We start from the raw sequence: 288,358 nt of genomic DNA, 5'->3' as shown, positions 1-288,358 counted from the left end.
TTGACATCACTGGGCTACTCTATAATTCTCCGCTATTGTTTATAATTTAAGAAAGTGAACTAATTGTTGGAGTCAAATGGGACACTCTTGTGACATGAATATACAGAGTGTAACAGAATAACTATTCCTAATTTTCTGGTGTGATAGAGGGCATGAAATTAAATATTTTTTTCTTAATACCGAGTGTAACAGAATAACATTGAAATTAAACATTTTTTTTCTTAACAAAGGAATACCTAAATGTCGGACCTAGATAGAATCCAAGTTCAGTAAATACAATTCTAGATTATCTTTCACTCTCACTCACCAACTCTAAAGAATTCGGAGAGAAGTTTACGTTATGAAGCCCGAAATTTTAAAAATATTAGCCACATCTTTAACATAGACCTTACAATATAATAAAAATATAAGTTGATATTATCTCCTACAATGTAGGCCTACTTATTCTCACATATTGAGGGCAAAGAATTCAATGAATCCAAATACATATGTTAGAACTTTCAGTGTAGGTTTCCTATCTAGCTATGATCTAGTTTTATCAGATTTTGAACAGATCTACATTTTCTTGTAAATAACTAATTCGAATAATTAAAGTCAATTTATATTCAAATTTTCGTTCTTGCAAATTACAAGCCCTTCAGTAAAGTATGAAACCTTTCGTAATTCACAATAATTCATTGAATTTTCCGAAGTACAGTACTTCAGTCATCGCGCCCAAACTTTAGTCAGTTGACAGCATCTCACCAAATGAAGAGACCACGGACCATTTCCGGGTATGTTCTATTAGATTCAATCGTTTCTAGGTATGTTCTAATACATTTTTAGCAAGCAGAATCCTTTTCTTGTATGTTCTATTATTTTTTTAGTAAGCAGAATCGTTTTCGGTTATGTTCTATTAGATTTTTAGTAAGCAGAATCGATTCCGGTCGTTCCCGGGTATGTTCTATTAGATTTTCAACAAGCAGAAACGTTTCCGGGTATGTTCTATTAGATTTTTAGTAAGCAGAATTGTTTCCGAGTACAGTATGTTCTATTAGAAATTTAGTAAGCAGAATTGTTTTAGGATATGTTCTATTACATTTTTAGTAAGCAGAATCGTTTCCTTGTACTTTTTTTATTTTAGTAGATTATTTTACGACGCTTTATCAACATCTCAGGTTATTTAGCGTCTGAATGAGATGAAGGTGATAATTCTGGTGAAATGAATCCGTGGTCCAGCACCGAAAGTTACCCAGCATTTGCTCCTATTGGGTTGAGGGAAAACCCTGGAAAAAACCTCAACCAGGTAACTTGCCCCGACCGGGAATCGAACCCGGGCCACCTGGTTTCGCGACTAGACGCGCTGTTACTCCACAGGTGTGGACGTTTCCTTGTATGTTCTATTAGATTTTTAGTAGGCAGAATCTTTTCCGGTCGTTCCCTGGTATGTTCTATTAGATTTTTAGTAATCAGAATCGTTTCCGAGTATGTTCTATTAGATTTTTAGTAAGCAGAACTGTTTTCGGATAGGCTATGTTCTATTAGAATTTTAGTATGTTCTATCAGATTGTCCACACCTGTGGAGTAACGGTCAGCGCGTCTGGCCGCGAAACCAGGTGGCCCGGGTTCGAATCCCGGTCGGGGTAAGTTACCTGGTTGAGGTTTTTTCCGGAGTTTTCCCTCAACCCAATACGAGCAAATGCTGAGTAACTTTCGGTGCTGGACCCCGAACTGATTTCACCGGCATTATCACCTTCATTTCATTCAGACGCTAAATAACCTAGATGTTGATACAGCGTCGTAAAATAACCCAATAAAATGAAAATAAATCTATCAGATTTTTAGTAAGAAAAATTGTTTTCGGGTATATTGTATTACATTTTTAGTAAGCAGAATTGTTTCCAGCAATGTTCTATTAAATTTTTAGTAAGCAGAACAGCTTTGGATAGTGTTTTCATAGAGTGCTTGACATTCCCATCCCGTAATTGTCCCGTTACCGTTATCGTCATATCGATATCTCATAGCTACGTCATTTAAAATCAACGTTAATCACACTTCCATCGTTCTTCCATTGCCGCATTATTATTGTATAATCATCCCACATGTCTGAGTGTCACTGATAGGCCTTGTTAAGCATGAAAACTTAAAAGAAAAGCTACATCATCATTCAGCTGTTCTCTCTTATCATTTTATTGTCTCTGAACAGCTTCTATAAATAATTGGCAATAAATAAATAATTATAGTTCCATTCACAATTCTGATGAATTATTGCTCCATTATCACCGAATTATCTAATAACAATGGATGTTAAAAATATTTCAATTCCTTAACAATCCTCCGTTTCCCTCTTCTTATTGCCTCTGAAGAGAGACTTTATAAACGACAAAGGGCATTAAATAAATAATTGCAATTATATTCTCATTTAGTTTCTGTTCTATGATATCGTTCGATAACCTTACCGTCTATGAAAATGAAGGACAAATAGTTACGTTATACCATTATTGCTCCATTAACATTAGTATTGCCTTCTCACTGTAGGCTATCTGAATAGCTTCTATAGTTGAAAAAAAACGTTAAGTAATTAAAATTACATCTCATTACACCATTGCTTCATTTTTGCTGCATTGTCACCTCATATTTATTAAAAAAAACCTTTGGAGTTAAAAACAGACCTTAAATAATAATTATCGCTGACATTACCTCATCCGTGTTAATTCAACCATTGTTTCAATATAATCACGTTCAATCTCACGTATCCTGAATATAGTCATTGCAGTTGAATCAGCGTCGCTAACAACGCATTTCAGCTGTTACGCATATTCTGTGTGTGCTCACCTTTCCTAGAAACGAGCAGGGCACTTATGTCGCTTTACCAGTCAGCTGTAGAAATATGGCGGAGGGCGAGGTAATGGGATTGTCTTTTCTTTCCATGACTCTGCCCTCTGCACTTGTATTTCTATCTTGTACACAATTGAGGTAATAAACAGAGTGTTACCGGACTCAAACCCTCAGTCTCACATAGTTTCACTCATGTAGCGTCGTGGACGACATCATCTTCGTTTAACACACTAAAATGAATCATGATCACAAGTAGTAGTAATATTAGACTAGTAGTAGTAGTAGTAGTAGTAGTAGTAGTAGTAGTAGTAGTAGTAGTAGTAATAGTAGTAGTAGTAGTAGTAGTAGTAGTAGTCATACATTGTAATCATTATCGATACTCTGTAAGAAGAATGCATGCTTAATTTATACACTAACAAATAATAAAGTTACAAATTGATTGCTACGTAAGAAAACTGTGATTCATGTGATTCAATAACAGTAATAATAATAGTAGTAGTAATAATAATAATAATAATAATAATAATAATAATAATAATAATAATAATATGTAGTCACAATAACAGATGAAATTATTGGGGATCATCAGTGTGGTTTTAGGCGTAATAGATCAACTATTGACCAGATATTTTGTATTCGACAGATATTGGAGAAAAAATGGGAGTATAAGGGTACAGTGCATCAGTTATTCATAGATTTCAAAAAGGCATATGACTCGGTTAAGAGAGAAGTTTTATATGATATTCTTATTGAATTTGTTAATCCCAAGAAACTAGTTCGATTAATTAAAATGTGTCTCAGTGAAACGTACAGCAGAGTTCGTATAGGTCAGTTTCTGTCAGATGCGTTTCCAATTCACTGTGGGCTAAAACAAGGAGATGCACTATCACCTTTACTTTTTAACTTTGCTCTAGAGTATGCCATTAGAAAAGTCCAGGATAACAGAGAGGGTTTGGAATTGAACGGGTTACATCAGCTGCTTGTCTATGCGGATGACGTGAATATGTTAGGAGAAAATCCACAAACGATTAGGAAAAACACGGGAATTTTATTGGAAGCAAGTAAAGAGATAGGTTTGGAAGTAAATCCCGAAAAGACAAAGTATATGATTATGTCTCCTGACGAGAATATTGTACGAAATGGAAATATAAAAATTGGAAATTTATCTTTTGAAGAGGTGGAGAAGTTCAAATATCTTGGAGCAACAGTAACAAATATAAATGATACTCGGGAGGAAATTAAACACAGAATAAATATGGGAAATGCCTGTTATTATTCGGTTGAAAAGCTTTTATCATCCAGTCTGCTGTCAAAAACTCTGAAAGTTAGAATTTATAAAACAGTTATATTACCGGTTGTTCTTTATGCTTGTGAAACTTGGACTCTCACTTTGAGAGAGGAATATAGGTTAAGGATGTTTGAGAATAAGGTTCTTAGGAAAATATTTGGAGCTAAAAGGGATGAAGTTACAGAAGAATGGAGAAAGTTACACAACACAGAACTGCACGCATTGTATTCTTCACCTAATATAATTAGGAACATTAAATCCAGACGTATGAGATGGGCAGGGAATGTAGCACGTATGGGCGAATCCAAAAATGCATATAGAGTGTTAGTTGGGAGGCCGGAGGGAAAAAGACCTTTAGGGAGACCGAGACGTAGATGGGAAGATAATATTAAAATGGATTTGAGTGAGGTAGGATATGATGATAGAGAATGGATTAATCTTGCTCAGGATAGGGACCAATGGCGGGCTTATGTGAGGGCGGCAATGAACCTCCGGGTTCCTTAAAAGCCAGTAAGTAGGCCTAAGTAAGTCACAATAACAAAAAAAGGAGAGCCTTCCTGATACCGATACATGAAATAGGCTAGCTAAAATATGTTCCGTTTCCTCCCTCCCCTGATATTGGAGTGATATGTAACTCCTAAATGTTGAATGTTTATGCAAGATGTGAAAACAAAAAAAATATCACACCAAATAAACATTGTGAAAATCTAATTTAGATTTAATGTATCAATAGTACTGAGACTGATTAAAGGTTGGTTTCCGAAAAGTCGATAGCACAATTTGTCCGATAAGCGTTTCTGAAACATCGGATAGCAGTTATCGACTACATATACCTTCTCTAATATATCTAAAGCTAAATGACCAGATAACTTCTTATGTATTCAATATGGCGACTGAAGAGCTGATACCGAGTTAGAAAATCATGTTAGGCCTACACAAACTGATGATGTCCAAGCGAATGCAGTTTGGAGGACTAGGTATAATTAATAGCACACTTTAGCTAACGGTGTAAAATCTCATTTTTCATATTTATGTTTGATTGCGACAATAATTACATAAAGTTAATTATAATTTCAGTAACATTTAAGAATATTGTCCCATAACAATAATATTCTTCCATGTTGTTTTACGGGATTATCTTAAAATCTGTTTAACCTTTAGATATGCGGATAAAGCAATATCCACTCAAAAACCCTGTCGAATCGGCGTCAATTTTCAAGATTTTAGCTTTCGAATTGTATAAGAAGTACGTAAGGGATTGTAACCCTGAAGTGTTCCATAGCCTATTAACGTGTTAGGCCCATATCACGAAGTTAGTGGATCAAGTAGGCCTACACGCACTTTCAATTTTTTTTCTTCCAGTTTTTTTTTCACTGAATTATTATTGTATTCTTTTATAGTTCATATATTTTTGTCAGCTCTCTTTATTCTTACAATTTATTTATTTTTTATCGTCAAATCTGAAGATATCCTCTAAATAAGCTTACATACAAACTTCAGCAGCATGAATAGACGATAACCTTCTCATAATAAGAAGTCTTAAATATAAATTTCCGCAACTAAATTCTTTAAAAAAATCTTACAAATTTTTTTTCACGTTTCGTTGCCATTTGTACAGCGAGTAATTACCTACAGTCAGGTCTAGCAACTCCAATTCATGGAAGGCCTTAAAGAAACTCCGCTGAAGTCTTTAAATACCTGTATCATCGATCATGAATATTATATTTTTGTCCCGCGGGAAGATAAGGAGTCTATTAATTTCTATATCAACTACAGTAAAAGTGTAGTATTTTGTCGCTAGATTGAAGTTCAAATTCACTAAGTTTGCAAGACTGTTCAAATCAAACTGTAAACACGTGTCACCATCTACCGTCTAAATTTAAAGCGTGCTATCGAATGCATAGCTATTGGATAGATATTTTCTTTCAGAAACGGGCACAAACTTATCCATTTCATAAAGTTATGGAACAGACAGCTTTGTAATACATATCTAGAGTTTTAATATACCTAGCATTAGTAGCCTATACTATCTACATAGAGGGAACGTACTACTACGAAGGTTAAGTCATAAGTAACAACAATTTTTTTTCAAAGCTAAGGGTGGTATCACGAGATATCGTATTCTACAATCCATCGCTACTCTACAATATTCTACTCTAGGCTACTAATGGCCGATTTCTGGAACATCAGATATCTATTCGATAGCGCTATTTGTTCGATAAGTGTTTCTGAAACGTCGGATAGCAGTTATGGATTACATAAAGATTCCCATAACTAATCTAAAGCTAAATGATCAGATTGCACCTTATGTATTCGATAAACATTCAATATGGCGTCTGAACAGCTGATACCCGAGCCAGAAAATCACTATGGATTTCTACTGTACTCTACGCTACTATAATGCTTTTCACCCGACTTGTTCATGGGTCTCATTTTCTTCGTAGCTACAATATTTTGCCTGTTCGCATTACTTAACTTACCTTAACTAACAGCGACTGAGTTTTAACTGCATTTTTCTGTTCTTTTTATTCCTATATTTATTTTATCGTCAAATCTGATGATATCCTGTGAGTACATAGAAACTTCAGCAGCATGAATAGACAACAATCTTCTCCTAATAACAATGCTTGAAATATAACAGAAAAATGCAAGTTGTGCAAAAAATATTTAGAAAATCGGGGAATACTATGGAATGGTGATGGAATGGAAATCGGACGGAATATTGTAGATGCATATGACGTAAGCATTTCCATGGCGACCGAAGTTGAATAACGCCAGTGTAATTTTCGTTCCTCCAAATGCTTTCATATTTTTTTTTTTTTTAATGTAGGTCGAATATCGTCGTTACACGTGAAAAAATCATGTCTCTATTTTAAATCAAAACACAATTGCAATCTATTTTAATAATCGGTGGACTATATTCTTCGTAATTTTTGTATTACATAAAATAAACGGACTAATGCAGTACTGGAGTTAATAAAATTACGATGGAAAAAAATTTCGCTATGAAAAAATTATTATATATAAAATTACTTCTACTTCCCGTTCCCGTTGCGAATTCTTCCAAAGTCTTAACCCCTGGAAGGCGTTAGTAGCAGATGCTAACGGAAGAGAAAGTTCAAGTACTATCACAGCTATAATCCCATTTGTTATGCATGAATGGACGACTGAAACAAGGTAGGTATACTACAAGGTATTTTAAAATTTATACACCTTTTAAATAGCAACATAGAAAATGGTACGTAAATACTGTATGTACAAAATTACACCTAAATGCACCGTACAACGTAGGCCTATAGGCCTAAATGAAGTCTTACGTCCGAATATAAAAATTGCATTTTACAGCTTTTGTATTCTAGAACATAAAAATTATTTTTTTTTTTTTTTTGGTGCAAATGAAATTATTTATCGTAACGAGCTGCTAACAGTAAGTCAAAAGGAAGATAGCAATAGCGAAGGAAAAAAGAGCATCTTCTGTGGACCTCTGGAAAAAGAATTAAGAAAGAGACCTGTGAAGTCCTTTGTGTGGAGTGTGGCATTGTATGGGGGCAGAAACTTGGAAATTACGACGAAGTGAAGAGAAGCAACTAGAAGCATTTGAAATATGGATATGGAGAAGAATAGAGCGTGTGAATGAACAGACAGAATAAGAAATGAAGCTGTATTGGAAAGAGTGGGTGAAGAAAGAATGATGCTGAAACTGATCAGGAAGAGAAAAAGGAATTGGTTTGGACACTGGCTGAGAAGAAACTGTCTGCTGGAGGATTCATTGGAAGGAATGGTGAACGGGAGAAGAGTTCGGAGCAGAAGAAGGTATCAGTTGGTAGACGACATTAAGATGCTACATGGATCATGCGCGGAGACTAAGAGGAAGGCAGAAAATAGAAAAGATTGGAGAATTCTGGGTTTGCAATGAAAGACTTGCCCTTGAGCCAAATTCTATGTATGAAATTATTTCATTTATAAACCAATATGCATTTCAAATTATAATTGTCCGGTGTGGCTTATTGGATAACTGAACTGAAAATTCCGGTTCGAGTCCCGGTGCCGGAGAGAATTTTTTTCCATTCTACCCATTCTTCACTATACAATAGTAGCCTATCATTTGCAATATCACGAAAATTAATTGTTATAGCCTGCAATAGTAAAACGTATGAGAAAATACGGTAGTGATGGTAGTAGTAATAGCAAGTAGCAAAACTTATAAGCAGCAGCAGCAGCAGTAGAAGTAGTAGTAGTAGTAGTAGTAGTAGTAGTAGTAGTAGTAGTAGTAGTAGTAGTAGTAGTAGTAGTAGTAGTAGTAGTAGTAGTAGTAATGGCTTCTTATTTAACGTCACTTTCAACAGCAAAGGTTTTCCAACGTTGAAATTCGACTCTGGCGAGAAATGTTGCCCTGCAGCTCCATATTAGAGTTTCTTTTACATGTTGCTGGTCTAAATTTACGACATGGTTCCTAAAGTTTTACTTGCCTCCGCAGAAAGCCATTGTGTATCGCCATCAGCAGGGTTTGAAGCCGCGAACCTCAAATCCAACTGCTAGCACTGCAACCAGCACTAGAACATCAATGACCGCTTTATCTTCGTGATACTCATTTTCACGCTGTCTTAGACTGACTTATGAGTGTACTTAGGTATCATTGCTTTTATTATTAGACGAAAAGCTATTTAATTGCTTCCGTAACAACAGAATGCCGTACTTAATATAGGCTATTCCGTTGCTATGCGTCAACAATGTTGGTTAAGTAGTCTTGGTGAGGATAGTACGATGAATAAGGCCTACTAGTTACAAAGTAACATTTATCGCATGCATCCTGCGATATTTTGTGTGAAATTTCACTTATACGGGGATGTATTCAAAGACTTAATTTAATAAGAATACAGAATTAGTCTGTACTTCCATTTCTTAATTTTTTCAAAGCTACTTTACTGAAAGTTTTCCAAACATTTTCTAAAACATCAACATGATTTGTAACATCAACCCTGCTCATTCCGTTTCTCTAAAAAGCTTCATCAAATAAAAACATCGACACATTTACGCCTCCTTAAAGTCACGAACGAAGTCTGTAACTTTTAACTACAACTATCGCAACTTAACACCAGCGCCATCTCTGAAGTACATACTGTAACTATATTCTCTTGTCTCTATTAGCAACTAGAAATTTAGTGTCACTTGTTCCGCGATTTGCTGCCGTCAGAATGCGCTGTAAAACACAAGAAGTAGAATGTACAACATCACTCTGTTGCACGTGGCCATGTTTTTTTTAGGGTTGTTGGAGTAGGGGGTGTTTGGGAGGGTGGAAAGATGGCTCTTTTTTACCATCTCTTTCCCTCTTTTAGTCGGTGTATGGCTCAGTTAATTGAGTTTCTTCTGGACGGGACTTCTGAGGTTTGCAGAACGGGGAAAGAGGAGTGGGAGAAACGCAAGAGAGATGACGTTTTAAGGGGGATGAGGGTGGAATATAGACTACGAAAAGGGATGGCGGTAGTGGTTGTAGGTTGAGAAGGGGGTACACACAGAAAATTGTACCCCATTCAATTTCATTAACTCTGCTAGACTATATCTTTTCACCTACAACTTTTTTTTACATCCCTCCTATCCTCTACTTTTTCCTCCTAACCACCCCTTGCAATTCCAATTTTATACCAAACGCAGGACGAAGAGATGAGGGGAGAAAAAACCTCGGAAAACGAATCAGATTTTAAAAAAAGAAAAAAGATATTTACTCTCTCTCTCCCGTTTTTAATATCCTGCCCCTATTCCCTATTGCGTACAATTCTATACCAGTGGTTACTAATTGGAAAATTCTACTGAAAAAAATTTAATCTTTTTCCATATTACGTCTAATACTTCTTTCCTTATAAAAAATATATGTATATACATTTGAAGCGTTCATTTTCTTTTCTGTAAAAAAAAAAAAAAAAAAAAAAAGTAGAAAACTCTCCCCTATGTAAAGGTGGCTGAGAAGCAAAAATAAATTGGAAACCGTAATCACAATTAATGATATATTCAAACGGTACAGCTTTCAACGCACTCTTCTGGGAATTCCTTCAAATGATTGCAAAGCTCCCTAAATCCAATTAAGAGAGTTCGTACGCCATACTCTTTGCCTTGGCCCCCTTGATTGCACGCTTCGTTTCCTGAACCTAGAGACAGGGGAAAGAGGAGAGAAACATCAATTAGAAAGTAGGGTTAGAGTTACGCGTTTAAATTCTACACTCTTTTGTTTTAAAATAGCGGTACAAGACCTTTCCGGCTTTAGAGTCTGTGAATATATTGCAACTAAACTGAATGTAGAATGTTTTACTATTCCTATAAAATGGTGGAAGGGAAAATTTCCAAATTACAGACTATAAAAGCCGCAATTTTTCGAACAATGACACTATTTAAATGCTAATTTAAATAACTTACAAAGGGATTTCTTTAATTATTGAAGAAAATCTTTGTTCTACAAGCGTAAAATGTTATCAGTTTCCACATAATTCAATATAACTAATCTTCAATAAAAGAAGGAAATACAGCCAACTTCAACGCGTTGTCTTTTGTGTGAGATCGTGCGTATTTGCTTGGTTTCCGCACAAAACCAATCCGCGGAAAGTATAAAATTCCACATTCAGTACTCCCAACCTAACACACATAACAATTTCCCTCTTCTTACCGCTTAAGTGACATATTGATTTTACTGCTTTAGGCTTTTAACATATTATTTTTAGAGACGTTCAATATATAGTAATATTTATAAATTGGAAACTTATCACTGCAATTTCACCTAAATTGCACTGTTAATTATTGTTTTTAAATATTTCCAAAAATTAAGCAAACTCTACAACTCCACTAAAGTTACTGCAAGTAACATTAAGGAAGCCGTGAAAAAATCAACAAATTACATAACCTTACCGTCTATTTTAAGTTCGCATTTATAGACTGGGGGGGGGGGGGGAAGACAGACGTATATCACGGCCTGCTGGAGTAGGCCTATAGTAAACACAGAAAACATTTTCAAGCAACAATGTTGAAGATAGATATTTATGTTTTGCAAATTTGCCGTCATTGAACAGAAACCAAGATGGAGATTTCATTGCAACTAATTAGAAATTCCTCTTTCAGGTATGTAATAAACGATCTTCGCACAAAATAATGTACGATACACGAGCGGTATGTTTTCTTTCAATTCTCAGAAATTAAAAAAGCTCAACTACGTTTCGCTTTTTCAAACTTTTCCTCGAACATGAAAACTTCAACATACCGCTCTTGTAACGCATATTACTATTAACACTCTAGATGTAATGTTTGTATTGCATATTCAGGGATTTACGAGGCAGTTTTAGGCCTTTTCAGTAACTAGTTCTTTATTCAAGGAAAATTGTGAAATTTAGATAATATTCCGTGTAAGCGACATGGTGGAACTATAATGGAGCAATGATTGAATGAAAATGTAAGAAAACCTGCTCAGCATCCATTTTGTCAAATACCAAATTCCAATCACATGCGTGAGAATTTGAGATATTCATCCCAAAAATGAGCTGGTATTATTTACAGATTCTGGAAAATAATTAACAGAAAGTCAATACACAGTAAAATCCCTCTAGTTGGAAACCCCAATACATCTTTATGTTGGACGGAGTCAACTGAAACAAACAAAATTCCTATAATATTGCACATCCACAATATACTACATAGTGAACACCTCTATAATTACAATTTGGATAGTACTTTTTTTTCGAACTTGAAATTTTTCTGTACATCATGCTTCCTCTACCTGTATGCTCATAATATCATAAGGATTACAACTACCCCTTCAATACGGGTCTCAGTGGCTCATAACTCCGGTAAAGTGTATAGTTATTCTTTTATTGAACATTTGACTGGAATGCAATATACATCGATCTGATTTTAATTTGCGTTAGTCACTGTGCTTATATTTTAACTGAAAGCTTGTGTTTCTGTGATGATGAAACGAAACATAATGTGATGTCTATAAGAATTAAATTCCTTTAAATCTGGCGGTCGATGTAAGAAAGATCGTGGGTTTGTTATTACACATAATTTGTTGTTTTAAACTATTTCTTATTTATATACCCTATTCATTAATGTTATTACATAAGCTGTAAGAATAATAGCTGGTGTGTATAAAAGAACATCATGTAAAAATATTTTCCAAAATTTAGAAATCTTGACCTAACCATGTGAGTACATTCTTTCCCTAATGATGTTTTATATTAAAAATCGAAATCCATTTAGTACTAATCAAGATATTCTTAATTTTAATACAAGACATAAATCAGATCTCCATCTACCCTCTGTTAGTATAAGCTGTTATAAAAAAAAAGGCGTTCACTCTTCATGTATTACAATTTTCAATGCACTGCCTAATTGTCTTGTAGCTTTGTAAGAGCATGAGAAAAGGTTTAGAACAGAATTGTTTATACTTTTAAATCGAATTAACTTATTATATTTTATAGCTCAACTGATGAATAATTGTTTAGGTTTGTAAATTTAATAATCTGACTACCGGTACTACGTACAGTATATTTTTTGTAGAGCCACCAACGTAGCTCAGTCTGCAGACTCGCTAGCCTGCTAATCCGGAGCTGAGCTCGGGCTTGGGATGGATCCCCGTTTGGTCTGATTGACTGGTTGGGTTTTTTTTCCGAGGTTTTCCCCGACAATGGGGCGAATGCCGGGTGGTCTATGGCGAATCCTCGACCTTACCTCACTTCATCTCGCCAAAAAAATTGTAATTTTGTAAGATTTTGACTTGTTCCACATCTTAAAACTTCAATGCTAATGCAAGATCTATGGAATACAATAAATGAAATGAAATTATATTCGTGAAATAGCATGAACAAATACCACTCGCGCTGTTATTCACGTTGGATAAATTCGCGAGTAATGGAGCCGAATGAACATCACTCGTGGGATAACTCGTGATAATTATTATGGACGTGGATAAATAATTTTAATTAAAAAGTAATACAATAGAAATTCATTTTAAACAAAAATGATAAAATTGCAATGAACTTTAAGTTAGCCGAACGACTTTTTTCTCTTATTTTTCACATTAAAATGAAGACGTAATTGAAATTATATGTCCAGCATATCTTCAGATCCTATATTTCAAAGAAATTTATTATTATTATTATTATTATTATTATTATTATTATTATATGCAGAATAACATAATTGTCGTTGGAAATTTTGTTAGAGTCCAATAGTCCCAGTAGGCCTACTCATTGTCCTCCGTGAAGAGTACCTCTCTGTTATAGGATTAACATCCCTTGTCACACATTTGTTACACGTGAATGAACCAAAGAGAAGTGTAACGTAATTTAACATTCGTGTTACCGGTACTTCAAAATGTTTACATAAAAATCATTTTAGAAATTCTCACAATATACATATAGCTGCTACCTTATGCAAATTTGTGAAAAATTATGTATCTACCTAAACCAGGCCTGCACAAGGTTTGCGCTCTCCGAGCCGGCTCACAGCTCATGTGCGGAATGCAGATATTATACCTTGACCAAAACTACTTCCGACTTGACAGTTTACAGAGAAGGGGGAGCAGTGTTGTCATGTTTCCCATCTTTCGTGTAAGCGAGTGCGCTGTCGATAGAGTGCAGTAATGAACGGCTGACATGAACACATACATTCCTAACCAATTTGTTGAACACTAGGCATTAAAATTTGTGTATATTATTTTTATTAGTCTATTACTATTATTATTATTATTATTATTATTACTATTATTATTATTAGGAGTAGTAGTAGTAGTAGTAGTAGTAGTAGTAGTAGTAGTAGTAGTAGTAGTAGTAGTAGTAGCAGTAGTAGTAGTAGTAGTAGTAGTAGTAGTAGTAGTAGTAGTAGTAGTAGTAGTAGTAGTAGTAGTCGTAGTACCGGTATTCTTCAATGTAATACCGTTAGAAAAGCGTCAAAAGGACTGTAAACTGTAAAAACAGTTTAAATTTAATACGAAGCCTCTACTTTTATGAGTGTCGTTATTCTTCAATGTAATATTGTTAGAAAGGCCTTGAAAAAATTGTAAACTATAAAAATATTTATGATTAAAAATCTGCACGGCCTTTTTCTTTTCCAATATCGATAACAGTGCTCTTATTAATTTTAACACCAGCAGCAGTTCTCATTACGACTTGTGCCAAAGGTAAAAGAGGTCCGCCATTATCTTTTTCCCTCTCAAAATACTCTCTTACGTTACAAACCATCTCTCGCGCTTGACTCTTTAACGGACACCTTGTACAATATTCTTTGTTCTCTGCCTGCCATTCCTTCCTTTCCACATTGCACAGATCATCTGTTTAGAAACTCTCGCAGAAACTAGAAAACAAACACTAGCCACACATTCCACCAATGACAACGAAGGTAATACGTGTAATATAATTTAAACACATTAATTATCGATACTCTAAAACAATAATACAACTAAATAATATTTTTAATTCACACAAAGCACGCCCTAACCAGCCAACTCAAAGTCATTCCGGGCACTGTATTCACCACTAGGCCGTAGTATTCACGTGCAGCTTGTAAATATAGACACGGCAACACCGTCCCGTTACCATGGTTACGCGTCCCTCGTGATTGGTTGATTTGAATGGTTGCCATGGTAACATGATAAAGGCGCCATTTGTCAGGTCGGAAGTTGTTTTGGACAGACCATAGCTGAGCTCTGTATAAGGGTGGGCTGGAAGAAGGGGTGATCTCGTTAAAATATACACAAAAGAATGTACTATTACGAGTGCTTATGAAATTAATTCCCGTTCAGTGTTTGCAAAACTAACTTGGACTATTATTAATTAATAAAGAAATATTTATTTTACAGAATAGAAATTCTATAGCTACTTAAATGTACAATATCATTTTGTTATATTTTTATTTATCAGTATATAAAAACGAGGTTTTATGCTGTTGGCAGCTGAAAGGAACAGTAGCCTACTGATCATAATGAAACATCAGTTACAGATGTTCGAGGTCTGCCTTTATTAAAGTTGATTATAGAAAACAGTTGCTCACAAATATAAATGTTGAGCCAAACATAGCAACCATTTTCACAGCCAGCCTGTATAGTCGTGGATATTATTGTTAATGTTTAGTCTTGTAAACTCAACCAGGTTAGTAGTATTATTCTAACGATCTTTAGCCTTTAGGTCACAATGAAGATCAATAAGTTCGAGCTGTAAATCGTTAAATGTTAAATGTTATGTTCCGTCTTTTAGATTCCTCCGTACTGTACTGTAGCAGTAGGTAAGCAACGTGAAACAGTTACTGAGAATAGGCCTACACACTGCACTCCACTAGATAGCTGAGTGGTCGTTTCCCTCTCCTCTACCTATAGCAAGTCTATGTCATTCTGACGTATCTTCTTCTCCGAAGGAGCGCGCGCGCTCGTTGAGCGCTGTTTGTGCAGGCCTGATCTACAATGTACAATATTAAATTAAATACCATAATTTTTGTGTAGGCTTATATGTAAATACATTTTATGTGTAGACAAAAGAACGAAACTTTATTGTTTTTAGATGTAGGCCTAAATTAAGCGACTTCATTTACATGCGTAGTCTATCTTTCGAATAATAGTACAGGAAAGTAACCCATAAGCAGTAACATCATTCGAAACATGATAAAGATACCGAAATGCTTCAGAACGCGTAAAATGTATACTGCAATGAAAGAGTATGTGCCATCTTCACGATTTTTTTTTTCAGAACAGCAAAACAACTGTTAACAACGTGTACATGGTATTCACAGTAATGACGCTGTCCGCTTTTCACCCAGTGTAGCATCCTTTCGAAATTATTTCTTTTCCTCATCAGATAGAAAAACCAAAAATCTACTACAGTACATGCATATGTGAAATTGAAAATTGAAAATTGAACGACTGTTGTGGATACAACGGAGAATGCTGGGTTTGCAGTGAATGATCTGCTACCATTTGTGTTATCCTTTATTGCAATGATTTTGAGCCGTACTGATCAAATAATAAAGAAACAGGGGTACTTGTGTACATTTAGTGTTTATTCAAATTCCCTAAAGAATGAATATGACGGTTCAAAAACTCCCTCCTTTAACAGTTAATGATTAGTTACGAAAATATATCATGGAAATTATATGTCACGTGTCACGTACGTTATACAACACGGACAAGAATTCGTCCTTGAATTTTTTTATTTATTTTATTAGGTTATTTTACGACGCTGTATCAACATCTCAGGTTATTTAGTGTCTGAATGAGATGAAGGTGATAATTACGGTGAAATGAGTCCGGGGTCCAGCACCGAAGGTTACCCAGCATTTGGTCGTATTGGGTTGAGGGAAACCCCCGGAAAAACCTCAACCAGGTAACTTGCCCCGACCGGGATTCGAACCCGGGCCACCTGGTTTCGCGGCCAGACGCGCTGACCGTTACTCCACAGGTGTGGACTCGTCCTTGAATAGATGGTTAGTTTTACTAAAATGCATAATTAGAAAATATACCCCATGTATACACCGGTAATTCGTCCTTGTACGTTATGGTGATTAATTATTAAAATTCAAATGAGCAGTTATGCGCCATGTAAGAATACAACACGGATTAAGAATCCGTTCATCGTGAGCAGTTACTAAAACACATATAATGAGAAATTATTAAAAATGTAGATACATATAAAGAAAGGGCAACATACCAATAATGTACAGTAGTGTATATTATTATAATGTACCGAAGTACATATGATATTTCCATGCAGATATTCTGCGTCATCATACGATGAAAGAGTAATGGAACGGAGAAAAATTCCCTCTGGCGCCGGGATTTGAACCCGGGTTTTCAGCTCTACGTGCTGACGCTTTATCCACTAAGCCACACCGGGGTGGAATCCGGTGTGGCTTAATGGATAAAGCGTCAGCACGTAGAGCTGAAAACCCGGGTTCAAATCCCGGCGCCAGAGAGAATTTTTCTCCGTTCCATTACTCTTTCATCGTATGTACAGTAGTGGCAAAAAAAACCGGACCGACGGAATAATCAAAGTCCCCGAAATGAGTCACTGCGCATGCCACGCCCGCATTCACGAGATAGCGAGTAATCTATTGAAATTGTTGTAATTTCGACTGCTGACGTAGCCCATTTCGAAAGCCATTAGAAAATAAGCTGGTAAAATTCATGTTCTGGGAATAATAACTTAATTAAGTAGTAAAATATCTCTGCAATCGAAAAGTATTGGGAATAAATTTGAATAAGGAACAAAAAAAAGTTTCCTTCCAAGGCAGGATTCGAACCAGGAAAGTCTTAGTTACCAGTATATCTTACTGTCACTGTGAACAAAGCTCTGAAATCAGCTACAAGGATCAGTACGGGTTTTTTTTTGCCACTACTGTACAAGACACGGATCAAAGAGTTCGTCCTTATATACATGCTCAGTTACTAAAATGTATGTTGAAAATGTTTCTATCATATATACAAGATATCAATTTCTCCGTGAAGTATTTTTATTGCTGAAAATTAACAGATACAATGTTGAACACAACTAATTTTACTTAGACCCTTCTGTATTTGAATCTTTACCTCCAACATGGAATAGGTGAAAAATTCATTTATTGAACAATAGTGTATTGAAGTAATGACCAAACAGGAAGCGGCTTCACTAAAAACTATTGAAATTACATACCAGTAATTTGTCTTATTAAATTTCTACCTTTCGAGTATAAAAACGAGAATATTTCCACAGCGAATACCCAACACAAACCAGCCGCGAGGAAACCTCCGGACATCCCTCCAAGTTAGGTCCAAGTGCGGCTGATCTGTCGCCAAAGACATATCCAAAGCGGTGGCGGGACGGGGTTGGGGTGGGTGGCGATATTTCACCCCCCGGTGCATGTGTGACTGTTACTTATGGCTGGTGGATAGTTTGTGGGTCTCTGGAGCGTCACAAAGCGCGATGATGGATAGCCAGGGGGTTGCGACGTCATGGGGGATGTTCTAGGAGGTGGGGGTTGCAATTTTTCCTACAGCAGGACACTGGACACATCTGCACAAGACGCGAGCATTTTATCTATTCCAGCGCCATTTGGTGCCACAGAGCAAAGATTTTTATGTAGCATAAATGGTGGAAGTGCATTGCGAGTAATTCCCTACTATTTGATTTGTACGTACGTGGAAGTTAATAATTAATTTGGAAATATTAAATTAAGGACGTTATTAAAACAAGTATTATTAATTTCATCGAAATACTGAACATATCAATAAATCATTTGTTCTAAAACTAGTGTTATCGGAGTGACGAGTAAGAAATCATTGTCATGAAGAGACGTTACTTTCATATTACAGTAGAACCTCGATGATACGAATGTCAACAATCCGAACGTCCGATAATTCGAATGCACTACAGAATATACGTAGGCCTACAATAGCATAAAGCACAGAAAACGAGAGAATGCTGGAAAAGGAGATCCAATGAAGCCTGACCTTCTTCTCGCAGTAGTAAATGGGGGACAAAAGGGGATGTTAAGTAGAATAAGAAAGACAACGATTTTTACACATTTTTATATTCATAATAGTGTACACCCTAAGACAAAAAAAAATGGGAAGGCTAGAGAAACTAAGTGGCGATCGGTAAACCTCGGACGCTCTCATGTAAAGCTGCATTCATACTAAAACATTTTATGTTTTCCGTTGATCCTTTGCAGTGGGTGTCATGCACCAAGAGTATGCTTAACATAGGCTAATACCAACCGTGTCTCTGTGGCTGAGCGGTTTACAGTGTTAGTGCACTAATTCTAAGATCCCAGGATCCAATCCTGCCTCCATCTTATTTTTTTAACAAGAAACGTTTAGAATGCCTGTTATCGTCTGTTTTTTGCATTTAAATCATTTGTGAATTGTGGCATTGATGTGCACATACAAAAACGAAAAATGAGCCTTTTTTTTTCTTTCTTTCGCCTAAGATTAATGAAAATAAACAATAAACAAATCCCAACGAAAATAAGTACTCTCCTGTGAAAAAATAAAGAATACAATACTTCTAATATCGGGTATGTGAGCCCTCAGTTCGAATTACTTGCCTCAAACTTCGAGGCATAGATAAAATCAAGTAGAGTAATTTCATATATTTGATAATCCGAAATACCCTCGGTCCCACTAGTTCGGATTATCGTGACTCTACTGTATAACGTTTGCGAGTTTAACATACTTAACACAGGCTGTTACAGAAAGCGCATATTAAAGTAACAGTATCCAATTGGTCTTGTAATTATGGGTTTGACACTTGTTACTATAGTCTAATACAGAAAGATTATTCTCCATCTAGATAGGCTGTTAAGTTTTAAAATTAATCACTTTTTGAGATTAGGCAGTTATGGATTAGAACTCTTAATATCATGCGACGTAAAAGAAATGGCAAGACTGTAGGGATAAAGTTTGCATAATCTAAGCGGGCTTTCTTAATTGGCTAATCGACGCACAACAAAATTATTTAATTGCACTAAGTTCATTAGGACCTTGAGAATATTTTTGTGTTAGTTATGATCTTGTGATAATGTCTACATGTACCTTCGTTTGGTCTCGGTTGTGAACACCATGAAAAATTAAATAATTTTCTACGCACATAAATGAGATAAACTCCAGCTTTTTAGGTTGAATATAAAATAATAGGTATATTATGTTCTATCATGAACAAAAACAATCTATATGATTTTATAATAGCCTATATCAATTTAACGGTTGAAGTAGATGTATAATTTTTTATTAACAAGATGCAGCTAACTGAAAAATTTGATTGCTTCTGATGGTAAGATGTTACAATTTACGAAGATTTAACTATTAAATTTATGAAAAAAAAAATAGGGTATTAGCTATATAACTACATTTGTCAAGTAACCAACAGTACTATAAAAATAGTTTGAGGGAAATAATTGTTCACTGTGTACATTTTCCCAAAAGTATACGATTAATTGTCCAAGCAGCTATTTCTATTGCAGAAGTCTGACCTTCGTGGTCCTTTCTGGTCTTTCAGTTTATTTCATGACGAGTGTGGATCCGGAATGGCAGAGTCGATTTGCGACTTAAAATATATTCTTACATAAAAACGAAGTTATTTGTTCAGTTTGTGTAACAGTGGGGCATTAATTTCACAAAATAATAGACGCAACTAAAACATAAAATTTTCGTCTGCAGAAGTTTACAATTTATTGGAGACATTTATTCAGATCATTACTTCTTCATAGAAAAATAAAACTTCTTGTGTGTTCTATGTATATCCATAACGATTAGAATTACATTAATTCTGTACAATAATAATACATGTTCTATCTTTAAGCAATACTGACCGCATCTTTCCTCAGCGCTAAGCATTGGTCTTCAGCCTGGTCGTAAGGCAATTTGTGGTAGACAAGTCAGACGTTGCATAGGGTTTTCTTGGGATCGTCCTGCCGTTTCCCTTGTTCATTTCACTAACACTCTTCACGTGTTCTTCATTTAATTCATAATCATGAAGTCTTGGGGATAGTACGGATCTCCAATGCTGTATGTATATATATATATATATATATATATATATATATATATATATATAGGGTAAGCAAGGGTGAACAGGGTCAAAATTCATATTTACTCTAATAACTCACATAACTTAACATCAAACCTAAAGTGTGATACTTCGTCAGAAAAATTGAAGTTTTAGCTACACGTTTAAATGTCTATATTAGAATTAACTCTGCAACAATTTAGCATATTTAGAAATTAAAAAAGTACTGCATGACCCTTTTCACCCTAAGCAGCCAGAGTTAATAGGGTCATCAAGAAGGGCGAATGGAAACATTCTTACTTTTCATTTTTATTCGTAAACTTGTACAATAAAATACTTATGAAGATTCAGATCCACACAAATTATACAGAGTGAGTCATAAGTATGTTTGGAAAATGCGTGAGCGTGCTCCTGGATCAAAAATAAGAACAATTCCTTACATGAAAATTTGACGGAAAATGCTTATTTATTGGAGAAATGATCATACTTTCTTTGTGTTCTTTTTTCGTTGTGTCACAAGTACATGTTGAGAAACTTGTCATTTAACGTTTACAAAAGACGCTCAGTGTGTCCCCTCCATTGTTTCACATGCCTGAGCACGACGTACACACGACTGGAGAGTTCGCTCAAACACCATGTTGTCATCACTGATCAATTGGCATGCATTTTCAACACGTTGCAATAGCTCCTCTGCATTATTCGCTGGTGTTTAATAGACGACAACCTTCAAGTGACCCCAAAGGTAAAATTCTAATGGGGTGAAGTCGGGTGATCTGGGTGGCCAAGGCATTGGACCACCGCGTCCAATCAAAACAAAAAACAATGTACTACTGTCTTGCTACTGCGTTGTTTGTAAACAAAAACTGGTACAAAATCAAAACAAAAACAACACAATAATATGATCAGATGCTTATGAAAACGAAAATCACTATTTCCGTCAAATTTTCATATAAAGAATTGTTCTTATTTTTTTATTCGGGAGCACGCTCACAAGTTTTCCAAACATACTTATGGCTCACATTATATATTTAATACTAATTCTTCATCACAAGCAACAAATGTCCTGTTTTAATTATTCAATGAACATCTTCCACAAATAAATCTCTTCTTACTCTCAGCTCCAACACAATTTTCACGGTATCTCTCATTCCCCTTTCCCGTGCATTGTATACAGTTTCCGAGCTTTAAAGAAACAGGATCACTCTATTTAACATTGCAAAAACCACATGTAGTGCCATATTCGTCTGATGATTCAACTCCTGACGATGATGATGATGATTATGGGCACCTTTTCGAAAATCTAACATTCAGTTCAAACCCACAAGCTGAAAGTTTATGCCTAATTTCTTTTATTGGTCAACTGAGATCAAGGTTTATCCTCCCCTATTCTTTACCTATTAGTTGACCTCATTTTCGAGACGTCTTTGTAGGCAGTAATATGGTACATTGAAGATAAGCTATATATACTCCTCCAATCATGAAGACCGCGTCTTCCTTCTGTATTTCCCCATTTAGGACAAATATAAACCCTATTTCAATGAAATCAGTTAAAAATATTCTGACCCTTTTCACCCTTAAAATAGTGACCCGAATCACCCAAAGAACAGTAATATTTTGCATCGTAAGGTTTGCCATACTGATTGGTCTTAGAAGCTCAACATATGGGTAACCTGTCCTTTAAGAGTCAACTTTCAATTAATTACTAAATCATTTAAGTATCATAATAATAATAATAACTGGTAAAACGCAGATTAAATAAACACTACAATTCAAAAAATAAAATAAAATATTGCTACTTATCGTTACAATAACAATTTTCTACTTCAAACATCGCACCGAAAACAATTCAGTTTTCTGCATTGAAGAAGTTCCCAATTTCAACGCTAGCTAGCGCACAATCCAGCATTCTTTCGTCTTTGGCTTACAGAGCTGTGATTTCAAAACTAACCAGATTCATCTGGTGACCCGTTTCACCCTTGTTTACTCTATATTAGTGTTGTGGGATTTAATCGATTAATCGATCAATTTCGGTTGTAAGATTAATCGAATAAAAATATTTAGGCCTAATCGAATAATCGAGTCGATTAAAAGTAATAGGTTGTAGTTGATATTAATTACTATTTTGTTAATACAAACTCATACTAAAAATTCCGACAATATTTCTCTCTCGGAAATTGCTTACTTAAAAGCACACTATTGCGAAACCCTTATTATGTTTTATGGTTTTCCAAGAAAATTCCACCTTGTTGTCAGCTCATCTCCCTAGCATATGAAATACATAATTTTCTAGGATTCGTCCCCCTTATTCCTTATAAATAGCCATGTCTACACTGTGTGCAGGTGAGAGCGTAACTACCTTCTTCTCTTTCTAAAATCTGGTAGGCTAATTTGATTACAATAGGGCCAGTCTTCTGTTTCGACCGCTGTACTTTTGCAGCTTCAGTTTCTGTACTGAGTTTGTATATGAAGGTTGTGTGTTTAGTTTGATAAAGAAAAAAAATCAGTTTTCTGTGGTTTGTCAAAAGTGTAAACACCATTATGTCATATGAGAATTTGAGAGGTAAACTCGGTGAAACGTTTGGGTTTAAATTGAACGATCGTGGAGAAGTGCTTGACAGAAAAAAAGTTTTTTTCGTGTTTAATAATACAGAAAACATTGTTACTAAACGTAGAGTATGTGAATGCACTTACATGTTTAAAATCATTGATGAAGCAGTATTAACTAGGTGAGTCTTCATACTTTTTGTTATTTATGTTTGGCTCAAAAATTCCCGGAGAAATTGACACAATAAATTATAAGCCTCATAATAAATATGTTAGTAAGTAATTAAAATAGTTATTTTGTAATATAACGATACAATATATACAGATATACAACATTTAATACTTATGCTTATCACCGAACACAAGTTAAATTTAACAATAATTGTGTATTATAGTATATTAATACATTGTTTCAAATCAATCAAAACTAGGTAAATCTATCGATTAATCGATTAAATTCAAATAGTTAATCGATTCAATATTTTGATCAACAGTACTAATATATATAATTTCAGCCATTTGAACACAATCCTCTAAAATCGGATTTGGTATCTACATCTGTGACTGTCGTAATTTGTTGCGAGTCATTTTTTTTTAATGTTCAACTTTGCTTATATTTCTAAATATAGAATAAATATATGTTAATAAGGCGTTTTTTATGTAAATCATTTCGCGACCTTCTCAGTTCTTTACACGACCCCCCAGCACTTTACACGACCCCTAGGAGTCGCGACCCACACTTTGGGAATCACTGCGCTAGATCACTGAGAACTTTCTTTGTCGGAGATTTCCGTGGAAATCTTCAAAAAAAAGCTTTTAGTAGCACTATAATACTTACTGTTTATGTTTCTTAAAGATATAACTAAGAATGAACAAATTTTGTAACATCATTACTTAAGCCTAACCGATATTGAAGCACTAAACAGGCCCTCTATAAGTACGAACAAGGAGAACAAAGTTGCAAGACTCACTTGTTAGAACGAATCGCACTATCAGATGAATCAGATGATATGTACTGAAATATGAAATGTGATTTACATACACTGAGTTATATATCATACTAGTTTGAAGTGTTATCTTAGTTTGTACTGTAAAGTTTTGCTGTGTCATTCTTCATAAACATTGTTATTTTCTCGATTGTATTTTTCTTCAGAATTAGCGATAACATAAAAAAATGTTATATGAATCGCATTACAGATATTGAAAAACTTAGAAAACTGTGATCCATATTAAACATTTCAACATTTTTACTACATCAAAGTGTACCGAGATATTATCTGAGCAATATGTAACCATGAGAAGTCAATGCCATTATTTTGGTGAAGTTATTCAACTGACTGAAGAATAATGTGTTTATATTTAACGAGTACGACAGGGGTGTACACTTTCACTCGTACTTTTTTAATTTGTACAGTGACTCGAAAGACTGGAAAAATCTCATAGGGGAGGAAGGAATTTTAATTAATAGAGATTTTAGATTAAATGCTACATTATTTGTAGATGAAATTATCACACTACCCGAAAGTGAAGATGAACTCCAGAACCTAGTATCCAAATTTCAGGTAGCTTCGGAAAAATATAACTGCAAAATAGCTATTCACAAAACCAAAGTTTATAGCATTCAGAGGGAAATTCCCAGTAAGTTAAGATCTAAAATAGTCTTAGAAAACATATCAATTGAACAAATCTCGCATTTTAAATATTTAGGATGTGTTGACGAAGACATAAATAAAAAGCTATCAAAATTCCAAGGCATATGAGTAACAATCAAGAGAACTTTAGGATGAAAGGCGAGACAAGAAATGAAGCTAAAATTGTACAACATTTATTTAGCAGTTTACTGCATTATGGGAGTGAAAGCTGGATACTAGGAACAAAAGAAATAAATAGGGATGATAATATTTAAGATATGTGAAATGATTTAGAATTAAGGATAAAATCAAGAATATGGATATACGTCGATTCTCCACCCTTTAAATTTGCTCCAAAAATTTATCAAAATTTGTCTATATAAACCTTTTGATTACACAACGAAATTAATTTTTCAGGAATTTTGTGTATCAAATCTAGAACAAATTTATAAACAGACATTGCTGATTTACTTCCATAAAAATCACTATACATTTAAATTTGATCCTCATGAATACCATACGAGACAACTACAGTTTCTTTCTAAACACCCCCAAATGCCACACAACTATGGATTAAAACACAGCAGAAATTTTGGACCCAGAATATATAATGCATTAATTAGAGCTTTCCCTGAACTAAGTACACTGAACACAGATTTAGGGAACAAATTAGATTATTTATTTAATTGTTTCTTAAGTTATATGAGTTTAAAATTGTAATCTAATACTCGTGTACTTTGGATTTTCTATATTATTATATGTCATTACATGGTGTGTATTTTACTATATATTAATATTATTGTGCTGAATTAACACTCTTCAATTTTATATAAGTAGACTGAACTGCGCCCGAGCACGAGCTTCTGCTCTTTCGGGCTGCAATGCCTAATGTAGTGTAAACCTTGTGTATTAAATAAATAAATTAGAAATTTTGAAAAAATAAATTAAATTTGACATCAAGAACTGTGAACACAAAGCATAAATGATGAGATTGGCAACACAACTGGGCAGAGCTCACACGATAGTCGAATACCAAAGAAAGCCCGACAGTATAATCCCAGAGGAAGAAGAACAGTGGGAAGACCTTCTAAAAGATGAACTGCTGTCTTAAACATCGCCGAAACAGACTGATTAACCTAAGTTAATCCATGTAGTTGATGATGATGATGATGATGATATTTAACGATACTGTATGAACTACTTATTTATTATTTAACCTCAATGAGATTGGTGGCATTGCTATGGTATTTTGGCGGGATAAGGCCATGGATTCGCCATGGAATCACCTGACATTCGTCTTAAAGTTAGAGAAAACCTCGGAAAAACCCAACCAGCAGGTAATCAGCCAAGAGGGAATCAAACCCACGCCCAAGTCGTAGATTCTCAACACGTAATTGAAGTAAGCTCATGTCCGTGATGCAGGGTTTCAGCCAAAATTCCTCGAAAATTTCTCGCCCATGTTGAATTTCGGTATTTAATAAACTCTGCAGTCGAAGAAGTCGTTACAACTACTAGCAGTTACTTGAAGTACCAAGAACTTGTAAAATCGAGTGATTCTGGAAGTACTATTCAACGGAGCTAAACTTTCTTTCAGTGATTACAAATATTATAAGTTAATTTTATTTACGTTTCATGTTCTTTTAAAGGAAAGCATAATAACATGACAAACTGAGAAAGAATATTAATGGACATAAGTTCAAAACACTCATTTCTCTGATTTGCGTAGATTTCCAAACTTTGAATATTCATTAAGCAGTTATCCTAACTAGATTTTGTTAAAATGACAGAACAAGGTCCGAAGATATTAGGAAACTAGAAACTAGTTCCTGTTAGAGATATAAAATTAATTAATATGTTTTATTCTTTCTCCCTTCTCCTTCCTCTCGACAAATTAATAAATTTAATACATTTTACAATCAATTAGCTATATAGAATCTAAAAATGTCTTATTACAACTTTAAAATCAGTCATCTATGGTAGACTGGTGATTACTGTGCATGTTGTATTCGAGTATTCGAGATACGGGAGTTCAAATCTCACCGAGGGCGATGAATTTTAAGGATGATTAAAATCTTTAGCGTAATTTCTTCCTAAGAGAAATAAAGCTTGCATTCCGATGTCGTGTATTTACGGAAAGTAAGAGATCCCTGCAATTGATACAGGGCTCCAGGAAAAATTTTCCGGCCGTTGCTTAGCCACGTTAAGATTTGGAGTAGCATAATGAGACCACACCAATAGCTTAAGTGTACATCTCACTATATCTGAAGGGAAATCCAGTCGAGAAAGAGGCAATGCTCCCACTTCCAACCTATAATAATTTATGGCATTGCCTTCAAATTTAGTATTACTTGTTAAAGCAAAATATTTCAATAAATTATGGAAAGTCAATTTGTACTACTTAAATTCGAAATTCTTTAGGCCCACTTCTAAAAAAATTCTTTACTTAATAAAATTGGCATTATGATTAATTTATTCACAATTTTGTTTGCAGCGTAACACTAGTTTATTTTTCTTTCGTATACTAAAATAGTTTTGTATGCAAAGAATGATATTCCCACTGAAACTAATGTCGTTGTAACATATTTGAAATTTAGATAATTTTATATCTTCAAGAAATTGTATAGGTCTACAAAGACAGAACTAAATTAGATAATTTTTAGAGCTATGTTCTCCTTCATACCTATCTTATGATGAGTTGCCAGACCTAACGCCCTGCAAATATTTAACGGAATGTGTTCCACTGTATTTTTTTTATTTTTATTTTCTTTTTTGTTTCTTATTTTTATTGTGTAATCACGTAAATCGTGTTTATTTATCACTTAACGTCAATATGTATCCCCACTGTGTTGTTTTTTTTATTATTAATCTTTTTTGTGTGTACATTTTATTCAATTGTCTGTTTCTGGTTTAATTATGTAAATCCTACTTAATTGTAATCTAATACTAATATGTATACTAACGTGTTTATTTTTATTCTTACTGTGTAGCCTACATTTTTTATTGAATTATCGGCTTCTGTTTTTATATGATTCGTATTTGATTCTAACAACATTAATATGTATTCCACTATGTTTATTTTTATTTTATGAGGTAAATTTGTATGTAACTACCTCTTTTGATCTCATTATGTATCTAAATTGTATCAGTATGTAATTACTTAATTCTGATCCAGTTTTATGTTGAACTATGTAAGCAAATTTTAATCCTGGTTGAGTGTAAGAGAAGGCCTTACGGCCTTTACTCTGCCAGGTTAAATAAAGCCATTATTATTATTATTATTATTATTATTATTATTATTATTATTATTATTATTATTATTATTATTATAGGTTAGTAGAACACTTCTTAAATGTGAGAGACAGTTTATTCCCACACAAAGTGAAGCAGAGTTAATTTCCTCTAAATGTTAATATAAGAGGTTATTGTTGTACAATAACCATGAAAATTATTAATTTTTAGTCGCGTCGCTGTTATTTCCGGCGTGACTCCTCCTGTTTGCTTACGCCTTAGAAAGTGAAGGCTCTATGAAGTCTAGGTAGGTATTATCGTTCGCCATTTTTGTTATTTCGTTGCTGAGCTACCAGACGAGGAATCTATTTGCAGCACCGTTGAACATTATCATGTCGTAGCTCCTGTGATAATAAATCGACTCTCATAGGAGCTACGACATGATAATGTTTAACGGTGCAGCAATTAGCATCCTCGTGTGCTTTCTTATAACGCCAACGAAAGAACCGAAATGGCGGGCGATTATATTCGTTATTTATCGATCTTTAGGTAGTTCATAACGTCATCAGCAGCGAATGACAAGACTCACACGTTTAAATGTAGCCGACCTGCAACGTGATTTGCTGCCGGAAATAAGAGCGACGCGACTATAGATTCTGAATTAGATATCTTGTTTTATTTCACTCCTCATTATTCAGATTCGTTCATTTCCAAATATTTAAACCTTACTTCAATATTACAGTGTTGAAACAAATGGAAGCTAGTATTCCCACATTAGATTTTAATTCTTCACGATAATTGTGTTCAGAAGAGAAATTTGGGGCTTCCACATTCATATTTAATATCGCAACCACTTATAGATTCCATAATCAGGATTACTTCAACTCAACCTAACTTGCGCTGTTGGATCTGTTATCTCTGAATATCCAAAAACAACTGAACCGGTTATCTTAAGTCTCAACACACGATTTAAAACCCAAAATTCCTCTTCTTTAGTCCGCTATCGTAAGTGAATCCCGGTATGTTTAGTAGCCATTACTCTACCAGTACGACTTTTCTTAACTTTACTTCGACATGGTAAATTCCTTCTTTACAAGATCCTCACAGGATTATTAGAATGCCCGAAAAGTAATGCAGTTGCATATTTTTGCCCAGGGTTTACACACCAATAAGTTATAACTTGCCCCCACATCTTTAATTCCTGGCTACACCACTACCCACCCTCCAACTATACCCGCAATTGAGCGACCGGTAATGTTACATAAGTAATGTGTAATAGGATAACATTGGGAATATAATAACTATTTAACTCACCCAAAAGATTTTGGATGTGGATATGAAGACGTCTTGAAGCTAGAAACAAACACGTTACTACACTGCGCTAGTACATAAGGAATAAATAAATACTTATAAAATTTAAGAACATATTATTTGAGTACTTGGTATTCCAAATTTAAGATTATTTACATCTCCCCGCCATCTACACAGACATCGATCAACCAGTCCTCGATAATCGAAAACAACAGCGCCTCCTACTAACCATTTTGAAACTAAACTCCGGCTCCTTTGGTACTGTCGATATAGCTAGCTGTGTTATTCTGCCATCTGTTGGAAATACTGTGTATTAAATTGATTACCAAAACCTCAATAGTATTAATTTATTTATTGCATAAAATGAAACCATTTACGGAAAAGAGTAAACGTAAACATTAGCGAAAGAAAGATCATGTGACTAGTCTTGGCACCAAATCAATGAAAGTGAATATTCCGTAAATACATGAATAGAGGAATGTGAAGGATTTTGTATATAAGGCAATATTGAAAGGTTTCAGCCTTATAGGGTGTTTCTTTGTGTCTCAAACAGTGGCGAAACTACCGAGGGGAGGAGATTAAACTTATGATTACACTATTATTATTGGTTTATATTTAGTAATTTCTTTAAGTATAATAAAAGCCTGATCTTATATATCCTGTCAATAACATAGCCATGGCTTTAATTATTAATGTAGGCCTATATGATTTAAAGGTGTCAGTGTACCATACTATTTCATTGTAATATTCAGTTACTGTTTCAATAATGTATTATTTCAGTGGCGTTCAGTATTTTTTGTGTAATATGTTCGGAAAGCATATGCATTAAAAATAATCTTCATGTAATGAGAATGTTAATTGTATTATTGCTATTTAAGCAATAACAATCTCCTCTATAAACCTTTTCAATAATAGGTATATACTTTCGGCGCTGGACACTGGATTCATTTCGCCGGCATTATCACCTTCATCTCTTTCAGACGCTAGATAAACCATAGCAATACCTAGATAAACATAGATAAACGCTAGATAAACATATAAGTTGATAAATCGTCGTAAAATAACCAATTACAAAAAAAAAGTGAAACCTAATACAGCCATGGTCAGAATTCAGCTTCATAACATAGTGAGTAGTTTAATATACTATTTTTTTATTTTTATTATTATTATTATTATTATTATTATTATTATTATTATTATTATTATTATTATACACCACCTCATTCTAGTGCCGAGATCATGGAAAGCATGGGGCTCTACCTCCATGCCCCCCCAAGTGCCTTCATGGCATGTTACGGGGATACCTTTACCTTTTTACCTTTTTATTATTATTATTATTATTATTATTATATTGATACAGAGCCTTGAATACAGGTTTGTCTAGCCTAGGGCCACGCAAATCCTAGCGCCGCCACTGATTATGGAACGCTACAAGGAACATCAACGCAAACATAAGACTATATTAGCACAGTCTAGTATATACAGTCACGAAGCATGAGTTTATGAGGGTACTAGGAACAATAGACTGTGCAGCTACTATTTCGCATTGTCTGTAATGAGGCGATAGTAGCGATCCTAGTGGTTAGCAATTATCTATGGATGCACATTTACTACGTATTGTGCTTCGTGACTGTATATGCTAGACTGTGATATTAGCCCGATAAGTCGACAGTAGCACAACACAGCCTGGAAATGGGCAAGATGGATTTCGATGCCAACATGTTCTTGAACAAGCAATCGAGTCATTGGGACCTGGTCTTCAAGGAAGCCATTGAAATCCAACTACACAGTAATAATATCGGTATTAACAGAGACGGAGGTCTACAGCTGAGTACAGCTTCGAAACCTATTATCAACACGCTTCGACCAATCAGAACAAGACAGGAGGTCGGGACTAAGTACTATACTAAAAGCCAGGTTATGAACCGACCAAACCGGAAGCAACGTTCTGTTGCTCTCTTTCTGAGCTCTGTTGCCACATAGTGGCGTGAGATTCAAAGCATGTTCAGCGTTTGTCACCGATATGTTTAAAATAACTACTGTATACAGTTCTCGATAACACTATCAACAATATTGGTAATTAAAATTACTGTTTTTAAGAAAGCACGAGCTAATGACGCTGGTACGAAATGCGACTCGTAATGCACGTGGTACTCCAAAGGAACTGGGAAGTTTGGCTACACTGTCTCCGTGATTCAGTTGCCAGATTTTCGTTAGCAGACGACATTTTCACGTGAGGTCCAATGAAAAGTTCCATTCTCCTTCCCCCCTCCGCCCCGCCATACTCAACGTGTCATCGCTGCACAGGCTACCCCTCTAACCCGCACTTTCCTTTCGCACTGCCAACTACTTCCTGTTTAGTCGGTTCATAACCTGGCTTTTAGTATAGCAGCGAAAAGGCCAACTAGCCCCTTATATATCGGTCTAGACCTGTTTCCACGCCACTTCAATCCCTGTAGAATATGGCGGACTTAATCATTAAAAGCTTGGGAAAGTCTAAGTCCTACAATTTTATTTCAGTCGATGACAAAGCAGCCATATCAGTCACATTTGTTCAATTGATTAGTAATTAGATGTTGGCAATCCTGTTGTTATGAACAGATCGGGTAACAGGGAATATGTTGTCATTGGTTTTTAGTTTGATGTTCAATCATTATATTCATATGCACATATTTAACCGCATAAACCATATTATGTAGAATAACTCTTCTCGGGTTCTCAGCCAGGTGAGTTGGAGATTTGCTTCCAACCTTTCGACAGCTAGCTCTGCCATCTTCTTCAGGGAATTCACGTCATATCAGCAATTTGCCATTCACAGTTGCCTCAAGTCATACATATTATGTAGTATGCGTATTGTGGTTAAACATTTCATTTAAACTGAAAAATCATCACGCACTCATTTGGGGAGTAATATGAAAAATACTATTACTAATAATAGGCTATGTTGCTATACCGATCAGGCAGTGTAACATGAAATGCAGTTCCGATTATTGCCACCATACACTGCAACATTCGCTTATAAATTTCAAGTATCTCGAAATTATACATTGAATTGAAGGTCTTCCTATGTAACTTGTCTATGGTAGTAACAGCACCATTGCACAGCTGACGCCAGCGTTTTTGGCGTATGTCTACGAGTACAACGTCCGTGCAGCTGAAAATAGTACCACCTCCTAAATACATGTCATGTGAGCAATCTGTCATTCACAGTTGTCTGTTTTATTGCTCACTGACTGTTGTAAAAGTAAGATACTCTCACTTAACTTTTCCAGTACTTATTTCACACGCCCAAAACGGTGGCTTGCTGACGCCAGCGTTTCTGGGGTGTGTCCTTGAGTACAGCGCGTAGTGAGTGAGCATCTGTCGTCAGTGTAGTTTAGAATGGTACCAACTCCCAAATACACGTGACGTCAGCAATCTGCCAATAATTAGTCTACAGTTGTCAGTCTTATTGCCCGCTGATTGCTGCAAAGGTAAGATACTCGCACTTAACGTTCCCAGTACGTATTTCACACGCCTGAAACGGTGGCTTGCTGATGCCAGCGTTTCTGGGATGTGTTCCTGTGCCCAGTCAGTGGCATGTCTCCAGTGCAGTTGAGAATGGTACCACATACTGAACACACGTGACGTCAGCAATTTCCCAATCACAATTGAGGAGCGTTTTTGCTAAACTCGATAGATACAAAATTTTGCGAAAATGAGTTACATATCACAATCATATGATGTTTAGCTTCTGTATCACCCTATGCAGTCAGATTTTACATAACTCGGTTCATATCGTTGCGTAGAGGATGATTAGAAATATCTCCTCCTCACAACATAAACTGTGTATACAATAAAACTCATTTTCTGAGAAAAGTAGTTTTGTGCATCTATCGAGTTTAGCAAAAACCCTCCTCAATTGTCAGTCTTATTGCCCGCTGACTGCTGAAAAGGTTAGATGCTCGCACTTAACGTTCCAAGTACTTATTTCGCACGCCTAAAACGGTGGCTTTGGTTATAATGACAATGCAATGGGGTGTTGTGCACGTTTTCTTAAATACAGTACGGTAAGTGGTCTTGCGGTACCCTCATCAACCCACAGTCGCCTGGAGCTCTGTGTCCAGATTTGGCTGCAGCAGTTGTCACGTGGATGGACGAGTGCAGGCGTGGCTGTCACCCGACCCACAGTAGCTTCTTGACCTTGGGCAAGGTCTTGTAATTGCCCACACCTCATCTAACGGCGACATAGCAGCATCCAAGCATGTTAACTGCGGTGTTCGGCTTACGAAATATGGGCGTAGGCTCAGACAGACTAAGTAGAGGACAAATCTGAAGAGGCGGCAAGATCTTAATAGGCTATATAACCCATAAATCAAATCGAGTAGCCTATTTTACACTTTTTCATTAGATTAATGTACGTTGCAAAAATTAATATTGATATTTTCGCGTAAAGACAAAATTTATCAGCATTCCTCTTGCCGAAAAAGTGATTGTGGGCTTGACGGCCTCTTTGTGCACAGAGATTTCTCCTGAACTAAAAGATAGATTTTGTTCATATTCAGTATCTGAGGGTCAATTTATCCGGAAACGTTATGTTACCTGAAATGTAATAACCTTTAGTAAAAATAGTAAGAGGACTTTATTCGAAATCAAGAACAGATATGGCGATGTATTCTAAATCGACCCAAAAGATTACTTTTTTAAATTTCGTATTCCGCATGAAACGAGCTAGGTGGTATGTCCCCCAACACATACATTTTCGAGAAACGAATTATTTATAAGCAAAATTATTTCCATTTTTCTTTTTCTCCAGGCCTCACCAGATCAATCCAGGTAGTTACCTTACCACCCTCAGTGAAGAGCGCCTTGTTATTACAACTGGGAGAACAACTGCAATTTGGCCGCACCTCCTGCAGAAGGAATGTGCACCACAAATGCATTTGTCGAGTGCAGTCACAGACATACACTTACAAGTTACAAATGGCAGGTGCCAGCCAGGGTGCGAATTAAGATTTCTCATGAGAGGTGAATAGAATCCTAGGTAGAGAATACCACACATAAAATTATTATTATTATTATCCTCATTCGATAAGGCTCAACGCTTGGTCGCACTGTCTGCAAAAGTAATGTATTAAATTTGAATTCCAATGACTTACATCAATACACAAATCCTACGTTCAAATGGCCCAACAAACAAACAACAAACATGCGGCTTAGAAAGGCACATACAAGTAATTCATGACATTAAACACACTATATTGGCTTTATTAAGTCAAAAATTTTCCGTAAGTTTTTCGTCCTACTACATTCTAAATTTAATTTCATAACAAAATTAAAAATGAATGAAACTGAACTGCGCTTTTCCCGCGCCGTAGAATCGTCGTCTAAGGCATCACGCGTTACAGAATGAGCGCTGGTTCGAGACCTCATGGGAAAATAAATTTTCTAATGAAATTTCGGCCAGTATATGGGACCGGTGTCCACCCAGCAACGTGATGCATTTGAGGAGCTACGAAAGGTAGCAAAATCCGGTTACGAAAGCCAGCTATAACAACTGGAGAGAACGTGCTAACCACACGATACCGTCTTTCTAGTTCGATGATCGTCCACCTATGCTTCGGAATATGGACTTGAGGCCAGCAGCCGGCTGGTCGGTCTGAAATCTTAAAGGACTGTGGAGCCACGGACTGTAGACATGAAATAGTGCTAATACTAAAACTGATATAAGAATATTGTTTTTAATTTTATTTTATTTGTATTTTAATGAAATATCGATGTTGTTTGAGTAAAGTAAGGCAAGTTATAAAAATGAGTTTTGAGATAAATGAAAATTAAACTTCGGACCCTTATTGCAAATAATTTTCTACTCAAATCAAATACATCAAGTTCTATACCTGTTTTTTTTTTCAAGATGGGACATGACAGTTAAAAGACCGAGCTTGGAACTACAGTGCTATGTTGCCAATATGGACTACCACGCTGCCAACTGATGGAAGCTAGCAATTGAAGTTAAGATGGCTGCCGTTAAAACATTCATTGACAATTGACGCGAAGGTAAGAAAACAATACAAAAATTGACAGAGAATCAAAGACGAAACGTGCCAATGCTAACATTGTGTGCGCAATAAATGTCGCCAAGAGAGCTATTAAGCACTCGCCACGTGGGAACTGTAAGTTTGGCAACTCAATCGTTGTTACCATACCAACAGGCCTACCACGCTATGTGATATTCAGTTGTTTTTCCGATCGCAACGCTCCTGTCATGTCCCATCTTTAAAAAATAACAAATAATAATAATAATAATAATAATAATAATAATAGTAATAATAATAATAATAATATTTATTAATACTATACACTTGAGCTACATTAGGCATTGCAGCCCGAAAGAGCAGAAGCTCGTGCTCGGGCGCAGTTCAGATCAGTTGTACAAAATATATCACAAAATTACGAGAGTTCATTGAGCACAATCACATTAATAAATGGTAAAATACATACAGCATGTAATAACAGGGTCTATATACAAATAGAAAATACAGAAGTACATGAATATTAGAATAACAATTTTAACTCAATTAGCTTAAACAATTAAATAATTAATCTGATTTGTTTCTTAAATCTATGTGTGTTAAGTGTACTTAGCTCAGGGTAAGCTCTAATTAATGTATTATATATTTTGGGTCCAAAATTTCTGCTGTGTTTTAATCCAGCAGTTGTGTGGCATTTGGGAGTATTTAGAAAGAAACTGTAGTTTTGTCTCGTCTGGTATTCATGAGGATCATATTTAAATTTATTGTTTTTATGGAAGTAAATCAGCAATTTTTGTTTATAAATTTGTTCTAGATTTGATACGCCAAATTTCTGAAAAATTAATTTTGTTGGGTAATCAAAAGGTTTATATAGACAAATTTTGATAATTCTTTTTTGGAGCAGATTTAAAGGACGGAGAGTTGATTTTGCCATTCCTCCCCAACCTAAAATACCATACTGAATTATTGATTGAAACAGAGCTAAGTACACAGTACGCAGAACATAAACAGGTAAATAAGAGCGTAGAATGGAAAATTTGTGGATTGTTTTACGCAATCTGTTACACAGAAAGGAGATATGCTTGTCCCATTTTAAATGTTGGTCAATAATAATGCCTAAATATTTAAATATAGTATTATTTCACTTCTTGCACACCCACTTGTAGAATTTAACTTGTGTAATCACCTGGGAAACAAAATTTCATTTGCACAAAAAAATGACAACCTCCCTTGCCCGAACACCATCGATGTTTAAATGAAAAAATTCTACCTTTACAACTGTGTCTTTGTGAATTATCTGTAACATGTTTCATTAGTATATTGGATGTTCATTGCCTGAGCGAGATCGTCCTGCATTACTCTCATATTCTTATAGGCTCTGATTGTATTCCTTTGAGATGCGGGGTTCCTATATGTTATTCAGAAAACAAACTATAGTCGCCATTTTCAGTAGGAGTGCTACCCGTATCTAACAGAAGGACGAAGTCCTCTTGCACGTAACTGCCCTAGTGGTCAGATCATAGACCTTATTGAAGGTCGGGGAAGTCGTAAAAACGGGGCACGCTATGTAACGAGTGCTATGCAGGGGCGCGGCGGGTACTGACCCCGTGGACCGAGTCTGTAAACTTGATAATCTCTCAGTTCATACAGTACATCTCAGGAATTCTCTTTTACTTTTCTATTGTACGAAGTATGTATGTTGGCTATAATGTCAACCTACACTAAAGTAATAGCCTATAACAAAAAATGTATTTAGAGATTTTCATAGAAATATGTCTCTGATACCGAAAAATTAGTTCTGAACATACAATCTGACTACAGAACATGCCACTTGTCTGTCTGCCTATCTGTTGTCTGTTTACAGTAATTTCTTCTAAAATACTGGAAGGATTATATTCATGTTCAGTATCTGAAATTCAATTTATCCGGGAATTATGCAAATGTTGAAAAGTTAACCGTTCATGATATATTATAATAAAACAACAAGGTGCCATCTTAGGGAAAAACTCATCAAATGTTGTAATGTTTTCAATTCCCAGACAGTCGTAGCGTCCAGAAAGGAAGCAGTGCACATGATCAGACATACAATGAAACAAAACTAATTTTATTCTCTCAATTAGTCCTTCTCTTGTGAACTAAGTTACACGTCCTCTGATCATGCGTACTGCCTCCTTTCTTCTTCAATTAGAGGCAGTGGCGGCTCCTGCGTATTTCTTAAGAGGAAAGAAGGTAACAGGACGAAATGACACCTTCTTGAATGAAACATGCTACAAATTAGCCAACATGCATACATGTAAGACCAGGTAGTGTTGGGGTTGGCCTTCCCTTCTGTATAACAATAATCTGTTCTTCTAAACTGAGTTTACTAAATTTTCCAAAATATATGTTTTCACGTCCATTCATTGTTGAATAATTGCAAAAATTAACAATTACAAGGAAATTCACCTCGCAGCATTTTTTTCGAGCACACTACAGCATCACACGTGTTGGAAGAGAATATAGCTACTAACACGTAATCGGAACCGCGGAAATAGGAATGGGAAATAATCTGAGGAAAGCGAGAACACTGCTCCCACCCACGTGGTCTGTGTTGCCACATGTACATTTCACAAGTTCAGTGTCACAATTGAATGATCATACACTTATGTGACTTTGGCATAGGAATCTACATACCATACAGACTCAGAAAGTGCACTTAGGTGAAAATGCGAAATTTTGCACATTCGTGGTTTTGGCATTGGACCGACGAAGAATACCAGTTCTTGTAAAATCATACTACCATTATTGTTCAAAGTTGCCGGTGGCCAATTTTTTATGTTAAAAATAATGTAGTTTGGAGTACCTACTTTCAATTTCAAATATATTTGTACAAAACTGACAACTTGGCTGTTGCACTGTCTAGTACACAATGAATGGAAGTGAATTTCAGGGGCCAAAAAGATCTGCGATACTAACTTAGAACTACTTCCTCTTTATTTTATATAACCCGACTTTAACTTTCAAATATCCTTGAAAGTTTCAAACCATGAATAGTAGCCTATATAAAGTGCAATGAATAATATTTTTATTTATAATTTAAAAAAAAGTTTATATGGTGTCTTTGCGCTAAAACTGTTTTATTGTGCCTCCTCCTAGATGTGTTATAGTCTGGTTGAATGTAAGATCGTTAGATGGAAGCGGTAGCGAGCTTGCTGCACGACCAGTCGGTTTCTATTTCCTGCCCATGCGCTGATTCAGAGGAGGATCTCCTCCCTCTCCGTTCATTTACTCGCTTTAAAACTCTGCTTCTTTCTCTGGCCGCTAGTGCGCTGTTGTAAAGGAGGAATGGATTGACTTTCCTCCACACAAACAATCTCGCATCTTTCTCACAGTTTTCTAGCAGCACATGAGCACGCATCGTTTAAAACTCGATCAACCGAGGTTTTCTTATAGCTGTGAACTTAAAAATTGTCGAATCTTCCTTGAATTTCAAGGCACATATTTTATTTGGTATATATTTTCAAAAGAAGAAAAAAGTGAGGAGGACGTTCCTCCCTTCCCTCCCTCGAGGAACCGCCACTGATTAGAGGTAAAGACGGCTTGAGAAGATAAATAGAAAAGAAAGAAAGACAGGTTGTTAAAATGAGACACAGACACAAAGGAAATGACAGAAATGAACGAAGGAAGATAGGAAGAAACAATGACAGTCCTCGCGAATAAACCATAAACGTGAATATAATTCCAAACATGATAAGAGAACTGAATTGTTACGAAACACGTAAAACATAACATAATGAGAACGTATGTGTCATCTTCAACACATCTATCGGTCCTCCTTTACTAGCTGTGTATAAAGGAAATTGACAGGGCTTGGAACCCGCCAGCCGTCTTCCTGCTCGGCGGAGCAATTCAAGCAAGGTAACCGAAGCTGGCGACAAGGTGTTGGAATATTCAACACTCAAGGACGTGTGAACAAAGGAAGTAATTGCTGTAAATGGACCGGCTCACGTCACAAAGTATCACATTGCACGTACTTCAAGTAGGAAGCAGATGCGAACAATAGCTGTCATTTGTGATTGTGATTCACTGTTAAATGTCACTATCAATCTACATAAAAGACGAATATGATTTTGAATATTTTGTTAAAATTTTGTAATAGGCTATGTACAGCTAGTGGTAAAATTCACTTTTCTTCCTCTTTTTTACTGTGTCATTAAGAAAAGGCAGTGACAAATCGGAATAATTCAGTAGGCCTATGTATTTATTTCAGAAACCTGAAGGTCTAATCTCCGTTAATTTTCAATATATCCTTCCCTCTACAAGTTTTGTAATTCATATAGAGAATAAATCTTTTCCTTTTGTCGAATAAATTTTGCTCTAATTTGATCACTATCATCGGACTTGATTTCTTCGAAAGCATTTTTCTTGGGGCCAAACATGTAAAAATCCGATAGTGCGATATTGGTCTATAAGGAGGATGTGGCAGACTCTCTCCATCTAGTTTCTTTATACATTACAAGGTGGCATGAGCACAACGACGACGAACATTATCTTGAAGAAGAAGAAGAAGAAGAAGAAGAAGAAGAAGAATTCCCCCTCTCTGCTTTGCATTCAAAGACGTCTTTACAATAACGCTGGTTTCACTTTGTTTCTCAGTAATTCAGGATAATCGAATACTTTAACGTCATCCATATAGCTAATGATCTTATCTGGCATGTAGCAGCTTCATGACTGAATCGAGATGAATACAGGTAATGAAAAATGTAAATGCACTGCATATATAACTACAAAAAATTACAATATTCCGATCCCGGTGTGTCCAAGTGGAATTTGTGGTGCACGAAGATGTATTTTGGTAGTAGGTTTTCGCGGGATACTCCCGTTTTCCCTTCCGACATTCCATTAATCATCATCATACAGTGTTACGTAGTTCGCCTCTTATGGTGCACCAAGGGCAACGGCATCGTGGCGGCTGAAAGAACTACAAGCTTCGTCGGGTCGCCCAGTATTGGTTCGAAAATCAGCTTAAGGGTTCTGAAAGAACAGCTTATACATCTAAATATGTACTGAAATTTTTCATACAATATGTATAATATTTACAACATGTCAGTGCACAGGTTTCTTTTCTATCAATTTATTAATACGTCTCTCCGTCTACTTACATTCATTCATGATTCCATCCATCCATGGTTCCAGCCATCCATCCATGACTCCATTCATCCATCTACAACTCCATCCACCCATCCATTCATTCAAGACCCCATTCATCCATCCACGACTCCGTCCATTCATCAATCCATCCGTCCGTCTATCCGTCCATCCATCCATCTATCCATCCATCTATACATCCGTCTATCCATCCACTCACAAACCCAACCACCCACCTATACAGCCTATGTGTTTTCAAAACACATCGTTTCCTTATACGCGTTTTACCTTTATTTTTAAGAATGAGTGAAATAATATAGCCATTAATAAAATTATATAACCAACCAACAAATTTACAATTATCGATCGAACCACCCATCCATCCTCCATCCATCCATTCATTCATCCATCCATCCATCCATCCAATTATAGATCCACACAGCCATCCATTCAATCATCGATCAGTCCAGGCGATCATCAATACATTCACCCATCCAATAATCGATCTATCCAACTATTGATCCATTTAATCGATAAAACCAACAATCCATTCATCCATCCAACAACGTTCCAGTCCACACCTGTGGAGTAACGATCAGCGCGTCTGGCCGCGAAACCAGGTGGCCCGGGTTCGAATCCCGGTCGGGGCAAGTTACCTGGTTGAGGTTTTTTCCGGGGTTTTCCCTCAACCCAACACGAGCAAATGCTGGGTAACTTTCGGTGTTGGACCCCGGACTCATTTCACCGGCATTATCACCTTCATTTCATTCAGACGCTAAATAACCTAGATGTTGATTACAGCGTCGTAAAATAACCCAGTAAAAAAAACAACGTTTCATCCATCCATCCATCCATCCATCGTTCCATTGTCTGTTTTGATATAACTGGAAACAGGTGTTGGTGATAATTTTAGATATTTCCGTGGTTAATTGCTTAGTAAAACGTTCTCCATGTTGATTCCTTGAAGTTTGGCATTTGAGGAAGACGGGCGATGAAAGATTTTTCCTTTTTTCCTCTATTGGTGATAAAATGATTATGACTTATGGATAAACGGTGAAATGAACACAGGATAATTGTAAATACCCAGAGATAACTTATTGCTTAGGCCTACTTTATCTACACAAATTTCATTTGTATTCGCATGGATTTTAACGTGGGTCTCCATCGAGTAAAACTAACGTTGTAGCCGTTGTAATTATTTCTGATGGCTGTAGAACGTTTGTTTCGTGCTAGAAGGCGTAGCCGCAGAGACGCGCTGTGTGAAGGATTTAGTTCCTTTGTGACTCACACCTTTACCAAATCTTAACCCCACATGACAAATAGTTTTCGTTTCAAGGATTCACGTGGAGGTATGAATATACAAACGAGCTCCTCAAACTGTTTCCAAAAGAGATTGACTCGAAAATTTTGCATCGGTATCTGTTTTGCAGTTCGTATGTTCATATTAACGCGTCAGTTTTCCAAACTTGAGACACGAGTTCAAACTACGAGCTAACGAATGAATTTGGTTGTTAAACTTGTTTTCATTTTTCTTAATCTATTAAACTTCCATTTCTTTTGCTTTATATATAACATATAGGCTTATATACACATATAAAGGTTAAGGGGAAAAAGTAATTTTCTTAATAAATGAGAAAAACGAAATTAGTTTTAAAACTTTGACAAGTAACATAAAAGTGAAAAAAAAAACCATATACATTGAATAAATGAAGTTTCAAATGTAGTAAATGAAATAAAGCCTCATCTGAAGTCCAGCATTTCATCAACATCAAAGAAAATCCGAAAAACTGTTGAGACTACCAATTGTCCTAGGAAAAAAAAAAACAGGTAAGTCATCTGAAAGAGACCAGATTATGTCAACTAACATAACTTCTTACGGAGATTTTATCACAGTTATATTTAGAACAAAATAATTGCAATTAATTATTGTTTAATTGTTTTTATGATAAACTCTTAGTATACAGAGTGACCAATCTAAAGTTATACATAAATAATGGTGTATAATTCGAAGAACCACAAATATCTTGTAATGAAGCTCTTTCTATGACAATAAAAGCAAAGTTAACAAGATTATAATGTAATGCTAACCAAAGACAGAAGAGATTCTCATGTCGTTTCAAAATACAGAATTAGAAAAATCGTTGCTATCTGGACAAGGAATCTATTTCCATTACTGTAATGTTTGTTATGAGGTGAAATTGCAAGCTCTTCTGGACCATACTGTTACCGGACTGACGAAGACTCAAGTAGTAATACATTTTTTGGATGAAGATCTTTCAACAATATGTCACCAATAACAATGTCAGAAATTGATAGCACAGACATCACAGAGTACACAAGCAGAAATTGGAGGAAGATGACGATACCGATGTCTACATATTTGTGACTTCTTTAGTGTCATTACAATTACGAAGTGGAAATTGCAGAGAAGCGGATTTAAAAAAAATAATTTGGCAGAATCTTCGTCCTTCATCAGCTCGGTACTGCAGGCCAGTTGTTGTTTCAACGAGAGACTATAAATAATACTAAAGGTGAAAAGAAGCGAGCTGAGGAAAATATAAAAACTCTAAAACCAACCTAGGCCAGTTAAGGAAGAAAATCTGGAAATTGGCCTTTCCATTTACATGAGTGGATTTGATTTATGGAGTGTCTGCTTCACTTTGCAAACAAGCTGCCACTGAAAAAATGAGAAGTTTAGAAGGAAGAAAAACATAGGCTTAATGTATCGAAAATTTAAAAAAATGCAAAAGAAGTCTAAAGATGAACTAGGCTTCATGATAGATAAACCAAAACAATGAATTGGAAACACCAATGATGGCACTATTCCAAGGCGCTTCTTTGAGAATTAAAATATTTCTGACCGAAAACTAAAATCGATGAGGTAACTATAATAAAATTTCCCAGAGTGCAGCAAATTATTTCGTGCGGTCTAGTGACAGCAGTAAAGTCTGGTCCACAATAAACCGGTAACGAGAACTAGAACGAGAATTGGAAACGGAGGACGTGAAAGCGAAGATTTTTAATTCACAATAAACCAAAAACGGAAACGGCTATGCATATCGATATGTATGACAATAACGATATGTAAAGTCGATATTACGCAATCTGATGTTATATGTGTATAATTGACCAATGACGTTTTCTCATGAGAACAAACCAGCCAACATAAACACAGGTTAACCAATTTCAGAATATATGACACGGAATATTTAAGAATTCAATTCACGTGGTAATCTGGTCATATATACACGTTAGCATATATTGAAAGTGATTCAACTGAATGTTCGAGTTAGTTGGAAACCATGCATGAAGAAGAAATTGTCATGGCTTCAGTGCTACAAAATAGACGACGATCAAATAGCTTTATCATGGCAAAAGAATGAATCTAGTAGGCTGCGATCGGAAACGAGAACGGGAAAGTTGAAACATGGGCAACCTCACTTTCCCGTTCCCGGGCTCTGGCAAGCTCCTCGTTAATTTATTGTGAATGTTACATTTAAATATACACATTTTAACCATTTTTCCGTTCTCGTTCTCGTTCTGGTTCTCGTTTCCGCTTTATTGTGAACCAGCCTTTAATCGGTCGGCTTACCGTTTCTTTCACCGTTTCGCTTGACTTACCAGGTTTTTTTTTTCCCAGTACATCAACATTTTGGAGGCAAACTGCTTCTTTTCCCCATTTCTTATCTCTTACAGAAGCCTCTCTTCATCATGGATCGAATGATACCAATAACTCTATTTCGAAAAAAATTGTCTTAGGCCTACCTGGTTTTTTCCTTACCCTTCATATATAGATTAAGAAAAAGAAAAGTTGTTTGTGATATACAGATATCCCTGTTATTCTAAAAGAGTTAAATCCATTTTGCGAAATAAAATAAGTATGTAGAAATCTCTATTACAGTTCAATGCCTCATTAAAATCAATATTTAAATAATATGATGTGCGTATTCTTTATTATTCTAAACAACATGTGTTTATTTTTATGGCATCACATACAGTATGATATTGTGTACGAATATCGATTATCACAATCTAAAATTATAACTTTCTCTATGCGAATAATAATATCTAGGGCTAGGATTTTGATGACTATAAATCATAAAAAAATGTCCTAAAAACAATGCATTTATGACCTAAAAATCTTTCAAAAATGCCCTTAAAATGCCCTAAAAGTTGATCTTACATTCTAAAATTGGCTTAGTAGGAAAAGAAGTTTTGTGCTACTTAATATTTAGACTAGTAATTAAATTCTGGTACCAACATTTAAGTTTATTTGATTTTACATATTTTTTTTCTAAGTGGTACACTTTAATTAATTATTTTACCTGATGTAGTTTCCATGTAGCCCATCACAAGGCCACTCTTATACGGAATTAGCAAGTATAGAGGAGTCTATATTGAAGGGATGGTTGGACTGATCCATTACATGGGGTGTACTACGTTAAAAGGGCAATATTTGTGTAGAAAAACGATTAAAATATTATACAAAATAATGGGTATTAGCCACCGGCATAACTCGGTCGGTTAAAGCGCTTGCCTGCCGATCCGGAGTTACGCTCGGGGGCGGGTTCGATTCCCGCTTGGGCTGATTATCTCGTTGGGTTTTTTCCGAGGTTTTTCCCAACCATAAGGCAAATGTCAGGTAATCTATGGCGGATCCTCGGCCTTATCTCGCCAAATATCATATCACTATCATCAACTACATCGATGCTAAATAATCTCTAGTTGGTACAGCGCCGTTAAATAATCAAGTAAAAAATAAAGGGGATTAATGGACAAAATATGTAGACAAAATATCAAAGGAAATAAACATTATTTTATATTGATAATGAGGATTTGTGGCCAAAATTAAATGAAAATGCCTTAAAAATGTCCGAATAACAAAAAAGATGCTCTTATGAGTTAACAGGCAAAAAATGCAAAAAAAAAATGCCCTAACAAATATGTCTTAAAACATTCAGTTTATCACATAACATATAAATACTAAAGCGGCTACGTTTCTGGCTTACTAGAAAAAAGATGCAATTTCATCAAAATCCTAGCCCTAATAATATCACTCCGTAAATAACATTCTCGCTTCAAAATAAAGTGTCATTGCAGAAGAAAACGTACATAGGAAAAAATAGTTGGAGTAGATTTAAAGGTCAGACTTCACGCATGAACATGGGTTCATATCCCGTACGTATTCCTGAGTAATGTGGGCAGCCGGGAACTGGAACTAAAGCCCTTGGTTAAACATTTTTATTTTTAGTGTTAAGTTTCAATTTCAAGGGGCGAGGTGAGGGGGAGGTTAGAGATGAAGCGGGACCACGCCTTCGGATGGCCTTGCTACTCCAAACACAGCCTCCTGCGAACATCAGTCCAGTGCGAGAAGGGAACAAGTCATGACACAAGTTGTTTTGATGCAAGTAGTTGTCTTGGTATTCGAAATGGGCGGGACACCATCTGGCCCTTGTTTTGATTTATATAATGTCTGGAAACAGCTGCGAAAAAAAACGAGTACTTATGCTTTTCAGGGCACCGGGAGGTTAAAAATGGCCAATATTATATACGTATAATCTCTTTAGACTTTTTGCATTTAAGATATATTAAATATTAATTTCCAGACACATTAATATGCACAATTCGAATATTTAAGCATTTGCTTTCTCATTATAAATATAACGAAGTGTTGTGATGCTGCAAATATCAATTTCGAGATTTTTGCGAAAATACACGTTTTCAGCACTACTAAGAGCGAAAAAGTGGTTTCGAGCATTATTTGCCTGCCTACCAGTGAATTTCTCTTAGCTGAATTTTGTTCATATTCACTATTTACTGTATAAGTAAATTTATCCGGGAATTATGAACATACGTTGTTGTTGTTTAGTCAACTGTCCGAAGACAGATCTGAACCTCACAAGTGATACCAACATGGCACCACTTATCAGGCAACTAGGCCAGAAGATAATGGGATAGGGTGGCCAGTTCCTTTCCCTCTCCGTTGCATATATCACCGATTAACTATATAGTTACACTAATCAGACTTTAAATGCATAAAAACAATATTTATTCTTTTTCCTCTGATACATAACATCAAGTGAGATGTACTGCCTGATAATGAACATAACAAAATCCTCATGTTTGCTATAAATTATTAGGCCTTTATACAGAATTAGTCTTATTTTTATTTGCGATTTACTCCTGAGAATATAATTACTAATTGTACTTATATTTTAATAATTTCACATGCTTTATGTTCATAATTCTTTAGCTATATTTTATATTTCTTTATTAATTCAAATAGCCTCCAAGTTAAGCGAGTCAGCTTCTAGGCTTACTGACTTCCTGAAGAGGGTCTCATTGTAGTTAAGGTACTTACTGTTCGGTAGGATCCTTTTTCATAAACTCATTTGTTAGTCGTAAACTATCCACAGCAAAGTGTAGGCCTATAAAATTTAACAGTCATGTCATTTTTAAATGCTGTTTTTGTAATTGGAAACGTGATAGAAATGATTGCAATATAAGTGGAGCTTTTTATACAAGTTTGTGACAAACTAATTATTAGACTTCGGATTTTAGGTAATAACCTATTTTAATCCTTAAAAGATAATTTCATAAAAACTTGCAAGCACACGTTTCATATAAAACTATTCCTAAAATTGGTATTTTAATAGCACCTAAAATGTCTATTTTGACGACAAAGCGTATTTTGACCTATTAAGTATGTTTTATCTTTAATAGGTCAAAACGCCCATTCTTATTCCGAAATTTTGTATTTTAAATTCGAAATATGTTGCTGGTTCTCATTATTTTTCACATTTAATTGTTTAGTTTATAAATAACTAGTTAGATACTTGTTATTCTTGTACTTTTAGTAGTAGTGGTGGTAACGGTGTAGGCTATAAGCATTTAAAATTATTAAATTCTAGAAGTAAATTCCTGATGATTTGGAACATGTTTTTAAAGAAAACATTATTTTTTGTTAGAGCCTATTTTAAATTCTTTAGAGATTATTTCCTACACTTTTCAGCCTATTTTAGGCACCTAAAATTACATTTTAACGACCAAAAAATCCGTACCCTATTAACCACTTAAAAAATACAAAAATGTAACTTTAGATTAACACTAAGGCCCAATTGTATAAAACTCCCTGACTAAAGATCAACTTTGATCGAAGATCGAAAAGTAAACCGAGTTCAGACACTTCTTCTATTGTATAAAACTTTTCTGCGATCAAATTACCTTGATTCAAATGCAGTCTAAGTTCACGTGAAAAGGATTTGGCAACATCGCATAAATAGGTGAAATACGTGATGCGCGGACCATGTTATACAGGTTTGTTCAGTGATGCCAATCTAGCGACTTTAACTCTTTTTCAACAACAATTTCTTTTAACTTTTATATTGCTTAAATAGAGATTTAGTGACCTTTTTAGTACCCCATAGTGACAAAATTTAATCTTTCTTTGTTGATAATGAGAAATCTAGCGACTTTACAACTACTTTTTAGCGACTTTCCGTATTACACTCTGTTGCAGACACTGGTTTGTTTGTGCAATGCAAATAATGGCGGACAATAAGAAGAAGGTTGACTGTTCTCCAAGTTGTTATCATGTTATGGTGTTTGATACTACTAAACATAATAAAGCTTTATAAAACGACAATTTTCGTTTAGTAATACAGTTAATTGAACATTTATGAATGTACCTACCATATCCATTAATAATTAATGGTTGTTATAAACGTAACATAATTATAGGTTATGTTATTTGATACTGCTGAACACGATAGAGCCTTATAAAATATAAGAATGTTTGTGTATTAAGGCAAGAAATTGAAAGAAATATTATATATAAATGTACCTAACATATCTATTAATATTAATAATAATGAATATTTTATTTGCACAATCTGTCACTCGTATATTTCAAACAGAAAAGAAATAACTGAACTTGGATTATCTAACTTAATCGGAGAAATTTCTTCAGTCAAAGTTTACTTTAGTTTGAGACAAATTAATCTCAGATTAGACATTATACAACACAAAATTCCAAGTTCAGCTGAAACAAGGATCAATTTAAACTCTGATCTAAGATTAAATGGTTTATACAATCGGGCCTAAGTGTACTAGAGAGGATAATATGGTGTCTGTTGGAAGGGTTTCTAGACATGGTTCACAAGACTCAGAAATCTAACAATAGATAACTGAGTCCAAGAACTGGAGAATGTATGGAGTAAACGGTGCGCGAACGTGTATGTGGTGGATAAGAGATTAGACCAGTGATCCCAAAACCGTCGATCGCGATCTACCGGTGTTATTTGCTTTTGTAGGGAAATAGGTCTTTGGGGAGGCCGAGACGTAGATGAGAGGATAATATTAAAGTGGGTTTGAGGGAAGTGGGATATGATGATAGAGACTGGATTAATCTTGCTCAGGATAGGGACCGATGGCGGGCTTATGTGAGGGCGGCAATGAACCTTCGGGTTCCTTAAAAGTCGTAAATAAGTAAGTATGTAAGTGTGTTATTTGCTTTTTGAATGATTTGATTTTACCATTTGGTTGAAGCAATGAGTAGAGTTTCAGCGATTACTGGCATGAGGAGAGCAGGGATTGTGTCTACAGGCATGGTTTCACAACTATAAAATGGCTTATAAAGCTATTGTTACTTCTCACTTCAGCTTGATGAATGTACAGATGTGACTGATACGGCGCAGCTAGCAATATTTAAGAATGATTTTCAGTGACTTTTCAGTGAAAGAGGAACTCTGGAAAATTATTCCTGTGAAGGGAGACGCAACATGACTGTTCAAGAACCTGACCTCTTCGGAAAATGTTCCCTTCAGCAAGCTTGTTGGTTATCACAAATAGATGGAGCACCAGCTTTCACTGCTATTCATAATGGTTTCCTTTCTTTATGCAGAAAGAATTATAGTTTCCCGGACTTAGTGTCCTACCACTATATAATTTCATAATTTACCAGCAAACTTCGTGTAAAAAAAAATTTTAAACTAAGCGAGGTTATGAAGCTTGTAATAAAAATTGTTAACCAAGGGAGGGTAAAATGTTCTCAAAGATGCTTGTTCAAAGTCTTGACAAATGAGCTCAGTTGAGTATGGTGACCTGCTTTTCATACAGAAGTTCGCTGGCTCAGCAGAGGATGTGTACTGCAGGTCTTCAATGACTTTTTACCAGCAATATGGTACTTTTTTCAGAGAAAATGATTTTCAGTATCCTGAACTTGAAGACTCCTGAATAGCTTCGAAAGCTCGTCTTTCTATTAGACATAACAGAGAAACTCAATGAATTTAATCTTAATCTTCAGGAAAAAAGAAAGAAAATCTTGGAGGAGATATCTGATGTGTAAGCATTCTTCAAGAAACGAACTCTGGGAAAATAAGCTCAGCAGAGAAGATTTAAAACACTTTCCTTCCTTAAAAGGATGTACTGAAAATGAAAACTCTCCTAATCCCTTCACTCATACTAGTCATCTTGAGAAGAGAGTTTCAGCATTGGCTCATTGCTTTAAAAAACTGATCTTCTTGCACAGTTTGTTTCAAATTCTTTCATAAACATTGAAGCTGAATTTTCTAATCATGTCACAGAGATGTTCTAAGAAGACATCCTGAAAATTGAACGGATAACATTTCAGAGTGACTGTAGCTGCATCAAGTACAATATCTGTCTGGTCTCTTGTGGAAAAAATAAAAATATCCCCTTTTGGTACGAATTACTTTACGGATAAATGATTTGTACTTCTCAATCTCAGTAAATTTTTTCTCTCATGAATCTCGTCAAAAACAAGCGTCGAGATCGATTAACTGGTTCTCACCTTGACAACTGCTTCAGAATGTCAATCACAAGCTATAATCCGTATTTAGAAAAAAAACAGGAGTGTCACTCTTCTTATTAACAAGGGCACGCCCGTCTCCGCAATGTTTCATTTTCCTTGACAGAATGATCATTTTCTATAATCTAAGGGAATAATATTATTATTGTTATTGTATTATTGTTCGAGTCCCGGTGTCGGATAGAATTTTCTCCGCTCCACCCATCCTTCATCATAAAGGAATATTATTTTCTAAACATAATTAATTATTGTTTGTTTCAGCACAACTGTCTGCAGTAGATCACCAGCCAGACGAAAATGTTCAAAGTAGCTCCTAGGTCAAGATAGATTAGCGACCACTGGATTACACTGTCATCGGTGACGAAAGAAAATCATTAACGTTCTTAACTGGCAAGTCAGCATGCGATTTACTCAATGTATTTTTCAATCCATGTGACTCGGTTCTCTATTGTTAGATTCAGAGACTCGCGAAGCAAGCTTCGAAACCGCAACCGATATTGCATCCAGTCTAATACCCTAGGTGACATCTTTTGCTTCTAATCAGGCCTTCCAACTTGCAGTGTTCCTAATAATAATAATAATAATAATAATAATAATAATAATAATAATAATAATAATAATAATAATAATAATAAAATAATATATCCGAATTTAAATCCAACTGAAATTAGTTTTGTAAAAAAAATTGCAGCAGCAGTAGTAGTATTACTGCTTGTTTTATGCTATGGTTCCTTCTATAGCGGAAATAGAAATGTTTATTATAAGTAATGGTGAAATGGTAACGTAACTGCAGGGGAAAACGGAGTGCTTCGAGAAAAATGTTTACAGTACCATGCTTCTACCACAAATTTACTTGATTATCAGTCTCCAGTTTGAAAAATATACTCCAGCTTTACGCTTAGTTACGCGAACAACCAGAGTTTATTGTCATCACTGGAGTTCAATTTGGTTATGTTACTGAAATTCGATTAACGAGAAATTACAGATATTCCAAGGAACATGGCGGAACAAATTAAATGGACATTAAAGAACAAAAGTAGGGGGATATAAGGAAAATATTTACAAAGTTGTAACCGCTCTCGTCTCCTGACTATGGTTGCGAAAGCTGGGTTGTAAAGCAGAAAGACATTAGTAAAATACAAACTGCCGAGATGAGATTTTAATTAATATCAAAGGGTGTACGAGACTGGATAGAATTCTGAATGAAGACTTACAAAACAACTACAAATAATATGAATACTCCCTGCACAGTGAAATGGAACCTTACACACAAGAGTGGGGACAGAAAATACACAGAATACACCATCAACCAAAGGACGAAGAAAGCAGAGACGACCGATGAAGGGATGTGGTGAACTTTGAACCCGAAATGGGCATTTGCCTATATCAAGATGATGATGATTATTAAATTTAAGTTCGATTTAGAGAAAGCATTTCACAGGATTGTTAGAAGCATAATACAATATTCGCGTTTTGTGAGCGTAGATTTGGACAACAGAACCTGGCATGTGACGGTCAGTGGCGGCACGTAGCCCCTTCTTGAGCGCATGCGTCCTAGATATCCAATAGCTTCTTGCGGTTCTTCTTGTATCTTGACAAGGTCGGGCAGCAAATAAGGAGAATACCCAACTCCTCTCTCTGCGATTTGAATAATGCGGTGCGGGGCTGCCTATATAAGCCGGAGACGCTACCCGCACCCCAAGTTGGACCGCTCCAAGCGAGGCGCAATGCAGCTCCTGGTAAGTGCATCACTATACCCTCCCAAATACGTAGACATAATTTGTGGTTAACTTATCCGTCTTCTTTCACTGGATAAAGTTGAAATAAAGTGTGTAATATAACTACCTACTACACATTAATTAATTACATGTTTATAAGTAACTATAACTATTATTGTAACTATCAAGATGATGATGATTATTAAATTTAAGTTCGATTTAGAGAAAGCATTTCACAGGATTGTTAGAAGCATATAATAAATTTAAGAAAAAAAAAGTAAAGTTTTACTGAAAAGCCAAGAATGTTATTATTATTAATACGACTATGATTATTATTATTATTATTATTATTATTATTATTATTATTATTACTAGCCGTACCCGTGCGCTCCGCTGCACCCGTTAGAAATAAATATAAAGTAATTACATAATTAAAATAGGACATTTGATCCAGGGAACATTCGTGTTTGATAGAAGGATAAATCGTTACTTAATTTAAATTATATTTAAATAATTAAAATGCGATAATTTTGGTCCAGAGAGCAATCATTTGGTGCAATGACAATTCCTTTAACATGTTTCTTAATTTTTATTACATGCAACCATAGTTTAATGAACAGTGACATCATTTAGATTTAATGTGTAGCCTATACTTTATTTTACTTGCTATATGTTTCCATTGAATTATGGTAATAACTTAATTTTAACCCTTGTTTTCTACGTATTCAGTAAATGGCGCTTGGCCTACTATGGTTCTGAACCCTTGAAATAACTTATATTATATTACATTACATTACATTACATTACATTATATTATATTATATTATATTATATTATATTATATTATATTATATTATATTATATTATATTATATTATATTATATTATATTATATTATATAAAAAGTGTGTTGATAACGGATGTACTCCGATAAGTAAGTTTTTAATTTGTTATGGGGGCTCTTGAATCTCAGGAGGAACAAATTATATTTTACAACAGCGCAACATAATCTGCTTGGCTCATTGCCCAATTTTTTTGCATTGCATTTAATGCATATGTATTTTATGTATTTTAACTCGATTCAATTGAGCATAGTTAAAATTTAGATTATAAAATAATGGAATGTTAAGCTAATATATTATTACTGCATACTAAATCAATACACTCTCGTTGTTCGTTAATTCTCTGAGATAAACATTATTTTAAGAAATGCAGGAAACGAATATACAGAATAGCCTATCAAGTTTCCTGTGCATAAGAAGCTATTTTAATCTTACCTGTCCTCAATTCACTCAGAGGTTACTGTAATAACATTTTAGCATTATGTCCATATAGAGAAACTACACTTTCCAATGGTGAAATAATAATTAATTACACAAATCGGTTAATTTAGCTTCCGATATTACTTCATACAAACACAGAAACATTCTCTGTACGCTATGATTCATAGCTTTCGATTGTTGTTGACCAAGGCCCCTTATAGACGAAGTCATTTGTTCTTTATTTCATTACACTGCCTTAGATGGCAGTTATTTTAATTTTAAAACTCATTTAACTCATTAAATATCAGTCCTATCAAAATTTTTCAAAGAATAAAACTTATCGAAAATTATTTTTAAAGAAATTTTTGTTATGTAACATTTTTCACAAAAATCAATAATAAGCGAGATATTTCGATTTAATAATTTCAGGCCCCCTTATAACCCCCCTTTTAAATAATGTATTTTGAATGCCATATAGCCTAAAATCTAAGTCACAACGAACTTAATTTATATTCTAATTTTCATCGAAATCCGTTCAGCCATTATCGCGTGAAAAGGTAACAAACATACATACAGACAGACAGACAGACAGACAGACATACAAACAAAAATTTCAAAAAAGCGATTTTCGGTTTCAGGGTGGTTAATTATATATGTTAGGACCAATTATTTTTGGAAAATCGAAAATTACCAGAAAAATTTCGTCTACAGATTTATTATTAGTATAGATTATTATTATTATTATTATTATTATTATTATTATTATTACTATATTATTATTTTCTCGTCATTATTATGGTTTGTTGAAGATAGCAACGGTAGTATTGACAAGGCGATACTTTTCTATTGTCCACTTAAGATGAGGGTATGGCCATCTACTGAAACAGAACTTTGGAGATGGATGTACGTACGTGTTTGGAGAAAGTTCAGTCTCCTACATTCTCTTTTGCTGTTTTGAAATAATTCCAGATGGGCCTATATGGCAATACAATAATTCAAATTATATAATCGTCGTCGCATATTTGGGATGCTTCCCAGCTTTTATGCCAACTTGTGGCGGAAAATGTCACAGTTACAAATTTTCATTCCGTCAACATTTCTCCATTCCGTTATTATATTCGTCAAAATTTCTTCAATCACCGGTTGGCGATGTGCGGAGGAGGCTAACCCAGAGGCATGTTGTCTGCAAGTAGCCTAGCTAAGCAGCGAGCCTTAGCAAAGTCCACCGCTGTGGGTGAAAATGAGCCTAGTTGAGGATTAGTACAACGGACCAGAGAATGGTCTAGCTGCTGGTTCCTCATGATCTCCCATATAAATCAATCAGTTTTCCTTACGCAAGTAATGATAGAGTTTCGCGTTAAGTTTGCACAGAACGGCATACACAGTAGTGGGCCAATGGGGTAGCTCAGTCGGCTGAGGCGTTTACCTGCAAATCTGGAGTTGAGCTCGGGCGTGGGTTCGACTCCTGCTTGGGCTGATTACCTGGTTGGGTTTTTCCGAGGTTTTTCCCAACAGTAAGGCGAATGCCAGGTAATCTATGGCGAATTCTCAGCCTCATCTCGCCAAATTACACCTTGCTACGCAGTAGCGTATAGATATCGTCTTTTTTTGTCACAGACAGATTATGTATACACAGGCCTACTCAGGGGCTGAATACAATAATTCTGAAAGGTTATGTTACTGTCATATACAGATAGTGTTGGCATGCGCAGTGGCGTGCGGCTCTGCCCAGTTCTTCTACACAACAGTTCCCTTCGCACCAACCATACACTACACCTACACGATATCAGCGCCGGTCTACACTCCAACCTCTACTCAGTTCCATTCCCAGGATGCTTTCGGACAGTTCGCGTTCCACCATGCTGGTGACAACCAGGTGAGTGCAATGATTGCTCTTTTGTATGCGAATTTATTCGTTAATATTTTGTTTTTGAGAGGAAGATAATGTTTCAAAGTATATGTAACATATACGAGATATTAAGATTATATTAATTCTTAAAACGTACAAACTGTGCAGTTATCTGTCATACAGTTTAAGAGTCCCGCGGTTTTAATGTAGGGTCTAAATTTCCGTGGTAAGGAAGGTCAGTCTAAGATACGGACTGTGATGCAGACATTCCAAATGACCTAAAGCGTACTATGTAAAAAAAATGAATTGGCAGACACTTGAAATGCTAGTAAATTGAGTGCAAAGAAGAGGGACGAACTTGCTTAAACCGCAACAGATAACAGTCGTTTAGAAACATGGGGTCTCACAGGTTTTGAAACTTTTAATTTGGCGGTATTTTCGTCTATTTAGAGGAATCCGTCTCTAACGGCCGGTTTTTTCGAAAAATATTTAAGTATTCATTAAAGATAATGAATCTGTAAGTATTATAAATGAGTTTCTCGAACGTTCAATACGCCTAACGATTCCTTAAATCACTCACTAACTTTCAATGTTGGGAGGATACGGAATCAGTAACTCTTCCTACATGCGCAGAACTATCGAAAGAATGCGGTGACCTTCAGTTTTTACCAGTTTTCATTGAAACAACAAAGCGTACTAGATATATTATATTGGGTAAATTTACATTATTAAGAGAAAGAGGATATTGCGATTATTGCAGTATACCATTAGTCTTCAAAATAAGTTTGTCATCAGATGAAGACTAATTTGATACCATATAGGCTACAACAGGGATGCAAAACTGTGCTACATTTGAAGCACTCGTCATAAGCCGGAACAGCAACTCGTTCCTTCCCTTCAATTCTCGCGTATTGTACGGTAGGGAGCAGAAGAGAAGAGAGAACAGTGTGTTTGCCAAACGTCACAGAAACGTCATTGAAGGCTCCGGCCTTGTGGATGGGGGAATGAACTCTTTTCCCATGCTTCCACCCCTGTCTTCCCCAGTTCTGCAACCCTGGGCTACAACATTAATAGACCAAGAGTGTATAGAAATCGGCTTGATTTCTTTACAAAATAGCGAAAAAAAGTTCCAGGTACTTTTTCGCCTGAATAAAGTTAAAGTCACGGATTTGGTAACAAAGATAAGGTAGCTTACCACTAGAGCCCGGAGTTTATATAATATGAAAATAAGAAATATGTAGCGAAAGATGACAAAATATGTGGATAAATATGTAACTTAATAAATATAAAATATGTAATTTAAAATCTGAGCTTTATTAGATGTATGTGGTTCCATCATGTTGGGGTTTATACTCACTTTTATGCAAAGGTGTAACATCTGGAGTAATATTTGCCTGGAGATGGATTGGCAGTGAAGGTCCAGTTTCCTGCCTTAAAAGTCTCCAGACTTGCCAACTCTCTGGATTTCTTTCTTTGGGGATATATGAGAGATTTGATTTACCCCGATCCAGTGGAACCTGAAGATTTTATCCCTCGCATTGTTGAGCCTTTACAAACCATCAAAGCCATCTCAAGAATTTTCGAGCAAATACGAAACTCTCCTTTTCGAAAGTATACCACTACTCTGTCTGTAGTCTCAAGGTAGAAATGTTGAGCCTTTTTTGTAATTTTTATCAAAAAATTACAAATTGTGACGTAAAATAATTACTCCTTTTTTTCCATTTTGCTACAAACTGTCACAATACCATTAAGAGTAAGTAGTGTTGAAGAAGTTGGTTATCTCTTCAGTTGTAGATATTATCCAATGTACGTCTATAGCGGAGTAATTATGAATTTTCAACCCATGGTTTCCGGTCTTAATATGTCTCTTTTGGCCCAATCTATCACCTCACAAATTGTTTAAAAGTAGTTTTTTCCGCACCCTGTAGATGTGTTACTACTTTACCGAGGGGTATGGAATATGGTTTGTGGGCAGAGTAATAACGTTGACAGTAAATATTCCACGCTTTTGAGTATCTTAAAAATGAAGCTGTTAAAGAGAATACATCAAGCCTGAGCTTCCTGAACAGGTGCGCACTGAGACGAAGAGCGTGGACGGAGCGGTGCGTGGGGCGTACAGCTACTTGGACCCCACAGGCAAGCTGGTGAATGTGCAGTACGTGGCTGATTCCAACGGTTACCGTGTGCTGGGCGCCAACAATCTACCCGAGGCACCGGCAGTGCCTGCCGACATCAAGGCGCCGGAACCCGTCCAGGATACTCCTGAGGTAGCATTATATTTTAAAATTAAATTATACAGCACTCGTTCTTGTCTACGTCTTTACATCTTCCCCTATAGATCTAACGAATTTGTGTTCCAGTCCCAGCAGAAAAGTTGAGATTTATTTCACTGTCAAAGGGACTGAGTATCTCTCATTTCTTGTATTTGCCCAGTATTGTATTACTTACTGTTTGGGAAAAGGAAATTGTACCAGAACAATGGAAGGAATCCATAATAGGACGTATTTTTAAGAAGGGAGAAAAGACTAACTGCAGGCCTAGTAACTTGCGAGAAATATCACTTTTATTGACATCATACAAAATGTTGTCCAATATTATTTTGAGATCAACTTCTTAAGTAGATGAAATTTTGGGGACCATAAATTTGGTTTTAGGCGTAATACATCGACTATTGATCCGATTTTTTTTTTTTTTTTTTGTATTCAACAGATATTGGAGAACAAATGGGAGTATAAGGGCACAGTACATAAGTTATTTATTGATATCAAAAACGCATATAATTCTGTTAAGAGAGAAGTTTTATATAATATTCTTACTGAATTTGGTATTCCCAAGAAGCAAGTAATTAAAATGCGTCTCAGTGAAACGTACAGCAGAGTCCGTATAGGCCAGTTTCTGTCTGACGCTTTTCCAATTCACTGCGAGCTAAAGCAAGGAGATGCACTATCACCTTCACTTTTTAACTTTGCTATAGAATATGCCATTTGGACAGTCCAGGAAAACAGGGGTCTGAAATTATTTATGCGGATGACGTGAATATGTTAAGAAAAAATCCACAAACTATTACGGAAAACTATTAGGTTAACCAAACAGTAAAGCAGGAAAAGTTAATTACTAGAATTGCATAAAAATACCTTTTCCAAAGTCTCCTTAGCACTGTACCATGTTACAAAATATCTGTAGATGTAGTAACTAATGTTTGTGTCATTATGAGTTATCTCTAAATAACTTTAAAGCGAATTGCATCATTGTTTTTTTTTTTTTCAGAAAATTTCACATGATTTTGAGTACCTCCATGACCCCCTTTCAATTAAAATTTCAAAGTTGCATCCAAAATGGCGGCTTTTGAGATAGCTGAAGGCTAGAATCGAATGTGTCACTGGTAAAGCATTTGGTCTTACAAATACTGATAACACCTATAGTAATCGAAATTCAAGCATATGAAAGATATTTGTATGGTTCCAGACTTTTGATTCACTCTGTATAATAAAATTATTATGGTCCAAATATTATTTAATACGTCGGCCAATTGTGTTACATGTTACACAATTCTCTGTCTACAATTCAAAAATAAAGATTGTTAAGGGTGAACAATAAGTAAATCGCCTTGATGTATGGTTCTGGAATAGGGACTTCAGACAACGTAACATTGTTCTTGAAGCAAAAATTTGTGTACGTCGTGTGCATTTTTATGGGATAAGTAGATACATTTAGATAACCAACAGAGCAAATGCATCTACTGTAGTAGTTTATGAGAAAAGGTTACGAAAGACAAACAAAGGACATGCCTAAAACTGTTTTTCCTATATCAATTGTGGTGGTAACGTCTACTACAGTGAAGTGTGTAGATTTAATTCTGAACCCGACAGAATATTATTCTATGTACCTCGTAGGTAGTTAAACCAAAAACTATTACAGTATAAATGCAAGACAAGGAACGTGTGTTGAGGCCCTTTTGGCGGAAAATGAATCTCTATTTCCTATCCGGAAACAGCAGTCAAATCCTGTAGATTATATCCAAAAAAAGAAAGAAACAGAAAGTGATTCTGCTATATCGTGATGTCATAATCTCTTAACCAGGCTTTCAATTTTCAGGTTATGGCTGCCAGAGCAGCCTTCCAAAAACAATACGAGGAAGCAGCCAAGGCAGCAGAAGCCTCCCCGGACACAGGAGTGGCTCGTAAGAAAAGAGAAACTGTTCTATACCCCACCCTTTATTCAGTGCTCACCAAGTCCAAAGTCAAGGTGCACGAGTTCGAACCCGTTGAAGGAGCAAAAACGCCGGCTGACACTAAGAAATTCGAGCTTAAAGAAAAAGAGCACGAAGTACTTACCCATCAGATCCCCCTCGCATACTCGACCCTGCTGCCATCTTCTGTTGCTGTAGTGAAGCAGGAAGTGGTTCCAACTGTCAAAGTACAGGAGTTCAAGCCTGTGGAAGGGGCTCCAACACCTGCAGACACGAAGAAAGCCGAATTGAAGGAAAAGGAAGAGAAGGTTATTGCACAAAGTGTCCCTCTAGCGTATTCTGCACTGCTGCCATCTACCGTTGCTGTGCTGAAGCAGGAAGTGGTGCCATCTGTTGTCGAAGTTCCGCAACTTGTTTATTTGTGAGAAATGGAGTACTAAAGTCTTGTTTCAATTGAGACAATCCGTGAAGGTAGAGAGTAGCAGAATAACCTCAATTCTAGAGTGTGGGAGCTGTTTTTGTTATTTTTAAGTGGTTGTCAAAACAGGTTGTATGTGTGAAGTCCAATAACTTACAAAGTCAGATGTCGAAATTCAAAGATGAAGTAGGCCCTAGTTAACATATGCAATCACAGATGTTACCAGTAGTAGATGTTATGGATGGAAAATATGTTTTTGTCTCCTCCGGAAAATTTGTTCTTTGCACTTACAACCTTTGTTGTTTACACTCTTCAATTATTTTTTTCCCACTTGGATTCAAAGAAATACGAGTTCAGGTAATTCATATAAAAAGTACAAATTTCGAGTCTTATATGAACTTTCAACTTAATAGGTCTACTTACGCAGAATTAAGTAAGGCAGATTTAATAAGCTATATTTTATCCAATGTCTCACTTTTCAATTAGAATGTTCATTCAAAGATAATAAGACGATGGTATGGTATTGATGGATCGATGGCGAAAGAAAATGAAGCAATAGAGTGAAAACTGCGCAAAATAGTATTATCCTTCGAAAAAGAATCTCAATTAGTCTGCACATAATGCTGAGCGGGATTTATTTGATAAGAAGAAAGTGTCTTTTGATTACTGCTGACCAAGATAACATATTGCGGTTTATTTCAAGGAATGTTCTAACATCTCTACCTTACACGGCACCTATGTAGAATGAGAACTGAAGTGAGAAATGTCGAATTTAATAGAAAACAAGTACCTCAAGGATATTTGTTAGCAGATCAGTGACATTGTGCGCAAATTTGTATGTCATATACATGTATATATGTGTATATATTTACATATATGCGTATATTTTTCTCTGAGTAAGTCATCACACATAGAACTTCTTATGCTGCATGTTTACATTTATGCAATTATCTTCACTTCTCATTTTAATAATAACGACCAAAATCGGTTTTCGATTCTTCTATAAGTGTTCAATGGTATCACATAGCTGATTATATAATACACATGTGATAAATTCGGAATTTGATGTAAGTTCAAATATCCATTGTCATTTATCAAAAGAAATTGGCAATAAAATAAAGCATTATTAATTTCTTTAGTGTCTCGGAACATTTACGATATTTGTCACAGGTAGTATAGACAGATCTCTTCTAGATTTAATGAACTTATTTAAAAATGTTTTGTGTTTCTGAAGTTCGAAAACAATGTAAACTTGTTAGCTGATACTTTCGAAAATAAATCTTTTGTGATGCTAACATATGTATTTGTTTTTCAGTTTTACAAAATAAAACCGCTAGAACTCTTATAAATAAAAATTTAAAGATTCCATTCCAATAGTACTTCGTACTTCTTTAGAACTTTCAAAGGTATTTTATGTAGTTTTTCCTAGTCGTTTCTTTAATGAATGTACATCAATTATTAAGTTAATTAGCGCGATGAAATTGGTGATACCCAGATGGTATTTGACAAGATCAAGCTGAGAATTCTCCATGGAATTATCTGATATTTGCCTAAAACTTGTATAAAACGTCAGGTAGATAATCAGCCTAAACGGTCATCGAACAATCAAACGCATCATCGAATCAAACGCATCATCGAATCAAACGCACCTACCGCCTGAACTATGTCAGTGATATTTTTTTGTAATCGTCACGAACATAAAAAAAACATGTACAGCTTGATTCAGGGATTTTTGTCCATGCAAAAATTAAGTAGACTAAGAGCGAGTTACTCGTCACTACTGGCGGGCTGGGTCGCACAGGTCAGGCCTCACAGTCATAACACCTAACACTTCCTTCTTATCATGTCGCGGTACACTCCGTCTTGAAACACAATATTCTTCTACACGTCCCGTTACTAACCACCACGTCTGTTGACTAAACAATGTCTGACATGAGTGTCCCTTAGCTTCGAGCATAGAAATTATTTTCAATCTTCCTCTTCCCTCTTCCCCTCCTATGCACCTTTGTGATTAAATTTCTTTCTTATGACGCAACATACAGCTCGCTCACTAGCCAAACAACCATTAACGCTCAATCGAGCTGTACGATAATTTATAACTCTCATAAAAATTCTTACACTTTAGTTTTGTTATTACTTTTATTATATATGTTTCAGTTAAATTCCGTCATCGCTTTACCCAGTTCGCTTGTGGTTTGCTGTGCTAATGTATTAGTTTTGTTCTGGTCTTTTATGAATATATTAGACATCGTGATACAATCTAAGTCTGTTAATCCAATTTCATTTCTTTCCATTAGCATTTAACCTTATTGAAGTCGTCAGGGTCTTCGAAACAATATTCCGAATCTACTTATACATTTTTCTGTAGTCTCACTGATCTGCAGAAATATCTGTCCTGACATCAAAACATATTGGCGCAGAAATAGCCGATAATTCAAGGACAGAGTACAGTACTTATCATGGGACAACAGGCTTCACTTATTCTCTCAAAGCCATATGGTGCAACATTTTTTTAGTTTCACATGTCATAGACACGAAAATGTTATCAGGAGTAAAGATGATACTTAGCTGCGAAATGTTGGATTTTTGTACATTACAACATATGCAAAGATCTACTATTTTGAGTACAGTCCAGAATCTTCAATCATAGTGCTAGAGTTCTTCACTCTTCTTAAAAACTTAAGCAATGTCATGCTAAGATTCTATATTTTCTTAAAAAAATTTCAGTCATGCCCTACCAAGATTCTTTATTTCTTTTAAAATATTATTATGCCATATTAAGGTTCTTCATTGTTTTAAAAATCTTACGTCATGCCATGTAAAATTTATTATATATATGCTCTTTAAAAGTCATACAATGCTAAGGTTCTTTATACCTTTCAAAAATCTTAAACCACACAATACTAATAAAGTTCTTTGTTCTTTTAAAAACTTCAGTCGTGCCATGCTAAGGTCCTTTGTTGCTCTTAAAAATCTTAAAAGTCATATCATGATAATGTTAGAAATGGGTTATATTACGACGCTTTATCAACTGCTTTAGTTATATAGCGTCTGAGTGAGATGAAGGAGATAATACTAGCGAGATGAGCCCAGGGTCCATCGCCGAAAGTTACACAGAATTTGCTATTAATGCGTTGAGGGAACACCCCGGAAAAAAACCTCTAACCAGGTAACTTGTCCTAACCAGAATTCGAACCCGGTGCCGCTAGTTTCACAGTCAGATGTGCCGTTACTCCACAGCGATATATTCATGGTAATGTTCGTTGCTCTTGAAAATATACACCCGTTGATGGGTTTGAATCCACTACTTTCAGATTCAATACCAACGACGGTAAACATTACATGACAGAAGATTAGGCCAATTTATAACTTAATCGAAATCATTTGTTCGATTGTTTCAACTATAAATCATCGCTACTATAGTTAACATTACTATTCCATAATCCGTTCACCATTCTTCTTGTACTTTGTATTGATTGAAAAATAATTATTAGACGGGAAGGGATTTTTAAGTAAATATTTTTCTGCTTGTGAATAAATAACTGCAACTAAAATTAAAATTTGGAACAATAAGTCATAAGTTTATATAATATGGAATTCTATTCCACATAGAAATATATAGTATTACAATTTATTAATGGTAATATATAGTTCAAATAACTTGCGTTTATTGGCCTTTGTTAAGGTCCAAGTTTCTCCTTCATATGTAAGTATAGAAAGCGCCATTGTCTTGTAGAACTTTAATTCAGTTTCTCTTCTTGATTGTTTCTTAAGTTGTTTCGAATTGTTCCACACATCTGTTGGAATCTATTCAGTTTTCTTTCTATATCATATTTAATTTTTAAATATGTTATCATGCATCTCAAATAGTTAAAATTATTAACTTGTTCGATTATGTCGGATCCTATTACTATTTTCGATCTTTTATGCTGAGTCCCAATGAAAGCCATGGTTTTAGTTCTCTGAACAGATATTTTAAAATTATATTCACTTGTTAATATGTGTAGCTTATATAGGCTACTACTTTTTGTAGCTGGTCCTCTGTGTTAGATCTCGTTTACATGAATATGTTGCCGAGTTTAAAGGAATATTTACAATTGACGGGAAAGTTCTATGTTGTCGAAAATGTGGGAAATGTATTAAGCAGATAAGCAATTTCGTCACACAGCATTTATCTGCTGGTAGGCATATCAAGGCCGCTTCACGTACAACCTCTAGACAAGTGCTTTTAGGTAAAGCAGCTCCCTTGTTACAATCCTCCCTCACCTTTAAAATGTTTTGAATATTATGCACATTTGTACAGAACATTTCTTATACCTGATATTTCTTTATGTAGGTACACTAACCAATTTAATTTCCATTGTCCACTGCAACAACGAAGTATTTTCTCCCAACAATTGATGGGTAAAAGTTTTTACTTTACATATAAAATTAGTTTGATTAGGCTACGTAATACTGAATTAAAATATTTTTAATTTTTTATAAATCATTTGCTATTTTAGTACATAAAAATAATATAGCCTATTTAAAGTTTTTTTTTTTTTTTGCCACCGGAACCTAAAACTCAGTTTTCCGATTATCAGTCTACTCAATTTCAAATTTATAAAATTATATGAAGTTCTCCTTCTTTGAGGACTAAGTATAATTTATTTGATTCGCTGTATTGAAAAATCTCCCAAATCTTTACTAATATATCCAGGAAATATTTATACTTATAGCCTATTATTACCCGAACGTCACCTGAACACCACTGCGATGAAAAATGTGACCAGATTAGATGAAGGTATTCCGGTTATATAAAATTTGATTCTATTAACATTAAACAGACAAAGGAATGTGAACTTGCTGTCGCCAAGGTTATGATAGTAAATAACAATCCGACATATAAAATAACCATAATTCCATGTTCTGAAGGGCGGGGGAGATTAACAAAAGAAGGGCGAGGTCGCATCGCATTCCTGCAGTCAGGTGGATGTTAATTACACAAATGCAATAGTGTCATTGGAGCTAAGGTCCTGGGTTGTTACTCTGCGTGAGAACAGAATATTACTGGTGAATTTTAGTAGACGGCTGCGAATTCCATGATGGTTTTAATTCATTGATATCTTAAGAAAAATAGTGAAGTGCTTAAAATGGTACGTAACATTTTCGGATAAATGTTAAGACTGCTGCATCTAAGAAATAAGTAACTCACCAGAGATGATTTGTAATTATTTAACACACTCGATAACATGTTTTATTTATGCAAAATTGTCATTCGTTAAGTTAAAAGCTTTTAATGTAATTATTATAATTAATGACAAAAACAATTTCGTTTATTTTTAAAGCATGCAAAAGTGTGCAGAGGTGCCATATCTATCTTTTCTCACGTCGCCACTAGGTGGGCTCAACATCGAAACAAGAAAAACATTGGTTTAAATAGAGGCATTCACAAAAAAAATATGCAATCGAGCTACGACCATCTCCATCAGCAAGCTTCAGCTGACAAAACATTTGAGCTACTCAAACAAAGTTGCGAATGAAGCTAATGGATCGTCCTAAAGAATGGCACTTTTGAGTCACACAGCAACACCACTCGGAAGCGCTTATACGATGTGATGTGTGAAACGGCACATGGATTACGCTTGTTGGTTTTAATATGGTCAGAAATGTCTGTCGTCAACCATGGTCAACTGAAAATACAGTTTACCTAAAGTATAACATAGCCTACGGTTTCATTGTCATAAAATATAAATATGTTAATGAAAGGGAATTCACTTAGCAATTTATAAAATGATAGATATGTTCCTAGGCAGAATTATCTAGAAGTTTGAAACCCATCGAGAGGCGAACTACTCACGCAATTTCCTTCCTATTTTCCTGAAGTTTGTGACTGAAAACTATTAGGGGTGGGGAATTAAATGTGTGTGTTTTCTGGTGGAGATTTATAAAGCTATTATCAGTGTTTCATAACACCAATACCATTTGTTAGGGGAGAGTTGGGTAGTATCGGACATCGGGTAATATCGGACAGTGCGTTTCTTTCATCTACCACAAGATGGTAGTACCTGAATAACATAGTTACGTTTCTGTATGCGACATCACAGGAACGTAACCACGTCATTCAGGTACTATCATCTGGTGGTAGATGAAAGAAACTCACTATCTGATATTACCCGATGTCCGATACTACCCAACTCTCCCCTAATTCACTTTCATTTCGGGTAAGTGTTGGGTTCTATCAGTTGACGAGCAATGAAAGGATTAATAAAGACACGCATCAAATTTTAAATTTACAATACAAAAGTTATACATTAATTCGCTGATTTAATCCCGGTAAGTACCTTTAAAATAGGAAATATTGTACATACCTCGGGGCCTTTAATTCAGCTGAATACCATTAATACTGTCTAATCACAAAACATCACTCTCCTCTCTACCCTAGATTGTATAGTCAATTTCATCAGTAGGATATTTATGTTTTCTTACTAAGGGAGAAAAATATGAAATGCTCGTATTTAAATTAATTTAGTAATGAAAAATGTTAAGGAAAAACTTACGCGAGAAAGGGACTTCTGTGACAAAATATGGTACTCTTCTTGCTGCCAATGCCGTGTATAGGCAATCATAATATAATATGCATATTTATATTCACATGAGTAGAGATTTTAAGCCAGAGAAGGAAGACTACATGCACACCACTCGCACGTCGCATGTAATTTTTCCTATACCAGCATTGAAGTCTCCACTACAGTGCGAGTTACACTTTACTCCATTTCACATCACCGTCAAATATTTCATAATGACATTTATATTACTATGTTCACACTATCGGCAACATCACTGAACGTCAAACGTCAAAGATTGTCCGCTTTTCTAGAGGAAAAGATGTGTCGTGCAGGTCCTATCATAAAAATGGTTGTAAATTGGCATGTGTTATAATAATTTCTTCCCAATTTGCAAGTAATCCATCATGTGCTAAAATTCCAGTAGTCTAACGATACGCGAAAGTTAGCTGCTTCGCTTGTTTGTTTAATGCTGCGAAGAAAATAAATGAACTACGTGAATTTAATTGAAATTTTATCTAACATAGAGAATTATATATGACAAGAAGGTAAAATGTATAGCTGTTAATTCCTGTAACTAAAGAATATGGAAAGAGATTTAAAAATATCTAAACAAGAAAGGTACGCAACAATGTACTTAACTTTTATACTAAATAACCTACTTATAGACCTATCAATTACTTCAAAGTGCAGAACAACATTTGTAACCTAAACTGAAACACTGGAAGTAGTATTTTAATTCAATTTTTGCTTTAAATGGAACGAGATTTCGCAAATTAATAACAGATCAAATCTGATGCCATGGATGAGTCTTCCAGAGAAATTTACAATAAGTATTTTTCACTTCTCTTAAATTTAGACTAGCCTCATAAAACTGTGACCTTGGAAAAATAATGATTCCTTTCTACTGTGACATATACATACTCTTTCAAATCCTGGTCGGCAGCAAATAGGAATATGAATTTTTGAATTTGGAAAATTATTTAAAAATTGAGTTTAAGACAACCACAGACCTTTCTGATTCAAAATTGCGTACTTTTGCAATGTCAACGTAAAATATGGACACCACAGCAAAAAGTGAAGTGCGTGCTTGTTGACTTTGATATCTGTTACCAGAGTTCGACGCCGATTTCGTCTAGAATTCAACGTGAATCCATCTACATCGAAATCAATTTTGCAACGGGATAGAACTCTTAAAGAGAGAGGATCCTTGATTCCATAAACAGGCACACATCCCAAGAAAAAAATAACCGAAGAAACGGTCGATCGTATACGAACTGCATTCAACCGGAGCCCAAGGAAGTCCATTAGGAAGGTTAGTCATCAGTTACAGATTCTCAAATCAACTGTTCATGACGTTCTTCATAGACGAATGAAACTAAGTATGTACGTGCAAACAAACTCCAGCTTCATCATCGCATTCAGCGGAACGATAGAAAATTAAGACAAAATGTTGCGACAAAAATTCTGCAACGCATTGACGCAAACCATTAATATCTACTGAGGTGTCCACATTTTACGTTCACTTAGAACGACTGATGTTGACTGTTGGGTAATTCGTGACTTAAATCGCAATGATAAATCGTATTTTTGTTTTCTTCAATTTTCTTGCTTTGTTGTATAGATTTCTAGCATTGTTGTTATAGAAATAAAATCTTGGAGAGTTTCTGCATCCTGTGCCAAGAATACAGTAATAAAATATCCTTCTGTTAATAAATGTTGAACAATTATTTCTTCATACCTCTAGCCCGGACACGGTGTACTTATCGAGTAAAACAATGTTGATATTTAGGAGAAAAATTTTTTTCCTGAGAAAAGTATTCATTTGTGACTAATATGGTATTAGAATTTTTTGTTGTACTCTAGCCAAGGAATATGCTGTTAAAATCTGCACATTTATATTACTTTCACTCTGCCTAGCAGTGATTCTGTAAGTTAACGGACCTTGAATACGTAAATCCTGCGAGATATATAACGAAGTCACTGTAGGGCAGGTTTTCTTAGTTCTGAATTTTCCTACTTGTTTTCATGTCACCGTACACCCATAATCAGTTAATGATCATCTATTTGTCTCTGTATAGTAACCATATTTTAAAGGGGAGTTGGATAAAAATTACAGTTACAATATAATCACCACCTTATCGTTCCTCGCAGTTATAATTTTTAACTAATAGTCTCTCAATAGATTTTCTAAATGGGACAGAAAGAAAAGGGGAAAAAGAAAAGAAATTAGTAATGTCAAAAAATATGACAGGAAATAAAAATAAAAATAAATGATAGAGGAAGGAATTAAATGAAAAAAGAAATGTTAAAGAAAATATATACAAGATGCAGAAAAAAAGATAGAAAGAAAGCGAAATGAATTAAATAAAAAATGGAATAAAATAGCGGCAAAACGAAAACAACAGGAGTAAATAAGAAAAAGAAATAATAGAAAAGGAACAATATTTAAAATGCGGAAAGGAAACAAAACAAAATGAGGAAATGAAAGAGTAGTAAAAAAAAGGAGAAGAGAAAGGAAAACTGAGAAAACAAAGGCAGAATGTAGGAAAGAAACGGAAGAAAAATTTGTAAGAAGCATAAAAGCATGAAGATGAGAGACAATTTTGTGTATGTGAAATGATTTTTATAATTCCATCAAAAGTTTTAAATTTGTTATTTTTTTACGTCACAATATTTCAACTACAGGAATATACAAAAGAAAGCAGAAAAACTTCAACATTAAAAAAAACTCCTAATATGAAGTCCAGAGCAGTGTAATATGCACTGCTCTGATGAAGTCAAGTAGCTATTGATATCTGGCGAGTATATGAGTTACTAAATGCAATTTATTTTGAAGTGTCGCCATCTCTGCGGGAAAACACTGAACTACTTTGTAAAACGTTCGTTGTCTGTATACCCTTTCTTTCTGTGTTTCGCAGGGGACTTTGAACTTGAAACGAGAAACCCGACAGGTATATTGTGAAAGAAGAAAAGAACGCGCGATTGAAAAGAGATAGATGCTGATTAAGTGCAAGCGATAAGAGAGAAAGAGAATGCGAAAATAATTGTTCTGGTGGCAAAGGAGCAACGGAAAAGAGTGGGGGAACGTTCACCTGAGCGTAAAGTGGTAACATTCAGCCAAACGTCGCCGGTAGAGAAGCAGTACACACTGCAACACAAACCGTGTGAAACAGTTTCCATGGTGACAGATTAAAAAGTGTTTCGACAGCCTATACTTAATTATTTCTCTCTTTAACGGTTACCGGATCTAACACAGTGACTTACGAGTGTTTATAATTTGTGTGATTATGTTAGCGATGATTTTTGACAATTCTAAATAGCGTGTTTGTGAATACGTGGGTGTGGAACGATGAAGTGAATCAAGTGGATGCTGTAACACCGTTACAATATCACCATCATCACCTGTAAAAGAAGTTTCCAAGGTCAACTTCAGTAACCATGGCTTCGGACAGGTTCCACAAGTGAGTTAATTACAGATTATCCTAGAAAACAATTTTTGGAGGAATGTTTTAATAGTTTTTCTCTGTGTATCTTTGTGTGTTTTTCCACAAGTATTTCACCTAGTAAATTGTACTTCACATACACAGGAAGAGTCTCCGAGATAAATTTGTTAGAAATGTTAAATGTTATGGTTTATTTAACGACGCTCGCAACTGCAGAGGTTATATCAGCGTCGCCGTATGTGCCGGAATTTTGTCCCGCAGTTCTTTTACATGCCAGTAAATCTACTGACATGAGCCTGTCGCATTTAAGAACACTTAAAATGCCATCGACATGGCCCGGAATCGAACCCGCAACCTTGGGCATAGAAGGCCAGCGCTATACCAACTCGCCAACCAGGTCGACAATTTGTTAGATTTGCAGTTAAAATCTAAACTTCAAAGTCTATGTTAATTTTATCGTTTTCCGATCCTAAAAATCTGTTTTGTTTGCCATGCATTTTATGACATCACTTACATAGGCCTAGATCATATCTGTCATAACAAAGTATTCTTGTTTATACTAGACTTTCTCAACTTTTATAAACAAGAAACATCAATCAATGAATGAGGGAGAATGGTCTTTGCAACGATTGTTGGAACTTATTTTAACATTTATGTGAGCTCCTAACTTAAGGCCATCTTTCACACTTTGATCACACCGTCGCTCTTAAGGAACGTAAGCCATTTTTGCAGGGCAAAGTCGAAATTAACAATTTCAATCATTTAAGTATTCCACGAACAATAATAAAAGATTAATTTGAGCAGTTTAATAAACTTTTATAAATTTGTCCTTATAAATTATTGCATACTTAAATATTATAATTACTGAATTACTATGTATGTATTTGAACTAAATTATTGCAAATTATTGCTCCTAGTTCATTCATTCATAGTGTTCTGCTCAAGAGGTCTTTCACTGCAAACCCAGCAATCTCCAGTCTTTCCTATTTTCTGCCTTCCTCTTTGTCTCCTCATATGATCCACTTATCTTAATGTCGTCTATCATCTGATATCTTCTTCTGCCCCGAACACTTCTCCCGTTCACCATTCCTTCAGTAGGCAGTTTCTTCTCAGCCAGTGACTCAGCCAATTCCTTTTCCTCTTTCTGATCAGTTTTAGCATCATTCTTTCTTCATCCACTCTTTCCAACACAGCTTCGTTTCTTACTCTGTCCGTTTCACATGCTCCACCCTTCTCCATATCCACATTTCAAATGCTTCTATTCGCTTCTCTTCACTTTGTCGTAATGTCCAAGTTTCTGCCCCATACAATGCTACATTCTACACAAAGCACTTCACTAATCTCTTCCTTAGTTCTTTCTCCAGAGATCCGCAGAAGATGCTCATTTTTTTATTAAAAGCTTCCTTGGCCATTGCTATACTTTTTTCGACTTCCTGGCAGCAGCTCATATTACTCCTAGTAGTACTTACACCCCAAGTATTTGAAGCTTTCCACTTGCTCTACTGTCTCATTTAGAATTCGCAAGTTTACCTTTACTTTTCTTTCTATGATCCTGGTCTTCGTCTTGTTGGCATTTATTTTCATTTGATACTGCTCACAGCTGTCATTTAGCTCCAGTAGCATACCCCTTAGTATCATCTCCTCTTCTGGTAACAACGCCATATCATCAGCAAATCTTACATGGTTCTTAAATAATACGTCTCATTGTGCCTTTAGGACCATAAAGAGGTTTGCCGACCATGGCTTGAGAAATGCTGATTTCACATAAAAGGAAAAGATAATTATTCATTATTAAGCCGTGTTTAACACAGTGAGTTATGACACGATAGAAGAATAGCGAAACAATTATGTAAATAGCAACCAAATTGAGCACCAATATGCCTGGATTGAATCCCAAATCTCTCCGCAGTGCATATGAAGAGAAGGCATACGTCACTGTTGATAGTGATTCGTCCGTCGGATGGGGATGTTAAGTCTGGCGGCCTCCTTGGTGCTATTCGACAGGAGTAGGCTACGTGCCGGCACCGGGTTTCCTCTTCTCCCTTCCTCATCATCATTATCCTCACCCATTCCCTACACTACACTTACACGAACATTTATACACCCTAGTACACGACATAAGTATTCACAGATACACATCACGCATAACGTGGCTCGTCGAAGTGGTGTGCAACTTGAAAATGCGTCACAGTCCTGCCATCTATCCGTAGTATGCGGAACCCGAATCCCGCAGGTGAAGTGGGTAAGCATTAGACACACATGCATGTAAATAGCAATGTGAAGTAAGTAAACGATATGTCGGGTAGGAATAAGTTTTATACGTTTTATTTGACATTAAAGCTAAATATAATATACTTTTTATTTCTTTGTTTTCCTTACTTTTTGTGATTGCAAAACACAAGTAACGACTTTCAAGATTCTCTGTTGTCATACTTCTTTTGTTAGGCCTATTTACAAATACATTTTTTGAACACTGAAAATAACTGTTCAAGATCACATGAAGTTACTGGACAAAATTTTAGCGTACACATTGTGAGTTTGTAAAATCCACGTTCAAGCAAGTCCCACTGTCTTGGCACAATACCATCTTTACTTTGAGCACAGTGCAGAAACTATGGTTTTCTTATAGCACCATGTCTAGTTTTACCTTACAGCCTAAATCAGACCTGCAGAACTATAGCTTCTCACAGCGACTGATTTACTCCCCTTTCTTACCCCACCCACATTTTCTACCAGTACGGTCATGTCATTCTAGTTACGCTCAGCTGCATCAACATTATTCTCGCGGCGGCAGGTATACAATACGCTATCAAGAATTACGAATGAACAGATAATAAAATCCTTAGGAACATATATGCATATGCATATAACATGTGAGCATATAATGTAAGAAGGTCTACCTATGTATATATCGTCCTATTACTAGTAAAGCCCATTAAATCCACTTTTTGTGTAAAATAAGTTAAGTACAGTCCTTGACTTGTTTTTCCGCGCTCTGTATTCTACTAAAATGAAATGTCAGAAATGTTGCATGCAGGCAACAAACCAATTACTTTATTTGAAGAATTTATTATGATTTTTCGTGCATTAATAAAGTTTTAATTCCTATTTTTACAAAACTTGCATTACTGGTCTTAACTGGTTTTACTAGTAATAGGACGATAAATAAATTGTACGTTGTTAAGTGAGTGATAGCTGTATGACCGGATGTCAATACTGTCATGCAACATTGTAACGCACTCCAGCCAAATAAATAAATATATGAATAAAAAAATAAATACATAAATAGATAGATTAGATATATAAATAAATAAATACACAATACGTGTACTGCAGTTTACAGAGAACTGGAACATGGCAAAATCTAAACCCATGAAGAAATATTACTTCCAAAGAAAATGGGAATATGATTATTTTGTTGTTGAAGACGAAAGAATTGCTTGTTTATTGTGTTCCATCCAATTTATTTCTACTCGTCTTTTCAATATTAAACCACATTTCAACAAAACCCATATTAAGAATTATGGAATGCACAAACTTTCAGGTAAGTTCATTATTACAAACTGTAATTTATTATTTATTTATATACTGTAAAATTAAGGACGTCACTCGTTGTGTTCATTTTGAATTGAAATTAATAGTGACTTTCAAGGTTCATTACTTTTAAATGTTATAAATTTATGTTTCCGTAGGTGATGATAGGAGGAAAGTTTTCGAAAATCTAAAGCAGGTTAGGTGCAAAGAAATCTCAAAGAAACTACCGACAGGAAATTTAGCATAATTGTAAACCTTGAAATGAGATATCGCATTATAAAAACAATGAATTTATTACAATCCTTTTTTGAAAATTACATGCCGCCACTGATGGACCTTTGACGGCCAGAGAATGTAAACAACTCTACGCGGAAGTCGATCATCCCCTATAGAAGTGGAGTGAGACTGACGTCATATTTCCCCTACTTAGGAGTTCTGCAGGCCTAGCCTAAACAATGGGCCGTTGTGGGTGGGAAAGGAGTTACCAAAAATTCTATTAATTGAATAATTTTGCAGGAGGCATCACGAACGAATGTATTCACACAAACCGCACACAAAATATCACAAAATCACGCACTTGACACTTGGACTGCTGGCGCGACAACTGAGAATAAGTGAATCAGGGCAGTGGTGGATAGAGAGTGTTAAAGATAAGTACGTAGGGATGTTTCGGAATGCTCGTTGTACAGTAGCTCAATAGAACAAAGACAGGGAGTGGTTCTTTTGGTTTTTCACAACTACCTTTGAAATGCAACGAATTTCCAGCTACAGGGCACAGTTAACCAAAAAAAAAAAATACTGTGCTGACAACAAAAAATCTGGAATCTCATTTTTTTTTCAGTATGCATCAAAACCCTGAAAACATGCCACAGTTGACCTATATGCATATTAGTCTATTATATGCAGGAACACCACATTCAACTGGTCAGTAAAAACAAGCATTTCCATAAGAATCCTGGCCCTGCAGCTGTACCTAAAATTAAAATTGCAAGGAGCTACTAAATTTTTCAAAGAATCTCTTAGAATGAGCCGAGAAGCCATCAGATAAAGCACGAACTAAGTCTTTTTTAAATAATGTGGACGCTCTCTGCTTCAATTCAGATGGTATATTTTCAGGTTGCAAACTGAACGCACTCAAGAGTGAATTTACGGCTCAGAAATTAAGATTTATCTCTTTGACATAGAATCTGGAAATGCGACCCTCTGTATAGAGATATACATGTTGTAGAGTTTTAAGTGATTACCTCAGGACGTCAGTACCCAATATGACGGAGAGCATTATTGCTTGAAAATTTCTAGATTGGTCCCCATAAGAGGTCATATATAATTTTACTTGGTAATTTAACGACGCTGTATCAACTACGAGGTTATTTAGCGTCGATGGGATTGATGATCGCGATATGGTATTTGGCGAGATGAGGCCGAGGATTCGCCATAGATTGCCTGACATTTGCCTTACGGTTGGGAAAAACCTCGGAAATGAGCCCAAGCGGGAATCGAACCCGCGCCCGAACGCAACTCCGGATCGGTAGGCAAGCGCCTTAGCCGACAGAGCTATGCCGGAGCGGAGGCTATATAACAGCTACCATTATCATCATCATCATCATCATCATTATTATTATTATTATTATTATTATTATTATTATTATTATTATTATTATTATTTTATATTATTAGACTATTCCTTGATTTACCTTAAATATTTCAACTTAAGACAGATCATAGCCTATTCATAAGTTATTTTCGATTTATTTGGAATTAAGTTATATGAACTCCACCAATAATAAAATACAGTCAGCGTCAATCAATGGGCTTACAGCAAGAAAAGGTAATGGAACGTGCTCGTCAGTAGAATGTATAGAAACAGGATTGTAAAAATTGCAAGACATATTAAGGTGCAAAAATTAACAAAAATTACACTGAACAAATCACTGAAAGAGATACAAAATATTATAGTCATATTTCGTCTTCACATTTTTCACAATCATAATACATATTTCTTGACTCTTTATTACATACACCACAGATTTGCACGTCACGGAGCGAATCCATTCCTTCTCTTTGTAGAAGCGAAAGTCACATTTGTAAATAGAACATAGAATTTTTTGGTTTTCTCTGTTCTTATTCTTCGCCAGACTTGAACATGACGCAGCTTTACGTTGTTTAGCGTCTACTGATTCAGACAGAATGTTGATTTCAAGTTATAATAATTACTCTAGATGTTAAGGGGCCAAGCTACTGAGTTTTCGTCAATGTTGGTCAATGTTAAAAGTTAATTTTTTTTTTTTTTACTGATGAACTGTATTGACTAGGAACAAATCCATGCACCGTTTCATTGTGGGTAGACTTAGCATCATTTTAAAAGTTTAAGAAACAAATTATCTTTATATGAGACCCAGATATTTGTTTACTAAAATTATAAACACTTTTTATATTTTATTTTTTCCGAGTACATTTTTCAACATAAAATTTTGAAAATAATTGTGCACATGTAACTCATCAACATCTATTCGATTTTAAAATTTCAAAAATTTACAATCAAAATTGTGGAGATTAGAAATCTCAGTAGCGTGTCCCCTTAATGGTTAACCGCATACTGCACTAACTATACTTTATTAGCAATAACAAACAATTTTATACTTTTGAAATCAAAGTGTCAAAGTAACAACGAAAATTGTCGAAGTAACCAGGGAAGTCAAAGTAGCCATGTTTCCTGGTATTACATGAAAGGTCAATTATATGTTCATATTTATCTTTATATATGTAATAAGACCCATAAAATATAATATTCCTTTCTACAATTCGACTTTAGCCCACTTTACAATAGTGAAATGCGAATAGCAAGAGAAATGAAGAGATCGTAGAAAACCTCCCCATAACCTCTTTCCTAAACAGTCCCTCAAGATCGACAAGGAACCTCTACTCCTCTGGTAAGAACTTACAAGATGACAGAGGTACAGTTATACTGAATCACGAACTTATTAAACAGTGAGATATCACGCAAACTGTGTACTAAGTACTCATTCTATACCCGAATCAAATTAGTAAGGAAATTTGTCGTCCTAGCAACTATTATCGGTCTTACACTTTTTCTTATAAAGGCAATTTCGATCCAGCATTAAATTTGTCTCATACGTTGTGACTGCCATAGAAACTTGTTTGCATCTTTTCACTGTTTCTGTTAAAACATAATGAAATATCGCATTAATTTTTACTTATAACGAAAATAAATTAAACCCGCTCTTTTCACTGCTATTTGTTTAAATCCCATTTCGATACATAAATTTTAATCTCAAGAAAATTTCGTTGCCCATTTAACTCTATAGAGGAAGGTGGTATTTTCTACACACGTTAATTTCGAAACAGCTGAGTACGCAAGAATTTTTCTCTCTTGGGTGTGAAGATAATTATGTAGGTCGTGGTGTGTAGTAGTTAAGCATAGAAGTAATCTCCAATACCATATTTGGCATAAATGTTTGAGTGTTACAAATATTATGTTCTGTTTTGTCTTACAAAGAGATACCAAGCGAAAACGCAATGGTTCGAGACGTTTACTCCAAAATACTAGAAGTTATGGGTATACACTGTGAGTACGGCCCTTATGCACTACCTTTTCCATTCCACTGCTTTGTTCACCCTTTGTTGATCCTTGTAGCGATGATGAATAAGAACTGTAGTACTATGATTCAATTTATTATTCGCTGCAGTTTTATTTTTGACAGTTTTATTTATTACGAATTCATCCATCCAAGAAAAGTTACATAGCAGTCACTGATCGCTTAACAAGCACACACTCGGGACGACGACCATCACAAGAAACGATGTCTGAAACTGAATTCTGATAACGGTTACTTTTTAATTTCGTAAGAAATTTAATTGTTTATGAAAAATGTTAAGCATTAATATTGATTTGTTAACTGATATTTAGCAAAAATATAATCGAATACAATGTTGATTGAACTTTTAATTCCGTATTATTAAAAAATTTAAATTATGGTTTATTTAACGACGCTCGCAACTGCCAAGGTTATATCAGCGTCGCCGGTGCGCCGGGATTTTGTCTCGCAGGAGTTCTTTTACATGCCAGTAAATCTACTGACATGAGCCTGTCACATTTAAACACACTTAAATGCCATCGACCTGGGCCGGGATCGAACCCGCAACCTCGAGCACAGAAGGCCAGCGCTATACTGACTACGCTACCCAGGCCGACATGATGATGATGATGATGATGATTATTATTATTATTATTATTATTATTATTATTATTATTATTATTATTATTATTTGTTAATGCCCAAGACATTATTGATATGTATACAGTATACATATGCATGGCAGACATCTAATGATGTATCACCACAGTCTACTATATACAGTCACGAAGCTTGAGTTGTGAGGGTGCTAGGAACAATAGACTGTGCCGGTACTATTTCGCATTGTCTGTAATGAGGCGATATTAGCGATCCTAGTGGTTAGCAACTATTTATGGATGCATATTTACTACGTATTGAGCTTCGTGACTGTATATAGTAGACTGTGGTATCATTGTAACTGTACCTCAATCAACTGTTAAGTCCTTACCAGAAAAGTAGAGGTCCTTGTCGATCTAGAGGAGCCCTGTACATAAGAGGGGAATTGAAAGAGACGGAGAAATTTCCGCCCATTTCCGCCATGTTTGCTCACACTGCCTTATAAACAAACGCACAGCAATGCTAAGTACATCAGTGGTGGATTTTAGACGACCAGCGAGAGCCGAAAGTTCGTAAAAGCTATTATGCACGCCTGATACCACCCGTCACTGATCTTCCTGCCTGCTTGTACCGCACCAAAACATTACTGTCTCAGCCGGGGAAGGTGGAGTGGGAAGATAAGGGGTGGTCTGCAGTGACTCAATCGAGTTAATAACGCCCAGGCCTGATCTAGAGAAAGACCATTTAGGAAAGAAGTTACGGGACAAGTTTTTTCCGAACACTTTTGTTTCTCTTGCTATTCGTATTCCACTATTGTAAAGTGGATTAAAATTGAATTCCAGAGGGAAAAATTATATTATGGGTCTTAATACATAATCATTACCATCATTTTGGGCGCTACAACCCTTGAAGGGTTCGAGTTTCTTGCACAACTTTTCTCCATTCACTGCGGTCCAGAGCACGCCTCCACCATCCAGCTGCCTGAGATCAACTTCCACTCCATCTTACTCTGGGCCTTTCTCTTATACGTCGTACCTCCGACTTCTGTCTCCACACTTTCTTGGCTGCTCTGTCTTCCATCATTCGTTCCAAATGCCCCAATCAGCGGAGTCTTCGTGATTATATTTCCGCGACAATCGCAAGTTCAATACTATAAACTATAAAGCATAAACTTCAGTGTTTGTTCGGGTTCTCCATACACCGTCCTCCTTTAGGGGTTCATATATTTTCTATAGGATTTTTCAATCCCATGTGTTAAGTAACAACTCATCCCTTTATGTAATAAGTAAGTCACTACTGGTCGTATTATTGTGTGATATAGTCTATTAATTGTTTTCGAATTTCTTGACACATTCTTAGAAGCCAGGTAATGTTGCAAGCCGAAGAACATCTGTTGCCCATCTGATTTGTCTTAATACACACAGTATATAAAATAAATAAGGACATATAAATGAAACTGACATTTTCATCATCTCAGAAATGTGGTGTTTTATGAATTACCGTCTACTCAACTAGAGCTACTTTGACAGTTTTCGTGGCTAATTTGACACTATGCTTTTCAAATGTATAATATTGTTTGCTATGCTAAAAAACAGGCAGCGCATTTTCGTTCCCAAACAAGTTAGGAAAGTTATCGGTTAGTATATCCTGGAGTTTTAGGGTTCAAACTCTGACCCTATAAGCTTACGTCAGGACGCTACGAAAGGTATAACCTAGTTCGGTACATAATAACAGAGTATGGCAACTAAGTAGGATTGCTACTAAATTGTAATGGTCTGTGCAGCTCCTTTTTAACTATATAAACGCACTAACACAGCTAAACTGGCTCTGTACAAAATATTAGTGCTACATATGACAGAAAATATAATTAGATCGATGATAAGAATATTGAACTAGTATATACAATATATATTATAGAACATAATAGTAAACATGATGCACATTAATTGTAAATACTCTATATATAATACATACAATTAATTCATTTAACAAAATCAACTCACTTATGGTGAACAAAAACATATATTCTGAGATTATGAAATTCATATATTTTACTATAACTGCCAGTAAAAATTTAAGCTAAGAAAATGTTCTTCCTACGTCACATGACTTAACAGGGACACAATAATAACAAAAATCAATGTACAAATTAGTAATATTTACATTTTACACAATATACACAAATAATTCATTTATCAAAACCTGTCCTGTTGCAGTGAACGAAAACATATATTCTGAGGCAAATTTTTTACGAGAATGTTCTCTCTACGTCATAGGCCTATGACGTTACAGGGGCATATTTATAATATATTACATCATTGTTATTTAATGACCCCATGCGTACTTGCTTGCAATTCTACCCTGCTTATGCATCCACGTGACGTAATAGATGTACCAGAAGAAACTACTGTACGTTTGGGAACAGAAATGCGCTGCTTGCTAATAAAGTATTGTTAGTGCAGTATGTGGTTAACTATCAACAACTGAGTAGGCTAATTATTATAGTAAAATTAACATTCTGCTGAATCAGTAGTCCCTACATAACGTAAAGGTGTGTCATGTTCAAGTCCAGCGAAGAATAAGAGTAATACAGAAAATAAAAAAGATATATATATATATATATATATATATATATATATATCTTTATTCTGTTTTCAAATGCGACTTTCGCTCCTAAAAACAGAAGGATTGAATACACTGAATATAAAAATTGTTCACAAGGAACCTACAGCTTTAGGCCTACTGGCCTTCCCGCAGAAAGCCATGTTAAGAATTTTATCTTCCTTTAAAATTAATCGCGCTCTGGGTTGACTTTGAACACGCGAATCTCTGGCCCAATGGCCAGCATTGGAATTTCAAGACCACCGAGGTTTACAAAATGATGTTAAATGAAAGGAAACATTGTAGAAAAAGGAAGTAATAGCGGTGGATATAGATATGCAATTCCCTATTCTGCTGCACTTGCCATACCTGTTTTCCAAGGCAGCATGGATTCTTTTCTGACTTACAAATTTGTTGAAAAATAACCTCTTAAGGAAAGAGGTTTTACTACATGATATAAAGAGTAGACGCAAGGAAAGTTGATCTAATATCGGCTGTCAACTGTCATATCGGTGTCATGGGAACGTCAGCAGGAGCAAGTCACGCCAGCCTGTCTGTCCGTCTACCGCTGTCAGCATTCCTCTTGCATTCTTGTTCTGGCGTTCAACTCCCAAGCTCGTGCCATAGCATTTTTTATTTGTTCGTTGTACGCAGTATAAATATAAAGTACTGTGTAGCTACAAAAAATGCATTTTCGAGATTTTCACGAAAAATAATAAGTTTTCAGCATCTCTAATACCTAAAAAATGATTTTGGTAATGCAATCTGTTTTTTGAGCGATTCTTCTTAAACCACTGGATGGATTTTGTCCATATCCAGTGTCTAAGCATCATTTGATCCTGAAACGATGCACATGAAGTGTACATTTTTTATTTAAAAGTTCGTGAATGTTAATTTGAAGCGTAAAGCGCACAATGGTAACACAGTCTAAATCATAGAATAAACTAACAAGTGAAACAGTAAAATTGTATCAACGGAAAAATATTTTCCCAAGGGAAATTAATTAACATACTACTAAACTTATTTGTACTATTCTTTGCAAATTTAAACCAACATTTTACTCTCTCCGACAGGTTTACCACAAGTATGATGAGTGAAAAATATTTTGAGAAAAGAATCCCAGTAACTAATTGTAAACCTCCTTGTTTTGTAAAGGTTTGCCAGTCGTTATTTCAAACCTCCACTACTTTGTGCAGATTCAACCGTGAGTAGTAATGTCTAAAAATTAAAATGAAAAAGGAATATGTTCACAGACTGGAATATATAAAATCTGAACTGGTAATGGAAAATATAGAAAAACTGCTGAACGGATTTTAATGAATGAACCTTCATTTTGAAGCTTAGCATCCAAGAATGTGCGGAAAAATAGTACTTTTCAGTGAAATGACAATTTTCCTGTAATTTCCCTATTTTTCAAAATCCATCTGTCGTCAGTTTTGAGAACTTAATAGCTTTTCGGAATAAAACAAGACTAAAATAAACATTATCATGGATGCCATGATTCCAGGATTTCCAACAGATTCTCTGACATCATAATGCCAATAGGTCAATCTTCATTCGTGTAATTTTCTGAGAAGGTCTCTATATTGGTTACTAAAAACTTCAAAACTTGGTTATATTATCATGAATTTACAGATTCGATTCTCTGTAGTGTAATTTTCTTAATACAGCTATGTATAAATTATTGAAAATTACAAAACTCAAGAAGGTTGTTGAAAGTGAAACCTTTTGTGGTTACGTAAGTAAACGTAGAGGATATCTTACATTAGATTTTCAGTTCTATAATTTTCCCAGTAACGGCTATACTTATGTATATGTTACTAAAATCTACAAAACTTACGTAAGATGTAAATGTTGCTATTAAAAAGGAAATATTTTATAGTTATGAATCAAGTGGTGTGAGTCTTTTTCAGATATTAATGGCAGTGCGGTGTAGATATTTTTGTGCGATTCTCTAATTATCCTTGGTAGTAGTGCAGTACTATGGAAAAAGCATTAGTAATTGAGTCATGATTCCTATTTTAGCTGCGTCTTTAAACTACATCAAAATTAATTTCATATTCCTTTGGTTAATCGATCAGATTCGTGAACGCTACCAAGTACATCATTTTATTGTACGAAAAATAGATCATTTCATTTCTTATTGACATGAGTTAGTTTATTTCCCGCAACCAGCAACGAATAAAACGCTGAAACAGTTAATGATTTTCTATTAATAATTTTACTTAGGATGTACTGTATATTGTACGATTCTATAACTCTAGTACAGCATTCGTCTCATTTTTAGCATCTCAACAACAGCCTCTACTGTTGAAAATACGTGGGAAAATACACGAAATAATTTACATCACATATTTAAATTGCAATTTCCGTAAACAAGACATTAATATTATAACTGATTACAATATAATATTTTATTTAGATTTGTAAAAATCAGTTGTATATATGCGTAAATGGTACAATAAAATTTATTTGGGGATTTTACAGAATGCCTTTTACAGGATTTTAATTAACAGTTCACAATGTAAATTGCGAACAGCAATATTATTCACAACATAAGAACGTGTAATGAGAAAATGTGTCATGGAGACGTCATCTCAATGACACATTTTTATAGATTTTTTGTAATGTTTCTCAAGCTGTGGGTTTCATAAAAAATCGCATTTCCAGGTCGCGACCTTCCCTCGTTAGATGGAGATCTGGCGTTGTGCACACTCCATGTCAGTGGAGTATCTTGTTTCTGGGTAATGGGACAGGATAAGCCCCAGTAACCATAACACAGAAATCCCTGATAAATTGATAACTTAGGTTGAGGAGCTCTTGAGCGGCGTAATACGAGGGTAATACCAAACAGAGTCGACGTTAAACCAGAACCCGGCAGCTCAACTCTTTCTCCAATCGTTTGTTATGTTTGATCAAGGCCTTCTGCAAGGTTACGTTGCTGGTTGGGTGCAGATATTAATTGTGTGTGGAAGGATGCTCGGAGTAAGCTGGTAATCACAGAAAGAAGCTCTTGAGGAAAGATGGATGACGTCACGCATCGGCGCGTATTACGACGACCTTCTGCCATTTCACCTCGGCGAACAAAAGACTCACGTCCTGGTGTGATGTTCAATTGTCCAATTTTAGCACAGAGATATGTTACTAAGTAACGTTTTGACCTTGTGGTGGCTGAGTGTCCTGGACCAGTCCGATCCGGGCACAAGTTAAGATTAAGGCTAGTTTACAATAACCCTAAAACGAGAACCAGAACGAGAACGGAAAAATTGTAAAAGGAATGTATATATTTAAATGTGATCATTTACAATTAACGAGAAGCTTGCCGGAATCCGGGAACGGAAACGTGAGTTTGCCCAAGTTTCAACTTTGCCATTCTCGTTTCCAATCACAGCCTACTAGATTCATTCTATTGCCTTGATAAAGCTATTTGATAGTAGTGTATTTTGTAGCACGGAGGCCATGACAATTTTTTCGTGTATGATTTCTAACTAACTCGAAAATTCAGTAGAATTACTTTGAGTATATGCTAACGTGTAGTCTATATGTGACCAGATTACTACGTGAACTGAATTCTTAAATATTCTGTATCATAAATTCCGAAGTTGGTTAACCTGTATTTATGTTGGCTGGCTTGTTCTCATGAGAGAACGTCATTGGTCAATTATACACATATAACATCAGATTGCGTAATATCGACTTTACATATCGTTATTGTCATATATCGATATGCATAGCCGTTTCCGTTCTTGATTTATTGTGAATCAAAAATCTTCACTTTCACGTCTTCAGTTTCCAATTCTCATTCTCGTTCTCGTTCTCGTTCCCGGTTTATTGTGAATCAGCCTTTAGACTTAGGATTTTTAATTTTTGGTGACTCTTGTGGCGGAGAAGGCCGCAGTTGAAGTTTTCTCCGAGTTCTCCTCTTTCCCCGACATCAACATAATTCCGTCCGAGTTTCATTTCGTTATCATTCCACACTATTCCCAGATCGCTGGTTATGTGAAGAGCGGTATTGTCGGCTACGAAACCTAGATAGCCTACACAAGTGGTATCAGCTGGTGTGCGTTATAATTACATTCCTGCGTCTGGTTACTTTGAGCATAAGTCGGTGTACATGGATTATAGGCCTACTAGTTTCGCTTGGAACGGAAAGCTCTGACTCGTCTCCCCGCTCCGTATCGAGTGTTTACATCTACTTATTCCTATAGCCACTGAACAATGAGAATAATACTCATGTACAAAACATAGTGTCACGTGGATTTAATATAACAAACTAAATATTTATTTAAAGCCATCTTATGGGCAACAGAAGATTATTCTCACAATACGTAAAACGCATTTAGATTCTAGATAGGCCTACCTTCTTTGTTTCACGATATATTTTTCACCCAAAAAAATAAAACCAATGCTTATTATTTTTCTCTATTTACATAGTCCTAAGTATTTAAATTGAGCTCTTTAAATATCTATTATATATACATATATACTTATCAAAGTGAAAATTAGTTTAGAAGTAAATAAAATAAGTTATTGAAAGAACTTAAATTTGAATATTCACAATTTATAAATGTTTGTAGGTTCTTTTTGTCTCAATGTATTACCGTCTCTAATGCCAGATTATAGAAATTAATTATGAAAACTTGTTTACACGTGAAAGTTACAAGTGGACATATATACAAATAAATTCATAAATAAATAAATGGTAGAAATTACAATAATTAATGCAATAAATCACAGTAAAAAAACAAACATATTTACACTGACTACTTTCTTCACGAATCTCTACACATTACGAGCGACCAAAAACATTTTAATGTTAAAAAAAAAAATTCTCCTTCTTCCAGATAAAATACACTTTCTCCTTTCCTGATGAAGTGCTGGCTACCAAAATCTTCCATTAAAGCACTGTTCTCCAAGCGCCTTACTTTGTTTTGTTTTCACATGTTCACTGAACAGCAGGCCTGAAGTTTGTACTCCATATATACCTACACTGTTGAGGATTGCTCGGACCCTATAGGTAACCAAACGCAGGACTCCAGTTATAACGCAAATGAAAGAAGAAACGATACGCCATGAGTGTCACTTGCACAGCGCAAGAGTCTGAACCCCTTCTATTGCGAAGATTGCTACGTTGCCGTCTCCCCCACCCTCCACTCGCTCTTTTCAGGCTTTTAACGTCTTCGACGATCCTGCCCTGCTACTTTTCTGTCTTGCTTTCGATATCCCCTCTTATATTGTAGCTTTTAGGCTACGTTCATTTTCGACTTTCCCTCTTCGAAATCCTTTAATGTTCCTTCAAATGGAACGGCAAGAGTGAGACAAGTGGTCAACAGGTTTTGAGCTTACATAGACACTTCTTCTCAACCCAAATTTCTCTTGCCTGATCACATGAAGCAAATATCGAAAGGTCTACAGGACAGCACAATAGTTATGAAAACATTTGAAATATAGGCGTATGAGTTGTAAGTTATGTATACATTCCGTTAATATCATAATAAACAACAGTTTAAAGAAAGTACTTAAGTTGTATTTTATTATTTAAATTCGACTATAGACGTTTCACCCAATCATTGGGGATTCCTTAAATCCCCTAACAATTGTCTTATTATTAATTTTGTATGTAGGCTATTCCACTTTATAATTTGCAAGTAATTAAGTGCTAATATCAGACAGTGAACGGACCATGCAAAGAGCATTAAAAATCTTAAGATAGCAAGAAGTTTAGTTTAATTTAATTTAAAAAACAAAGACAATGTCCTTTATCAGAAATTTTCATGTGAGATCCTAATCGGTGTTGAAAGACAAAATTTTAGAAAGAGTAAATAGTTTTAAATTCCTAGGTTGTCAAATATCCCATTTCATAGGGGTAGATATAAACCACAAAAATGAACGGTTTAATCGAATGTCTGGATCAGCAAATAAAACACTGAAGAACAAAGCAAGAAATAAACGACGCTGAAACTCTACAAAACCCTAGATGTACATCAGTGGCAAAAAAAACCGGACCAACCCTTGTAGCTGATTTCAAAGCCTTGTTCACTCCAGAGCACGATATACTGGTAACTAAGACTTTCGTGGTTCGAATCCTGCCTGTTGTTCCTTATTAAAATTTATTCCCAATACTTTTCGATTGCAGCGATATTTTACTACTTAATTAACTTATTAGCCTATTCCCAGAACATGAATTTTACCAGCAATCGAAAAGTATTGGGAATAAATTTGAATAAGGAACAAAAAAAAAAAGTTTTCTTCCCAGGAAAGATTCGAACCACGAAAGTCTTAGATACCAGTCTATCGTGCTCTGGAGTGAACAAGGCTCTGAAATCAGCTACAAGGGTCGGTCCGGTTTTTTTTTTTTTTTTTTTTTTTTGCCACTATTGTACAAGGATGCTTATATGGAAGCGAGACAGGGTTAATCAAGAGCAGCGATAAAAGTTGACTGCGAGCCACTGTAAAGGGATTTATAGAGCAACGTTGAGTGTTGACTAAACAGGGCAGTATGAGAAATGATAACATAACACAAAAACTGGGAATATTAAGTACCTATTCATGAACTAGAAAAATATAGACGGAAGTGACAAAACTATGTAGTATGACAGACTACCATACAAACTATTGAAATACACACCATACATACAAAAAAATAATTAGTAGACAAACTAGGCCAAACAAGAGATGTTCGGACCAATGACAAGACCTTATCCAAAGACGCAAGGGCAAATACTCAAAGCTTGAAAGAAGAAAAAGAAGAATAAGTAATAGTAGACTACATCATTTGTGTCTTCTGTCATTTGTGTTACATATTTTATTTTTGTAACTTGTATTGTTCCAGTAATTTTTTGCTTCTTCGTCATAGTATGAAGTTTAAAAACAAAGCGACTTGATCGAATGACGAACAGTCAAATACCCGCCATTAGTAACAAAAAACTGTACCTATACGTCTTCAGCAAGCAGTCTGCCTGCGTAAAGCGATTTTTCTTGACGTATGGGACACAATTTATCCTAGAATGATATACATGAAATATGATCATTCTAATGAAACATAACATTTTAAACCAACAAAATACAGTGGCGATTTACGGCAAACAAATATATTTTCTTCGTAATATTTTATATTCCATAGACTAGTCTACACAGACAAATGAAACTATATATTTCCCAACGAAGGAAAATGTACTCAGAGAAACGTTTATTTTCTAAGTTATTTATACCTTTCATTGCGATTTTAGTCTAAGATTTCACAGTGTCCGACACAAAATAAAGATGACAAAAGTTCACATAGATGCATACGAATCACTCATGAACGCCCTTTATTATGTATGAGCGGATGTCCACAGAAGTAAATAGGTTTACAAGTCCCTCTTCAACGGTCTGATTCTACAGTATAGCTGGTTGTCTGGTTAGAAAGGAAATCCTTAAAATCTCATTATAAACTACAAATGGTTTTAATACTTATATTGCCCTTTTTAATGTCAAAGATTGTATCAATATTGTGTGAAACCTGCTTTACAATATTTATATTTCATTTCATTATTATAAATGTATCTAAAAAAATTGAAACATTAAAGCAAATAATAAAACTGGATATTTTACTCAATTTATAACAAGGTTTATTTTCATTTGATATGATGTAAGACAAATTTTTAGTAGGAGCACTTATACCATAAATCGAGAATTTTTAGTCAAAAGAATACATACATTCATCCATACGACATTCGGATTTCTTTGTTTCCATGGAAACCACAGATTCTGATTTAAAAGACGGAATTAACGGACTTAACAACAGACACCGCACTTAAAAGTTTATCTTAATGGATCCCACACACGATGTAATGATAGTGCACGCATGATCCTCCACGCCCTCTGCCCTGTATCCGCGACCGCTTTCATTTCCTGCTAATTAGCGGAAAGAGTGGGACATGCCTGTTATCTGCTTGCTCCCGTTCTAACTGACCTTCCTGAAATTTGCACAGGTGACCTTCCGTACGGCTTCTGTTCTTACGTCTTCTTTATCTTTCATTGTCTAATTATTTCCTTTCTTCTACTTCTGCGCACCATCAACCGCTCTTTTATTTTTCTGTGTTTTTAACATTTTATATCTATCCTTCTTTCTCTTTCTTATTAACTTCTTTACTTCCTCATTCCTCATCCTTTCTTTCTCCATTTATTTATTTTTCTAAACTTACTTTCTTTTATTTTCTTTCTTGTTATCTCTTTCTTATCTATTTTCTGTTTCATTTCTACTGTTTCTTTGTTTCTATTTCCACATGTATGTTTTTCCTTCTTACTTAAGAATTTAATATAACTTAATTTAATTTACAGAGAATTTTTTTTTTATTTAATTTAATTTATTTTTGTTAATAGGCCTACCTATAACGTAAAATATAATACACACAGATACAATTTTAGCTCATCCCTGAAAGAGTAGAACTCGTGCTCAGGGGCGGATTCCTGATTTTAAATTAAGAAGTACGAGTACTTAATACAATTTGTTTTATGTCTACTACATAATAAGAATATATGAAATGATAAGCAATATTTAAATTCTATACTCAATATTGAAATTAAGTTAAATCAAAACAATAGAATGAAAAAAAACTATTAAATGCATTAAAAACTTAGTTATCACTTTTCCGTTTTCCCTTCTTCCTTTTTACATTTCCTATTCTTTCTTTACTCTTCCATTATGCAGTTTTGCCTTCTTTCTTCCATTTACTTATTTCTTTTGTGTTCCTTCTTTTTTAAAATTTATTATCCCCTTTTAATTCCTTTACCTCACATTACCTCTTCTTTTCCCTTCCATATTTCCTTTCTTATGGCGTTCTTTCCTTTTTGTTTTATACACTCTCTCAATTTTGTATGCTTTTCTTTATTTTTTCTTCTTTCATTATTTCAATTATTATTTTGCCTCATTCCCCTTCCTAGTCGCTTTCTCTTGATTCCATTCTTCCTGAAGTGCACTGTCATATACTCATCTCTCGTCCACTGCCTTCTTTTCCTATTTATAGCATCCATTTCCAACGTTTTGCTCATACATTTTAACAATTACAATTTGTCTTTTTACTACGCCAAAGTAGGCGATGTCCTGTAATCTGTCTCGTTATTTCATGTTAACTTTTCGTCCTCCACTTCTTGGTTACTCCTCTCTACAACATAACCAGTGGCATATGGCCGCTGGACTCATCTCCCCGCCCAGAGGGCCTGAATGTTGCATAGAAGTTGTGTTTAATGGCGTCCACTTATACACACATAATCCTGCAAAATGGTTTAATGACAGACAGACACGTCTGTGTGCATGTAGTTACACGATTATGTAATTACCGTGTTACAGCTCTACAAGGGCCTCACATGTAACTCAAAGCTCTGGGATCAATTCCAGTACCAACATGTAATGTAATTACACAACATACAAGCTTCATTACGCTCTTGTCCGTTCAGATTTCTGCCATAGTAGCCACAAGAGACTACTTAAATTAAAATTATTAACAGCAATTTTGTATGTCAGAAAGAGTTTCATATCCTAGAATTAGTACATAGTTAATTAAAAAGTCGTCCACATCTGTGGAGTAACGGTCAGCGCGTCTGGCTGTGAAACCAGGTGGCCCGGGTTCGAATCCCGGTCGGGGCAAGTTACCTGGTTGAGGTTTTTTTCCGGGGTTTTCCCTCAACCCAATACGAGCAAATGCTGGGTAACTTTCGGTGTTGGACCCCGGACTCATTTCACCGGCATTATCACCTTCATATCATTCAGACGCTAAATAACCTAGATGTTGATACAGCGTCGTAAAATAACCCAATAAAAAAAAATTAAAAAGTTTGATTTATTAATTATACCCATAATATGAATTTTTTTTTCCTCCAACTGAGGTTCTGGCTGATATGTACATCTATTATTAGGCAGCACATCTCACTTTACGATATGTGTCAAAGGAAGAACAATATTGTTTGTACGCATCTGAAGTCGTCTGACAATGTATGCGCTTGGGGGGGGGGGGGAAGGAACTGGCCACCCTACTCCATTATCTCCTTACCTATTTGCCTCGTAAGTGGTTCCTTCTTGGTGTCACTTGTGAAGTTCAGACGTGTCTTCGGACAGTTGACTAAACAACAATATGAATTTAACAGCGAGTTTCTTATATCAGTATTTTTTATATCGGTACAATTCAGTATGGCGACTGAATTTTTCTCGTTGCTGAAACTTCCAGAACAGCCCCGTGGTTCAGTCAGCCTCCTGTCAAATTGAATATGTGTCTTTCCTAGGGATGAAGACAGTAAAAGCGTGATGCTGACCACACCACCTCATTCTAGTGCTGAGGTCATGAATGTCTAAAATTCTACCTTCATGCCGCCAAGCGCCTTCAAGGGAATATCTTTATCTTACATGTTTTTTTTATTCTAGCAACTCATATTGTAATTAATTAATACAGATCGTGATAATATTATATAACAAAATTGGTTATATTGTTCGAATACAATCAATAAAGCATTTAAAATAATACATTTAACAGTGACTTTATTACATCATTTTTATTATTCGCATGATTTAGTGATTCTAAGTGGTTTATTTTACGACGCTTTATCAACTGCGATGATTATCTAGCGTCTGAGTAAACTACAGGTGCTAATGCCAGCGAAATGATGACTTATATTCTGGCAACATACAATACACAACACCACGTTGAAAGACGTTGTATTGGAGAAAGCTGGGTTTGCAGTGAAAGACTTGAACTTGGGCAAAACACTATGTATGTATGTATGTATGTATGTATGTATGTATGTATGTAACGCTCTTAATAGTAATTTATAGTGCAAGGGAATAAAATCTATTTACTCTCCCATCGCAAACAATATTTTATGCGTTACTGGCGAATGTATGAACATTTTAAAATTTAGTTAATTTTAATTTTAAGTTATAGTCCTATTCAAATCAACATGATACGTACTAGTACTAATACTTGTACTCTGAGAGGTGACTTAAAATTTAGTAACGAATGTTTTAATTCACTGCTAAGGTAAAAATCATCGTTTAGGTTACCGAGGACGAAGAAATGAAGAGCAGTTTAAATGCCAATAATGTACGAAAAAAATTTAATAGTGATAATTTTTTAGAAGGTGATAAAATTAGCTATTTGGGATAGTGAGCAAGAAGTGAGATAGAATATTAAGAGATGTTTTGCTGAACTATAGTCCATCAAGCTTTCCTTCCACCATTCACGCGTTTCGATTGTCACAAATTTCAGTGAAACTACTGTTAATGGGCATTTCGCTATGTATGTAAAACTTACACAGTGACACTGATTATGCAATTGAATACACAATTATGTTTGTTGGGCAGTTTTAAGAAATGGAAAGGAATGAGTCAGTTGGCAAAGGAAATTTCCTGGCTGGTTTCTCTCGTTCAAACATAAAATACACTTAAGAATAAGAAGTCTCAAATATCACGAAGCGAAAGTAAAATGTAGCAACAGCTGCAATCTGCACCTGCGCAAACAATTGAGTGGTGAAACAAGTGACTCTCGCACAATGGCGTGTTCAACATCAAGATAAACAGAATAAGTTCGAAAAGTGCGAATATAGCACAGGAAATATATCAATGTGCAGACTGTAGTCAAAGAGTAACTGGAAAAGAAGGAGTATAAAAATAGTATAAAATTTTTAGTAGTAGAAAGGATGGAGAAATAATGAAAAAGCAGATAAATGAAATGTATGAATATGAAAAAGATAAAAGCCAATTATTGAACTGGAAGCCAAAGAATTAAATAAGAAAAGGAAGACAAATTAAGGTTGGTGACAAAGTGAATATGTAACAAAAACAAGAAAACAAAAAGTAAATAACAAAACAGAAAACAACTAAACAATTAAAGCAAAGAAAAGAAGAAAAACAGAGGAAGGAAAAAAGAAAGATGAAAATAGAAAACGCAGAGAAACAAAAAATAAATAATGAAAGAAAAGAAGGAAAACATATGTAGCAGAAGGAAAGAGATGAAGAAAGGAAAGAAAAAACAATGACACAATAAAACGAAAGAATGGAGGAAGCTGGACAAATAAAAATAAGGGAAGAAGAAATAGAAATAAAGATACAAAGAAATACATCAAAGAAGAAAAAGAAGTAGAGAAAATAATAAAAAAGAGGAAGGAATAAAGAGAAATTGAGGAAATATTAAACAAAAAATAAAAAGAAGAAAGATAAAAGTCAAATTAAAAAAGAAAGAAGAAAAGTAAAACAAACGTACAAATAAAAAATGAGAAAGGAAAAGTAAAGATCTCTGATGAATATCAATAGCAAGATGAAAAAAAAAAATTGATTGTCTTTTTCAGAGCAAGGTGCTAGGAATAAGGAACAATGGGCTCAAAACAAGCAAAGAAAATACTCCAATTATCAACCCCGGCCTATTACACAATATAACGGCAATATTTATGTGAAGAAGAACAAAGGAAGACTTAAATCTACATCCGTGAAGGATGAAATATTGAGGAAAATGCTCTTAATAAACTAAGTACTCTGGTTAGTAACAAGGTTCTAACAGATTCCACGAGTTTTACCTTAACAAATTTGTATATTATATTTTTAAATGAAAGATTGTACTGAATTCTGAATCCTAAAAAAATGAACAATATAACTTAGGTTTCTGGCAGCCGAATAGTTAAGCTGGTACAGCAACTGGTTATGGACTGGAAGGTCAGTCCCAGATGGTGACGGGATTTTTCCCGTTGACAGAATTCCAGAACGACCCTGGTGTCCACTCAGTCTTCTGACAAACTGAGTATCGGGGCTTTCTTGAAGGTTAAAATGTGGTTAGAGAGTGGTGCTTACCACAGCAAATTATTCTAGTGTCGAAGTTATGGTAACATGGGGCTATACCTGCATGATCCCCATGCGCTTTGATGGAGAACACCTTCATTCAGGTTTTTTTTTTAGGACTACTGCATGACACATACTTGTGGGGGGAAAATAGTATCCGGAAACATACCTGAATTATGATAAACTAACGTAGGCCTATTGCAAAACCAAACAAAATACACTGAAAGAATGACTGATGATTGCATTTCGAAATTAGTAATCAACTACTGAGTTATCAAAAAGAGAAACTTTAGCAGGTCGAGAGAATATGATCGATAACCATATGTGATCGATAACCGTATGTGCTCGAAAAATTAATGTTTCTGAAAGATAAGCACACACAAATAAAATAATTAAGATAACAGGCAATATGCGGCACAGTCAGAATAGTATGTGATAAATTAACTACAAAAACGACATAACTGAAATTTTGTGAAATGTGTACAGTCTTAGAAAAAAGCTTTGTCGCACAGAGAGTTTATAAGTCTCAGGAAGGAGGCAGTGTGCATGATCAGAGGATGTGCGACCTGAGTCAAAAGAGAACGACTTATAGTTCAGGTGATAAGATTAGTTTTGTTTCGTTGTATATCTGATCATGCGTACAGCCTCCTTTCTGAGACTTATAAAGGATCTGTGCGACAAAACGTTTTTCTAAGACTGTACACTATATGCTGGATAACAAACCTCAGTAGACAAATTTTCAGAAATGGGATTTTTACGTCAGAAATAATATGTTCAAAGTGAGATCCATTAGAAACAAATAAATCAGAATATAACCAAAATGTAAACCTATAAATATGAAAAGAAACTGAGAGAACGTTAAAACCAGTCTGGAAGAACTTCAGTGCATCACCTGTAACAAGGACGAATTTAGAAAGACCAAGAAAATTGTACAACACTTCTAAAATAAAAGTACACACTTTTTGAATCAACCATTTTGATTATTTATTTCGGTTGGAAGCTAATGATGTAAATAGTATTATAGAAAAGTCGATTTACATAACGATCACAGGTTGCTGAGTCATTGGTAGAGAAAATCGCGGTCTGATTCCTCTTCGGTTAATACAGATTTTTTTTGCACTTATTTAAAATGGCTGCTGTAGCTTAGTATGTAGAAGAGACAGTAGTAACAGAAGTACCAAGTTCGAGGCTCCTTTACTCATCCGTTTTTCTTTCTTTTTAGATAGATTATTTCACGTTTAGAATTAGAGCAACATATTGTGAACCTCTCTCTGGTATCTTTAAACTAATAAGAAAATAGAATAGGGCGGCAATAATTCAGCAACATTTTTCTTCGTTTTACATCTATATTTTCTTCTCGCGACCTGCAAGAGATGAAAGGGACCAACCCATGAAGACGAAGAACAAGATGGTGGAGGTACTGGTAGAGGGGGTAGTAGTAGTGGTTAAGAAGACTAAATAAAGATCTGCTTGTTAGGTTAGCCATCTGGAACACTATGCAGAGTCAGTTAAAAATGAACTAAGTCTACATCATTGACACGTTGCTGCAGAACATATAATCTAATCTCAGTCGATAAGAGGATATGATAAGCCATGCCATCTATTATCACAGCTGAGATGTGCTAACAAATTCCAAGAGTACAAGCCGATTGCAGTGGTAGAATTTATTTTCTTTACATTTTCAAGGACCCTGACTGTTTAAAATAAATTGGAAAAAATTAATATCTACATGGTTTTGATAATTATAGGCTCTCAACCGTGTACTAAGATTAATTTATTATTCATCAGTAAAAAATTAAAAAGTTATTAAAATAAGTCATTCCGAAAACTGATTTTTATGTAGTTTTCTTTCATTAATTCATAACATTCTACGAAACGACAAGTCCTTCACTACAAATTCAGCATTTTCCAAACCTCTCCTTTCCGCCTTCCTCTCAGTCTCCATTCAACATTGCTGTTAATGTTCTGCCTTTAGTAATTCTGTCCTAATATCAGCTTCTTGTCTATCTTCGTCTTCAGAAAGCTAGATTTATTCAGTCAAATATGTCACGATATGGAGGCTGAACATACTGTATATCTCACTTATTTTACAGCAACACTCGTTGGGTTTCCAGAGGAAATGTAGGTTATTATCGTGAAAATAAGGCGAGAGCTCTATTCTTACCTAGAAGAAGAAAACCATTTCAGTGCTAGGTCCATCATGGATGCTGACTTTCTGTTAAAAGCCGCATAATTTTGTGGTCTTTTTGAGAAGTTAAACTAATTGAATAAGTCTCAACAAGAAAGTGGAATTCTTTTGATTCAGTTTATTAACAAAGTTTCGATCTTCAAAAAGAAGCTTCTTCTTTGGAAGAGAAAAGTCAACGATGGAGGAGAAACGGACTACTTCCCATGTTTGTAGCATTTCATAAAAGACAATAAGATATTAGTGCAGATATTGTTTCTGAAAATTAAGGACACTTATCTGAACTCTAATGGACAAGAGCCAGAAATTGCAGAACGAGAGGCCGATCTTCAAATTCGACAAGCTGTGTAACAAGAAGCAAGCTCAAGTGGCACACTGAGGTGAATAACATTTGTTTCTATTATTTTGGTTTTATTTTACTCTTGAAGATTTTTGTTATGGAGACTGAATCATGGGCGCAGTGTATAAGTGCTTTTTCAGACATAAATCAAGATTTAAAAAAAAATAAATAAAAAATGTTCAATTGAAACTACTTTACAGTATGTGCTGCTTTCTTATTGTAAGTGTCCCGAAGTAAGGGATTTTCAAAGTGCATTATGTGTTATTTTTCTTGTGCTATACATAAGTGTTACTGTAATTTTCCACAGATTGTCCAAATTTATTAAAATACCTTGAAAATTACATTTTAAACATCCTTTCCAAAACTCTTCATTAAAAACATCGTTAGTTTTACACGATATTCTACAGGGGAGCAGCGGAAACAATATTAGTTGGTCAGGGGAGCCACGGACTGAGCACTGAAAATCACTGATTATCGTCTGAATCACTAATACTGAGCGCTTTGGCAGAGAGACAAAATAATTATGAAGAAGGCGTCTATATAATTTACTTTGCAATTATTTTTTTTCAACAGTAGTGCCATTTCATGGGTTTACAGGATAAAACTGGTAAGTCTCATTGCTTTTTCCAGTAATCCCATGATTTCTTTAAATATCTACACCTATGAGCCGATATGCATCGCTTTTACTTTGCAATTATTTTTTTTTCAACAGTAGTGCCATTTCATGGGTTTACAGGATAAAACTGGCAAGTCTCATTGCTTTTTCCAGTAATCCCATGATTTCTTTAAATATCTACACCTATGAGCCGATATGCATCGCCAGTATTTAAAAATACTGCATTTCAAGTGTCTCAGAGTCGAAGTCCAACCTACTCGTACTTCATCGTGCTCATGCGTCTATTAAGTGCTCAGAATATATCTCCAGACTGTTCACAATATTAACTAACTTTTCAATTACAATATTTTAAGTGATTCTAATGCAAACAATTAGATCTTTGTATAATACAGAAAAAATTCCTTCCCAGAGATAAGATCCGAAAGCCTCCCAATGTCCTGCCATATCTTGATGTGCGAACTCCAGTCAAGATACTGCCGAGGCCGTCAGATAACAAATCTTCACTAATGTCGATGCAATCACTTCTGTAAAAGCCTGCAACACAGTATATGCATAGTGAACTACAACCTGCCTCTCTGTGATTATATTGTTTGTAATTAATGTACAGTCCGTATAGAGAATCAAAATGCTGTTTTTGATTAACAAATATGCTGCTAAGGCGGGCTTTCTCTGGCTCTTTCGTTTCCCCTACTATAATTATTATCCCATTGCTCCGAAGGTAATCATTCTCACCACAGGAACGGTAGAACTATTGCATTGTGTCCATACCAGCTTTCCCAGGACTTCAAGTCTTTGGAATTCCTAAGACTAATGTAAACAAATGGGTCTAGTTAAAATACAGATACTTTTTAATTAAACTGTACACAAAATACTACTGTATCTTCTTTTTCATATTGCTTGTATTATTTTATTTCTATTTCTCTTGTTTATTTTGTAATTATATTTCTTTATTCCGTATATTTAAATTTAAATAAATTTAAATAAATTTACTGAGTAAAGGTTTTTCAAATTAACCACGATACCCATTCTCGTACAAAATCACATTAAATTTCAACTGCTGGAGTTACCGGCATGCACCAACTTTATCCAGAGATTTACGACACACCTTCAACCATAAGGCTAAGCCCACACTGAGGCAAACAGTTTTCAGCTGTTCGAAACAAAACGTTTGTTGCTGTTTCAGACATCTCCAATAATACACACTGTGACATACAGTTCATTATCAAACACACAGTTGCTGTGAATTTTCAAGTTAAAATTCTAGATAACCGCAAATATTTCTATTCACACAAGGAGCTTCTCAGCATCACATTTCATCTAAAAAATTAATTTATTTTACTTCAGACAAAAAAGCTTAACTTGTTACGGTATCTAATAACAATTAGTTTTGTTTCTGTACATTCATATAATAATTATATTTTATTAGTCTATATATTAAAGAATCTATCACCTTTACTTTTTAACTTTGTTCTAGAACAGGAGTTCTCAACCTGGTGCTCGCGAGCACCACTGTGCTCTTTTAATGATATTTGGTGCTCTTGTCATAAAAGTAAAAATGTGCTCGTTCCTGAGGTCCTTTTTTCAATGCAAATTTTGTTGTACGAGCCGTAACAAATAGTGGGTGGATACCCATTATAGGCCTACTACTTTAGCAAACTAACATGCTTTCCCGTACTTCATACTGTATAATTCCTTTTAATTCTGAGTGGACTTAATCAGAAAAATCAAGATTATTCAAGACAATAAATAGCTGCTAGTAAGGAACTTCAATTGATAGATCTCCAGTCTTTCTTAGCTCTGAAATATTTGTTTTAAAAGGAAAAATGAAATTCATAACTTTTGGAAAGCAGGAGAGATAAAAAGGTTCCAAATACTGTGGAGTGTTTCTCTTTTAAATGTACAGCTATGTTCGGGACGACCTACCTATGCGGAAGAAAAGAAAAAAAAACTTTCTCACTTACGAAATACTTCCACAGCAAAGCGAGATCACGATTAATTTACTGATTCATATCTAAGCAGCTTATCCATGGACATCACTGAAAGTTTGAATAAAATTCAAGTTCAAAGATTCCATTACCACGGTAATTGTTTTTAAAAAGCGTATATTATTTGTTAATTTAATTATGTGTTCATATATTAAACCTGTTCACCTTCACTATGCTCGCTCATTTAGTATTACATATGGGTGGTGCTCACTATCATAGTACGAAATGTAAATATAAAAATTGAAAATTTATCTTCTGAAAAGGTGGAAAAATTCAAATATCTTGGGGGCAACAGTAACAAATATAGGCCTAAATGACACTCGGGAGGAAATTAAACGTAGAATAAATATGTGAAATGCCTGTTATTATTCGGTTGAGAAGCTTTTGTCATCCAGTCTGTTCTCCAAAAAGCTAAAATTTATAATTTATAAAACAAATTACCAGTTGTCCTGTATGGTTGTGACACTTGGACTCTCACTTTGAGAGAGGAACAGAGATTTAGGGTGTTTGAGAACAAGTCCCTTATGGAAATATTTTTGGGGCTAAGATGAAGTTACAGGAGAATGAAAAAAGTTACACAACGCAGAACTGTAGGCATTATATTCTTAACCTAACATAATTAGGAACATTAAATCCAGATGTTTGAGATGGGTAGGGCATGTAGCTTGTATGGGTGAATCTAGAAATGCATAAAGAATGTTAGTTGGAAGACCTGAGGTAAAAAAAAAAACTTTTGAAGAGGCGAGATGTAGATGGGAGGATAATATTAAAATCAGGAGTGTAGTCGTGCCAGAACGGGCAGGGCGCCGCTCCGGTACTTTTTTTTGCAACCTGGGAGTGCCCTGTTTCCTTATTTTTATACATCTTGATTATACATCTTTTAACACTATATCACTTCGGAATATGTATTATAGGCTATAGCTTTCACGTGTTAAATATTACAGTACCTGGTTGACTAGTTTCAGCCTGTTATAAACCATCCTCTGAACTGGTTGGCGCCTTTTGTGTTTCCTGTGTGGGTGTGTTTGTGTAGAGTAATGTGGAGTCAAAGAGTGTGTGTGTTCTAAAATTGAGTTGTGTGTTGAGAATTTCATTTGGATGTGTTTTTGTGCGCCTATATATTTAGTATTGTTCCAGTGTGTTCAGTTTCTGGCTTTTTGGTTGAAAATGTAGAATTTCCATGTCTGTGTTTATGTCGCTGTAGGTGTGGTTAGCATTTGTGATGTGTTCTGCATATGTGGAGGTGTTTTGTAATTTTGTTATGGCTGTGATGTGTTCTTTGTAACGTGTTTGAAATGATCTGCTTGTCTGTCCCATGTAGAAGTTGTTGCAGGTGTTACATTTGAGTTTGTACACGCCTGTGTTGTTGTATTTATTTGTTTGTGTTGTTAGTGTGTTGAGATGCTTTTGTAGAGTGTTATTTGCTCTGTATGCGATGTTGTAATTTAATTTCTTGAATGATGTTGCAATTTTGTGTGTGTTTTTGCTTTCGTATGTTAGTGTGATATATTTTTTTGTGTTCTTGTGTTTGTGTTGTATTCTTATTATTTTTGTGATTATGTTTTGTCTTATTATGTTGTCTATTATGTTAGGGTTGTATCCGTTTTCTTCTGCTATGTATTTGATTTTGTAGCTCTTCTTTGTAGTCTTGTTGGCTCATTGGTATGTTGAGTAGTCTGTGTACCATTGTTCGGAATGCAGATGGGCTAGTCAATCAGACTGAGTCAGTTGTAATCAACCTGAAACAACTTTGTTTGCCTCAATATGAGCCTAGCCTAAAGTTTGCTAGTACTAATGTATCGACTTCAGGGAGAAAATCATTTGAACATATTTTAATAGACATACATTACCCCTTTGTATAATTCTGATATAAAGGCTAGTAATAGTCCTGTATTGACAATGGATTAAAAGCTACTACGCTTTATGTGCATTCCTCCGGATGAACTGACTCATAAGACATTAAATATGAACAAATCAGTAACTTAGAAGAAAGACTATACACAGGCTGACAGAAGATGAAGATAAGATTAACCGACAAATAAAACGGGATATGACGTATATCTCGAAAAATTACTGCCTCAGAGAAATTAAATATTATCTGCTTGTGAAATACAGGGGGAAGTGTTATCTTTGTACAGATTGAAGAGGACAATACAATACATAAAAATAAATACAACTTTGAAGTAGTTTGCAATTCTGTGGTATTTGGTCAGAAAATGATAACTCCGAAATGGCCATTTCCTGCTATCTATACTTACCGGTAGGCAACTTAAAATCTATAGAAAAGCATTAGCATGTGCATATAACACTGTAAAACACGAAATTTGCCCTTTTTATAAAAATATGTGTATTCCATGTATTTTATGATCGCAAAAACGAATCTGCAGTTAGTGTTTGTCCAGCACATACTGTTTCTCCAAAATAAAAAGTTATTTGATGTTAGTAAAATGTTGCACTACTTTTACCTTATGGGATACAACATGTCACTGAAAGTACACTTTCCTGGCAGTCACCTGGACTTCTTTCCAAAAAAACCTTGTTGCTGTAAGCGATGAACACGGGGAGAGGTTTCATCAAGAAATCTCTACCTTCGAACAGCGCTTCAGTGGAAGGTGGAATGCAAGTATGCTGGCTTAATATTGCTGGTCACTCATCAGAGAGATTGCAGAAGCTGTTCCCAAACGTAAAAGATAAGAAAAAGACATTTTACTTTGTGAATTTTGACCAAACAAAGGTTGCTTTATGTGTTAGTGTAACAAATTTGTGTAAATAAGTGAAGTGCGTGTACCATAAAAATGATATATGTTAGAAAATTTTGGTTTTCAAAAATGAACTCAGCACCTCTCATTTAGTTAACATTACATAGTTTCATCTAAAGGACAGAAACAAAATTTAAATTTGTTGTCCAGTGTAATTAAACAGTGTCCTAATGTATGTTACTTTCATTCACATTTGTATGTAAACTAGAATTCTGGTTTTTAAAGGAAAAGTGAAAATAAAAATGCTTATATCTCAAAAGAGTTTTTTTTTAATTAACATGTTCCACAGAATTAAGTGCATGGTTCAGTAGAAAATTAGGCTGAAAGTCTGTGTAGCAGCAATCGAATAGCTGACAAGGAAGCACATATGAACCTGTGCACCAGATTTAGATTTTGTTAGTTAGCACCTTTTGCTAGTGACTTCTTCAGTTATTGGCTCATTAATATATTTAATAATCATATTTATTTTAGACTTCAAGGCCTGACTGGAGAAACTGAAATTTTAAAATCCATCTGCTACTTTTAATTACAACTCCGAAATTATCTAATGTTTTAATATTTCGTTTATGTACTACTACACTCAAAGATGTCGAAAGTGAAATTCTAGATTCGAAATCCAATCCTTGCATTATACCGTACACCTCAACGGTACGAAATATGACGAAGATAAAAAAAAATAGGTTGGTATGTAGGCCGTGAGTGTGCGTGAATTCGCAGCTTCGTGTGTGTTGTTTTCCTGAACTTGTCCAAAACAATGGCAGATTGTATTCACGCGTTCCCATAGCGACGCATCAAAGTCAAGGACTGCATCACAGAAACAAGAAAAAGTTGATTTCTGTTTCATCCAATTACACCCTCTTTTTCTTCTTTTTTTTTCATTAATTAGTGAAACTACAAAACGTTACGGCGACGCTTTTTTTTTGTCCCTATGCGTGGAGGACCTCGTGCCGACTTCTGGTAATTTAAGAGGACCAAGTGTGACGGAACAAGAGTTCTTCCATATGCGTACAACGTTGTTGAAAATGGCGAATACAAACAGATTTTACTTTCTCGTATAAAGAGAAAGTATTGCAAAGTTGAAATAATGTATTTACAGATTTTCACAGACATTCGGTTATTCAACATCCTTAGCACCGGAAAAATGGATTATGACATTCCATCTATCTGTTCATCCGTGTACAAGTAACAGTTGAAGCACAAGTTCGTAGTGTTTTTGTTTTTCATGACAATAGGACCTTTATATATTTATTTTGGATTTGTAATGTGTCGTTTTAATGTCATAGTATTGTGTTATTGAATACGTCTTAAATTTTTCAGTGTTTTAGAAAGTGTGTGTCAAGAAAGAAAATGGAGTGTCAGAAAAACCAACATTTCCGACATATCATTTTGAGTTTAATCGTGAATAAAGACGGAGGTCTCTAGACTCATTTGTAATATGGCACGAAAATGGTTTTCTCGTTTCAAAGATGATCCTCCACGTTCATGAAAACTGTTCGACTTAGATGAAGACAGTTTAACCGCTTTAACTCCTGATGATCCATGTCAATCAGCTTGTGAAATCGTCAATATGATGAATTGTGACCAAGCAACCAGCGTACGACGTTTTCATCCCATGTCAAACTTAAAAAAAAAACGAGTGTATGGGTAACTGCGAAAACGACAAGAAACGGGAGTTTACTTTTTGTGTTTCTTTGGTTACTCGTCGTCGTTTAACTCATCAACACCATTTCTGTCCCAGATTGTTACTCGTTACGAAAAATGGTGCCTTTATTTCAACATCAAGAACAGAAAGGAAAAGCTGAGTCCTAAAAAAGAAGGAAAAAAAATAACTCTCTGTAAAAAAGTTGGTAACCATCCACTTAAGTGTTGTGCATCTGGTGGTACAAAGGAGGAGTTATCTGCTATGAAGTAGGTACTCCCGAGAAATGTAACCATCAATGCTGAGATTAATTGCCAACAACTCAGTTGCCTTGAGGCCGAAATTCAAGAATACGGAAAAGATTGCATCAAATGATTTTACAGCATGATAATGCCAGTCAAGCATACTGCTAACATTACTAAAGCGATATCAAAGAATTCGTTTGAGAGGTTATTCCACATCTACCCTATTCGCATGATCTTGTTCCATAAAATTTTCGTCTTTTTTATATCTAGCCAACAATTTCTGGAAAATCTCTTTTAATAACGAATGCTGCTCTTCAAAATATTTGAAATTGAAAAGAATACAAAAGGGAACGGTGGGCAAGGCAATTAAAGAAATGCACAAGGTAGAAGCGCTATTTCTAAGTTTTGTGGCATCGAAATACCTATATTAAAACATAAAATATACTATGTAATAAAGAGAGAAGATCAGAAAAAAACTATATTAGCCACATAGGTGGATTTTTGGAGACGGGTTGAAAAAAAATGGAAAAGGGTTAGAAACGAACAAATCAGAGAGATTTATGGAAGTAACTTACACCATAGGCTAACCAGACGTCCCCGATTTCCAGGGACAGTCCCCGGTTTTGAGTTGCTGTCCCCGTTTTTGTCCCCGGAATTAAATTTTGTCCCAAGAAGCTTTAATTTTGTTTCAATAAAATTTTACACACAAATATTTAAGGATCGTGATGGAACTGCTGCGATTCAAGCACATTTCTGAACACTTCTCTGTATCAGACAGAAGAACCAGTGAGTACAGTATGAGATATTCTGCACTCTTTGAGAAGAACATAGCATTTTTATCTTTGGCCATCTTAGCATTCGCGTTGCGTGGAAGCGTTAGAACTGCCGCAGTGTCCATTTGTAAGTAGTTCAAAAAATGAGAAATTTTGTGACAAACCAACAGGTGAAAAGTGAATGTTGTTCAACATTTCAAGAAAAGATTCATTCAATTTGAAAATCTTCTCAAAATAGTATTAGTAATCAGGTGTATTCAGTGAGTAATTCATCAGTTGAAAGACTTTTCTCCAATCAATCAATCTGGACTGATGAAAAGTCAAAAAACAAAGTTGAAACAATTAAAGCTTTGTCAGGTCTACAAGTGAAAAAAACATTCATTTCTAATTTGAAGAACTTAGTGTGAAACTGTATAGGAATAATCAGATCCTTAAAAAGATACATTCTTCAGTCAAGTACTTGTAAAATGTGTGTGTTAGAGTTCAGTGTGTACAATAGGCCTACTATGTGAAAGACTTCCATGCATGCGTCAGTACTGAAATTGAATTCTTTGTGGCTATAATTATCTATGTATAGGAGTTACGTGTGTTTATGCATTTAATTCAAACCGTTAAGATAATATATAAATTTAGTGTGCAAAGTTCTATCATTGTATCTACAGTCACATGTATTTTCTGTAATATTTCAACGGAGAGTGACTAGGCAGATTTTGTGGTTTTTCTTCAAATTGCCGATGTCCCCTGCTGGACCATAAAAAATCTGGTCAGCCTATTACACCATGGTGGATGAAATAAAAACAAAACTAATTTTATTTGGACACTAGCCGTACCCGTGCGCTCCGCTGCACCCGTTAGAAATAAATATAAAGTAATTATATAATTAAAATAGGACATTTGATCCAGGGAACATTCGTGTTTGATAGAAGGATAAATCGTTTATTATGTTACTTAATTTAAATTGAATTAACAAATTAAAATGCGATCATTTTGATCCAGAGACCACTCATTTGGTCATAAAAATTAGTTTAGGAAATACAGGAAACGAATATACAGAATAGCCTATCAAGTTTTCTGTGCATAAGAATCTATTTTAATCTTACCTGTCCTCGATTCACTCAGAAGTTACTGTGGTAACATTATAGCATTATGTCCATCTAGAGAAACTACACTTTCCAATGGTAAATTAATAATTAATTATACAAATCGGTTAATTTAGCTTTCGATTGTTGCTGTCCAAGGCCCCTTATAGACGAAGTCATTTGTTTTTTAATTCATTACACGGCCTTAGATGGTAGTTATTTTAATTTTAAAACTCATTTATCTCATTAAATATCAGTCCTATCAAAATTTTTCAAGGAATAAAACTTATCGAAAATTATTTTTAAAGAAACTTTGTTATGTAACATTTTTCACAAAAATCAATAATAAGCGAGATATTTCGATTTATTTAATTCAGGCCCCCTTATAACCCCCCTTTTAAATAATGTATTTTGAATGCCATAGAGCCTAAAATCTAATTTACAACGAACTTAATTTATATTCCAATTTTCATCGAAATCCGTTCATCCATTATCGCGTGAAAAGGTAACAAACATACAGACAGACATGCAAACAAAAATTTCAAAAATGCGATTTTCGGTTTCAGGGTGGTTAATTATATATGTTAGGACCAATTATTTTTGGAAAATCGAAAATTACCAGAAAAATTTCGGCTACAGATTTATTATTAGTATAGATATTCAAAGGACAGATGAAAGGAGACTACCCAAACAAGCTTTAATATGGGTATCACAAGGGAGAAAAAGACTAAGACTACGCAAAGGTGACGAGAGGTGATAGACGTGATCAGGAAAAGAATACCGCATGACTTATGGATGAATAATGATCAGTGTGGATTGGGAACGGATACATTCTTGTGTTGTGCATGCATATACATTTACAGTAAACATGAACATATTATTTATACATACCTAGACACATCCATTTTTCCTAAAGCTTGGAAAATGCCTTTGTGCGCCCTATACCCAAAGTTAAAACGCCGACTACTCCCAACGACTATCGACCTATTAGTATTCTACCTACCTTATCGAAGGCGTTAGAGAGGAGAGTACACAGACAACTCATTGACTACCTAAATAGATATGAACTCTTGGACACATATCAGTCAGGTTTTAGGACTCGACACAGTACAGCGACTGCACTGTTGGAAGTAACGGAAGACATCCGAAAAGCTATGGACGAACGTAAAATTACAATACTGACACTACTTGACTTCAGCAAAGCGTTTGACACTGTAAATATCGACTTACTGACTAGAAAATTACGATTACTCCAACTATCAGAAAGCACAGTCTCTTGGTTCTCCTCTTATCTCAGCGAACGTCAGCAGTGTGTTTCCATTGGAAGTCGAACTTCCTCATGGCGTATCGTTGATTCTGGAATCCCACAGGGATCTGTTCTACCACCACTACTATTCACTATTTACGTAAATGACATCCCTTCGACTCTACTGCACTGTAAGCATCAACTTTACGCAGACGATTTACAAATCTATATCCATACAACCCCTGACTCACTCAATGACGCAATACACAATCTTAACGAGGACCTTGAATCCATATCTGCATGGACCAGAAAGTTTGGTTTGACTCTCAATGCAAGAAAATCACAAGCAATCCTAGTGGGACACCAACGTCTATTATGCAACATTACTCCTGCTCTTCCAGTCAAGTTAAACGACACAATAATCCCTTTTGCTTCCTGTGTTAAAAACCTTGGAGTTTACTTTGACACGCACTTAAACTGGAATTATCAAGTAACCCATATTACCAAAAAAGTGCTTTCCATACTACATTCCTTAAACAGCATTCGAAAATTCCTCCCGCTATCACTCTAGAAAATATTAGTGGAAACACTAGTAATGCCCCACTTCGATTATTGTGATTCTCTACTGACCGACCTCAATGTCAACCAGTCGCAAAGATTACAACGTGTTCATAATTCTTGTGTTCGCTTCGTCTGCGATGTCCGTCGCGCTGACTACATTACCCCATCCTTCCAAACTCTAAACTGGCTACGGCTTAACCAACGTAGAAATTTTCATTCTCTTGTTCTCCTTTACCAAGTCCTTCACACCTCTACACCTACCTACCTTGCCTCCCGTTTCAGTTACCTGTCATCATATCATAATCTCTTCACACGCACGCAAAATAGCCTCATACTAGCCATAGCAACACATAAGACATCATCGTATTCATCATCATACACAATATCGCTTTCGCGCTTGTGGAATACCCTACCCAGTGACAACAGAGACTGTCGGAATTTAGTAGCGTTCAAAAGCAAACTTATTAAGCATTTTCTTACTGCGTAGAGTAGGTTTAACTTTTACTTAGTTAATAAAAAAAAACTATTTTTCTCTCTTCTTAATTTTTACAATGAACTGTCTAGCTTTTATTAGTCTGTTAATCTTTTAGTACTTTGATTTTCATTGTATTTGTAATTATAATTGTAATTGTATTCTTAATATTGTAGTTGTAATCCCCTGGTAGAGGGGAAGAGAAGGCCTGATGGCCTTATCTCTACCAGTATAAATAAATAAATAAGTAAATAAATAAATAAAATGCATATAATGAGAAAAAGGAACAGAACGAGAAGAAAATTATATTAAAAAGTAATGTGAGGAGTAACGGAGAAGAAACCTTGGAAAATAGTAACTATTACTAATAATAAAAAAGAAATGTTATAAAAATAGAGAGTTAAGTGTGTGGAAGAGGAGTAAACAATGAGGAAACACGGAAATAAAGGGAGTTAGGAAGAGGAAAAGGAGAAAATTTAAATTATAAGAGAATTATAAAATGAATAAGATTGAAGAACAAAGACAAAAATAAGAGTGGGAAAATATAAGAAAGAAAGAAAGAAAGAAAGAAAGAAAGAAAGAAAGAAAGAAAGAAAGAAGGTAGTAATGAAAATTATTAGAAGTAAGACGAGGTACGTAGACAATGAAAGTATAGAGAAGGAATATAAGAAGAAATTATGCAGAAAAGGTGAAAAAAGAACTGGAAGAACGAAATTATCTGTAAGACTAGGAAATGAGGAGAAAGACAAGGTCATGTTTGTTAAATTACATACAACGTCGGATAAATATTTCAAGTGAAGTAGGCTATGAGTATTTTTATCATCACAATCTTGTTCCCAACACATTTGCGACCTTCACCAGTTAATACATCATAGTTAAGAAGCAAATCAGGTCAATAGAATCCACACGAGTCATTCACACCATAAAACACGTCTCGGATTTATATATTTACAACGGACCTCAAGGACAGCACGGGTCTGCAATGGACCATCGTCCGCACGCGATTTCTACGGCAATTGTTTAGGTGACGTCACGTGTTGTCATGGGAATGGAAACACCTGAACAGCGGAACAATGCGACCCCAATGCCTCGTCATTTCACTTACTGGAGCAACTTCCTGTGACAAGACAAGACAGAGTACGGCCTCATTGCTAGAATCTTCGACTGGCATTACTCAAAAGAATCGACTGTAGTGGTTCAAAAGAACTGCAGATCAAAATTACTCAAATGAACATTGACTGAAATTAGGCAAAACGATCACTGATTAAAATTACCCAAAAGAATCATCGATTAACGACTGAAATGAATCTATGGCGGGAAAGAATCACAGACTAGAATCATTTGAAATACTCCTCAACTGGAAAGATTCAAGATTCATCGACTGGAGTAACTCAATGAACAATGACTAATCGACTGGAATGCTTCGCTGATTCATCGCCTGTAATGAATCAATATCTCACTGACGAATTATTCAATGATTCATGAGGCACAATTGACTAACTGTCAAAAATAAATCACAGGCTACAAGTGGCTTGTGTAAGACAAACAACTCACCACCAACAAAGCGTGAAAGCAGCCGCTCTCTGCACACAGTTAAGTGCAAACAAACTAATGTGTAACGTTTCCACAGAAGCGTGTGTCTGCTTTTTCTACAACTTAACGGATTTTCGGGTGGTGCCAATATCAACATATTCAGGGCAAGCACTGCACGAACTTTCTTAAACAGACTTTTCGTATAATCATCAATGTTGATTTAACTGCTTTCTTAGCCACTAAAACACATTATACGCGCTTCCGACATTCGTTCCTATTGTAGTTAAAACTTGATATAATTGTAACAAAACAAAAATGGGTGTGGTTGTGTCGGGGACATAGCCGTGGGTTTTACGTGAATACGTCTGTCTTAAATCGACAGATATAGACGAGACATTTCGTTTGGCATCAAAATCAGGGCGCTAGTACATCGGAGTCACAAAATATAGACCTACTGCCTGGAAATTTTCGCGCACGCCCAAAATGGGTGCCAGTCGCCGCGCGGGCCCGCACCAAGTTTATACTTTTTTTTTAGTAGGTTATTTTACGATGCTTTATCAACAGCTTAGGTTATTTAGCGTCTGAATGAGATGAAGGTGATAATGCCAGTGAAATGAGTCCGGGATCCAACACCGAAAGTTACCCAGCATTTGCTCATATAGGGTTGAGGGAAAACCCCGGAAAAAACCTCAACCAGGTAACTTGAACAGGGCCACCTGGTTTCGCGGCTAGACGCGCTAACCGTTACTCCACAGGTGTGGACCCCAAGTTTATACTCGCATCGTAGTAGTATATCCGATCGACCAAGACCAGATTTAATTCAATCGTGTTATTAGTCACGAAGTTAGGGTGTCGGAATAGATCCCACTGCAAACATCGTTACATCACAATTTTCTTCTTGGTATCCCATATCTCGGTCTGATTTTAAAGACGTAATCACGTCAAAAAATACACTTAAGAATAAATATTTTTCGCGACAAGTCACCACGTAGGAACTTCGATGAACACCAGAATCATTTCGTAATTTACGACTAACAGGAACCAAATCGAAGAGATTTCGTTTCATAATCAGTACCTCTAACAACCTATATTACCTCCTTTCCTTACATCATTATAAACTTATTTCTCTTCTCTTCATATTTCTTTCTTATCGTGTTTTTCTTTCTTTGTTTTTTAATTTGTCTTGCTGTTTATTTAAATACTTACGTTGTTATTATTCTCTTTCTCTTTCTTTTCTTTTGCCCATTTTTTATTTTTCTTCAATTAAAATCTTTGTTCTCTTTGCTTTGTCTTTCTACTTTTCTTTCTTTCTACTTTATAATTCATATTTTTCTTCATTTTAGCTTCCTTTTCTTTTTATTTTGTCCATGTTGAATCTTTCGTACACTACTTTTAACACTTGAAAATAAATAATTGATTAAATGGCGATCTTACTCTTGTTAATTGTGTAAGCATCCTCAGAGCATACTAGATCTCGGCGTCATCTCGAACTTCGCTGCCTGTTGTGTCTCTGAGGATGGTGTGAAGAAGCACCGAAACAGCTGTAAGCCGCACATGCTTACACAATTAACACGAGTAAGATCGCCATTTAATCAATTATTTTGTTTTGTTATTCACGATTATATTTTCCTGACAGAAATATTCCTATTTCTTTCTTCCTTGTTTTCTTATCTTACCTTTTACTCGTTAATCTTTTCTTACTTCTCTTATATTTTTCTCTCCCTTTTCTCCCTTTTCCTTGTATCTTTTCCTTTCTTTGCTCCGAAGTAGTGATGGATAGTTTTCAGCCTACAGCATAATTTAATAACAGATTAATGTTTCTTTCTTTCATTACATTATTTTTCTTTTATCCTTGCGTTGTTTCCCTTCGCTTCCTCTCGCTTTCTTTTCTTTCTTCTTTTTCCTCCCATTCTGTTTCTTATGCACTTATTTCCTCAACAAAGACAACATCATGCAACACTATAAAAAAGACTTATTCTTACAAGAATTTTCGCTACAAGTATCGACTAATTAGCTACACGTTTCATTCAATATAAAAGTTTTCACGGGAAAACGTCAGAGATGAAGGTGGATATGCTGTCATGGTCACTGAAAACGCTTTCGAAAAAATCTGCAAATCCCACGGCTGTCAATCTCATTTTCAATTCAAATAATGGAGTAGTTTCTATATATTACAATCAAAATACGCAGCAAATCACCGAGATCATCGGACTTCCTGCGGCGTGGTGACGCTGTGATTTATGCTGAAAATTGCAGCACGCAGCGAAGCATGCATGAGTGATATCCTTTTCATACTTTTTTCCCTGAATGCACGACCCAAAATTCTACTTATTTTCTCTCCTACAACAGGCATTCCTTTCTGCGACATGGGTTTCCACGGAAACGATCACGTGCAATATTCAAGGAGACTGTGACAGCTCTGTATACACATCAACTTCATAATATACGTCAAGTTTTCTTCCTACACGACATGAGGTTTTAAAAGAGAACTCGTGGATAGAGTTTTCGTACTTTCTTTATTTCTGCACTAGGATATTACTGATTAATATCACTATTCCTTCAACTCTACCCTCTGAAATGATCCCGATTCCTGATATTAAATTACAATGGAGTCCAAATGCAAAACAGAGACGTTCGGTATATTATTGCCAAGGGAAAATCCCAGGCCTTCCGCAAGTATCAAACCACATTCTTGAAGACAGTTTACTCTACAAATGTGTACATATTTATCACTTATATCTATTGGAATAATGCCGAAATTGATCAGAAAGAGACAAAGAAATTGGCTGTCACTGGATAAGAAGCTGCCTATTGAAGGGTGCACTGGAAGAAATGGTTAACGGAAGAAACGTTCGGAGCAGAAGAAGATACCAGATGATAGACAACATTAAGATACATGGATCATATGAAGAGCCTAAGAGGAAGGCACAAAGTAGGAGAGTTGAAAATGCTAGGTTTGCAGGAAAGACCTGTTCTTGGGCGGAACACTATGAATTGAACTGAATCTCTAGTGATGCAGATGTTCAGTGTCAGTAAAATAGGAATATAAAATGAGACAGTAAAAATTTAATTACTCGAAGTTAAACAATCTCACAGTAGTTAGTAGTGGTTCAAAATGGTTCATGAAAGACATTTCCAACTACTGACATTATTCACGTTTTTTGTGGTGACTATAGGGCGAAGAAGGAAGGAAAAAAAGAAAGGAAGAAAGTAGTTACATATAGTTATATATATATATATATATATATATATATATATATAATGCGATGTGACTTAAAAGTAATTCATCGTGAAAGATAGAGAGTAAGATGATCAGATTCTAAAGAAATGTCGAAATAAATTGTTGCCTAAGGAATGAAGTATACATAGACGTACCTACGTGTACGGACCCGTCCCGGGTCCAGCCCACATAAAACTAAGCCAAAGTAAGGTACTAACATCATTAACGATGCACTACATTAAGTACGAGTAGCCTATGTGACAACACAATACAAATAGGTACAAAATAATTAGATGCACATGATATATGATGCAATGCTAGATATGATACGATATAATATGATATATGGTATGATATGTGATGTGATATATGATATATGATATGATATTATATATGATATGATATGATATGATATGATATGATATGATATGATATATGATAAGATATGTGATAGGATATATGATATGATATGATATGATATGATATGATATGATATGATATGATATGATATGATATGATATGATATGATATGATATGATATGATATATGATATGATATGATATGATATGATATGATATGATATATGATATGATATGATATGATATATGATATGATATGATATATGATACTGTTCCACTACCATAGTAGCTTCTACTGTTGAAATGAATAACTAAACCTGTCAGCCATAAACAATTTCTGACCAAAATGATCGATGTTCCATTTTGTTACCACATGTCTGAGTATTAAAGTGAATTTGGAGAAGGTCTTCCCCAAATACTTCAATTACCATTGTTACTCTTCTTTCATCATTGTTCCATATAATCTCACTGATAAATTAAATCTGTACCTAGATTAAAAACGCTGTTTCAAACATCTATGTACCGTCAATAAATGCATGTAGTTTATCTTTTGAACTTGCACTTCTGAAATTAATTAAAAAGTTGTAGCCTTTGGGAACAAGTGACAAATGGAGGAAATGAAAAGTGTATAGGCCAGACAAAAGAGTAAGTTATTAGCATAGCGGAGAGCGAGTGTTTCCTGGTTGACTACCCCGGCACAACAATGCTGCAATTATACCTATCACTAGGACTGTACAGTTACCTGAGACAACAGCCTACTCCACTCCAACTGCGTGTAAACTGTTGCTACATGAGATATGCACATTTACTTTTTTTGTGCAATTTCTGTTTCCAGGAAAACAACACGCAACACAATTAAATCAAATACGTGGTAATGCTATTATGTCTCTACAGTTATTTACAGTTGTTTTAAGGAAGTCTGAACTGAGAGATCAAACTAAAGAATCCTACAACTGAGCACTAATGTGCATGAACCGAGTACTTTGCATATGCTATTCCATGTTGCCATATATTTGCAACTTTCTCACCTCCAACGCCATGTATGTACAGGGTTGTTACAAAGTGCCTTTACTTCCTACAAGTATCTATATTATACATGTTTCTGTAGTCTTATGGTGTTTATTGGTAAGTCTAATGTGTGTTTCGGATAATTAATACCCAACATGGCCGATACAAGTGATTACACCATCGAAGAGCGCATTATGGAACTTTGTAACCACCCTGTACAGTACTATCTGTGACTAGTTTCTATGATAAATGACAAAAAAAAAAAGGACGAAGGATTTAAGGAACTCCCATGGTTGCGTGAAACATATACAAATCAATTAAAGTAATAAAATACATGTAGCCTACTTTCTATAACACAATAGTGTTTTATTTTTTATATTCATAATTATACGGTACTCAATACAGCCCTCTGTTCTAAACTAGTGGACAGAATTAGTTCATATCTAATTTCTACATGTCAAATTATTCGGGAAAGATCGACGTGGATTGTAATTAACTTCATTTGTATACATTAAACGTATTTTGTCTTAAAATAAAACAAGTAGGCCTAACTATTTAGGCCTATAGTAGGTTGGTTCAAGCATTTTTCCTTCCTCTTTAGAAATGAAGTAAACTACAAACTCAAGCACTTCAGTATGTGCTGTATATTCTCAAAATATTTCATTCGGAATATTAGTTATTTACATGATTAAGCTATGTACTTCAATCGACAAACTCTCCAGATAAAAGTTGTAAGGAATAAAAAGATCCACATGCATTACTTCTTATAGTTAATACAGAGAGAGGTTAGTGAATGTGATTGTGATAAGACGATTATTTCTACAATTAGTGTTACTTTACTTAGGCTTATGTTTAGAAAGATTTTGACGGATTATTATTAGAGACTGAAGATTTCTGCGCGCTCGGGCGTGTGTTCGATTTCCGCTTGGGCTCATTACCTGGTTGGGATTTTTTCCGAGGTTTTCCCCAACCATAAGGCGAATGTCAGATAACCTAAGGCGAATCCCCGACCTAATCTCGCCAAATACCATCTCGCTATCGCCAGTCCCATCGCGACGTTAATAAATAACCGAGTAGTTGATGTAGCGTCGTTAAATAACCAAGTAAAAAAAGACTTTCGCAAACACGATAAATGTGAAACGTGCCCAAATATTATCAAAATAAGAAATTTTACGGTTAAAGCATGTTAAGTATATTACTGTAGTTTTTTAATTCGAATAAAATGCGAAATTGAGTACAAAGTGGGAAAATGTGTACTGTGTATTTCTGCGAAATAGAAGCGAAATGACATTTTATGGGACATTTTATTGCTTTGGTAAAAAAAAAACAATCTATCTAAAGGCCCCGTCACATTTCTTTTAAAAACGTTGTTCACCCCTCCATGTTGGCTTTTATAGTTTGAATAGCACAGGAATGTGACCTAGGTAACACACTCTTTGTTGTTATCTGTACCGCCATCTCGAGTTTTCAACTGGTGCTGGTAGTAGAATATAGGCAGTATAATATGCTATCTCTTTAGCTCCAGTGTTTACTCAAGTTGTACAGTAAATGGCAGCGGGTGATTCTGAATGAACAATATGGTCGGGATAAAATAACACCTTAACACATATTTTGGCATGTTTCTTAATGTTCACAATTTCACTGTAATTTTATGTTTTCCTTAATTTATTTATTACTTTCAAGAATTTTAACTGGAAAATCTAGAAAATGCACTTGTTAACACATTGCATTACATTGAATTTCTACCACCAAACTTTCCATAAAAAATTTTCCATCTCAAAATGCTATGAAAAATTTCTATTTTTAAAGTGCTAAATTTTTTATTCTAAGTTGCTGAAATCTGCCATCTCTAATTATTATTATTACTATTATTATTATTATTATTATTATTATTATTATTATTATTATTATGACGACAATTACAATTACGTTGACATAATAATAATAATAATAATAATAATAATAATAATAATAATAATAATGTGCATACGAGTTCGAAAAGAATTTAAACGTTCCACCTCCTGTAATGTGTTATCTCTCAATTACTATCAATTTTGTGAAATGTCTCCCCTTATGGCCTTGTGTAAACTGCAAAATGGATTTTGGCCCACTGTTTGCGAGTCATCCTTTTAGCAAAGTCTGATTACTTTGTTATGATAAATGGTAATTCAGTATCAACGAATTCACAGCTTATTTACAAAGCACCTGCACTTCCAAGCATCAGATAATAATACACAATGGCGTCACAACTCTTTTCTTTGATATTGGTAACTGAACGAACAAATGGCGCAACACGTCTTCCTGTATAGCATGACAGTTCAACTGTCTCGTTTAATGGAAATGGCTCTTATCTTAATGTACTACTTTCAGTATAGATTGTAGTAATTGGAATTTATACAGGCTGGTCACTGCTGTTAAATTCCACCTACATGTCCTGACAGCGATGAAATCATTTACTATGTCACAATGTTTTCAACTAATCTTAAACGCTCGTCCCACTTCTTCTTTCGTGGTGGTTACGAAGATGATGAAAATTATTACGATAATGTTGGCAGTAGCGCTGATCACAATAATAATGGTAACGATGATAATAAAGATGACAGTACGAAGAATGGTAATGAAAATGATGTTGAAAGTGAGAATGACGATTTTGAAGAAAAGAGTGATAAGGATGATGATGGTGGTGGCGATTATATATTTAGTCATTTTGAAGTTAGTAATAATAATGACGATAAGAATAATGCATCCATCTTACCGATAATGGTTATGTCAAGAATGATTATAATGGGTAATAGTAGCCAATCTAACAATGGGGATTGCCCCAAAGTGCTCGAAATTGCTGGCAATCACAAGAGCATATTATTTATCGACGGATCAAAAGAGCAAAAGTTATAGATAAATTGGAGTGCAGACCAAAAGAACAAACACTCATCTTGACGCTGAAGCGTGGCACTGTAGGATTCAAATGGCACGAACTTAAGGAGGCGCGTTGATAGAATTCTGATCTAATGATAACAAGATTTTCATCTTGGAAACTACAGTAGATTCTGAAATTTTAGTTTTTCTCTTTTTATCGGGGGATTTGCCTGATATTCATTATCAGATAACTTATATCTCAAATTTTATTATTTGCGGATGATATTAAATTGTATAAAGAAATCAAAACTATATCAGATTGTAAGCTACTTCAAAAAGATATTACAAACTTACATATTTGGAGTATTAATAATAAATTGTTATTTAATATTATTAAGTGTATACATATGACCTTTTCTAGAGTGAAAAATACAATTAAATTTTCATATAAAATAGAGCAACAGTTTTACCATTAGAAAATGAACATAAAGATTTAGGTATATTATTTAGGAGTAATTTTACATTTCATAGTCATATTAATAATATTATAAATTTGTCCTATAAAAGTTTAGGTTTTGTTATGAGAAATTCTTGTAAATTTAAAGTCAAAACTATAATAATTTTGTATAATTCCATTCTTCGATCTAAATTAGAGTATGCTGCGGTTATTTGGAGCCCAGTTACTAACAAATATATTGTTACTAGAAAAAATTCAAAATAAATTTCTAAAATGATTATATTACAGACTTTATAATGATTATCCTACTTATGAGAGTTATGCTACATTGCTTCAACATTTCCATTTTACTAGTTTGCAAATTAGACGAAATTGTCAATCTTTAAACTTTCTTTATAAAGTTAACAATAAGTTGGACTATGTTGGTTTATTACATTATATAACATTATATGCACCTAAGCTTAATACAAAATTTCGAAATTTATTTTACATACCAAGGACAAATACTGAATCCCACAAAAATTCGCCAGCTTTTCAAATGTTACAGTTATACAATAAATTAGGGCCTACATCCTCATCCGAATGTTGATATTTTCAATATGAATTTCTCTAGATATAGAATTATTTGTTATCATATTTTACAGAATATTGTTGTTATTTGAAGCTACTTTCACACCTTATTTCAATTTCTCTTTTTTTTTTCTTTATCTTATTTCTATTTTGTTTCAGTTTTTAATAAGTGTATGTTTCCTTTTCCTTGTTTATGTTTTATAAATTAGTTTGTCAGTCTTGAACATTGTAATTGGGCTTTGCCTGTTATGTTCAATAACAAATTAATTAATTAACGAATATCTCTGCCTGAAATTCTATTAATATTTCACAAAGCATATAGATCGAGGGGCACTTGGTTGTAAAATAATCTCTTCAGATATCGGTGGTGACTTTCGGGATCATATTTTGTTGTCCGTGGTAAATCGGATGCAGAGATTGGTGCCGCCCACATAAGAAGAGGGAAATTAGAACCAACGTCTAAACTGCACATATGACACACTGCATGCATGTTTTATTTATCATTCTAAATCTTCAAATTTTATTTTTTTTATTGTTATTTCTCAATATGGGATATGATATTAGAGACTGGATTAATCTTGCTCAGGATAGGGACCAATGGCGGGCTTATGTGAGGGCGGCAATGAACCTCCGGGTTCCTTAAAAGCCAGTAAGTAAGTAAGTATTTCTCAATATGCTTTTCTTAACACGCAACCCGCTCTTTGCTCACACCACTCTCAAATTAGTTTTAATCCCTCGCCGTAGTAACGCGAGAAGGCAAGACATGTGACCAGGAAATTTGAGTGTCGGCAAGGAATGTAAATACCGGAAACGCATTAAATCACATTCGAGCGTTGAAATATTGATTACTCAGCAGAATTCAGCCATGCGTAAAAATCAGTGAACTTGATACATGACGTGAGACCTTATAGGAAGCTGTCTCCATTCAGAAGAAAGTGGAATGGTCGGACCGCGCGCTCCATGAATGAATTAAACCTCTCTGCCCGTGACACGTTCCCAGGATTTCCTTGTACAAGCTGAGCCAAAAGCTTCAAAACATCACTGTGGAATGTCGTGCACTTTAAACGGACTGTGTGCGTACGTACACTAACAATGTGCTATAGGTATACAAATGCAAATATATGTAAGGAGAGTTAAGTAGACGAAGGCTGGAATAAGATACAGAACTACAGTCTAGTATATACAATCACGAAGCTCAATACGTAGTAAATATGCATCCATAGATAGTTGCTAACCACTAGGATCGCTACTATCGCCTCATTACAGACAATGTGAAATAGTACCTGCACAGTTTATTGTTCCTAGTACCCTCATAAACTCAAGCTTCGTGACTGTATATACTAGACTGTGTACAGAACCTTTTTTTATACATAATTTCGTAAGCAATCTATGAGCGAGGACGGCTTCTATCAATGCAACGGGACGCCACCTCACTTCATCATTCTGTGCGTCATCATCTTAGTGCAGGGATGTCAGAATGTTTTAACAAAAATTTGCAATAATTTCTTCGAAAGTCGTCATTTAGAGGGAAAAAAATCGTCAAATAATTTAATTTTACATTTCACACTATTTTCTATCTTAGTGGTAGAGTCCGTATAATGCTAATCCAATACCTGAACTGCAGTAGTAGTTGTACTTATAGGGGTCACTTCTATGTGCTGTAACCAAACTACCAATATATCTTTTTCTATTGACTGGGTGAACACAGTAACTTCTTTTTGGTCTCTTGTCCAATAACTGAATAAATTGTCTCATTACACTTACTTCTTCACTTCCCATATTCTTCGTAACTCAAACTCCACAAAAAAAAAAAAAAAAAAAAAAAAAAAAAAAAAAAAAAAAACTTCACACAATAACCAATTAAACATTGTACGCAACTCTCTGAAATCTCACAACCAGTAGGAAATCTAATAACTACATTAACGTTGCGAGTAAAAATGTCTCGCGAACAAAATGCTGCATTTGGTGTGATCGGCTTAAAGTAAACCGTGCCTCGAATAGTACTCTGCGAATTTTCACTCCATTAATGTGATACATTTCATAAATTCATGTCATATATTCACAATTCGTTGTAAATACCTAGTTTATATGTTTCTGTCGTATTATTAATTCTATCTACACTTCTAGGCCATCCGGTGGCCTAGAGATTAGCGAACGGATCTCGTGCTTCGAATAATTTCTTGAGATACATAGTACTTCAATAAACTTCATTATTGAGCCAATGTTTAGAAAACTAGACATGTTTCTATCAATATTAACCTAACATTCCACTGTTACGCTCGGGCGCAGGTTCGATTCCCACTTGGGCTGATTACCTGATTGTTTTTTTTTCCAGAGGTTTTCTCCAACCGTAACCAAATACCATTTCGCTATCACCTATCCCATCGGCTATAAATAATGTACATATATTATCAGGCAGTACATCTCGCTTGATATATGTCAGAGGAGAGAAAATTGTTTGTATGCATCTGAAGTCTGATTAGTGTAATATGTAGCTAATCGGCTATGTATGCAATAGAGGGGGAAAGGAACTGGCCACCCTACCATATTATCTCCTGGTCTGGTTGCCTCATAAGTGGTGCCTTGTTAGTATCACTTGTGAGGTTCAGACCTGTCTTCGGACAGTTGACTAAATAATAATAATAATAATAATAATAATAATAATAATAGCCTACTACTACTAATAATAATAATAATAATAATAATAATACTAAAAATAATAATAATAATAATAATAATAATAATAATAGCCTAGTACTACTACTACTAATAATAATAATAATAATAATAATAATAATACTAAAAATAATAATAATTATAATAATAATGTGGTACTTCTTAGATTACATTCATCTTTCGGTATTTTGCCTTCAAAATTTTCTAGGTTCCGTCAATGGAACAGCGATTAATGGAATGAGAAAAGTGTATAGGCTTGAAGCTCGCACAGCTTTTTCTCAGAGCTCCAAATCCTATTACAAGGACTTGCGCTCGCGTACGTTGTAAATACTTTTCTCTTCCTTTATCTTCATCGATTCATTCATTCGTTCATTCTGGAATTTCCGTAAAATGAGGTCAGCCATTCGAAGCCTGAAGAGCGCGCTAGTTTTAGTGATAAAAATGTAAAAAAACAACAAATAAATTGTAGGTTCTAATGCACAAAATATGTAGACAGAGCGGTATCTAGTTGTGAAATGAAAAATTCATCCACCGGCCTGACAATAGTAAAGGAATATGATTATGAAAATGTTTAAAGATTTTATCGCGCTATCGGCCTTTTTTTTTATATTTAAATTTAAAACGCCTCTTCTCCGTTACTTTCGCGTGGTTGTCCGAACCTTGAATAGTAAACAATTGGACAGAACAAAATCAAATCTTCACCCTATTTAATAATAACAGTGCATAAACATCCAGGCCATAAGCCTATGCGGAATTGAAATTCGCGGCCGTGAAATACAACATTCGAGCAGTGTTCATGGTGTCGAGCGTAGATATCGAGATTCGAATAGGGATATCCTCATGTAGAGAGTGGGTGATCGTTCCGGAAGGTAAGAGCATAATTATGTGTCACCTGCTTACTTGGTCTCCATGGCCACTCGATTGTCGTGTGCGACAAGGAAATGCCAATCAGACTGGAAAACGTCTCCTAAGCAACTGACCGAAAAGATAGAATCGACGGGTTGTCCCATGTGCACAGGGAACGTACAGTATCTTGGCAAATTATAATATCTTGTTTATATAGTGTTAAGATGAACATTCAGACACCGACGCCATTTTCAGACATTTTCTTCATGTTTATTTGCTCCTATAATTTAGCCGTAGAAATTCTATTTTGTGCGAGATCGTGCGTATTTGCTTGGTTTCCGCACAAAACCAATCCGCGGAAAGTGTAAAATTCCACATTCAGTATTCCCAACCTAACACACACAACAATTTCCCTCTTCTTACCGCTTAAGTGACATATTGATTTTACTGCTTTAGGCTTTTAACATATTATTTTTAGAGACGTTCAATATAGTAATAATTATAAATTGGAAACTTACCACTGCAATTTCACCTAAATTGCGCAGTTAATTATTGTTTTTAAATATTTGCAAAAATTAAGTAAACTCTACAACTCCACTAAAGTTACTGCATTCGTGATGCAAGTAACATTAAGGAAGCCGTGAAAAAATCAACAAGATTCCAGACTCATCATAGACTGGGGGGGGGGGGAAAGACAGACGTATATCACGGCCTGCTGGAGTATAATAAACACAGAAAACATTTTAAAGCAACAATGTTGAAGATAGATATTTTTGTTTTGCAAATTTGCCGTCATTGAACAGAAACCAAGATGGAGATTTCATTGCAACTAATTAGAAATTCCTCTTTCAGGTATGTAATAAACGATCTTCGCACAAAATAATGTACGATACACGAGCGGTATGTTTTCTTTCAATTCTCGGAAATTAAAAAAGCTCAACTACGTTTCGCTTTTTCAAACTTTTCCTCGAACATGAACACTTCAACATACCGCTCTTGTAACGCATATTACTAATGTCATCTGCTATGTGGCTACGGTTTAATAATTTCCTGGCACTGCACTATGGCAGCTGATGCAGACTGACTTGTATCAAGAAGGAAATTTCGCGCCATTGTATCATATTGGGTAGAAAGCGATACTGTCTCTTAACTGGACCCATGCAGGACAGCATCGGAGTGTTTTAAAAAGAGACTTGAGTCAGGAAGACTGGACGCTGTTGGAAAGATCTGCAGTTCGTTTCCTTCACTACTGTCACACAGCGTACAGTTGTTTCCTGTTGGCACGCTGCCCATTTGTAGAAAAACGAGAATGGAGAAACTAATAAATTATTGACTTGGTAAGGGATCATTCAATTCTCTATGATACAGAGAATAAGAATTATAATAATGTGATAATAAGTATGAAGCTCGTCATTCCTCACCAAGCACGAGAATAGTTATTCACTATTTGCCGATTACACGGTGATGGCAACTTACAACAGCCCAGTAATTGGGAGCAAGTGTTCCAGTGCTTTTGAACATTATAATTAGAGTTTAAAACACAGGATCGTATGATTACGTTTATAATAGAGAAAAGCGAAACTGAATTCTAACAATTATTATAGACTATATGAACTTAAAAAAATCTGAACTTTACGCAATGTATGGGGCAGAAACATGAACATTGACACGTAACGTAGCCATTTTCAAACGGTGTTCCGCCTCACACTAGTGTGCCACAAATGATCCGTTGGTGTGCCGCGAGAAAATGAAGTAAAGGTTATCGTAGCAAAAATTGAAAAAATAAAAGTTCACAAGACTCAACATTCAGTGAACGCGGCACAAGTCAACATTCAGTAAACACATTCCCTTCTAAAACTGTCAAAATTCCCCTTCCCCCGGTTGAAAACTACTGATGTAACGCACGGGGTTACGCTAATTTTACGAACTGAATCGTATACGTAGTAGATGCTCATGTTTCCCCTCCCCCTAAGTTATCCTCTATTCTTTTATTTTATTGGGTTATTTTACGACGCTGTATCAACATCTCAGGTTATTTAGCGTCTGAATGAAATGAAGGTGATAATACCGGTGAAATGAGTCCGGGATCCAGCACCGAAAGTTACCCAGCATTTGCTCGTATTGGATCGAGGGAAAATCCCGGAAAAAACCTCAACCAGGTAACTTGTCCCGACCGGGATTCGAACCCGGGCCACCTGGTTTCGCGGCCAGACGCGCTGACTGTTACTCCACAGGTGTGGACAGTTATTCTCTATTGAGACATAATTCTATATATAAATATATATACATATAATTAATAGGATACGAAACAATTATTTTCAAATGTAGGCTACGTGGTCTGTAACATTTACATATTTTGTCTTCCAAATGAAAGAAAATTTTAATAGAAATAATTGATTTGTATTTCATAGGTATCATTCTTGGATGAATTAAATAATGGGTACCGAATGTGAACAGAATGCGTACTCGTATGTTAAATTGTTTACGAAAAATCGTTGTGGGTGGACAAACAGCTGTTTTGGTATCAGACACACTAAGATCCGTATGTGATCGTTTTAATTGGATTTTTTTTTCGTATGTGAATAAAAACGAACAGACATGCATTAGATGACATTAAGCAACCAAGTTAAGACAACCAAATAACACAATTTACCTATGGATGTCAGAGAAGCGTGATCGAAGTATCAGGAGAAAATCTGTCTTTTTTCGCCATGTCTTACTGCATCTATCAGAGGTCGAACTTGTTCCCTTTGATGAGAATATCCTACGAATTGGCGTAACAGTGGGGAGAAAAATGAAAAAGTCACAGAAGCTACAAAGTAAAAGATAACAAAGAAAGCGGAGAAAACAAAAGATAGAAACAAAATAAAAGAAAAAGTAATAAAAGATAAGTGGAAATTAAATGCCTATAAAAATTAAAAAAATAAAAATGTAGAAATAAAGAGGAAGAAGAAAGGGATGCGAGGAAAGAAACAAAGAGAAAATGGAAGGAATAGGAAAAACGGAGAAGAGAAGCAAACGAAAGGCAAAAAATAAAATAAGAATGAAAAATGAAAATGGACAGATACGAGGGAAAAGAATGCAATGTGAATTAAAAGAAACGAATGTGCATTGGAAAATAAAACAAAAAAGGTAACAATAACGAACTAATGAAAGAAGTAGAAAAGGAGAAAGACTGAAAAATGAAAACACAACTGACTCTACGGAAACAGTTAAAGAATGAACCTCTACCTCCGCAAGGCGTGTATCACTATCACGCAATGTGGAACCCAGTGTCGCAGAGAGAGAGAGTAAACAAACTGGCCGTGTGGGAACAAGCGAGCATCACAGCGTGAAAAGAGGCCACCGTGTCCATCGCAAATAATTGGAACCACAACAGTCGATACCCACTCATTAGATCAGTCACCTGCTTTATATAATATGTGCTGAAAATCAGGACCCGGCCTTGTCACAACTAGTATCTGATACCCCTGCATGACAAGTTCATACATACTGCTCATTTTTTAACTAGTATCTAAGGGTGCTTATTCATAGACATTTCGCAGCACGCGCTACGAGCGTACTAAGCTAGCCCCGGCTATCCAATGGTTATTAGTACAGAATTCAAATCTTATCCTATCGCTAACACTGGTTTATGAATACGAAAAACGCTGATAATCCACCGAAAGCCCGCGCTAAAAATGTCTATGAATACGGCCCGAAGTTTCTATCACACAGCAGGTGACGACAAGAGTCTGGATAAGTGGTGGTATTAGCTGTAATTAATTGTAATTTTTGTACACAAGTAGTAGTCTTACTGACAGCAATAGTAGTAAGCTTTGTAGTAGTAACAGGGTGTTCAAAAAGTTTCGCAACCTTATGGGGAAACATTTGTTTTAAAATAAGTGCTGTAAGTGGTACATATTTTGTGTAAAATGGCTCATACTGAGAGAACATTGAGGACATTATTTGTAGAATTAAATGATAAATCTTTTCAAGTTGGATGTATGAAACAAAATGTGCTTACAAAGATAGGAGATCGATACCACATTTACATATTAAAGTAGCGGACGGAGGAAGACAAAATAGAAATTTTGAATTGCCATGGTATAAGAAATATCCTTGGTTAATTAGGTGCCCTGAAACAAATAAGTTACGCTATATTGTTTTACCTATATTCTGTTTGGGGGTGAAAATGAATGGTCACCATCTTCTTGTGAGGCCTATGTCGCAAAAAATTGATAGAAAATCCGACAAACATATATTCTATAAAAAGATAAGTTATAAGGTAAGCAGATTTTTTCAGCCTATCCAGTATTACACCTTAGCTTCGCCACTGGTAGCAGTACTTAGTAGTTGTAATAGTAGTAGGTATAGGTAAGCCCTAGTAGTCATGTTAATAGTAGTAGTACCGGTAGTAGTGTCAGTAATTATAGTAGTAGTTATATAGTAGTTGTAGTTCTAATAGTAGTAGTTAGTATCGGCTGTAGTAGCGATAATAATAGTAGTTAGTACCAATAGTTGCGATGGTAATAGTACCTAGCAGTAGGGAAATAGTAACGTTGGTGGTAATAGCAGTAGTGATAGTACAGCACTTAATAATGGTCATAGTGATAATATTAATGATGCAGTGGTGATACTAATTATTGTAGTGGTAATATTAATTAATGTAGTGGTAATGTTGACAATATTGTTTTTATAACACACAGCAGTCACGATTTAGGAGTACGAATAGGCACGGCGACAGTATTATGCCTAATAGTTAACGTTCGTAAGAATGCACAACATTGTAGCGAAAGATCCACATACAGTAATGACGGCTGTGGAATAGGGCTATCTTATGCGAAGTTTTACCGTTAGATGGCAGGAGCATTCCATGCGGCGCAACATGTTGTAGGGCTATATTATTTCACATGCTACAGTTGATTACGTTTTCCCGCTTGTTGATTTTCTGTGCGTGTCAAAATTATATTTACAATTATTTTGTATAACCTAGTATAATTTAATGTAATTCAGTATTTTCTTACCTCATAATTTAATTTAATTTACAATAAATAATAGCGTAAACCTGTATAATTTACTGAGCGATTTCTCTTACGAGATGGGTGGGGAAATCTGCAGTATGCAGAATATAGATACGAGTAAATTGAATATTCATGAACCTAAACGAGAACTTTGAGAACGAGGTGCACGAATAAAAAAATAGGAACTTTGTCAAGATGAATGTTGCCTCTTTAATCATAAGTATTTAAGTACCGTACGCTAAAAACAAGATATGCAACTACCAATGTGTTTTTTATAGGGAAGGGACTATCGAGATTGAATTCTCGTATTTTTTCTATAGTTGCAGAGATATGAAGTGTTTGATAGATGATATAATATGATCGCAGTAGTATCACGATTATTCGTGCGTTTTGTAGGTTAAGGACATGCAGTTTTGAATACTATGTAGGATGATTTTGAAAATTTGTAGTTGGAACATGGTTCTAATTAGTCTAAAGTACATTAAAAGAATTATTCATGAAATGGGTTTCACTACGGATCATCCTGGATAATAAACATGACAGTTTATCGAGAGTTTATTGCAGGCGTAAACTTCGGAGACTCCTACAATTACTGCATATAATCTAAGTCATCTAAGCTAACATAACTCGCTGTCGAGGTTGCATATGTTTTTTATTAATTTTTCTTTTCTCTCTTCCAAAATGAAACTGTAGCCAATAATTCCTTACCTGAAGTAGATACTTTTGTTTAATAACGCAATTTAATTAGTTCTATATTTTAAGGTTTAAAGCATATATTCAGAATATTTCGGGACCTGAATGAAGATAAAAAGCTTTCCCTGGTTTTTACATATAGGAACATAATAAAAATTTGGCATTTTGAGTTGTTTTTAAGAGTATTTAATATACTAATACACTACGTATATCCTCAATGTTTATATACCGAAAAAAAATGTACACGCAAAGCGCATCCCTCAAAGTGCATGTGCGCTATCTGTTGGTGCTAGTTCAGGATATCCCTATTGCAAGCAATTGTAAGTGATGTACCCACTCTCGCTTCTGGCCTATAATATATAAGTTACATTTTATTTTATACTTTTCTTTTACATTTTGCTATTATGTGAGCCGCCGGCACTTGAATATATTTCTGTTGTCTCTTACAATAACCATTAGATTTATATTTAAATGTAGATAAAAAGATGTCCATCATTTGACTGTAAATCAGTGGCGATTTCTCTTAAGGAGCACAGGAGCAGTGCACCACCTCTTCAAATAACACATATCAATGAGCTGCAGTAGACTATGTGAGCAACATAATTCTTTATTATAATACTATGTAAAAATAACTCTGCATGACTGTGTACTGTTCTTGTTGACGCCTGGGACTTACGTTTACCGCTCGACACTTGCGGCACACTGCTCCATTCGAGCATGCGCATTAGTAGACAACTGTTTCACTGGCAGGCTTTGGAGCATGGTAGGGAGGTTTACAGTGTGCGTAGGAGGGGTTAGGAGCACTTTCAGATGTGTTCTCAAGCTCGTCCCATCATAAATGTTACAATGAATAGTGTGCAAAATCTGTTAAATGTATAATTTTCTATAAGACCTTTACACGAAAAGATCAAAATAAAGAAGATGGGTAGACCTACACATGAATTAAAATTATAAGTGACGAAGAACAGTAATAGAGAAGTGACAAGAAAATTCAACACTCGGACTTACGAGAAATGCAATATGTGGCTGCAATATAAAAGAAGCTGTATTTTGTTTTTCTTGCCTATTGTTCGACGGCGAACATTTATTGACAAAAATAAGTACGTTTTATGAATTTTATTTATTTTTCTGTTTGAATTTAGGACTGTGCGTAGTAACTACATAATGTTGATTATCGTTCTGCAGATATGATTGATTTGAAGCACATGAATGAAGGAATTAAAAAACACGATTCTTCAGCTGCACACATCAACAATAATGTTAAATTAGCAGTGTTGGGTCAAACAAACATATAGATGCAATTAGATTAAATTGGATTGTTGTACTTCACAATGATAAAGCTACCAAGAACAGATATGTGCGTGCGGTTTTCTGGAGCTTTGAGTTGGCTTTAAGAGGTCACGAAGACGGAAACTCATCTTTAAACGCTAGTATTTTTCTTGGCCTCATCAATTTCAGTTCTGAATTAGACCCACTCTTAAGGAACAATTGGAAAGAGGAACAGTGTTTAAGAGCACGTCAAACACTATACAGAACGAAATCCTTCAAGCCATTTTGATGTATGCCATGATGAGATTTCAAAGAAATAAAGAAAGCTGCTGACGTTTTAGCAATTAAGGCTGATGGGACGACACACGTATCGAATGCTTGTGAACGTGTGAACTGTGTTATAAAACGCAATATAGCGAAAACAATATTATTTACGGTGTGGTGCAATAGAAATTGAACACTTTACTTTGCTATTACTGGACCTACATAGGAAACTGATTAACTGCAATTTCTTGACTAACAAAATTATGTAAATCTATACCTACGTAGCATATGTTAATAGTTATGTAGTAGTTAGTACCTATAATAATAATAATAATAATAATAATAATAATAATAATAATAATAATAATAATAATAATAATACTAATAATAATAATAATAATAATAATAATAATAATAAAAAATATTTGTGCACCACCAGGATTATTTATCACCACACGCCACTGCTGTAAATCGTATCACACTACAGAAATATGAAAAACAGTTCATTCAGTTAATTAAAGTGTCTCTTTTGTGATGGATGAACGAAACGATGTTACACGTATGCTGTATGTTATGTGAATTGATCCCCCTGTTATTTTAAGTCCCTTGTATTAAGTCTGTGCGTGTAGACAGTTCAGGCTTCATTTAATATTTATTGCTGCCAGATCAAGCATGACGTGATATATTGGAAAAAGCCTTTGAAGATAAGATTTTCTCCGAATATTTTGGACGTTCCTGCCAATCTCAATCTGCCATTTTTGTATTTCTTCACCGGCTCTTTAAACTCGTCCTGTTCTCGAAAGGTTTAGGACAGCCTCCGTTAGTGTGCCATTGTAAAATGTATTCTGACCTAACTAGAATAATAGACAGGCAGATGGATGTACGAGGCGGAAACCGATGGCTGCAGGCCAGGGGCACATCCGCTCAACACGCGCAAAGCCCGGCAGCCGTAAGCACATTCCTGATTATCAACGAGATATACTGTATGTCTGCAGCGGCGAAACCTGGAGGTCGCGTGGTAGTGTGGTACAAAATAAATATTAGTTAACTTTGAAATGACTTCATATTACCGTAGACTCATTTAATTGAAGTTAATATTTTTTGGAGGAAGGGATAATGAAATGAACTGTGATAGGTATGAAGAAAGTGAGATGGAAAACAGGTCGATGAATGAAATAAGAAAATAAACAAACGAGAAAGGAAAGGTGGAAGTAATGAAGGATCAAAGAAAGAATGAAAGAAATATGAGAAAGAAAGAGACAATATTCACGTATAGATTACACAGGAAGAAGAAGAAATAGACAAACAGCAAAATAAATAATACACAGAGAAAATATAGAAAGAAGGGAAACTATAAAAATAAACGACAAAGAAAAATAGGAAAATAAGCGAAAAATAAAATAAAAGTAAAAGGAGGTGAGAGGAAGCAAAGGCAGAAAGACTGTATTCTATTCACGGTATGAATTAACCAAACGTCAACAAAATGGCATCACTAATAAGATTCCAGCAAAGTGTAGTTAGCACAGTTCTACCTTGTCAAAACGATGTGTAGCAGGGAGTAGAATGCGTGACCGTTGGTTTAAGTTTGGTATCTTGCGAAACGCGATGTGGATTTCCAATAGGAGAAATATCGCTATACGAGTGTGAAATGTTTTCCTCTGTTTTATCCATATCGTGCTCTAAGTTTATATACGGAAACAGAGCGAAAAATTGAGAAAAATAAAAATTAAAGAAACTGACAGAGAGGCCTAAAGAAATTGAAAATTAATGGATAAGGAACAGAACAAAAAAGCATGAAAATAAAGCTGAGTGGATAGAAGGAATGGATGACTGGTTAATAAAAGGAAACGAAGAAAAGAGAAAAGGAAAATTAAAATAAAAATAAGAAAAGGATAAAGAGTATTGAATATGAAAATGCCGAATTTTGTAGATGTTGATATGAATAGTGAGGACTCTGAGTCAATTTAATTACTTATTAATTTGAAAAACGCGCCATGCTATCTCTTTCCTGTAACTCTTCTTACTCGTTTCACCCCTAGATGACATAAGCTAAAGCATAGTTGATTTACTTGTATGCTGATAACTAGAAACATATAGGCTATATATGAAAAGAATGCTTGGTTACTTAGTTGAAAACAAGATCAAAAAGACGAAAACTTTAATCAAGGTATCGAAAACACTAGTTAATTTTAATTAACTCGACTGCTCGATTCAGGATGTTAATAAATCCAACGAACCAACATCAAGTCCAGCCTGGACACAAAGACTGATTTTGAAACTAAAACAGATTAATACAATCACGTTCAGACCCGTATTTCTTGTTGTGGGTATTTTTAAATAAAACTATTAATGCCGGTAAGTGCATGATAATGATTTTGTGCGTATGTTCTTAAGGAGCTAACTGAACGGGAGAGTAATTTTGCCGTTCTACAACAGAATTCTGCTACAGTACATTAAACGTTTCAAGCAAGCAAGCAATTCGTGAAGTGTTTGGAAAACTATTAGTAGCCTAATAATGTATGGCTGCTTCTTCCTTTCGATGTAATCCACTTTTTCTCTTCTATGAATATTTAAAAGGCAGAGCAAGAAACAAAACAAAAAGCAACGGTATAAACTGGAATAACTGAAAAATGACATTTGGAGTGAGCTGCCTTATATTACGCAGAATATTACAAAGAAGTCATAGTCATTCATGCATTAAATGGTGAAGATTCAGCTGCTACTACAACGGCAAGATCCCTGATATCAGAAAATATGCAATTCATAAATACCAATTATGGAAACATGTCAAGTTATAATGCAACTGAAAACGTCTGGTCTACAAATCGAAAGTTCAGAATGACAAGGTTCTATCTAGTGTTCAGTAAATTTTATGCTCGACCACGCCGAAATGTAGTACATAATTATACACCTGGTAGCAGCCCTTTAATGGACCTTATTAAAGTACATCTATTCATTAAAGTTCAGTTCTTCAACCAATCAGAAAGCGCCATTGTAGCAATATGAAAGCGCAAGTATCGATTATTCTCGGATATGCAATCGAAAGACAACTAGCGAAACGTCACGGAGGCTGGAAATCCAATACTGTCGCAGAAGGTTATGTTCTGTTACTATAATAATTAGCGTTAATTGTAAGTAATATTCAAATAAATTCAATTTGTCATCTCGTTTTTCAACGTCTAAATCAATTTCTATGTTATATCAAGATTAATGTTCATTTTACTCTCTACATTATATCAAGGTTAATGACATTTGTTCCTCGGAAAAAATAAATACTTTCGCGTGCGCACATCTCACAATTTACGAGATTGCACAAGGTCAGTTCCGCTCCCCAGTCACATAAGAATAACATGAATACTTATGAATAATTTCAAGTTAGAAATATGGTCGAGCATAAAAAGTCGTATGAAACTTGCCTATAATGGTAATTAAGACGCTCGTATGAAAATTATAAAACTCGCTTGCGCTCGTTTCATAAACATACTCGCGTCTTAATTACTACCATTATAGGCTCGTTGCATAATGTACTATTACACGAGAGTTTTAAAAATTTGGTTGTTAATATAATCAATGCAGATAAGAACCTTTTTAAACTAACTTTATCACGCAAAATAATTGAGATGTCAACATATTATAATTTGTATGGTAGATAGCTGTGAAGTAGCAGAAATCAATGCAACAAAAATCTCAATTTTGCTAAAAATGTCAGATAGAACCTTGTCATTCTGAGCCCGCGAAATGTCCGAAGGTAATAAAATACTTTAAGTATCGGAAACAATTATGAAGGCACCGCAAGGACCAAATACTGAGAATGAACAGCCTAAAAAAGTGAATTTACTTATTTAATTCACGCATATACTTATACCATACAATTTATGACTGAAGTCAGACGTCTTAATTTTGAATTATAGAGAATATAGCTAAGTTCATTTGTTATATGGGTGCATAGTAAATTATTTCACTTATATATAATTAGGCCTATATATTATTTAAATAATAGTTGAAGAAAATAAGCTATAAACAGGGACAGGTATTTATGGAGATTAATTTTATCATTTGTGCTTTTTAATATTGATGTCGGCGGAGATTATTGGAGATTGATTTGTACTATTGGCGGAGATAAACGGAAATTTTGGAAATTACAATTATTTTGGAATTGGAGTATTAACTCAGTATGAATATTACTTTCCAAATAATTAACATTAAAGGTTCGTTGGATTCTGGTAAAGGTGCGGTATGGCCAATAGGCACTATTTGTTGGATTGAGACTATATTTAACACACATTAATTAAAAAAAACTTGCAGCCCTCAAATTAACACTTTCAAATTACGAGTATTAGTGAAATGTTGAATTCTTCGTCTTTTGAGTTCGCTAATGTAATCAAAACACCTGGAATACCATGTAATGTAACCTACTTGGATGTACAACAAATTGAAGTGATAAAAAGAAATCCAAAAAATATTCAAAATATGAAATTCGCTTTAAAACAACGCAATAGTAATAATTGGCGAATATGTTCATATTTCACTATTAGAACTCTATTTCGCGATTTGTCGCGATTGTTTTATCCGCATATTATTAATCAGAATCACTTAATTCGTAAAGATTAATGAAAATCTATTGTACCTACATCTATTGTGTCGTGATTTTCGCGATCTCCATAAATACCCATCCTGGCTATAAACAATATCATTCGCAATAGGAAAAAGATAATTAATTGTAAAAATGCATAAAACGTACATGTATAATGTCAGAATATATTTATCACTTTCGTCACTCATTTTTACTAGAGCGACAATCTTGCATATGCCACTTATGAAACGTCGTAGTAATCTTAGAAAGTTTCAAGGTCAAATAAACAAATTTTGAGTTAAAATATGTGCTAAATCTTGATGCAAGTACAATGCTGGTTCTAATGAGTTTCTGGTCATACCACAGCGCGCTAATCATGGGTCTTGGTGAAATACTGCTAAAACAGAGGGATAACGACCACAATTAAGCGCCAAGTATTTTATCTTCTTTTTATGAGAATGACACCATTCGCAATTAGGCGTTTGTTATCGAGCAGCCATTGTTCGTAACCGTTAGCAAGACAACGACTCTATTAACTGCCGGAGAAAGACTTTCACTGCGGGGAGACGTCACTCTGACATGTGAACACAAAGCAGATCTCTCTCGGATCACGAAATATTAATGACTTCACAAATTTTTGGTCCGTCAGAAGCGGCTTGTTGGTTTTGTTTACAAGTCACGGCATGACAACAATAGAGTTCAAGCATAAGAAACAAAGATGAAAGAACAGAATAGAGAAACAAAGGGGAAAAAGAGGAGAGAGATGAGATATCACACAGAGAAAAGAAACGGCGTAAAAGAAGGGTAAATGAAAGCAGAAAACAAAAATAGTAATTACTTCATAACCGAACGAATCAATAACCCAATTAATACATGAAATGAAAAATTAATTTTATTTATTTATTCATTCATTCATTTATTTATGTATTTATTTATTAATGTATTTATTTATGTATTTATTTATTTATTTATTTATTTATTTATTTATGTATTTATTTATTTATTTATTTATTTATTTATGTGCAATTGAATAACATTTCAGTGTTGTTCGTTTTGCCGCATACTGTACTTTACATAGTAATGGGCAGAAACTGTTATTTTACTTAACCTTTTATCAAATTAATTTTGCGTTACCGTTGTCTAATAGTTGTATTTTTCTTCGAAAATTTACAATCGTGCTGACATTTTAACTAAATATCGTACAAGTTAAATAAAAATCTTTATATTTAATGATTTTCCCTTTATAAAGAGTAATCCACTTCGACTATTCGACAAGTGCTTTCCACTTAGCTTAATCCAGAGATAATTCAATAATTATTACACACATATATATAGCTAAGAAGTAACACCTCGTATCTGTGAATCTGCAGGTCAATCAGATAATTGTTTTAAAAATTACTTTACTCAAAATAGACAAATGTTTTATATAGGCCTCTGTTTCTGCTTTTTGAAGAGAACAAAATATCAGTTAACTGTCCAATTTATGTCATAATAATAACATAGTTAATCTAAATAACTTAGTAATGTTCTATAGTTTAACCACAGTCTAGTATATACAGTCACGAAGCTTGAGTTGTTGAGGGTACTAGGAACAATAGACTGTCCAGGTACTATTTTGCATTGTCTGTGATGAGGCGATAGTAGCGATCCTAGTGTTTAGCAACTATCTATGGATGCATATTTACTACGTATTGAGCTTCATGACTGTTATACTAGACTGTGGTTCAACTAAACTACCATTTTTGTAGATACAAGGTATCACTTCTTAGCCATCGATATGTGTGTGTCTATCTCTCTGTTCTCTATTAGGTCTATTTTTCGAAAAGTTTATGCTGAAAATCATCTTGCACGGAAGCTTCATAACTTCATGAAAATTCACACGTTAGAAAACTACGAAAACTAAAATAGACTGGTATAGAAAGCGTTATCTACTCATAGCTTAAACATAGACAACGCGATTTAGTCTTTCGTTGATTAGTGAGTGTAGGTAATACTATATAACGTCTCTGGTGAGTGTACAACAATAAAAAGTCAGTGTCATTTCACTTTCAGAAATACGAGTATGTTCTCTGTTGTCTTTAGAGAAAGAGCAGATCATGATGAATATCAGAAGTACACAATTCTACTGGAGATCGTTGTCCGAGGTGACACTGATAATAAATATCCTATCATTTGTCCCTGTCTCTATTTCTCTGGTATGTTACAGCTCTCTTCTCAGGTTCGTTTACCTCTAAACATTGTATTTTGCTGAACTTCTATTTATGGCGCTGAAGAGAGAGGAGAAACAGAGAAGTCATCTCAAAATACACCGTGTCCCGCTTAGAGGGATCGGGAAATAAATGCTCACCACTCAAAACCAGGTAAAGATATCGTTGTGATTTACATCTGACAAGATAGAGAAACTGTCCAAGTTCACGCAACAAAGTCTGAAAACATCTGCATGCGTAACTTTCGCTTATTTGTTGCTAAAACAAGCCTGGCGCCATTTTGTAGGATAACACGCCATGGTCAACATGTGGACACCACAACAGAAAGTTCAGTGTGTTCTATGGCTAGCAGAAGAAAAATCTGTTACGCGAGTACAACGCCGTGTTCGTCGTACATGGATAGATGGATCGGAAGACGAGGATCTATTGCCTGGCCAATCTGATCACCCGATTTGACTCCCTTGGACTTTTTTCTGAGGCTTTGTGAAGAATGCTGTGTACCAAAGAGGCAGAGCTTAGAGGAACTAAGGCAACGCATCACAAATGCAGCTGCGCTAGTGACTCCACAAATTCCACAGAACAATTGGCGGGAGGTTGAATACCGTCGTTTAGATGTCTACAGGGCAACTCAAGGCGCACGCATCGAGTTGCATTCTTCATTCTCCGAAACTCAGAGAGTTTTTACATTAAGTTATGCAAAAAGTTATGTTAATAAACCATTATTTATACTTGAAATTATCACTTATTTCTTGATCCCTCTAAGCGGGATATGGTGTAATGTAAGATGCATTACTGCTGCCGATTTCTTTAAGTCTCTCAAGTTTTCATCCTTTTTCACTTGCGTCTCTTTCTTTGCTGCATTTCCGCAATGGCTATGGTAGTTACGGTAGTTTTGAGAATTCATTCGTATAGATATTTTTAATTCCTGGTATTTCTGTCTAAACAAATTTTCACTTCGAGGTAAAATTCTGCAGATATTATTTTTCTTTTTAGACAACCATTCCTTATATTAATTTTTTTCAAAATGAAGACCATCTGACCAACATCTTCGGCTGACGCCAAAGATCCAGAATACATAACAAACATACGAAGGTTCGACGGAAAGAACATGCTAAGTCACTTTTTGTTGATTTTTTTTTTGGTCCCATCTGCTAGCTCTTAAAGTGGACTACATTTCCAGTAAATCAGAAGTCAAAAAGCCTGCATTGTAGCATGGTAAATTCAACTAAATGAGATGAAAATTCATAATGTCTTACTAGTGTATTGAACTTAAGAAATGCTCCCCTGAAAATTTTAAGAAAAGTGACAGCATGTTCTTTCCGTGGACCCTTCATATGAAAGTGTACAATACACAAAGTAGATATTTTAAAGCTAGACAAGCGTGTTAAAATCTACTATTTATACGGTATCGTGCGAAAACTACTTGTAACACTAGTACGAAAAGTATTTTAACACTGATTTTCAACTGTTTGAGCAGATTGCCAATTTTATTATTCCTCGCCAGATGTCACATGGCAGTCCCAAAAGACCAATAAAACGGCTCAAATAATGACAGACATTCCTTTAAAATTGCTTGAACAACTATTGTATTGATTAACTATATGAAACAATTAAGAATTAAATACAGTTATAAAAATTAGAGAATACAAGAGTTTGAATCGAATACCTCTCGATCTGCAGCCAAATTCTCTACTACTTGTGTTAATATGATGAAGCATCACTATTACAATGAGGGGTAATACAGCGGAGAAGTCGGGGGAATCGTGTCTATATCAGCATGGACGAACTGCTGTCTAAAAAATAATGGATACGACATACACGTTAAAAATTATATTTCGTCATAGGATTACTTCATTCGGATTGCGGCCTCGTTTAGTCGTTTTGCAAACGTCCCTAATCCTAGAATAAAATATCATATTTATTATTTGTATCGTAAATAACTGTTACAAAACTAAAGATTTTAGTTTACTCCATCTCCGTAATGGATAAGATGAAGTTTATTTTGCAAAGCAATTAATGTATTTTACATTCACAAATGTGTATGGATATAATATTTACATGTCGTATAAAAGTTGATAATTGTTTCCGGAAAACTTGGAATGGTGTAATTAATTTAGTGTTAGGCCTACACAAATCTAGTCTACAAATTAATTCAAAATATTTTCAAATAGGATATTCATAAACCAAATTTTTAACAGTTTGTAATGACTCCTGGTATACACAGATAGAAATATCCTTTGTAGCTATTTTGAAGCTTTCAAAACACAGTAACTGCCAAATTTCCCATGGCCTGAGAAAGACTGTGAGCACCAAACTTTGTTGCATTAATTTATATTCTAACCAACGATGAATTGTTGGAAAGTATAATCCTTTTGTTAAAACTCTTTTTGCGCATACGATTGCTGATATGATCTATTATAGTCCAATGGGAACGCTGAACTCGATGTGACACGAACAATATGACTGATTCTTTCCGTAAAATGATAATGAAAATAATGAACAAACGGAAAATAAATTATTTCCTATCACAAGTAACAACGTCAGGGTACAGAAGAATTTCCAACACTTCAGGAAAATGCTCAAGCTAAAATACATCGATTCAGTCTGTTATATCTATATCCGAAGATAAGCGACTGTAGAGTAAACGCGGTTCCATATGTTAAACCTAGTGTGCCGCGGCACCATACACACAGATTTGAGTTTACAGGAATGACCACAAACGTCGTTATTTCTCATTACTCTCCATTTCTTTCTGTGGGACCATATGAAGGTCTTAAAGGTTTCCAATGAGCGAAGCAAGCCTCTCTTCGTGGATACGCAACTATGTACCTATGCCGCCGTTGCTTCAACTATCCAGTCTCTGCGCACGAGAGTAAAAAATACGTTAACAGCCGAAGAGGAACACTTTGAACAAATTATGTAGCTACATTAAAGGAGAGGTCAGTTTCCTTTCTTGCAAATCTAGTACACTAATTAAAGTGTTTAGTTGGCACAATTCAGCATCACACTTAACTACAGTGCCTGACCATTCTACACGATTTAGCCTACAGTATGGATTCCTTAAGAAGAGTAAGCTCATTAATTTGTATTACGTAATTAATTAATTAATTAGTTTTGTTACTTGATTTGTCATTCATGTAAACTGAAGGTATCAAAATAGCACAAAATAAAGTATACTGCAGATTTATAATTATTACCTGTATCAAGCCTCTCCTAGTAAACTTTTTTCCAACCATCTCTACGATCTTATGACTCAGATATAGGTTTTCTGAGTTAAACCAATATCAATTATAATGGTAACAATATCAATTACCCAATTCCTGACGTAATATACATTTCTCTTGGTATCCTACATCGTATGATCTTACAGATCTCATTTTTATTTGTAAATGATATTACCCTATATATGTCTTATTTTTTCTTATAATTAGCTATATCCTCAAAACTCTTTCTTTTCAATTTTCTATATTTTATTTTGTCACTTTTACCTTACCTTACAAATAACTTTTAAGGAACCCGAAGGTTCATTGCCGCCCTCACATAAGGCCGCCTTCGGTCCCTATCCTGTGCAAGATTAATCCAGTCTCTATTATCATATCCCACCTCCCTCAAATCCATTTTAATATTATCCTCCCATCTACGTCTCGGCCTCCTCAAAGGTCTTTTTCCCTCCGGCCTCCCAACTAACACTCTATATGCATTTCTGGATTCGCCCATACGTGCTACATGCCCTGACCATCTCAAACGTCTCGATTTATTATTCCTAATTTATGTCGGGTGAATAATAAAATGCATTCAGTTCTGCATTGTGTAACTTTCTCCATTCTCCTGTAACTTCATCCCTCTTAGCACCAAATATCTTCCTAAGCACTTCATTCTCAAACATCCTTAACCTCTGTTCCTCTCTCAAAGTGAGAGTCCAAGTTTCACAACCATATAGAACAACCGGTAATATAACTGTTTTATAAATTCTAACTTTCAGTTTTTTAACAGCAGACTAGATTACAAAAGCTTCTCAACCGAATATTAACACGCATTTCCTATACTTATTCTGCGTTTAATTTCCTCCCGAGTGTCATTTATATTTGTTACTGTTGCTCCAAGATATTTGAATTTTTCCACTCCTTCGAAGGATAAATATTTATTCTCGTTTATGTCCATTTAATAATTATCTTTAAGTCTTAAGCGTTTAGCAGTCTCAACTAGAAGCCAGATAGAGATAAGAATCAATTAATAATCTAATTTCTCACGAAATCCCTATAAAATTTGTTCACAATTTTAAGATTTATAACTATTCAAACATTAAATAAAATGTTGAAGTACCGTGAAATTCCCGCGGAGCAATATTTACTTTATGGTCACTTTCCTAACTAAGAAGTTCATGAAGTTAAAAAAATCACGTTATGTCACGTTACCTTGTTTACCAGTGATCGTGTTTTCTGGCCATCTGAACTTACGTGCAATAGTGGAATGTGTCTCTTTGCATTCTGCATGAACGATCCTTATGGTGTGATTCTTGTTGCAGGGCGGCCAAAGACGGGATCCTAGAAATCCTGAAGGAGGCAACCAGGAACGACTGCAATAGCAGGGATGAGGATGGGATGACACCCACTCTGTGGGCCGCGTTCGAAGGCAACCTCGAGGCCCTGCGCCTCCTCGTGGGCAGAGGGTGAGTGTGCTCAAATTATGAACGTGAAAAGGAAATAATACAGTAGTTGATATTTACATTGGACATTGGCATGATTTATTTCTCGTTTGTTTCTAAGTGTCGTTGGTGATCTATTATCTGGACATACATCTTGATTACACAATTTTAACACATGTATCACTAATGATTTGTTCATCTTCATCATCAACCTTCCATGTATTGGGCGTAATGGCCCATTTCGAACTCTTGCCAACATTTTAACGATCTTCTTAAGGATCTATTACCCATACGATGATAATTCTATGTTTGGTGTGAAATAAATTTTGAACAGTAGTGTTAAGTGTTTTTAGAGACTATTTAGTAAAAAGATGTCCTCCCAACAGGTTACTGGCCTGGAGTAAGTTAAGTCCAGTGGTGGGGCAACCATCTTTAGCCTCTGGACAGGGTGGTGATGGTACAGCATTTCCTCTGTACTAGATGGAATGTTATACCGTCATGACTCAACTAGAGAGTTAATTCTCTAGCAGGTTGCGCCACGAACAGGTGCGGTTGAGTTTAGGGTAGGAGAGGTCAAAACGGTGTGGCATAGTTGCGCCCCGCGGTCAATTCGGATGCCTAGGCATGGCATAGTTGCGCCCCGAAGAAATCAAGTAGCAGAATGGATATGGCGTAGTTGCGCCTTGAATAAATCAGGTAGCAGAATGGACATGACGTAGTTGCGCACCGATGGGCATAGTACACACGAAAGTGATTGTCATAAAATAAATAAATTACTTAAAAATATTATAGTGGTAGCTGCATTTTTTAAAAACATCTGTTTATTTTACCGCTTCTGAATTCCTCCATCACGTGGTTTAAAAAACGGAGCCTATCGATATCGGTAGGCTATCGATAATCACTGCATTAACAGTAGAAAAAGTCAATAAAGTACTGCCAACTTCATGGTGTTCATTTTAACCGTAGGCATAACTGCATAAACAACAGAAAAAGAGTTAATAAAGTATTGCCAACTTCATAGTGTTCATTTTAACGGTATCGATAATGAATATTAAATCGAATAAGAAATCAATTATGTTGGTTGATTATGAGACTCGAGTTTCCATAATGTCTTTTTCTCTGCCTATTTCATCGGAGCGCAACTATGCCATGCCCCTTTTTTCTACCTGATGGGAACGGGGCGCAAGTATGCCCACAAAACAGGGACCCTTTTTTTATCTGCTGCATTTTACCTGACCGTGGGGCGCAACTATGCCCCGCCCGGTCAAAAATGGAATGTACGTCACTAGCTCGCAACCCTATTGATTTTTTTTAATTTGTTAAATGAACAACTTTTTAACTTATGTACACAATAAATAATCTTCGTCGCTTATTTCTAAGTCACACCTCGCTACCTATAACACGAATTACAGCTGTTGTCATTCTCGCCTGGAAACGAAACTCTTGCAGTGAACATAAATAACCGTTCCTTATTTCATTCGTAAGTTAGGAGTGGTGAATAAATGTGCACTAATTTTATTAATTCAGTATTTCCGGTGAATTATGTTAGCAAATTCCTGAATTTAGTTGGCACTGCAGTGAAACAGGGTTCGCTTATAGGTAAGTGGTATGAGAGCTGAGATAGACAAAGAGGCTGCTGATCAGATTTCTTCTAATGCTTCTATTTCCCCTATCAATATTTTCGATATCAGAGCAATTACGATAATTCGACCACTGCAAATCTTGTACACCGAAGACCGAAACTAGGTTCCGTAAACTAAAATCCAATCAATGAGAGTTACTGAAGAACCACGTTGGTGGTTGATATCTAGGAAGATGATTATAGGTTTAGAATTTTACGTAGGGCATTTACAAAGATTCTTCGTGGCCTAGTCTTTATAACGATGTGGAATCAATTAATGTTTAGAAATATGCTTCTTTGTTTGCGAAGGTAATGGTTTTATTAGACGTTTAGAAGATTTTATAATTGATTAAGTTATTTAGGACGAATAGTCTCCAGATACACTATGCTCAGTTGGTTGGGCGTTTAGAAATATTCTTTGTTGATTATCAGTATAGAAAGATTCTTGATTAGTTCGTTTTTTGTTCGGTAATTAGGAATTGTAAGTGTGATTTAAGTCCTTCGTGACGATAAATATTATAAGATGTTTTAGAGATTTTACACTGTGTCATAAATAAAAGGCTATGATACATTTCACAGCTGCCTGTCCACTCTATCATCATCTGTTGAAGCATTTACAATTTACGCATTACAATAACTACTACAACTTTACTACGTCATACTACTATTAACCAATAAAACGGTACGTACAGAACGGCGTGTTTCAACTAATCATGGCTGCTTATCCTACAATTTTTATCACTTCCCTAGCATTTGGTTTTTATCACCTCCCTAGCATTTGATTCTTTGTTTGCCAACATTGTACTTTCAATAATTTGTACCTTTTAGAATGGTTCATGTTTATTTCATCATCCTTAATTAAAACTTTGTATCATTCATCTTGTTTATATTATTTGGGATATGTTATAGCTTCTGCTGTTTGAGATTATGGATAGTCACGTATCAGAGATTATTTAATATAATATATATTGATAAATATGTAATTGAAGTGGAATGCAACTGTTTTAATAAAAATTAAACTGAATAAACAAAGCCTTTTTTACTAGTAATCGTCCACAGAGTTCAATGAAGATCGTATAGTTGGCACAACTAATAACAAGAGAACAGCTAATCATAACATACTATTTACTACCATCTAGTGGAATATTTGTAATGATGAGATGGTACAATAACACATAAGACAATTAGTAAGTCATTATTGTATTGTATTAGAGTACTTTATTTCTTCTAATCTTTATATAGGCCTACTTTCTTCTAATCGTGTAATAGTCAATTAAATCCCACTTGAGTTTTGATTTTCTGTAGATAAATCAAAACCTCTAGTGAGATTACTGTTGAAATTTTAGTTAATCAATCTTCTGAGGGGCGCCATTATTTTTTGTAGTAACTATATTATTAACGTAAAAATTTCCAGATTGAAGACAAATGTCAATATCTTCGTTACTTGAATCTATTATCTGTTTTAATTCAAGATTACTTTCAGCAACATTTGCTCACTACACTCTCGCCTCCTTAGCCACCATTCCAGCTTTTCTCCATAAATTTGTGACTTTCCTTTTTACACTTGTCCAAACTTTCTTGTTGTGTAACTAATTTAAAATAACCCTGTATTGCATTAATGCAACATAATGAAGGTAAGCTCGTTGTAATAGTTCTAACAGTCGCTTCGTTTCTGATAAGCTATGGAATCGTGCGCTTTACCATAGCAGATGGCAGGCAGAGTACAGTAGAATGCTTGGTCCACTCTCCCTCACATCTGTCACAATAATATCGAAACAAAACACGTCAGTTGTGGCGTTAGAGGCTTTGAATCAAACTATGTATACCAACCAGGAATAAGACTGTCAAAATATTGCACGATCCTATAGAACTACAGAGAAAGTATTGTGACTATGCAAACCTGTTAACTAGGAAATACATTTTACACTGCAAATGTACTTTTCGCATGTAGTTCGCACACGTAATCATAGCTCACTGCTAACCAAGACGCAAGATTGTCAACGGACTGTTGATGTAAATAACGTATAGATCTCGAGTTAACACACTATTCCGACTGGATCGCTTAGGCCTGCTGAGTTTTATTCCCCGTCAGCCTATAAGTAAGGACAATTCTTACCTTTAAGAATACTAAAATCTCCACTTCCAAAAGTACTTTAAATTGTAAAATAGAAAGCAATGGGGCAAGAGAAAATACTTTTCAAAAACTTATAATTTAAAATTCTCAATTCATGACTCACTGACACTACATTCCAAAATAAGTGTTGCTTTGAGCTAGTACAGTACAAAATACTTGCTGTTATAAAATAGGCCTACTCGTTTACTTTGGAACTACATTATGACAACACCCGTTCCACAGAACGGAACATCTTTGGCTTTACCAGAAGAAGAAGTGGGAATTCTTTCGTCACACTGAAGGAAATGTTAGAAACTGAAGTAAAAGATAAATAGTAAAGATACGAAGAACTTGTTTGAAAAAACTGACAAATTATCTTGAAACTGATGTTACTGAGTACAGGATGCTATCAAACAATTATTAACGTAATGCCTGTATTACAATATAGTAGCTGTATTGTGAATTTTATCCAGGGAGATCAAAATATATACCTCAGATTAAGTTTTGGTTACAGACGTTTTCCACTATTTTCAGTTTCATTACCAATTCTTCAAATTAAACTAAGTTCTGTTCAAACATGGTAAGTATTGTAACCTTAGTAAGATAGCAGAGAATGTTGAAGATTTTTTTATTTAAAAAATAAAACGGTTATAAATGTTCATATTTCATTACAATGAGATTATTACTCTTCATGACGGTATTATGAATTCTAGCACGGCCGAAATTATTACTGTAAATTTTTATTTACTATTTTCTGGAGAAATTGAACACCATTGTAAACTTGAGCTGGGCAATTTACAAATAATTTTAAATTACATTAAATTTTCTGCTTCGAACTAACCTGATCTACGAATTCAATTTAGGCCTAGTATTAGAAAACATTTCCTCTCCACGAACTCGAATTGAATTGAATTTAAACAGGGGAGGCTATAACAGCCCTATCACTGCGACTTGAAAAATCTATTGCGCATCCCCGTCATAATATCCTATCGGTTCAATAGTTTGAGGTTCTTAATGAACTGAATCAAACTACAGACTGGGACAATTGATAGCTCATCAAGCTTTGGGAAATGTTTCCCAACGATGAGAGCTCTTTGATGAGCGAGTGCATTGCAGCTACAGACTCATCTCCCTCTGAACAACGAGCACAGGTTGGGTTGATACTGTGTCCCATCCTGTACGTGTACAGGTTCTTCTTGAGGGCACAGTGTCCTGTAAGGAATCCGACTCAATTTTAACAAGTGTCCACGAACTCACATCTCAGCTTATTTTGACGTCATACTGCATCACATGTTCATCACACGGCATACAGGGAAGTATGTGGTAATTTAGCGTCCAAAATACCACTCTTACATTACATAAGATTAGACTTACTTATATGTTGCAAAATACCACTCTGCGCCTCTGTAGTTGTATGTGGTACTGTTATTTGGAACCTAGTATTTTCAAGGAACTGAAACAGTTGGAATTGTTACGAGAAAATAACTTTTCCTATCTCTACTACACGGTGATACCACTGTTTTGTTAAGAAGGCATGAAAAACAAAACAGCTACTCCCTACATCAGACATCAGATTCATTCGTTTCCTTCGATCAATATGCACTATCTACCAAAAAATAATTGGGCACTGTTTTTGCCCCTTTAGAACCTCGTGGTACCACCTCTTGTTGCTGTAACAGCAGCCACCCTGTCAGGCATGCTCTCCACTAGTTTGTGTAGGATATCCACTGGAATGCGTCGCCATTCCTCCTGCAACATGGCACGCAGTTGGACAATGGAAGTTGGCCGCATCTCCAGAGACTTCAATCGCTGGCCCAATTCGTCCCAAAGATGCTCAATGGGATTGAGACCAGGTCTCTGTGCAGGCCAGCTCAACCGGTGAACATTATTGTCTGCATTGTAGCCGCCAAAACATGGGACAAAACAGTGCCCAATTACTTTTTGGTAGATAGTGTATTTCTATGTACAGGTGTGTGTATCTGTATGTATAAGCTATATGTATCTCGAAAAATAAGAGCCTTCCGTTTGTAGATCAGTCCTTGAATGTGTTAGGAGGAATGTCTCTCATCCTTCCGAACAAAGATTTTTTTCTTTATATAATGTTAATGTAATAGAATCTATTATCAGGCAGTACATCTCACTTGACGATATGTCAGAGGAATAGCAATTGTTTGTATGCATCTGAAGTCTGACTAATAGTGTAATATGTAGCTAGCGGGCGATTTATGCAATGGAGGGGGAAAGGAACTGGCCACCCTACCCCATTATCCCCTGGCCTAGTGGTCTCATAAGTGGTGCCTTCTTGGTATCACTTTCGAGGTTCAGACCTGTCTTCGGACAGTTGACTAAACAATAATGTAATAAAACAGCGACAGGGAACAGCCTCTCTCAGAGAGCTTAGCTTCGCTCGCTGCCTCAGTTGCTGTTACTTCGGTGCTCTTGCTGACTGCTCTGTTTACAACACGAGTTCCCCGTCCATGTAATAGAGTTATAATATCATGTTTAATGGTCTGTATTAATATGGTTACAAATTATTCGATGTCACTTTACGTGATATATAAATTACTTCGTCGAATATTGTGTAAAATTTAGAACGAAAAATTGTTATTTAATAGGCACTAATTATTTCATTTCATATACTCATGAGTAATGCCGGACTTTTTTGTTATTAGCTATAAACGCGAAATGCGACTGAGATATACACTAAGAAGTGTATGTATGTTGTATCATAAATATGACTGGTTTGTGACGGTAAATTTGTAACGGATTTTCGCGAAAATTAGCTCTTCGTTTCTGCGATAAAAATATATATATTTTTTTAAACATAGGCTATCATTTATTTAAGAAACACATTAGTTTTTAAGTTGTTAGCTGCACGAGTATTGAATGCGCAAGTTCGTAAGTACCTCATAAAAATTTTTATTCTCGATGCAAAAGGAACGAGTTTGAATCTCAGACTATTCTCATCTATTACCTAATTTTATTTTTTATTGAAGGATTTCGAGGGAAAAATTGTTCCGGGGCCGGGTATCGAACCCCAGACCTTTGGTTAAACGTACCAACGCTCTACCAACTGAGCTACCCGGGAACTCTACCAGACACCGATCCAATTTTTCCCTTTATATCCACATTATTTTTGCCGGTGACAGAGTTACCTGAGACAGCACCGGAATTATAAAAGCATGGGAGCACTACTGTACCTATAGGACTACCTCAAATGACCCTTACGCGAAACAGATTTTCCGTACTTTACCAGAAGTAATGCTACATATCAGGAGAGAGGAAATATGAAGGTAACGCTTACAAAAACAACTTCCCCCAAAACCGGAAGCTGAGTCTTCACGGTTGGTTGTTCCGAACCCTCACATCACGTCCGGTCAGCCACTTTACATGTAATTTCGCTTTCTGACCTATTCGCTTAGCAAAACGTATACACAACCCTCCAGGGTGAACGATCCCAGGTACCTCTGCGTCAAGACACCAAAAAAGATTCAAACAACATAACGATACGTAATTCGCTCAACGGAACAATAGAGCGTTATTTATTTTCCACAACCGAATCGAAAATACTCTTATCAATATTTGGGTCCGAGACATACTTTTCCGAGTAATGTGGCAACGATGTAGTGAAACTTCTAGATCTCTAGGAGATTTAATTTGAGACTCATAACACTCGTGAAGAATCTAGGTAAGTTTGGTCTACAGAAACAGTGAGCTGTTCAAGACTTGAGAGTTTGTAATCAGGAATATTCTTTTCATCTTTTTCTTAAGACATTAGTGTGTTAGTATAGTAGGTCTTCCTTTTATTGAAATTTAAAATACGAGTAGACCGAAGTACGTTTGATTGTAGTGTAAAGTTACTGTACTACTTTCTATTTCATCTTAATACATATTAATTTTTATTTTCCTTCGATTTCAAACTGTTCGTCACAAGGGAAATATAAAATTGATGTGTTGAGATTAAATAACAAATAAGCATCCTACAATAAATGTAAACTATAAATTGAGTTGTAAATCCAGCTTACTAGGCTTGTCCACAAGAGCGGTAAGTACAACTAAAAACACATCTTGCAAAAATAATTTTTTGCACTAAATCATGCTCTTTTTGCATACTTATCATTGTTGTATAGCATGTAACTTGGTATAACACGTTCAATGGTTACTACGGAAACGCTGGAAGTAACAGTGCAGTAAGTAAATTACTTGCAAATAAATTCTCTACAAACGAGATATAGGTGACTTTAGCTTATTAACTCCTATTTACAATGTTTTCTCATTAATACTTACTTTTTATCATTTAGCCATTTTTAAAAGAACTGTATGCTTTCTCATACCTTTCTCTAGATTTAACAGGCAAACGTGCCACCAATCCTTTTCCGAACGAGTCTTCGATTTTGTTATCTATTTAATCATCAAAACTGTTGTTTATGTAATTCATAATATGTTTGCAATCTAAAACTTTCATACAAAATATTCCTACAATTCAATTTCGTATATTGCAATACCTTTTATTTGAACAATTCATATACACATAAAAGACAGTCGTATCCAACAAATAAAATAAAAGAATATAAAAACACGTCACCTAGAAAATTACACGTTTTCATTAACAAAATGACAAACGTTCAGTTTAAAATTAATACATAATTAAAATGAATAATAAATAAAATAAATGTGTAAATTAAAGTTGTGCAAAAATTAATATGCAATACACTGGCGTTAAGTGCATAACAGTATCTCGAAATAAAAAAAAACTTGGTGCAAGCGCCTCGTTTTTCAAATTATCCCTCGTACTTACCAACCTAGTGTCGCAATGTAATATTATCTATCTTTCATCAATAAATGAAAAATTTCGAAGTAGTCAATTACTGAAACTTGAATTCTCTGGTAAATAATCTACGTATTACATTTCAAGTGATAAATGATTATAAATCTAAATAATTAATCAGTGAATTCTCGGAGAAACTGATAGGCTAAAACACCAGTTCGCTTGTCAGTGTGTAACGTGACTTTCTACATCCAAGTTTTAGAAGATTGCTGTATATTGACTGCACAGTCATCGAAGCACTTGTAATACTAATAACTGTCCTCACTGCGTGACGAGATGGTGGATTCACACAGCACACCAAACCGTAACAGAAGCAAGCGTGGGCGACATGTGTGAAGATGTCACCATCCCATCCATCATTATGCACTGAATAAGCACACGTCCCACAAGGTGCCCAATAAATCAGACTTTCTCGGCGACAACAAAAATTTGGGGTTTTTAACGATGTAGTCATAATTATAGTCGTCCAAATCGTAGTCGCAGTCATAGGCGTCCTAATCGTACTCGCAATCATAGTGTCCAAATCGTCATAGTCGTCCAAATCATACTCGCAGTCAGAGACGTTCAAATTACGTAATTTATTCGCAATTATAGTCGTCAAAAATCATACTCTCAGACATAGACGTCCAAATTACGTATTTTACTCGCAGTCATAGTCGTACAAATCATACTCTCATAGACGCCCAAATCATACTCGCAGCCATAAAGGTCCAAATCGTACTCGCAGTCATGGTGGTCCAAATCATACTCGCAGTCATAAACGTCCAAACAACGAGTTAGAAGAGAATCTCTTTTCTAGCTCGTTGCGTCCAAATCATTTTCGCAGTCATAGACGTCCAAATCGTACTCGCAGTCATAGTGTCCAAATCGTCACAGTCGTCCAAATCATACTTGCAACCATAAACATCCAAATCGTACTCCCAGTCATAGTCGTCCAAATCACACTCGCAGTCATAGACATTCAAATTATATTCGCAGCCATAGACGTCAAATTACGTATTATATTCGCAGTCATAGTCGTCCAAATTACAGTACGATTATTTAGTCCTGACAGTCGCAGGACATGTGCGCCTGGGTCAGGCGAGTCCATTTAGTTACGCCAAAGGGTGTTTGGGTTAGTCACTCGCTTGCCTTCGGAGCGATCGGGTGTCATGCGTGCGGTAGAGCGGCATGTTTCTAGTACAGTTAAGCTGTACTGCATTCCTTTACCGACCGCTCGCCCTTATATCTACTCCAGAGCTCTCCCCACTACTCCTATTACTTCCCCTCTTTCGCTTCGCTAAGCTGTCAGGACTAAGTAATCGGTCTGTACGTATCACACTCGCAGTCATAGTCGTCCAAATCATCTCAGTCATAGACGTCCAAATCATACTCACAGCCATAAACGTCCAAATTGTACTCGCAGTCATAGTGGTCCGAATCATACTCGCAGTCATAGACGTACAGACGAGTTAGAAGAGAATCTCTCTTGTAACTCGTTGCGTCCAAATCATATTCACAGCCATAGACGTCCAAATCGTACTTGCGGTCATAGATGTCCAAATCGTACCAGTAATTATTATAGTCGTCCAAGTTGCATTCTTAATCACATCATCAAAACCGTATTCGTAATCTTGAACAGCCAAATTGTAGCTACTCATAATCGCAGCCAAAGTCATATAATAATAATAATAATAATAATAATAATAATAATAATAATAATAATAATAATAATAATAATAATAATAATAATTGTTAACGCAGTCGTTGACATCACTGCCATCTTTTTTAACCTCATAATCCAGGTCAATGTATTCGTTCTTTTGGACGTCACTTTCTCACTTTTCAGATGATTATGAACCGACAATACGCATAATTTTAATAACGTAGGCTTACATACATCAAATCTGGAAACATTCCTGAAATTGTATTCACAACTAGAGATTTCGATTATACAGTCTTGATACATAAGACGCTGGCATTACAATCTTGTACTTGCTGCATGAACATCATCTAGCGATCTTAATCTAGGTGCAAGAATGAGTTGTGTGCAAATGGGAAGCTGTTGTCCGTTGGAATGCACGCAACTGTAGTTATAACATCAGAATCTCTAAGCTCTACTTAACACTTACAACATTTGCTAAAATCCACTAATTAATTCGACGATGTTTAATTAACTTGTTTGGTTTGAATTTATAACATTGCTTTAAAATGTACATCATTTCCACTCGGTGTGAACTACTTCTAACATTGTTATTTAATATTGGCCAGTGACGCAAACTTACACAGACTGCCCTTTTCCTACATCCGATGTAAGTACGATACAGTTCCTTTTCTCTCTGCAGTCAGAATAATAAAAATTTAACTACCTCGTGGCCGCGACAAAAGCGGAATTATTGTTCTTGTACAGTCGGAGTAAAATTCACAGTTCAGAGGTTCTCGAAGTTTTCCGAATAACGATACTCTTAGTGTCTCAGCAATTTTTTATGACGTTCAGAGGTTAGAAGAAATACATTGCAGTTGAATTTGTTAAGTTTTTACATCCTAACAAATTAAATATGAATATATCAACAATAATCGTAGGAGAGAAAGATTTTTTATCAATCTAAACACTCGATAGTCGATACCTTATTTAATTTTACAAATCGATTGATTAATTGATGCTTACGGAGCCTTCTGCCTGGTTACATCACTATCTAGAGACATCCGGTGAGATTTCGCTACAGCGCAGATTCGCAACCACTGATGGAGTTCAGAAAAATCACATGAAATCGAATCCTGTCAGAGTTAAGAATCTGCTGCTATATAGGATAACTCTCATTAATTTTATTTCACTATTTTGTTGACTTGCAAGAAGTATTGCGTAGATTTTAGTAGCCTATGCAAACAATACTGTACTAAAGGAAGAGAGCAAGAGATAAAACGTCAATCGAATTAAGTTAAGGGAATAATGAAGGCGAGTAAGACAATAGTTACATAGGTAGATACTGAAAATTAATAACATCTTGATACTAACATGTTTTCACTTGGTGCTACATACATACATACACACATACATACATACACACATATACATACATACATACATACATACATACATACATACATACATACATACATACATACATACATACATACATACATACATACATACAATACTGTTGCTAAACCCTCACATTGGGAGTTATTATAATACATTTAAGGTTGTACATTTCAGTCACAAGTTGCTTTAGAAATATTAAGTGAAAGAAGGCAGACATGCAGATGAAGTATCAGATTAGATTATATCTACATAGATAATTATACTGCACGTTGATATGCAGAAATATAAATCTAAAAGAGAAAAGTTTAAGAACTGATATAATACGTGTATAAATAATGTAAGCAGAACTGCACGCATTGTATTACTCACCTGACATAATTAAGAACATTACTCGTATATCCAGACGTTTGAGATGGGCAGGACATGTAGCACGTATGGGCGAATCCAGAAATGCATATAGAGTGTTAGTTGGGAGGCCGGAGGGAAAAAGACCTTTGGGGAGACCGAGACGTAGATGGGAAGATAATATTAAAATGGATTTGAGGGAGGTGGGATATGATGATAGAGACTGGATTAATCTTGCTCAGGATAGAGACCAATGGCGGGCTTATGTGAGGGCGGCAATGAACCTTCGGCTTCCTTAAAAACCAGTAAGTAAGTATAAATAATGTAAGACCTAAAGAAATTAATTACATAAAAGAGACCTATATTTGCTCAAAATTTCGTTAGGTATACTTATAGCAAGAATTGATACAATTGCTCCTGAATTTCGTTAAGATTTGGCAATAAATTACAACAGAATTCACGAAAGGAACGTATAATAAGTTAACGGACAACTAAGAAAGTTTTAAAAACAGCTTCAAGTAGGTAAATGATTTTTATCCATGACATATCTCAACTGGTTTTTATTTCATCGTCCTTAGTAACCTAAACAATGACTTTATTCACAGTTGTGAATTATTTTTTTAATCACTATCTCCACGACAACCTACACATTAGCAACAATAAAATCCATACATTTGTTCATTATTAATTATACATCCGCCTGTCATAACAGATGACCGTATAGGTCCGGAAAACAATAAAAAAATGCATATATGAAATAGAGAGAAAAATCAATACAGTAGGTAGCAATCATAGTACAATATGCAATTTAGAATGTTTAAAAATTAAACATTATATAAATGATTATGTAAAATGCCTATGGATTTCTTTAAGATATTTAAACAAACATTTTTAATATCTTGGGATACCATATCATATTGTTTTAAAATGTCAGTAGTATATTTATACGCCGATCTGCGGGCACCAAAAAGCAAACCCCTCACCTCCCATGCGTAATCAATTGCATTATATCTCTCACTTCAGTGAGGAACACATGGACGGTAAATGACTTTTGTTTCTTAATCAACCGCTGAGGCTTGAGATACATCCTTTTCGAATCGTACAAAACATTACAAAGAAAGGCCTACGATTTAAATAGTAATATGCGTTACAAGAGCGGTATGTTGAAGTTTTCATGTTCGAGGAAAAGTTTGAAAAAGCGAAACGTAGTTGAGCTTTTTTAATTTCCGAGAATTGAAAGAAAATATACCGCTCGTGTATCGTACATTATTTTGTGCGAAGATCGTTTATTACATACCTGAAAGACGAAAATCTAATTAGTTGCAATGAAATCTCCATCTTGGTTTCTGTTCAATGACGGCAAATTTGCAAAACAAAAATATCTATCTTCACCATTGTTGCTTTAAAATGTTTTCTGTGTTTACTATACTCCAGCAGGCCGTGATATACGTCTGTCTTTTTTTCCCTCAGTCTATAAATTCGAACTTAAAACAAACGGTAAGGTTATGTAATGATTTATTTTTCATTTTAATATTTTAACAATATTATTTCTATAACATATTGCAGTAATAACATCGGCATCTGCAATCTTGTTGGTTTTTTCACGGCTTCCTTAATGTTACTTGCATCAAGAATGCAGTAACTTTAGCGAAGTTGTAGAGTTTACTTAATTTTTGCAAATATTTAAAAACAATAATTAACAGTGCAATTTAGGTGAAATTGCAGTGTTAAGTTTCCAATTTATAATTTTTACTATATTGAACGTCTCTAAAAATAATATGTTAAAAGCCTAAAGCAGTAAAATCAATATGTCACTTAAGCGGTAAGAAGAGGGAAATTGTTATGTGTGTTTGGTTGGGAATACTGAATGTGGAATTTTACACTTTCCGCGGATTGGTTTTGTGCGGAAACCAAGCAAATACGCACGATCTCGCACAAATGAAATTTAGATATCAGTAATGGATAAAAATGTGTATCACACGAGAGTAAACCGATTTTATGCGCTAGTGGAAATTACCCAAGTTAAACATTCCACTTGTGGATAAAATGTAATTTTACTCTCTTATATTATAAATTGCTATTTTTTATTGCCCTTTAAGCTTTAAATGATATTTAAAATAATTTTCTCAAAATGTCCAATATGATCACTCACTTCAGACGAATGCAAAGATGTAAAATGTATAAAGAAAACTTACTATTGACGTTAAAAAGCTTTAGTATTCTTCATAATATCAATCATATAAAATAGAAATTTACATTAAATCAAATTTCTTGAGTAAGATAGGTGAATAAACTATTTTACAGTAGTGTGAAATTTGTCTTACACAACACAATAAACAGACCGCGAGAAACAAAATCACGTTTCGAAATCATAAACCTCGAACAGCTATTTTTTTAACTGCGCAGATAAACAATTGAATCATTACGTTATGTCGTTAACCATCGTTTCGGAAAATAAAACATGACAATAGAAATAGTGTTGTGGCTTTCATTGTTAACATAGTACTCGACTGTCTTTCAAGAAATTGAAAATGAAAACAAAGGCGCAAGGCTTTCAGTATATCCGAAATTCACAGAGTACATCTCCTTTGGACATGGATTTTCGAAATAATGATACAGACAACAATTTTAAGAATAAAGAGTGAGACAGTTGCAACTTCAGAAAACGGAAAAAAGTAAATATATAAGAAGTTCATTTACTTACCATTCCTTACTTCTGCAGCCACATATCAACGCCATTTATAATTGGTTTCTCTGAAATGGCGCGCTGTTAAATACACCTGTAAATAAAAAATATTAAGTCCTGAGAGATATTGATTATTTTAACGTACAGATTATTCGTCATATTAAGTTTCTTAGCAGCTGTAATAGTAATATAATAATAATAATAATAATAATAATAATAATAATAATAATAATAATAATAATAATAATGTCGTTATGTGACACATACCATTTTATTAAACGTATTAGGAAACAAAATAACCATCAAGAGTAGATTAAGTTAAGACTTATAAAATCACCTACAACCGTAAATCTCTTGCTTTTGCAAAGTTACAGAATTCTAATCCCTAAGGTTCTCTATTTGCTCTAATACCACCCTAAGACGTGTAATCCAAAATTCTCTTTATGAAATGGGCCGTCACTACATGGTTCCTATATTATCTTTTACCAAGCCATCTCTCTTCTTCAAGGGGCCAAATCTGGTATCCAGGTGGCTCTAAGACTGATAGAGGTACAGGAGTCGGAATTCATGGAGAAGCCTCAAAGTGTGGCATTTCTGTATCCCTGGGTAGCAAAACCAAAGTATTCCAGTTTGAAATACTGTACATGCCATTGAAACATGCATTCGGAAGAATCCACGCAGGGATTACCTTGGTAACAGCATACTGATATTCTCGGACAGTCATGCTGCAATTCAACCACTTCCAAATTACCAGATTAATTCTAAATTTGTCTGGGATTGCCTACAAAACCTTACGAAAGTGACAAACACAACAAAGTGGGTGTGTGCCAGGGCAAGGGAGTAATAGGCAATGAGAGCAGATATCCTTTTAAGGAAAGGATCTGCTGAAGCCTTCACTGAACCTGACTGCACTGGACCTGGCATTCCCGTCTCCACAATTTGTAAATCCATTTGTGAGTAGATTAAACATAACCACAATCATCACTGCATAAATGTGGAAGGAAATCGCCAAAGTAAAAAAAAAGTGATGAAGAAAACCACATTATCACTTACTGTGAATCTCTTGAGATTAAATATAGGCCTACCCCAATTGAGAACTGAAGTAAGAACTTCTTACGGGTCACTGTGGTCTCAGGAAACATCTGCACACGATAGGAATGCTCAAAGAAAACCCACTCTGCAGACTTTATGGAAAAGAGAATGAAACAGTCTCTCACATAAACTTCAAATGTGAAGTATTAGTCAGGTGAAGGTATGAGCTTCTGGGAATTATTAACTCTCAGGATGATTTTCCTGAAAAGAATCTCGTGAACAGACTTTATCGTAGTACGGGTTAAAGAGCTGTTCAACTAGAACCAATGAAGATAGGAAATAATACAATAGGCCTTCAAGGTTTCAGTATTAGGGAATTATCATCTATCTTTAAACATATCTTACCTAATCTAATCTAATCTAATCTCATATTACCCTAAAAATCTACAACGAAGAATGTCACTTTTAGCAGCTGATACGCTACAAAATTATGCTACACTTCTGATACACGAAATGTTAGACGTGACTGCGTCTATAACTTAATGGAGATACAAACGGAACAAATTTCACATTTTATGTGTAACGGACAGCAGTGACACAAGATATAAGATGGCAGCACGTGTACGTTTTGGCATGTGGAGCATCTAGCGGGGATTTTTTTAACTTTTTAACTTCGTTATTTAACGACGCTCTATCAACTACTAGGTTATTTAGCGTCGATGGGATTGGTGATAGCGAAATAGTATTTGGCGAGATGAGGCCGAGGATTTACCATAACTTACCTGACATTTGCCTTACGTTTGAGAAAAAACCCAGGCAGGTAATAAGCCCAAGTGGGAATTGAACCCGCGCCCGAGTGCAACTCTGGATCGGCAGGCTAATGCCTTAGCCGACTGAGCTGCGCCGGTGGCTGTTCTTGAACTGCGTATGAGCTTTTACAAATTCCGGAAAGAGTTTCTTGCCCTTATCATGCTTTGAGTAATTATTGGAGGAAGAGGTACGTACAAAAGGGGAAAATGTCACATTTTCTGTGTAACAGAAAGCAATGACGTCATATAGTGAGTAAATGCTTAATATGTTAAGAATATATTAATGTTTTTAATATGTTATTTTACGACACTTTTATCAACTGCTATGGTTATCTAGCATCTGATCAACCAGGTAACTTGTCCAAACCAGGATTTGAATCCGGGCCCGCTAACCGTTACTCCACAGCTGAGGGCTATACTAATGTTGTACCATTAATTATGGAACAGGGTGAACAGTAAGTAATGTTCTTTAAAAAAAAAGTTTAACCCTTAAATTGCAAAACTTCATTTCTCACACTAGTTTATTAAACCGTGTCAGACTAAAGAAAACAACTATCGCAATGTCCATATTTTATATGTTGTACAATATTATGCAGTAGTATTGTGAAATTTTAATTTTCCTACCAATTTCTTTTTCTATTGTTCTATTAAAATTATAGCATACTAGCTGAAAGCACTCGGGTTTCCCGGTTGTCCTTTTTGCTTCTTCTTTTTTTTTTTTTTTTAACTAAACTAGTTGTTAGACTTTTCGAAAATCTCAGAAACTCAACTATAGACAACCAAAACGAATTGTCTTTACTAAGCTTCTCTCGTCCATAAACATGAATCTTTACATAGCATTACTTACACGAATTAATGAACTTCTTAGCCAAATGCCTGCCAGAGTTAACTCAATTTAAACCAGCTGTAGATCAGGCACCCGAAAGAAAACATATCATATGCCTTATGTTCAACTGTTTTTTAATCTATATATAGTTATTTGTCTTTGTTTATTTATTCTGGTATAGTTAAGGCCATTATTCCATCTCTTCCACACTATCACAAATACGAATGTAATAATAGTAACGTCAAACTATAAATAAAGTAAAACCAAACGAAAATATATATATACAAACTACAGTCACACAAACTCTAAATGAAGCTCTTGAAGCTCAGCAAAACAGAACCACACCATATTAATTCTTATTTTATAAACAGAATATAGATACAATATAAACTCGCAATAAGTCACTTTTAACATAAAAACTAATATTCTGAGAGACGTTTACTGGTATTTTAGAAATTAAGAGACGTTATTTCCACAACTCATAACATACTACCCTAGAATGGCAACTGATTATACAAATTGAATTTCGCAGTAACACATTTTCGGACATGAACAACAATATTTTGAGAGACGTGTATTTTACAAATTATACAGTGTTATTTTCAGTCGGCTTACGTACATTCACATATTACATTAGCAACATGACAAAGGTATCATAGAAGTACTTTTTAATATATGTAAAATCTTTTTGCCTCCACTCATTTCTATAAAATATAGTTGAGAATGTGAAAAACATGCAGTTTTTAAGTTAATGTCTGAACTTTGAGCGTCTGTCCTTGAGCTTCATTTTAATAATTGGCCATTACAAATCTAGTCGAACTGAAATTGTAGCTGCTTAAAATCGAAAGGCATTAGTGGGTATCATCGGAATACGTGGGATGAAAACATCTTTCGTTTTGCCAGTTATTATTGTCACTTCTATTAGGTTCTGCATGAGTTTTTTTCACGCCAATTCTTGTTTCATTGCATAATTTTGGTGGGTCAATATTTCGCAGTAGTACAACTGGTGATTGAATATTAAGTATTAAATTATTTGGTAGCAAGCCTTGTGGTTCGAATGAATTCAAGAATTCAGTTATAAAACACAGCCTGCTTAGTAGCTACAAGTTCATCGAGAAATTCATAATACGCTCCTGGATTGCGTAAAGATACTTATTGCATGAATTATCTGGTTTTAGCCTTCATGACGTGTATCAACAATGTTATTTAATTTCGTGTTATAATTTCCATGGCCTCATGGAAGTCGATGTTGAATACAATAGACAATAATAAAAAACACTTGACTATAGAAGATTGCATTTTAATATTATACATGAATGTTTGATTGTAAATATTTACATTTTTCATTTTTAATTAATTTAACATCCATTTGGACAATTTTAATGTAGCCTATGTTTTTCTCCCGCTTATGAAGGTTAAATGTGCAAACTTTGGCACATATCGGTCAAAGCGTGTAGATTTGTATAGAGAACATACATACATACATACATACATACATACATACATACATACATACATACATACATACACACACACACACACACAAATACATACATACATACATACATACATACATACATACATACATACATACATACATACATACATACATACATACATACATACATACATACATACATACATACATACATACATTCACTTTTATATATAAGATAACCTATTAACCTGTTGTATCCTATAGGATACTTTGCGAATTTAAGGGTTAATAGAATTTTACTCGTTTTTTCCTTCATTTTCGAAATACAATTGTTTTATATTAAACATTTCATAGCGTGTTTTGGAAAAGTAATTGATTTAATTCTCAAAATGCTCAGTCAATTTAAGAGCGCAGTGCATGATGGTAATACATTAATGAAATAATTTTAGTTTTTTCCTCAAAATACGCAGAAATTTAATACGAACAAATGTAACATTGTAAAATTCCTTTGCAAAACGAAATGAAATGAAAGTCATGAAATAACTTGACATTTGCCTTACAGTTGGAGAAAACAATGGAAAATCTCCAACAAAATAGTCGACCTCGGTAGCGTAGTCGGTATAGCGCTGGTCTTTTGTGCTCGAGGTTGCGGGTTCGATCCCGCCCAGGTGGCATTTAAGTGTGCTTAAATGCGACAGGCTCATGTCAGTATATTTACTGGCATTTAAAAAAAAGAACTCCTGCGGAATAAAATTCAGGCACACCGGCGATGCTGATATAACCACTGCAGTTGCGAGAGTCGTTAAATAAACCATAATTGTAATTGTCCAACTAAGTAGTCAGTTCAATAGGAAATCGAACCCACGCCAGAGGACAGCCTCGGAGTTCGAGTTCACCTTGTTACCCCTGGACTATGCCGGTAGCTATGTTGCGAGTGTATGAACCTGCTCTGAAAAATTCTGCGATGTATCAGGGATAATTTTATTACACTGGCACTTAGAATACATTATCCCGCTTCGAGAATGAAACCGAAGTTTGTTGGTCTGAGTATTTTGTATTTGTTTCGGTTTACAAATGAAAATTATGGTTCTATGATAAGAGAAGTAATTAATGAAGGTCAGGCAATATATTTTCTCTTCATATGAAGCGACATTCCGAAAACAGACCTAACTTACAACAAATTTTCCACGATGGTTTAACAAATTGCATCGCTTTAATATTGCAGAACTCGTGATTACAAATTTTATTTAATCAAACGAGTGATCACATAGGTCTGTAGCTGTTCTAGATGCCGAGATATTACTTAGAGAGGCCGCATGGCACGGCTAATTTTATGCGCAACTTAGGCGCTTTCATGCACGTAACGAGGGGAAGTGGCATCATCGGTCGTGGTCACATAAGTTACATTGGTTCATGGCCTAGCTATTAATAATATTAACTATTCGGCTATGTTCATAATGTTGTTTTTTTTAAGTTGGTTATTTAACGACGCTGTATCAACTAAGAGGTTATTTAGCGTCGATGAGATAGGTGATAGCGAGATGATGCCGAGGATTCGCCATAGATTACCTGACATTCACCTTACGGTTGGGGAAAACCTCGGAAAAAACCCAACCAGGTAATCAGCCCAAGCGGGGATCGAACCCGCGCCCGAGCGCAACTTCAGACCGGCAGGCAAGCGCCTTAACCGACTGAGCCACGCCGGTGGCTTCATAATGTTGTTACGGCAAGCATTTCAAATTCTATCATTTTTTTCTTTCACCACGGAATCCGAAATGGGTGCCCGTACTCGGTGCAGGAAATACGTATCTTACGTCAAAAGATGCCATTTTTGGAGACTTGTAGTTTGTACCATATCATTTGACACCACATTGTGTGTAACCAAAAGCTGATTTTAAAAATCACACCTTCCGAATGAATTTACTCGAAGGTAGCGAATAGATTTAAAATGTGCAGCAAAAATGGCTCTACAAAGACTAACAGATTACATTCCAAAAACAATTTTTTATTATGAAGGAAGAAAAAACAAAAGAGAGAATTACTCTTTCCCTATCAAAGAAACTTCATCTTTCTAAATAATATTATGAAAACTTAACTCAAGCCAAAATCAAATGTTCCGGACAGAAGTAATGAAATGTTATGTGCCAAACCTACTGAAACCTGTACTTACTGTAGAGTTTGAGAGGAGGGGAAAAAAAGTGGTACAAGAGGACATGTGAGAAGCATATCTATCAAGGACAAAATTAGATGTTTACTTCGTAACAAGCAACACCGGATGGTTGTCATGGTAGGTGCACAATTGTTTGGTTTCCTTGGCAACAGCATCAGGGTTTCACCATTTCATGAGTCACCTGTTATTTTACCAATATTAAAGTAACTTATTATTAGTGTTGGAACTCAACCGGAGAAATGACAAGGTTACCGTGCCTAGGTCTGAATAAGAGTGTCCCTATGGAAACTGGACCTCATGAGCCCATCAGATCTCAAGAGTTCCCACCGAACGCCTTTCTCTCTGATGGAAACTAGCACAGATCTTGTTTATGTGTGCGGCATTCCGTTGCTAAGACCATAGGAGCATCAGAAAGTTGATACCTTATAGTTAGGGACCGTAATTTGTCCCAGGGCGTACGGAGATAAGGTTAGCTGTTCATAGACTATATTGACGTGATGTTATATTTGACGCGTGCCACAGCAACTTGTGCTGAAATTGACTTTCTATTCGAGATTCAAAACTAGACCTCATCGACTGTTTAAAATACATTATAAAGAGTGATATTACGATGATATTGCCTACTATTTAAATTATTTTTTCATTTATTTTCACTGGCAGAGTCAAGATCATAAGGCCTTCTCTTCCACTCAACCAGTATAAAAAATCCACAGCAAATATAAATAACAGGAACACAGAAAACAATGGAATAATAATGACATCAATAATAATAATAATAATAATAATAATAATAATAATAATAATAATAATAATATAGCAAAATGTAGACGTGTCTAGCTACATGTAATTCGAAGAGTTAAACAATAAACAATTTGGTGTTTTTTTATTATGGTTTATTTAACGACGCTCGCAACTGCAGAGGTTATATCAGCGTCGCCGGTGTGCCAGAATTTTGTCCCGCAGGAGTTCTTTTACATGCCAGTAAATCTATTAGCATAAGCCTGTCGCATTTGAGCACACTTAAATGTCATCAACCTGGGCCGGGATCGAAGCCGCAATCTGTAGTACAGAATGGCAGCGCTATACTGACTACGCTATCGAGGCCGACAATTTGGTGTTAAATAAGATAATCAAAGAAATTATATTTATTTTCCACAGAAGTTATATTTGAAGACAGATCATATTCTAGAGACGAAAAACAGTCTTTTTGACAATCGGCTTTTGAAAGTAGTCAATGTCTAAAGCCCCTTTATACACTATTTACAAAATAAGGAGGCTATAGTATAATGAAGTAAAATACCTTTAATTATAACATACAATACTGTAGTTAATAGTGTAAATAATGTTTGATCAATGTAGGCCTACATCCTTTATCATAGTGTAAATATCGAAAATAGCGTATTTTAGTGTACATAGTTTAAATAAATAATATAAATTGTAAATATTAGTGTAATTGTTAAAGTGATCTATGGTTTGTTCTGTCCAATTTGACAAAACAGGATTCGCGTGAGCAGACAGAAGTACTTCGCTTGCTACATGCACGCAATCATCCGTTACAGTAAAAACAAACCAGTAATAAAACGACAAGAACGACGGCTTTCCACGCCAGAAACTCTACTTCAAATCCAGAAGGATTCAAATAGAATGTTTGATGCACAGGTTATGTTAAGACAGTGGTACTAGCTTTTGCACTGGCAACATTCTACCATTTTTCCATAAATATTTCAATCACCTATGGTCCTTAAGTATCAGTGAACTATAACATGATACTGTATTACTTTCTCAGGAGAACAACTCCGTGAAATTCTTATGGAAAGCATCCATCTAGCAATTTCATAAGGTTTTCTAGAGTTAAAGTCAACACTTAAATCTTCATATATGTATATAACTAAGAAAGAATAATAAGCTATTTTAAAATGTTGTTGGTTGTTTGTTTTCTGTTATAACTACCGATGATTCTTTTATCGAAATTTCCTTGTTACTTTAAATTGCACAATTCCGCTGGTACAATTTAATACTCATTTTCTTCAGTTGAATTTTTTTCTGTTGTCCTATTATAAAATAAATAAAAATTGAATTGAATTAGATTGGATTTGACATACATTAAGGAAAGACAATGAATATATTGAAAAAATGCTTTAGATTGGAATTCTAAAGAGAAGACAGTATCAGGAAGGCCAAAAAACATGGAGACGAATAGTCGTTCAGGAAATTACAAGGAAGAGAAAGCCTGGAAGGAGATAAAGAAGCTGGCTTAGAATAGAATCCGGTGGAGACACTTAGCGGACGCTCTATGCTCCTGCTAAAGATGATGATGATGATGATGATGATGATGATGATGGTGATGATGATGATGATGATGATGATGATGATGTGAGACATAAGTAAAATTTTGTTTCTAGAGTAATTTATTTGTATAAATAAGTTTCGAGCGGTAATTACTGCAAAGTTTCTTCAATAAATGGTTACATATCGTACATCTAAATTGATTTCAGGATTAACGACATAATTACACATTTTCTGTGAAGTGTTAACAGATTCTTCCTTTGCCATTGTGAAATGATATTCTGTAAAACTGTCTTCGTTACTGTGAAACTCGGCTATAACGAGACGATGTTTCCTGTGTTGCAAACAAAGACTGAAGTGGATAGCCCTGATGTAAACGACCGCGTTGGCACATGATCTATTATTGTTTTGCATTACCTGCTCCACACAAAGACCAATTGTTCGCATCTCGTAATGGGGGGCAGTCAGCTGTTACGACCAACGCCTGCCGAAGTGTTTACAGCTCGTTAGCAAAATGGAATTCTGATCTCACGGCTGTACGTTACGTTTCAGCATGATAAATATAACAGGATTCATTATTTTACTATCCCTGACACTTCAGAAGAAGAATCTTGTGTATTCCAATGTGGTGGGACTAACATCTTCAACTCCTGCATAAACCTAATATAATAAACCACCGCCACCATTACTGCATAAGGAAATGCTGGTAAACACGAACGTTACCACTGCGTCACAGGAATAAATCAGTTTCAGAAGTTTCAGAATGCTAAGCTGAGCTTAGATATGTATTGATAATTAATTTTCTAAGTATAGGAGACAGTAGGCCTATATAAAACAATGACGTCACATGATGGAACAGGATTATATCACAGTCTAGTATATACAGTCACGAAGCTTGAGTTGTTGAGGTTGCTAGGAACAACAGACCGTGCCGGTACTATTTCGCATTGTCTATAATGCGATAGTAGCGATCCTAGTGGTTAGCAACTATCTATGGATGCATATTTATTACATAATGAGCTTCGTGACTGTATATACTAGACTGTGGTTATATACTGACTATAAAATGCATAATAAGTAGGGTTCGGAAGTTGATGACCTAAAAATCACATAAATATAATCTATAAAATGACCTTAAATTTCTCAAAATATAAAATTAAAATAAAAAAATAACCATGACCAGGGGCAGGTATTTATGGAGATTAATTTTATTATCTGTGTTTTTTAATATTGGCGTCGGCGGAGATTGTTGGAGATTGATTTGTACTCTTGACGGAAATTAATGGAAATCTTGGAAAATACAATTATTTTGTAATTGGAGTATTAACTCAGTATCAATATTACTTTCCAAATAATTGGCATTAACCCTTTGCAGCATAGTGGTTATTCAGAAGAACCACTGTTTCCTTTCTTTCTAAATTTTATAGCACAGATATTCTACCAAGGAACCACCTCTTGATTATACATAGAGGTGTCATCTGTGTTTTGAAATTGTGTGCAGAGTTAAAATGTTGAAAAAAAATTGATTGAAGCTTTGGTATGATCCATGATATGAAAAATATAAACCATTAATTTGTGCTTCAAAGAGTTAAAGGTTCGTTGGATTCTGATAAAGGTGCGGTATGGCCATTAGACAATATTTTGTTGAATTGGAGCTGTATTTAACACACATTCATTAAAAACGACAAAGAAACTTGCAAAACTGAAATTAACATTTTCAGATTATTAGTGAAATGTTGAATTCTCCGTCTTTTGTGTTCACAAATGTAATCAGAACACCTGGAATACCATGTAATGTAGCCAACTTAGATATATAACAAATTCAAGTGAAAAAACTCAGAATATGGAATTCGTTATAAAACGACGCAATAGTAATAATTCGCAAATGTGTTCATATTTCGCTATTAGAACTCTATTTCGCGATTTGTCGCGATTGTTTTATCCGCACATTATCAATCAGAATCACTTAATTCGTAAAGATTAGTAAAAATCTATTGCATATTATGTCGTGATTTTCGCGATCTCCATAAATACCCAGCCCTGACCATTACTTTAATAGTAAAATACAAAACAAATATACTCGTATACTTCCATCTATTGAAAATACATTGTCACTAAATTCAGTCACTAACTGTCGCAAAAAAAAAGTGTCTGTTTTGTTTTACTTTCGATATTTTTACGTCTTCACTTGTGAGATACAATATGCTGACTGCGGCTGCAGTATTTTTGTTGCGATGAATGGAGGGAAGCACGTAACACACGTGATCAGGAGTCAAGGCTGATGCAACCATAAGGAAATTCCTGTATGACGCAATCGAATTGCGTAAGCAATCTGCAGTAGGTTCTCGAATATAGACTATGACTACAGCGTAAAAAATAAGTCCGTTCATAAGCAGAAAAGGGCAAAAATGCAATAAAAAGTAGCATATTTCCTAAAAAAAAAACAATAGGCAATAAAGGACAAAAAAATAAGCAAAATAAAAGTAGGCTATATTAGTTCGTGCTGAAATGAAACGAGTTTGTATTGCACAGTCTGTGCAGTCTCAGAAAAAAAAAAGATATTTCATCAACTTCAGAGCCCTAGTAATAAGCAAAGCAAGATTAATCAGTGTGTATTAAGTAGATGCTCACAATACTTAAGTGTCATGAACTTTTTTTATTGCGTACAAAGTTGACTAAAACTTGTATTAATGCGCATAAAACTGTTTGCTTCATAATTGAAGGGTTCAGAACCATAGTGGGCTAAGCGCCATTTACTAAAACCGTAAAAAAACAAGGGTTAAAACGAAGTTATTACCATAATTCAATGGAAACATATAGCAAGTAGTATAAACTATACACATTAAAACTAAATATGTCAATCTTCATTAAACTATGGTATTCACTTAACTTTAACCCTTGGTTTCTCCGTTTTTAATAAATGGCGCTTGGCCCACTATGGCTCTGAACCCTTCAATTTGAAATGTATCGGTCTTCTTGCTATACAAAGAAGTGTCATGTATCACGAAGTCCTTTCCCATTCCTCAGTCTCCCATTGCTACAGAAAACGATGTTTGTTACAGGGGCGACCCCGACAAGGCAGATCATTTCGGTAACACGGCACTTCACTTCGCTGCGGCGCGCGGCCACACGTCCTGCGTCACCTTCCTCATCAACTTTGGCGCCAACCTGTGGGCGCTGGACATCGACTTCCACACGCCAAAGGAACTGGCAGCCATGAACAGTCGCGACGACATCCTGCGATTCCTGGACGGCGTGGCGGCCAAGGAGGAGGCCAGCAACAAGTCAGTACAGTGGCAACCGCTCCACAGTGTGTAAAAAGCTAATCTAGCTGAACAAAATTATAACTGCTCTCCTGTCCAACAGATTTTTATGACTTTTGTACAGCAGTTACAGGTAGCATATAGGTTTCTATGGCCTGCAATTTTTTATTATGATCGTGTGAGAATAACTACCCCTTTTTTAGATAAAATTAATAACTTCTCTCTATCCAACAGATATTAATGAAACTATGTACAGGAGTTACAGGTAGCTCTGATTACCTTTGCGTAAGAGAAACTACCCGTTTATAGAGGGTGATTTTAAATAAAACATTTCTCCTATATTACAGATTTGTATGAAAGTTTGTGCAGGAGTTTCAAGTAGCATATATTTTTTGTGTTCAATCTCCAAGTCGTAAGCACTAAGTGCAAATGACACCATCCCCATAATCCGTTCTGATTTCGAAGCATTTCGCCAAACGTTGAATAGCTAGTAGCTACTGACTTGAAACCAAAAGACAGTACTCTAAACAATCATTAAAAATGTAAGGTCCGCACTTTTCCGCACTTCAGAATTTTTCATATGCGTAGAATAAGACTACAATATATAATACTCGAGTTACACCATTTCTTCTGAGACACACTGAAATAAACTAGCAGTACAATACGTCATGCCATAAAAAGATAAATTTCAAACTTCCACCGAGTCCACAGTTTGATGGTAGATATCAAACGAAAAGTGGTGATACTTTATCGTTTTATTAACATTATTTTTTGTCTGAGGTAATTTTTGTAGTCCAAAAATCGATTTCTGTTCAGCTAGAATAAAAAATTTTCACACTGCGGCGCTTGATATCCTATAAAATATTTTATGCCTATGCAAGATTTAATTTTGAGTTCGATTTCACGTTGACAATTTTCGCTTCAGCGTTGCGCGTCTCGTTCTTATTCAACAAAATGCCGTACAGTTGTCGGATCAAGGAATACCGCGCGACTGAAAATGATTAGTTTCAGTTTGCGTTAGGAAAAAAAATCAGAATCTCCACAACAATCTTACGTGATAAAATATATAAACTCTCTTGAGTCTGTGTCAGCTTCTTTATCGTATTTCTCGTTAAAGCCTGAAAATTATTTTGAAAATTGATGTATGCAAATGTTAAAAAAGATACCCTTGTGATAAGGGTAAAAATAAAAATGAATAAGAATTTGTTTTATATTCTAAAGAATGTACCTGGATTAATAAATTTCATCGCAATAAGCCATATATAGCAAGGAATAACATCCACAGAAACATTATTACAAAGTGTACGCAGCAGTAAGACCGAGCTCACAGCGGAATCGCACGCACCGCGGCGCAGAAAAAAATTAATTTCGGACATTTCGCACGTTTACGCAAAAAGAGATAAAAGGTGCCGTTACAGAAAATAACACAGAATATAATGTGCAAATCTAGTCTTTCAGGTGAAGCTCCCTGTAAAGCAGATTTGAATAATTTCAAGGGAAAAATTTTTCCCTTGAAATTATTCAGAATATAATGATTCAAGTTTCTTTGCGAGTCCATGTGTGTATACTATAAGCTTTGTTAAAACTTGAAAATTATTTTTAAATTGCATATATGCAATCGTGATAAAAACCTTTTGTGATACACAGTAATATTAAAGGAAGAATAAAAACATGTATGTCATCATAAAGAACAGTGACCCAACCAATTCCTTTTTCTCTCTGATCAGTTTCAGGATCATTCTTTCTTCACGTACTCTTTCCAATACAGCTTCATTTCTTATTCTGTCTGTCCACTTCACACGTTCCATTCTCCTCCATATTCACATTTCAAATGCTTCTATTCGCTTCTTTTCATTTCGTAGTAATGTCCATGTTTCTGCCCCATACAATGCCACACTCCACACAAAACACTTCACTAGTCTCTTCCTTAGTTTTTTTTTTCCAAAGGCCCGCACAAGATGTTCCTTTTTCTATTAAAAGCTTCCTTTGCCATTGCTATCCTCCTTTTGACTTCCTGGCAGCAGCTCATGTTACTGAACTTATATAATATAATATAATATAATATAATATAACTAATAACTTATTAAGGATCCAATATATCGTCGTCGTTCCTGCAATAACTCCTATGTGAAAAATATAAAATTGTTCAGTAGGAAGAAAAACATATTCATTCATTCTATGGCAGTGCTACATAAGAGATTGTAAATTTTTACATTTTCCAAATAAAGAAATATAATTACATATAGGATATTTTATTATTTGCTATATCACTATTTAAGTTATTTAATAGAGCAAAAATCTGAAAATCGATAAATATGTCACATAGGAGTTATTGCAGGAACAACGACGATATGGATATGTTACGGTAAATATAATGAAAAGGCGAATTTAAATAATAACCAAAACGTTGATCAATATTATGGAGACGGACATCAATGACATCATCGAGGATCAATGACGTATTAGGTTTGGTTTGTTAAGATTTTTGGTACGCTTTGCATATACATATTTTTGTAGGCGTACCAAAAACCTGAACAAACCGGATCTAATCTGTCACTGATTACCGGTTATTATGTATAATTCCCGGATTAATAATTACTTTTACCGCAACATGTTCACATGTGATTTAGTTATAAATATTTGTATCTCTAAAATTTTAATGCAGTAGTTTCCGGAATAAATTACTGTTACGAGTGGTCTGAATCACCCTGTATACTGGAAACTGAATCAAAGGTATAATGTACGTTAAGTTATTATTCCAGGAAACGCCTCAATTTACCTATTTTGTTATTTACTTTTTATTTATTTTTATACTTATTTATGAACTCAATTTTTTCTATATGTATTTATTTTACAATAATAATAATAATAATAACAACAATAACACATGGGGTTTAGAACTATTTAGATTTGTCCCCATGAAAGTCAGATATCCACTATCTCCGTTTGGATCTTCTAGTTTACAGTCAAGCGCTTTTATTTACATAAGACTATATTTACTTAGTCCCTAAACATAAATACTATTTATAGAATTAATCTATATTCAAAGATTCTAAATCCATTGCACTTATCTGCCAAAAAATCTTTGTTAAGATTTTAAAAGGAACTAGGCAAATAATGTTCTCGCATGTTTATCAAAAACATCTTCGCAGTATCAATTACTATGTTATTTAGCGTCGATGGAATCGGTGATAGGGAGATGGTATTTGGCGAGATGAGATCGAAGATCCGCAATAGATTACCTGGCATTCGCCTTACGGTTGGGGAAGATCTCGGAAGAACCCAACTAGGTAATCAGTCCAAGCGGGAATCAAATCCACGCCCGAGCGCTAATCCGGTTCAGAAGACAAGCACCTCTACCGACTGAGCTACGCCGGTGGCTACTTGATTATTCATGTATCTGTTTATTCATATTTGTACTTACTATATGCACATCATTTATTTATTTATTTATTTATTTATTTATTTATTAATTTATTTATTTATTTATTTATTTATTTGTTTATTTATTTACTATACGATTCTTTATAGGCCTAATATAAAATTAATTTTATCTTTAAGTTGAGGAACTTCAAATTTATCTTGTATATTCGTAGGAAGAAAACAAAGATGATGAGAGAAAAAGCACAAAAGGATGCGGAGAAGAGGAATAAAAATTACGAAAAGATGAAGCAAAAGGCAGAAAAACTGGCCGAAAAGGAACAAATGCGATTAAGGAAAGAACGAGAGAAGATGCTGAACAGACCAGAAGAAGTGGCAATCATGCCGCACAGGTGAGATAATATAAAACAATAAGCATAGAATATTTCCTTCGTAGCAATTATAAACAACATTACATAGTACATATGTCAACACTTACAGTCAAAGCGCTTCATTTAAAACTTAGGCCCACATTTTCCTACTATTATTATTTTAAGAATAATATTTCCTCTACTTAACATTTATATATCATTTCACATGTGTGAACATTTTAATAGAGAAGAAAACCATATGGCGGACGGAAACAGCTATAGTAATGTGCACTTATGCTGTTTTACCATACATTTGGTTCACAGTAATATACTAATTTTTTACTCCATTTGTATTGCATTTTGGCCAATACTTTTATGTCTCACTTCACCATGTGCAACATTTACATAGTATTAAAATGTACAGTACATTGTGATTGTGATTTAATTGACGCACAACTCTAACCAGAATTATCCTCCCTCTGTTATATTCTTGGTCAGACATTGCTTATGTTTACTCTTACTGGTGACATTCAAACAGTCAGTAAAGCAGTCAGTTGTTATTAGACAGAGCTAACGCAACATTTGCAATACGAAACATAGTTGGTTCCCATTAAAAAAAAGAAAGTTGACTATAATATTTTGAAAAGTATTTCATGTACAAAAAATACATCACGTTGTCAGTTGTCCCCTTCGATGTAATTTAACTTGTAATTGTCGGTTTGTTTATATCTGAAATATTTCACACGCTGTCGGAGGTAAAAGAGTTAAGTGGGCCACCCTGTATAGCATATGATCAGGGTGCATAGTCAAGAAGCTTAACGATGTCACAGTTTTAAAAAGTGTTATTAATAATGACCAATCTCCTACACTGTAACCTACTAGGTGTGACAATCTGGCATAGGTCTGACTACAATATTACGCTTCTCGTTCGCAACATCTTCTGAATCATAAGTATTCTTATTGCAGTTTCCAAAAAGGAACGTATATGCAAAAATACTACTTTATCTTATTTTGTATTTCCACAGCAACTGTTTTATTATATTTTAGTAGCCTATCCATAAAGCTTCTCTATGATGCTCAAAGATGGACTTTCTTCTGATTATTTTTAAATGTGTAAACTTTTGTTTTTACTTTCAGGCCATCAAATGTGTTAACAATTCTGAAACTTAAAGGAAGGAAAAACACAGGATTTTCAAACACAAACGGCAACCCAAGCCCTCGATTTTCTGAGATCGTGAGTGGAGGTGGCGCAGGGACACTAATAGGAGCGGGAAAGAGGACAGGTGTAACGGGAGTGCAGAAGAAGCTGCAACAAAAAATGAACAAGGCCCACCAACCAGCCACCAACAACCAGCAAGGAGCGGGCGACTTCAAGATAGGACAGGTAGTGCGGGAAATCTTCTGAACCTTTGTCATTAAATGTGCCAAATTTTCATATCACAAACAATACGCAGTTGAACAAACATATTATGTAAAGATTTGACAATTTACGCTCACATTCTTGCAGAATCCTTCCCTTCATAAAGTCACAAAATTCTCACTGCTCTAATCCCTACGCTACGTATCTACAATAATAATAAGAACAGCTATAGTTTCTTTATAAAGCCCAAACCCTAGGGGACCCAGACGTGAGTTTATACATTTTCAACATTATGCTTTTTATTTTTTCCCAGAAATATCAAAGATATCTACATGAAATATTGCATGTAAATTTGCCATAGCATCATTAATAAATATCCAAAAGTACACTGAAATTGTTTAACTAGTTTGATCACAATAAAAATCTTCATTCTGGATAAAAAATAAAACAATGTTGCATTTAAGTAGCAATATCTCTCTTTAAATTAATCACATGGAAGAATTTGCTCTTTTCCTTGTATGATATAATATGAAATGATATGGTTTATTCTCTCTGATCCTGCTGACCCTTCTTCACATTTGGTGTATACGGCCCAGCAGTCCCGTTCTTACATTATTTACAACTTTTACATTACCAGACGTTTAGTGACTGACACATGTTCATCACTTTCATTGTTCATTCACTAGGTGATCCATCTCCATTCACTACACTTATTAATTACTATGTCTATATTTATTATCTAACCCTTCTATTATCTAACCTATCTTATTCTATTTCCTATTCATAACAAATCATAACAATTACCTTTACTACTCTATTCCTGCAGTTCCTATTTGTTATACGATTACACTACGATTCTGTTACTAACTCGCCCTTGTATTACTCTTGTACTATATAATACATAATAATTTTAGTTACACCCTATTATTTACTTTACATCTATCTATATAACCTTTTCATCCCTACTGATATCTATCTAGGCTAATTCTTGCTTTAGCTCTTTCCATCTTTACAGTTTGTAGTACTCTTTGCCAACTATTTAAATAAAATCATCAACTACTCCTAATACTTAATCACTACTCATCCATATTTCGCTACACACTTCTTAACTAATCCTTCGTTCCACTATCACACCATTTTCTTAGATTGTAAGTCTTCCTTATATCAAGAATGAGGAGAAAATTATTGTATGCCTTACAGTTGCTACTACAGAAATCACGTGAAAAATCAATTAATGAAATTCTATAATTATAAATTAATCGATTTTTATTCAATAAACATTTCTGGAATGTAGGTTTTTCCACCTACCTTAAGTAAAATTGGCAAAAAATGAAGATAGCCTACTATTAACTACAAATGTCGTGCAAAATTGTATAGCTTTAGTTCCCCGAGTTTTAGAGATATCGGTACTTTAATGTAACGTTGTTTTAGTTTTTGTTTATATTTTAAGATTTTTATTTATTTATTTTAGTAGGTTATTTTACGACGCTTTATCAACATCTAAGGTTATTTAGCGTCTGAATGTGATAGTGATAATGCCGATGAAATGAGTCCGGGGTCCAGCACCGAAAGTTACCCAGCATTTGCTCATATTGGGTTGAGGGAAAACCCCGGAAAAAGCCTCAACCAGGTAACCTGCCCCGACCGGGAATCGAACCCGGGCCACCTGGTTTCGCGGCCAGACGCGCTGACCGTTACTCCACAGGTGTGGACTTTTAAGATTTGTAGTGTGGTCAAACTATGTAACCAATTTCAATGTACGTTTGAATATTTATTCATTATGCTATGGTAAATTTACATGAAAAATTTAATGTAGATATCTTTGTTATTTCCAGAGAGAAAAAATAAAAAGTATATAATATGTTGAAAATGTAGAAAACTCACGTCTGCGTCCCCTTAATAAAAAGCTTGCTGATGTAGCAGAAACCAGGATTGAAAATCCTTCCTTATTAGCTGACATGATGTGCTATTCGTAAGTCAACGTGCAAACATTTCAGTGCATGTGAATTGCATGCTGGAAGGAAAATAAATGTCCGAGTTCAGCGCCACGATTTTCTTGGAGGCATCACATATATAGGTATAAACAAATTAAAGTAATGTAACATATTCCTTTCAATTTTTTACACTTGAGGGGTTAGGTACAGCTTGCAGCAGTAAAATTTTGGAAATATTCAACATTTTTTCTCTATTACTGTATATTGTACAATAATGAAAATTGGTATGTGTAAAAACACTGTCCTTATGCTATATGAAAAAAGTATTTTTGCGAAATAAAAAAAATATAGTTACATTTATTTCTTCAAAATTCAGTTCACTGTGCAGTGGTGAAGCGTTTCCCACATAACTTAAAAACTATCCAACATACTGTGATGAAATTTTTTGTGTGTATTTATACATATCATATCTACAATATGATGCAAGTTCACTCCTCTACCTTTGATAGATTGATAAAAATAAATACATTTAAAAAATGGTCAAATATCAGCATTTTCTTCTAACACAAAATTAAAAAAATATGATTTATTAAGGACTGTAGTTGAAAGAGCATGATATTGTAAATATGAGTTTCAGCAATAAAATAAAAGAGAGATAACATGAAAAAGTTAACAAGTTTATGAGTTATGAGGAAAACGCTTCATCACTGCACAGTGAACTGCCACCATTATTAATTTTGAAAAAAATATATATAAGTAATTTTTTTAAATCGAAAAAAGATTTTTTCATATAGCAGAAGGACAGTGTTTCATACATACCAATTTTCATTATTGTACAAGATACAGTAATGGAGGAAAAAAACGTTGAATAGGCTATATCCAAAAATTTCACTGCTGTAAGCTGTACCTAATCCCTTAAGACTGATAGCTACAGCTTCGCGAAGAGACTAAGGGTGCTATGCATAAACATTTCGCTAGCCCACACTACGAGCATGCTAAATTAGCCCCGGCTATCGACTGATTACTTGTACAGGATTCATATATCATATCGCTAACACTGGTTTATGAATACGAAAAACGTTAGTTCGCTGATCATCCACCGGAAGCCCACGCTAAGAATGTCAATGAATATGGTCCTAAGATTCGTAGGTCGATATTAAAAAAAAAAACAACATTTTGCTTCGTTGAACTTTGGCTAGATACTAATAGGTACCTTTTTGATAAACTGAAATGGTGTTATTGGTTGCAATTTCTCTTCAACGAGTTTATGTTCTGTTCAACATGTCCACCTTCACATATTATTAATTAGTGTCTTTTGAAAGTAAAATTTTAAAACATCAATAAAAAATGGTTTCTTAATTTTTCACTCATTATGGTAGTAACAGTTGACTATAATTATGATTCAATCTCCCTCTGAGGTTGAATGCATCTAAATATAACACTTTTCAATAGGTACTGTTACTAGGCCTACAATAAATAACATTAAATTTAAAACTATTAACAAGTACAAATCAAGATTTCAGGTATAACTCCCTGTAAAGTAACAAGTAGTTTGTTTCACTCACACTGTCATGTTTACATTACTGAAGAGAAACAGCTGACTTGTTTATGTTTGAGAGTTTACTTCAAATTAATTTTGTTCTGCTTTCGAGGATTCGACATTTCCCTTATGAGAGTCGTCCACGCATGCAATACAAGTGTTTCTTCAAAAATCCCCGCATGCAATTCATTGTTTACTTTTTGGGCCTGTAATGATCCCAGACATTTGTACAAATTCATGTTCTACCTCATTCAGGTATTATAGCACATTTAGCCTTTTGTTGGCCTTATAACACATTCCTAAAGTGTTTAACTACGAAACACTATCCACATGAGAATATAGAGCATTTACTCATTTCATGACAATTACTAACGGAACACATTAATATTGTGATTTACTGCTTTCAGGTTGAAATGGACGGGAAGCGGTCATTGCGGAGTCTGACTGGACTGCGGCGAGATTCAGAAGTCTTGTATGCGGGATCATACGACACACAAGCAGGAGGTAATACCATTTCCAGGCTTATCCTACATGTTTATTTCCCTATTACTTTCCTTAGGTACTCTGGCTTCTTTTAGGCGACGAAATTACCTGAGCACGGCTTCTTACGGAAGAGAAATAAAACCACTGTTTCCAGTGGCATCGCAGAATTTTGTCAGGGGGAGATTATTAAAATTGTTTACAATTTACATTATCGGTACTTTACATTTTACGTATTATTATTATTACTATTATTATTATTATTATTATTATCATTATTATATTACGGTCAATTAGAGAAGGGAAAGTGATTATGGATAAAAATACTCAAATCTAAATATGTTATTTTTTAAAACGTTAAAAGGGGGAGGAGGTTCAAACCCAGTAACTCCCCCCTTTGCGTACGCTCTTGACTGTTTCCATGTTACAGACTTATTTCAGTAAAAATACCGTCACTCAGACTGCAAAAGTCTGCACTGAGAGTGGTAGCGCCAGTGACGCTACGGTGACCTTTGAAGTTCTCGTGATTCGCGTCTACTCGATGGCGTACCCACGCCGTGGCCAGTACGATGACCTGCCTTTGGGTTTTGACAGATAATCCTTTAGGATGCTATTTATAGACATTTCGCAGCACGCGCTACGACCGTACTAAGCTATCCCCGGCTATCCACTGGTTACTAGTACAGAATTCAAATCATATCCTATCGCTAACACTGGTTTATGAATACGGAAAACTCTGATCATCCACCAGAAGCCCGCGGTAAAAATGTCTATGAATACGGCCCTTAGTCATTAACCCCAGTACATGCATGACTCAAATTATAAATTTTAGGTCAAGTCTGCACGAGTTATGAGGATGAAATACATTTTAGATTTACAGTATTAATGATGTCACTCTAAACATTAGCCTAATTACAATCATACCAATAATTATAATCATACCAATTACAATCATACCAATAATTATAATCATACCAGTTACGATCATACCAATAATTATAATCATACCAATTACAATCATACCAATTATAATCATTCCAATTATATCTCCACAGTAAGTGGGCGCCTATCACATTTTCTTAGTTTTAAATTTAGTTTTATTTTTGTTGTCCCGTCTTTTTAGAGCACTGAGATCTATTAGCCTGGCCCATTGTGCGCACCCTAACAATAGCCTCTACCTATGTTTTATTCTTATCCTTTATTCTGTTTGCCTTGCTTGTTTTCTTCCCCCTCATCATCCCCACCACAGCAACATTATCAACACTTAATTTTACTTTTTCCTCTTTCATCTTTTTATTTATGAATACATCAGCATGAATTTATACCATTTCACATCTCTTTTTAACTGATCTCCAATTTTAAAAAACTTCATTCTTTTTCCATTATATAAAAACGAAATTTTGACCTAGCTATAGCACAGTCGGCTAACTCCTGACTTCTCGCAAAATTAAATGATCTTGTTAGTCTACTGTCAAATAGTAGATCTGTAGTAGAAGGAGCGACTGAAGAGCAGATGTTATCAGAGTTCCTTCATTTCTTATAACTATTTCATTCTTCAACCTTTATCTTGCAATGTTTGGCTTTTCGCTGTTTATATTCCTTTTCCTACTATGTATTTCTTTAGTTTTTTCTGTCAATATGTTTGTCTTGCATATATATCAAATAATTCACATATTCACTCTATTCAATGCATGTTAACATAATACACAGGGCGGCAGCGCGGAAAGCTGGGCGACGTGTTCGACACTCAGGGTGAACTGAGCCGGTCCACATCGGAGCCAGACTTCCTGCACAATGCAGACAGTGGCTTCGGAGATGATGTGCTACTGCAGGAGCCAGCCAGCATCTTCGACCGACCCGGCTTCGGCAGCGTGGCTTTCAGGTAACATACTGTTTGTTATAAGTAGTTAGCTTCATTTATTTATAGTCGCTTTAACTCCTACGTCATATCGCGACTTGTCTGTAGTTTACTGCTGGGAATACTTGTTGCTGTTGTACTCTATTATTTCGTGGTAATTGGGGTCCAATCCGGAATCCGCCTCTACTTAATGAATATTCTGTCGACAAAAAAGCCACGGAAATAACCTTGACCATATTGGTCCGCGCCGGGGATCGAACCCGGAATTTCCAGAGGAGAGGAGAGGAGAAAATAAAGGCAAGGGAAGATGATGATACGAGACAATAATAAACGAGACAAAAAGACAGAAGATGCGGAGGGAATGTGATGAAGGGATCACAGTGCTCAAGAATAAACATGTTGATAGCTGTTGAATAACCTTTCTCCGAACCCTTCGATTTTCCTTTTATTCTCTTTTGACCAATGCTGTGTAATACAGTACAATGCATACCATATTGAATTCAATCTGTAGCTTAATGATATGGTGCACGGTGAAAAGGGGCGAAAGTCAGAAATTGGTGGTTTTGAGTTATGACCATGACCTCCATGTGAACACAAAAAAATGTAGCCTACTTCTTCAGACGGTATAAAGGCCATGTTTGATATATTTGATATTTGATATATTTATTCCACTAGCTTACATCGGTCGTGATGGCCCTTCACATTTCTGCATACAGTGCCATCACTCCCTTGGATACATAATATTCTGCTTACGCTTCTTTAAACATTCGGCTATTACATATAAATGACCCTGATCACTTTTCTATCACGTCTCTCACCTCTGTTTCCCTCCCTTCTTTTTCTACTTACCCTTCCCTTTCCCAGTTATCTATCTTATTCTTACTAATCTCATTTAACTAAACAATCACTTCTCTCAATCCCTTATTAATTCTGTGGTGTTTGGGTAAAGGGAGATAAGTCATAAAAATGAGTTCAGAAATAAATGAAAATTAAACTTGGAACCCCTATTACAAATAATTTTCTACACAAATAAAACACATCAACTGCTAGTATTCTTTGACTTTTGCACCCACTTGTATAATTTAACTTGTGTGTTCATCTGGGGAACAAAATTCCACCTGGACAAAAAAAATGATTTGTAGCCCTTTACCCGAACACCACAGAATTGTTCCCAACATTGTTTATATTAGTTGAACTCTCCCATAGTTGTTAACTTATTTATTCACTTGAATCACTAACGTTCACTAATTCCCATTAATCTAATCTGTATATTTTCAGACGAAGTAGTTTCTACAGTTTCATTACCTTTCCATTCCCACTTTCGTTATTATATTTGTATCACTACTTACTTATTATCACTCTCTGGTTATTACGTGTATCTTATCCTTTTTCACTAATATTCCCTTGCCTTACCGTCTTTTCTGTCACTATCACTATAAAGGCCATATTATGTCTAGCTTCTTCCATAATGTAATGATGTAGAGCGTCAGATTTCCAGCCCATCATAATGCTTATTGGTCGTAATTTCAGACTATTAAAAATTTGCAATTTGTGACTAATGCCTTTTAACCACGCACCATAGAATGAATCGTAACATTTTCTTCTGATTTGATTACCAGGAACAGCATAAGCGCAACGCTGAGCGCTCTACCCCGCACAGACGACAAAGAGAGCACCGTCACGTCTAACAGTGAAAAGGGCGGAGGCGGGAGTGGAACCGAGGACTGCAGCATAGGCAGTGCTGGCAGCCTGGCCAAGCGCAACCAGCGCAACACCGAAGGACTCCCGTGGGACGACGAGGACGTGGAGAGTGGTGAGTTAGCCATATTATCTTTATAAGCCGTTAGGGCTCGTGCTGCACATTAAGACTGTTCGGATTCTATTTACCGTGCTTCATTCTTAAGGTGAAAACAATGTTTTTATTCATATTCATTTATATCACAGAGCAAAAGGTATTTTATAAATGTAACGTTTCATTGCTTCACATTATCTCATGATGTTCACTAAACATAATACTGTCTAGGTGTAGTAATTCAAAAGTCAGAATAATACAGAAATCGTATAAACTTTGTTGAAAATAGAGTAGACTATAGTTAAAATTGAAAGCGTCATTTCATTCATGAAACAATGCACTTAAACGAAAAGAAATTTGTTTTCGATCCTTTCATTTCTGATTTGGGAACAAATCAAAGCTCTTCAAGCTATCGTTATGAGTTGTATTTTTGCAAGTCTTTTGTCAAACCAATGGTTTCATCTCTACGCGAGAATAAGTTATTAGAAATACAATACAGAATTTTCCAACGCCAAGAAATTAAGTTGTGTTGGAAAGAGTAGGTGAAGAAAGAATGATGCTGAAACTGATCAGGAAGAGAAAAAAGAATTAGTTGGATCACTGGCTGAGAAGAAACTGCCTACTGAAGGATGCACTGGAAGGAATGGTGAACGGGAGAAGAGTTCAGGACAGAAGAAGATATCAGATGATAGACGACATTAAGATATATGGATCATATGCAGAGACTAGGAGGAAGACAGAAAATAGGAAAGATTGGAGAATGCTGGGTTTGCAATCAAAGACTTGCCCATAGGCAGAAATGTATGCATGCATGTATGTACGTATGTAGGCTATGTATACAATTATTCTTAGTCACCATGGTTACCTGGCGCCCGGGATTTGTCTACTCCTGATTTTTACAATAAGTAAAATGTATCTACAAAATTTAAATCTAATTAAAGTCTGGAATTAACTTACTTACTTACTGGCTTTTAAGGAACCCGGAGGTTCATTGCCGCTCTCACATAAGCCCGCCATTGGTCCCTATCCTGAGCAAGATTAATCCAGTCTATACCATCATATCCCACCTCCCTCAAATCCATTTTAATATTATCTTCCCATCTACGTCTCGGCCTCCCTAAAGGTTTTTTTCCCTCCGGCCTCCCATCTAACACTCTATATGCATTTCTGGATTCGCTCATACGTGCTACATGCCCTGCCCATCTCAAACGTCTGGATTTAATGTTCCTAATTATGTCAGGTGAAGAATACAATGCGTGCAGTTCTGTGTTGTGCAACTTTCTCCATTCCCCTGTAACTTCATCCCTCTTAGCCCCAAATATTTTCCTAAGCACCTTATTTTCAGACACCCTTAACCTATGTTCGTCTCTCAAAGTGAGAGTCCAAGTTTCTGTGGTCGTGCCAGAGAATCAGTCCCATTCCGAGGCTTATTTGAAGGATTCGTAACAAGCTATTTTTTACGGTGATGGGTTGTTAGCCCTTCGCCCAACCCCCAAGCTGGAGGACCACCCCTTATCGGCTGTCCGCGACTGCTTATTCAATATATTCACAGCTACCCTCCATATCTGGAGGCCGTCTCCTCGATCCGCAACCTGAGGACGCGCCATGCCGTGGTGATAGGGACCCACAATACATGGAATTAACACATGAAAAAATATAAATTTCAGCACAAACTTAAAATAAAACAAATTATGAGTGCGTGCTTTACGAGTCTCTACAAATTACAATCAATGACTGAATATTTTAAGTGTTTCAAATGAAAATCCTTTCTTCTTTCCGATAAAATGCATTTTCTCCTTTCCCAATGACATGTTCGCTACCAAATTCTTCTATTGAAGTACTCATTTCCAACCGCCTAGTTATGTTTTGTTTTCGTGCGTTCACCGAACAGCAGACCTAGACTAAGTAGTGTTGGATACTATACTGCTGCGGGTTGCTTGGAGGCTTTAGGTAGCCAAACGCAGGGCTCTAGTAACTAATAACGTTGTTGTTGCAGATGAGGACGACGAGAGCAGAAGCCCGCCGCAGTGGTCGCCCCTGCAACTGTTCCTCATGTCGGCAGGGCTGAGCGAGTTCGTAAGCTGCTTCGTGAGCGAGCAGATCGACCTGCAGGCCCTCATGCTGCTCACCGAGGACGACCTCAAGACGTTGGGGCTGGGCATGGGACCCCGCAAGAAGCTGCTCAAGGCCATAGAGGACAGGAAGGCGGCCCTCGAAGACCCTGGCGAAGTGTCCGACAGCAGGCTCTAGAATTGCTCAACCCTTCATTCACAATGCTCACGCAAACGTAACTGTTACGTCCACAACCTTGAGAAGACGATGGAGTATGAAAAGAGGCCAAGTTTAAAATGTTAAAGAAAGGGGGTTTTCCGAAATACTTCACCTATAAATTTAGTGCTTCCGTTAGGAAGTAATTTGAACAAGTTCCATGAAAATTCAAAATTTTTAATTAATTCTCTAGTTATAATTTTATTATACCATGCAGTGGCTTTTTAATTTCTGGAGCGATTTTAAAATATAAAACAAATAAAAAAAGATAACCTAAAGATCGCAGATACAACTGACTCACGATGACTTGGTCTAAATTCGCATATTAAAATATGACGAAAAATTGAGGGAAATAAAAATATATCTTCTACTTCATCGTGATCTTTCTATAATAATAATAATAATAATAATAATAATAATAATAATAATAATAATAATAATAATAATAATAATAATAATAATAGTCTACTAATAATATATTTCATTATAGTAATACAGGTCTATTATTATTATTATTATTATTATTATTATTATTATTATTATTAAAAATATTCGTCTTTGTCTACTCATTTTCATCGAATGTTTTCTTCTTCATCATAATTTTCTTCACGATGTTAATTTTCCTCCTGTTCTTCACTTCATGGTCAGGCAGTTCCATAGACATCAGTTCATTTTTTTCCGCTGTGATTTATTATCCGTGCTTCCTTTATGCTTATATTGTAATGATTTTTAATGTTCTTATCTATTCATTCCTTTTACATAGTCATGTCATTCTTGGTAGTCAGTCACTGTTTCTGGTTTTGATATTGTCAGTGGCGGCTCTTGGAATTCAGTCATGAAGGATATGAGTTATGAATGATTTATGAAAAACAAAAATGTTAAATAAAAGTGTTGCAATTTTAGACTGGCAAATCATGCATAAAGAGAACATGCACTTATCTATTTTTAAATGTCATAAGCGAGCGAAAACAAAAGAAGCCATTTAAATTATTTCTAAAAGGAGGGCGGCGATCCAGAGATATTTTCCAAAATCCGCCACTGGTAGTATAAATTTAGATATTTCCTCAAAACTATTAATTATGAACTTTCCAGTACTTGCGTACACTTTACTTTCTATGAAACTTCATTTCTGAGGGCTGAATTTAAACAATGTGCTGTACCTCCTTTGAAATTTAATAATGATGATTCTTAGCTTATACGACTGAATGTCACCTGCCGTCCTCATTCTGCATAGAGTCCTGTCCTATGCCTCCTCTACTTTCAGTCCTTTCTCTCTCATTGCCGCCATCATCATCTCTGACCACGACTTCCGGGATCTTCCTGTCCATCTTCGCCGTGGTGGTATCCAACCAGTTTTTGGCCATCGATCTGGCATCCGCAAGATGTGTACGAGCCATTTCAAACCTCTTGCCTCGACTATATCCATAATACTCTCTTCCGTATCAGTCTCCTCTAATGTCTTCATTCCGCACTCGTTGAAGTCGAGATGGCCTTAAACAGTGCCTTAAATAGTCCAATAATTCTCTTTTTTTTCTTCCCCTTCATGGTCCAAATTTCACAGCCGTAACACAGACAGACTCAACTATCGTATGACTAATTCTTTTCTTTGTAGATCTTGTAATATGTGTGCCCCACCATCTGCTATTAAAGGTGCCTATGACTTTCTTCACTTGAACTCGTGCTTCTATTTCGCAGAGTCTCCTTTGCAAACACATAACCCAGATATTTGAAACTGCCCACTGGTTTCAGTTTTATATTTAGTGCAATATTTAATTCGTCTGTATTTCCTGCCGTATTCAGGTACTCGGTATTGTTTAAGTTTATTGTCAAATCCCCAAGAAATGTAAGCTTCGTGTACACGTTTCAGCATAAATTCCAAATCAGAAGCGTCTTGAGCAATTAGAACTTAGTCATCCGCAAAACTTAAAGACCAAATTATCGTTAACTGTTATTCCCAAACCTCTATAGGAGCCTTTACATTTTTTCAAGACGCGCTCTAGGTAAACGTTCAACAGTAAGGGTGATATACTACAGCTCTGTCTCAATCCTTTCGTTGGATACAACGGCTCTGATAACTTTTTGCTCTTCTTTACATATGTTACGTTCCCATCATACACTTTCTGTATATGTTCTGTGAATTCTTGCTCAATTTCAATCATATTCAGTGCTTTCCACGAACTACTTCTTGGAACTGAGTCATACGCCTTTTGAAGATCGATAAATGCGCAATTAGTAGGCCTATCTTCACAAACCGTTTTTCTTTTTTGGATAACCTATTGCAGCGTAAATAATGAACGAACAGACTGGAAACCAGATTGTTCCTCACCTATTTTGTCCTTGATATCCTTTTGAAGTCTGACCTGTAGAACTTTGGCATATATTCTGCCCACTGCCACTGTACAGATAACACCAAGGCCTCTATAATTACTAGGATCTGTTTGTTACCTTCTTGTATACCGAGATTAAATAGCTCATTTTCCACTATCTAGGTGTGTCTATTGTATGCATTTATTTATCAATTGCGCCAAATTTAATAATAGAATAACTTTTCATTGGAAGGCATTGTCCTTTTACAATACATACGTAGATTATTCTAATGTACTATTTTGGTCTGGCTAGTTATTCCGCCAGATGGCGATTATGTCTGAGAGGTATACTAGCCGTAAAAATGTTCGCTTCAGAAATTTCAAAGTTTGCGTTGTTAAGTTCATGTTAAAACATTCCCATTGGACCCACTTGATAACTTGGTCGCAAGATTTTGTGTTTACGTTACACTTAGGTTTACTTTGCATTGGTGAGCGATACACAAATATTCTGTTTGGTCGTATGAGCTGGAACCATGTCTTACAGAGTGCAGTGACTACATTCCAAATTTAGTAATCAATGGACTCATTTTAAATGACTGTGGTGCTTTAAATAATTACGCTTTCCCCCCTCCACTTCCTATTATTATTGATACACAATGTCACAAATTAAAACGGCAAGAATTCTTCAAAGAAACTGAAACCTGCAAAAATGTTTCCTATTTCAACCTAATTTAAATCGATAGGTTCATAGCAATCTGAACAAATTAAAGGATATTAAATGCGTCTTTTATAATTTACGTAGGTAAATCTAAAGTTGCAAAATACAATGAATGGAACTCTAACTTTGTACATTCGGTAGTTAATTACAGAAAAGATCTTAACATTCGTTTTAGCTTCCCTATAAATAGTTCGTATGGTAACTATTTTCAATATAGTAACGAAAGTCTGCCTCAGGTGAGTTATGAAGTTCCAGTTCAAATGTACCAAACTGTAATGTATATATAGAAGTATTACAGACATTAAATCATACTTCTTCGTAACAACCAATAACACCTCTATAAACTATCATAGGCCTAATTTAAAACCCAATTTCATAACAGGGATTTTACATTTGACGGCAAACTCTTTATCGCCTCCACAGTTTTCAATAATTGTTTTATATATAAATAATGTCTTAATTCTTCAATGTTACAAGAAATAAGGTCTGCACACAACATTCATATAGGCCTATTACACTCTGTACACCTGGCCACTTTAATGGTAATGTTTCTTCAATATTGAAACCTAACAAATTGACTTTTATATCAGATATGATTCATAAAGAACTCAGCACTAACAAAAGTATTTCGTTATTTTGTAATTTTTTATTGCATGGTGCTTGCTATAGTCGCTAGGGTCCAGATTTATTTATGCAAAGTGTTTATTATATGTTACATTCAGGAATATTTGCAGAATGCATACATTATTGAAGCTCGTGTTTATTTAGAAAGTAATATTCGTTTCACGTTATTGACTAGGTACTCGAAAATTATTTGATTATTTTCATACAGTACTGTATGTTTGCTTAAATCTGTCAACCCTTATCGACTACAGTATTTTATGTAATAGGTGCATTTACATTTGAACCAATGAAAAGGAATTTTCACTGTAAATATATTCATCAAGAGGCAGAACTTCGATTATAATCTCAGAATGGCTTTATTTTATATTGCAACAGCAGTAAACAAGATAAATTCGTTAGCAAACTGGCTAACCTACCAAACAATATGTAGGCCTATCACACATAACTGCATATTTACAACACAGGTTCTAGTACATATTTTACCTATACATTTTAGTACTACTCTTTGCATTAAAATATTTCGGATTTTGATCACCTTTACTTGTAGGTATGGCAATTTAATAATAAATCGTGGCGCGATAGCCCATGAAGGGCCAAGACCGACCACCTGACTGCTGGCCTCACGTCCACATGCCTCAGCAGAGGTGAACGTGTATGGGAATTGAACATATCCTTATTTAAAAACTCAATGCAAATTGAACACACAAAGTTTCAATTTGTTATTGTTACATTACATACATAATATATTTTTATACTGTCAAAACAAAAATTCAAAATGTCTGGGCATGCAAGAGCAAAATAAGTACTTACTACCAGGATGCGAATTAACGGGGGGGAGGGGGGGGATTTCCTCTCTGTTGGAAAGTTATCCCCCTCTCATAAATTCATTTTAACATCCCTGCCAGGGATAACTTCTATCCCACCTCACAAAATATAATTGTTTTAATTCCAATATATTTTATAAAGTACAGTACAAAGTAAGCAAAGAAAATAATATTAATGTATTATTCGATATGGCTCAACTTGGTCGCACTGAGTTGCTTTCTTGCATCTTGATTATAATAATAATAATTATTATATCCATGAGCAGGCTTAAGATGTGTAATTCCTAAGTTATTTATTGTTGTCACCTTGCTCCAAAAACTTCATGAAGGTTTCCACTGATTCAAGTGCAGTTTGTAGTGAAACACGTGATTCAGACACCGTCAGATAATCCGAAGATCAGTTAATCAAGAGATGGATAATCGAGGTTCTACTGTATGAATATATGCATGCATGTATGTATATGTTTTTAATTTAAAATTTGAATTAGTCATGAAATGATAGTGAGTGATTTTATTTTTCTTGAAATATTAGAAGTCAGTGAATTTGCAAATATTCATGTCGAAAAAGATATGTTGATGTATAAAATGTTTCAATAATTCTAAATTCAAAATGTTTATATTAAAAAGTGCAAAGTCAAAAAATGATGTTTAGTTCCATCAATAAAAGAAGTTGATACTCTAAGATATCTTTCTCTCTTGATACAAAATTTACATGTGAAGACATTTTAATAATGGGCATAATTTCTGTCATAATTAAACGAAGTAGCACTTATAAGTGGGAATTATTTATAGTCAGCTTGTAGTACCATAATTGTGAATGAAAATTTCGAAAAGTGATTACTATCTCAAAAATTGATTCGAGTTTCTAAAAAATAAAATGTATCTATATTATATCAGTAATCATATTCCACTAGGATATATTTATGATTGTACGTTAATCCAAAATGGAATTCTTAAGTGCATCTTAAACATGTACCTACACAATTAAAAAATTTGTAAGAGCTGCCGTCGTTGGTAAACCTGTTATATTATGTACATAGTGTGCTGAAAGGAAATGTAGCTTAGGCTTAATAAGTACCACACCAAAGAACATATATTCATGTTAATGAAGGGACGAAGTCTCTCATTTTATATACAAATGACGGTGACAAAGTCACTGTTTAAAAGTGGGTGTAGTTTGTAGTGTCGTCAGAGTTGCCACCTTCTTGGTTTAAAATTAAGATAAATTACATTCTAAGTCATTAATTTTATTGAAGAATGTTAATTCCAGTTGAGTAAAATATTCAATTCATCACTCAATATAATGAGTAGCATACACTTAAAACCACTGCTGTCATGATATTTCTTTTTCTTGGCCATATACCCCACCCCTCATTTTTCTCCCTTGAATTATATTTTAATCTCCTGACTCTTTCCATCCGGCCATTATTTAATGGATGTTTTATGTTAAAGAAGAAGTAAATAGTTTAAATTGTTTTGCTTTAGTTTTAATTTTGAAACAAGGTTGATTGAAAGAATATCTCGTGAAGATCTCACAACAGATGCACACTTGTCTTGATGTATCTTAGACCGTGTATCTGCAGCACTTCGATATTTTTCAACCATTATATGGTTCAGAATTCCACCACTGTAGAGATGGGCCATTTATGTTTATGATCAAAGAAGATACCGGTACCATTATAGTAGGAACAGCAAGAGATGATCTAAGATCAGTATTGATAAATATATCTCTGTGTACAAAACTTAGGCACCCATATGCCATATGACTTCATATGGGCAAAATTTTCTCTTCCCATACAATTAATTAAAAAATTGTAGGTCTCCATATACCGTATAGCCCCCATAACGGCACTGCATGAAACAACATACCAGTACACTAGGCTATATGCTATAAAAAGAAAGTTACATCAAATAATATTGTATGTAATAACTCATTAGTTTCTTCGCTAAATAAGAGAATCAAGGTCATAAAAAATGTTGTTTTATTTGATATTCTGCACAAAAGAACCAACCTATATAATAAAGAAACTGACATATAACATGTTTAAGTTTTATCAGCATTGAAAAGTAATGAATCATTCTTCTCTGATTTAATATGAAATATTCTCATAAAATCAGTGAAATTCTGCAATACACAATTCTGTATATATAGCATGCCCGCTGGTTAGATTGGTCAGAAACAGTCGAAACTGGTAAAACAGTGTTCCCAGATTAGTTGAATTCAGCTGCCACAAGTCATGCTACCCGATGACTGGTTTCATGAGTTGAGTTGTTGTATGGTGATAGTTTGACACATTTATTGCTCTGTGCATGATACATTGCGTAATAATGTGTAATATTGTGAGAAATCGATATAATTTAGTAATTAAAGTAAATAGCCCTACTGGAAAAGTATTGGTAAGTTAATAAAACAATAAATAACATCCAAGCAGCGCAATGCTTTACCGATGGCTGGATCAACCTCAATGGTGGACATCCATTTTATACAATGTTAACCCCCTTCTCATGCAAAATTATGCATTGATACATGGAGAAGGTGGCAACTCTAAAATTTGTAAATACTGGAAACATAACCTCATAAAAATGGGGACCAATTGTAACAATTTTATTGCTTTGTTTGTATAAAACTTTTAATGCTAGTTCTACAATGGTTTTTATACAAGCCAGTGATGTAAAGCTCTCATCAGACAGATGGTTATGTCTTCATATCAGTGTCAAAATGTGCTTAATTATTCCACTGACATTGCCTGCACTAATCTTATTTACACCAATGACAAAAAAAATTGTTATGAAGCAACTTTTAGATTGTTTGTAAAGATTTTTCTTTATTTTCTCGTACTAAAGCAGCGTTTACTTCATTTTTATGTACTAATCATCTGTACATACATGGTAACAAAGAAAAGATTTAATTTTAATCCATGTAGGAAATCATTATAAAGTATAAAAGAAAATATTATTTACAATTAATTACAACGAAATTTTTATTTCATAACTTATGCTGCAATATTATTGATAGTTTACATACTATAGAAAAGTGAAAATTCTTGGAAACTGTATAAACTGTTTATCCTGTAGTTTATAAACACTTTTCAGTTTAACGATCACATAATACCTATATCTCATAAAGACAAATTTCTTATGAAAGGATTCAACAAAGAATACAATAAAACTTTCTTATGAAAAAGAAAATGTATTAAGAATTTCAGTGGTCATAATCGCTAATTAATTTTTTTTATAGACTCCAAAGACTGTTCGAATAAGCTTACATAGAAAAAAAAATAAAAATAAAATAAAATAAAATAGAGCATCTTAGATCTATGGCACATGAAAAGCAGTTATGGAAAAATTGTCAGCTGGTTGCTCCCTCCCATAACTAGCTTCTGCTTTACATAATATACAGTATATCTGAAGCACCATTTTAACTGTGATCACAGATTTCTCTGATAAACAAAAAACAAAAAAATTTGAGCAGACATTGTATACAGACTAGATAGTGGACAAACTCTGAAAATACAGGTAACTTCATATGACCCTGAATTCAACATCGAGTGGAAACCCAGTCATCTGGTGTAGAAAATTGAAAAACTAGCACTTCAGTTAACTATCCACCAATCTTCTTGTAATAAATATTTATGTTGCCTCTCAAGAGAAATGTTAGGCACACCAATTGAGAGAAGTAGGTAGGTAGTAAATGTGTTTGACATGATCACAAGTTAAAAGTTGCTTTGTAATGTTATTATATTTTGCTTGACTGGCATTGAGTTTAGAGGATATTTACTTGATCCGTTCATGTTTGTGTGTTCTTGTGCAATATTGTAGTCAGATTCATCTGTAGCTTGTAGTTTTATCACTATCTTGTGTTGTATTTAAATGTGCTACAAACTTGTGTGATTTCAATCAAAGTTGTAAAATTATATAAGCAATAAACTAGAAAGTTATTTTATGAATTCCATTGCCGTACTTTATACCTAGTGAAGTTTCAACTCAATTTCCAAAATCCTCGTTGCAACAGAATTTGAAGAAGTTACTTTCTGCCTCGTTACATAATATTGTATTTAAAAGTTTTCACCACTACCACCATTACTTTTTCCCTCTTTCATTCTCTATTATCTATTAGTCTCTTTTCCATCTTCATCCCCATTACCTTCAACTTCAATATCATTATTATAAATAATCATGATCATCAGTTCATGGACACTTGGAAATTCAATAGAAACAAGTAATACAACTGGAGTAAGCTTATTATCAACGTCATTACAATCATTTAACTCGTATCTCAAACTCGTACAATAATATCTAGAATTTGGGCAGAACCATTTCAGATGTAATATTCAACAGATCGGTGTTTCGAATTTCGAAGTACAGTCGGTCTACAATACCTGAAATTTTGCATAGAGCTATAGTTTTCACGACAGTGTGAGATCTTTCATCCATTACGAACAAATAATGCTAGCCTTTTGAATATTTTATTAGCAACTCTTGGTTACTATCTAACCTGTTTCTTTCCCTCAAGAGTTTACTGTCTTAATAAGAACTGGCATTATTAGAGGCGCAGTAATTTACTGTTTTCATACCAGAATCTCAGAGCAGACAACCAAATCAAACAATACACGTCAGAGTAGACAGGGTTGAACAGAGATAGGTGACATGGCTACATAGGTAAGAACAGGTAGTGTAGAGTAGAAAATGTAGAGTTATGTTAGGTCAGTTTAGTGACTAGTGAGTCTCTTAATTAAGTCTGATGTTAAGCAGGGGCAAAGCTGAAGGGTAATCTGTGAGCCTTAGATTACCCATTGGATTTTGAAGAAATAAGCGCATTTATATTTTCCTGTTTTCATTGGTATAGGTAAATGAAATCTCTAGTTTTCGGTCTAGTTACGGAAGGATTGACGCCAGATCCTCGGCGCGGAACCAGCACGTAACTACAGTGTGGCTACTCGCTGATACTGCTTCAAACCAGGCTCACGGCAGCGGCTAGAGAAAGCATATGCGCATGCGCCAAGCGGAGTGCTTGCATACGTCACTAATGCTAGACAGCTCTGTGAAGAGCCTAGACTCAGCAGCACCAATCTCAGAGTCTGCTTCTGCTACAAACGTCCCGAAATTCAGCTACAAATACCAAAATGAAGCCACACACATTCAGAGAGTAATAGGCCTACACAGAATCCACGACCAATGCTATAGTTACAATGTTGGAAGGCGGATGTGTTGGAAATGTCATTCATTAATTTAGGGCCAGTTCATTTTTGTTGCATAGGCGACTCCCAATAAAGACACTGTCAGGTGTCGGCGAATTCATGAATCCAAGAATTGATGGTTAAACAATGGGCGCTATTCACATAACAGGAAAAGAAAACTGAAAATACCAAAGCTTTCCTTGCCATAAATAATGGTCGCTGTGTCCGGAATTCAGTCCTACCTTAAATTTTCTATTATGTTTCCGTAATTTTTTGCGGAAGCGAGAAACTTCTTATGACATTAGAGTGTGAGAAAATAAAATTTGATAGAAGAACGTGTTTACACATAAAATTGAGAGTATTCACAAATAGTCATTCGATCGAATCTCATTCGGCTACATTTTGCCATTGGACTATATAGCTAAAAGCTACGTTTACCGAAATCGGCCACGATTGGCAACGCTGCAGTCTGTCAGTGTGTGAGAAATAATAGGGCAGTATTCATTTTTCGTCGGTCTGTTTCCGTAAAGTGCAGATGTGTTCATTATTATCATGTATCATTCATTATTCACTTAGGGTCTACGTTTTTATTCAAATAATCACCTGTGGATTCGGTATTTCGAATACACTTATAGTATAGAATTCGAATTAGATTAACTGCCAAAACGAATGTGAAATTGAAAATATATTTAACGGTTGGTAAAGAATACTACGTGAAAACGAACTTTTTCTAATGGCACATTTCGATGCAGGAGCATGACTATTGGTTAGCAGCAGCGTCTTTAAATAACGACGCGGTGGTGAAGTGAGAGTGGTATTCCAGTGCATGTTTGTGAGTTTAAAAACATGGATCACAAACGTTTATTCTGACCAAACAAAGCATTTGCCTGCAGGTTTTTTGCTGAAATATTTTTTTAACAATGGCCTAGAAAAAAATCTATCAAGAAACAGTGCGATCATAAGATTGATTCTCACCTTCCCTGTATCTACTGCGTCGAGTGAACGAAGTATGAGTGCATTGAAGAGAGTTAAGACATTTTAAAGGAACTCCATGTCAGATTCTAGACTGAGCAATTTGAGTACCTACTCTGGCTATTGAGAAGGGTTTGTTAAACAGTCTTTTCAGGGATGACATCTTCAAAGAACGCATCATCGACATCTATTCAGAGCAAAAAACACCCCGACTGGAGTTTATGTAAAAAAAAAAAAGATATATATGTATATACTTTAGAATACCCAGTTGCATGAATGTAGCTTCGCCACTGATGTTAAGCCCAGTCCAGACACTAAAGTACGGTTAAAAAAAAAGGGTTTAAGTTTTTTTTTTTTTTTTTTTTTTTTTTTTTTTTTTTTTTTTTTTTTTTACCTTGGGGATTTGATTGAAGTGAATTTTAATGGCAGGCAGAGTAACTATCTCATGCCCCCATGTTTTAAATTGTTTCCAGTGCACTTCATTAGAACCAGGTACCCAGCTTCGAAGCCGTTAGCCCTGTGAACTTACAATATATTATTTTCTCCTAAGGGTTTAAGGATTTGGAATGCAGATATTCAAGCAAACCTCTGATTGAGGTTATGGCTGATATGTACATATATTATCAGACAGTAGCCTACATCTCACGTGATGATATGTACCAGAGAAAGAACAATTATTGCTTGTATTATTTCTGAAGTCTGATTACCTAGTGTAATACTGGTATGTAACTAGTCAGCGATATATATAATGGAGGAGGAAAGGCACTGGGTATCCTACCCTATTATCTCCTGGCCTAGTTGCCTTGTTGGTGTCACTTGTGGAGTCCAGACCCGTCTTCGGACAGTTGACAATAACATTCAAGCAATTTTTGCACAAAAAATAGAAACCTATATAAAGTAGGTAGGTCCTATCTTCAAAATAAAATTTCTCAAAATAGACATGATGTGCCATAGTTATAAAAGAAGTCAGAAAACTCCAAACAGAAAGATGGGACATAATGGGCTTGGCAGTATTTCAAATACATGAATTTCAAATACGTATTTTAAGTACATTTGTATTTTGTATTTTGTAATTTGTAAGAATTTTCGAAAGTATTTTGTATTTTGTATTTAAATATATAAAATTGATATATTTTGTATTTCAAATACCCAAAATACTTTTTTCTTCTTCTTGTTCTTCAAGTTTTGGATTTCGATTTGAAGAATGAATTTTTGTCTTATTTGCCTACCCATTTCAGTTGTGGTAGCCATACACTTAGTTTTCTTGCCACAACTGATTTCCTTAATGCCATGAAGAAATTTCCAACAGCATCAAGGATCCATCACCCAACACTTGCTAAATGTTTAGCATTATGGAATGCGTCTAGGAGATTCAAATACTCAGAAATTATATCAGATGTCTTGAAATATTCATTAAAGTTTCCTTGCCCAACTCGATGGAATTCTCTTTATGACTCAATCTCTCAAATATTGCAATTCAAACATGATATAAACAGTATATGTGAAAAACTGGGATTGCCAACCTTCAAAGATGTTGAGTTTCAGTACCTTGAAGAATATTGTGCAGTTCTGAAACCCACTGCCGTAGCCCTTAATTTAATGCAAATGAGAAGACGTGCTATTATGGCCAACTTTTGTCCACATTAATTTCCCTTAAAACAGATTACATATTCTGTTACCTAGTAATCTACGCCATCTATTCCAAGTAACTCCAATCCTAGTAAGTTCACTTTCATCAAGATTTAAAGTGATGTTTGATCTGATTCCAGAAGAAAATTGAGCTATTTTGGCAGCTTACTCCACCCATCATTGAAGATGAGATGACTACCTGACATTTCCTCACTAAGTGATAAGAAGAGGACACAGAATATGTGTTGTGAAATCAGCTGAGCAGTTGTCTGCTACATCTTTGGTCAATTCAGACGATCAAGACGATGAAAACAATTTTTATGTTTTCAACTCAAGTAAAACAGACTTTGAAAAGCAAAAAGAAAAGAACTTGTCTGCTGTGGAGTATGAGCTCATACAATTCTTCAATGGCAAAGGGACAACCCTATGCACTCTAGAGAATTACCCAACAGTGAAACAAGCTTTTATAAATATAATACAAGTTTGTGTTCCTCTGCGCCTGTAAAAAGGCTGTTCTGTTTTGCAGGATTTATTCATTCACAAGCAAGGGGATCCTTATCTTATCTGAACATTTGAGGAACTGGTTGTAGCATAATTTCATTGCTGACTGGGAAAAGGAAGAAGTTCAGTTACAGTGTTTATATAAACTTCAAGATAAAAATACTTTTAACGTTAATATAATATTATAGGTTTTCAGTAATATTCTTATTTCTTTAGGCCTATATATTTTATCGAGTATTTGAAATAGCCTACAAATGTATTTTGAGTATCTGAAATACAAATGTATTTTGGTTAATTTTTTTAAAGTATTTTGTATTTGTATTTCAAATACAATTATTTGAAGTATTTTGTATTTGTATTTGAAATACTTGGATGTCAGTATTTTGCCCAGGCCTGGACATAATATACCGGCACATAAATGAACTACAACATGATGTTCACTGGACAAAACAACAAATTTGCATAGAAGATATTGAAATAATTAGACTAACTTAAATGAAGGAAATGAAGGACGAATTACATTCCTAACTAAATCGAATACATAAAGAATAGTCTTTTTTTTTTTACACAACCAGACGTAGAAGTCTCAAATATAGAGAAATATTGAAGATTTATGCTCGGATCCAATAACAATGAACGAATTACAAGAAACTTAAAAAATGTTTCGAGAATTAACCAGTACTAATAGATAATTACCAAAAAAATCACTAAGAATTGATAATATTAATATAGAACTCCTATGATCTGTCCCATTTCCTAAAATTATTATACAGATCTTTAAATTGTATAAACATCTGCTGGCCATGTAGTTATGTTCGAATACAGCCACAGTGATTAACTGATTGCTATAGTGCAACCCAAAAGTATAACAGCACTTTAGACATATGGTTACTACCTCAAACATGATTTTGGTTATGAAACTGTCTCGATGAAACAAATGTTGGAAGTACAATGAAGCATAATTCTTAAAAATAAAGCATAATATTTAAAATAGAGCATAATTCTTGGAAAATGAACTGGCTGCTTCAATGCACTATTTATAACAATTGTGACCAACAATAAATATTACAAATACTCACATTAACAATGAGAAGCTAGTTTTTCAACAATGGAAATTTCAAACTTAAGAATTTATGTTATATTTTAAATTCTTAACTACAGTTATATTTGTAGTTCTGTGAGGAACAGGACAACAATTAAAATAACATTACAGAGTACAAGTTTAACGGTTTTATGGCCAGTTTACACTGTGCCGCACTGTGAATCAGAAGGGTTAACATCTATTTGATACCAGCATGAAACATTTGTAACTGTGATACGAAGGGTTTGCGAGTTTCTTAGACAATTTTGTGGCTGAAAAAGGGACACTTTTGTGTACCTTATGTTCAGAGTGTGTTCATTTCGAAAAAAAAATCCATTGTTCAGAAACATGTGGAAAGTTTTAAGCATATATCTCGGAAACAGTGTGATGGACAGGGTTCAACTTCAGGTAGTCCTAGCAGCATATTATGTGCCAGTACAATACCTCAAGTATGGCAGCGTATGGAAAAATCCATGGATAATATGAAAGATTTTGTGGAAGCATTCACTTCTGCTGGTATTCCATTACATGTCTTTCGTAACCAACTATTTTGTCAGTGGATAGCGACAGCTACATGTTTGCATCTGGTGCCCTGTGAAACCACTCTAAGAAGGTATCTTGCAAAGTGTGCTGGACAACTTTCAGGAAACTAAGTCAAAATGCGAGGAAAATTCTGTCTATCTAGTGGTTGATGAAGCAATAGATACAAAGAATCGTAAGGTGGCGAATGTTCTTGTTGCTCCAATGGGTGTTGTAAATGAAAAACTCCGTCTTGTGAAAACCAAAATTGTTGAACACTGCAATGCCGATGTTATAGTAAATTTAATACTTGATACACTAGATCTTATTGGTGTTCACAGAAGCAGTTTTATTGTTTTAATATCAGACAGTGCACCACATATGTTTTCTGCTGGCAGGGGATAGGCTGGAGTTGCACCTCAGCTTTTACATTCTACATGTTGAGCTCACGTATTGCATCTTTGTGCTGAAGAGATTGGATTTTCACTAAAAATTACTTATGAATTCATTGCAGCTGTTAAGGCTGCTTTAGCGAAAACTCTAGCCAAAAAGGAGAGATTGCTGGACTGCCTAAAAGAAGCAGGAACATTTGTTCTACCTCCAGTTCCTGTAATAACTCGGTGGGGGACATGGCTGAAGGCAGGAAAATATCATTGCATCAATTTCAATGCAGTCAAACATTGGATTGATTTGGAGGATGGTGAAGGCAGTGCTGCTGTAACAAACTTAAAGCGACCAGTTGAAAATAAAGAACTTTTACTTCAACTCAGAGCTATATCCAAAATTTCTGATAGACTCTGCAACCAAATACAGATTTTGGAATCAGATAATCAAGATGCAACAAAGGTGTGGCTTCTTCTATCATCAGCTCAGATGGTTCAAAATTCAGGTGCAACATATAAAAAATTGGCAGGATATATGAATGAATGTCATCCTGCTCTAAATTTGTGGAAGGAAGTTCAGAATTTAGATCCAACATTAGCTGTTCCTGAGAATATTTCTTCGGTTTTTACTTCAGGTGAACTGAAACGTTTCTATGTCATTGATGATGCAGTGGAAGAAATATCAACATATGGAGCAATGATCCATGGAGAAAATTTGTCTTCAACTTCTACCTTATCCTTCTGGCAGAAACATTCCACCAAGATGCCTATCCTAAGTAAGCTGGCAATGAAGACAATTATGGTTCCTCCATCTTCAGTTAGAGAAGTTTTTCTACTCTCAATTGGATTCTGAACTCTAAACAGTCATGTCTGACAGAAAAAAATCTACAATATCACTTACAACTTGCAATTAATCAAAATCAATTTCAAGAGAATGTTGTTCATCTGGAGAATGCGAGTGACAGTGACAAGGATGACTAGATTTTCATTCGTTTCATGGTGAATGTAGAGTATCCAACGCCCACTGAACGAATATTTCACTTTTATCACTGCCAATGTTGTGCTATAATTGTATATGCAAGATAGGCTATAACAAAAACCTAAACTAACCAAACCTAACCTGTCAAAGAAGCAACAAGTTATACTAAATATGTGTAAAATTGGCCTATGTCTCCATATTAGGACCACTACTTTTCTCTATCTACATTAATGACGTATCAAAGAACTTACAGTATTGCCGATATCACCTCTATGCCGACGACCTATAACTTTACATACATTCCAGACCCAATACGATCAATGAATCGATTGACAAGTTAAATTGTGACCTAGCCACTGTCTCCACTTGGGCGGCCAATTTCGGACTCGCACTTAATCCAAGTAAGACTCAAGCCATAATTATTGGACATAAGTGTTAACTCCCTTAATAACAGTAAGCTTTCAGTTGTTACCCTTAACAACACGCTAATCCCTTATTCATCTGTCGTAAAAAATCTTGGCTTCTTTTTTGATAATAATCTAAGTTGGAATTTTCAAGTTAAAGAAACGATAAAAAAAAATCTGTTCCTCCATTCACTGTTTGAGTCACTTGAGAAACTTCTTGCCCCAGCAAGTAAAACTTACCCTAGTGCAAACCCTAGTAACGCCGCACTTCGATTATTGTGACGTTTTGTTAAGTGACCTAAGTTCTGAATTGTCAGTCAAGTTACAGCGAGCTCAGAATATGTGCATCAGATACGTGTGCAACATCCGACGGTATGATCACATATCACCGTCCTTCGCAAGTCTCTCGTGGCTCCGACTTAAAGAACGTAGAACTTTACACTCTTTGTCTTTACTCTTTCGAATTCTGCACACTTCAACACCAAATTACCTTTCGTCTCGTTTCTCTTATCTATACTCTAACCACGACGTAAATACCAGATCACTTATCTGTGGCACTCTAAGTATACCTCTTCATAGAACATCTTGTTATTCATCATCTTTTACAATATCCACCTCGCGTCAATGGAATTCCTTGTCACAAAGTATTAGGGGCTGCAAGACAATAAACACCTTTAAGAACAGCTTAAAAGATAACCTTATTAGCAGGGAACGGATTTATATGGACTAAAAATATATGAAATATGTAAATATATATGTAGTTATTTTTACCAAAATATGGAATTAAATATGGATTTTTACCAAAATATGGAATTAAATATGGACTTAAAATTATAAAAAAATGACTATGTACGTTAAATATTGGTACATTTTAATCAAACTAAACAAAAAATATAATGGACGTACCTTATCTTCCAATGTAGTTTCAACAAAACACAATTTTTATTGTCTGTTACCATAACAATAGGTTACAAACATTTCTTTCAAGTGCTGAAAAGTGAATCTTCTTCTATTGTCTCTGAGGATAGATTTATACTGACTAAAAGAGCGTTCGACGTCACAAGAAGTAACTGGTACATAATTCAATTTCACAATGTCTGCTGGGGATAAGTCCAAGTTAATCTTCACTGTTGATTCACCACTCATCACAGCAACAACCTTTTGTAGTTCTTCATATCCAGGGTTTTTTGAAAGTACAGTGTCCACCTTAGCTCTTACTGCATCTGCAACTTTACCTCTACCACGATTCAGTTGTTCCACAGTACTATTTATAATTTCAAAACTTTCAGATAGTGAAAGGTGCCTATTTTGGAGACTTTTGAGCGTTTTTATGATGCATGAAAATGTATGCTGAATGTGAGCTAAGTCATTCTTCACACTTATGTCACAGGTAACTGTTTTCGCAGTATCAATTGAGACTGCATCTTCAGAGTCCAATGCAAGGAGAACATTGTTAATAGAGTCTATATGTTCGGCATAATATTCAACTGCTTCTAGCCATGTACCCCATCTAGTTAAAATTGGCTTTGGTGGCAATGGAATTTCAGGGTACATTTCTTTCAACACGTTAACTCTACTGGGAGCTTTGAGAAATACTTTTTTCACTGATGAAATCAACAAATCTACTTTAGGGAAATTGTCTCTGACCACTTCTGCCACACGATGAAATGCATGCGCCACACAAGTAAAATGAGTCAATTTAGGATATACAACAGATAATGCTTGTCCAGCTTTGACCATATAAGGGGCAGCATCGCTAATAAAGAATAACACATTATCGTACATAATACCCTTTGGCCACAGGATACCCATAGCTTCGTTGAACAGTTTAACTATAGTTTTGTTATTGCACTTTTCTAGAACATCACAATGTAAAAGAATTCGTTCAGAATATTGTTCACTTAACAAACCGATAACTACATTACCAACAAGTCTACCTTCTTTGTCGGGAGTCTCATCAATGGAAACCCAAATTGAACTATCTTTAATTTCATCTCTTATCTTCTGTATTGTCTCATCGTAGATGGATGGAGCATACGTCTTCCTAAGTGTTGACTCATCCGGGATTGTATGTTGAGTATATTTTTCAAGGAATTCCCTGAAGACCTTATTCTTTAGTTTGTAGAGAGGAATATCAGCAGAGATGAGAGAACGGCACAGGTCGATGTTAAACTCAGATCTTACATTCGATGTTGTTGGTTGTGTTAAAAACAATTGTCTCTGCTTGGAATTTAGTTGTTTGTTGGCCTGATGTTTACTAGTTGTAATGTGTTGTTGCACCAGGAACTTTTGTGTAGATGATACTGCACACTGACACAAATTACAAAATAATATTTTATTGTCAGTTGATAAACCATCTTCTTTAAATTCTGAAATGTAACTTGTTAGTTTTGATTTTAAATTGACTGAATGACGTACTTTTGGCATATTTACCGTCTTTATAGTATGATTTACAAAACTGAACCTATGTGTACTCTGGCTGGCATTTAACTGTTGAGCTGCACAACTGAAGTCTGTTAAAAATTTTAAATTAAATTAATACAGTTTTGTAACTTACTTTCCCATTGTTGATAGGACTGCTAATTTTCAAATAACTCTGATGTTAAAGGGATTACTGAACATGTGTTTAAATCTCTATTGTTGAAATGTATTTTTAAAAGTTAATGGAATTTTGTTTTGTTTTATTGTTAAACCTAATATAATATGGACTGTTTTATATGAAATATGGAAAATATATGGAAATTAACGAAAATATGTACTAAACTCTAAAATATGGAAAAATATGGAAAATAAAAGTAGGATTTTTCAACCCTACACATTGTGAAACATAAAGATAATGCAAAATATAAATTATATTAGCTTTATAAGTAAATATGTATTTACATATAAATCCTTTCCCTGCTTATTAGCATTTCACTCCAATCATACTGATTTAAACTATCACTGACTACATTGTTACTTTTTTCTTTAGACATCATCCTGATTGTGCTGTATTTTAATTGTCTCGTAATAATCTCTTTCTATTATCTAATATTATTTGAAATATATTAACATTCTATGTATTTTAGTTTAATTCTGCTACACAGTTTATTTCAGTGTTTAATTAATAGTTCATAGTATTTTGTTGTTTAATTTGTAAATAACTTTTGTATACATGTAACTCTCATCTAAATCAAATTGTTGGATTCTTTGTAAGTTCATGCATATGTATATACACTTTTTGCTGGTTGAGTGGAAGAGAAGGCCTTACGACCTTAACTCTGCCAGCTAAAATAAATCATTATTATTATTATTATTATAGTGGGTGGGATATAAGTAACATTGACCAAACGTTTAATTTGATTATAGGGCCTATATATATATATATATATATATATATATATAAACAGTTTATTGGTATAAAAGACATTAATACTGTAACGGTATGTCTGAGTGGTTTGTTTTGTAATCCGGCAGAATGTAATCCTATGTACAACTGATCTTTCTTTACAATCTTGGAGTTTGTGTGTTCAAAAAAAAAAAAAAAGAAAGAAAAAAGGACTTTGGATGTGACATGTGCGTTCCTTGGCTGCCAGCCCAATGATGCGCAGTGAGTCAGTCAGTGTTTGACTAGCTGGAGCTATCAGCTGGGACTGAAGAATGGGTTTGGTGTTCGTGTTCGGTGATGATATAATTTCAACCTATGATTGAAAGATTGGTTGTGTTACCTTGGTTTTCGCTAGGCTGAAACGAATGGACATTGTAAGTCTGTATGCTGTAATTGTTAGTAGGTATTAAGATTGGTTCTGATGGAGTATCAAGATTATGAGCTAATTGAATTTAGATATGTATTGAAAAAAATCTTTTAAAGAGAATGTGTTTTAATTCTATTGTTATTGTTAAATAAAATATTTATTGTCAATTTAATGTTGTTTAAACGGACGTAATTTGGTATATTTAGGCTGTGCTTTTTTTTTTTAAATACTATGAGGTTGGTTTAATCAAAGGTTTGAAGTCTAAGGAGCATTGCTGGTTTTAAGGATGTGTTCGCTTAGTTAAAGGGAAATAAAAAAATAATAAAACTTGATATAACTGCATGTTCTGAAGTGTTAAGAATCTGTTAAAGCTTCCAAAAAATTCCCCTAACACAATGAAATAACTGTTTCATTACGTATTATTTATGTTAAAAGAAATTTAAAATAAAGCATACTTTGAAAAAAGATAAAGCATAACTTAATTATCAAAAAATAAAGCATAATGTGGGTTACTCTACTGAGTACCATTTAAAAAGGGGGGGGGAATAGAGACATTTGTAATAAGATATTATAGGAATATTAATTTATCGAGTTCCTGTTGTAAGATATTATGCTAAAATAATTACACGATGAGTTGGAAAAATAGCAGAGAAAGGTAGGCTACTATTATTAAGAGGAGTATGAATGACCTATGCCACTAATGTTAAATTTGTTAACTTCATGATCCATTTACTCAAAAAATACTATATGCAACTTAGTTAAACTTTTGGATTTTGTAAAGTAAGACCTTGCAAAGTGAAACTAGCGTTGAGTTACTTCTTGTGATTTCGGAAGTGAAAATCCGCTATTACAATACCTACCTTATTACTGACAACATCACAAAACAAAAAATCACCAGCCCTTGGTCCAGCATATATGCAAGGCATAATAAAAGCCTAAATTAACCTAACCTGTCACAGATTCATAAGCATATACAAGGCATAATAAAAAAAACCTAACCTAACCTGTCACAAATTTGTATATGCAAGGTATAGCGTGAATGTACAGAGCCAGAAACAAAATTTGGATCATATGAATTTTCCAAGTTCCAGTTATAACATACTGCGCATGCTCAATAAGCACAACAATTATGTTGGTGTAACTGAGGTGAGAGCTCTAAACACTTAAAGTTGTATAAGCGAAGTACAAGGAAGTAATTCAGCGCTAGGTCAGCCTTTTTTTTTTTTTAACTAATGGCGGGTATTTGACTATTCATCATTCACCCATATGAAGCCAGTTGTGTAGACCAATTTACCGACAGAGTAGTTGCCCATGGTGCGGCATAGGAGGTTGGTCAATGCTACACCCGCGATGAGATGAGATGAGATGAAGATGGAGGTTTGTTGGGATGCCAAAGGGGAACCGGAGCTCCCGGAGAAATCCCCGCTTTATCTGAATCATAGGCTTGTCCAACACAAGTTATAAATCGGGAGTACGCCAGATCCACAAGATTGCAAGTCCAGCGCTCTAGCCACTAGACCACCGTGGTGGCACACTGTATATCAGACTAAAGTTAATGAAAGAGAGCACTTTCAACTCTGTAACCTATTCCAATCGAAAGACTCGCTAAAGCAAAATAGAACATTTCTAGGTTTTTTTTTTTAATTTACACAGTTCTAACATTTTACATAACGAGCAAATATTCCTACAAACCGACATACTTGCACCACGCCATGGATCACTAAGCTCCTCAACTTTCATAAAAATACGAGAGCATCAGTAGGACTCTGAACCAGTGCAGATTTGAAATGACATAGCCCTGTCACGAAGTGCTTAAGAGCAGGTAATAATGAACCTACATTGTCGCTGAGAGAACATAAAGAACAGATAAATGCTTTTGTATTGTTTATTGTTGCTTTTTGTGTTGTTCATCTTAATGGAAGTTTCATCAAGCTTGTTAAATATGACGTATGCACATATCAATGGCCGACTTACCTGTAACAGGAACACCCGCACCCCTTTTGCCTTTCGTCCTCTGCTGTCAGTACCGGTACCAAATATTACTTACAAATTTTCGCTTAGTTTTGAATGTATATTACAACGCTTGAAACGGATTTGAACACGTAGGATCTAGCACACAAATTCATAAAAACGCGAAACTAATCACATCCCATCTCCTATCACCGCCACCTTAGATTTCTATCGAAAAATTATTTAAGAAACTAAAAACAAATGAAATGTGAAAGTTAGATCAGCGCGACCTATGTCATGTTAATAAGACTAATGGCACAGGTAGACGGAACATGGACAGGATGTAATCTTTGACTCGTCCTCCCTCGCGCTTGTCTCCAGACGTCAGTTGCCTGTTGTGCAAGATCCCTAATCGAGGTAGTTAACACGACAGTGATCTAAGTAACAAATTTACGAAAAATGATGTAAATGTAATTATGTATACCGAAATGTTGTGTCTACTGAAGGACAGAATGATATACATGAGCTCCATCATGTACTGGCAAATATTGGGCAAAAAGTTAACTATGTGAAGTAAAAGTATGCGATCTCCCAACTTTCAAAGTTAGGTATCTCAGAACATCTCGCATGTTACTTAGATCACTCTGGTTCTAATGACTTCAATTGCAACCACACTGAAATTACTAAGTGCCCAAGTTAAATCTGCGTCCGGAAAGAATGTGAATCACCGTTCCCTCTTCCTCTCGCCTTTGCAACCTATGAGTAAATATTAAGCCCCCGTTCACACGAGCGGAATGTCTGCGGAACGGCAGCCGCACCATTTGCTATGGCACACTAATTTAAATGTAGCAGTTCCCATAGGACGGACAGTCTGCGGCAGAGGAACGTCTCCGCATGCCAGCCGCATCGCCCATAGCGGAACGGACGCCGCACTTGGCCGCAAGTTCGCTATGGGCTATTGAATTATATTGTATCAATCACACGAGCGGACGCGGCAGTTTGGCGGCGAGTGTCCAGACGACATATCTTGGCTTTTACGAGAGCAGGACTCGGTACCTTAGGTATGCTTTCGCCCTTTGTGTGTCTATAGGCCTATATGCGACAATTGTCCAAATCTGACAGGTGACCTGAGTGACATTCGTGAATCTGATGCTGACAGGTGGGCCATTCTTCATCAGTCCCTAATAGAGCTAGGTCCCATTTCACGGACAAGTAGCTGATAAAGAGATGTTTACTGTTCGTGCCACCGAGTTGTATGAGATAGTGGTAATACACATTTTATATATATATATATATATATATATATATATATAAAATGCTGAAAGTATTGTACCCGTATAAGTATTGTGTTATACTAGTGTAAAGTGCAGTAATCGTTAATTTTGATAGGCTATTTTTATCCAATTTCAGATCGTCTTCACATGCAGTGGATACTCAATACTGTATAGTTAATTATTGCAATGAGGTATGACTCAACTAATAGGCCTATTACTAATATTAATATTATGCACCGTATTTCTTACACACATTATATACATTGCCTCACTCATTGCATTATCTCTTGTAACATGACCTCACTCACAAACGAAAATTGTAGGGGCCTGTACTTGTTTTTTTGAAAGACGGTACATGACAGGGGCGGCCGGGTAGCTCTGTTGGTAGAGCAGCTGGCTACGGACTGGAAGGTCCAGGGTTCGATACCGAGTGGTAACGGGATTTTTCTCGTTACCAAACTTTCAGAACAGCCCCGAGGTTCACTCAGCCTCCTATAAAATTGAGTACTGGATCTTTCCAGAGGGTAAAAGGCGGTCAGAAAGTGGTGCCGACCACGCCACCCCATTCTAGTGCCAAGGTCATGGGGCTCTACCTCCATGGCCCCCCAAGTGCCTTCATGGCATGTGACGGGAATAACTTTACCTTTTTTTTTTACATGACAGGACCATGCGATCGGAAAAACAACTGTCACATAGTGTGGTAGGCCTGTTGCTATGGTAACAACGGTTTAGTTACCAAACAGTTCCCACGTGGTGACACTTATTGTACACACAATGTTAGCATTGGCACGTTTCGTCTTTGATTCTCTGTCGATTTTTGTATTGTTTTCTTACCTTCGCGTCAATTGTCAATGAATGTTTTCGGTCTTATTTACTGTAGTTCAAAGTTGCAAAGAATTTACTGTAGTATACTGTATTTAGAATGAAACTACAGTAATACATTTCATTTAAAGAGTGAAGATATCTTACATAATGCATATTATAAATTTACTGTTAGATTGGGGAGCCTTTCTCCCAATAAAGGACACCTGCCAGATGCGGACAGATTGTTACGTTCCTTCAATGTCCGTAAATGAGAGGTTTCACTGTATACTAAAAGCAAACCACATCTGGCCTGCGATGTGTCAGAAGGTTTACGAAGGTGAGTCTCATTCATGGAAGAATATAGCCCATAGTGAGTGCAAATATCAAACAGCTGCCCTCATTAACCTCTAGAGCGGGATGATAGTTAACTAGATCCCAGATATGTTGTCCTTCAAGTTAATCTTTTGATTTGCAGTTGCCTGGACTCTGGAGGTGTTATGTACGTACGTCAGTCGCCATATCTATGCATCACGTATCAGTCTGAGATGGCGATTTCTCTGAGCTGTGATTTTGGAACTATAGTCAGTCGGAACAAGTGACCAACCTATCACAGCGGCAAAATCACACTCCATTACTACTGTAAAGCAAGCAATTGTATGTTTTCTACTACAATATCGACGTAATACCCGTGCCTTTGGAATCATCAATTTCGAGGACAATAAGGGTCCGGCTGTGACTGTCGATGGTCGTCATTTCATGATGCTCTAAGACTCTTCCTCTATTACAGATGCTCAACATGGATATGGATAATGTGTGGCTTCAACAGGATGGCATGATGATGCACACGGCAAAAATATGCATAGAACTTTCCACAAAAAGTGATTTCTCGATACAGTAACATTCCTTGGGCATCCTGATCTCCACACCCGACATGTTGATTTCTTCTTAACGAGGTACTTCAAGCAAGAAATCCTCCAATATGTCTTGCCACTGTCATGGAACTGAAGCACCGCATCAGAGCTGTCATCAACACTATCCCTGGCAATATGTTATGAAGAGTAATGGAAATCTTCCAATGCTGCTTGGAAGAATGTGTGGTGTGGCATTCATTTGTCAGGGATCATCTTCAAGCATTGATAAGTATATGGCATTTCTTTTTCTTGTATTTGACATTGAGAGAAATAAATAACAGTTCTTCACATAACCTGTGAATTAAAAAAAAACACTATGAATGCTGCTGAACCCTGTACAACTAACTCTCTCGGATATGGAAATCTGTGAGAGTAGTTTAAGGGAAATTTCGACATGAGCTCGTTAACAGTTCCCTCATTAGACTATAGGTCTATCCATAGGCGGATCCAGGGAGGGGCTAAGGGGGGCTTTAGCTCCCCCACTTGAGGCGATATGACAATATAGTTATATTTAAGTTTATGTAACTTAGTTATTGCAATTTAATGAAATTAAACCCAACAGTTTTATCTCTAACTTACATTAGTTAGCCAGGGATAAGCACATACTCCTTGAACAATAGCTAGTGGACTTGTCATAGCAGTGACGGGACTGGTAGCAATAGTAGAAAAATAATTAGCCTCTCCCTTTTTATTAAATCCTGGATCCGCCACTGGGCCTATCCCCATCCTAAATTCCTTTCTTGTCATTGTCTTGTTTCAGTTGTAAACTGTTACCTGTTACTTACCGTAAACTGCTTTCACTATTTATGAAGTACAATAGTAGAAATTGCAAACACAGTAAATACACAACTAAAACACAAAAAACCGTATATTTCTGGAGAACTCCATCACACAAACAGACTTAAGGGAATGACCAATTGGGTGACATGGTAAGATAAAATGATTCCATAATTGAAGACCTCCCAGGAATAAGGACGTAACCAATTAAATTGTAATTCTTGTTTCATGAGAAAGGAAAATAATTTCAGGGGAATATTTCATTATGCCTATATTTACTATCACAACCATTTAGAGAGATGGGATATGATGGTAGGGACTGGATTAATCTTGCTCAGGTCAGGGACTGAACCCCAGAGTTCACTAAAAGCATTTGTAAGTATGTAACCTTTGACTAAACAAGGATACAAGTTTATTTAGCCATTGAACACAATGATTTATTGTTATAAATAAATGTTTTAAAATTACTTTTTCCACATACATAACATATTTCAAGAATCTGATGTTACATTCTTTTTCTGGGGAGGTCTTCAATTCTCGATCTTTTTCTGGAGAAGTCTTCAATTCAGTGGTGGTAAAAGTTTTAAGGATGACAATAGTAAAGTAGGATGTTTGAAAATTAGGGTGAGAAATAATAACACTTAACAAAAAAAGAAAATAAAATTAATTTGTAAATTTCTCTCAAATAATAGTAAAATAATCATCACATCTAGTCAGATATGGTCATTTATTTACTGCATTAAGAAATAAATATTACAGCTAATGCAAGTCGAGCCATATTAAAAAATATCAGGCTGAAAAATCCCTGTGATTCTTGTTCTGTAAGACTGAGCCATAATGGCACATTACATCACCAGACACAATTACGATTGTAGTCTCAGTGTTCTTCCAAACAAAAGAATACATACGATACATCTTGCAACAATGACGTCTTGCTTTATACAAGAATTGATTAATACAAAAAAGTTTTCAGAGCTTGCTCCCACACGGTTTCCCACCAGCGATGTACATATACTACACTTCACCAAATCACAGTACAGCTAACTTAAAATAAATTGCATACAAGAATAAAACAATACCAGCACAAAATTAGCTTACATGTAAAATAAGAAAATGAGATATTTTATCATATATTCTGATCTGTATACTGTACAAATTATTGTTGGTAACACTTGGATGAATTTAGGCAATGAGCACGTAGTTATATACACAAATATTTGTAATCAAGATCTGCAAAGCTTGAAGGGTGAGCAAACAAAAATTGTATATCTAATGCCAGAAATTTGTATCTGTAACAGATCAGAATGAAGAAAACCGAACGAAATTAAAACTTCAATTATATAATTTAAATAATATAGCAGGAGACAGCCATAGACTGAGTTTTAAAGAGAAAAACTTGACATGGAAGATATAGAAGAAAAGGTAAACGTTACTGCTATCCTTACAGAGTAGTGTAGCAAATTTCACAGCATGGCTGTCAACCTTAAATCACATACAGGCCACATTAAACAAGTAAAATGACCTATACCCATGTTATAAATACATTTACAGTGCTGTAAAAATCTTTAAAAAATTTCTTAAACATTTGGAAAAGTGATATTAGATACATATATTATAACATAAAATTTTAAGAGTTTGAACTTATAAGAAACATTGTATTTCTTCTTGAGAACCGTGTATTTCTTTATCAGAAACGGCCGAAATGTTCCTTATTTTTGTTTTTAGATTTTAAACATACACATAAATACAATACATACAGTATATCACTCAATATCAGTATATATATATACAGAGTTTGTTCGAAATATCAGGGAAGGACACTACAATGAAGTCTACAACACTAACAAGATAAAAAAAATTGACGTCATATGTTACCAATGATATTTCTATCTGGTCTTTACAAGTGACTGTGGAAAGTAAGTAATTTTTATTACAAAGAGCAACCTATTCAGATCTTGCCTGATCTTTGTTTTTATCATTTCTGACAAACCAGGAATTGTGACTATAAAGTATATTTAGTGACCTGTACAGAAATGTAACTTCTTCACTAATTTGTGGGCCATACAAGTACATTTAATAGGTATTTTTAAAAATGAGTTGCTGATGACAAACTGCTGGCTTAAAAATTTAACAATGCGCAGGCCATAACATACGAGAGCCTGGATGTTTGGCAAAATTCCTTTTATTACTGAGTTGACATACGTCAAAGTTACATAGATTTAAATGCACTCTTATTGCCTATTTCGAGAATAAGTGTCTATTTTTGTTTTTTGTGTCGTTTAAAAATAAATTGAAAGTAATTTATTTACTTATTATTTAACTTATTTTAACAACCAACATTTTTATTGCCTTCATTTTACTCTTCTTATGTGCGAGTTTAATGTTTTATAGAACTTATTTTATTATTCGCATAAAATCTTCTCCTGCCCACATAAATGTCATTATTGAAAAAAGTAAAAGTGTATTGTCTCTAAACACTACCTTACAAGAGACAAAACAAATCTGCCATATCATCAATGCTAATACTACAGTCGTGGTTGATAGAAGTCCATAAGCAAGCTTGCTTCAAACATGTTCCAGTTAAGTCAGTTGATGCAGGACGATTTTTTTCTGCGCTGAAAACCATTCTGCCCAATAGAAGGCAGAATTTGACATTAGAAAATCTAAACATGTACTCTGTGGTAATGTGAAATAAATAACAAAGTGTGTTACTTGAATATCATATAAATTGATAAAATATATTATGTATTTTCTTAAACTTACTGCGCCTTTTTCATTATTGTTGTATACACTCTTTTAACACTTGTATAATCGCTGATTAACATTATAACTTCTTTACTGCCTATTGTGCCATTTTTCATGTTTCAATTGTCTTTTTGCTTGCTTATTTTGATGGCCGAATGCACCATTCTTGATCAAAATTTTACCACAGTAAAGTTTGCAATTCACCTCGTTGAACCTCACTATCTGGTGCATCAATCATGATCAAAGATAAACGTGGTAGTTTACCGGGATAAACTTAACAGCTCGTCATGGAGTGATTATGTAGAATTTATCAGGGTCGAGTTCCAACAAAATAGTGGCACGATTCGATGGAATAGAAGACGAAATGTTGTATTTGGATTATTTAAACAGAAACAAATGTCAAATTGGCGTTACTGTGGAAAGAGGGGATCCTTTTGAAGAATACGGGTATAGGAAATTCGGATTTCGTCTGTCAGAAGAAACCATGTGGTGGTTAGTGAATGAAATGAATGAAAGGTTGGAATTTCCTACTAACTGAAATAATTCCATCTCACTTATGAATAGTTTTAAGAATGTTGAGATCATATGTTGCAGGGACATTTAACATTGTGATTGGTGATATTAATAACATTCATTGTACCACAGCACTACACATTATCCAAGATGTGCCGAACATTATTGCGTCTTTCTGCACATGCTATACTTCATTACTTCAAATTTTCAAATATAAGAAATATAACCTATCTGGTGTGTTGGAGTCCATCAAAAGATGAATTTCCGGGTGTTGTGGGAATGGTAGGCTGTACTCAATCAGAATTCAGTCTCCCAGAGGAGACAATGGAGCACTACCACAAGAGAAAATCGTATTTTTCTATCAACTGCCAAACCATTACCGACCATAACTTACGTAAATTAATAAGAGACAGGTTAACGGTAAAAAATATATATTCATTATTACAAATATTATTATGACTTATAATTTTATTGAATGTAATAAAAGAGCTGTAGCATATTATTATGTGAATTTTCAAATACAAGAAATATAGGCCTAATCTATGTAACTGGTGTGATATTAAATTCTGTGGCCACAGGTGGAGAGAGTACAGGTCCCTTGGGAGGCCAAAGCAAAACATAGAATCCCTATATAACGGGGTTATGGGGCACATCATTTACCTTCTCCTCCCAGTATAGTTTGACCGTGGTAGAGTATATTGGAATATGATCATTTAATAAAGGTATTTTCGGGGGATGGGGCATGTTTTTTACAGTGTTATATCCATATCCGCGATGTTTCAGACCGATTTATATAGGGCTTGAACTGTAGGTCTACTTACTTACAAATGGCTGTTAAGGAACCTGGAGGTTCATTGCCACCCTCACATAAGCCCACCATTGGTCCCTATCCTGTGCAAGATTAATCCAATCTCTATCATCATATCCCACCTCCCTCAAATCCATTTTAATATTATCCTCCCATATACGTCTTGGCCTCCCCATAGGTCTTTTTCCCTCCGGCCTCCCAACTAACACTTTATAAGCATTTCTGGATTCACTCATACGTGCCCTGCCCATCTCAAACGTCTGGATTTAATGTTTCTAATTATGTCAGGTGAAGAATACAAATTATGCAGTTCTACGTTGTGTAACTTTCTCCATTCTCCTGTAACTTCATCCCGTTTAGCCCCAAATATTTTCCTAAGAACCTTCTTCTCAAACACCCTTAATCTATGTTCCTCTCTCAAAGTGAGAGTCCAAGTTTCACAGCCATACAGAACAACCGGTAATATAACTGTTTTATAAATTCTAACTTTCAGATTTTTTGACAGCAGACTAGATGACAAATTTGAGAAGTCGTGGACATCAATTTGAAATTAACTCAATTATATACAAAAATGAATATTTTGAAGAAAAATTATTTTGCAAGTACATTTCCTTATTTTTTACGCAAAAATGTACACTCATTCATATTTACTCTTTTCAAGGCTCAAAATTGTATAAGAAGTTTTACAATAATTACTGGAAAAAAATATCATCATTCTAGTGCCTGATGCTTACAAACATTGTGAATCTCTATTAGCTTGTTTCTGCAATGTTTGGGTACTGGTAATGTCTCGTGTCTTGGAAGGGCCATTTTCGATATAAGAAACATTCTTCTAAGACAAACATAGAATTTCACCAAGAAAAATCTTAGAATGACTCATTATATACAGCAGCAACAAAGAATACGGTAAAATTCTTTGACATGACATCTATCCTATTATATAGTAATTATTAATTATAATGTAATACATTGATTCCTTCCTCGTTCTTGATAGGATGAATCTACAACACTCTTTCACATGTAGTGTAATTCCCTGGTTACATGGTCTTGACATTGCTTAAGACAATACAGAACTAACACGGGAAAGGGGCCACACACCCAGTATCAGTGGGAGGGATTAAATTCATATTTATATTGCTCAAGTTTAGTATATTTCTGTGCACATTAGGATGCATAATTCTGCATTTATTTTTGCACGTATATATTAGTACTATTTAATTGTATTTTTACTTTATGCTATTTTATAATGAAATATAACAAATACCAACAGAGTAAGGAAATATTTCGGCCACAATTTTCTGGTAAATATACTAAGTTCTCAATAGATAATGCGGGAATCAGTCAGGATTCTCGCTTCCCTGATTACCTGTATCATATAAGTAACAATTGAATACACAACCATTTAAAATACATCACAATATACCAAAAAGTACAAAATTGTTCCTGCCAAACATAAATCTTCTAAAAATGTATTTACTTCAAGAACTATGAACAAGTGTACATTGACTATCGAAGACTCGCTTCGAAGAGTATGCAGGGCATGTATGTAGGTATAGTACTACACACAAATACTGGAGAGAAGGAAATGAGGATAAGAAGTCAATCCTTACACACTCATTTACTCCTGCAAAGTAAAGGTATATAATTGCATGCTCAGCATATGATTGCATTGGACATTATAGGATTAATAAACCAGGATTGTTATGGAGGTAAAACATGACACATTCTTAACCCCAACACTAGAAGATTTGAGAGAGTTTGAAGATCTGATCACTTTTCCCCACATTTTCATTCCCATGAAGAAGCACAAAAAAGGCAACTAGTAAGATGTTAATATTGAAACCCTTTATTTCATAATCATTTATAGGTTACAAAAGTTAGAGTTATGTAGGTTTTTGATAAAGATAATGGTGTAATGAATACGATGAATGAAACGAAAGTTGATTAACAAGTTTCATAATTCCTGCAGCAGAGCAGCATCAAAAATCTTCCAGAATATTAGTGGAAATTGTGCATTACATTTCTGAAGAGGTACATTGCATTAGCACCGAAGATAAGATACACAAGATTGATGAATAGCAGTCTTGAATTCTTTATGTTAGTTTATTAATAATAAATTAATAGTCGTCACTTAAGATGCAAATATTCGTATCCCACAAAATAAAAATTTTACAGGAGAATGAAAAAACTGTTTTTGTCGCCATTAATTGCGGACTTACGTTGTATTGAATTACTTTTTCGCGATTAATATTAAAATGTGGTTTACGAGGCTTTGCAGGTAGATGCACATCACTTAGACGAATTCTACAGTACCAAAAATTTGATTTAGAAAATTTTTAGGCTTATGAGTATTTGCACCTTAAGTGATGAAATATAGCTACAGTTCAGTTGTAGTGTTTGAGGGCAGCAATTTAGGGACGTGGGTTCGAATCCTGTTGGGGCTGACTACCTGAGTGTATTTTTTTTTTCGGAATTTTCACAACAATAAGACGAATGTCTGGTAATCTCATATGGAATATTTGGATACATTTCACCAAAATACCAACTCACTGCCACCAATTTCACCTTGTCAAGTAACGCTGCAATTGAAATAGTTGTTGGTATGCTCTTCACTACTCAATCTTATAGATCTGCAACTAGTGTTTTCGTTAAGCTAATGGATACAATAATTAGGTTACCAGATGTCCCTCATTTCCCGGAAACAGCCCCCGAATCCATACTTTTGTCCCTGGCTACATTGTGTACCCGGAATGTCCCTGATTTTTAATCAAGTTCCCAAATTGTTCCTGTTTTCAAACGCGATTTTATATTATTATTGTTACAGTCGTTAATATCCCAAGATTTAAAAGTTATTTGTATCATAGTTTATACCCTTTAGACATTGTAATAAATAATTGGTAATAGACAGAAGTATGTTAATAGTTGATACATTTTTTTTTCTCCACCACATGATGAAAAAATCGTGCTCGTAGTTGTTTACACTTTTAATGCTTACAGTGTATTGCTTCATTTTTAATTCTAATTTTTACAAAGAGTTTTAAATTCGTTAAAGAAATTGTTCATAGTGGCAGTAATGTGTTGGGTAGGTAGACAATGGTAGCTATTATGCATGCTAAAGAAGATGAGATTTGTATGGGTAGCCTTTGTATATTGTCAGATTAGAAACCCCCCCCCCTTCCCCCACCCTCCCAAAAAAAAAAACTTAAATAAGTTGTTGAATTGGCAAATTGATGACCACATCGACACTGCCTTCTGCTCACTGTGCCAAACTTCCTTCACTATGATCAGTAGTGGAAGAATTTCTGTTACCGAACATATGACACAAAAATATATAAAAGCACTGTAGTCAGTCACAGTGGTTGTTCTGAATTGTCCACTTATTCCAAAAGTGTTGGCCCACACAAGTATAACATGGCAATTGCACTGCAAGAAGGTACTTCTGCGTTCCATACATTCAACACCATCAGAGTTTCAAGTCTATGGACTGTACATCTGGTTTAATGAAGAAGTTCTGTGAACTTTGTTTTCTTAGCTATGAATATGATATGGACATCACAAAGTTCAACATTAAAACAGTCCTGTCCATAATAATAATAATAATAATAATAATAATAATAATAATAATAATAATAATAATAATACCAAAACCAACAAGAACAGCAGCAGAAACAAAACAGCTAATAACTACAACAGTAATAATAATGTAGTGAACACACTATGGAGTTGAACAGTGTTCCCGGATTTTAAGTAAACAATACGAAATGCATAATTAAATAACCAATTGATAAAACCTCTCTCTAATGATATTAAAATCTCGTGCGTAATTTTGAAATACAAAGTGACCATTTTCTTCTTGTTTCCCCAGCCACTTTACCTCCACAATTAATAAAAAAATCAAGATTGTAATTATAGGAAGAAAGGACAGAATATCAAAATGAACTCTTATTTTATGATATTAAATGGCTTTTTGAAGTATAAAATTCACTCCGCTCTCTTGTTAGCAATAACACAGAATAAGAAATTAACCTCAGCAGCACTGTACTACACCAAGCATAGAAAGAAAATTTAGGAGTTAAAAAAAAGAGTTTCTGGGATAGAAAGGATTATAAAAATGGGAAGTATAGGCTATATTGCAAAAGAATGATAAAAAGAAAATTCTTTCCCGAAAAGTTATCGTAAGCCTCACTGAAAGATGAGACCATAAAATAAAACGAGTTATAGCAAAATGGAAAGAAATATAGCAAAGGATGAGATCAATTTAACACAATTGAAAACTGATATTACAAGACCTTATTTTAAAACATAACATTTAAAAAAAGAAATATTGAGTAGTGGTGTTAAAGGCAATTCAAATTTAAAGTGAATAAATAAAAACCAATGACTAACATACTTCCAATAATTAAAAAATCAAGCCAGATTAAATCTCAAACCACAGTTCCATTGATGAGTTCATTCCAGAAGAAATAAACTGTTCTAAAGATAAAAAAGGGGGGGGGGGAAATACAAAATTTGAAGAGGAGAGCTTAAGCTTCGTATTTTTCGAATGCCCTAGCATGGATTAAAAATATATAAATTGTATACTTTTTTCCAAATTTATAAGTTGAATTTTTCGAGCCGACCATCCTCGGAATGTTTGTTTTGTCACCACAATTTCCACCCAGACCTGACTGGGGATCATCAGTAGATGATGGGATCTTCCCTGCAGGCCTCAGGAAGCATGGCCCTTCTGAAGAGCCGAATTCACGAATGTCACCCAAGCCTTCCGTCGGGCTTAGAGATCATTGCATGTAAGATATACAATGGGCCTAAATGTTCTAAGTGGAAGGATCCAGCCGTCGTGAAATCAATCAATGGGATAGAGAGGCTCAATACAGTGTGTCCATGTGAAGTGCTTCAAGCATGGAATCAAGTGCTTCACTTGAGGCAAAATCAGTTCAACTATACTAAGTTCACATATACATTGCATCTAGAGATAGAGTGGACTTGACAGCTGTTTACATGTAAATCTGGCAGTAGGCACGGCAATTCTCGCCCAGTCCAAGGCTGCCGCAGTCCACTCTATCTCTAGGCACACTGTATAAGAGAACAGATAGGCCTCGAATGTAGCTACATTTCTATAATGCTTGCCTTCCATCCAGGGGGTCGGGTTCGATACCCGGTCACGTCTGAGTGGAATTTGTGGACAAAACAGATGTTGCAGAGTATTTTCTCGTGGTACTCCTGCTTCCCTCTTTCATTCCACCAACAAACTTCGATTTTCCCCTCATTTCATCTATCATCTGTAATAGTAAAATAGGTTGGGGGAGAGTACGGGTTTCAGACACTGAATTAGGTCGTAAGAGCTTGGATCTCTAGGCTCATCAGTAGATGATGGAATCTTACCTGCCTGTCAGCATTGACTAACATTACAAAATGCGCAATATCGTCCACAGTGAAAGACAACTGGAAACCTCCCACTGTTCTGATGTGTGAGCACAATATAAAGCATCAGAAGTCTAAATGTAGCAAATGTACTCACTTAAAGGTTTTAATTTGACTGCACAGTATCAGTTGAGAGACAACTATGGCTGCAAGCATTAAAAGAAAGAATTAGACCTTAGAAGAAAGATTAAAAGTGGTGTATTTAAAGAAAGTATATTTTGTGAATACAGTAATAAAGTTGCAAGCAGAGTTCATAAGAATGTTTAATTAATTTTTTTATACTCAGTGAGTACAGGTTTCGTTGCACTGTGGATATGTTGCATGTCCCACAACTCCCACCTTGTAAAGGAATTTTACTGTATATGCAATACTTAATTTTAAAAGTTTCAAAATAAGATGCACTAATAGCCAAAATTATAAGCTTTCTGGAATGGATAATAATAATCCGTGGTGCTACAACCTTTTAAGGACTCAGACCAACAAGTCAACTGCTGGTCTCACGTCCACATGCCAAAGCAGAGGTGGACGATCATCCAACCAGAATGAAGGTATTGTGTGCTTAGCACGACGATCTTCTCCAGCCATTATAGCTGACTTTCATAACCGGATTTCGCTACATATCGTAGCTCCTCAAGTGCATCACGATGCTGGGTGGGCACTGGTCCCATACACTGCCCGAAATTTCATGAGAAAATGTCTTCCCCATGAGAATTTGAACCAGTGCATATCGTCGTCGTTCCTGCAATAACTCCTATGTGTAAAATATAAAATTTTCCAGTAGGAAGAAAAAAACACATTTATTCATTCTATGGCAGTGGTACACAGGAGATCGTGAATTCTTACATTTTCGAAAGAAAGAAATATAATTACATATAGGAGATTTTATTATTTGCTGTATAACTATTTAAGTTATTTAATAGAGCAAAACCCTGAAAATCAATAAATATGTCACACAGGAGTTATTGCAGGAACAACGAAGATATTCCATAACACAAGTTCTAGGTAGGATGCCCTTAAACCAGTTCATGTGACCTCTGCAATGGCTATACTGTAGAGTTTATTCCTGGAAAAACTAACTTAAATTAGTGTACAACAATAGTATTGAAGTAGATATTTTTAGTCTGATTTTCCTTGCCATTACTCCAGCATTACTCACTCCTATTACAGTGCAAAAAGCAACAGGACCACTACACATTTTATTTCCAAGAGACCAACTCCATGGGATTCCTACAGCAAAACGCCGAACAGACGAATAATTGAAAAGTCTTTATAAAGAGCAGTCTATGACATTCTTTATGGCACTTGGCGGCAAATGGGCCCAGCATCAGCCCTTGTCGTTCTCGGTGAATGGGGTCCGATTACAGTCGCATGCTACAATTTTTCTCTCTTTTTCCCTGCCTTCAAGGACACAGCACATGGTCACATTGCAACTGATAACTGCTGTTCAGTTGCCTATGAGCTCTGTTGACATTTGTATTGATGTACGTACGTCTTAGTTGAAGATTGTGCTTAATATGGCATCACAAAAATTTACATTACAACAAAGGATTTAACTTGTCAAGTGTTACTTGATAACAAAGAATTGTGGAACGGTGCGACGGGTTTTGCAACACAATTTCCTGCTGTTCCCGTTCCACATAGGGCAACTATATTAAGCCTCGTAAAAAAATTTAGAGATATAGGTTCAATTCTGAATAAACATGGAAAAAGGAACCAAAGTACTTACTGAGCAAAACTGGATGAGATAGGAGAAAGGTTAGAACATTCTCTTCGAAAATCTCTCTGCCATCTCTCACAAGAAACGAGTGTTTAGAAAACCACAGCATTTAGAGCCACTAAAACTCTTAAATTTAAGTCCTACAGAGTGACAATAGTGCATGAATTACAGCCAAGAAATAATGTCAGTAGTGTGAATTTTTATAACTGGGATTGGTATTTTCCGGGCTAGAGGGCCATGGTCTGTCGGTAATACAACCAAATATTTCGTCCACTACTCCGATGGACATCTTCAGTGGCGTGGTATATGTGAGCGGAGAGATCTGCTGTGTGTATCAAGGACTGTTACTGAGGCTGGTAGCACGTCGATATTTAAGGTGTGGGAGGGTTGTGGCTTGTCATTGTCGCTGCGGTCCGCACTAGTGGCTTTGGTGTTCTGATTGTCATAGTATCTAATTGTCGGAGAAAAGTTTAGTGAGTGCTTCTGAGGGCCGGGTACCAAGCTTCGTTGACCTTGAGTTCTTCTTCCTTACGGTCAAGAAGGAATAAGCAGAATAAATGCTGAGCATGTGTATCACTTCTTGCTCCATTTCCTGAAAAACTCACATTACATTAATTTTTTAACTAATTCATGTAGATTTCTTTAAGCCCTGAAACTTCCACATGAAGTTCACAATTGGAGGCATCATTCTGTAATTATCTTTAATACAAATACTTTTGTAGGTATATAGTCCATAACAGTTTTTAATCTAATTTATCGTATGTGGGAGGTACAAACAAGATGAAAATCATTTAAAAATTACAAGTAATTTTTTTTCTTCTTCTCAATGCCACGAGGTTGTCATTCGAAATTTCTGATCTCTCCTGGTAATGGCTTATTATGTGCCCCACTTCTAAGGTTGGGGGGGGGGGCCCTAGAAGGTGGAGCTACACTACCCCGATGATATTATGATAGGATGACTATGAATATGTGATACCAAGAGAGGTCTTAAACCCCTAAACTTAACCTAATTTCGAGACCATGGACGAACACAAGCACAATTCCTTTTAAGAAAAAATTCCTGTATTAAAGTGTGCACAAATGATCGTCTGGTGTTGCGAGAAAGTGAATATAGTGAAGGTTGTCATAATAAATTGAAAGAATAAAAGTGAGTCCACAAGAGTCAATAATTAGTAATGTGGCATAAGTCAACATTCGGTAAAACTCTCAAAATTCCCCTCTGGTTGGGAACCACTGGTTTAGATTATACGAATGTGATAAAGGATTTTAAATTACACCTTTAGGATAGCACAGGTTGAAAAACGCTACACTAGACAATGAATCTGGTCAAATAAGTAAATCATTAGTTTGTATTATTTTTCTTTCAAGGAAAAAACTTTTTATATTTAGTAAAAATGATATGTAATGTGTATGGGTAGGGTGGCCAGTTCCTTTCCCCTTCCACTGCGTACATATGTAGCTAGTCAGCGAAGTATGCAATGGAGGGGAAGAGGAACTGACCATTTTACCCCATTATCTCCCGGCCTAGTTGTCTCATGGGTAATGCCTTGTTGGTGTCACTTGTGGGGTCCAGACCCATCTTCGAACAGTTGACTAAACAATAACATTCAATTATATACTCGTACATAGATACTGAACACAAAATCCCTCAAATAATGTATGAGAATTTTCTGTAAAGAGAAGAGATAACATAACAAAAAAAAAACTTTTTCCATACCAGAAATACTGTAATGTGTATTTCTGTAGTCTCGAAAATGATTTCTTGCTGCAACAAAATATTTATCGTCTAGTGTTGTTGTTAACAAAACGAAAGGTTAATCAGATGTTACAACGCAATTACAGTCCTGAACTGGAGGTCTCCTCAGGAAGCATAAAAAACAACACAACTAATGCATGTTCTCATTGCACGTTCATTTATTTGAAATGTAGACTTAATATACCACAGACACTCCTACCCCTCAAACACTTAATTTTTTTATGAAACAAACTGAAAACAACTTCATTATTTATTTTACAAAAAAGTGATAGTAAAGAGGGGAATTACATTTTTTCTGCCAGGCACATGTCATTACTTTTCTTACACATTTCCAAGATGTATCAAGTGGTAACAACAACTGAAAGTTAACTTCCACTATGTACAATATAACTCGCAGAAATTCGCTTATGTATAAAAAGAATAGTTCAGTGGAACAATAATGATGATAATAATAATAATAATAATGATAATAATAATATTAATTATAGCGACAATATAAATACATAACCACTTCACAAGCCAAAGGATTTCTCAAACATAGGATTTCAATTTTCAGAATGGAAAATAAGACTAGGGAATTTCACATTAAAGAGAACGAAAAATTAATGCAAATATTCGTTATTGACATTGAGATATGTTATAACCCTGTCAAATCCTATGTACGTGCATAATGGAATCCAATCACCCTGTATCTCCTCCTCGAAAAATGATATACTGTAAGAGTACATCATTATACTCTGCTGGCTTATCCTGTAAGCTGAAATTTCTCTGGCTCCTGAGTACCATCTACTAAGTGATATCTTTTAAAACAGAAGGAAACTGAATGAAAGTATACATATCGCCAAAATATATATCAGCTAACTGTAGTAAAAGGTGCCAAAATTTGACACGACATGTCAGCTACAGAGCTGTGCCAAATATAATGAAGGTACCGAATTCCTCAAACAACAAATCAGCTGTCGAGTGTAATGGCGCAAAAAGAGGCACGAAATTCCTCAGCCAAATACATCTAACATGAGCATGTGTCTATCCCTGCATATTTTAAAAACCCAAACAATTACATAAAGCAATTGAAGTGTAATGTTCAAGCATCATATTTAAAAAAATATATTATACACCATCTTAAATTAATACTATGCCAATGTAAGGGGGTCACAAGATTTTAATATATTAGTGAAGGTGCATGGATCTAACACACTATACAAAGTTATCAATACATATTTAACAAGTTAAAAAAAGCGAGAATCAAACATAAATATGTCCTATTTTCAATAGACTTCATAGAAAAATGGCACAATTACCAAACTTGGCTAATATTACATATTATAATATTATGAAAAACAGACTACTGAAAGAAACTGATTAGAAATGGTAAAAAAAAAAAAAAAAAAAAAAAAAACATACAAATTATATTATCATTTGTTCTACTATTGAGCTGTAATATTAAGTTTGAGGTTTAAACTGGTGACGATAAAATCTTAAAATAAGCAGTTATTACTCGACATGAAAAGACATAAAAGAAACAAAGACAAAGAATTGAACGGGGAAAGTGAATACAGAAAAGATCTTGTTTTATGGTCCTAGGGTTAGTGGGAAGAATGAAAAGAAAAATGAAATGAACCTCTTTTTCTATTCAATAAATAAATGTAAAGACTAAATAGACCACACAGGAAAACAATGAAATGGAGGCTACTTTAATGGGCAATTTCGTAATATTTTAGGATCAAACACTGCACAAATTTAGCTTGAGCATAACTATTTAATTTCCTGGTAACTTTATATAACATGTAACACCAAATAATTATTCGGCACACCAAGACTTGTACTCAGAAATATTATTAAATTGTTCATCAATGTGTACAGCAATATTCCCTGGTAACATATAAGAAGTGCATTTATCTAAGGAATTTCTAGACTTTTTTAAGGGTCTAAGAATGTAATCACGTATAAAATGGGAAGATTATTCTCAAAATGGAACTCTGAATGATAATGTATCTGCTACAGGAAAATTCAACCAATGTTTTAATAAATTCAGTAAGTATGAGTACTGTAATTTATATCAAATAACACTACATCTATTACAAATTTTGCATAAATACCGACAATATTACAAAAGCACATACGCACTATAGAACCTGAACAAAATTGAGCTTAGCATAAGGCACTCACTCCAATGGGAAGACGTAGCACAAACTAAAACTTTTTGGTTTCAAATCTTTGCAATTTCTCAATCTTTCTGAAACAATTTTTTTTTTCTAAAAAATAGAAAATTCTATTAATTTCCCCACTAATACGCATTTTCAAAAACATGGAAGAAATGTAAACAAAAAAACTGTAACATGTTACAAATATCACTATACAACAAGAAACATTTATGAATGTTATTAAAGATGTGCACATGCCTTCTTCCATTAGATATTGTTGCCATTCCATGTGTAATAAGTCAGTGATGTAACAGATACCTGGTACAAGGAGTTGTATGGGTGACAATGATAGAAATGGAAAATTAAACATCTTATATTAACTAATCTGACATCTCCACTTTTATCAATTTCTCTCGCTCATTTTTCTCTCTTTTATCTTTTCTTTCCTCATCATCAGGGACTTGAGGTGTATCCTTGGTACTACACTGTGCATTCCCATATCCTGGAAATGAAGAATAGATATCAAGCCCATTTACTATTCGCATTTACACAGTCTTTAAACTTCGTTTCTTTTCTGTTGTATCTGATACACTGATAGTGATGAGTAAAGAGCGACCACACAATGCTGGCAGCAAAAGTGCCACAGAGCACTGGAATAGGACGAGACTAATGGAGACGGGGCAAAGACACACAGTGCCAACAGAGACAAGGTCAACCTTCAACAGAAACAGCAATGGCTTCTATGATGTCCAAGACAAAAGAAGAGAGACATGATGAGTTTCACACTACAATAGCATCACCCCCTTTATGACGATCCCATGACGAGATGAATTTACTTAGCTCAAAGCCAACTGAGCTTATCAAGGACCTGGCTGGACCAGACAAACGAAGTGATCACTTTAGTCATGAAGTTTCACGATTACTGTATTGTGCATAACATTCAATCCAATTTGATTGCAAAATTGTTATACATCAATTCAGCTTAATCATACACTAAGAGTCTTGCATCATTTCTGTGTCTTACGAGATGGACATTCAATTTAATGACACTTCTTTATGCCATGTGCATACAGTTTATACATTTGACCATTATTCAAGATTCCACAAACTCTTGCACTTAGGTGCTTCATTTTGTAAGAAATAAAAAATATACATATATAATTAGAATATTAATATTATATATTAAAACAATTTCAATAATTAGCACCCAGAGCAGGTCATGACAATTTTTTTTTAGAAAAAGGTCCCGATAAGGTATCAAAACAATTTTTATGTAAACTTCAATAAATGTGGTTTATAATACTGTTATTTAAAAACCCACAGATTCTTCAACAGTTATCCTTAAAGAGAAACATTTTCTCAGAACTAGAAGAATTTTAAATTATTTTCAAGAAGGGAAATTAAAAAAAAAGTCTACTTATTTTTGTAAATGTAATAATAACAAAATACTTTTTCTTTGGTAAGAATACTGAAAGAAGTGCTCCTCGTGATAAAGAAATTGCTGATTGTTTCATTAAAGAAAAGATACTACAGATGTCGATATCTAACACGTTCTCTCTATAGGCTACCACAGTTTCTAACATGTAAGTAATTAAGTTGACCTCGCATTTAAAGTCTTTCCTAATGTATGGTACCTTTTACAGAAGATCCTGCGTACAATACACTAATTAAAAAAAAAAAAAGAAATTCATCCAATTTATGAGAGAAAGAGAGAGAAGGGGAGAGAGTTAGGGAGATGGGACAAAGACACGAAAAAAACAGGAGGGAGAGGACAAGGGGAAGAGAAAGAATCAGTTTACAAATCTGTCAGTTCATAGGTTATGTTTAATTATGATATGCTATGTTCGAGATTTGAAAGTCAATGGTTTGTTTACTGCCTAGAAAAACCAGATGTCGACTGTAATCTTCAAAGGCCCCACCCAACAAACTTGAACATGCACAGAGTTGCTTGAACAAACATGTACTAAATTTTCTATGGTAAAGCCAATCATACTGATTTTACAACAGATATACCAAAATCTGTCAAATAATTTAATTTCTAACAAATAAATGAAAATAAAATATTCAAACACGTATGCAAATAATACTATCCTCAGAACTGAAACGAATCTTTTGGTAGCAAATAAGTAAATAATTTGAGAATAGTATTTTTACATACAAGACAAATTATGAAACACGTTTCATGAGCTAAACTTAATGGTCGTTGGTTTTATAACAAAAACTACACGTGTTTTATGATAACTAGTTCCAACATTGGAGTTTTGCCAATAAAGGTATTGTTAATGTTTCACAACTAGTTTCTGTTGGCGACTGTCAGCAATGTGAAATATATGGCGTGAGTGAAATTGCCAAATATGTTTAACAGTAACAAATATAAAGATCATTATAAGGGTGAAGTGTTATTGAAAAACATGAGAAAGTGGAAGAAAAGAACATCAGAAAAACATACTATATCCTGTTAAATGGTACAACCACTTCAAACATGGCCACATGTCAGTGGAGTGCAAATCACATTCCAGCAGGCCCTCAACAAGCTGGAATGAAAGGTGATTGACCAAGTATGGACTTTGATCATGCAGAACCATCGTGTCACCAACCAAGAACTTTTAGACAAGGTGAGGATAAGCACTGGTTCCGTACATTCCATTTTGAGAGAGAATTTGGCCATGTGGAGTGTGTCCACGAAATTCACACTGAACTGCTCACACAGCATCTGATTCAGGCTTTCTTGGCCAAACAAAACATTCCCCAGATTCATCAGGCCTCCAGTTTTTCCGAAATGGCTCCTTCTGGTTCTTGGCTATTCTCCGAGCTGAAAATGCCACTCAAGGCAACCACTTAGAATCACAGACATTATGCACAACATGACGACCCATCTGTACTCCATTTCTGAAGAAGCTAGACCTCCAGGTGAATAACGAACTGTATTTTTTCCCAGTCAAAGACCGGATATTTATTTTTAATAAACCTCGTACAACCTATAATTCTTACAGATACTGTAATTTGTTCTGCTTACACATGGATATCATATAATTTAGATTAAGAGTTTTTAATAATGTTACATCAATAGAAATTTTAAAAGTTAAACTGCCAAACCGACAAATTAAATCATTCAAAATAGTCAACTGCTGCATGATCAACAATGTTAGGTACGTAGAACTAGGAGTGGAATGTCGAATATTTTCATATTGTTTATCATTTTTTCTACCATATTGAAAAGTTTAAGCCTTTCTAGAACTGTGCTCTCTTTTAATAAGGAAAGAAATTTAACTTGCATGTTACACCACATATGTACTATATAAATTTTAATTACTAAAAAATATACCTGCTGTCCACATGTCACTGTGGTGTCTGGGAGAATGTATGTATGAATATCTATTGCCGTTCTTATTACGCCATGTCTTTTTCTTTCCCATATAAACTCTATAGACTTGCTTTCCCTAATACTCCGAAGTTCTCACATAGGGGTGGGGAACCATCTGTCTCTATACATAATGCACACACTAACACACACCAACTCTACCTCATTCTTTCAGCATTAACACACACGCCAGTTAAACTCATATAATCTGAAGACAGTAAGAAAAGAGAAATTATGCTTCAAGTTACACTAAATCGACATTTGATCATTGTATCACTGCGAGAGGGGGAAGGGGAACCATCTAAAAACCTTCATACAGACTGTGAACACCATAGAGTTTCAAATATAATACACTGAACAAATTAGTAATGAAAACTATCTTAACAGAAGAGCATACAGGCCATTTACAAATTAACCTAATCCTAATGAGGAAAATAAATGAAACTGTTTTAACAGAAGAGCATACAGGCAATTTACAAAATAACCTAATCCTAATGAGGAAAATAAATGAAACTGTTTTAACAGAAGAGCATACAGGCAATTTACAAAATAACCTAATCCTAATTAGGAAAATAAATGAAAGTGTTTTAACAGAAGAGCATACAGGCCATTTACAAATTAACCTCACCCCAATGAGGAAAATAAATGCTATAACTCTAATAGGCCTACAAAGTCATGTTTACTGAAGAACTTTCTAAGTTCTTTTGCATAAAAAAGCTTTTATGATCTAAAAATATCCACAATTGTCTTTAAAATGAGTCTCAAAATATGTTTAAATAATAAGTTTACATATTAACAAAACTGATTACGTAGTGATTTCGACATTTGACAACATTATAAGACTTACAAACAACTTTCGTGATGTATAAAATAATGTACACATTATTGCCCCTGCCAGGATTTGAACCTGGAATGCAGCATTACTTGCTACAATGGCTACTATATGTTCTCTCATTGTACTCGCTGTACATATGTACAAAACATTATAATATATAATAAAAGTTGGCTAAAAAAATGTGTATTTACACAATTCCAAAGCAGCACTTTTTAAACTGCATTACAAAAGTTAGGAATGAGAAAAAGAAAACGGAGTATATTAAAAAAACTCTTCGAGTTAAACTGCAGTAACAAATGTGCATCACCTACGAAGATTAAAGGGTAGTCATGAAGAATTAACTGTATTTAGGGTAATTATACTTCAAAACCGGAGTACACTTTTGAGATAAGACCATATACAGATATAAAAATTCAAATGCTGATATAAAAGCAATAACATCCTTTGTAATAAGCTCAAAAAGTCAGAAGAACATTCTTTACAATTCCGTATAAAAGTGATGACGAAAGCTTATTTAAATCCACGAAAGAGAGTCATATTGGAGAGGAATCATTTCATGTATCACAAGATATTTCCCTATAGTAACAGTTTCTGACAGAGGAAGTTGTACATAAAAATTATAAAAATTTGTCTTCAATTCTCAATTGAACACAAAGTAAAACATTTCATTCAATCGTTTTATATCCAAAACAAAGTTCTCCATCCAGAGAGTGAAACCATCCCTCTTCAAAGAAATCGATCTAAAAACAACAGTTTTGGAATAACGAAGTGCAACATATAACTTGAAATTGATATCCTCTAGACATTTCCAGCACTATAAAATGCATTTCTAAGTTTTGATGAACAGCTGTCTTCCTCATCAGAAGACAACAGAATTTGAAAGAAACTTTAAACCATTTTTGTTACTCAGGAGATAGCTTATCTGTCCTGAATTAAATACAATGACCTACTAAACATCTATTCAAAGCTTTCCAATTAAGATTTCTTAACAGCATGTCCAAAGAAAAACAACACAATGGTCTACATTAAACTATTTCTTCGCATTACCACAAATACAACTTAAACAACAGTGCAGTGTCTGGAACAGCAGTATGTTTCAAAAGAAAAATTCGTATCACAATAGTTTATTACCATCTTATTTTATTACTTCTTGCAACGCGTTCTCATTTCCAAGAAGGAGAAAATTTCACATGTTTGTTTTATATCTCTGTTGTTCTTGTACAGAATTTTGGATTGTTGAGATTGAAATCAGTCTCTTCACTGGAGTTAATTAAATTCATTTACTGGCGTAAAGAGAAATATGAGGTTAGGGCAGTGATACTATTTATGCTACAGGTCACATGCAATATTTCCTACATTTTTTTGCAACCACAGAAGTGGTCGATTCCAATATGGCACTTTCAAGATGAAAAATACGAGTATATTTCAAAAGTGTTTAACATGAAGAAAAAGAATAAAGATTTTTTTTTTTTTTCCTGTCCTTTGACGGTTTTATAACATTACATATGTATTTATTTCTACTATCAAACGTGAATTGAAGGAAAATAAAGTAACATAATTGACTTCATGGTAGCTGTATGACCTACCAACAAAAAAAGTACTACAATAAGACCCACAAATAATGTTATGTAATTCGTAAATCAATAATAGTTATGGTTATAACAGTGAGAAAAGCAAGCAAGATAAAAATATATCTCCAATTTTGTAATGGCTTATTTGATTTCTGCTTATTCTTTAAAATACTAATATCAGAGTTAAAATAATTACAATTAATGAACTTAATTTCTTACTGATTGATAGCGTCTTTAGGTCTCATTTGGTTTCTGCAAGAGTTTTGATTGTATAATTTATAAACAAATTCAACATACTGTGAATTAGATTTTAGATACTTCAACAGTGTGGTGAGATTTAATAACTCCGAAGTTAGAATTATCATCATCAGCTTCCACCTTCAGGGTTGTACAACTTTATAGAATCTACAAGTAGTCCTGAAATGCTGAAAAATCTCAACACATGTTCATAAATTCCAAATTAATTTTCACAACTCAAATCACCATGAGAGTTTGAATCCAGCAGAGCAAATTCTGTTTTGACAACTTTACCAGCATTGTCCAAGCTAAGTTTGGGAAGCATGGTTATTACATGTAGCATTGCCCACCGTGAGTTGTGAAAATGCAGCTTCCTACGTCCATTATCTACAACAGTGAGTAAACAAAAAAGAACACCAAACTGTATCTGAATTTCCAATATAAATAAATATTCTTTCAAACAAATAGTCAACGAGAAAATATTCTATTCAATGGTTACATCCTGACACATTAAGTGTGAATCTGTACAGTTTTAGCAAAGTAAGATGGATCTACATTTCTCCAACATAACTTTCTGGAAAACATTCATGTGAACTATCAGTAACTGCCTAGGAACAAGTACACACACATGACTGCCACAGAAGAAGCTTACATAAAAAATAGACAGAAAATTATTAGCAACACAAATGACGAAGCTAAGAACATTCAATTAAAGCTATGATTGTAAAGTACGATTCAAGAATCCCTGGAGGAAAGTGATTATACTCCTTTGTCTTTATATACAAGTTACATACAAGTGTAAGGACCAGCCTTTCATTTCTAGTGGCCATGGATCAACAACGTTTATACCCTGACTGGACATTAAGGTGCAGGGGTTTGGGGGGGGAGAGGCAATGTAAGTCATTAAGATGTCTACAAAACGTCAAACAAAGACAATTCATTACTAACCAACCCCTCCACCATAAAATGAACACACGGACACACACTATACTACAACTAATGTATGTTACTGTCAAGACTCATGATCCTTGGTTTGAGAAATCCTTTCCAAAACAATGTGAATGACAATAATTATCAAAGTTCCAATGTCTCATAAAGTACTTCATTGTACACATCACGAATTCTACAATATCATTACCTCAATGCAAAATCATATCTTGCTCTGCTGTTTACAGAATGTCCCAAAGTACACGATCCTACAATTACTCCCTGATACTTGAAGAAGCTTGAAGAACGAGAAGCTGCTTCAAGCATTTGAAGTTCTTAACCTCTAACTGGAAACTTTGAACAGTCGTCTATCATTTAATAATAGAACAAGTACCTTTTTATTTCAAGAGAATAATTTACCCACGTCTCCTCCACCATAACTACCTTCTGCTCTGAAAAAACAACCTCCTACATCATGGCAACAATGCCGTAACTTTTTTTTTTCTATGGACATAAAATGTCACATAATACCAATGTCTTATGGTAGACAAGTTTAAGTTTGGAAAGGGTAGAATCAGAAGGGAGTAAAAAACCACGTGAACCGCAACAACTTTTCACTCATACTTACGAAACTTACCAAATTACGTTTTCCTTGGGACACTCTGTATGTAAGATGCTTACATGAAAAAATAAATAAATCCACAATTTGCTACACACACAATTTATATATTCTTAAAGAACTGACCGGCCTTGATTCATACCAGTGTTTCAAATTTAAAACAAGAATGAACATATCCACAAACATCTCTCATATGCAACCCTCAATTTATGCAAATTTGTGCTATTAACAAAACTATAACTTTTAGAAGAACAATTAAAATTACAAAATTGAAAATACAGTAGGCATTAACAAATAATGAACAAAATTGAATAGTAGCAAAAGTAGTTAAATACATATCAGTTGGCTAACAAAATGTAAGGCTTGATAAGATTGGCTCAAATAAATATTGAACAAGGTACAAACCTACTCCATGTAATGGAGACGAAGGAGGATAGTTAAAATAATTTTACGATAATTTTAATAAAAGATGATCATTTTCCAGAGAAAGAGAAAGAACTACAAAATTTTTTCTATCTTTTACTAATTGTATTATTTGGTTTTCACATCCAATATCAGAGCCATTAATGACTACTTAACATATGACAAGATATATTAACGTAAGTCAATAAAGGAATCCTGACTGAAAAAACCAAAGCCAAACGTGAGTTTCAAGAGTTGCAAAAGAGAAGCCCAATATCTGTACACTCCTATGTATCATATCCGAACTGTAAATAATCATCACAAAATTCAAAAATATTGACAAAGTACGCGATGTTGAGGAAAACTTAACATGTCAGCAAAGAGAAAATAATAATAATAATAATAAAAATAATAATAGTAATAAGACTGTTACAAAGGCAGAACACAAGGCATCAAGGCTGACTTTGCAAGTTGCAGTCCAAGTGCTAATATCAAAATTCTCATTCATCACATCCATTTCTGCATACATTTACCTCATTGCAGTGTCTTAATAGACCGTTGGCTGCCAAGATTTCAGAATCCTCTTCTGACAGATTGGCAGCAGTGGTGGGATTATGTGTAGGCATCAGGCAGGGTAGGGGAGAGAGAGGGACACAAGCTGCTTCCAACGGATCTTCAGCCTTATTATTCTGCTTTTTACATAAGCCGTGATCGTTTATGGGTTGGTGAGTCCATCGTGACGTCGTGGGGTGAGCTGGGAGGTGCTGGACGCTTGCAGTGACGGGCAAACTCATTGGCAATGAAAGAACTCAGTTCTAATGAACGTTGACGTCTTGCCATGCCCACAGAAGAATCTAAAACAAAATTTTACATTATTTCTCATTCTCCTCATCACTTTCTCATTTCTTTTAATACAATTTACTCAGATGTGGCACCTTCCTGTACAACAAAAAAATAGTATGTCCGTTTTTGTTCATACTGCTAATGGCTACATTGCCAGATGCAAGGCACTAGACAACAACAGCATTTAAATTTATACATTGACAGTATCATCCAAATTTGACAGAAAAAAATAAAAATATATTCTGTTGAGGATACTCTGTTAATTACATGAAGTTATTCAAATGTTATAATACTTCTAAAATGGCTTAATCTTCCTTAACCCAGATATGCCTGAAATATTTTTTTGCAATTTTTGTGTATTTTTCAAATCTCATTTAATGCAGTATATAACTGAAGTATTTGTATGGTGTTGAAACATACTAACTGTAACTGATTGAGCTAGAAACAGGTGTCCTTTTAAAAGGACAGTAGGCATATGAGCATACATTTTGAGGAATAATTGTATACTATGCTTACATGCAAGGAAACAATCTAATTGTTGTAATTTACAATTATTATTATTATTATTATTATTATTATTATTATTATTATTATTAACAAATTATTATGTTGTTATTTTATTATAGTTACTTTATTATTATTACTATTATTACTACTAATATTATTCTGAAGAATGATGCATTATGGGTAAATTCGTTTTAACTCCAGAAAGTTTTCGTCATTGAATAGTACCATATTGCTATTGATACGTACAAATAAGTAGGGTAATAAGTTTCGAGGAGGAGGTTATATTGGGAGAGAAGTGACGATACATATAATGAAGCAATTGCTGTGGCAATGTCGAAAGACAGGTTTCAGTTAATTTTCTAAAATCTACATTGTTATGACAATGACAATTTAGATAGAAAATAAGACCTCTTCCAAAAAAAATACTAACTGAAAAATAATAGAAACTTATGTCAGTTCAATACCTCCCTCCAGAACGTCATCAGTCCTCCACTTGTAAAGAGATCTTGCAATGCAAATCTGGCTTTCAGGTATATCTCCCTGTGAAGCAGACTTGAATAATTTCAAAGGAAAAAATGTTGCAGAGCCGGGTATCGATCCTGGGACCTTTGGCTTAGCGCACCAACGCTCTGCCGACTAGCTACCCAGCAACTACACCTGACACTGTCTCAACTTTTCCCTTCATATCCACACAATTCAGTGGGCTGACAAGACGCCAGAAACCCAATTTTAGTGCACACGAACTCTGTGTGGCATTTGTAGGCAGCATTATAGTGATATGTCTGTATCTGAGATGAAATTTCGCCCGTAGCATAATTTTCAAACATAGATAGCATTTTATGTGGGGAAAATCCACTAAAATTGAAAAGGCGAAACAATTTCAAAATATATGGGGATATGCCTACTGTCAGAGCTTTCTTTAGTTACAAGCCGGGGCATGGGTAAGTTTGGCAATGCAGAGTGGAGGCGGGAGATTTTAGAGTGATATTGTGTTTGCTCATTGCTTTCGTTATATGTAACGTGTATTTTTTTCAATATTACTTCATGCACAAAGGTAAGATCAAGATTCAGAGTAGTGATGTAAATTATTACGGGTTCGAAAATAGTGTTTTATTGCAATCAATTAGCTATACTTCAGAATACGGCGTAAGTAGGCTACTTACATAAAAGCCTGCCACTTAAAATAATTACAAAAAACATGTTTTTATTGATAGTACGAAGGTAAATAAATAAATAAAAAAGATATCCCTTGCACCGAAAATAATAAAATCAATAATGCAATAAAGACGTAAGTTCCTACGCAGTATTCTTAAGTTCCATTCAGTTAACAAATTTGTGGCTAGCAAATTGACAATGTTTTGCGACTTAATGGTGTTTCATCTGTGAAAGGTTTAGGATATATTTTAATATTATCTTCTGTGATTATCTATCGTGTTTTTCTACAAATATTTCAGATGCCTAGAAAGTGTTGTGTGCCTATGTGTCGTAGCAACTACACTTATAATTAAAAAAAAATAAAAACATACTTGTTTTTTATTGATGGTACAAGGGAAAATAAATAAATACTTAAAGAAATGTTACTTGTACCAAAAATAAATAAAATAATGACGTACTTTCGCAATACCATATTCCAATCAATTAACCATTATGTGGCTAGTAAATTGACAATGTTTTGCCGCTTAATGTTGTTTCACCTCTGACATAAAAGGTGTAGGATATTATATGCATTTTAATTTCATGTGATTATGTCGTGCTTTTCTATAAATATTTCAGATGTCCAGGAAGCCAGATTTAGTTTGAACCTGGCCAGTCACCATAACAATACTGTTATCCTAAATTATTTGTTATAAACTTTTTAAAATATAATTTTAAATAAATATAACTACAGAAAACAAGCTAAGAATGTGAATTATGCAAATAGGCCAAAAATAAAATGTAAACAGAAGAAACTATTGACATTTCTATTATAATAAAAGTATGAGGATGTAAATACAGTTAAGCCAAGTAAAACAATCTATGAAAAAATGAAAACACATCCCTTCAACATAATACGTAACAAAACGCGGTGAATGTAGAGTATCCAATGCCCACTGAACGAATATTTCACTTTTATCACTGCCAATGTTGCGCTATAATCGTATTTGCAAGGTAGGCTATAACAAAAACCTAAACTAACCAAACCTAACCTGTCAAAGAAGCAACAAGTTATACTAAATATGTGTAAAATTGGCCTATGTCTCTATAGTGGGCGGGACATAAGTAACATTGACCAAACCATCAAAGTGATTATATGCATCTACAAATTATAGATAGTTCTGACGTATAGCAGGCATTCCGAATCTTCAACAAAACTGCTACATTTATGGGATCACAAAACAGCTGTTTACAATGACTTTGAAAACCAACGCGTAACTTTATTGATATAGCAGGCGAGACCCAACAATTTGACTAGAATTCTGATACACACAAACCACAAATAAGAATATAAAAATGTGGTTATACAATATTTAATAGAATAGTCAATTACTTTGTCATCCATAACCGTAAAAATTCCCAAAGACTGCAACCATTTTATTTTCATTTATTGTCTTGTTTTTAATCACCAACACACATTTAGTTTATAATACATCAACAATTAATGTTTGGTACGACTGCAAACATAATTCCATCGACACACACTTATATTGTAACATTAATTTACATTGGAAATTGGCATTTGCACAAACATGTGTACTGTACGGTCAGCCTCCGGGTGACAGTTAATTACAGTGTTGCCGACGTATGGCCCTGGCTTGTAACTAAAGAAGGCTCTGCTACTGTCCTTTTAAAAGGACACATAAGTTTTCGTCATTGTTATGTCGCAATGAATAGATATTTCGAACGCATTGTGGTTTCACTTTATATTTATGCTTATTAGGAGTCATTTGATCTACAACAATTTGTAAAATAATTCCGAACTGTAAAGATATTTAACATTCTTATCTGATTTGCGTCTCGGATGCCATAGCTCAAATAAACAAACAATTCTCACTTCCACATCTCAAACTCAATAGTGACTAGAACTCTCATTACCAGTCTTACCACACCTAGCAAGCCTCTAATTAAGACCAGTAATAGTGACACCTGTGAAAAAGTAAATACGCTGACTGTAGAGAGGGTAATTTGAAACATTGACAACTGTCCTTTTAACAGGACAGTAGGCATATCTGGGTTAAATTAAAGTTTCATTTCATTTACAAAATATTAGGGTTTAACATCACCATTTGTTTCATTTCAGTTAATTTGGCAACATTCAGAAATTTAACAAGTCAAAGATATTCAAATTAGCCTTGTGAAAGTTACCGAGGTTCATTTTTTTATTTTTTACATATTCATTCCCCAAAATGGACTTGTCTTTGCAGACGCTAATTTGTGTTACTCAGTGTTTAAATACAATGCAGAATTTGCCAATGTTCGACAGATTTAGAACTCAAAATGCCTTGAGTTGAGGGTCCTGTAACCTGTCTTCATTTTGGATGCAATGCTATTCATGACTGAAAACAAAATAGCCACACAAAACAATATCCTTTCAATAGATACTCTCACATAAACATAAACCTTCTTGTGAACGACAATGCAGACCTAGCAAAACGAGGAATATCCCTATAACAAAGAAACCATCAAATTTCACCACTCTAAAAAAGAATATTACACTACACCTCAATCGTCACCTGCCATCATCAGTCTGCATTTTGTGCCATCAACAGGAAGACATGGACAGACATCTTGCAAAATAGGCCCCTACCCTGCTCTGAAATCCTCCAAAGAAGTCGACTGCTACTGGGAAGCCAGAGCCCAAATGTTTTTGATTACTTAATTCGTAGTTTTGTTCATCACTTTCTCGTTTTCCTTCAGTCAGTGATTGTAAATATCATGTACTACCCATTAGACAAATAAGTAAATAAACACATTGTGCATCATACATATATGATGTATCAGCCAGGTTCGCTCATTCTGAGCTTCAGCCATGAACAGCTATGTAATAATCTATGTAATATCTGTAGTGCTCGAGAAAAGTGGCACCAGTCAAAAATGTTAATTTTACAGGAGAAGGAAAAAAAAACTGTCTTCACATTGGTTTATGTTGATTTGATTTTCTTCTGTATGAACTATTGTAATGGGAGAAATACTTATGTCTCTTTTCCCAAGCGAGCATATCGTCCCTCCTCTGGCAAACTAGCGAAAGTGAAAATAAGCGCCCCTGCACTTAAGGTCTATATTGTACCAAGAACTAAGTACAATATAGACCTTAAGTGCAGGGGCGCTTATTTTCACTTTCGCTAGTTTGCCAGAGGAGGGACGATATGTTCCTGTAAGTTGTCAATAAATTATTAAAAAATGTTTGTGGAAACTGACTTATGCCACTTTTCCCAAGCATTGCAGATATGTTCTTAAACATTTTTAACACACATATAATTTTGTATAATATAAAAACTTGACCAATTTGGAAAATAAATTTGGTCTCTTATGATTCTGCTTTGAATGAGTGTTACTGTACTATTTCTAATTTTAAGACAGTAGATGGCATGCAAAGTCATTACTTTCTAACAATGGGATCCTCAATGTCACTTATTCTGTACATGTCAAGTACATGTAAATGGCTCTGTGAAAGAAACACTCAACAAGACTTCTAAGTAATATTAAATGTTGTACTGAGAGATATATTCCTATGAAGTTTGAGTAGTAAAAAGAAGAGGTATTCTACGGGAAGAACCCACATTCTGCGAATAGGAGTATGTATTTAGCTCTAAAATTTTAAAGGACAGTTTTCCTTTCACATCCTAAAACACCAGATTCTTAGAGAAAAAGGAGATAGTGAATAAACCATGACATGAAACAACACATCTACTTCCTGCTTTGAGATCACATACTACAGTGCAGGACAGTCAACAAGCCACTGCAGAGTGAAATGAGGGACCGAACATGATATCAGTGGGATCACATGTTTACTCACTTGAAAGAGCCAAAGCTTCCCGAAAAGTATGAAGGTTGTCATCAGCATTGCTCCCAGCCGTGGCAGCACTTGCATGATGGTGGTGATGGTGGTGGAGTTCGTGATGGTGTGCTTCCATCTGGTGGGAATTTGGAGAACCATGACGCTCTGTGAGCATCATTCTTGGCCGAGGGGAACTTCTGCGACATAGAGATAAACATTAATACCAAAATGAAGTAGCACATTACCACAAAACGCACACTAAATAATATGCTGCTGCAGCTGTATTGTTAGTTACAGTAAAAAATAATATTCGAGGAAATTCTTTTTACACATAAGTTAAATGTAAGAAATTTGAAGTTGTGATAACAATATTGCACCACAGTACGAAATAAACTAAGATATTTCTAATAAAGCCAAAGAGGTACTGACCATAACTCTAGCATATAATTTTTTAAATATTTATAGTTTGTATTTTGAAAATGGACAAACCTTTTAAGGTTGACCAAAAATATCACATGTTGGGATTATAATATCAGATTATAGTTTTCTGTTTGCTATGAGCAATGGAAAAAACACCTCACCTTTCTCTGAGGCCTAGAAGCAGACTTACATGTTATTAGCTACTGTACTGCTATTGTACACCTTCTGCTGTGCAGTACGAGTTCGTATTGCAAGCACATGTGTACATAATAAGGCAATAATTGTTCTTGCATAAACGCGTACATTCTGAAATGTCTAAGATTAAGCCCTACCAGCTCGAACTTCAGACATCGGAACATGAAGAGGATAATACTGACGTTAAAAAAGTAGGCCTATAAATACAACGTAAACGAACAGCTGAAAGCAGAATTGGCGTAAGTAAAAAAAAAAAATAATAAAATAAAAAAATAAGGAGGGTTAAACTTTTTTATAAAAGTTCTGTAAAATACAGTGCAAGGTACCAATATAAAAAGTGCGCGGGCGCACACACACACAAATTAAGAAATTCATGGTTTTGGAAGTTCTGGTATATTGTAAATGTACCGTAAACTGATGTATTGAAATTACAAAGCATGTAGTATTACTATGTAATGGGGCATGCAGTTAATAATAATAATAATAATAATAATAATAATAATAATAATAATAATAATAATAGTAGTAGTGATAATAATGATAACAAAAACAAAAAACACACACACACAAAATGTATTTTTTTTTATCATATTCACCCAGACTGTTAAAGAAATTACTTACACCACTTCCATTTCAATAGCTTAAATATACTCAAAGATAACGTAAAAAAGAAAAAGAAAATTTTTACGTTACATTAACCCTACATAATTTCCATTCCTGATTATGACTGTTATGAAAGCGGAAGACCTCGGAAAGAGAGAGAACAACTCAAATTTATGACTGATCATGTTTGTTACTTTACTTACAGTATGGTTTAAAACTCCTAAAATCTGGTATACTGAAGATGGCTCAATTCCTGGGATAATTTTGGTCGAGGTACAGGTGTAATACATTTTGGGATATTAGCTGCATAAGGGTCCTAACTTTCACAGCCTTCATGACTGTGTCCATTATATTTTCCCTCCACGTGTCCTCGATATTTCTGTTGCATCCAGGTCTTCATCTTTCTCTTTTTCTCAATTGTGTCTTAGTCTTTTCCGCCTCTCTCTGTCATGTTCTCATTTCTCTCTTTCTTTTCTTTCTCTCAATTTCATGTCATATTCTCTCTCTCTCTCTTTTGTGTCTTGGTCTCTCTCTCAATGTGACTATTACAACCGAAAACACAAGAATATGGCATGATGTTGATTGTTGAGACGTATTTCTCTTACTACTGTATACCGCACTGGATGGTTGGCTATAAGACTGCTTAGTGCATGTGACATCACCAAACTCAGCTGTACTGGATAAACCACACATGTAACTCGAGAATGGCAATTGATAATCGGATTTTTTCACAGATCTTGTGCTCGTGTGTTATTTTAATTACCCCCCCCCCCCCAATGACTTTTATCAGAGAGGGCCTTTAAGAGAGTAACACTTATTTACATGTAAAATTGTCAGAATGGTTAGAAATACACCACACAATATAAAGTTAATTATGCATAGTTAATTTCACGATGATACATATTCTGTAGTATGTCCCATATATATGTTTTTAAACCACAGACATGGGACTGTCAAAATGAGCTTCATAATATCTTATTATTGCATGAATATACATTTAAGTCCTAACTTCCTTCCTTCTTTTTTTCTTATTTTATTCAAGAAATATATTCTAATGTTATCCTGTAGTTTCCATGTTATGCAGAGCATTAATAGATTCTGGCAATGTATGTGATAAACAAAGTCATAGTGGAGCACCAGTATCCTTCTGATTTATGTCAGATAGTACAAATTTCTTTCCTTTTTTTAAATGTGAAATAGTTTACTCACAAGATAAACATGTTAAAATAAATTGAACCAAATTTGTTGAATACTAAAATCTATACCAATAAATAGTGTGAAGACAGAACACTTGTTAAATTATATCAAATAATGAATGTATCAACTACATTCTATGGTCCAAAAGATTGAATTAAAAAAATAAACCGACTAAAAAAATTCAAAGATAGAAATACAGTTCCGAATAACTGCAGCAGGCAGCTAACTTTGGGCAAAAATTAAATTAATACACAAGATAAGAATTTAATATTAACAGCAAAATTATATTGGTACCGGTACTCAAGTTCTGAACCACCACAAAAAAAAGCAGTGCCACAAGTAGATTAGAAAGATAATGAGTACATTGTTGACTGGATCAATTGAGATTCCTCATGCAAAGTATCACAAGCTAGTGATAAACTGGCGGCATAATGGAGACAGTATAATAAAACTTACTTCGTCAGAACATAATATGAATTGTAAGCAATTCTGTGCAAAAAATTATCAGTTTTCTGTCGGTTATATTTTGGTCACTGTTATTGTTAAATTACTGTAACAGTCCTACTATTTTTATGTTTCTTACTAGATGGATGTTTTAGGAGATCAAATCTATTATTGCCTTGAGAATATTTTTTTTTTAAATTCGTGTTAGAGTGGCAACAGAGCCTTGACAAGGAATAATATTAGTCACAGTAAGCCTAGGTAATGCAGTTGGTATAGTGCAGGCCTTCTGTTCTCGAGGTTGTGGGTTTGATCCCGGCCCAGGTCGATGGCATTTAAGTGTGCTTAAATGTGACAGGTTCATGTCAATAGATTTACTGGCATGTAAAAGAACTCCTGCAGGATAAAATTCCGGCACATTGGCTACGCTGATATAACCTTGGCAGTTGCGAACGTCGTTAAATAAACCATAATTTAATTTTTTAAAACAGTAGGTAATGATATAATACCATTCAGAAATATAGAAACAGTTAGAAATATCGCTTGTCAATAATGCAGGCCATTTGCATACCAAAATTAGCTCAAGAATACTAATCAAAAGAACTAACAAAATGTACTGGGTTGGGTACGAATAACCAGCCTGCCTCATCTCACTTGGTCTGAGACTGAACTTTCTTCTAAATTAATTATAAGATATAATGAATGTGTAAATGAAGTGGTGGAAAGAATATTTTTAGTGAAAGAAAAAGAATAGTTTCGGACCAGGTGGGTGAGTGTGAATGTCTGGAAGATGAGGAGGGTTAGTTACTTGTGCCCAACCCAACATTGGAATGATCAACTTAGTCTAGAAACAGAACAGAGAAATTTTACATAATCCCTGACAGTGCTCAAGAAAAAGAATAATTACAAAACCAACTACTGGTGTAGTATTTCTGTTAATACCGGTAATGTCACATTAGAATAGAGAACTATTTTACTGTTCGGAATTTAAGTAATGATAAATGGTCTTGGTCCTGAAAAGCAGTAAGATGATTTAAGATATTTTAACACATGCAGTGCCCAATCTCAGATGGCCACCGAAAATTGTTCAAAATATTCAGGAAATATATATAAATAAACTACTAGAGTAAGTGTAATCACGTTTGTGTAGGTTTTCGAATTTGATGATTACTGTATTGTAATGTTGGCAGTGTATCTTTAAAGATACAGAGGCCTCTCATTGTGTGTATTAATGTGAAAACTATTTGATGTTTTATGTGATATTTATGTTTCGAATTTTGGCTGACAGTTTTAAGCATAGTTTGACACTGTTCGATATTTGTGTAAAAACCGTTAATCTTGATAAAAGTACTGACTTTTGTGTTGAATACAATTTGCTACCTTTTAGTGACAGCTATAAAAGAAATGTGTAGACTATGGAAGTGAAGTAGGAGTCATGTAAGAAGGAGTGATTTATTGAATATTCCCTATCAAATGAAATCCAGTTAAATGTAAGAAATGAAGTTCAGTTCGTGTTTGGTTTAATTTTATTTATTTATTTTATTTTAGTAAGCCTAGGTTATTTTACGACGCTTTATCAACATCTTGGGTTATTTAGCGTCTCAATGATGTGAAGATGATAATGCCAGTGAAATGAGCCCAGGGTCCAACACCGAAAGTTACCCAGCATTTGCTCGTATTGGGTTGAGGGAAAACCCCAGAAAAAACCTCAACCAGGTAACTTGCCCCGACCGGGAATCGAATCCAGACCACCTGGTTTCGCGGCTAGACGCGTTAACCGTTACTCCACAGGTGTGGACATTTAATTTTAATTTTATGTTGACGAGTTTTTATAATCATAATAATAATAATAATAAATTCATGTAATAAAGGTACCTACTGTATTTATTATACATCTCCTTTTGTCAAGAATTAAAATAGTAAGTGATGGTTGGAAAGCTTATATAAGGATTTGCGAGAAGGATGCCTGCATGAAGTTAATTTAAACATTCTGTGGAATTCGTGAAAGAAGACAACAAAATTGCACATACTCAAAACGTCGAGAGAATGTGAAAGTCGTTAAAAAAACAGTACGACTATAAAACAAAAAGAAGGCAGACCTGGTGCATATTTTAGCTTATTTATATACATTCCCTGAATACATTCGAATTTCCGGTCGCCATCTTGAATTGGACACTGCTTCTGTTAAATAGTTTTTTTTTTTGCCCACAAATATCGAACTAGCTCCTGATTGGCCCGCAATGGGAAGCCCTACTAATGTACATATACCAGCTAGACATGGTCCCAAGACACTTTCCTTGAAGAAGATGGCAGAGCTAGCCATCAAAAGCTTGGAAGCAAATATTCAACTCACCTGGCTGGGAACCCGAGAAGAGTTATTCTACATCAAATGCCAGGAAAGCCTCAAGTCATACATTAGTCTACGCATTTAATCTCCAACTCGTAATTTCACATTGTTATAATGAATTTGTTATCTGAAGTACAGTGAGTTGGAAATTCGAAACCTGTTTGTAGAATTGATTGAAATAGCACCAAAATTTGGTCTAATTATTTATTAACGGTTTAAGTAAAACGAAGCATCGTATTTTCTCGGGTGGGGGGGGGGGGGGGAAGACAAATTACAAAAAAATAAAACTTTCAGCAAATATATTCCGACGAATACAATTCAGTTAACAATGAATAAATTTTATTCTGGGACAGGACGCATTTCAAACACATCCTATGTGCATGTCAGTTATCATGCTTAATCGATTGTTTACATGTTATCCTGAAACATTAATAGCACACATCATGATTTCCATGTTCTTCCGCAACCTTGATAAGTAAGTTTTCCACTGCAAGTAAAGAATTGCAATCTCGTATCTTTAGTAGTACTCATTTTCAGAAGTGAAAATATAAGACCACAAACTATACGCTCATCACACTGAACTTGATTCTGACACATGTACTGCTAATCCAAACACCATTTAACAATGTTAACAATTTAAATACCAGCACAGGAAGATAATGGCATGCACTATCACCTTAGGAGTCGTGCAGGAGGAAAATCTGGCAATGTTATCAACTTCATTTCGAATAAACCACACACCCGTATTTTTCACTGATATATTTGGGGGGGGGGGGGGGAGGCATGTGGTGGTATTCGAGAAAATACAGTATATGGTGGTAACAAAAATAAATCAGATCTTAAGAAGTTTCAAAATAAAGAATAATACTTATGAAACAGTTGATCAATTCAAGTATCTTGGTGTTTCTATAGATAGGTGCAATGACAGGAATTATGACTTTATAAATAAGTTATATAATGCATTATGCTTTTTGTGCCATTCATGAACCATCATCGTTGAAATTTTAAAATTCCCTTTTATGAGGTTCAGATGATTGTGATGGAAATTCTGAGGGCCTCTCTTCAAATTCTACACTATCATTTATATGTTGACACAGACATTTTTGTTTTAATGTACAAATCAAATAATTATTTTACTAGTTTCATTTCTCTTTATCTTTTATGTTTGTTAATTCTGGATCCCAGTGGTCAACCTCTCTTGAGGACGGATAATTTTAAATAAATCTCAGTAGTATACAATAATAATTCAACTATTGTTATACAGTACTGAAACATTGAGTGTAACCAAAGAGAAACATAAATGATGGTAGTGTTTTAAAACAAAATGTTTAGAAAAATTTTTGGTTCAATTTTTTACTCAACTGAAAATAAGTGGAAAATTCCAAGTAACAACAACCATGAATTATAAAACAGATATCCAAACACAAAACTAGAGTAGGTAAATGCCAAAGACTAAAATGGGCAGAACATGTAGTGTGCATGTATAACAGCTGAAGTGTAAGATATTATAATATTCGAACACTTTCGAAAGAAAAAGATCTCCGGGAAGACCAAGGAGTATATGAAAGATGAAATAGCGAAAGAATGCACGGAGATGGAGATTGGCAACTTAGGAGATATGATCAATGACAGAACAAAATGGAGACATGTCAACATGCTCTATAACGCTTAACTGATTGATTGATTGATGATTGATAAGAAAAAAAAATACATTCCTGAAACACTAGAAAATCCCTTAATTACGTAGAATATATAAGAGTTGCATATTTCACGTGAGATTTTTTCGGACAGAGTACCATACAGGGCAGTGGAAAATTAACGTTTTGTATTAATTTAATAGTTACTTAATAATGGCAAATGTATTTTTTTTTACATGACGAGAGTAGTTTTGAGATGCTATACTGTAATATTGTACTAGATTATGTTATGGTACTGAAGTAATAAAATACGATGATTTGAGTGGTACAGCTCTCGTATTTTATCTCTGCCTATGTGTAACATCACATTTACAGTGGGGAGGCAAGGGAGTGGGAGGAAAGTTGTAATGCTTTTCAATATGCTCACGCTCACGTAAGATATGCCACTTGAAATTTAACAGTACGACATTTTCGTGTTCGGAATATTATAACCTATTTTCTGTTTTATGTGATGTATGTACAGACCCAGTAACAAAATTTGGGCCATCTGAATTTTCTAAGTATTGAGCATGCGCAGTGTTATAACCGGAACTTGGAAAATTCAGGTGGCTCAAATTTTGTTTCTGGGTCCGTACGTACATGTAATCATCAGATCATTTTATATTCTATTGTGTGATATTAATTTATGTATCTTTCTGCTTTCTGTGTTGCATTACCATTTTCAGTCACTGTGTTGATTGTTTTCCAGTGTTCGTAATGTACATTTGTGAAAATTACAGATGTAGAAGGTTGTCAGATAATGAGGTCACTTTTTACTTACGATTGCAGTTTCTACAACATAGATTTAAGATGCTAGATTAATTACTAGGACGGATATTAGTGAAAGGTCAGGGTTTTTAGTAAGGCTGTATAAAATAGCAAGAGTATATATTAGTGACAGGTTAGGGTTTTAGTAAAGATGTATATTAGAGAAAGGTTAAGGGTTTATTAAGGGTATATATATATTAGCAGAAGATGGTGTTGTGTGATGAAGTGAAGCATTTTGCTTTGTAAAATGTGACGTAGCATATGACTTGATGTTTGAATTTCCACCAATTCTACTTTGTATTAATTAATTTCACGCAGTAGGCCTATTTCGTAACTCTTATTGTAACCTAGTGGTTAGGGCTACAAAGTACAGAACTGAATATCAGTGGTTCGAGTCTCAACTCGGTAAAGTAAGTAAAAGTGTGTGTTAATAATAGAGTAGATATGTAGGGTATAATGTAGAAATAAATTAAGATTAGATAGTAAAGTAAAGAGGTGGGGTACAGAAAGAAAAAGAGGGAAAGAATGAGGGAGTGAAAGAGTAAGAGAGAGGGAATGGAAGGAGAGAATGTAAGAGAAAATTGTTGATAATTTAAATTTTTAGACGCAAAAAATGTTCCTACAGGAGGACTATTCTGTCTTTTCTTTCTTCGAAAATGAGCGCTTTCTGCAATATCGTTTAGGATATTTCATTATTATATCATGTAGTAGGCCTATCTATGTATTCTTTAGTGTCCTTTCGGCACTGCCCATGTATGGTATTGCGTCCGTATTTTCCTATGTGCTCAATCACAAACACTTCTCTTTTATAGAAAACCATACCATGTTCCATATTAAAATACCGATACTCCATAATTCGTGCAATAACCTCATTTCAATGTAATGTCACTTCACTAATACGGCTATTACTTCTACGAAAACTATGTAACGAACTTCAAAATTTATAATTAGGTATTCTTTAAAAATTTCGTGCACAACATGGTAAGACTTATAAAATGTAAAATATTTCAATAAGTTACGTCAAGCTTTTAGAGGTGAAGGATGCTTTAATGGTAATTTTATGAAGTATTTTACAAAATTACTGTATAGGAAGCAACGCGAGTACCTCATGCCTTTAGCCATGCTAATACTGCACAGTCATATAAATAGAAAATGTAAACAATTTAAATAAATTAATAATATGCTTACACGAAAGTAACTTATAAAATTTCAACACACACTGTGAAGAGGATAAAATAAAGGCAACTCAATGTAACGCCAAAGTTCTGATTACCTATTATGATGTGGTCTTGGCGGTGGTGGCTTTCCTGCCAGATAAGCTAGTAGGTCTTCTCTTCGAATATGCCTGCGCTTTTTTCGGGCCCAACTGAGTATTTCCTTATTCCTCCGCTGATAGCCACATTGAATACCCAATTCACTTGTACGCCGTATAGCATCTGATGAGTCTGAAATGACATATTATATATGCATAAAATAACCAAATTATAATTAAATCATGTTTAAAAGAGGTTAGGTTACTATATGAATGTTTGAAACCATTTTAATGTACAACATTGAAGGTCATTAATTAATTCACAAGATTATAATTATTAGCATCAGTATTTACCTTTATATAAAGATGTTACTGTTCCAGCGGCTGTTTGAAAAGGTAACCATAACGACACACCCTGAAGTCGGTCTGAAATATTTTGGAAAAAAAAAATAGCAGTGGTAAGTGATCAATAGCTACAATACAAAATGGAAGAAATGGGCAGACATTTTAGGAGTCAATTTTAAATAAGGGTAATTTGCATACAAACGATTTTTCACCTTTGTATAATTGTGCAATAGCTGTCGCTGTATTCTGAAAAGAAACCCACACTTTTTGGTTCGCTAAGTCTCGTTCACTTTGAAGCTGCCCTTCATAATCGGGTTCACTTTCAAGATGTTCGACGCATTGTTGTTCCCAATTAGTTATCCAAAAATCTACAATTGGGTCGTCTTCTTTGTCTCTGTCTTCGTTCATGTTATATCACAAAGTTCTATTAATCGGCTCCACTGTTATACGTCAAATAAAGGGAAGTGACAATGTCTTAATTATAGGGATTTTCCAGCTGACGACACCACTCCACCACCATTCAGCTCATGAAGGCGAGTTCACTTTCATCACATATGCTCCAAAGACTGCTGGGAAATCAGAGTGCAGTCTAGGAAACATTGCACGAACTATTTATGCTCGGATACTAATTGCAACATCACACACTAGGTGGATCATCTGATTCAACGGTCGTGGCACTAGTGTAAAGAGGTCCGTTAAAAAATGAAAATAGTATTTATACAGTAATGCCAACTTCGTTATATGTAAATAATAACAAAGGGTGAAGAACTCATTCATTAAATATTTAATTTGTACACACGAAATGAATATTCTACCAAAGAAAAGGTAAAACTTATTTAATTTTTAAATTGCCTTTCTCTATCCAATGTAAAAAGATTTATAATCTGTGAGCCAATTTTAACATAATTATTTTTGTGGAGTGAGGTTATGTTAACAAATTAAAAATATATTTTTTTGTTTATGTAATTTCTGTATCAAATAATAGACATTACATTTCATTCGCTTGCTAACTACAATATATTTTACAGTTGGCATGTAAGAACGAAAGAGAATATTGCAAGAGTACGTCGTGATGAAGCAAAACTAGCAGCTGAAGAGAAAGAACGACAGAGACGAGCAACGCTAGCTGTACGTAATCATTTCTATACAAATTCGAAAAATATTGAATTTCACTCTTATCAGGAGTGCAAGTAAATTCAGTTCTCTTACTGTAAGAAATAGGCCTAATTCACAGTTCAAAATTTATTTTGCTTCTTCATGTTCTCTATAAAAAGTAATTATTTAAAAATAGTTCTAGGTAAATTGCAACTGCTGTGTAATCTGTAGGCCTATATTTCGTTATTAGTTTTTGTTTTAAGAGTGTTCAGAATTTTACATATAACATCCTAAACAGTTTATTTCCATTTCATTTTAATTCAAGAATGCATTTGGCATGGCATATTACAGTACAGAGAGTTCCTATGTAGACTGGTCCAGATAGTAATGTTTTTTGGGTTATTTTATGACGCTATATCCACATCTCAGGTTATTTTGCGTCTGAATGAAATGAAGGTGATAATGCCGGTGAAATGAGCCCGGGGTCCAACAACAGAAGTTACCCAGCATTTGCTCGTATTGAGTTCAGGGAAAACCCCGGGAAAAAACCTCAACCAGGTAACTTTCCCCGACCGAGATTCGAACCCAGGCCATCTGGTTTCGTGGTAGTAATGTTCTATCGGCTTAATGACCGTAGTGCAGAGTGCCCATCTCGAGGAAGCAAAGTGGTAAAGGGTGAAGTGGAACCTGTCTGCGTAGGGAAGCGTGCACAGACTTGTTTGTATGCTGGCATACGACCACTTGTCACCTGTCAGCAGATTTTGTTAGGTAGAGGTTGGAGTGGGACTGTTATGCATAGGAACTCTCTATGTTAGCCTATATGTTTGGGAAACTTCACAGCTTTTGTTTCACAGGAAGGAGAAGCAAGAAATGCAGCCTTGCGTACAAAATGGAAAAGTGGAGCTGAAGAAACCCTTAAACCTGAAGTTTCTCACCAGAACTCACATGTAAACTTCTTTGAAGATCTTGAAGCTGGAAAACTTGTAACAGATGCAACGAATCCCGAGTATGAACGAGAGAAAAAAGAGGAGAAAGAAAAATATGAGAAGCAAATAGGATATTTAACATATCTTGGACAGGATACAGTTGAAGCAACAGGAAATGTGTCGTGGTACAATAAGGTAGTTAGCCTTTCACTGGTGAAGTTACTTAAAATAATGGAATGCTAATTTTACATCCTGCATGCAAGGCTTAGAAAACTAGGAAGGCCATGGTGATCCCATATGTAGGATTCGGATTTAAATGTAAACTGATCCATAGCCGACTTTGAGATTCTTTGACTTATAAAGGCCTAACATCCAAATGTCTGAAAAATTTACAATGTTAGGGCAACTTTAAGACTAAAATTTCTGTTACTATAAGAAACTTTCACATGATCTATAATCAGTTTCTGTTGTTGTTGTTTTCTAATGCCAGGCGTTTGACAATAAAGTCATTTGACCTCTTGCACTCCAATATTTTTCAAAGATATTATCATGGCCAGCCACTGAAGCACAGATTTTGAGGTGTTCCGAATCCATTTCAGTTTCTGATTAACCCACATCAACTGTTCCAAAATACAAATGTCATTCAGTTAACAGTACGGTAACTGGGTTGGTTTGTTGGGTAGGCATCAGCGCTCATTTGGGAATTTTCCTGGGGACACGAATAAGTTCACCATTTACTCTAGGGAAAATATCTTCTCTGATTATAAATCTAGGTTCAAAATGTTTTTTTATACACAGCTGTTTACTACAAAATTCTCACGAATGTTTCGTATCCACTTTTCTCAGAGTTCTTTGTTTTTGAGAAACACAAAGTGGAAGTACGTAATATTGAACCATAATTGGATTTACACCCTGGTACAGAGCAGGAACACCTCATATTTCCTTGAATAATAAATAAATTCATTAGCCATGCAAGCATTTATATCAGCATATACATTTTTCCTGTATACAGAATGTAAATTTTAATCAAGCTTTCTAACCTACATACAACTGACCACCAATTTTAGCAGACAAGGATGATATTTTAAATACTGGTAGTATCCACAATAAAACAAAGCTAATTTACAAAATAGCACTAATAACGAAGAAGTATAAAACACTATCATTAGAAAACACAAACTTGGAGCAAATCACAAGAAATCATACACATGACGCAAAGCACATGTTATTCACGTGGATGGCCTAAGCACTTCGCCATTTTAACTACAATCGATTGTTGCACTCAGGTCTGAGTGTTGTAGATGGTCTTGGTTCGGCATGGTGCAGGTTATTTTAATTTTTACGTTATATCGTAGATGCAGAATGTACAGCACAAAATATCTAGAACCATATCAGTAAATGTAAAAATCTAGTAGGCCTAGAATTTATGAAAAAAAACCTTCACTTCAGAGGAACTAAAGGCATACTTTGCAGCATGGGGACACACAGTTTATATGGTGTCAGCCAGATATCAGAAATCAGACCAAGCCAAGTCCTGTGTCATATGACTCCAGGTTTTTAAAATTATAATTCACATCAGTCGTTCACTCCACGCAGTCTTCAATTCACATGGTTTTACCTTTAAACATTTGTTTTGTCCAGAAAATTCGCTAAATTCCTAGAAACAGTGGTCCAAGTGACATAGTAAATAAATATATGATTTTCTTTAAACAACTGAAATATAACAGATTGAAAAGCATAGAGAAAAGCTATGCAGAACTTCAATTTTAAGGAGGATATGTCAACCACTAATTGGAAATGAATCCTCAATTTAGCCTAAATGTTTTAACAATATGTCTATCTTTTAATCCGGAATATCTTAAGAAATAACAGCTTATTCATACAGATGTTGAAGCAGTTGGACCACATGCTGCAAGCATGTCTTGAAATTTAGCCTACTTAGAAAAATAGAGATAAACCAATGTTCCAGAAACCCTGTATCTGTTGGTTCCTCCTTATCACCATCACATCATTAGTAATAATAATAATCTCACAAAGTGCCCTGCTCGACCATTTTAATATTGTGATTATATAATATATTGTTGACTTCGGTTCATTTACCTATGTCTTAATTTATATTCTTTCTAAATTTCCATCTGAGTTTAGGAATAAATTCGTCTTCATATGTTTTTAAGTACTATTGTTTTAGAACACAGTAAAGTATTTCCTTAAAAATTCATTGATTTAGGCTACTGTACCCTGATATATGTTACAGGTTCCCAACAGAGGGTCGTCTGAAAGTGACACAAAACAGTCAACACAAAAATCAAAATCTCTGGAGGACCCTCTCACTGACATCAGACGTTACTTGGGATTTGACGAATTGAAGTCCTTTAGCAAGAGTAAGAAACTCAGGAAAAGCAATGAGAGCTGTGAGCCTAATTCGGAGGACAGAGAAAGAAACGGGAAGCAGAAGAAGATAAAGAAGAAATCAAAGAAAGAGAAATGCAGACACAAAAGTAAGAAGAGGACAAGAAGAGAAAGTTCAAGTTCTGAAAGTGAAACTTCGGCTGAAGTAAGTGAAAATTTCTGTAAAACTCTGTTGTTTAGGACTGCTGAAAAAATATGTGACTGAATTATTGACTGGTGTGATTTTAATGCTAAGTACTTTGATCATTATGCTAACTGCAGGCTTTGGTTAGTTCATTTCTATGGCACAGCTACTACACCTTGCATATACCAATTCTTTTTATTGTTATTTGACTTCAGTTTTTAAACATTTGCTACTATGATTACCAGATACCTCTGAAGTTGTCCTGTTAAGTTACACTAAAACCAATTGTATTACTCCTTCCTTCATCTTTCTTGATATGCATGTCCGATTATTAACTAACTCGGAATCTACAGAAGTCTGTGAAGACAGGATTGATCATGGCGTCTGTAGTATCACTTAAAGAACTCTCGCCTCATTGCTATTTTTAGGTACCATTGGGTACAACCAAAGATTAGATGAAAAAATTATTTGCACCTGAAAGTAGAAACTATAGGTAGGTGACAGAAAGGCTATAAACGACAATGTCAAACTGTGGGAGAAAAATCTAAAAACGTATGCGAATATCGTGTCCTTATAAGAAGTTTTGGGACAGACAAAGTAGTTTTGTGAGCTCCAAACACGTTTGCCATCCTGTGGTCAGTCAACTGAAGGAACTCTGATAATTTTGAATGAAAAAAAACCAAGGAGAAAAAGTAATGTACTAGAATACCATTCCATCAGCATTGAGATTGTATGCACCTTTGTAGAATTTTCTGTTTCCTAGTTTCTCCTCTTGGCACAATGTGACTGTCATCGTCATTGAGTTCATTTAGTGACCTTCCTATTTCTAAGTTCAATTCTAGTCTTGTTGGTATCTAAGATCTGTGCTTATTTCATTACAGTCTGCAGATGAAAGTCAATCAAATGCAACAGTGAGCACCAGCAAGTTGGAGCAGCTGAGGGCCCAACGGCTGAAACGGGAACGAGAGGAACAGAAACGAAGTGAAGCCCTCCTTGCAAGGATTCGTGGAGAACCTGACCCCGAAGCCAACAAGCTCAATGAAGTGCCAGCTGTTACTCAGCGCTACCACTCACAGTACAATCCCCATATCGCACGCCAAAACAAGCTGTGAACACCCAAAACTCTATTCAAATAATATTCATAAGCAGAGGCGCACCTTCAGTACAAAAGTGAATTAATAGTTATTTATGATACAAGATCGTAAAGGTTCTATTTTTGGCACAAATGTAAAGTTTGTGAAATGAGGTAAAGCAGAGTTTCACAAACAGACGAGAGCCAAAAAAATACCTTTATGAATGTGTATCATACAATGTTTTTTCTATGATAGCACAAATTTACATGAAATACATATTTCAAGTTGGAGAGGTTATAAGATCACGATTTCACAAGTAAATAAATGTTATATATGAGGCTTTGTCAAGACTCCAACTCCGCCAGCTCATCCTACTTTGGAGCCAAGAATAAACAGTGATGTCACATTATTCATGTATACATATTAGGCCGACTATAGCTGAGCTGACGACTTCTAACCTAAGGAACTGTAAGAGATCTGCAGTTGTGAGGCAGATTTTCTCCAACTATTTCGGCTTCTCTGCAATTCTTAATGTATCTCTGCTTCATTACTGCCATATCATCTCACCTGTCTAACACAGCTATTAAATTTCTCACAAAATTGATTCAGGATTAAACTCCCATTCTTTCTAGTGCATCATCAGCTAACATCTGCAATCGGATTCATAATACTTGGACAAACTATGCTGTGTGCGTGCGTGAAGGCTGGTTTCCAATGCTGAGCATTCACAACTAACTCTTTGGCTCTTATTGATTTGGTACGTATACTTTCAATGTGTCCATCTTGTACAATGTGCCACAGTGAATTTTGTTACACCTAGACCACTGTCACTATCCAGATGATGAATTGATATGTTTTATACTGCTTGCTACCATAACCCTTCAGACAGTGACAGCTGAGCATCGGATAATGGCAGGCCTAGACAGCCAATCTTTCATAATAGACACGTCATACTAAAAAAAAAATAAATAAATAAATAAAATTTACTCTGCTGTGAAAATAAGGTAGATACTAATGTGTCATAAACTGTCTGAATATCTCATAGCTTAATTTGTTCACCGAATTTTTGTGAAGCATTAATTTTCCATCTAAAATAAAGTAAAAACATGTTTCACGTGTTAATTTCACACCTGTTACAGAAAATAATGTAATATATTTTTAAATTAAAATAAACAATCATGTATCTTATTAACATAGTTAATGTCATCTTTTAAGTACCAGTAAAAAATTTTTAAAATATAATTATTGAAATTGGTTAACAGATTTTTAAGTTAATATAAAATCAAGTGTTGAGGTGGGTGACATTTTTGTCACATCCATTACAGTGGAAAAAATGCGGATTAAATGAAAATTTTCAGAGCAATAATGATGCAAATTCAAGTAAGTCTAAGCTTAAGAAAGATCACAATATGAAGAGGTGAGAATGGAACATAAAAATAATCTATTTACATTTCTAAAAATGAACTTCTAAAACTGTGTATATGTCACATTTGTTACAAAAGAACGCTTGTAGAGATAAAATATTTACCTACTCATGAAAAATTCGACTGTGTGTGCACAAGAGTTTTGCATCATGTAATGGGAGCTGCAATTCTGATTTTTTTTTCTGTCTAAAATCTATAATTTAACCTATAATAGTTAGACCCAGATGAAAGAACTGTAACCAATGAATTACTGAGAATGAAAAAGATATGGATTAATTAATTATAGCTTATCATTTCTATACTAAATCGGAGGAAGATTAAGATTAAAAATTAATCAAATCATCTACTAAACTGATAATCAATGAAATATTATTCCATAAATAAAAAAATTACCATAATAAAAACACGCAATGAACCACAGCCTTGAAACTAGTCTTCAGAACAATATAAAATTATTCTTAAACTAACATTACTTACTTATATATGGCTTTTAAGGAACCCAGAGGTTCATTTCCGCCCTCACATAAGCTACGTTTAAAAATTCTATGACTTCCTGATTATGGAACAAATCGAGATGTTACAACAGAATCTCTGGAGATCTTGTCACTTCCCCCCCCCCCCAAAAAGTGGTATACAGTGAATAGCTTACACTGCTCTTTTCTACTTTCTGAATTGAGCCTACCATGATCAGCTTAACTTTGTTGAAAGTGCAACTTTTGTTCGTTTCTGTGTCAAGTTTAAGTAAATACTTTCACCTCCTTTGGATTATTATAAAAATTTCACTTCGCACTCTCTTGCTCGAATATTTATTAGTAATTAGCAAACTTATAATGGGCATAAAAAAGGAAATTAGTTGCGGGAAAGTGCACAAAAAGGAAACCAACTTTTTACAGCATCTTAAATTGACAATATGGATTATCAATTTTCTGCAATTAACTGTTCATGTCCTGTCCATTAAAATGCAATCAAGATTGTAATGTGTATCACTTCTTATTAAATGTGCCCCAGTGTGAGGTAAAGTAACCTCACTAATGGAACAACTTTGTCGTCTCTGCAATATGTAAATTTTGAAGAGTTTAATTATTTCGAATTCCCTATGTATTCATTACTTCTTATTATTTCAAGTTACTCAATACTGTATATATTCATATATTATATTACATATATAACAAGTTAATTACACTGATATAAATGTATATTATGCCGTATTTGTAAAATATTTATGTAAATAAAATGTGGTTGTTACTTGTGTATATATTATTTTGTACTACTAACATATGCCAATTTCAGATTTAATCGAAATTATCGTTTTGAAAAATGCTTGTTTCAGTGTTAATTTCCTAGACAGGTTTTCAACCACGGTTAGGAATAGGAATGTAAGGAGAATTTACAGGCTTTGAGTTTTCTAGGAAACATTTAAGCCTTTATCAGACTCAGAATTGTCCTAGGTAATGTGACTACAATTTCTTAAGCTGAAAATGGGACACTTACTAATACTACAGCTTCATAGAACAACATTCATTACCGGAAGTATAAGTTTAATTATTTAATTTTAAAATAATATAAGCAAAATGTAGGCATTAACTGCTAAAAGATTTATCATAAGCCTATCTATAACTTACTTACTTGTGGCTTTTAAGGAACCCAAAGATTGTCGCCCTCACACAAGCCCACCATCGGTCCCTATCCTGTGCAAGATTAATCCAGCCTCTATCGTCATATCCCTCCTCCCTCAAATCCTTTGCTTGTCTTTGTGAAGGAACATTTTCCCAGTATGAGGATTTTTGTTTTCTCCTAGGCTTACTTTTTCTGAAATGACTCTGGTTAAGTCCATTTAGACCCCCTTCAGACGAGGTCACGTTTAGAAGTGCTGCCACTTGTGAATAATGAATATAAATGAGGGCCTTCATACACAGCCACAGACAGTCTGAGTGGTTGGCTTCACTGCTGGTGATGGCCACTAAAAGTGATGCTTCCTGTTGTAAGAACTAAATTGTAGGTGTCACATGGGGCACTGCTAACGGACAATTGTTGGGCCATCAATTCTCTACACTGCCACAGTAGAATACAGCCTACTGTCCCGCAGTATCTTTTTTTCGAATTCCATTGTTAATTCCAGCTAGGAGCTCTTGAAATGACTTAACAAATACGAAAAAAAAAAAAAACTTCTTCTAGTCCTGATGTAAATCATCAAATAATGTGCGAAATAGTTCTCGATTCAGTCTTTCCAAAACCAATGGATGAACTCAGATCCTTCTATTTCTTCGTCTATTCTTTCTCCTTATGAGAAGCATCACCAAAAGTATATCTACATCTCTGTCCATGTCCATTGGAAGACTGAAAAATTATCTACAAAAATGTAGTTCTAAAGAGCTTCAAATGCGTGTTCGCAGTGCTTCACATCCGTCTGCAGAGCTTCAGACTCGGATTCACAGTGCCATTAGTGACTGCTAAGTGGCCTCGTCTGAAGGGGCCCTTAGAGTTTGAGGCATATTTAAAGGATGTCTGCACCTTAAAAACCAGTAAAACTGAAGAAGCAGAATTTTCTCACTCGCTAATTTATATGTAGAGTATGAATAATAAAAAAAAACTTGCTTTTCATATGTGATTCACAAGACGAACCTTAAGACCTTTATTTAGTCAGATCGAATAATATTACCATCCTCAAATTTATCTCTCAGTTTGAATTCCGAAAGAAATATCTCAAAATCAATATTTAGTTATAACCTTTATTTCTAATATCAATAATTTTCACTCAACTTCAATAAATTTAGAATGTTCCTTAACATTTCTAGGCATCATTTTAGAGAGTACCGGTATATTTCAGACAATTCCACTTTTTCTAAATCTGTCTGTGAATTGGAAACATATAAGAGACTAGCGAAATGCTTTGTGTTGAGTTGAATTAAATAGAATTCGTGGAACATAAGGACTTCAAACAATAACATACCAGTAGTGTAAGGAACCGCCTTCATATTGTGGCCTCATGAGGTATCTAATGTATTCCATATGCTTTAGTGTTACTTCCCTCAACTAAAGGACAATTTAAAAATGTGAATGTAATAAGTAGTATTGCTACTGACTGAAAATGCTCGAGGCAGGATAATTATGGAGAAGATGAAGATGTGTTGTTGTTGTTGTTTTCTAATGCCAGGCGTTTGACAATAAAGTCATTTGACCTCTTGCATTCCAATATTTTTCAAAGATATTATCATGACCAGCCACTGAAGCACAGATTTTGAGGAGAGATGTTTAGTTGATTCTGTATCATTAAAGTAGTCCCCACCCGGAGATCCGATTGGGGGACTATTTTACCTCCAGATAATTTTACCTTAATGGTACTCATTTCATATTGGAGTTAAATGGCAAGTTGTAGCCGATTTAAGTGAACACCATATTTTAACGTTTTGGTGACTACTTCATTCACACACAACTTCCAGAATGTCTGGAGGACCACACCTGCTGTTGGTTGATAGGTCCATTGAACCTAGTTGGGAGATCTTGTTGATCACCAGCTTTCCCTCCTTAAGCCACTGGAGGACGATTTTAGTGCCATAGCAGGTCAGCACTAGGAACAGAAAAGTAGAAAGAGGAGGAAGGAAAGGGAAATGAACCCCTAGGCCTCGAATGCTCTAATGCCGTTGGGGTCGAAGAAAGTAAGAGTTCAGTCAGAGCACTGGATAGGAAAGGGTAAAGAGGGAATTAGGTATTGGATAGAGGAAAATTATACCAAATTCAGTCATTAACTCATCAAGCTGACCAGTACTAATGGATGAGTAGCCCCTCCCTTTAGTTCAGCTCGTAAAATTATGCTTACTAACAGCTGCACCACGGGAAGGTAGGGATGGGACATTGGGTATTTTTCCAGGTTGGTTCCTTAAAGCCTTCAATGGGAAGGATTAATGGCTCTCCCCCCTATATCCGACAGATACCCTTTTGCAGCCAGATGGAGACGTATCTACTGTAAAGCAGAGCTAGCCAGAAGTGTCACGTGGATTGCAGGGATACACAGTTCTCCTTCTAACCCTAGTCTTTCTGTGCATTTTATTGATAAGTAATTTCTGACACGATGGTCATTAGCTGAGGTGGAAAAACATTCTACACTTCACGTTGGTAATCGCAACAACTAAACAGACACCGACTGAAATGAGAGTCACGGCCTGTTGCTTCTCCTCACAAAGTGTGGAGGAATAGTAGCTTTAAGTGGATATGAAGCTGATGAAATGAAAGTGATGGAGGTAGCATTAGTCCTGGAACATCTCTGGCTAGCTCTACTGTAGAGACAATAATATTGAGTTGAGATAATTAAAATGAAAACATTTCTTTTCTTGAAAAAAAAAAAAATACAAACTCAAATGTATTATCACAATCTGAAATTATCACATACTGAAACTAAAATAAAACAAGTTGTTAAAAAAATTACATATAAGTGGATGTTTATCTGCTGGATGTTGTAATGTCACAACATTGCACTTAATCATAATCTTATATTATGCATTAAGGTGAGTGTTGCAGTAAAATTAAATTTAAATTTAAGCACCTTTCAATAATTCATACTCTTACACTATACTTCATGTTAATTGTATATGTTTACCTCGAAATATATCTCAAGAGTGAAATCTCATTTTATTAAGATTATTTTACATCTAAAACGTTCGAAATATACCACTTACATGTAAGTCACATCCTATATTTTTCACCACTGAAAAGAGAAATATTATATAAATTAAAACTATTAGAACTATGGCAAACAATCAAGACTGCGGATGTGTCTACAGACAATGTCTCATTAGGCCACAGAGGCCTGTGAAAATCAAAGTTAGAGCAAAGTAAAAAGTAAATTAATAATAATAATAATAATAATAATAATAATAATAATAATAATAATAATAGTGGGCTCAAAGTGCCAAAAGGCTACAATGTATCATGGGCAAAAAATTGACAAGCAATCAAAAATAAAATAAAATTCAACTTAACATTTCTCTTAGGAACAGAATAATTGTACCTTAAATCGAGTTAATTATGAAATAGAAGTTATGCAACTCTATGTTTTAGTCTCAGTAATTCCATGAATTAAATTATGAGAAAGATTATATAAAATAAGTAAAACTAAATCACACACACACACATTATTTAAGGTGAGTCACATGGTGTTACAAGTTCTCTTAAATGGATCAATAAAATTAAACGCTCTGATTATTCCAAATCTCATTAGAGGAGGGGGGGGGGTCTTCCAAACTGCGTCAGGATGGTATTTTACTTGAGCCCCACTCATGGGGCATGTGGAAGCATCTTTGATATTTTGAATGGCATAATACAATTTTTTGGATATTCTAATTCTCAACAAACTGGGCAACTTTTGTTTGAAACATCTTATAAAGTGAGATCTTAATAAGTAGAGTGCTTGAAAGAGTTATAGTAAGAAAGATAGATAATAACAATTAACTACTAAGCTATTATTTTGCATCAATTTATTAAGAGTTTCTTCTAATATTTGTCAACATACATAGATTAATATTGCTACATGCTTCACGTATTCATTCCTTCATATTTTCTTTGGTATTAGGTGCTATAGACATGACTTTTTTTTTCAAACCCCATAAAAAGTAATCCAAAGGGGTAATCTCAGGTGAGTGGGCAGACCATGTAACAGATCCAGCATGTCTAATCCATCTATCTCCGAACTTGTTTACCAATATTCAGCATTTTCAAGATAGTAGGTGGTTTCGGAAACAAACATTATCAGAATGTTACTGTTGTCTTTCTTTTGAAAGTTTCTTTCTTTAGTTCGCAAAGAATATTACAACCATAATAAATCCCTGAGGTGGTTGCATGGTCTACCATGCAGGCAGCCCAGGTTCGTAGGTGGACAAGTCGCATTTGGGGTTTTTCTCAGGGTCTGTAATATTTTCATTCAAACGAGCTGTAACTTTTTACAATGTTTCAAACAAAAGTTGCCTGATTTGTTAGGGGGAACCAGAATCTATAAAAATTTTCGTAATTCAGTTCAAAACACTATTATACCTGTAAGCCATACATATTTCTAATTTCCTTAATCCCTCCGCAATTTTAAGAATTTATGTTCGATGTTGAGTTGATGAGTTAAAATGGTTGACAAACTGGTTAAATGAACGGAGCCTTACGATTTTAATTTTTTTAATATTTCTGATTTTTATCTACGAGGACAGAAAGTTTATGTGAACAATCCACACTCCTGAAGAGCTGGAGAATGAAGTCAGGCGAGTGCTTAGTGAAATCACAAATAGAGAGTTGCAGAAGATGTTTCAGAATTTTCTACATAGATGTGATTCTTGCATCCAGAAAGATGGACATCATTTTTAACATATGCTTTAATAAAAGGTATGATCAACATCACGTTTTCTTATTACCTCTTACCGGTGCATTATTTGTACAGGGCTATAGACCTGAATCACTGCTGATTCGTTTTCCTCCTGTACAAGAGATCTGTTGGATCTCCTCACTAAACACATGCGCCATTACTGCTTATAATGCCAGTAAGTTGTAAATGCCATGCACTATATTTTTTCTAATATATTTGCATGTAAGTACTGTAATTTATATGTATGTGATAAATGTGGTTTGTATAATAAGAATAATACCTAAATATCAAGTTCATTTACTTGCTTTTTGTTCACTTAATATGTTAAATCTTAACTAACAGACAGTCAAACAAATAATTTACTTGTAAATATTTTCACATAATTTTGAGCAGAAAAAAATCCTGACGATAGTTTAATTGTAACTCTACTATAATACCATCAGAATCCACACGAAACTTGAATTACTACTGAAAATTCCATAATCAAATAAGATGCTATAGATATGCTGGAAATTTTGCTCATGCTCTGAATTTTTAATAAATAATTTTTAGGACTTTAAAATGAAAAAAAAAAAAAAAAAAAAAAAAAAAATCAATTGAAATTAAAAAACGAATAACAAAAGGCATTGAGAAAAAAAAACTATTTTGCTCATGCTCTGAATTTTTAATAAATAATTTTTAGGACTTAAAAAAAAAAAAAAAAAAAAAATGAAATCAATTGAAATTAAAAAACGAATAACAAAAGTCATTGAGAAAAAAAAACTATTTACTTTATAGCAAAAAGTAAAAATGTAGATTGTAATTTACATTAACCTCAACAAAATTATTTTTTACAATAAATAAATTCGTAATTAAATTTCATTTTAGATCGGAAACTGAAATACACTGAACACTTAAGATTTGAAGCTACTCTGTACGAACTGATACAAATATTTCTCAATTTGAAACAAAAATGTATTAAACACGAAAGGGACAATAAAAAGTACATACAAAATATTTTTGTGATCTCATAATAACGAAAGCTCGCTATTAGAGTCACTTACACTCAAATAAATATACAATTACGATATGATCCTCAAGCAGAAGGACTAACACAGCACATTAAAAATTAAAGAAATAGATATTTCAGACACTAAAAATAAATATTTTATTTTTCTTCTTTTACTTAAAAATTAATTTTAGAAATCTTTTATCATGGCAATGACTATATCTTTGGAATCACAGCACAAAATTCATTGGAAGAAGAATGTATAAAAAATATAACTATACTGTGACAGAACAAGCAATCAATTCAGACAATATATTCAGTATTAGAAAATTAAACAAGTACCATATAAATGGTCATGAAGAGAGAGGAAAGTCCAAGCATGTAAAATTGAAGTTTGTTCTACTATGAAGTATGACAAGCTCTTCCACTGTAACATAATTTAACAGTGTACTTTTCATCTTTAATTAGAAATGTTCAAAACAAGAAATAAAGAGTAAAATATAAATTACACATACTTTCAAAATATGCAATTCACGAATATCTACAACACCGATAATCTACACAAAACTGAGCTGAATGAACTGTGTAAAAAGGATAGGCACATAATCTACAGCCAAAATCTGACAGGTTCAAGATGACATCTTCCAATACTTTTAACTCACTAACTACAGACCGAAGCTAAACTACCACAGCAGAACTAACACTGGGTTCCTGTTACCTGCATGTAGTAGTTCTATTCTGCCAATTTGTCCAAACTAGTTGTTAAAATTTGCTGGGCTCACAGAACTATTTGTAGATTTACGTTCAAATAATATTTGATATGAGTCATTAGGGCAATTTATTAAAAAATTCACTAATTTCATGTTTTCAATAAGCATGACATGAAAACATAGAAAGTTACAGAAAGAAGCACTCCTCTGTTATCGTTGTGTCACCCACTGAGAAGCTTCATTCTCCAAATAACTAATAATAACATTTTAGCAATAATAAAAGAAAATAACGCAAAGAAAAGTTTGTTACCTCCTTTATCAACCAACATAATAATGCTAGTACCTTCCTATTACTAACAGTATGACATGCAAAACAGCGTGTCTTGAATTAACATTACTTCAAAGAAATATTTGAAGAGACAAGAGAAATAAGAGCCAATCAACATTATTCAAATAAATGGAGGTAGAATGGGTATACTTTGCACAAAGATCAAGACACTGTTGAGAAGTGAACATGAACATTGTTCTGAAACTTCACCGGATGGGGAGGACGAGTTAGAGGAAAAGGCAAGCAGGAGAGCAGAAATTCATAATTCGCAACGGAGTCTGCTGGTGTTGCTTTCGTCGAAGCCCTAAACAGGGATTCCCAAAGTGGGGGGTACCGCCCCCTGGTGGATGGTGAGCTTACCTAGGAGGCTCTAAGAAGCAAGGGGGCAGTAGAGGGGCGCAGGTGGTGTGCTGCATGGTACTAAAATACTGTATGCAATTAATTACTGTTTTGGTTGCAGAATCAGATCTTTGCTCGCTATCCTTCACTGTGAGTAGCAGTTATTTAAGCTCTTCATTGTATTTCCAACGTAATATTTGGTGGAACGTGGGTTTAGTGTGGTCATGCAACTTCTTTTTGAAGCAAAGAAATAAACTCCGTATAATTCAACACGGAGATTTGAGACTTTTGTTAAGTGATATTAAACCAAAGAGAGAAGAAGTGGTATCTTTTCATCGAGCCCATACATCACATTGAGACTTTCCAAGTCAATAGCATTATAATACAATGTTTTATTACATTTTAATGTAAAGTTACTGTTGAAGTTAAATATTTTATATTGAGTTTAAAATAAATGTAAATTAATCATTTGTTTTAAAAATGTTATTATCGTTCCTTGTGGATTGTGTGAATTGCTTTACTGAATGAAAGGTGGAGTCGGGTAAGGTAGGAGGGTACTAACGAGTTTATGAACCAAGGGCCGTTGGCCAAAGAACGAAAAGACATAAAGGAATGAATGAAAATATTTCTTGTTATTTAAATTTTTTTATTTAAGTTAGTGTTGTGAAATTCAATCGTAATTAAGTAAGAATTATAATAGGACTTTGTAGCATATTACTGTATTATTTTAATGATCATTAAAAATTGTGATTTTATCTTAATTAATGTATAAATACTAATGAAAATGCAGCATTATGGTATCTGAAAAAGGTAACACTCTTAAAATATTATTGAAAGAAACTGCACTTATTTCAAGATACAGTAAAATTCCTCGTAGCCGGCACCCAAATAACTGGCAATACCAAAACAATGGCACTTTTGGCTGGGCCAAAAAAATGTTTAAATCTGCCACACTGCCATAGTCTGGGCCGTCAGTTTTGCCACATTAGGAAGTTTAATTTTCAGTGAATATTTGAACCTAAAATTAGTGTATTATTTGTGTTGTGTAACGCATTTGAATCAAAAAAATACACACAGCTTTTATGTTTAATTATGTTCGGGTCATCAGTGTTGCCACATTAGAAGTTTGCACGAACTTTCGTTTTCAGTGAATTTTGGAACCTAACATTAGTGTATTATGTGTGTTGTGTTTTAATAAGGCAAATCCATACAGTTTTTATGTTTATTCAGGTATGAGCAAGTGATATAGAAATAAGCTTCATATGGCTGCAATTTCAACATTTGGCATCATGAAATACGAACTTTTTTTTTTTTTGTATATACCGGTATTTATTCAATTATCCAGAACTAGCCTGGTCCCTATGGTGATGGTTAAGAGGGATTCTACTGTATTATGTTAACCTCTCACTATAACTTTGTATGTTGTCAATTTTGCGTATATGCTGAAACGAGGTATATTATTATTATTATTATTATTATTATTATTATATTTATTTGAATTTTTCCATGTGACACTCAAGACTTCAAAGTCCACCTCACAGACCTCACACCAAACTGATAAACAGTCAAGTACAACTGTTGTTCCATTTTCACTAAGGTCCAGTGGTCTTCAATCTCCTCAATCTTCCTTTAGGCTCAAAATTCTTCATTCAGATTGTTCTTCTCAAAATTGTGAATGTCCCATATTAACCGAATCCTCAGAAGTTAAGTATTTAGGTATTACAATCGACCAACACTTACGATGGAACGAACATATTACATATTTATGCAACAGATTACGTAAAACAATTTATATCTTTGTTATACTTCGGTCATATTTACCAATTAATATTTTACGTCTCATTTATTTAGCTTTATTTCAATCCATTCTCCAGTATGGAATTTTAGGGTGGGGACATGCATGTATTTCTAATCTCACTCCACTAATACTTATTCAGAAAAGAATTATTAAAATATGTCTTAATAAACCAATTGATTACTCATCTAAGCTTTTGTTTACTGATTTTAATGTTTTGAAAATTAAACAGATTTATTATATTGCCTTATTAATCTTCATACATAAAAACCGTAATAAATTCAAATTGTATCATCATAAATATGGAACTAAAAGATCCGATTTTATACGACTAGAGGAACCGAAGTGTTTCACAAGCACAGCTCTGAGCCATGGTACCTACTTTGGTCCAAGGTTATACAATAAAATAATTGATAAATACCCAAATTTGGAAAATGTTAGTATAAGAAATTTAAAAAATAGCATTAGGAATTTAATTAAAATATATATATATATATATATATATATATATATATATATATATATATTGATTTAATATGTATATGCATTTGTATGACTTAAATTGTTAAAATTGAAATTGTATTTTTAAATTCAATTTATCCTGTATTTTTTTTTTCTTGACCCAGTTTGTGTCAAAAAATTATCTTTGTGTTTAGATATCTCCCTGAGCACGAGTTTTTTACTCCTTCAGGGAAGAACTAAGATTGTATTTTTGTCCATGTTATTTTATTAACAATAAACAACAACAATACGCAACCTGCCACGCCTTTAACATATTTTAGACAATTCTGTTAAAAATACGATCACATATTCGGATGAGCCAATAATTAGCAGTACTGGTGTAATTTTTGCTTTGGATTTCCAAATGTGTTACACTTCAATCATCAGATTCATGTATTTCAAGATATTTTTAGTCTCATTTTTCTTCTTCTTCTTCTTCTTCTTATTATTATTATTACTATTATCATTACCATCGTTATTATTGTTATTATTATTATTATTATTATTATTATTTGGCATATAAATTTAATTTTCACACAAAGTCATTCAGAGTTGCTGCTACCAAATTTTCATGCCACTGTTGAAGGCAATTTCAACTCAATATAAACAGACCACAATGTGATGTACTTGAAAGATCTGGTGATGCTGATTTCTTCTACCAGGGATGAACTCCAACTCACTCCATTTTAATATTTCGATGACTAAAAAAGTGCTACAGTATCATACTTCATTGAATCTATACTACAAGATTTACAGTCAGTGCTCTTTTGTAACACCCTATATTTACAATTTAGAATTCTCACATAAATTTTAATTGTAATGTAATCAAACTCAACCTTCAGAAGCACACAATTTGCACACTAACAAACTATTTTTATACACAGGCTTTCACCTTTAATTGCGAGTAAACAGGTATCCTGTTCTTTAAAACACCGATCTACATATTTCTCAAACATGCAGAACTGCAATGGCAACTCTCAGAGCTGTTGGCATATCATTAGCTTATGTAACAAATTATTGTAAAGATTTGACAAAATCGACATTTTTATATTGAGGTGATGGTGTAACACACTTATTTTACAGAGCAGTTTTATTAAAAATAATTTTAAAATTCCTACACCTATTAGGTGGATAATGCTCGAAGTACCAGTCTTCGTAACAAATCACAATAATATGAGAAAGTGAAACATAAATGTTTCAAAGAACTATGTTCCACACAATAATTTTGGAACCATTGGCATGAATTCTCTCCATACAAGGGTGAAAGTACCTCAAGATCAATATAAATATGTGTTCCCACTCTTAGATAGTAAGAGCGAAATAGAATGTACATGATATAAAACCACCACACATTTACACAAAAGATAAGAAAATGACATGGTGCAGAACTCTTAAATATTATACCATGTCAACAGAGGAGGCTCTATCACAAGACAAACATGATGGCCACCCGCACAAATTATAATGTAATAATATTTTCCCTATACCTACTGTCCATCTGCAGAGTTGAGCGACTGCAAGTAACAACAGTTAAGGCTATTGTTTAGTGTTCCTGATCAATGGGAGTACAATACCACTGCCTTTCCTTCAGTAGCATTGTAGTGTGCATATGCATGTAATGTTCTTTATAAGTGTTTTGTTACGTATTCGTTGTTACTTTGCTAGTCGTAATATTTATATTGTATTATACTTTAGGTAATTCAGTGTTACATGACAATATGTCACACTATACCGAGTGTGCAAATACTTGTTTAAACCTGCCTAAAAACGACTTGAACAGCTTTGAATAGCTCACAAAAACACATGGTATTTAATATGTATAAAATAGAACTGAATTTATATCCGGCCACACTGATTTCGGACACTGCAAATAAAACTGCAAGTGTGCGTATGCATGTAACATTCTTTATAAATGTTTTGTTATGTATTCGTTGTTACTTTGCTAGTCGTATCCCACCAGTGTGTAAAGATTCTATTTATTGAGTGATTCGTGAGTACAAGATAAAGTTGCATAATATCGCCCAAAAAAAAAAGCTGCATGTGAAAATTGTGGACACAGTTGGCAACTTTGACAAAAATGTTATCAGAACAAAAGTGCACGCGTTTTTCTTTTGAAATGAACTGTCCACAATAAACAAAGTGCTTGCATCGGTTAATGAGGACCCTGATTTACCAGGTTTTTGAAGCACACTTTCTGAGTTATTCATTCATTCATAGTTTTCTGCCGAAGGGCAGGTGTTTCACTGCGAACCCAGAATTTTCCAATCTTTCTCATTTTCTGCCTTCCTCTTAGTCTCCGCATATGATCCATATATCTTAATATCATCCGAGATATTCTTTTGCCCAAAAGGAACTTAATTTCAAGTATGCTCTCGTATGCTGATAGAGTAAGATAATATTAATCTGTGGAGGCGAGAAGGTAGGAAAATATATTACACAGATGAAACATGGCTCAATGAAGGTCACACCAGAAATAAAGTCTGGGTAGGTTCGTCCGTTTCATCTCTGAAGCAAGTCTTGTTGTTGGGATTATCTTCTAGAAACACTTCTCCCTCGGTATATTATTATTATCCATACTGAAAGTGAATTGAATTTAGTGGGGGGGGGTTGTTTGTGGGTATTTGAAATGAAAAGAAGCCTCGGGTTATAAGAGAGCCTCAAACGATGACAATAATAATATAGGATCAAATCACTAAACAATAATGGTATTATTTGTTGCTGCCCCTCTGTCCTCCCTACTTCGACAGTACTCTGTCTCATCTGCATTCCAGCACTCCCTTCCTCTCTCTAAGCAAAAGAAATCTGAAGAACGAGAAGTATGAAGAAAATTACGAAAGATTACTAATTAACCATTTCATTTCCACTGGCATAAAAAGACGATACCTACAATGAAAATGGTAATATAATATAAATTACATTCCTAGCCCCTCATCTTCAGGTTGGAAATTGCTATGAGAATTTTTCTGACATTATTTGTAACTATTGCATCTGCAAAATTCATCCTTCAAGCTAAAATTAATGACATCATTTTTTATTAAAAATTAGATGACAAAACCACGCTTAAATAATATAAGTCTGACGAATACTGAACACGAAATTTGGCGGAGACTGATTTTGAACACATAATTTATAATTTTGTCTTTTAAAAATACCAAAAAGTTCCTCTCTAGCTTAGAGCTTAGAGACTAGTATTTAAGAAAAGAATGTTAATAAATGTGTGACTGTGAATGAAATTTGCCCCTATGTTCAAATCAAATAGGTGAGTTGCTATTATTATTATTTTTTTACTCAAGGGGCCCAATGATAAGTTTTGCCGGGGGCCCAGATCATTCTTGATTTGTTCCTGACTGACTGAAACTGTAAGTTTACATTTCATTTCTCAGATATTATTATTATTATTATTATTATTATTATTATTACTTGGCTATTATTATCACTTGGCAAACCATGGAGAACTATCAGTGCTTCAGTGAATTTCAGTACATTACATCATGTCTTTTGTATACGCACTTCTGGAGCACTATTACAACATGTAGGCCTATTTCAGTTGTCATAATATACTAAATGTATACATGTGTTTTTGTTCCACACATTAAGAGAGTACAGCTGCACTGCTAGGTTTGTCTAGCAATACTGTAGAAGTTTGTGCATATAACTGCAGAGCACATTACTCAAGGGATTCTCATAAAATATATAAAAATATAAAATACTGAAACCCAAAACTTACAACTAAGATGAAAATCAAGTTTTTTTAACTATCGACTGTCTGTAACACAACTACTAAAGCTTTCCTGGTGATATGATAATTCGAATTGTCTGTAACACTTTTTGCATTCCATTTCACACACAAGACCTGATTTTGTTTATCACTGTTTGCTGCTTGCAGACTCGCAGGACACATTATCTATGTTTACTTAGCAGTCACTCGACTCCCTCGTCAGATGGACTTTAAGCGATATTTTTGTTTACAGATAGAAAAAATGATAAAGTTGTTATCTTTGAAAATATGAGAGACAATAAAATTACTCAAAAAATGAGTATTTCTATCTACAATATCTACAATATCCGTAAAATATTACAATATTTAATGTCTAATGGAGAAGACGTGAATTCTGCTAGTGATAAAGCTATGTACACAAGCTGATTGTTTGTAAAACTAAAGAAAAATCATTTGAAGAAGTAGGAATGAGTACCAAGACTTTGCATCAAAATTAAGATATTTGTAAATAAGTCAAATATATTGCAGATAATTAATTGAAGTTTATCCCTAGCACAAGTGTAGCATTAATAATAATGTAATATTTGTAACAACGGTTTCAGCAAAAAGGTCACCTTCAAAACTGAAATTTTTAAAAACTCACGAACTATTATGTGGAAAACTTTACCATCCCTGACGATTCTGTTTATTAAACACGCATTTACTTAAAAATTAGGTTATTTCTGTAATGATGAATTTACTGCCACCAAATGTGGAAAGAAGATATAAAATTATATTAACTGTCCATCAATTATTTCATGTTTTGTTACATTTTATATTAACGACCCAAATTGATTAAATCTATTCTTTACTCAAAGATCACATGTATGACTTTTGTCTATGTCCCTGTTAACTATTAGAGCCACCTCTGCATATCATGAAATAAAGTGCATAAAACTACCACAGCTACAATTTGACACACAATTTGGTTGTGTTTTGCATGAAAAAACTTTCTTGCACGTTTATGAAAATAAATATTCAGGATTTTAACAATTTATTAATTGCTCAGGCCCATATGTCCTTAAGAATTTCTACAGCCATTTAAGTTCAGCGTCCTTATAAGAGGATACATGTCTATAAAACATCAGAATCTTTACACTCTACAACATTGTGAAATAACTCTAAAGTTCAACATCAAAACAACCATAATGAAAGTCTGTGGTGTTAAATATAATAGACATCAAAATTGAGAATTGGAACGTGTTAAGCAAAGTTTTTAAGGGTTTCGAAGCCTTACTCATAAAATATTAAGCGTAGAATTTCACTAACCAGAAACTTGGAGATCCAGCCACTGCAATTATACGAAGTATTTTATAAATGAACAATGCAGAATAATTTTAGGAAAGAAGCCTAACAAACAAATGCACAAGCACCTACAAGCGGAAAAAGAGAAAAAATTAAAAATTAGAATATATCATCGGCTTACAAGCAAAACACATTAATTGATAAATGAGTTCTATTCAGTCAATACTTAACATAAAAACACAATAAAATATGTTATAACAACATTTAAATAGATTAAAAACAAACATTTTCGCCAATTTTGATTGGCATCTTCAGATCGTGTAGGTCGAATAGAACATGTTATAATAAGTGAACACTTGGTATATAAAGTTAAAAACAGAAGTTAAAACTATAATACAACTTAAAAAGAGAGAATAGAACTTAGCAAAAAGCCACCACGATGGATTCAAGTTGCTTTTCCAACTTTTTGATTTTTCCTGCTTTCCATAATCGGCCACACGATCGACCTGCCTGTAGCATCGTTATATCTGTCTTGAAAACTGTACCTGCAATGACAGAAGAGTTTTGCCGTTCTCTTGGATCACACATGCCTCTTTCAACATAGTGTTTCTACATACATCGTGGTGGCTTTTTGCTAAGTTCTATTCTCTCTTTTTAAGTTGTATTATAGTTTTAACTTCTGTTTTTAACTTTATATACCAAGTGTTCACTTATTATAACATGTTCTATTCGACCTACACGACCTGAAGATGCCAATCAAAATTGGCGAAAACGTTTGTTTTTAGTCTGTTTAAATGTTGTTATAACATATTTTATTGTGTTTTTATGTTAAGTATTGGCTGAATAGAACTCATTTATCAATTAACATTGAACTTAACGGAACCAATATGCCTTTAAAAAAACACATTAAGTAAAAAATATTACCTCCGAGAAAAAAGCTTTTTAAAGCTCTTAACAAAACTGAATCCTCAAAATATTATTTTTAGTGAGTTGTTTTTCTTTATGTGTATTTAATTTTCCAATTCTAAGTTTATACACATACATTATGTCCATTATATGTATGCCTTTTTCTCAGAAGTAATATTTTTTACTTAATGTGTTTTGTTTGTAAACTGACAATATATTTCCTGACTTTCCAGTATTGTTCGTACAGCAAAACACAGGATAACTTCTTTTACAGTATATGTTTCGCACTTGTGCGTTTTTTTTAAGGTCTCGGAAAAATTCTTTTATTTTTCCATTTTAATTTATTTAGGATATGTTTTTCGTTTATTCGTTTTTTACACTTACACAATCGTATTTTAAATCCCCGGAGATACGAAACTTCATTTATACATTCTGAATCAATCTTACTCGAAATTTGGTTTGCTGTTAAAATATAGAAATGCGAAATTACAGTATGTGATTGCAATTGATGAAGACAATGAAGATAACGATGTTCCTCTTTGTGATAAGGGGGAGCAAATGGAGTTTCATTTGATGACTTTATGGATGTTAATACAAACGTCATAATCACTGAAGCTATGATACGCTCCGAAACTGTTGAAGGCATTCAGCAGGAGTTGTACAAGGAAAATGACAAGATAATGTAAATGATGAGCCACCAACAATCTTGATACTGTTACTGCTTTAGAAACAGTGAAACATTTCATAATTTAACACATTATGAAACAGTTATCACAATTTGAGGGCATGGTTTATTCGTTAGGAAAGCAGTTCAAATTAACTGACTTTTTTGCAAAATAATCATATGTTATTAAATGTTATTTCAGATTACATATTATTGTGACAGCTGCGCCAGGGTTCGAACCCGTGTCCGACAGGGCGCGCTGCAGACGAAACGCTGGTATGGGGAGCATCTGGGGGTGTATTACGGCAACGCGGCGAGGAGAGGTTGCGCGCGCATCTGCTACTGCCGAGTAGAGGAGAGAGTGGGGAAAGAGCGACCGCGGAAGAGAGGAGAGGGGTCCGGATTGTTCAAGTGATGCTTGGAGATATCCAGATAATTCGAGAGAGCTATCTCTGGACAACCGTAGAAATTTCTCGTAACTATGGTTTAGTTATAAAAGAAGAAACGCGAATGAACTTGAGCAGTTTTGATTCAGCCAGTCTTGTGTACCGGAGTTCGACTTGAGTGTGCGTCTGCAACTGTGTCAGCATCCGAAGGCCTGAGTTCGAGTGCAGTGGACCGCAGTTGGAGGGACCTGAGTTCGAGTACAGTGGACTGTCTCTGAAGGTCCCGGGTTTCGGCACCAGACTGAGCTAGAAGAACTAGCCAAGACAGACGAGCTGTGAACTGAGAACTGACAGTTCTGTGTTGTAAATAGTGCTTTGGGAATATTAGTTAAGATTAACAGTTCATTGTTGTTTGTAATAGTCCAAGTAAAATTGTCATTGTCGTCTGTGGAGTGCATTAACGGATACTGTGTTACTGTGTGGAGAGCAAATCCCATTGTTGATGGGAGTGAAATTAAATTGTAGAGAGTGATAATTATTGTTGCTTTGAATAAAAGTTACATTGTTGAGTTGAAAAAAAATTTACATTATCATTTCAGTTATCCTTCAGATCCTTATAAAAACATAGAAATGAAGTTTTACTGTACTGGTATCTTTAAGATGAACGATTATGCTGATGACTGGGTGTTCAATACATCATGTTCATAGCAAAAAAACAATCTTAACTGATAAAAATTCTAATTCTATGTAAATGACAGAAGTAATCAAAGCTGGTGTATAATCAAAACAAAGACAACAGTTTTACTTGAAAGATAATAAAAGTTTAATGTTCTGTAGCTATAAAAATAAGTCTGATTTTGAGTATTTAAATTGTTAGTGAGTCAGATCTCCAACGAAAATGAACTTACTTGTAAGAGCTTTCGAAACCACAATTCAACTCTTAACGAAACAACATTATCCATAAAAGAACAAGAGAAAAGTACAGATTCTTAATCCTAAGAATTCATTTTTTAAGAACAAGTCCAGCAACAGTTTGCAGGAATGCTTCAACAGCAGTATTGTCACAGCTGCAGATGCAGCGTTGACCATCACAGATAGGGCATCTATAACAAACAAGATAACCTATAATAAACAAACATGCATGTGCTGCCTCATTATGCAACATGATAATTCTTTAACTGTTAAAAAATATTCAGTGTTCGCACTGTAATTTTTACTGATGTTTGAAGAAGAGAGTAAGGCAGAAGCTTGGCATTTTCAGGATATGGACTATTAGCGCGAAAATAAAGCAATAAGATGAAAAGGATAGGGAAAAAACCTAAGGGAGGAAAGGAGAGAAAAGTAATAAAGGAAAAAAATAACGAAACAAGACAGGAACAAAGGACTAACAACTTACATGGAAACTTCTAACTTCTACAGAAAGTGCCCAAAATGGCCACTATGAGCCTTAATACAGGCTTCTGAATGCCGCATCATTGACTGCCTTCCTCTCTCCCATATTCCAACATCTGCTGTATCTGCTGACATCCTTCTTCAAGTTGCTGGCGAAGAATTTCTATGTTATGAATAGGTCTGGAATACACAATGGCCTTTAAATGACCCCATAAGTAGAAATCCAATGGATTGAGGTCAGGAGAACGAGCAGGCCAGGATGTTGGTTCCTCACAACCTATCCATTTATCAGGGAATCACTGATTTAAAATTGCTTTAGCAGCAAGAGGAAAATGATGCAGTGTCCCATCATGCATGAACTACATGCGCTGAATTAAGTTCAATGGAACTTCTTCCAACAAAACATTTAAGTTAAGTCATTTGTTAAAAAGTCGCAGTATAATGCTGCTGTCAATATTCCATGTAAAATGAAAGGACTGATTAATGTGTCGCCAATTATTACAGCCAAAACAATAATGCTGAACTGTTGTTGGTGTCTTGCTTCCGAAACTGCTTTGGGATTTCTGTTAGCCCATGCATAAATATTGTGAAAGTTCTGTACTTCATTTCAGGTAAACTTCACTTCATCGGTGAAGACTACAGCAGAGAGAAAGTGTTGGTCCTGAACACAAATTTGTTGTAACCAGGTACAAAATGCTGCTCTGGGTGAAAAGTCAGCTTCACTAAGACCTTGGACTCTTTGAAGGTGATATGAATAAAGGAGTTGTTCCCTTAGAATTCTCGACACTGCCAGATGACTCACATTCTCGATTTCTGCTGTGTCTCTGGTGCTGCTCATTCTGGTACTCTTTGGTCTTAAACCATCTGAAACACGTTTTTTAAAAGAGCCTGTTTCCACAAGACAGTCATGTATTCTTTGGAATGTCTTGTTGGGTAACTGTCTATTAGGAAATTATTCAGTATACAAATGCCTTGCTTCATTTGCATTGCAATTAGCTCGTCTATACATAAGGTGCATTTCTGCCATTTCCTGATTAGTACTCCATTTTGACCACTAGTTGTAATACACTCAAAATAACAAATTTTCACAATTACCAATAAAAGTTATAGCATATGTCCTGTGTTTATTTTGTTATAGCAACTGTCATCAGGTGACTTTGACTACAAAACAAATCAATGATGACTTGAATACAGAAGAAAATTATATGTGGCTTGTTTATCATCACTAGAGGGCGGATCTGTGTGCGGTCCCTCAAGATTAGTATGCATAGACTGTGTTGCTACTACTCGCGCCATATGCATGGACTGTGTTGCTACTGCTTGCATCGTGTCTAATCTGTTTCATTTTCTAACTGCACACAGATTTTCCCTCTAATGATCACAGATAATATGTACACCATAAACAATGACTAACTAAAAAACTAAGTGAAATTGACCATATGTTTATATAAACTTTTTTGCTTGTTTTCAGGTCCTCTATCAATTTCTCAGAGCTTCCCACATGTTTTGATACATCCTGTATATTAAGAAAGTTCTGACAGGACAGAAGTACCTTATAAATGTTATTCTCTCGACACCTACCGAACACTGAAGATAGTATTTGGAAGTTTCAAAAGTAAACAAAAACAAATTACTATTACTGTATTAGAATAATGCTTATTGGTCTTACACACAATAATACACTTTTAAATAAGGGAAAAAAAATTTGTATTTTACTGTAGTCGACAAATTTCGTCCTGAACAATTCCTTGAATTCACTCTTGTTGTCAATGATATTTAACACAGTTAATATTAATGACAACATATTTCCTGTAAACATTGTTACTGCAAGAGCTGCACTCACCTTTACAACTGCTCCTCTATGTCCTCATCTGATGTCCAGTTCTCAGTAATGATATCACTGATGTTTACAGCAGTGCGTGTGTAAAACACGAGGTGTAATGCATAGTTCTCTTGGACTACCAGGTCCTTGAGCCGACGACACTCCCAGGAACGGATGTCCCATGACCCGAGCTCACCAAGTCTGCACAGGCGTGGGCAGCAAGCCAGCAGCATATCCACACTCTCCCTTGTCAGCTCTATATACCTGAATATTAACTACACACAATGCAAAACTAATCATGTCTGCATGAGGACTTGGACCAGTCAGTAAGTATGAACAAATCAAAAGAGATTACATACAGTATATTACAACAGTGATAATGACCCATTACTAGAGATCTGTGAAATTCAAGAGAACTAGTGGCTTGTGCAGCAATTGCTGCAAACTAAGTCCATAAAAAGTTCAAATAAAAATTGTTCAGATTTATTTTCAATGAAGAATACCAGACATTTTGAAAGTTATTTGCTTCCATAATAGTGAAACATATTCCCTCTGAATGTTTTTTTTTTTTTTTTTTTTTTTTTGCCAAATACTTTTCCTTGAACCTATCCATCTTCAGTTCTTGAGTTTCAATGCGAAATCGCTAGTAACAATGCCAGGATGATCTGTAGGTTTTTCATGTGGGAGTAATGGAGTAGCTATTTCGGGTCATTGCGGATTGTATGTGAAAGTTAAGAAAATGTAAGGTTTGTCATGCTTTGAATAAGACTTAGCATCTTGGTATAGCTGCTGCATGTTTCGTTAACTACCCTGAAATGTAGAGGGCAGAATCATTTTTTCCCACTAAGAGATCTTGCTGAGGTGATCAAGAGACTACAAAATCTTGTAGGCCTCTTATTTTATCAATAAGTAATACCTTTTGGTCTTTTCTTATGAACTGTAATTTTTTGCGCTTCTTCCAGACAATACTGATCTATCAAATACTGCTGGATTAATTTGTGTAACAATGAATGTTATTTCATATATTTTCTGTAATATAGGCTGTTGTGAGGAATTTATTGCTGAGATGTGCAAAATGAGGCGAATGATATGTCAGAGTTGTAGACTCTTATATGCCCCCTAAATAAAATTGTCCATCATAAATTGTTAGCAGCTTCAATGTTTCATTTGTTGCTGGTTGCGGGAAATAAACTTACTCATCACGGTAGCAAGAAGTGAAATGGCATGCTATTTTCCCTACAACAAAATATGTTTGGCAGCGATCACAAATCTAATCAATTAAACCAAAGAAATATGAAATTAATTTTGATGTAGTTTAAAGACGCAGCTAAAATAGGAAGCATGACTCAATTACTACCAAGGAAAGTTAGAGAATCAGACATATAAATATCTATATCACACTGCCATTACATATATGAAAAGGACCCACACCACTTGATTAATAATTGTAAAAGTATTTCATTTTTAACAACAATATTGTTACCTTACGTAAGTTTTATAGTTTTCAGTAACATAAGTTTATATAGGCCTATAACCATTACTCAGTAAATTACAGAAATGAAGATCTAATATAAAATATTCTTTCTCTGCGTCTACTTTCATAAAGCCCCAAAAGGTTTCACTTTCATATCATCAGTATATCATTATGTGTTGCATTAACTATAATAATATTTCATTTTTAATGGTAATAATGTCATCAAACATTCTTAAGTTTTGTAGTTCTTAATATCCAATACACAGCTGTACTTGGAAAACCACAGACCAGAGAATCAGACCTGTAAATTATTTTTTATACATTATCAAAAAATTGCACAAATGAAGATCGACATATTGGCATTATGATGGGAAAGAATCTGAGCCATCTGAACTCTATGTCAGCAATCCTGTAGGTCATGGCCTTCGTGTAATAGCCTATTGTTTATTGTAGTGTGTGTTTTGTTTTATTCTGAAATGCAACACGGTCGACTTGATGCTCGCTTCGCTTAAGGAAGCGAACATCAAGTAGGCTGTGAATGCAATTAATTAGTTCTCAAAACTGACGAAAGATAGATTCTTTAAAAAAGGAAAATGATGTAGGAAAATTGACATTTCAATGAAAACTACTATTTTTCCGAAAAACTTTGGGTTCCAAGCTTCAAAATGAGGGGTCATTTATTAAAATCCGTTCAGCCGTTTTCCCGTAATTTCCATTACCAGTTCAAATTATATATAGATGATAACGCATAGTAATTAATGTAGGAAGCAATACTCTATCTCCACATATGTGCAGTTTAGAAAACAAAAGTTCGTATTGTTATTAGGGTACATATTTCATTTCAAAGAAAATTGTCTGTCGAATCTTGAGGATTAATTGAAAGAGTAAATGATTTTACATACATCAGAAAAAATTTATAATTTCTTAATGAATTAGGTATCTCTTATAAAATCTAAATATAGTAAAACAAAGGGATTAATTAACAGAAACTTTCCTCAATACAACACACAAGAATCATATATTATCAAGATATGTAGTAAGTAATGGAAGTACTGTCTGAGCACCAGCACTGAAACCGTGGCAGGAATGTGCTGTGGAACCCATTAGACCATACTATACTTGCTGAGTCACGTCCCCCTGCTCCCCACTTCCTCATACGGCATGGTTTCAGAGCTAGTGCTCAGACTATAAGGCGTGGACAATGAGAAATAAACATCTATGTAGAATTAGAACCAAACAAATGGAATTTATGAGAGCAACAGAGATATATACTTGCTGGGATCATAAAAAGAAACAAATGTTATGCAGGAACTTCAGGTCTAACCAGTCATACATTTTATAAGTAGCAACCAGCTTCACTGGGAAAATCACTGGGTTATCTCAGAGACATACAGAGCAGTTAGTTGGGTGGCTTAACCAGGTTATTACAGGTGAACAAGTTTAGCTACGATTTACAGTAAGTATAATAACAGGGTAGCTATTGTGAACATATTTTATAAATAAATGGTATAAAATAATACTTTTATAACTCTTCTGATATATCTTCACCAGTGGCATTTCTAGTAACTAACGAATACGTTATAGCCTACTCTTAACAGCAGTAGAACAGAATTGGGATGTCAGCCTTGTGTGTGCAAATTCACATCGGGTGTTCAAAATAAGTTCTGATGCAACTCCACATCATATAATACTTCCCTACTTAGGCCTACTGTAAGTCGTAGACAAACATGTTCACCTGTACTGAATAGGCCACCCAACTAACTGCTCTGTACGTATCACAACCTGTACAATATATGCATTCATATTATAAGACTCCCAAAAGCTGTGCTTCACTATAGTCCCGTCACTCTAATTTCCGGCAGCCAATCGCGTTGCAGGTCGGCTACATTTAAACGTGCGCGTCTTGTGATTCGCTGATTCATTTCTTAATGCTCGATAAATACTTAATATAATCGCCAGCCATTTTAGCTCTTTTTTTTGGCGTTCGCAGAAAGCACACGAAGACGTTATTTGCCGCTCAATTATTTGCTGAATTACATTGCGTTTGATTTATTATCATAGGAGCTACGACATGATAATGTTTAACGGTGTGGCAAATAGATTCCTCGTATGGTAGCTCGGCAATGTGAGAACAAAAATGGCGAATGATACTACCTACCTACTACTACTAGTAGACTTTATAGAGCCTTTACTTTCTAAGACGTAAGCAAAGGGGCGGAGTCACGCTGGAAATAACAGCGTCGGGACTATACATCCACGAGAAGAGACCCTTGAAGCTTCTAAAAAAAGAGATTGACTGAAAATTCAGCATTGAGACAGTAACAGGCAATTGGAACCTATACTTGAATGGATCATGTAACATGGATGATGATGATGATGATGATGATGATGAGCATCATCTGGAGGATCATCATTATGTTTTTTTTTATTTCAAAACACGATCCATTATTTGTTTACTAAAACTATTATTATTTCCAGATAAAATTATTCCTGTACTGAATATGAACAAAATCCGCCTGACAGTTTAGAAGAAATCGCTGAACATATACAAGAGACAGCATGCTGAAAACCTATACTACCGCAGAAATCCCGAAATCGATTTCTCACAATGTCACAATCATTCTCTTTACACTACATGTAAAATAAAAATAAGAAAAAAAGAATGAATAAAAAATTAAGAACGACGAAAGAAATAAAGGAACAACGGAAAGGAAAAGAGAGGGCTCCCTTCTCTCTATTTTTCTATTTTCTTTTAAAACAATCAATGTAATAAAATTACCCACTATAGTAGAACCCTGATTATCCGTCACCCTATTAACCAATTGTTGAATTATCCAACTGTCTTCCTCTTGCTTCTTTTTTCTACAGAAATATATGAAGTTCTATACATTATATTAGCACGTTATTTTTTCGAGAGAGGATTATTACAAGACTTCGCCCTTATGCAGTATGTTCTACTGTTCAAGTTGTACTGTATAACTTCTATATAAAATTTCTTCCATGAGTATCAAAAGACATCGTGTTGTACCAAGTATCAAAAAGTGCAAATAAAGTGGTTTGGGGAACGAGAAACTGTGGCACATCTCAGAATACGAGAGTGGAATCACAACTTATGCAATTTAATAAAAATCAAGGATGACGTGTATAAAGTACCGTTACGTAAATCTAAGCACGAAACGTCCACTCTTCCTATCTTCCAACAGACAGCCATTATAAGGAGTTTCCTTGCAGCTTAACAACCCATTGTTAACAACCAGACTTAAATCAGTGAAGTTCTGATCCACCACCTAGCGTATACAATACAAGACCATAGAGGAGCTTACGAGCATGTAAGCATATTCACTAAATTTACGAAAATATTTTATGGTATGGATTATCTGATTTTTTTTTTAACTGTTCAGCCCACCCCCTTCATTAACACGGATAATAGAGCTTCTATTGTATTTCATAAACTCTACCCAACACAAATGAGAATGTCGGAAAAAGAGACTATGGATACTCCAGTATGTAATTCTCCTTTTACGAATCTGAACATAAATTTTATGAAATTCTGAGTGTCAATATGTGCGTTACCGTTTCCAGTTGCTGCAGAGGATTCTTTCTCAGCCACGAAGCCAAGATGTCATCTGTTAAGTCTCTGATGCGGGTTATCTCAATGTTCCGCAGCTTAGTGGCATTGGTCAAGAACATGGCTCCACACTCCAGTGAAATTGTACATGTCATCTGAAATTGTAATGCAAGACTTCATAAGTACGTATGTTAGGAGATTACTGGTGTCAAGGCTGTCATACAAACTTCAGTCAAGGAACTGTTTTTTATTTTAAGTTCATAGTTTCTTGATATCATTAACACTAAAATTAACATTATTAACATTAAAAATTATCGTTGACATTAAAATATCCTTAAGTAATTTTCTGTTTATTGCATACTTTAGTTAGCTCCTTTGTATTTATTTGAATAATGTAGTACCAGACCTGAAGGGTCTCTCTACTTTGTTGGGTCCATTATGCCTGGCTAATCCAAACTAACTGTTTCGATTAGTAAGACATAAAGAACCTAAAAAGGTAGGCTACTCCTTAGATCTGACACTATATAACTCTGATGATGGAATCTATAAGGACTTTGAATGGTGGAGATATTAAATCCAAACACACGACGTAAACACAACTTTTATTCTAAACCTCATTTCCCCCAGAATTAACGGAATTTAAAAAACATTTTAAAACAGCTTCAGTGTCGTAAGCAGAAATATACTCTAAAAATAACAGAGATTATTAAAAATTGAGGATTAATGATGGCATCAGAAATAAAATTAACAGACTAACAGATAATTATCTCCATTGTCTTACCTTAAGTTCCTGTAACTCGGTATAAAGAGGACCCCTGTTTGGTGGAAGTGTAACAGTTCGAGAAGGTTCTTTTGAAACTGTCAGTTTCTCTAAAAGAGGACAACACTGACCCACAATGCCAAAATCTACACCAACACTTGAAATCTGTAATAAAATAAAAAATTAAGAAACTACAATCATGGCAGTACAAGAAAAGTATGAAAATCAAGCCATTAAAAAGGGAGTATTCTATGTCAAAAAAGCAACTGGTGTGAGCTGCACTCGAGATCTGAGGCTGCGCTCAAACATGAGTTCCAATCCCACTTGGATTACCTGGTTGACTTTTTCCGAGGTGAATGTCAGGTATTCCCATGGCGAATCCTCAGACTCATCTCACCAATTACTATCTCGCTATCACTAATTCTACCGACAAGCACAATAAGCCTTCAAAAGTAGTTCAAATACCTTTTATTCTGTTGTTGTGGATTTAAAGTATTCATTTTCTGTAACTAATCACTTTCATACGAGATGTGATTACTAAATTCCGAGACTGTGGGCGAAGGGATCACATGATTGATATGCACGGACAGCAGTGATACTAGACGACCTTGAAGAGACGCGACACAAAGTTTCAAAGCGCTATCTTCGTTGAGATTTGTGTTACACAAGGTTTTGTTAGCACGTGCACCCACGCATTTGCAAAATCACAATGGACTCAAAACTGGACTAGAGAGCCAACATCAAATTCTTCGGGAAATCGGCAACTGAAACCCATGGAATGTTGAAGCAAGCCTAAGGGAATGAAGCACTGTGTCAAGCAAGGTGTTTTGAGTAGCATTCGCGTTTCAGAAATGGCAGAACATCGCTGGAGGACAATGAGAGGCCAGGTCGACCACACACGTGCAACACTGCCGAAAATGTCGAAAAATTCGACAAATCGTGCATGATGATCTTCATGTCCATTTGAACATAACGACCAAAACTGTAGACAGAGAACAAATGGATGCTCCACGACGACAATGTGCCAGCTCACAGAGCTCTCACAACAAGCCAGTTTTGCACCAGTAACAAGATGGTTGTCATTCCTCACTCCCATATTCACCAGATTTGCCCCCATGCGACTTTTTTTTTTTTGTTTCCGAAGATGAAATTGAAGCTAAGGGGTCGCCATTTTGGCACGGTGGAGGAGATCCAATGCGAATTGCAGAAGGTGCTTGACAGGCTTCAAGAATGCGACTTCAAGGAGATATTCCAAAAATGTAAAACACGTTGAAATCAGTGTATAGCTGCCCAAGGGGATTACTTTGAAGAAGATGGAAGCCAAATTTAAATCTGGTAATTTTATTTCCATTTATGGGACAGATCTCGGAATTTAATGATCACACCTCGTATTTTCATAAAATTTTGTTAGGAATTTCCTAAAAATTTTAAAGAAATGAGGGATATAAGAAACAGTATTATTTAACATACTGTGTTTTAGAATAATTAACAAGATCACTTTTTCGCGCAAAATATATCTAATCATGACCATCTCCATACTAATCATTCTCTATTTACATATTCGTAACTATACCATGATCATACCGATACTATTTATGCTTTAAATATCACACATACATGTGGAAGAATACTATGCTTTTGTCATGTCTACAGTAGTTATTTCATTCAATACATGTTCCTTACTTTCTTCTAAAAGTTTACGTACTTGTAGGCCCCAGTGGCTCAATGTAGACCTGAGCCAGTGTATGGGACTGGTGCCCATCCAGCATCATGATAAATTTGGGGAGCTATTAAAGGTATAGTGAAATCTTGTTACAGAAACCAGCTATAACAGATGGGGTGATCATTGTGCTAACCACACGATGCCTCTGTTCTCATGCTCAAGATGAAGCAGACTACTATGGTGAACTTCTTTAAAGGATGACTGTTTACGCATTCTGCATTTTAATTTGCCTGATTAGCTCATAAGTAATTAACAAATTCAAACTGATTAGCCATAAATAATTAACAATAATTTTTTAATATATATGCTTTTCTTAACTTTTAGGTGACAGATTGTTTGTTATAGCAGTAATAGCTGCTTTACAGTCACTGAATATAACAGTTTGTTCAAAATAAGGGATATGGTGCAACAAATTTTGAAGTGTCGAATAGATGACTTCAACTTATCCATCAAAATTTGTAACTCCATAATCTAAGGATTTATAAAATGAGAAAAGTGTACACGAAGCACCAGCATCTGCTCCATTTTGGTTGGACAGTAAGGATCCACTAGTAAAAATATGAAGCCATTCTTTGTTAGGGAACCTCCTATGAACTATTAAGTGGCTAATTGTGAATTTCGTTTGCGACCTTACCTTATTCATATGTCGAAGCTCTTTTATATATCATAAACTTAATGTAACATAAGATCCTTAACTTTACTTCTCTCCCAGAAGAAAACGGACTTCATATTAAAAATCTATTGCCTTTGAGTGGGTATGAACGTGCAATAATTGTATTCAGAGGCAAGCACTATAACACTAGTTACCAAAGACGACACAGAAGCAATCAAAATAAAATCTTCTAAATAAATCACCACTGTTTGCTGACTTTAAGAACTATTCTTACCTGTAGGTGAACAAGGTTTGGAGTGTGTTTTAATCCAGCCATAATGTCTTCACAGTGAATATTTTCCAATGTAAGTCGTCGTAACATTTTGAATGCCGAAAAATTCTGTAACATAAAAATAATTTTTTAAAACAAAGAGCATTTTGCTTTAATAGTCATTTTTTGAGACAGTAGTCTCAATGTTAAGACATTCCACAGCTACACAGAGCATGGCCAAACAAATGAAGGAGGTGAAAAGAAAGATTGGCGACTCAAAACGCATCTATCTTCCAGATTTGTCATCCTTAGTTAGTTTAGCAGGACAGTGTTTGAATAATCTGTAGATGGTGAAAAATCTGCAGAGGGTAAAAGTGAATCAGTCTGGTTACAAAATTAATTATAACATGAAACAAAAAGTGTTATCTCGGTAAAATTATTATGTTTTAAACTAACACACAATTGTACGGGCATCATGACTCACAAGTAGATGACTATTCAAATTTAGTGCTGAATGACGTCACATGAAGATGAACGTGGCTAACGAGAAAGACAGGCTACGGCATGACGTCACATTCTTACTCATAACATGGCCAACATTGAACAAGTTTATACATAAATGCACATTTAGAGTTTAATACAGCAATTTCCTTGTTTTTTAGAACTTTGAACATGTATTTATATTAAACGATTGTCAAGATGGCCATGACTAGATCATGATAATCACGTGACTGCGATTCATGCTGTTGCCTGTTTTTCTCGTTAGCCACTGAAGATTAACTACTTCAGACCAACACATTTCAAAACAACTATATTTATTAAATCTGTCAATTCAAGATCCACATTTTTAACATATACAGAGTGAACTGTAAGTGATGTCATTAATTTGAGGCAGTAATTCATTGAGATATTTCAAACAAAAAGTTTAATGCAATTTTGCTCGTTTTTGCTTCATTTTAAAGATAAAAATTGTTTTATATGAAGCATTTCATAGTGTGTTTTGGGAAAGCCACTGATTTAATTCCCAATATGCTCAGTCAATTTAAGAGAGCAGTGTATTATGATAAAAAATTATTGAAAGAATTTTAGTTTCGTCCTTTAAATGTGCAGAAATTTGATCCGAAGAAATGTAATTTTTTGTTCTAAACAGTAATTTTAAAATATTACATTTCTTCATTACAAATTTCTGCATATTCAAAGAACTAAAATTTTTTCAATAATTTATTATGATAATACATTCTCTCTTAAACTAACTGAGCATATTGGAAATTAAATCAAAACGTGCTATGAAATGTTTCCTATAAAACTATTTTTATCTCAGAAAGTAAGCAAAAATAAGCAAAATTCTATTTAACTTTTTGTTTGAAATATCTCAAAGAATAACCCCCTGAAATTAATAACATTACATACAATTCACGTTGTATAGTTCCCGAAAAGGTGTATAATATGATAGTCACATTCAAACATGTTTCACGATTAACTATTGTTTTCTTCTTCTCTGAGCTGAGATTGTGTTTACTTGTGTACTCTGATTTTGTTTCTTACTCCCCTTAAGTAGACAGCTAACCATATAATAATCTTAATCAGATTACTTTAAGGTAGGCACTCACTTACTGGAATGGCTTCATTGAGTGTGTTCAGATTTTTATTCTTTGCATTATTTTAAATGGAGCAGCTCCCACTTGGCTGTTGTATCTCTGTCCGCATGACCGGATTCCGTTCATAATTCTGGCCAGAGAATTCTAAACAGATTTCCGTATGGTCCAAGATCGAAATAGGGAATATCATGGCAAATATATTGATTGCAAGGCCTCCAATCGCAGTAATATTGAGGGTTTAATGAAATGGATGACGCGAAAGTTATTTTATTAAATCCAACAGTATGAAGAGCTTTACAATTTGACATTGGGATGGGAATCCGGCTTAGTGGATAGAGCGTCAGCACGTAGAGCTGAAAACCCGGGTTCAAATCCCTGTGCCGGAGAGAATTTTTCTCTGTTACACTCATCTTTCATCATATGGTGATGCAGAATTTCAGCACGGAAATATCATATGTACTTCGATACATCATAATAATATACATGATATACGAAAATTATCACTTTGTGATTTAAGACGGCGCTTACTCCGTCGGATCCTGGCCAGTTAGTCACTCATAACGAGTACACCTCTGCACATGTATGGACATTGTGCCACTATCATACATATATATGACGCAGTGCATGAGGGTAGGCCACTAGAGGGAACCCAAGAGTTGGAACTTAAACTGAGAGGATTCAATCTGACATCGGGATGGGAATCCGGTGTGGCTTAGTAGATAGAGCGTCAGCATGTAGATCTGAAAACTCAGGTTCAAATCCCGGTGCCAGAGAGAATTTTTCTCTGTTCCACTCATCTTTCATCATATAAAAGCATGTTAAAGCACAATAGGAGGACAAAAGAACCTTAGTCTTACACCATTAAGCCTGCTGTATTACCAACCATCAGTTTATTTTTATTATTAAAATTCGAATGATTCTGATGTGCAGAACTAGCAACCCACCACCTTACACACATATACACAAAGCTCTCCAAAAGCATGCTCAACCTATATTGGGCAATACAAAGTGCTGTTGATCGAATAATACACCTGTTTATATATGGAATACTGATAGCTTACCGTCACCTCAAGAGATATCTGAAGTCATAAGCATCACATGGTCCTATGTGAGGCAAATGAGAGAAGAAAAACTTTCTCATCTATCCTTCTCCAATGTACAGAACTGGAGTCAGCTACAAATTCTTTGAAAACTGTTCTTTTCCAATTCCTCAGAATTTCAAGGTGAGTAAGCTACTCAATTTATGAAAGTTTATACTTACCTCGGGGTTATGTGTTTAATCCCTGTAATTGGGACACACAATGTGCCAAATTAATATAGGCTTCAGATTATTTTAGATTCTCTGAAGGAAAAGGAGAATAATAAAATAATTGCAAGCAACAAACGAGTAAGTGACTTACATGGAAATGAACTCTACGTGGAGCATCCGAACCTACAAACAATGACTCCAATGCTGGGCAGCAATTGGCCAAGACTTTGAGCTTAACATTGGAAGGTCCACGATAAAATGCCTGAAAAGTGAAAACAAATATAAGCACAAATAAAAAGCAACCACGTTCTGAACATAAACACCAAGAATTCAAGATGTGCCACTTTAACTGGCATCTGTCGTCATAAATTTCCAAATCACACTGTATTGTACATATAAAAAATTTAAATGTAGTAGACAGTGCAGCATAAAATGATTCTCTCTTCATATCTTGTTAATGTTTGAAATCTAATTCTAATTTGTTTTTTAGATCCAATAAAAAATTGTAACTTTTGAGAAGTCAGAAGACGTCTTGCAACCCTGATCAAAATATTTTTTTAAGTAGGTTATTTTACAACATTTTATCAACATCTTACGTTATTCAGCATCTGAACAAGTTGAAGGTGATAATGCCGGTGAAATGAGTCTGGGGTCCAGCACCGAAAGTTACCCAGTATTTGCTCATATTGGGTTGAGGGAAAACCCCGGAAAAAACCTCATTCAGGTAACTTGCCCTGACCGAGATCAAAATGTTAGTCACTATATTACAAAATATAACATTCTCAGTGGCAGTATCCATATTTACTGCTTGTACAGTTAGAGGGTAAATGTAAATGCCGTGGTAAATGTTTTCGATCATAACATCCAAAGAAATAATTAAAACTCTCTCAGTTATACACTGTGTACACAGAAACATCAGTGATTATAAACTGTATAATTTTGTAACTATGCGTATTACGAAATTCATACCGGTGCCATTAGAAAGAACAACTCAAAGAATTTCAGGGTATGTGTAATTGTAATTGCTGGTGGAAAACAATAGATGGCATCATAAGAAAAAAAAAAAAAAAGATGCGTCGATATGCAATATTTAACCAGAAAAGTGAAGCGAATATCTCGTCAACATATCGTCACCTGAATGCAAGAACTAGGTAACTCAATTTTTTCTGTTTTTAGATATTGCCTATTTACTTATTTATTGCACTAAGGAATATGTCTCGTTTTCTTTTACCTATTTGTTACATTGGAAAATAGATGTCGCTGGTATCGTTAGATCAGTTACCTAGTTCTTGCATTACATTCTGTGCGAGTTTTGCTATGCTATAACAGAGATAACTAAAAAAAGCAAATTTCGAGTTACCTAATTCTTGCATTCACATGACGATATGATTGAAAACTTTTAGCTCGGAGCATGCACAGTGTGACATTCTTTGACTTAGAAAAAACTCGAGTAGCTCAACTATTATGTCCCTCATTGTATATGCTTCAATTTGTTCAATTGTGAGATAGAAAAGCAGTCATACATGCATTAATTTGTTTAGTACGAGATCAGACAGACATACATGTTTGAGTTTGTGACCTGGCCAAGGCCTGGTTTTCAGCCCATACAATCTCCTGAGTCCTGCTGCTGTGAACACGAAGTTGCCAAGTGAAGTGAGGTTTGGAATCACCCTCAGCACAAAGGCTGCACCCTTTGCACGAACGTGGGTGTTGCCAAGAAACAGCACCTCCAGTGTCTGGCACAGGGGGTTCAAGTCATCCTCACTCGTGTTGTCCTGAAACAGACCAAGGTGGAGCAGAGCACACTTCTTTAAAAATACATCACAGTAATATGCTGTTACTCAGAAAAACAAAGAAGTCTACAAAATATGCCTTCAGTAGTAGCGCATTGATGGGGGCGGTGACGCTAGCAGTAGTAGTAAACAATAATAGTAATAATATGAAAATAAACATATATTTAAAAGTAATTTATCACCATCCTATTCTTTCCATGGCAAAGATCTGTTCTGAGTTAAAACATGCGATTCCATCTCATTTTCAGTTCAAATTCAAATTCAAATTCAAATTTATTTACAATTTACATTTGAATTTACATTTGGATAGATACCCGAAATGAGCATATGCTCGTGCTCGGGTACAGTCCAGTAGTCTACATAAATTTTACAGGGTTCAAATAATAATGCTGATGATATAAAATAATAGTAACAACAATAATAATAATAATAATAATAATAATAATAATAATAATAATAATAATAATAACAATAATAATAATAATAATAATAATAATAATAAAAATAATAATAATAGAATAGTCGTGACAGAGATGATACAAAGATTGTAATACAAAATAATTCATTAATAATAATAATAATAATAATAATAATAATAATAGAATAATCGTGACAGAAATGATACAAAGATTGTAATACAAAATAATTCATTAATAATAATAATAATAATAATAATAATAATAATAATAATAGTGATAAAACAAAAATATTTACAATAATAAAATAAATACTAAGACGGATAAAATAAAATATAAAACCACTAGCGAGAGTTAACACAACTTAAATAAGCATATAGCCTAATAACCGCAAAAAATGCCAAACTCGAAAATCAACAGAAAAGTTCATTGTATCGCAGACGACAGCAACCGCAAGTTGCTGCAGGTTGTATTGCAGGTATGTTTCTCTCTTCCCCTCTCTTTATTTACATATATTTCCCACCACTCTTTCCTTCCTCCACTCCATCTCTAATGTCTGGGGCTGGAGGAACTGCTAGTTTGGGACAAAGGATGATGTAAAGAAAGTAAGCTATTACCATAATGTAATCAAGCAGTTATTATTAGCTCACTACTAAGCACTTTGTAGTGTATGCCTGTAAATATAGAGTGTTCAATTCATTAGCATTCTTTTTTATTGCGTGATTTAAATCAATTGTTGTGTACTAATCTCGAGAAGTGTACAAACTGTGTTTCTTCACGTTAAGAAACTCAACATGTGAGTTTCAAACTGTATATAGTAGTTTTTGTGCAAACGGTATTTTCCAGTCAAAAGAAGAGAAAAATGTTCTGTTGCTATTAGTATCAGGGGAAATGACACACTCAACCTGAACAGTGTAACTTGCAATACATAATGATTTTGACAGGACTATGAAAAGATGTAATATTACTTAATTTAACAGATTTCTTTGCATTAAATTACCACACTGGCCTAAATTTACTATGACCTTGAATATGATACGACACAAAGTTTTCAGATGTTCTAAATGGAAAAATAAAAACCTCTCCTACAATACAACACACATTTTTTAAATCTGACCTCTCCTGGCACCACATTATCATAATCATCCTATCACATAATTGGGGTAATGTAACTCCGCCTTCCAGGTGCCCCAACCTCAAAAGTGGGTTACAATTAAGCCATGGCCAGGAGAGAAGACCAGAAATGTCGAAAAGACAACCTGGTGGCATTGGATTAAAAAAAAAAAAGACAAAAAAAAACATTTTTTAAATCTTGTAGAATCAATCAATCAATCAATCAATCTTCTTAATGATATAAAGCCCATTATAGTCCACTGTAGTCTATTCAGTTGGATCTATTCTATGGATCAACAATTGGCTCTCTTCTGACAAAGGAAAAATTTTACTGTCTGTACAAAAGAAACCAAATGACCTGGAAATGTACAAAAACTTGCCCAGACATGTTCAAACATTTTTAACAAGAGCCAGAACAGGTCACATTGTCACATAATTGTACCTACACCGATTTCACATTTCTGATAATCCTACTTGTCTGTGGTGCAATAATCATGATGAAGATATGGAACACATTCTTGTAGAATGAAAAAAAAAAAAAACTTACAAATTTGAAGATATTTTCAAGTTTCCAGTTCCAATATTTAGCAATATCCTCTGCTGATATCACTCCCAGTCTTTCCCATCTACTTTTTCTTCTTCATAGTTTGAGTTGTTTCTCCTTCAATACATACAGTAATTATTAGAAACCAATTTCGTATACTTTTAACATGTTTTGAAGTTTCTTTGAGAATATTTTAATATTATTTTATATCCAAAGAGGGGTACTTGATTGCATTATTCATGCAAGTGTCCCCATCTATCCATGATGTGCCAAAGCCATTGTACTCTGCACACCATGGGAGGCAAACTACAAAGCATGATGATTAAAGAAGCAATGCTGGTACAGGAAACATACCATCAAACACCACAAAATTCTACTCAGATCCACAGGAATTCGAAGCCATGATATCAATGTGGAATGCAGATGTTTAGAACTTGTAACAGTGGTTAATCAAAGAACCTACGTATTTCTGATCTGATAGTAAAAATAATTTTTTTTTTCAATGCAGTG

At 34.9% G+C, this 288,358-nt stretch overlaps 5 protein-coding genes across 6 annotated transcripts in view; 3 read left to right on the top strand and 2 right to left on the bottom strand.

Moving 5' to 3' along the window:
- The first annotated feature begins 51,900 nt into the window (after window positions 1-51,900).
- On the top strand, window positions 51,901-61,024 carry LOC138706203 (uncharacterized). The gene is made up of 4 exons (XM_069835228.1): window positions 51,901-52,033; window positions 54,967-55,149; window positions 57,192-57,389; window positions 59,218-61,024. Exons 1-4 carry the CDS (start codon window positions 51,947-51,949, stop codon window positions 59,734-59,736), a joined length of 987 nt encoding a protein of 328 aa, XP_069691329.1. The 5' UTR covers window positions 51,901-51,946; the 3' UTR covers window positions 59,737-61,024.
- Window positions 61,025-69,137: 8,113 nt separating this feature from the next.
- Sans (SAM_USH1G_HARP domain-containing protein Sans) lies at window positions 69,138-183,484 on the top strand. The gene is made up of 9 exons (XM_069835227.1): window positions 69,138-69,738; window positions 138,810-138,953; window positions 165,168-165,389; window positions 168,965-169,141; window positions 170,237-170,483; window positions 174,341-174,437; window positions 176,124-176,295; window positions 177,891-178,084; window positions 180,060-183,484. The coding sequence occupies exons 1-9, from the start codon at window positions 69,716-69,718 to the stop codon at window positions 180,311-180,313; spliced, it is 1,530 nt and encodes a 509-aa protein (XP_069691328.1). The 5' UTR covers window positions 69,138-69,715; the 3' UTR covers window positions 180,314-183,484.
- Window positions 183,485-220,238: 36,754 nt separating this feature from the next.
- LOC138706201 (HUWE1-associated protein modifying stress responses) lies at window positions 220,239-245,086 on the bottom strand. Of its 2 annotated transcripts, none has more exons than XM_069835224.1 (5): window positions 244,736-245,086; window positions 244,533-244,604; window positions 244,200-244,371; window positions 235,298-235,476; window positions 220,239-229,808 (listed from the first exon to the last, which is right to left on the bottom strand). In XM_069835224.1, the coding sequence occupies exons 1-5, from the start codon at window positions 244,929-244,931 to the stop codon at window positions 229,651-229,653; spliced, it is 777 nt and encodes a 258-aa protein (XP_069691325.1). In that variant the 5' UTR covers window positions 244,932-245,086; the 3' UTR covers window positions 220,239-229,650. The 2 variants fall into 2 exon arrangements, with proteins under 2 accessions (XP_069691325.1, XP_069691326.1); XM_069835225.1 differs by having other exon boundaries at window positions 229,501-229,808; window positions 235,298-235,473; window positions 244,736-245,065.
- A 106-nt stretch (window positions 245,087-245,192) lies between these two features.
- LOC138706200 (leukocyte receptor cluster member 1 homolog) lies at window positions 245,193-250,629 on the top strand. The gene is made up of 5 exons (XM_069835223.1): window positions 245,193-245,348; window positions 245,552-245,651; window positions 246,473-246,739; window positions 248,799-249,098; window positions 249,959-250,629. Exons 1-5 carry the CDS (start codon window positions 245,326-245,328, stop codon window positions 250,187-250,189), a joined length of 921 nt encoding a protein of 306 aa, XP_069691324.1. The 5' UTR covers window positions 245,193-245,325; the 3' UTR covers window positions 250,190-250,629.
- Window positions 250,630-270,497: 19,868 nt separating this feature from the next.
- LOC138706198 (uncharacterized) overlaps window positions 270,498-288,358 on the bottom strand; it is a 24,802-nt gene continuing 6,941 nt past the window's right edge. The window contains exons 5-11 of the mRNA XM_069835222.1: window positions 285,545-285,757; window positions 284,134-284,244; window positions 281,160-281,264; window positions 278,571-278,714; window positions 277,795-277,944; window positions 272,769-273,022; window positions 270,498-270,636 (exon numbers count right to left, since the gene is read on the bottom strand). Of these exons, the coding sequence (XP_069691323.1) occupies window positions 272,771-273,022; window positions 277,795-277,944; window positions 278,571-278,714; window positions 281,160-281,264; window positions 284,134-284,244; window positions 285,545-285,757 (975 nt within the window). The 3' untranslated portion in view covers window positions 270,498-270,636; window positions 272,769-272,770. The remainder of the gene's footprint in view (window positions 270,637-272,768; window positions 273,023-277,794; window positions 277,945-278,570; window positions 278,715-281,159; window positions 281,265-284,133; window positions 284,245-285,544; window positions 285,758-288,358) is intronic.

The sequence above is a fragment of the Periplaneta americana genome, chromosome 9 (assembly GCF_040183065.1).
Source record: "Periplaneta americana isolate PAMFEO1 chromosome 9, P.americana_PAMFEO1_priV1, whole genome shotgun sequence".
Taxonomy (NCBI): Eukaryota; Metazoa; Arthropoda; class Insecta; order Blattodea; family Blattidae; genus Periplaneta; species Periplaneta americana.
Note: the sequence above shows the minus strand (reverse complement) of the source record. Positions and strands in the feature narration are given on the sequence as shown.

What these genes read in the sequence shown, in the direction of transcription:
- LOC138706203 (XM_069835228.1), top strand. Translation starts at nt 51,947, where the DNA reads ATGCGGTGCGGGGCTGCCTATATAAGCCGGAGACGCTACCCGCACCCC. An exon ending in ACCATGCTGGTGACAACCAG is followed by an intron (nt 55,150 to 57,191) that starts GTGAGTGCAATG and finishes CTTCCTGAACAG; the next exon opens with GTGCGCACTGAGACGAAGAG. An exon ending in CCGTCCAGGATACTCCTGAG is followed by an intron (nt 57,390 to 59,217) that starts GTAGCATTATAT and finishes TTCAATTTTCAG; the next exon opens with GTTATGGCTGCCAGAGCAGC.
- Sans (XM_069835227.1), top strand. Translation starts at nt 69,716, where the DNA reads ATGGCTTCGGACAGGTTCCACAA. An exon ending in AAGGAGGAGGCCAGCAACAA is followed by an intron (nt 165,390 to 168,964) that starts GTCAGTACAGTG and finishes GTATATTCGTAG; the next exon opens with GAAGAAAACAAAGATGATGA. An exon ending in GCGACTTCAAGATAGGACAG is followed by an intron (nt 170,484 to 174,340) that starts GTAGTGCGGGAA and finishes TACTGCTTTCAG; the next exon opens with GTTGAAATGGACGGGAAGCG.
- LOC138706201 (XM_069835224.1), bottom strand. Translation starts at nt 244,931, where the DNA reads ATGAACGAAGACAGAGACAAAGAAGACGACCCAATTGTAGATTTTTGG. An exon ending in TATTGCACAATTATACAAAG is followed by an intron (nt 244,605 to 244,735) that starts GTGAAAAATCGT and finishes AAAATATTTCAG; the next exon opens with ACCGACTTCAGGGTGTGTCG. An exon ending in GGAAGCTTTGGCTCTTTCAA is followed by an intron (nt 229,809 to 235,297) that starts GTGAGTAAACAT and finishes ATTTTGTTTTAG; the next exon opens with ATTCTTCTGTGGGCATGGCA.
- LOC138706200 (XM_069835223.1), top strand. Translation starts at nt 245,326, where the DNA reads ATGAATATTCTACCAAAGAAAAG. An exon ending in AGAGACGAGCAACGCTAGCT is followed by an intron (nt 245,652 to 246,472) that starts GTACGTAATCAT and finishes TTTGTTTCACAG; the next exon opens with GAAGGAGAAGCAAGAAATGC. An exon ending in AAAGTGAAACTTCGGCTGAA is followed by an intron (nt 249,099 to 249,958) that starts GTAAGTGAAAAT and finishes ATTTCATTACAG; the next exon opens with TCTGCAGATGAAAGTCAATC.